General features: G+C 41.1%; 5 protein-coding genes across 10 annotated transcripts; 1 reads left to right on the top strand and 4 right to left on the bottom strand.

Annotated features, from left to right (window-relative positions):
- Positions 1-39,215: 39,215 nt before the first annotated feature.
- On the bottom strand, positions 39,216-51,136 carry PSMG1 (proteasome assembly chaperone 1). Its single transcript, XM_082840560.1, has 7 exons — positions 50,999-51,136; positions 49,594-49,700; positions 48,480-48,631; positions 46,099-46,161; positions 43,254-43,452; positions 42,231-42,367; positions 39,216-39,425 (listed from the first exon to the last, which is right to left on the bottom strand). Exons 1-7 carry the CDS (start codon positions 51,133-51,135, stop codon positions 39,351-39,353), a joined length of 870 nt encoding a protein of 289 aa, XP_082696686.1. The 5' UTR covers position 51,136; the 3' UTR covers positions 39,216-39,350.
- Positions 51,137-58,115: 6,979 nt separating this feature from the next.
- Positions 58,116-180,985, bottom strand: BRWD1 (bromodomain and WD repeat domain containing 1). 3 transcript variants are annotated; one of them, XM_082840229.1, is made up of 41 exons: positions 180,833-180,985; positions 180,681-180,739; positions 180,514-180,543; positions 180,283-180,342; positions 155,004-155,154; positions 152,838-152,936; positions 152,334-152,494; positions 150,957-151,178; positions 141,091-141,191; positions 139,865-139,935; positions 138,145-138,245; positions 137,308-137,348; positions 135,995-136,093; positions 132,979-133,129; positions 132,608-132,742; positions 128,691-128,819; positions 128,289-128,514; positions 122,775-122,960; positions 117,928-118,111; positions 115,530-115,623; positions 110,824-110,955; positions 104,202-104,296; positions 101,812-102,001; positions 100,016-100,141; positions 99,814-99,921; positions 97,054-97,178; positions 96,307-96,389; positions 93,003-93,114; positions 91,906-91,967; positions 89,120-89,275; positions 88,772-88,892; positions 87,730-87,855; positions 86,181-86,253; positions 85,040-85,081; positions 83,102-83,248; positions 82,189-82,341; positions 75,435-75,601; positions 71,953-72,179; positions 70,260-70,418; positions 67,253-68,155; positions 58,116-65,856 (listed from the first exon to the last, which is right to left on the bottom strand). In XM_082840229.1, exons 1-41 carry the CDS (start codon positions 180,879-180,881, stop codon positions 64,691-64,693), a joined length of 6,822 nt encoding a protein of 2,273 aa, XP_082696355.1. In that variant the 5' UTR covers positions 180,882-180,985; the 3' UTR covers positions 58,116-64,690. The 3 variants fall into 3 exon arrangements, with proteins under 3 accessions (XP_082696355.1, XP_082696356.1, XP_082696357.1); XM_082840230.1 differs by having other exon boundaries at positions 87,730-87,852; XM_082840231.1 differs by lacking the exon at positions 180,283-180,342.
- A 34,154-nt stretch (positions 180,986-215,139) lies between these two features.
- HMGN1 (high mobility group nucleosome binding domain 1) lies at positions 215,140-221,566 on the bottom strand. 2 transcript variants are annotated; one of them, XM_082839822.1, is made up of 6 exons: positions 221,406-221,566; positions 221,049-221,081; positions 220,928-220,957; positions 220,795-220,845; positions 217,618-217,746; positions 215,140-215,999 (listed from the first exon to the last, which is right to left on the bottom strand). In XM_082839822.1, exons 1-6 carry the CDS (start codon positions 221,418-221,420, stop codon positions 215,952-215,954), a joined length of 306 nt encoding a protein of 101 aa, XP_082695948.1. In that variant the 5' UTR covers positions 221,421-221,566; the 3' UTR covers positions 215,140-215,951. The 2 variants fall into 2 exon arrangements, with proteins under 2 accessions (XP_082695948.1, XP_082695949.1); XM_082839823.1 differs by lacking the exon at positions 220,928-220,957 and having other exon boundaries at positions 221,406-221,565.
- A 15,175-nt stretch (positions 221,567-236,741) lies between these two features.
- Positions 236,742-251,593, top strand: GET1 (guided entry of tail-anchored proteins factor 1). 2 transcript variants are annotated; one of them, XM_082839820.1, is made up of 5 exons: positions 236,742-236,883; positions 245,971-246,136; positions 247,334-247,401; positions 248,615-248,729; positions 250,505-251,593. In XM_082839820.1, the coding sequence occupies exons 1-5, from the start codon at positions 236,782-236,784 to the stop codon at positions 250,576-250,578; spliced, it is 525 nt and encodes a 174-aa protein (XP_082695946.1). In that variant the 5' UTR covers positions 236,742-236,781; the 3' UTR covers positions 250,579-251,593. The 2 variants fall into 2 exon arrangements, with proteins under 2 accessions (XP_082695946.1, XP_082695945.1); XM_082839819.1 differs by lacking the exon at positions 250,505-251,593 and adding an exon at positions 248,860-249,055.
- Positions 251,594-260,717: 9,124 nt separating this feature from the next.
- On the bottom strand, positions 260,718-280,433 carry LCA5L (lebercilin LCA5 like; the record flags this gene model as incomplete). Of its 2 annotated transcripts, XM_082839813.1 has the most annotated exons (8): positions 260,718-261,451; positions 265,345-265,462; positions 265,629-265,735; positions 267,120-267,204; positions 271,195-271,332; positions 273,980-274,494; positions 279,731-279,877; positions 280,115-280,433. In XM_082839813.1, 8 exons carry the CDS (start codon positions 280,431-280,433, stop codon positions 260,718-260,720), a joined length of 2,163 nt encoding a protein of 720 aa, XP_082695939.1. The 2 variants fall into 2 exon arrangements, with proteins under 2 accessions (XP_082695939.1, XP_082695940.1); XM_082839814.1 differs by lacking the exon at positions 279,731-279,877.
- Between the last annotated feature and the right edge of the window lie 7,925 nt (positions 280,434-288,358).

Genomic DNA, 288,358 nt, shown 5'->3' with positions numbered 1-288,358 from the left:
CCCAACAGCTCCAAACATCTCAGCAGAAACCAACATAAGGAATCAGTATAATCCTCAAGGGCTGGCCCCAGAGTAATCTAAGGAATCAATGTAGGAGAAAATCCAATCTCCTCATTAATAATTTGTTTTAAATTTTAGAAGTAAGACACGTACGTCATAAACTAAAATTCCAAACAGCACCAGAAAACATACAAACGTTGGTCTCCCCGTCATCTGATTTCCCAGCCTCCCTACTGTGGGTTTTTTTGTGTATTCTTGCAGAAATTCTCTATGTATACAAGAAACAAGCATACATGTTTTTATAAATTGGGGTTGTGCTACATATTATTTTTGCAACTTGCTTTTTTTCAACTTTTGATACGTATAAAATTTACCATATTAACCATTTTTAAGTATACGGTTCAGTGGCATTAAGTGCATTCACATTGCTGTGCAAACGTCACCACCATCCATCTCCAGAACTCTTTTCGTCCTGCAAAACTGAAACTCTGCCCCCATTAAACAACAACTTCTCACTCCTCCCCTGGCACCCACCATTCTGCTTTCTGTCTCTATAAATCTGACTACTTTAGATGCTTCATATAAGTGGAATCATACAGTATTTGTCTCTTTGGGGACTGCCTTATTTCCCTTAGCATTATGTCATCAAGGTTCATCAAGGTTGCAGGATGTGTCAGAACTTCCTTCCTTCCTTTTTAAAGCTGAATAACATTCCATCAGAATGGACCACAGTTTGCTTATCCATTCTTCTGTCTGTGGATACGCGGGTTGATTGTACACTTTAGCTACTGTGAATAAATAATGCTGCTGTGAACATGAGTGTACAAATATCTCTTCAAGACCCTGTCTTGAATTCTTTCAGGTATATCTCAGAAATGGAATTGCTGGATCATATAGTAATGCTATGTTTAATTCTTGGAGGAGCTGTCAAACTGTTTTCCTCGGAGGCCATACAATTTTACATTCCCACCAACAGCGTACAAGGGCTCCAGTTTCTCCATACCCTTGCCAACACTGGTTATTTTTTTATAGTAGCCATCTTAACGGGTACAAGGTGGAATCTCATTGTGATTTCAGTTTGCATTTCCCTAATGACCTAAAGATTAGTGATGTTGAGCATCTTTTCGTGTGCTTATTGGCCATTTGTATGTCCTCTGTTCACATTCTGTAGATTAGAGCTTAGTCACATGGCAACATCTAACTGCAAGGGAGCCTGGGAGATGCAGCATAGTTGGGTTTGCATTAGCTATCTATTATGCCTAATAATGTTGCCATTAATTTAGTATCTTAAAACTAAACATTTCTTAGCTTGCAGTTCCTGTGGGTCAGGAGCTTGGGCACAGCTCAACTGGGTCCTTTGCAAGTTTGCGGTTAAGGTGTTGGCTACGGCTGCAGTCTCATCTGAGTCTGGACGAGGGAAAGATCTGCTTCTGGTTGTTGGCAGAATGCAGCTCCTTGCAGCGGTAGAACTGAAGGCTTCAGTTTCTTGCTAACAACCCCATCAGAAGCTTCCCTCAGCTCCTAGGAGCCATGTTCAATTCTTTGTCATATGGGATTTCCTCGAAGCCAACAAAAGAGAGAGAGACTCCAGGAAGATAGGTGGTGCAATCTTACATACATCATCACTTGCACACAAGCATGTGTGTCCTGCTACCTTTGCCGTATTCTATGGTTAGAAACAAGTTGCATGTCCTGCCCACACTCAAGGGGAGGAGACTATGCCAGGGCGTGAACATCAGGGATTGTGGGCACAATTCTGGAGTCCTACTGAGGCCTCCCTAGTATTCCACAGCAATGGAAGAAAGAATACAGATTTCAGAGGGCACTGGCTATCAGCCCCCACCACATTAGGTTGCAAATATTTTTCTTAGCAATGGAAAATTGCTAGGTATTTTAGCACTTTTTAATTTTAATATAAAATTCATATTTTATTTGATGGTTACTTTTTGGTTGGTATTTTAAATTTTAGCTTCATATTTTAATTTGATGGTTACTTTTTGGTTGATATTTTAAATTCGTTTGTGGTACCCTTGACATAAAATCTTTCAAATTGCGTGAAGTCAAATGTATCAATATTTTCCTTTACAGTTTCTGAATTTTGTCATGATTTGTGTCATGTCATGCAAGACCTCCCCCCTTCCAAGATTATATAAAATCCCATTCACATTTTCTCCTAAAATAACTCATTATTATGGCCAAGCATCCCATTTGGGGGAATTTTTCTTCACTACTAATGTAATTTATGTAGACTGTTTTGCTGCTGACTTGCTTGAAAAGCTATTTGTTTGCAATTTTGCTAATCAGTGACTTTTTAAGGGGAAGAAGTAGGATTTCAGCAAATTATTTTCACGCTTTAATATACAATTCTTAGTGCGGTTCTCAGATAAGCACTAAAATTTGATGGGAAGCTCTTTTTTGGTGCAAAATCAGCATTATTCACATGTAGTCACTGATACTGTTTATTCCAGTTCTGAGTTCTCAGCCTTTCTTGAACAGGGCATGACTTTATGTGCTCTGGGCTGTTTACCCTCACAGGTCACTCTTTTGCTGAGTGTTTACTTCCAACAGAAACTAATGATTGTGCCAATAGTATTCACTCAAATAAAGTCACCTGCCTCTCAAACAGAGGCTAAATCGTTTGGGAAATCATGAAGAAACAGAGTTTCCTTCTTTTCCCTCAGCAAATATTTAGTGCACCCCCTACTCTGGGCAAAGCAAACTATCCAAAGTGGGTAGCTGCTAGCAAAAAAAGTACTTTGAAAATTTGCCACCGGCAAAGGAACCCCATAATTTAGTTCTACAGGTTCTACACTCGTGTTAATAGTATAATAGCCCAGCATTCTTCAGACATTCAAGTAGCATGAGACCTTCAAGCTTGGCCACCTTAGGCCCTGGTGGCTTGAGTGGAGAATAAAAGGATAGAAAGAAGAGACCAATGTCTCCTGCATCTCTGTGTCTGTGACAGTTTTTGCATCTGCAATACTCATTATTTCACCAGGCCCAGAACTGATGTCCATAAAGCCATGTGTAGTAGATACAAATATCGGTTGATAAATGCAGGTGTAACTCTGTTCATTTCTCTGTAGCTCAGCATAATTTCCACCAATCGAATCCGGGTCCCCGGCCTTTCCTGAGTTGCAGCTGAGTTCAAGGAGAAGTTCATGGTTCCCTGGTGTTGCAGAGGGGCTCAGGGGGGGTCATCTGTCCATGCTTGCCCCTGCTGAGGTGGCCTCAGGCCCACCCATCCTGCTGAGTCAGGCCCCTCTCCCCGGCCCAAGGCTCCCAGGGCCCGGTTTTCTGTCTGGGTCTCTCCCAGTGCTCCCACTCAGTGGTCTGCACAGAGGAGTCCTTTCTGACGCCCCCCAGGGTTGGCCCAGACCGGACTCCAGTTTTTTCTCTCTGTGGTCCCCTCCCTTCCCTGAGACAAAAAAAAACCCCACCTGAGTGAAGGATCAGAGGGCAAAAAGGAAAACATCAACTGATATTTCCAAATCATATGCTGCCACACTTGTCAGATAGGCTGACACACCACAGGGAGATTCAGACCCAAGAGCAAACTGGACCGTTAACCTACCGTAATGCACAAAACTCCTTTTTTAAAAAAGGAGGCTATACACTGTTGCTTAACAATGCAAGGCTAGGTAAGCATTGATTTGGTTAAGTGTGATTAAAGTTAGCTTTCGGGCTTCCCTGGTGGCGCAGTGGTTGAGAGTCTGCCTGCCGATGCAGCGGACGCGGGTTCGTGCCCCAGTCTAGGATGATCCCAGATGCCGCGGAGCGGCTGGGCCGGTGAGCCGTGGCCACTGAGCCTGCGCGTCCGGAGCCTGTGCTCCGCAACGGGAGAGGCCACAACAGTGAGAGGCCCGTGTACCGCAAAAAAAAAAAAAAAAAAAATTTAGCTTTCAAGAGACCCTAAAACTTATTATTTTACATTACGACATAGGCTCATAGCTTTACCAGAGCTGTAGCCACATTAATACTGGTTTAAACAAGAAAGACTTTTCTTTTCTGTCACATCCGGTCTGGGTGTAGGGTCCCTCTGTCTCATCGCTCCATCAGTCCTGGAGGTGGCTTCAGCTGTGGCATCCAAACTGGCTAAGTACCACCATGGCCACCTGCCTGCAGGTAGTAGAGAAAAAAGGGAAGGGTGTCACTCCTGGGAGTTGCATCTAATGCTTCCTCCCCTTGGCCACACCCAGCTTCAAGGAAAGCTGGGAAAGGTAGTCCTTAGGGAGCCCCAAAACTGGGAGTGTCATTACTGCAGAAGATGGGACAGTGGCTAGTAAAGGACAATTAGCAATCGGTGATGCTCTTCTATAATAAAACAGCTACTTTGTAAAAATGCTATCCATCCTTCAAAGCCTAGATCAGACACCTCCTCCCTCAACAGTTCTCTGAACTAAGTGATTCCTTCCCCCTCCAAACTATACCCACACCATTCATGTGACAATTACCCTCAAACAGCCTCCTCCCCACAAGCTGACCCCTAAACCTCCTCTATGTCCCTATATGGCAGCATCCACCTTTGACAGCACCCACCAGGGGAGGAAGGGTTGCCTTTCCCAATCACGTAAAGAGCCTGTTTATTGAGTTTGTGGCAACAGACCCCTTCTATTACCCGCCAGCATCCATTCAACACACACACACCCACACACTCACACTCACACACTTCTCTGCTAACAACCCCCCATGTCTTCAGCAAGCCCCTGCCCAGTGCTGGGGGGACCACGATGGGTCTAGACCCATCTTAGCAATTTCTTTCCACTCTGATGTCCAGATGTGGCCACGTGACCTGGTTCTGGCCAGTGAGATGTAAGGGGACATTCCCTCCAGGGGCTCCACCAAAAAGGGTGCAGCCTTGGCTGCCAACACCCTCCCCCTTTCCTTTCCCTCTTCCTCTGGCCTCTGTCCTAGAGGCACTTTCTGGAGACGCAACTGCCTCTGCAACCACGAGTGGCCAAGGCAACGGGCTGCAAGGGCAGAGCCAAAAGAGTAACATGGGTCTCTGAGCCCCTGCAGCAGCCCATGACCAACCCACTCGGACCTCTTGATAATCAGGACTATTCCATTCATCAGGCTAAGAAGAAATGCACTAGCACGCCACAAAAAGACATGCGTGTTGCTTACTACTGAGTGAAAGAAGTCAATCTGAAAAGTCTGCACACTGCACCATTCCATCTCATGACGTGCTGGAAAAGGCCAAACTATGAAGAGAGTAAAGAGATTAGTCTCCAGGGTCTAGGGGGAGGGAGGCATGAAGAGGCGGAGCACACAGGATTCTTAGGTACTGAAAATTCTATTCTATATGATTCTCTTTTTCTTATCAGAGCATAATTGCCTTACAATGTTGTGTTACTTTCTGCTGTACATTGAAGTGAATCAGCTATATATATATATCTATATCCCCTCCCTCTTGGATGGACCTCCCTCCCACCCCCCTCATCCTACCCATCTAGGTCATCACAGAGCACCGAGCTGAGCTCCCTGTGCTATATAGCAGGTTCCCACTAGCTAGCTATTTCACACATGGTAGTGTATTTATGTCAAACCTAGTCTCCCAATTCGTCCCACCCTCCCCTTCCCCGCCCTCCACATGTCTGTTCTCTACGTCTATGTCTCTATTCCTGCTCTGCAAATAAGTTCAACTGTTCATTTTTCTAGATTCCACATACATGCGTTAATATACGACATTTGGTTTTTTCTTTCTGACTTACTTCACTCTGTCTGACAGACTCTAGGTCCATCCACATCGCTACAAATGACCCAATTTCATTCCTTTTTATGGCTGAGTAATATTCCATTGTATATGTGTACCACATCTTCTTTATCCATTCATCTGTCGTTGGACATTTAGGTTTTCTCCATGTCCTGGCTATTATAAATAGTGCCACAGTGAACATTGGGGTAAATGTGTCATTTTGAATTATGGTTTTCTCAGGGTATATGCCCAGTAGTGGGATTGCTGGGTTGTATGGTAGTTCTGTTTTTAGTTTTTTAAGGGACCTCCTCCATACTGTTTTCCATAGTGCCTGTATCAATTTACATTCCCACCAACAGTGCAAGAGGGTTCCCTTTTCTCCACACCCTCTCCAGCATTTACTGTTTGTAGATTTTTTGATGATGGCCATTCTGACTGGTATGAGGTGTTACTTCATTGTAGTTTTGATTTGCATTTCTCTAATAATCAGTGATATTGAGCATCTTTTCCTGTGCCTCTTGGCCATCTGTATGTCCTCTTTGGTGAAATGTCTATTTAGGTCTTCTGTCGGTTTTTTAATTGGGTTGTTTGTTTTCTTGATACTGACCTCCATGAGCTGTTTATATATTTGGAGATTAATTCTTCGTCCATTGTTTTGTTTGCAAATATTTTCTCCCATTCTGAGGGTTGTCTTTTAGTGTTGTGTATGGTTTCCTTTGCTGTGCAAAAGCTTTTAAGTTTCATTAGGTTCCATTTGTTTATTTTTGGTTTTATTTCCATTTCTCTAGGAGGTGGGTCAAAAAAGATCTTGCTGTGGTTTATGTCAAAGAGTGTTTTTCCTATGTTTTCCTCTAAGAGTTTTATAGTGTCCAGCCTTACATTTAGGTCTTTAATCCATTTTGAGTTTATTTTTGTGTATGGTGTTAGGTAGTGTTCTACTTTCATTCTTTTACTGAAAGATGTAAAATGCAGCTGTCCAGTTTTCCCAGCACCACTTATTGAAGAGGCTGTCTTTTCATCATTGTATATTCTTGCCTCCTTTGTCATAAGTTAGGTGACCATATGTGCATGGGTTTATCTCTGGGCTTTCTATCCTGTTCCATTGATCTATAGTTCTGTTTTTGTGCCAGTACCATACTGTCTTGATTACTGTAGCTCTGTAGTATAGTCTGAAGTCAGGGAGTCTGAGTCCTCCAGCTCCATTTTTCTTTCTCAAGATTGCTTTTGCTATTCGCAGTCTTTTGTGTTTCCATACAAATTATGAAATTTTTTGTTCTAATTCTGTGAAGAATGCCATTGGTAGTTTGATAGGGATTGCATTGAATCTGTAGATTGCTTTGGGTAGTATAATCATTTTCACAATATTGATTCTTCCAATCCACGAACATGGTATATCTCTCCATCTGTTTATGTCATCTTTGATTTCTTTCACCAGTGTTTTATAGTTTTCTGAGTACAGGTCTTTTGCCTCCTTAGGATTTATTCCTGGTATTTTATTCTTTTTGTTGCGATGGTAAATGGGATTGTTTCCTTAATTTCTCTTTCTGATTTTTCCTCCCTCCCTCCCACGGTTCTAGGACCCACATGGCCCAGAGGGGGCTTCAGAGGGCGGAGGACCCGGCCCGGGAGCCCAGCAGCCTTCCTGGAGCCTGACTGGGCAGGGAAAATGCTAGGCGCACTCCCCCCTGATCCTTCAAGCCCCCGAGCATCCCTCCAGGAGTGGGAACCCCTCCCTCCTCCCAGCCACCCCTCAGGGGTGCTGGTCCTGTCCAGCCTCCACTTCTTGTCCCCCCTTCCTCCCCCCCCATGTCCTACCCAGTTGCTCGGGGGTTCCTCCCATCTCCTTGGGCGTTGAGGTCCCCCACCAGCATCCGGCAGGTGCCTTAGGTGTGGGGAGACACAAATTCCGCATCCTCCCATGCCCCATCTTGACTCTGCCCCTCTATATGATTCTACAGTGTGGATACATGTCACTGTACATTGGTCCGAACCCACAGAATGTACAGCACCCAGAGTGAACCCTAATGTAAACTATGGAGTCTGGGCGATGATGCCATGTCAATGCAGGTTCATCAATTGTAAAACGTCCCCCTCTGCTGGTGGGTGGTGATAGTGAAGGAGGCTGCATGTGTGGGAGCAGGGGGTAGATGGAAGACCTCTGTACCTTCTGCTCAATTTTACTGTGAACCTAAATTTGCTCAAAAAAATAAACTTTATTTATTGAAAATAAATGTTTATGACTATTCACCCCTGTTTGCTTCCACCTCTGCCATCAGGTGTTCTGATACGAGCAGCCAGATGTGACACGAGCTGCAACCTGCCTTCTCTCCACCCTGGTGTGAATTCACAGAACCCACCAATCCCCTCCCCAGGCAGAAGGGCTGGGAAACAACCCACCTGAGTCCACTGGCACCCCATCTCCCTTGGCCAACCCCCTCATCTCGGTGGCCAGGGATGGCCCTGGGTTTTGTGGACAAGAGCTGGGACCCAGGTCGGAGCAGACCCAAGAGACCAGACAGCTCCCAGACCACAGCCTCGGGTCTCATGACCACGTGAGTCCAAGGTGACCCAGGACTCCCTTCGCAGGGAGATCTGAACTCCTGGGGTGCTCCATGCTGGCCTTACATCTGTGATGATTGGGTTAGTTCGCTGGGCCGCAGGCTCCCAAAGGGCGGGCCCAGGATTGGGCCGGGCATCACATCAGTGTCCGTTAAACAATATCAAGCCCCTATTGAAATTCTGCCGTGGCCTCAGACAAAGAAGAGAGCTCCCACACAGTCGTGAGGCGATTATACCCCAATAAAGATGTGGGGAAAAAAAAAAAAGCACTTCCTACACAAAGTGAATATCTAAATGTCTTGAGGACCTTATTTCTTATTTTCATTCTTTTTACATATTAATGTTATAAATAATATAATATTCATTTGATAAAAGATTGCTACCAACCTTGAAAAAAAAAAAAAAAGAAGAAGAGAGCTCCCAGCAGGCCAAATGGAAGCCACCAGAGAGAACACGGAAACTGTCACCTTCCGTGTCACCGTGGATCCGGCCTCTTGAGTCTGCAGCCACTCCAAAGAAAACCCACATTGATGGCTCGAAAGCAGGGCCCTGTGTGGGGTGCAGAGCTACCTGGAAGGAAGCCCAGCAGACACAGACAATTTATGGTTCCCGAGGGGGCAGCTGGAAGCCAGCCTCTTCAGAGGTGGCTGCGGGAGCATGTGGGGTCACATATGGAAACAATCTCGGCATGGGGGGGCGGTGAAGCTGGCCTCTGGAGATGTGGCCGGGCGGGGCGCGCAATTAACCCAAGAAGAAGCCTCGTTAACGGGCCTGCAAAACAGCACACGCAGCCCCGGGGTCCAGGAAGGAAGAAAACGCCTGGCGTTCCAGCAACTCCTAGGTCAGACGTCTCAAAAAGGAACAGTGCAGGAATCCACGCACTTTGTTTTGATAAATGTCACCATCTGAGACCCATGCAGACCAGCATCGAGGGGGATGTGACGGGGCTCAGTTTGGAACAGGCGACGGTGGACCAGGACATTGTGTTCTGGGAGACCCCTCGGCTGTCCCATTCATCAGTGACCGTTGCCCCTCAGAAGAAACTGAGGCAGCAACTGAAACATCCAAAATAACTCATTCTTGAGTTTCTCAGCCAACAGGCTTCCCCACAGATCAATATCTCCTCAGGAACAAAAATTCCTGAATCTTAAGAATATTAATGTCTCCGGGGCTGGATGTTCCAGCACTGCTGATAAAGAACAGCGTCTTCCAGGAAAAGGATCACTTTTTCATCTTTGGTAATAATGAGCTAGAGTCGCATAAAAATTTCAAGAGAAAAAAAATCCCTAAAAATATTTTTAAAAACAGTCAATAGACATTTTTATAAAGGTCCAATGCCTACAGATTTGGGGGGCATGTTTTTGATTGCTTCCGCGTCTTCAAAGAAAGAAGAACAAAGAGTATTACTGATACATAGACGTATTTAAAAAGAGCAGGTGACCAGCTCCAGGTTCAGCAGCCGAAATGAAGAATCTTTGTGGGGCAATACTGCCCCCTCGTGACCAACTTTTACTTAACTATTTCAGGACGTTAACCTCCGGAAACCGACACAGGTGCCTGATTTGTACAATCTGCAGGAATATATTTTCACCCCCGGTTAACGCTCCTGCACTCCTGAAGGAGGTGGGCAGATACAGCACCACCTCTAAGTAAGGAGAAATTTGATTTAACAACGATGTCAGCAAAGAGTCACAATGGCGTTCCCAGGACAACTTTAGAAAATGTGGACTCTCTGCTGACATGGTGAAGAAGGCCTCACCTCCATCCCAGCTGTTTTGTTTGTTTGTTTGTTTGTTTGTTTGTTTTTTAACATTCCCCACAAATAAGGGAGCTGCAAATGCCTGAGGGATCTAAAGTGTAAATTCCTTCCAGCCCACATAACTCACCTGCTGGATTGTTTGCTGTAAGGAGAGACTGCTGTTCAAAACATTTCCAGCGATTTTTAAGACTGTGTAAAGAGCATTCACTGTGGTCATTTTGCTTGTTTGTTTGTTGTTGTTTGTATGTTTTTAACTTTTTATTTTATATTGGAGTATCGTTGATTAACAATGCTGCGTTAGTTTCAGGTGTACAGCAAAGTGATTCAGTTATACATATACATGTATCTATTCTTTTTCAAATTCTTTTCCCATTTAGGTTATTACATACTAACTATTAAGCAGAGTTCCCTGTGCTACACAGCAGGTCCTTTTGGGTTATCCATTTTAAATATAGCAGCGTGTACATGTCAACCCCAATGTCCCTAACTGTGGTCATTTTTACCCTGTGAATAATGGGTAGTCACCCCTATGGCACTTAATCCTCATCTTCACCAAATATTTACCCTATTCACCAGGGACTTAACTGAGCATCTACTCTATGCCAGTGTCATGGGGACGCCATGCTCAGCTGAGTCCGCCCACCAGCAGAAGCTTCAGCACTGGGAGCTTATGAGAGAGGCAGGATCACAGCCCCGCCCCTCCCCAGCCCCCGACCCCTGAACCCAGAGTCTGAATCTGCATTTCGACAAGATCCCCACATGGTTGAAGTTGAGTGTTTGGGATGCTCTGCGGAGGGGGGTGGGGGGGGTTCCCAGGTGTGAACAAGCTTCAGAATCATCCGGAAGGTGTGTTAAAACACAGGCTGCTGGGCCTGACCCCGGGGTGCCTGACTCAGTGGGTCTGAGGCGAGCCTGAGAATTTCCAGGTCTAACAAGTTCCTGGGTGACGCTGGTGATGGTGGCCTGAAGACCACGTTGGTCCTCCAACCCGGCTGCCTGTTGGCATCTTCTGGGAGTTGTAAAAAATAACTATACCTGGGTCTCACCTACAGAAACGAATGTAAATAGTGTGGTGTGTGGCTTGGGCATCAAGCATTTGAAAAGCTCCCTGGGTGATTCTAAAGGCAGCAAAGTTTGGGAACCCCTGTTCTTTGTTTTGTTGTCTCTTAACCATTTTCTTACTGAAGTACAGTTAATGTACAATGTTGTGTTCCTTTCAGGTGTACAGCAAAGAGATTCAGTTACATGTACATGTATGTGTATACATGTACTGTATATATGTATTTTTTCAGATTCTTTTCCCTTACAGGTTATTACAAGATATTGAATGTAGTTCCCTGTGCTATAGAGTAGGTACTTGTTGTTTATTTTATATATAGTAATGTGTATTTGTTAATCCGAAACTCCTAACTTATCTCCCCCACCCCCTTTCCCCTTTGGGAACCATCAGTTTGTTTTCTGTGTCTGTGACTCTATTTCTGTTCTGTAAATAAGTTCATTTGTATCATTTTTTTAGATTCCACATATAAGTGATATCATATGATATTTGTCTTTCTCTTTCTGACTTACTTCACTTAGTATGATTATCTCTAGGTCCATCCATGTTGCTGTCAATGGCATTATTTCGTTCTTTTTTATGGCTAAGAAGTATTCCATTGTGTATCTGTACCACATCTACTCTATCCATTCATCTGTCAATGGACATTTAGGTTGCTTCCATGTCTTGGCTACTGTGAATAGGGCTGCCATGGGGAACCACTGTCCTAAGGGATAAAAGGGAGAAATTAGAAATCCTTTATCACCAAGTTTCACTATACTCCATGACTTTTTGATGAAAATATTTCGATGGCTTGGTAAGGGCCCTCCAGGAACCTATATGTACCTCTTTGAGCGATAACACGGGACAAAACATAGTGTTAGCAATAAAGGGCCGTGTGCAATGCTCACCATAATTTCCCACTATTCTCAGTTACAATGTGTGTGAACTGCTATGTTTCATGCACTGCATGCCGTGGTCCTCAGCTTTTTAAGGTGGCAGGTGAAGGACAGGCAGAAGGTTTTACTGGTGTGTCCCTGGATCATCACCTAGATCAATGCAGCCTCTTTTCTGAACCATAGAATGATGGGCAAGGTTTGTCCTCCTGACTGAGAACCCTGCAACAAAGAAATAGATATGACCAACCCTACGTCACAGAAGAAGAGGTGCAGGAAGAGTAACTGTCCAACATCACTTAAAGTAGCACAATCAGTCTGCAGGGCTGATGGGTGGGCATAAGGCTACTGGGCTGGGGACAGAACAGTGTGGAAAGGTTTTGAGCTAGAAATCAGAGGGCCTGGCTCTGTGAGCTCTTGGGCAATGTAGACCAAGCCCCTTGGTCTCCCCAAACTTCTATTTAATTACTCATAAAATAGTGTTAAGAACTGTCGCCTAGCTCCCTAGGCTGATGCAGAAAGCACGTGGAAAACATCTATGGAAACACTTCATAATTGAGAGAGCATCAATAAAGTGTTTTCTGACTACACAGAGGCAATTAAGTTAAAATAAACACACAGCACATGAAACATAGCTGTTGCATACATTTTAACTAAAAATAGTAGGAAATTATATACTGCATATTCTCTTAAGAATCACTTTTCCCTTACAGTTTAGAAGGTCTTTGGGGGAAATTGTTCAATGGCAATGAGTTTCCAGAAGGTTGTCCAGGATAGTTTGCTTCATTAATTTCTTCATTCAACAAGATTTTATTGAATGGCATCTGTGTGCCAAGTGAAGTGATGTGTCCTTTATTCTTTGTAAATATCTTTATGACAATAACATTCAAACTATTGATGGGGAAATACATACAGAAAGTTCTGTGTAAAACAAGATACAGTTATTTTCCTCCTTCCAAGAACCCATTCAAATGAAAGCAAAGGATATTTAAAAGCAATAAGCCCATAAAAGCATTAAGTTGAGACCTCTCGTGGTAGAAATGAAGCAGACGAATGGTTTTCCCTCCCGGTAAATCCTCGTGAAAGGGAATTTATAGGAATATAGTTCACGTAGAAGGCGTGTGATTTCAGATAAGAGGTCTAAAGAATGCAACAGGAACGGAGGACAAAGGAAGTGTTAAATGAGTGGGGAGATTTCAGTGACCATCAGTTATATAAATTGGTAGTAATAATAACCACTGGGTTTTTAAAATTTGTACAGGTAGACCTAAAACCCCATTTGATAGTCACATAAGTCAGGAGCATGAATAGGCTGAATGTTTCCTAAGATCTGTGTATTATCTAGGAGAAGAGTAATGGTCTTCATACATTTTAAACAATAACTTAATTTTTTACGTTGTAATTTCTAAAGTAACCACTAAAAGAATAAAAACAGACAGTATAATTTACAAACCAGTGAATGGGGAAAAAATGGAACAATATAAGAAGAACTTATTAGATGCCAAAAAATGCAACAAAAAAAAAAAAGAGAGAGAGAGAACACAGACAGCACAAAATAAGATGGCAGAAATAATCCAAATATAACAATTACATTAAGTGTAAATGCAGTAAATGTCTCACTTAAAAGGCCGCCCATTTTTTTAAATCCAATTTACAAGAGGTGCAGCAAAAATATATATTTATATACAAACACTAAGCAAATACTAACCAAAAGAGAGTGAATGCCACTAATTAATATCAGATGAAATAATATAATTCAGCCTTGAAATAGAAGGGAATTTTGCCTTTTGCAAAAGTATGAATGGACCTTGAGGGCATTATGCTAAGCGAAATAAGTCAGAAAGAAAAAGACAAATGCTAAATGTTCTCACTTTTATGTGGTATCAAAAAAGCCAAACTCAGAGAAATAGTGAGTAAAACAGTGATCACCAGGGGCTGAGGTTGGGAGAAATAGGAAATGTTGGTCAAAGAGTACAAACTCCCAGCTTTAAGATGCATACATTCTGGGATCAAATTTACACACGGGGACTCTAATGAACAATACTGCATGATATACTTGAAAGTTGCTAAGAGAGCAGATTGTAAATAGTCTCACTACACACACACACACTAAAAGTGTAACAAGTGAGGGGATAGATGGGTTGACTAACCATTTTTGTGGTAATTATTTGCAATATATACATGCAGAAATCATCACATTGTACACCTTGAACTTACATGTGTTGTATGTCAACGGTATCTCAGTACAGCTGGAGGAAAATAAAAATATAAATAAAAAGTAGTGGGTGAGGGACTTCCCTGGTGGCGCAGTGCTTAAGAATGTGCCTGCCAGTGCAGGGGACACGGGTTCGAGTCCTGGTCTGGGAAGATCCCACATGCCGCAGAGCAACTAAGCCCATGCGCAACAACTACTGAGCCTGCGCTCTAGAGCCCACAAGCCACAACTACTGAGTCCGTGTGCCACAACTACTGAGCCCACGTGCCACAACTACTGAGCCTGCATGCCACAACTACTGAAGCCCGTGCGCCTAGAGCCCATGCTCCACAAAAAGAGAAGCCACCGCAATGAGAAGCCCGTGCACCACAATGAAGAGTAGCCCCCACTCGCCACAACTAGAGAAAGCCCACGGGAAGCAATGAAGACCCAATGCAGCCAAAATTTAAATAAATAAATAAATAAAGGTAGTAGGTGAAAGTTAAAAAATATGTATCAGATAAAATATAATTTTAGTCAAAGGCATTTTTAGAGACAGATAAGATTGCTAGTGGAATGCCATTTTGGGGCAACGTCCCTGTATTTGACCTGGGTGTTCACAAGAATGTGTCCACTTGTGGCCGTAGGTTTATGATCTGTGCACTTTCTATACAGGGGAAGGGGGTGCTGCTCTGGCCACTCCGGCCTCAGGTCTCGTTCCCTCCCCAGTGTGGCTAAAAGAAGACTTTCACAAGTCAGACTTGCACTTCGTGAAAAGACAGCATCTGTTCTGTGTCTAAGGTTTGGGATCCTAGAATCTCCCCCATGTGTCCCTGAAATGCCTTGTATTACCGCTTATTTGGCTTTGCCTAATTAAGACTGCATTTGTGTGCCAACTGCATGTGATAATTAAGGGCATAAACCGCCCCCCCCCCAAAAAAAAAGCACTAAAAGTGAAAAATAGCCTTCTAAAGTTAGATTTTAAGTCCCTATTTATATAAAAATCTTTTTAAAGAGATATACATGCAGAAAACATTCTAACCCACTGAATTTATAAGGTGATTGAAAGGTACATAATTTGTGGATTGGAGGGCCGCATGCCTTGGTTCTCTTCTCGTTTCATGAGCAGAAAAGTGAGGTCAGAAAATCCAGGACCTGAGCTCTCCTTGCAAGTCCTCCTTCCCCCTTGAGGACATCAGGGCCTCATGGGTGAGCCCCCTCTACCGAGCCCCACCATCCGTGAGTAGCGCTGCAGGTGCCCCAGCAGGCACGGTCCTCCCTCTATAGGAACTGCAATACCAATATGCTTAATCAACACCGTTATCAACTGTGCTATAGGTGGCTGTCTCTAGGTACCTGCCTGTAGATGCAGGAAGATGCTCAGACATCACGACAAGGACCCTCGGGAAAGCAACATGCACACTTCAGAGCCGGCTGGTTTCAGCCAGCTAGGAGGGAGACCAGGGGTCTTTGGGATACCCTGATGGAGGGAAGGGGAGCCCAGAGAGTGAGTGCAATCATTCTCTTCCTCCCCTGTGTTCTACCAGAGCCCAGGTTTCCAAGAAAGCAGAAAGATACCACAGAAAAAGCCTTTGCGCAGGACTAACTAAACCCAAGTTTACATCCTGACTGTGTCACTTGCTAGTTGGTGATGGACAAGTTACTTCTCTGATCTGCAGTTTTCTCAGTCATAAAAATGAGGAAACACTTACCTTAGAGAATTGTTACAAGCGTTAAATACATCTGGAATACCAGGAGCTGGGCTCATCGTAGACTCTCAGCTAAAGCAGGTCTCTCTGCTATTGGCTGATGACAAAGGGCCAGCAGACAGACAACCAACCAGCTTTCCTGAGGGTCCCAACACCCCTTTGGGGATCTCTCCAGACTGAAGACCACTGCCCTCCAAACCCATTCCACGTCCCCAGAGCGATCCCTGCCAGCCTGGCTGCTCTCTACCCTAAAGGTAATAGAACTTTCTGTAATCCCGGAAATGTTCTATATTTCCACCACACAGTAACCCCATGAGGCCACTGAACATGGGCAATGTGACCAGAGCAACTGAGGAACTGAACTTCTCCTTTCCTTCATGTCACTGGAAAGAGCCACATGTGACCAGTGGCTTCTGTTCGGGACCGCTGAATCTTCATGAGCTCCGCTAGCCCCACGTGGTAGCTGGAAGGGTCAGACGAATTCCAAGCAAGAGTAGCCCCGCGTTAATTAAGCAGCTCATCCAGGGTGACGTCTGCACGAAATGCTGGATTCCGTGGCCGGGAGTACAGACTTCGGATAAATATTTATTTTTACACTTTCATAAAGCAAGCCATCCTGATTGGACATGAAGCCAAACCCAGCAGAGCCCAATTTTGATTCGTTGGGTAATTACGTCTAAAACATTTTTGTTTCTATCTGCATTGTTTCATACCCCACGTGTCCAACACACACACACACAGGCACACACAGGCACTTGGAACCTCACACGCTTAGCGCTTGGATGTCCCAGCATCCTCTGTCTGCTCTTCAACTGGTGGCCAAGGCTGCTAAGCAGGCGGGAGCTGGGGTTCTGAGAGCTCGAACCCCGCTCGCCACTAAAAGCTGGGGAGAGTGCGTTTGTCCTGCTTCCTTTCTCAACCCCAGGACCTGCAGGGCCTTCCAGGACTGGCCTGGGCCAGGATGTACTTCTCCGCAACCAGAGTAATTACAAGATTTCGTTTGCTTTAAAATAAACTGGTTGCCAGCCACACAGCGAAGCCTCCACTGTGAGCGAGTGGTCTATCATCTGGCATTCTGTGAGCTGAGCACGTGCTGGCGCTGTCCTGGGTCGTGGGGTCTGGAGGCGGGCAGCGCAGACAGGGTCTCTACCTTCATGAACCCTCAGGAGGGCCAGGGGGCAACAAACAAGTAATAAATTCCAGGCAGTGACTGGAGTCATCGTGAAAAATAAAGAGGAGTGGTGTGATAGAGAGCGACTGGGGAGGGAGGGCTCTCAGGCTCTTCCAGCCGCCATAACACAATGCCTCGGGTTGGGGGGCTTAAAGGACAGGCGTTTGTCTTCTCACAGTTCTGCAGGCTGGAAGCCCAAGGTCAAGATGTCAGCAGGGTTCGTTTCTCCTCGGCCTGTAAACGGCTGTCTTCTCCCTGTGTCCTCACGTAATCTTTCCTCTGCACGTGTCTGTGTCCTAATCTCCTCTTCTCGTAAGGACACCAGCCAAGTTGGATTGGGGCCCATCCACAGGATCTCATTTTAACTTCCTCATCTCTTTACAGACCCGTGTCTCCAAATAGAGTTCCATTTGTAGGTACGCATGAATTTGGCGGGGTGTAGGGGGCCCAGCGTTTCAGCCTACAGCAGAGTTTTAGATAGATGTTATTTGAGGTAGTATGGGAGGCGAAGAGGGAATCAGTTTGCCGTGGACCTAGGGGTAGACGAGGTCAGGCTGACTTCTGAACTTCACCTCTTGGCGGTAACAGATGAACAGAGCTGTGGTGATCAGCCAGGTCCCTGAGGTCAATTTCCTCCATCATCCCTGTGCCCGGAGGGAGATGGTGAACCATGTCTCCCACTGTGGAGGCCAGAGGCTGCCTGCACAGAAAGGGCTGGAGGGAGGATGTCACAGAAAAGGCACACATACCAAATTGCCCTGAGCTGAGGTCTTGGAAACCATCGCGCTTCTTTGTTGCTTAAAGTCTAAAGAAAAAAACTGGTCCCCAGCAGTGCTTGGCTTTGGTTAAGTTTCACTAGGAAATGCATGCATTTTAGTACCCTTCACTAAAAGCTGAAGGAAGGGAACTTCCAGACACACCAGAGAAAGACCTCGAATGTTGCTGCAAGGATCAGGGGAGCACCGAGGGGGCGCACGGAGAGAGGGTCTCCGAGGTGCCAGAACCACGTGCTGAACGGACACCACAGGGTGGAGCCCAACGGTGCCCACTGGGCCCCCTCAGAACTGCAGCCCAGAGGGAATTCCCCCAACCAAGAGAAAAGGGAGGATCACTCCCAGTGGTTTTGCCATTTGGGGAAGAGGTATATGTTCATTTTGCTGGTTGGAGAGGATGACAAGCAATCAGAGTGGGGCTTCCCAAGCCCTGGGGGCACCTAAAGCTGAAATACCATCCCCACATCCCCACTGTGGGGTGTGGCGGGAACCACAGCGCTGTTCAGAATCACCGCCTGCAGTGGTAACAGCAGTACTAAGTTCAGGGTGATTTGTAGAGCAAAATCTAATGTGGTCATAGAAAAATCCCTGCACAGTCCTCCACGTTTGCTCTTCAAGCAGCTTCCAGCTGAAAGGAAAGGACTCGGAAGGTCTAGAGGAAGGAGGAGATACAAGATGGAAGAAGCTGGTCCCCGAGTCACCAGGGGAAGCAGAGTCTTCCCTCCCCTCCTCCAACCCACACAGGACTAACATGAGCAAGAAATGAGGGCTTCCCTGGTGGCACAGTGGTTGAGAGTCCGCCTGCCAATGCAGGGGACACAGGTTCGAGCCCTGGTCCAGGAAGATCCCGCATGCCGCAGAGCAACTAAGCCCGTGAGCCACAACTACTGAGCCTGCGGGTCTGGAGCCTGTGCTCTGCAACAAGAGAGGCCGCAACAGTGAGAGGCCTGCGCACCGTGATGAAGAGTGGCCCCCATTTGCCACAACTAGAGAAAGCGCTCGCACAGAAACGAAGACCCAACACAGCCAAAAATTAATTAATTAATTAAAAAAGAAATGAACACGTCTTCTGTCAAGGCCCCCAGGTAAGATGGCAAAAGAGTACCCAGGATCTTTCAGACCATGAACATGGTATATCCCTCCATTTTATTTAGGTCTTCTTTAATTTCTTTCATTAATGTGTTTTAAATTTCAGAGCAGGTTGTTTGTAATATTTTCTTGTTACCCACTTAATGTTTTTATGATCTGTAGTGATGTTCCCTCTTTCATTCCTAATTGGTAATTTGTGTCTACTCTCAATCCAGATAAAGGTTTGTCGATTTTATTGATCTTTTCAAAGAAACCGCATTTGGTTTTTTTGTTTTTTTCTATTGTTTTTCCATGTTGTATTTTATTGATTTCCCTACTGATCTTTATTATTGCCTTCCTTCTACTTACTCAGTATTTAATTTTCTCTTCATTTTTAGCTTCCTAAGTTGGAAGCATAGTTCACTGATTTTAGAACTGTCTTCTTTTATAACATAAGCTTTTAAAGCTATAAATTTTCCATATAACCACTGCTTTGGCTACATCCCACAAATTTGAATATGTTGTGTTCTCTGTTTCATTGTTTGATGCATTTTCTAATTTTCCTTGTGATCTCTTCTTTGACTCATAAGTTAGTTAGAAGTGTGTTTAGTTTCCCCATATATTAGGATTTCTCAAATTTTGTCTGTTGTAGATTCCTAAAGTTATTTCCATTGTCATCAAAGAGCATACTATATATGATAGTAATCTTTTTAAATGTACAGACATTTAAAATGTTTTATCATCCAGCATAGAGTTTATTTTGTAAACATTCCATGTACATTTGAAAACAAAAGGTATTCTGCTGTTGTTGGGCGAAATGTTCTATAGATGTCAGTTTGGTCAATTTGTTTGATAGTGCTGTTCAAGTTTTCTGTTCTTACTGTTCTACTTGTTCTATCACTTACTGAGAGAACAGTATTGATATCTTCAGCTATAATTATTGGTATTTCTATTTTGTCTTTCAATTCTGTCAGTTTTTACTTTATGAATTTTGGAGCTCTCTTTTAGGTACAAATAAATTAATAATATTTCATTTCTTTCTCTTGTATTGACACTTTTATCATTATAAAATACTCTGTCTCTAGTAATATTCATTTTTTTAAAGTCTATTTTGTCTGACATTAATAAAAAATCATTCATCTCCTTTCTGATTATTGTTTATGTATTTGCCTCCTATATATTATTCATCCATTTACTTTAACCTCTTTATGTCTTTGAACTTAAAGTGATCTCTTATAGGCAACAGCTCTCTCTTTTTTCCAGTCTGACAGTTTCTGTCTTTTGATTGGAATTTTTAGTTCATTCCCATGGTTATAAGTCTGCCTTTAGCTTTTTTTTTCTTACTTGTCTCATCTTTCTCTCTTTTTAATCCCTGTTACTCCTGCATTTTTATATTAAACAAATATGTTTTTGTATTTCATTTTAATTCTTGTATTAATTTTCAAATTTTTTAAAAAATTTTATTTTGTTTTAGCTGCATTGCATATTCATTGTTGTGCAGGCTTTCTCTAGTTGCAACGAGCGGGGGCTACTCTTCATTGTGGTGCACAGGTTTCTCATTGTACTGGCTTCTCTTGTTGCGGAGCATAGGATCTAGGCGTACAGGCTCAGTAGCTGTGGCTCGCGGGCTCTAGAGCGCAGGCTAAGTAGTTGTGGTGCAAGGGCTTAGCTGCTCCATGGCATGTGGGATCTTCCCAGACCAGGGATCGAACCCATGTCCCCTGCATTGGCAGGCGGATTCCCAACGACTGCACCAACAGAGAAGTCCCTGTATTGACTTCTTAGCTATATTGCTTTGCACTAATTTTAGTGCTTTACCTAAGTATTACAATATACATCTTTTATTTATCACCATCTATTTCAAGTTAATACTGACTAACTTCAAATAAAATGTAGGAACTTTGCGTTTATATAACTCCATTCCCTTTTGTGCTATTTTTTGTGCTATGGTGGTCATATATATAATCTTTATATGTTAAAGTCCAACAATGTAGTATTATAATTTTTGCTTCCAATAGTCATATGTCTTTTTTAAAAAAGTAATAGAAGAAAAAAATGTATTATTTCCATTTGGGGTATTCTTTAGTCCTTCTTGAATCTAAGTTACTATACAAGTTACCACCCGATGTCACCTCTCTTTAGCAGTTCTTTTAGCACAGGTTTGCCAGCAAAAATTCTCTCAGTTTTATTTTCTCTCTCTTTTTTTAACCTAGAAATGGTTTTATGTTTTGTCTTCAGTTTTGAGAGACGGTTTTGTTGGTTATAGCTTTTTATTTTCTTTTATCATGTCACTAAACAGAATAGGCAATCACTAAAAAAGAATAGGAAGCCACTGTTCTTTCACAGAAAATGCAGCAAATTCACAAAGTATTTTAGGCTTTCAATGTCCTTTGGCTTCTGTTATTTCTATGAAAAGTCAGCAGTAAATTATATTGTTGTTCCCTGTGTAGAATGTAACTTTTTTTTTTTTGCTCTCTTAAAAATGATTTCTTGGGACTTCCCTGGAAGTCCAGTGGTTAAGACACCATGCTTCCACTGCAGGGTTTTGATCCCTGGTCGGGGAACTAAGATCCCACATGCCACAGGGCATGGCCAAAAAATAGAAAAAAAAAAATGATTTCTTTACTTCTAGCTTTTGGCAGTTTGATCATGAGGTGTTTTCTTTTTGTTCTTTGGATTATTTCTATCATTCTATGAAAGTCAGCAATTCTTTCTTCTCACATCCCAAATAAACTCATGCCATGAATTTTTCATTTCAGTTAGTACAGTTTTAAGCTCTAGAATTTCCATTTGCTTCTTTTTTCCATTTCTCTGTTGAGATTCTTTATTTGTTTATTTGTTGTTGGCATAGTTTCCTCGAATATTTTGAATATATATATTTTTTAACATCTTTATTGGAGTATAATTGCTTTACAATGGTATGTTAGTTTCTGCTGTATAACAAAGTGAATCAGCTATACATATACATATATCCCCATATCTCCTCCTTCTTGTATCTTCCTCCCACCCTCCCTATCCCACTCCCTAGGTGGTCAGAAAGCACCGAGCTGATCTCCCTGTGCTATGCGGCTGCTTCCCACTAGCTATCTATCTAGTTTACTGCTTTGAAGACTTCGTCTGCTAGGTGTAAGTCTGAGCTGACTCAGAGTCAATTTCTATTGAATGATTTCCCTCCTTCCTTCCCTCCCTGGGTATGGAAAATACTTTACGTTTTCTTTGCCTGTCTAATAATTCTTTATTTAAAACCAGACATTGTAGACAGTATGTTGCAGCAATTCTGGATTCTGTTTTGCTCTTCTGAGGGCTCTTATCTTTAGCAGACAGGTAACTTGCCTGGATTCAACCTGAAAATCTATCTCACTTTCAATGGACAGCCACTGAAATCTCTGCTCATTTTTTTTAAGGGGGTGGGGTCTGATTCTTAGGGGTTTCCCCTTCACCTGCATGGTTTTATAGTCACGCAATGATTTAGGCAGAGATTATGCTCAGACACTTCAAGCCAGTAAGTCTTCCGCTCTCCGCTGCCTAAGCTATGTGTGGACTGAGGCGTGTTCTCAAAAGTGCAGTAAAGTCACACATCTCCCAGGCTTTCGATTTTTGCTAGACCTCCTGTGGTTCCCATGTGCCTGCACTGTCTAGCAGTCAACCAGCAATGTGTGGAGAGACTTCCGTCTGTGCTCTTCCTTGGCTCTCTCACTTCCAAAATCTTACCCTTAAATTTCTAGCTGCTCTGTCAACTCCCTGAATCAAATCTGTCAAGTCCAGCTGGTAAAATTGTAAGTTTTCCTCACCCAAGTTGGGTAAGATGGAAATGCCTCCAGACTAGGCGGCCACAGACTCACCACTCTTACCCAATGTTGTAACAATTTTCATGGGTAAATTCTTCTCAAGTTGTTGCCTATCTTTTGTCACTTTCCAGTGACCTGAAATGATTGTCTTTAATAATTTTGTCAGTTTTGTACTTATTTTCTGCAGAGGGAAGTCACTTGATTTTCTTTCACCACCATTACCAGAAATAGCCCCTAGATTTTATCTTAAATGGAACAGGAAGTTACTGAAAGGACTCAATCTACAAAGTGACATGAGTCAGCTTTGTATTCTTAAGTGCGCACTCTGACTGCTGTGTGGAAAATTAATTGGTGGGAGAGAGTTCCAGTCAGGATGAGTTCCAGGGACAGGTCACAAGAAACACAACGCATTTAGCTAAAACAATGAAAGGGATTTGTTGTCACATAACTAAAAAGTCCAGAGGTACGACAGTGCAGCTGGGGCTGCACATTCATGATGTCTTCAGAAGCAGTTGTTTCTCTGGGATGCCCCTGGGTCTGTCTCAAACCCTCATGGTAGTGAGGTGTGTGTCAGGAGCCTACAGGCTCATGTATCATCATTTATTTCCAAGCAGAGGGATCTTCTCTTTCTTCAACCATTGAGCAAGAACCCTGGGCTTCTCTCTGGTTGGGTCAATATGCTCAGTCTTAGACTAATTGCCATAACCAAAGAATTCAGTGTGCAGATGGCTTTGATTGATCAGAATCAATCCCACCCAGTTCCCACATAGTTGGGAATTTCTGGATCCCATTAGTAAGGGTGGAGGGCTAAGTGGAGGCTGAGGAAGCTCCAGGGTACCAGAGTGGAGAAGCCCTGATTCCATTCTTCATTACCAGAGGTATTAGTCAGCTTGGGCGGCCATAACAAAATACCACAGACTGGGGGCTTAAACAATAAAAAATTTATTTTCTCACACTTCTGGAAGCTGGAAGTCCAAGACCAAGGCATCAGCAGGGTGAGTTTCTGGTGAAGCCTCTCTCCTTGGCTTGTAGACGGCCACCTTCTCCCTGTGTCCTCACACGGCCTTTCTCTGTGCACATGCATAGAGAAGGAGAGAGCTCTGGTGTCTCTTCCTCTTCTTACGAGGACCCCAGTCTTTGTGGATTAGAGCCCACCCTTATGACCTCACTTAACCTTAACTATCCTTAGAAGCCCAGTCTTCAGATACAGTCACATTGGGGGTTAGGGCTTCAATGTATGAATTAGGGGGTGAGTGGGGGGGACACAGTTCACTCTAACATCAGACAAGAAGCAAGGCTTTGGACCACCACTGCTCTCCTCCATCCTGGCCAACATAGCTGCAGAAGATCAGCAATGAGACCACACTCCAGCCCAGAGGCTTTGCAGTGGACTCCCAGGCCAGCCTGGTAGGGAAAGGAGGAAGGGAGAGTCACAAAACCCAGCGATTCTAGTAAATATTCCACTCAGTTAAGACTGAAGACTTGGGAAAATAAATCTTTCTTTGGTAATGAAGGGATTAAGATAGTGGTTGTCGGCTGTGACGCAAATGCAGTGGCCGTATCCCAAGAACTGTACGTTCAAGCTCCAAACCATCCGTAAGTCAGGGGGAGAAATGGTAAATGAAAATGAAAAACAAAACCTTATCTTAAAAAATAACTCATTTTTTAACCCACGTAAGAAGTTATAAATATAATTGGATTTACTCACTTGCAATGCGTCACTGGAGTGGTAGCCTGAGGACTGCTCTCCACACCGTGGAAATGTGTATCCTCAGCAGCCTCCAGTCTCCCTCTCTGCACTTTCTTTCCATTCCTCCCCAAGTGCTGAGTACAGAATTATCCTTCCCTGACTATCTATAACTCCTTTTGCAGGCCTGCCCTGCAGGGCAGTTGTTCTCCCTCATTGCTATGGGCTAATTTTTGTGTCCCCCTCCCCCAAATTCACATATTGAAGCCCTAGTCCCCAGTGTGATGGTGTCTGAAAATGGGGCCTTTAAGAGGTAATTAGGGGACTTCCCTGGTGGTGCAGTTGTTAGGAGTCCTCCTGCCAATGCAGGGGACATGGGTTTAAGCCCTGGTCCAGGAAGACCCCACATGCCATGGAGCAACTAAGCCCATGTGCCATAACTACTGAGCCTGCACTCTAGAGCCTGAGAGCCGCAACTACTGAGCCCACGTGCCACAACTACTGAAGCCCATGCGCCTAGAGCCCGCGCTCCGCAACAAGGGAAGCCACTGCAATGAGAAGCCCGCGCACCACAACGAAGAGTAGCCCCCGCTCGCTGCAACTACAGCAAGCTTGCGCGCAGCAACAAAGACCCAATGCAGCCAAAAATAAATAAATAAATAAAGTTATTGTTTAAAAAAGAGGTCATTAGGTCATGAGAGTGGAACCCTCGTGATAGGATTAGTGCACTTATAAGAAGATACACGAGAGAGCTTGCTTCCTCCCTCTCTCTCTCTCTGTCTCCCTCTCTCTCTGCCATATGAGTATCCAAGGAGAAGACAGCTGTCTGCAAGCCAGAAAAAGAGTCTCATCATTAACCAAGCCAACTAGCATCTTGATCTCGGATTTCCCAGCCTCCAGAACTTTAGGTAAATTTCTGATTTTTAAATCAGTCAGTCTGTGGTAATCTGTCGTGCAGCCTGAGCTAAGACACTCAACACAGTTCCTCCTGTCCCACACAGCCCCAGTCCTCAGGGCACAGGACTGTCACCCTGCCAGCCGTCCACCTACCAGGAGCCTCTTTGGCTGGAGACCTCTAAACCCAGTGGAGTCCGTTCTCATTATTCATGTTAGTAGTAAACTTGCCATAAACACTGGATCAGTGAGTGCTAAGCCATGGCCCTAGGGGAGATGTAAACACATTGATGGTACGTATATACCAATCTCACACAGATCACAATCTGTAATCTTAAAAACAACTCATCCAGGCAGATCCTATTTTCTTTATTTTACAAAAGAGAAAACAAAGGAGGCTCAGAAGTGTTGAGTGAGTTGCCTGAGGCCATCCCACTAATGGGTTCCAGAGTTGGGATTCAACCCCATCCAGCTGGCCCCAGAGCCAGAGCTTCTTACTCTGCACTGCACTGTCTGCTCCCGGCTCCATCCTCTGGTCATCTCTGTATGATGCCGAGGCAAGGAGGCAGAGCATCACTTGGTTCAACCTCAGCTGGAAACATGTGCATCAGGCAACTCAAAGTTTTTGTTGCTCTGCGCATGGCCACACAAAGGACCAAAAAAGTATTGGGAGTATTTGGGGCTTACAAATAAATTTTAGTGAATAGGCAATTTTGCAAATACGGAATCCGCAAATAATGAGGATTGGCTGTACTTTTCTGCTACTGTTAACATGTAATAGCCTAGACAAAAGTTAGCTTTGTGAGGAAAACGTCTGCATGTGGGGCTGTTCCTGTGTTTGCTTGTTCAGAACTGGGAATCTGGGGGTCAGATCCATGCATCCATCAGGTCAGTCCCTTAAGGGCCACAAACTCTGTGAGGACAGAAACTGTCTACCTTGCCCGTTGCTGCATCCCGAGCACCTGGAAGTAAGAACATGCTGAATGGTGGACAGAGGGAGATGAATGACAAGGTTTGGAATTAGTGCTTTAACTTGGGTCTTTACGAAGATTAAACAAGATTTGCTGGGCGTGGGCTTCCCTGGTGGCGCAGTGGTTAAGAATCCGCCTGCCAATGCAGGGGGACACGGGTTTGAGCCCTGGTCTGGGAAGATCCCACATGCCACGGAGGAACTAAACCCATGTGCCACAACTACTGAAGCCCACGTGCCTAGAGCCTGTGCTCCACAGCGAGAGAAGCCACTGCAATGAGAAGGCTGAGCACTGCAACAAAGAGTAGCCCCCGCTCACCGCAACTAGAGAAAGCCCGCGCGCAGCAACGAAGACCCAACGCAGACAAAATTAAAAAAAAAAAAGAATAATATTAGAAAAAAAAAAAAGATTTGCTGGGCATCCTGAATACACACACTGAAATGAGATCCAAACCAGACATGTTTAAGATTGAAACAGAGTGGGTCTTTTTTTATAAGTCATTGGTTTGGGTTTTTTTCCCCCTAGTTATAAAAGTAATTCATGTTCAATGTTGAAAAAAATTTAAGTAGAAAACAAAAAACTACCAAATCCCCACCACCCAAAAACAGTTCTAAAATTTAAGTAAATATTCTCCTTTCTGCCCACAGTTTCTTGCAGTTTGACTCAGGTGTGTTTTCCTCGTAGATCCCTGCACCCCGGCCTCCCTCCAGCACTCCCTGCTTCGTGCCTCAGAGAATGGATGACAAGGCAGAGCTCAGAGAACAGGAGTCAAGCTGTGGCATCTTGAGTTCTAAAATGTGAAGTCGGGCTTCCCTGGTGGCGCATTGGTTGAGAGTCCGCCTGCCGATGCAGAGGACACGGGTTCGTGCCCCGGTCCGGGAAGATCCCACATGCCGCGGAGCGGCTGGGCCCGTGAGCCATGGCCGCTGAGCCTGCGCGTCCGGAGCCTGTGCTCCGCAACGGGAGAGGCCACAGCAGTGAGAGGCCCGCGTACCACAAAAATAAATAAATAAATAAATAAAAATAAAAAAAATAAAATGTGAGGTCTTGGGACTTCCCTGGCCGTACAGTGGTTAGGACTCGTTGCTCCCACTGCAGGGGGCACGGGTTCAATCCCTGGTCGGGGAACTAAGATCCTGCAAGCCGCATGGCGCTGCCAGAATGAATAAACGTTTTTGTTTTTTAAAGTGAGGTCTTGGCCTAAAGAGAGAGATGGCATTATAAGATCAGTCCGAGCTGGTCCTTCCTGGGCCCAGAGATGAGATCACAGGGGATCTGTATGCGGAGGGGCAGACAATGAGCGTGGATGTCACTGGGGTCCCTGTGTGCACCTGACTTCCAAAGCCAGGGCCGCAGGGCAGAGGGAGCCTTCCCTAGGTAGGTCCCAGCCCAGCTCTCAAACCCAGAATCGGTACCAGACACGCTTACAAGTGACCTCCAAAAGGAACAGGGTGGGCCCCCCAACGTGGAGCAGAAGGAATTCCCCTCTGTGGTGTCCGGAAGCCACCCTGAAACAGCCCTCCTGGTCCCTGGCCGCCCCAGCAGGTGGGGCAGTTTCAACCCAGTGTGATGCCTTCCCGAGGCCTCCATGTGGAGACACACCCCAGGGAAGGGGCCACCTCTGAACTGATGGACGTTCAGGTCCTGTTGCTGGTGGAATGTGGGCCTAAAAGAGAAATTCAAGTCCAGTTGCAGAAAAGTAAAGCACTTGTATAACCACTAGGGTTTGGGCAGAGATTCGCACCCACTGCTCACATATATGTTGACCCTTGCGCAACTTGGGAGTTATGGGTTACCTTGCATCCCCCATGCAATTGAAAATCCCAATACTGGTCTCTCATCCTCAGAAACTAAGGAATTGATAAATGCCTCACCCAAAGGCATGAAGCAGAAGCAGTCTGGATAGAATCAAACCCTAGCTCTTTTTTTTTTAAAATTGTGCTATGACCATTAAAGGCTGAGGATCGGGCTTCCCTGGTGGCGCAGTGGTTGAGAGTCCGCCTGCCGATGAAGGGGACGTGGGTTCATGCCCCAGTCCAGGAAGATCCCACATGCCGCAGAGCGGCTGGGCCCGTGAGCCATGGCCGCTGAGCCTACGCGTCCGGAGCCTGTGCTCCACAACGGGAGAGGCTGCAGCAGTGAGAGGCCCACGTACAGCAAAAAAAAAAAAAAAAAAAAAAAAGGCTGAGGATCATATTTTTAGTGCCAGATTTTTAATTTTTTTTTTTCAAAAAGACACATGCACCACAATGTTCATAGCAGCATTATTTACAACAGCCAAGATATGGAAGCAACCTAAGTGTCCATCAACAGATAAGTGGATAAAGAAGATGTGATGGATAGATATGTGTATATATAGATTATATATATATATATATATATATATATATATATAAGTGCAATCCCACTCCTGGGCATACATCTGGAGGAAACTCTTATACACACACACACACACACACACACACACACACACACACACACACACACCCATATACAATGGAATATTACTCAGCCATAAAAAAGAATGAAATTCTGCCATTTGCAACAACATGGATGGACCTGGAAGGTATTATGCTTAGTGAAATAAGTCAGATAGAGAAAGAGAAATACTGTATGTTATCATTTATATGTGGAATCTAAAAAATAAAGCAAGCAAATGAATATAACAAAATAGAAACAGACTCACAGATATAGAGAACAAACTAGTGGTTCCCAGTGGGGAGAGGGAAGTGGGGGGCAAGAGAGGGGCAGGGGAGTAAGAGGCACAAACTACTATGTATAAAATAAATCAGCTACAAGGGTATATGGTACAGCACAGGGAATATAGCCAATATTTTATAATGACTTTAAATGTAGTATAATCTATATAAATTTTGAATCACTATGTTGTGCACCTGAAATTAAGATAATATTGTAAATCAACTATACTTCAATTAAAAATTAAAAGAAAAAACACATAAAATAAATAAGCCATGAGGATGTTATACACAGCATAAGGAATATTGTGAATAATACTGTAATAATTTTCTGTGGGGACAGAAGGTTACTAGACTTATCGTGATCGTTTCACAGTGTATGCAAATGTCAAATCACTATGTAGTATACGTGAAACTAACAAAATATTGTATAGTAACTATATTTCAATAAAAACCCTAGTTCTTTTTATTCCACACCTTGTGATCTCTAATGAACAGACTTTTCCCCACACTTAAAGATCTGTAAATTAAAATACATTTTAATTTAAAATATATTTATTGAAAATATCTGTGTATAAGTGGACCCATGCAGTACGCACACATGCATGTGACCTTCCTCCTTTTCAAAGCTGCCCTGCACTTACAAAGTGTGTTCTGATAGTTCTAGTCTCACGCTTGCACTTTCACAGACATCTCTGCTCCCGCCCATGAGTTCTCCAAAATCCTCCCAGAACATCCTGCCCTCACCCTCCAAGGTCTTCCCTCGCAGTGAGGTCCACACAGACAGCCCCGTTTCTAGGTAGACAGTCATACATGCCGTAGGGCTCTGCAAACATCCAAGAGCAGAACAGATGGCTTTCAGCTGAGCAGCTGGGGGCGGCTTTTGGAAAAGGCAGCATGTAGTTGAGTTTTGAAGAAAGGGGGTGATAAGGTGAGAAAGATGAGGTAGATCTAGACCGTTCAGGAGCCTGAAAGGGGACCAGATATTTGGAGTGTATCTTATAAACAAAGGCCTCCCACAGAAAAAAGAACCTTCATACACTGTTGGTGGGAATGTAAACCAGTGCAGCCACTATGGAGAACAGCATGGAGGTTCCTTTAAAAACTAAATATAAAAACAAAACAAAACAAAAAAAAAACTAAACTAAATATAGGGGGCTTCCCTGGTGGCGCAGTGGTTGGGAGTCCGCCTGCTGATGCAGGGGACACGGGTTCGTGCCCCGGTCTGGGAGGATCCCACATGCCGCGGAGCGGCTGGGCCTGTGAGCCATGGCCGCTGAGCCTGCACGTCCGGAGCCTGTGCTCTGCAGCGGGAGAGGCCGCAGCGGTGAGAGGCCCGCGTACCACAAAAAAAAAAAAAAAAACAACTAAATATAGGGCTACCGTATGATCCTGCAATCCCACTCCTGGGCATATATCTGGAGAAAACTCTAATTTGAAAAGATACATCCACCCCAGTATTCATTGCAGCACTATTTACAATAGCCAGGACATGGAAGCAACCTAAATGTCCATCAAAAGACGAATGGATAAAGAAGACGTGGTACATACATACAACGGAATATTACTCAGCCATAAAAAGGAATGAATTTGTGTCATTTGCAGAGACGTGGATGGACCTAGAGACTGTCATACAGAGTGAAGTAAGTCAGAAAGAGGAAAAACAAATATCGTATATTAATCATATATGTGGAATCTAGAAAAATGGTATAGATGATCTCATTTGCAAAGCAGAAACAGAGGCACAGGTGTGACGAACAAACATTGGATACCAAGGGGGAAAGGGGCAGGGGTGGGATGATTGGGAGATTGGGGTTGACATATATACACTATTGATACTATGTATAGAGTAGATTACTCAGTGCTCTGCGGTGACTTAAATGGGAAGGAAATCCAAAAAAGAGGGGATATATGTATACGTAGAGCTGAGTCAACTTTACTGTACGGCAGAAACTAACACAACATTGTAAAGCAACTATACTCCCATAAAAATTAATTTAAAAAATAAAAGCCAACTTCAAAAAAAAAGAAAAACTGGGCTCCCACGTCCATGCGGATGTGGGTGGGGGAGGGGAAATGGAGGTGCCAGGCTGAGAAGGAGACCAATGTGGTGACATGGTGAGCCTTCTGCTTACCTGAGACCCGATTCTCTCCGACGAGGCTCGTCTAAGAAGAGGCGACTGGATATTTAGGAGGCGCTGAACCTGGTCAGCTAGGTGGTCTGACTGCGGCGTGCACCTCAACAGACTATTGCTCCAGAAGCGCGAGAGGGCAGAGGACAAGAGAGGGGGTGGGAGCTTCAGGGAACAGCAAGGCTGGAAGAAGCCTGGAGAGTTCTAAAGCAGGGCAGAAGTAACCACGTTTGCTGATGGAAGGACAGCATCCCGGGGAGAGAAACAGAAAAAGGATTTAGTCAAAAATCTAACCAGATCATGAGTCCAAAAGCAGAATTCCTTTTGTGATTATAAATAACATTTCCAATTTTTTAAATTAAGAAGACTGCATCCGTTTAAAGTCCAACCATTCCTGTGAACTTGCAGCCGTAACTGCAGGGCTTTTTAGCCTTTTCTCAGGATGCCTTTAAAGTTCACTGCACATGTGAGGATTCAGATGTAAATTCCCCGCTTCCTTTGAAATAAATATGCTTTGAGCTATTTTGGTATCAGTCATGTTTAATATCGGTTTCACAATGTATAGATGTGAATCTATGAACCATCTCACATTTTAATATTAAGAGACAGAGCAGATGGCTGAGTTATTAATATGTGTTTAAATCCAGCACTCCAGCCTTTGGAAAACGTGCGCGGGATTTCTGAGTAATCACCGGCCATGCTCAGCAGTCTGGCAGCCACACGGCAACCCAAAAAGCGGGTTGTTTTGTTATAAACGTCAAAGGCCCAGGCTTGACCCGGTGGAGACAGGCACCACCCAGAGCATTCACTGGAGCAAGACCTCCATGGGGAGCTCGGAGTCCAGGGGTCAGAGGCCTAGGCCTTGCCTGCACCTCGAGGACAGGGCAGCCGGGGTATCTGCTCCTCCTGGGGCCTCTCAAAGCTGGAGGCATCCTGGGAGCAGAGAGAGAAACCCCACCTCTCCATTCGCGAGCCCAGAAGCCAGCCTGGCCGGCCAGGCCTGCAGAGAGGCTTGGTCTTGGCAGGCCGGCTGGCACTCGGCACTGGCCGTCAGGTCTACGGCCAGGCCTAGCGGGTGATGCTGTCTGGATTCAGACTCGAGGTGGAGGGTAGGCAAGCCCTGGGACGGCCACCCTGGCACTTCGGCCGCTCCTGGCTGGGCCCCACCGGTCTCGTCTCAGGAGTTGACATGCCCACCAGACGGACTTCCAAATACCCTTCTGCCGTCGAGAGCCCAGTTCCGCGGCCAGGCCTCTGACCGGCGGTATATCTTACCCTTCACTAAACACCTGCAGACATCCTCAGCCTGGCAGTGTGTGAGCCACAGCCTGCGCGGCCTCTGATTCCCTTTCCACTAGGACCTGAGACTTGGACCCTTGCTCTGTCTGCCCAGCCAACTGCCCACGCTTTTCAAACTGTTGCAGCAGGAAACGGGTTCCTACAGAGACTGCCGTGTTCACACCAGGGGGGGACATCGGCAGAGCCAGGCCCGGAGCTCTGAGCACGTGGCCCGCAGGCAGGCACCTGTGATGGGAGCCCTCGGGCAGAGCTTGGAGAGGCCAGCACTGGGCAGCCTTGCCCCGTGTCACCCTGGCCTGGCCAGAGGCCGCCAGCCGGCGTCCAAGCGCCCCAGCTGTGGCTGAGATGGAGCTGCCGAGGCTGGGAGCCTGGCGCTTCCGGACGCTTTCCCTCCCAGCAAGGTGGAGCGCAGGCTCCGGTGGCAGCAGGGTTTCCGGTCTGCTGGGTGGTTCCAGCCGCGAGGCCCCCAGGACTTCGCCTCCCCAGCCCCGGGCAGGGCAGGTTGGCAGGATTGAATCCACTCCTTACCAGGGCCCGAGGCTGTTCTACTCAACTCATTTGTATTGTCAACTAGGCTCTTCCTAGGCCTGTTTCAAGAGTGATATGATATCAGGGGAGGGATAACTTAGGAGGTTGGGATAAACACATATACACTACTATATACAAAATAGATAACCACAAGGACCTACTGTATAGCACAGGGAACTATACTCAATATCTTGTAATAACCTATAATGGAAAGGATCTAAAAAAGAAGATATATAGATATATATAGATATGAATCACTTTACTGTACACCTGAAACTAACACAACATTGTAAATCAACTATCAATATATTCCAATAAAATTCTTTTAAAAAAAGAAACAAGGGACTTCTCTGGCAGTCCAGTGGTTAAGACTCCGTGCTTCCAGTGCAGGGGGTGCAGGTTCGACCCCCGGTCAGGGAACATGCCGCGCGGTGTGGGAAAAAAAAAAAGAGACACACACACACATACAAAACAACAACAGCAACAAAAAGAATGATGTGAAATGGCAAACATAACCCTGCCTAGGCAACGTCACGTACAGTGTGAGGATTTAACAAGCATTAGTCCCCTGTGCTCTGGTTAATCGCAGTAGCTTCTTTTTAGGAGGAAATTCAGGTGGAAGGGGAGTAGACGCATCTCCAAATGGCACCGAGGATGGAGAAAAGAGAGGGGGGTTTAGTTCATTCTGTTCATCGTTTTTCTAAATAAGCAAGTCTGATGTTCCTGGCTGGAAGTTATCATTTCCCACAAGGAACAACACTGACCTGGCTTCGTTGGAAACCGTTCCCTCCCACCCCCCATCTCGGCTCTGCTGGAGGAAAAGCCAGGACGGCCCAGATAACTCGGCAGGGAACTCAGGATCGCCTTTGCCAGACATATTAACAGTCATCAACATGATTTGACTTTCAGCTCCCCTTCTTTGCTTTTCGGAGGCACTAATGAAGAGCGACACTGCCGTGGGGTTTCACAAATTATAAAATATAATTTGCAGATTATGCCGAGACAGGGCTCCTATTTGTGGCCATAATGGAGTGTATTTAAGCAGCGTCAGGCAGTGCTTTGTTAAACAGGTCATGAGATGGGGAGCTGGGGACAGTGTTCATATTGCAAAATGGTTGCGGCGGCCGTATTTAATGGGAGGGGGTGGGCCACAGACTGGATTACCAGCACCGAGACATTCTAAAGTTGGATGATTAGCTCAGAGCTGCACAGACGTGGGCGGCATGGCATGCAAACTGAGTTCCTCCTGTTATTGGAGGCTCTCGACCAAGCCGAATCTGAGTTGTTCTTGAGCCCTGATTTATCTGGAAAGTCCCAAAGGGGAATCCAAGCTGCATCACTCGTCCCACTTCCCTAAGAACCCAGAATTCCAGGCCGCTCTTTCTCTTTTCATCTTTCTCACAGCTTCCCCTTCTCTCTGCCCTCTCCTCTGCCCAAATGAAGATCGCGAAACTTTACAACTCAGAAATGAGTCTCCATTGCATTGAAAAGACAGAAATCAGAATTAGAAGTAATCGTTTGTGTACGTTCTGCTGTTTACTTTTCTTCAGAAACCACCACCATTCACATTCGTGATCCACAAATCCTAAACCTCAGAATAATTATTGATCTGTTACCCTTTATGAATCTCTGTGCAAAGTAAGGACTATGTAACTCATTCAACCAACCACCACACAGAGAAATCCAACCTCAGTTTCCTTGATGTGTCTTCAGCACGAAGCCCAGGTAAGTCCTTCCTGCTTCAAGCACCTTCTTCACAGGCTTCCAGGAAACCATGGTCTCCCAGCTCCATCCTCCTTTACCGGAGGCCCTTCTCGGTCTCCTGGGATCTCCCTGACCACTGACACTGCAGGGCCCCGGGGCTCAAACCTCAGTCCCTTGTACACATTGCCCGGTGATCTCACCCAGCCCCAAGGCACTAAATGGTCCCATTGCCGATGACTCCCATCTTTAGCCGCCAGCCGGGACCTGTCTCCCAAACCCCAGCCGGTGTCCAACTCAACATCTCCACCTGAACACCCAGCTGACACCTCAAACTTATACCCAGAACCACACTGGGCTTCTCTCCTTAACCTGCAAGCAGCCCCGCCTCGGCTGATGTAATCCCACTCTACTAGGTGCTCAGAACACAGACCTGGGGTTCACCCTGGCTCCCCCATCCATCCAAGCTGTTAGCAAATCCTACTGGTCAGATTGCTCAGTGGCTGGAGGGGCAGTGTAGGTGCGAGGAGTGAATACGATTGGGAGAGAAGTCTCACACATTTGCACTTGTTAAGAGCAGAGATGCTATCTTTTCAAGGCTGTTTGTAGAGCAGACGGTCTTGGAAGACAGAGGTGGTGTCTCCTGGAGCAAAGGGCAAATCTGCTTAACGTCCAGTGAAATAATGTTTCCTACAGAGAAAAGACAGGTTTGCTTGCTGTCCATCATAAAAGATCTGGATTCCCTAAGCCTGAGGGTCCTCAGTGGTGATGCAGACCCACTGCGATCACAGTATCCACCTGGATGGTTCTGCATCATCCTTGTAGGACTTGACGGGGTCAGATGAAACTGATACAAACAAGAAGCACAGGCTTCATGCTATGCTGTAATACAGTCCTTTGTCTCTATCCCAGGGTCTCAAGTCTATACCAGGATCCAGGACATTGTGGCAGGCTTCCCTGTAAGTTTGCAAGTCAGCAAAATCCCTGACCCTTCACAGTTGTTGACAGTGTGATGTTTGGAGCATGGAGCAAACTATGATTATATACATAGAGGGAATTCGTGGTTAGGGCTCCACGCTTCCACTGCAGGGGACATGGGTTCGATCCCTGGTCAGGGAACTAAGATCCCGCAAACTGTGCAGCACAGCCCCAAAAAAAAGATACACAGAAAGCCCACAGTGTTTTAAGGGTGTTGTATTTCGGGTACTCATCTTTCTATGAATCAGAAAGCTACAGAGCTGCTAACAAAGGTCATTTCTTTGAGAGCAGACAAGGCATGAGATGAAAAAGGACACCTTAGATAAAGGCTGAGAATGAGACTGAAGAGGCTCTGCCAGAGGACAGAAACTGGGCCTCGTCAAGGAACACTTCTCACTCCCAGGGGAGGGGAGCTGGGCACTATTTGCCCAGCGGAATTTCAGAGTCGGTACAGACCAACGCCTACGGTCTATGTCCTAGTCTTTGCCGTTTCAAATGGAAGCACTTCCTGCAGATGGCCTGTCCCTGTCTCACCGCTGTGCACTGGGTGTGTAGAGAACAGACACCTTGTCTTCTTAGTTTGTTGGTTTCTGTAGAAGATGCATCTAGACCTGATCTAGGTTACAAGATTCTAGACTTCAAGCCGGATACTGGACGAGACGCTGGGTGTCCTAGGACTGGGACACACATATTTTGCACGTGCAAGGGGCATGAGTAACTGCGGTCAGAGGGCAGACCAGGCAAAATTAACGGCCCCAACTTCTCACGCCCCCTCGTCCCCGCCCCATCCACACCTTTTGGTGGTGCCCCCCTCCCCCATACTGTCTGGATGTGACCATGGGGATTACAGCAAACTTGATACAGAAACTTGAAGAAGCACTTGCTAGTTTCTGTTCCCTCTCTTGCAGCTCTGTAATCACCATGAGAAATGCCTAGACAGCCCTGACCCAGGCTTGTCTTCTGGGGGGACAGGAGTGACACATGGAAGAGAGCCAAACCACACCAGCTGAGGCCATCCCAGAGCAGCCAGGACCCCGTCAACTCACATCAGACGCCTGACCACAGATACAGAAGCCAAGACCAGCTGACCAGGATCACTCATCCAACCTGCAGACTCAAGAAATGGATAATGGCTGCATTTAGTCTCCAAGTTCAAGTGTGAGTATTAGGCAGTAATAGCTAGTGGACAAGTTATCATTTTGTTCTTATGTGCCTGGCACTTTGGCCTTTAGGTTCGGTACATCTAGCTTTTTATGTCTTCGTTCTTACCACTGATGGGGCTCTTTTAATTCAGACTCAAAGTCTTTCTTCACTTCAGAAAAATCTCTGTTGTCGTTCATTACTGTCTTGATCTGATCCCTTCACCAGGACACTACCTACATGTTGGAGGCAAGCTATCTTGTGCCACCTTGTGTCATCTTTCCATTTCTGTCCTTCGGCAACTAAGGACACCACTTCAGCTTAGTCTCCAACATAATGGCTCTGTATGATACACTGTAATTTACATGTAACAGTATATACACTTCAGATGACATACTGCACTCGTTCTGCCCTTTACTTCTATACGATACCGATTTTAGTTCTAAAGTTAAAATTTTGTCTCTTTCAAAATCTTCTATGCAGTTCTCAAATTTTCCTTTCACCTAGCTTCATCTCATACATTCTCATTCTTTCAGAAAAATCCAAAGTCCCTGAATTCTAAAAAAGAGCCGTTTTCTATAGTTTTCAATAGAATGCGCTTCTGTATTTTTAAGGCCGTTTCCTATCCTTGACATCACCAGTTCTCTTCGTGGGGCCCACGTATGCTGTTTCGGCTACTCCCCTTTGAATGGGAACCCTACCCAAGCCCGACGTTTGCCCGGAAAAGGCGACCTCCCAAGTCCGCGAGCTCTGAGTCTCCCCCGACACCTCCCGCGCCCCCCGCACAGGGCTGTGGAGCCGCACACCCTACACCAAGTCTCTGGTATCTCGCTTTTCACTACGGCCCCCTCTGCTGCGCTGATGACCCATCTCCCGCAGGTGCCACCTGCTGCTTCTTGCAGAGGCTTATTCCTGGATAGCTGAGGCTGCCTGTGATTCTTTCTTTACCAAAATTAATGGGAAACCACCATCCCAGGGTATCTGTTTTTATGGTTTTCCCAGGATCACGCCTGATGAAACTTTTCCAACTACTCCACTCCTGGCCACTCTACATCGCCAAGAATTGTGGTTCTCAGATTGGTGGGAGGAGTGCTGAGAAGGAAATGGCCTCCTCCTGGCTGCACCATGAGGTCGGCATCTTTGGCATGTGTGTACACGTGTGTGTGTGTGTGTGTGGAAATACCACTCTACTGTTCACCAAACGCATTTTTATATTTTTATTCTCACAACCACCCAACAATGTAAGCAGAGAGAATCCTCATCAGGCAGGTGAAAACCTGAGACTCGAGGGAAGTAACAATGACTGCACATTTACATTAATTCATTAAACTTTGATTTCTAGTTTTTTTTTTTATTTTTTTATTATTTGGTTGTGCCAGTTCTTAGTTGCGGCACGCATGTGGGATCTAGTTGCCTGTCCAGGGATCGAACCCAGGCTCCCTGCATTGGGAGCACGGAGTCCTAACCACTGCGCCACCAGGGAAGTCCCTGATTTCTAGTTTTACCTGCAGTTTACAGATGAGAAAACTGGGCATCTGCCCTGCTTGAAGGCATCTGCCTGAGGTCACCAGCCTGTAAGGGCTGCCCTGAGATCTGAACATAGGTTCACTCCAGGATGGATCTTCCTTACTTTCCACACTAACCCTCAGGGCAGGAAAAGACTCCAGGTCCAGCTGGGGCCAGAACCCAGTGTTACCTCAGGGCTCTACAAACGCAGTGCCGGATGGATACATACATTCTTGCAAGAAGTAAAATATTTCAGTTTCTATCACCCGGGCACGTTGACGTGTGCTACGCATAAGCCTCACAGCACTTGACTACGAGAGAAACCGAGCTTACTTGGGGAGCCGACAGTCTCCCCTGCCCACCTCCAACCAGTAGCAACAAACACACTGAATCTAGAAGACAGAAATGGGTAAGCTGTCTCAATCTATAACATATCAATGACTCAGTAACGAAATAGGAGGAAAGGTAGAAGACATAAGAAGCACTTCTCCACTCCACCATCTTAAAATTTATCTTCACTGTTGCAGGTTACAGTTTAGTTTGTGGGTCTGTGAAGCAGTGTGCCTCCTTGGAGCTCACGATCTAGTCACATTCTAGTGTAATACTCTACCGCAGTAGAGCTGGGGACATCGACACATTAACCCTGCAAAAGAGCCCAGAAAGTCTGCGTAAAGAGGCTTCTGTGAGATATTACTGAAAATGAGGAAACACAAATTTTTTGGTTTCACTTTGAGTAAATTGATTTTTATTCACAAAAAAAAAAAACTGAAGAACTCATAAAATAGAACCTTTCCAAATAATAAGAATCACCAATAGATCATCAACTTTCAGGTTTCATACAGAATTTTTGCACCGAAGTATATATTTTTCCATATTATAAAACCTGTCGTTATCTGTAGCTTTTGAACAATTTAACTCTATTACCTTAAAATATTCAAATAAAACAATACTCCCACCTAGTGGATAAAGAAAAAGGTCTGACTTATTTCAGGTGTGAACAGTACCACCATAAAAAAGGAACAAAAACTACAATGAATTTAAAATAAGCTTATTCTGTTAACATCCTCAAAATACCTCCCTGAAAAAAAAGTAACCTACAAAACAGTTGCACGCCGCTCCCCTTCTAGGAATGGATGGGTAATATACTCTACAAAACAATCTTTGGAATCATGTGTAAATGTTACTCTGAATCTCATTTGTTGTCATCAATTTCTTCAGTATCTCTGTGCTCTGGGGAATATTCTGGAAGGAGAGAAAAAAGGCGTTCATATAGTGAGGCTGAGCATTCAGTCAGGAGCAAGGCACACTCTCGCGGCAGAAGCAGAGAAGGGCACCAAACGTGACAGGCCCTGCCCCCCACCTCCTCGCTCGGCAGACACGACATTGAGCGTGTCCCCCCCCCGCCCCCCGCCCGAAGCTCTATCGGGACCTCAGGTCTTCCGGGAGCCTAAAGCCCTCAGACGGACACAACACTCTGCTTGGCCCACCTGAGCTCATGCCCGTCTGCACCCCAATACCACGCTCCCTACCGCTCTCCTCAACTGCACCCTGAACTTGCCAACTTCGTGCTCACGCCGCCTCCCTCTGCACGTTCCCCCCCCTAGGACTCACCCACCCTTCCAGTCCAGCTGGAGGGCCACCCTCCCCGTGGGGCCTCTCCTCGGGTCAGCCTCGCCCCCAGCCCCCCGCCCTGGCTGGCACCTGGCACAGCGGCCGCCTGCGCCACCTCCAGGCTGTGGACCACCCAGCACCGTGGGGTCCACGCGGCAGGCGTGCAAGAGAATTCCATTTTGTTGACCAAATACCACTTTGAGAAGGACAGAAGAGATGACCTAAGCCAGGATGACTGTATCTGGTCATTAAGAAAACAGCACCCTTCAAAGAGTCACTTTTAAAAAGTTAATTAAATTTCCTCTCCAAAGAATAGTTTTAGACACTGGAAGTTGACTTAAACCCCACATGGCAGATGATTTGCAAGTCTGAGAATGAGTGCAGATGCTCCTGGAGCGTCTGTGCCCTGAGCACCAACTGCACCACAAGCAGAACCTGCCCGGCCCTCCTGCTGAAGCCCCAGCTCCTCTCTACTGTGCGCACCGTGGGGCTAACTGGCCGCACGGCAGTTCAGCTACAAAAGACGAAACAACTGGCCGACAGTCTGGGTCTCTCTGTTGACACAGGACTCTCTAAGTCACTTAAGTCTTGGCCCTCATGATGGTGTGCAGGGTGACGAGCAGACCTGGCGTCTTAAAACAGGGGATCGTGACAACTATGCACATCGACTTGACACAAAATACGGTGACAAAACTTAGGGGAAGTGTGAAACAGGAGAGGATAAAGCCAGATCGTGTACGACACTAGAAAACGGTAACACACCAGTTCACAAATCCTTCGGTGATTTGAAGGTGCAGAGTGGAGTCCACATTTCCCATACTACTTAGAACGTCCACCAGTGGACATGTGACAACAGGCCGAGAACAAACAGTGCAGAAAAGGTTTCACAAGGCAATAAGGAGGCTCAGGTCACACATATGCATCCCAGGCTTGGAAACTGATATCTCTCTTAATGAAGGAAGAAATTTTGGTAAAAAAGAATAGGTGCAATGCTGAAAGAAGAGACAAATCAACAAACGTGTGTGTGTGTGTGTGCGCGCGTGTGTGTGTGCACGCACGTACACGCGCACAAATATGTATACGTATGTATACATACACACACGTATGCTCACATGTATGTACAACTTGGAAGACAAGAGCTTACGTACAACCCACAGAATCTGTTATTTGCACAGTACCGCCATAAATTTACATACATTTTAAATGTATTCAAATATTTTGTATTTTGCAATAAAATCTTTCTAAATTTGTTATTCATTTCTCATGTTTCACTATGTCCTTTTCAATGTCCCTCTTTTATTTTTCGTTATTTTATCTTTTATGGCAAACTGCCTTTCAGACAATTAGTTATGTGATGAAAATTTCTGCTGTGAACATGCTTGCAGCCACAATGTCTGTGGCAAAGATGCTCCAGTGAAAGTGCCCAGAAGAGACACAACGGCCATGGCCCCTGCTCTCAACGAAGTGGGAAGAGCCAATCGGTTAACTACAGATGCAAGCAGCACTATTAGTTACTATATCCTCGGAAGGAGATGCTAAATACAAAATAACTCAATTTGTCTGAAAGATTATCCATGACTCTAGCTCATCTGAAAGATATACTTGAATTATACTAAGCTACAGTTTCACTCTTACTAATTCAACAAATGGTTGAGGGCCTTCTACACATCATATTCAGGATGATCTGGGGACACCAAAAGGGAAAACGTTCCCACGGAGTTGACAATCTAATTTATGAGAGCTATGAAATGAGATGACGCCAACAGAACTTACAAGAAAAGCTGCCCTAATACCAATGGCCATTCTAGAATAAAACAAGGCTTCCAACTTGGAACAATGTTGTTATAATCTCTTCCCTTTAAGGAAGAAGTTCTTAAACCGGGAGTCCATGGACTTTCAGCTAATCTCTTAGGGAGAGGACTGGAGTTCCTAAACTACCTGAAATTACTGGCAAAACTTTTCTATACATGTTCCCATATGTATTTTTCTGGGAAAGGAGCCCACAGATATATCCAGACTGAGAACAGGGAACAGATTTATCTCATCTAGTCCCATGTAAAATTAAGTGAATAAACATGACGATAATTTGATCCATACTGTGCTCAAAAATGCCTTCTCAAAAATTACACCTTCCAAATTAATTAGTTACAGAAACTTCTTGAACAGTGAAAACATCTTTCCACACAAACATCTGGGATTTAAAGCACTGATCTATCCTGACAAAACATGAACAAAATATTCTCCAAGTTACAGAAGTATATCTAGAAGAATATGTGACAATCAAATTCAAACTGCCAGACCAGCAGTTTTCTCTTTACGCGGAGAAAAAAGGATCTCTACGTGCTGCTTAGGTTTCACACTGATACCATACATTTATGTTTGTTACTAAGTTCATTATAATAACTCAGCTATTAAGTCAATGAGATAAAACCTTACCTTAACCAAACTTTTCAAGCTTCTGGAAGAAAGTACAGGCTTAAAAGCTTCAACTGTGATTAGGTCTAATTTCATCACATCAGTATAACATAAGTACAGAATTGCAGAGATTTTCCATACTTGACAATAACTCAGAACTATGAATATACAAGAAAAAAAAATCACTTAAGTTTTCTGTTATATGATTTTGAAATTAAATACCTCTAACTCATAAAGGCTGCTTTTAAAAAGTCATCTCTGTTGCCTCTTTTAATCAAAGCATTTACTGACATTCTGAACCAATTATAATGCACATTTTCTTTCAAAGCCAATTTATTTTCCTAAGTTATCTCTTGCTTTTACAATTATGTTTATTTTGCATTTTCTGAACATACTACTGAGACACATCTGGGTTAGCTAAGACACAAGATTAAAATTTTGCTGACTACACTAAAGTAAATTAAATAATAAATATACAATGCACAATGTAAAATATTTAGCCATTTATTCTAGTAAATTTAACATTTAAAGTTAAAAACATTTTATTTATTAACAAATAACACTGAATTATCTATTATAACATATTAGCCACTAAAAAGTGACCATCATTATTTGATATGATGTTAGGGTATAATTGGTAACAGGAATAAAAAATAAACTATTGAAGCAACAACCAAAATTCAATATCTGAAGCTTCTATTCTGACAATTAAAACGTACTTTACCAACTTCTCATACACCAACAACTTACATCTAACACTGGCTTGCATGATGAGTTATCAAAGACCAAAAAGAAACGGCAACTCGGAAGCTAACAGTTAAGAACTCTGAGCTGCTCTCATACAACTGTGTGTCTGGAAAGTTTCAAGACACAAACCAAACAGAATATATCAGCAACTAGAGCAATTAGTGAGGACAAACAGCAATACAATGGCATCAATCATCATTAACAAATGGCCTCAAAAAGATTCCTACTAGTCCAACTCATAACTATGAATAAAGTAATAACAAGATAAAATGTGAATGCTATGCACTGTAATACCACCTGCTGCAGGAAGGTCATGCACGATATTTGGTTGTTCTAGCAGTGAACAGCAAGGAGGCTCTCTGAAATTCTGTGTTTTTAGGGCTTTCAGGAAAGGAGTATGAAGACTGCTGGTAGATTCTGAAGTTTTATAGTCAGTAACATGTCGACATGTAAGAATAGTTACTTGCATATTCTTCCTTGGACAAGAGCCAAAAACCTAGCACAAAATTGATTTCAAATTAAAATATATATATATATATATAATTTTGTGACAGAATAGAAACATCCCTCTAGTTGTTTATCTACACCATTCATATATATATACACACATACACACACACACCCCTTGCAGGGGTGGAACTGTCCATGGAAAAACAAAACCCATGCTTTGCTGTGCCCTCACCTGGGTCTGATCTTAATTCTGTCACTTTCTAGTTGGGTAACCTTCTCCAAGTTACCTTCCTCCTCACCTGTGAACTAAGGGCTACTTACCTGAGGGAGGTGTGATCTGGATTAAATGAAGTCAGGAACAAAGGAGGCAGAGCAGCTAACAGCCAGGGATGCCATGGAAGGTAAGGCAGTCACTCAACTATGAGCACCTGTTCGTTTACGCCCTCTCCCGCCCGCCACAGATGCCTGCAAATTATTCTTTTTGGTTTGTTCCAGTTTGTTCTGTTTCTAAGATCACTACTTGCAATCAGTGTTGAGAACAGTGTTACAATGAATAGAAGTGAATGGGAATGACACCCATTCTTTACTGGATAAAGTGACGTGATCAAGATCTCTTCTAACACAGGTATCTCTAAGAACGCTCCACTTAGACTAGTGTTGTATCAGCAACAGGAAGTGATCCTTTCACTAATATAATAGGTTCAAGAACACTGTATTAAGGATGTTTCTAAGAACATCACTTGCAAGTTGCACTCATAAGTGTTTTATCAGTGCAAATGATTCTTAAATTCGCTTTTAAATTTATTTCAATTGTAGACTAAGTTTCAATCGCTCAAGACCTCAATGTCCACCTAAGTTGGTATTTCATGGATTTCCAGGGACCCTTCCGGCTTTTAAAATCTTTGGTGATGTAAGAAAAAAAAAAAAAGCAGCTATCTTTTAAGGAAAAAAAGAGTAATTTTAGGTCATTGCACCTTGTTTGAAAATATTTTATGAAGAGAGCAAAATGGCTATTTCAAATAGCAAGGGAACTGAAGATTTTATATTATGTGCCGTAAGTGATTTATAAGGCGACTTCAATTGTAGTGTAGCTTTATAAACACAAAACTTAACACCACATACATTTGTCAGCAGATACGTCCCATTTAAGGGCTATAACGTTACTCACAAGGCCTGATTTATCATCCTCCCTAAAATACTTATCATCTGAAGCCACAATACTTGACACCTGTTGGACTGTGTGTGATTATCAGGATTATGCAGCTGACATGAACCCAACAGCAGAGGGACCCGAAGAGTATCCCCGGGGGGGGGGCGGGGGGGGGGAAATACTGATTACAAAATTCTGTTTTGGAAATGCATAATTCTACATTTTTTCAAGTCTGAGAGAGAACAGCTGTTCCATAGTACAAAAATAATAAAACGCCCTACATAAACTGACAATACAATCAATACGGCAGCTTCCCACCCTTCTGAGATCTGCTGAAAGCTATGCACCCTCTCTCTAGAAAATACACGTAGGTACACAGCATAAAATCATATATACAACCATAAGATTCACAGATCTTATTAGAAAATTCCTCATTTAATAAAATGCATTGAATAACTTTTAATAAATGTTTCTAAGTATGCCAATCTGGTTTAAAGCAGGTGTACATCAAATTTTTTATTTCTAATGAACTTAATTGTAATACCTACATAAAAATATGCCTAAGATTTAAGTTGCAATGTTGAAAAGACGTATATAAAAGGGCTATTTCATTTAAAAATAACCTGCAACTACCAACTGGACTTCCCTGGTGGCGCAGTGGTTAAGAATCCGCCTGCCAGTGCAGGAGGCACGGGTTCGAGCCCTGGTCCAGGAAGATCCCACCTGCCGCGGAGCAACTAAGCCCCTGCGCCACAACTACTGAGCCTGTGCTCTAGAGCCCACGAGCCACAACTACTGAAGCCCACGTGCCACAACTACTGAGCCTGCGTTCTAGAGCCCACGAGCCATAACTACTGAAGTCCGTGCGCCTAGAGCCCATGCTCCGCAACAGGAGGAGCCACCGCAATGAGAAGCCCACGCACTGCAACGAAGAGTAGCCCCTGCTTGCCGCAACTAGAGAAAGTGTGCACAGCAACAAAGACCCAACGCAGCCAAAAATAAGTAAATAAATAATTTAAAAATAATAACCTGCAACTACCAAAATTAATGATTATTCTCTAAAATTTCTAGCTAAGTTCTTCACTGAAAAATTTGTTTTAGTGGACACATACCATGTGCTCAATTTTCCCACAAAATGAAGCCTCAATTGATCCATTCTAATGCTACGAAAAATGGATGAAACCCCGGTGTGAGTGTCAGCTGAGTACCAACCCCAGGAACCCAGTTTCTCACCTCCCGTCCCTGCGCTTCCGGGCAGCATTGTCAGCACGGCCCATTTTCACCCGTGGCTGCAACCCTGCTCTGTTTCATGGGGGTAACTTGTTCCAACTATGTCTTATGTTTTTATGACCAACGATCTTTAGCACATTGCTGATCACATTTGCCAAATTAGTTCTTTTATTCTTTATATTCTGTAACAAACTCCTACTATATTTCTAAGGGAAAAAGCAAATACTTACCCCGCTTCAACATCTGACTACATAGGTTTAAGTGTAAAGAAACGGAACCTTGATGAAGTAGCAACCCCAGAATCTCTCTTACCTTTTCCAGCCACTGATACTGCTGATCTTCAGCAACGTAGCAACTACATTGACAGAGCACAACCTGAAAATCAAACCCCGAGTTTTCTGTCAGGTCAAATAAATGTTACACACACCCCACACTGTCATCATATACATATCATGTGAATCCCAACATAACCTCTGGATAACACTTGTTTTGCTTAATCTGCTACTGCCTTACTTATTTTTCTTTTTAAAATTTAAGAATCAAGCCACTACTGGCAATTAGTATCAGAGAAAAGTGCACATTGACGGAGCACCTGTGATGGCCGGCACAGGAGATTCTAAAGATACTATCAGTAAGTACTACCGGAGTCCTCTTTATAAAACAGAGACGACACCAGGCCTGCTGCCCATCCGGGGGTGGGTGGTGCCACACACCGTGAAGATCAAACTCAAAAAGCGTTACAAAAACATTAAGTGCTATCAGGACAGCAGCCCAGCAGCATCTCAGCCCAGCGGCACCCTAGGACACTGCTGATGCCTGGAAGGCAATATTATTCTAGACACCATGTCCAGACCATGTGCTTGAAGTGAAAACATGCAATGCACAATGCTGTAAAAGGATGACATTCCGGATTATTAATGCTTGTGGAATGATAGCATCCATAAAAGTCAACTTTGTCTTCTATTGAAATATCGCCAGAAACACTAACACTTAATGACACAAGTGGGAAAAAATGAAACACAAGGACTTCCCTGGTGATCCGGCAGTTAAGACTCTGCACTTCCACTTCGGGGGCACGGGTTCGATCCCTGGTTGGGCGGAACTAAGATCTCGCATGCAGTGTGGTGTGGCCAAAAAAAAAAAAAAATGAAGAAGCAGCACAAGAGGGAAAAAGAGGGCCCAGGGACAGGGGGAAGAGAAAGACTAGATATGGAATTAGCTACACACAAAGATTCTGGATAGTCAAGAGACACCCAACCAATCAATGGTATAACTAAATGCAGTAACAGAAATTTCTACTGCTTGACCTCCATGATGTATTCTAGAGTGAAAACTTCCCACTAAGGATCAGATAAAGAACATGCTTTGGGACTTCCCTGGCAGTCCAGTGGTTAAGACTTCGCCTTCCAACGCAGAGAGTACAGGTTCGATCCCTGGTCAGGGAGCTAAGATCCCACATGCCTCGGGACCAAGAAACATAAACCAGAAGCAATGTTGTAACAAATTCAACAAAGACTTTAAAAATGGTCCACATCAAAAAATCTTAAAAAAAAATGCTTAGTTTCCTTATTACTTATTTCCTATAAATACTGGATGTTTACAAAAATCCTTAGGTAAACTTTAATAACTTTGGATAACATATTACAAAAACAAACTGTAAGTATTACAAAATCAAATTTTAGTTTTCAAGGCTAACATTATAGTATTATGGAATTACTGACTTCTTGCATTGTCTGAATCCCTGCCCCTGGCCTCTGTTCAAGCACGCAGCAGCTGTGGAACGGCACTCTGTCAGACGAGCAGGTGGTGAGACAGATCACCTGCCCGGCCACCTCACCTGCCTGACCTGTCTCCCAAACCGCCCAGGACACTCCTTTCTCTCAATGAACCCAAGGATACGATTAGGACAAACGGTTCCAATGAAATCACTAGGCATCAGCTACAGAGTTATCTTTCATAACTTAAAAAATCGGGATGAATTAGGAATTCGCTGGCGGTCCAGTGGTTAAGACTCTGCACTTCCACTGCAGGGTGCACGGGTTTGATCCCTGGTTGGGGAACTAAGATTCTGAAAGCCGAGGGGAGCGGCCAAAAGAAAAAAAAAAAAAAAAAATCAGGATGAATCAGGTGAGGATGAAAGCTTAAGGTCAACAGAATTGTATTTAGAATGCACGAAGCATCCATTTGCTCAATGTTAACTGAGTCCCTAGGCTGTGCTCAGCATTGGCGGAATACCGGGTGGGTATACAGCGACAAAGCAGAACTCCCTGCTTCCACAGCGGGTACGCATTTTCCCATGTTTACCTTTGCCAGCTTAAATCATTCTTTGAATGTGGGCAAAGTTTAAATATCTAATGTTTCTGGTTTGTTTCTAAAAAAGTTATTTCAGAATTTCCTCAGAAGTTTACCAACACACCACGTTAACATTTATATAAACAAAAAAGTGACGTTGTTGACCAAGTATGCTTCAATAAAAAAAGATTTTTTAATTAAAATTTTTTTAAATTTGTTTTTAATTTTAAAAAATAAAAATAAAAAAACAAGAACCAGACAAAAAAGTGGTTACTAACACTGCCTACAGGCAGAATTCCTCAGTCCAAAAGGAGACATAAAGGAACATGAAATTCAAAGGAACACTACATAAATGATGCCTAAGGAACCCCACTTAAACATACAAGTCAGGCCCCACATACCGAGGGATTCGATTTTAGGTGATAAAACACACAAAAAGCCTCTGTGGGGGACAGGTGTATAGTGTCCACTGTCCTACACCATTCATTCCAGAGTTTAGCACAACCAACTTCTTCCCAGACTCCTGAATTCATGATGAATGATGACAAAAATGCTGTGAAAAACAATTCGCATAAGTTAGTGTTTGGATCCACAAGTTGCATTTTCTATTCAATAAAAAAGATATTCACGTTACTTGAGAATCTTAGAGCTGAAAGAGCCATTGAGACCATCAACCTTATGCACACCATCATCTTGCAGAAAAACACGCTGAGGCCTCAAGAAGTTAAAGGCCACACCCTGAGTACAGGTGGTACTGGAGCCAGGAATCGAGAAGACAGGTTTGCTGACAGACTTTATCAGACACACACTGTAACACCCTTGTGGAAAATTTCAGGCCAGGAGAACTTCATGTAAATGAGTCAGCAGTTATTTACCATGTACTCCTCTACAAGCACTAGGGGTACCTTACAGGGCAAGGAATCTTCACTGGGGTTCCCCAAGGCTCTCCTCCACGCCTGTGAACCCCCTAAAACGATACAGGTTTGTGTACTTGTGTGTGTGTGCGTTGTTCTAGCTGCACTCTGCACCGTTCTGGCTTTAACCTATCAAATGAATTCACATATGTGAAGATCTTAGAAACCAAGTACTGAAAAATGTAGCAATTATTATTGTCATTTTTAGAGTGCTCCATATGTTTTTAAAGGAGCTGATTAACTCAAAAACATGCAAGGACCACTGTGACAAGGGGGCCATGTTGCACATGCCACCGCTGCCCTCCCAGTCTGGCCACAACAGGCCCAGAAGCCTAAGAAAACCTGTATACTAGAAACCGTGTTTCCTTGACTTCGTAAGTTCCCAAAGCCAAGAATATTTCCTCTAAATCTCATTTTCAAGCTTATCAAAAAGACAGTGCCGCATGAGCAGAGATAGAATTCACTCAGATACAAAGTTACTCTGCTACGACTTTTTCTAAAAAAGTAACAGACATTAGAAATCTTTTATGGTGGAAATAAATAAGTAACTTCAGCTTTTGGTCTTTCAACAAAATGTGTAGTCTAATGCACTTGCACTTACCTACTGCATTATTTCCTATAGCAATTATAAACTTGGAGCAAGGATATTTTTCTAGCAGAGAAACTTCCAAAGTTGTTTTTGTTTGTCTTCGAAGGAGCCGCACCTCCCTAACACAAGAAACGAAAGACGAAACGAAAGCAATTTAAATGTAATCAGTACTATACTATGACAAAAAGGCTACTATAAGTATGATTTTGTATTAAGTAAAATGCAAACTTTAATTCTATAAAGAACATAATTATAATCCTAAGGAAACAATGGATTCAGGCGACGCTAACAGGTAAAACCGTTTGCTGCAAAGTTCCTAGAGAACTGTACAAGAGGGATCAAGCTGTCCAGCTGACCCACTGATCAATCCATCTTAGAACCCCTAAAAGTGGGACAACTGGGCACAGTGTGCAGTAAGAAACTGCAAATACCACCTCCGAGGCATCCGTGCCAGCAAAATACTGACCAAGCCTCTTAGAAGGAGCTTCCCTTTACAGGAGATGCAGATGATGGACACACATCTGCATAAATGACACCAAGAGGAAGCAATCAGGCAAATCCAGAGCATGGGACAGCCTGCAGGACAATCAGTCTCTCAGCCAGGGTGAAAAAGGAGGGGGGCTGCTCCAAACGAAAAGGAAGCACAAAAGAAGAAACATCTAAATGTAAGGTGCGAGCCTGGCCAGGATTCTGATTTCCAGAGGCCCACTGTAAAATGTCACGTCTGAGACAACTGCATAAATCTGACCACGGACTGGCTATTAAACAGTATCCAAAAAGTATTATTAATTGTTAAGGAGGATGACAGCATACGTAAGACAATGCCTATATCGTTGAGACGCATTCGGAAAACTGTAGCGGTGAAAGGCCACGGTGACTGGGACCCACCTACGGGGTGGAGGGAGATAAAATAAATGTGGCAAAATCCTCATAACTGTTGAACTTACGTGACTGGATGGGCTTAAAGTGTCATTTTACTATTTTCTCCAGTGTCTGTGTGTTTGGAAATAATCCATTTTTTAAAAAGACATATCCATCTGCTACTGATACGTAATACTAACTGAGGTGTGCGGCGGCGAAGAAAGTTCTGAAAGACCTGTCTTATGTCCATAAACCAAAGACACGACAAACCTGGAGCGGGAAGACAGCCCTGCAGCGCTGGAAAACCTAACAAGCCCGCAGGAAACCACCTGCATCAAAGCTAAAGGATGCCTTTAAAGACGCGAGGATCTGACGGCTGCACGGAGCCTGCAGCAAGCCCCGCGAGCCGCCTCCACCCGGCGCCCCCGGAGCTGTCTGGACCCCCTGTGCCCCTCGAGGATCGGTGCCGAGCGCGGAGCAGCCGCGACCTCTGGGCCTGCGCGTCTGCTCCTGCGCCCGCCAGGCCGGGTCTGCGACGTCGCGCCCAAGACCTCACCTCTTCCGCGCCAGTTGCTGCCGGACCTCCCCGTCTTCGGGCGTCTCCCTCCTCCCCTCCTCTTCCTCCTCCTCCTCGTCCTCCGTCCCGGCTCGGCACGGCGCCCTCACCACCTCCCCGAAGAACGTGGCTGCCATAACCGCCCTCACACCCTCCCGGCCGAACTGCGGCACCACAGCACGACGCAGGCGCCCCGCGCAAGCGCCCCTGATCACCACCACACACACACCCCGCCCCCCCAGGGGCACCACCCCCGCGCATGCGCCCCGGTCCTTGCGGCGGCGCAAGCCCGGAGCGTTTATTCTTCAGCCGCCTGAGCTCGGCGGGGCCACCGAGAGATCGGATGACTGCGGGCTAGAGAGGCGAGAAACGAGAGGCGAGCCAGGGGGCGGGGCCTCCCGTCCGGCAGGTAACGGGCAGAGGAGGGGCTCGGCCGACCCAGCCCCAGTTTGTAGCGCTCCGGGAAGAGGGCAGCCAGGTTACCTTTCCTTCTTTAAATCCGTTTTCTTCTCCGTTAGGAGTGACTGGGTGAGCTTTGGTTTATTAAGCACCCGGCTTCAAACCGCGACCGCCCCAGGTAGGTGCCAGCCCGGCGCGTCCTAGGGACAGTGGACAGAGGAGGGCAGGAAGAAATACAGTGCTTCGCGGTGTTGTAAAAATGAGCCTTTACTCTGGCAATAGGAAGTCACATTTCAAAAGCTGATGCTTGTCAAGCTGATCTAAAAGACTTAATGCAAAAATAGTTGCTTCTTTGTTAAGACTTGGCCATTTCTAATACAAAGTTTGTTTTCGTTTTAAATAGCCTTTCATTAATAAGCAAAGTACGTAATTTTTGAATTGGTTCTCATCTTTCAAATTTAATCGAGACAAAGTTAACGGAGCACTAATCCAAGCAGGAGAGAAAAGGGACACTATACCATAGTGTAAATGAAAATACCCAGTATTGCAACGGAAAAAAAAGTCCATTCACCTAGATTTAGTTGTGCTGAAACTAGAGGGCATTGCTTACATTCTGAAACCTATCAATAAATAGTAACAAAGTTAAGTGCTAATTTGGGGTCGGGGGAGCCTCTTGAGATTAAAAAAAAAAATCTCAGAAATCTGTTGCTAGAAACATCTTGTTTAAAGAAGTGGAACAAGCCTTTCCATAAAATCAGTATTTAGCAATTTTACACATTACTGCAAAATAATATATTGAGTTTTGAAGAAATTTGAACATTTAAGTATAAACAATAAGACCAAATTGCTATCCAGTTAGAGCTTAGGAAACTTTGGGTATAGCTAGCAAGCTAGAATATACAAGATTACCAGTGTAATATTTTAAAACTGCATTAACACTCCTGGGTTACTTGGTTTTATAGAATGACTGAATTGCAGAATAAAAGTTTGGGCATCACTTAGTCCTTCTGTTCAATAAAATAGCTTCATTTTTACCAGTAAGATCCTAAATTTGATTTCAATTACATTATGAAAAAAATCACTTGTGGAAAGCTGATTAAAATTATAAATAGGGTAATGATAGTACATTTAGCCATGATTAAAATTCTGCATACATTTCAGAGAGAGAGAGTTTTACAAGAATGTTAAATTTTAAACAAATGCTTACTTCATGCAGTTACAATAAATTTAGGCCAAACACTTAAAAAAAGGCACGTATATGTTCAAATTAAAAAGTCAACCAGAAAAGGGATTCCACTATGAAAGAAGGCTGATGATACAATCTCAAGTACTGACAGAAATTAACCCCACCACAGTAAGTTATAATTTCAAAATGAAATTTTCATGACACTGAACCTGTCAAAAAACTTTGAATAAAATAGTCTTAAACTGAGATTTTAACATTTTCATTTTATGGCACTTGTTGAGGACACAGCATACCCAATAAGAAGTTTCTATGAAATTAAGTGTAAATATGGGACTGAAAATGGGTTTAAACATTTCATTAAAGATCAAAAATCAAACCTCATGCACCTAAAAATATTAGCAGTTTATTAGGAATTCTTCCCTTTCTCACCTGTACTAGTAACAAGTTACTGGTATCAGTATTTCAGATGAAAATATACTATAAACAGAGCAAAGAACACAGACTCCGTAGGTTAAAAATACTCTGGCTTATGCTAAGAAAAAGAAAATGACAACAAAAAGCCTTTTTTTAAGCAGACATGCAACCACAAATTTCTCAAGTAATCAAGACACTCAGTTGATCTGTATAACCAAAAAATATGCACTACATTAGTCTAATGAAAAAGGAATAGAAACCCTTAAGTTTCTATATTTTACTTTCTCAGATTTACACATGCAAATCTTATATTAATATTCACAGATATTTTTAAATGGGAGAACAGCTTGCTTCTAACAATTCAGTTTTCCAATAGCATATTACCATGTTAAAAAGATTCGACAGTGCGTTCATTTAATCTGGTGATTTTAATTTCAACTATTAACAAATTAAACCTCATTGCAAATAAGTTCTTTATAGTATCAAGACCAGATTTTCCAATCCTAGTGAAGGACTGAAATAGCCCAGACATGCTGCCATTGTGATGAGACTGTAATAAATTTGTAATAAGAACATAAAGTTCTTTTAAGGTGCTATAGAGAAACATAAGAGGATGTGACTGTATCATCTAAAAATATGACTGTTTTGATCTATACTTTTTATTTTCTATGTCATTAAAACTAAGATCTGCCTCATAGGCACATTTTGGCCATCTCTGTAAATGCTGCTACATGAAAGTAAAAATGAGAAAAAGTTGTGATAGTCACATTCATAGCTTTCATAGAAAAATATATATTCCCTGAATTAGTCATATCAAGTGGTCACCATTCAGTATGAATTCCAGTATTATAAACAAAAGAAGAATACTAATGGATTTTCTCTAATTGTCTATTTCCAACGCTCTACTTCAGAACTCATTTATCAACATCCCCATCATTGAATCCCCAGGTCCTTCTATAGTTTAAGTTGTTTATAACTTTGGGGGCTGCGAATTATGGGGACTGGATCTTGTTAAAGTATTTGCTTCAATCAAAAGTCAGATAGGCTTGGGCGTCCCTGGTGGCGCAGTAGTTGAGAGTCAATGCAGGAGACGCGGGTTCATGCCCCGGTCCCGGAGGATCCCACATGCCGCGGAGCGGCTGGGCCCGTGAGCCATGGCCGCTGAGCCTGCGCGTCCGGAGCCTGTGCTCCGCAACGGGAGAGGCCACAACAGTGAGAGGCCCGCGTACCGCAAAAAAAAAAAAAAGAAAAAAAAAGTCAAATAGGCTCAATGGCACTTCCTCTTGAAATGTGCCTTTTTTTCTCTTATTTCATTAATGACACTATAGTCATGGTGGTCTGAAATTTTATACTGTAATGCAGAACGCTGAAAATTAGCATCAGGTTGAGATTTTGAAATCTCAACCCTGTACAATTCCCATTATTTTCTTCCTCTGAAGAATCAAGAGATTTCTTCAAGGCCCTCCCTTTCTGGAAAGAAATAATCTCATGACAGGCCATTTGTCTTTTCTTTCCGCCTCTCCAGCTACAGGCTCCACAATCTATTTCCCCTTCAGAATTCTCTGTAACGTGTGTCTGTACGAGGTCTGACTAGGAGGAAGCCGTCCTCCCACTTTGACCCACTGGATTATGGCTTTTAGAAATTCCTCCGAAGGTGCCAACAAGGGATTAACGTTTAGAGCTAGGAGCAGAATGCAACTGCCAGTTTACTTGTGGCCCCTGGTTTTCAATTCTACTCTACATTTTCATAGTCACTACTGTGCTTTTTCTTTCCAGGATCTGAACCGCCTTAAAAAAGGCATTTTTCTATTAATATCTTCTAGCTCCTTTTCACTTTCAGAATTTATGGTTGTGTCATCCTCTTTATAAACATTCAGTAATTTTCCTTAGCTGCAGCAGCAGCATTTCGACGGGGCAGTCTTCTGCTACTCTCCCTAATCCACCCCTTTTCTGGTCCTGAAATCGTTTCCTTTAGATTACTCATTATCTTTATTTTATTTGCAGACAGTGGCACATCTGCGGGGAACTTTCTCAGGCACCATTTTTGCTTTCAGAGTTTCACTAGGCATTTGCACTGCATCCTTCTGATTATGCACACATGTTCTCATTTTTGTATTGGGGTCTCTGTCTCTAGAACAGATTCTGAAAAATGAGTGAAAGTTCATATAAATGGAAAAATCTTGTAACACAAGATTTTACTACTACTTACATTCCTCAACAATAAATGTTAAAACTACTCACATTGCTAAATTAAAAAACATAAATGATCATCGTCAATGATACGTTTTCGACATTGATACAACCTTCCATTTCCTTATCTACAAAAGGAAGTCTTGGGTAGAAGCTACGATCCCTTGCACCTGGCATACTTTGCAATCTGGAAGGATAACTGTCACTCAAAGCAGTAGCAGACTTGTAAGAATGGAGTTAAGTACGTTCAGTCACTAACCTAAAGCTACTAACCTAAAAGCACTTTTTAAAAATCTGAATTTTTTCAATAGAACTTTGTAGGTTTTAAATTTTTGGTATCATTTCTAATACTCTATGTTGAATTACTTTAAAATACTCAATATGATTTCTGAAATAATTTTCCTAGAACCTAAACAAGGAAATGCCATCATGACTGATGATACAGCATCAGCCCTACTTCAAGATCGTTAAGGTTTTAGTTCCAACACCAATATTTCCTTCAGTCAAAAAAAATTACATGGGTAACTAGTAGATAAAAAGGAACTGTATATTAGTTTTATATAACTGAAATGTGGTTTTCATCCTAGATTCATTTATTTTTCAAATTATTTCAGCATTTTATATAACTGAAATGATTAAATCCTAGTTTCACTATTATTCAGATACTTTCTGAGCTGGTATATGCTGGGCACACAGAGGATCAGGCTAAATATTCTAAAAGAAATGAACTCTACACACACAAGTATAGTTGCTATAAGGAAGCACAGGGTGCTGTGAGAAATACTCTAGAAACCTAACTTCGTAAGGGACAAGGAAAGCTTCCTTTGAGGAAGTGTTATTGTAGCTGTGAGCTAGAAACTGTGACGGGATCCACCAGCCAAAAGGCAGGACAAAAGGCACACTAGAGAAGCAGGTCCTTCATGTGGCCTGAGGCAGCCTCCATGGTAGCTCAGATGGATCTTAGTGGGGCTGTGCTGAGCTGCCCCATGGTGCTGGGCCTACCACTCCACATCTACCAGCTTAGATGGGCTCATATCATTTTTATTTTTGCCAACATCTGAATGCTGTATTTTCAAGTTTCAAATACAAGATTAATGAGCAAAAGTATCTGGGGCAAAAATATCTCTTGATAAAAATGCATCTGAAGTTCATCAGCCCCTGAATATTGGGCCTTATCTGTTGGCAATCTAGTCTTGCTGCCACTGAGTCAAACTATCTAAAACTGTCTTAAAGGTTCACAAGTCTTGCTGGGGGGTGAGGTTGTAGGACCCTGCCTCATGTTTCCAGACATTCAGCAGTTGATAAGGAAAGGCTGCAGATACTGAAATCACCACACGTCTGGAGGACTCACTTCCACTATATTCCTCTTCACTGCTAAGGAGAGAAAGTAAGGGTTTTCTCAGCTATCAACACGGTTACTCTGTAGCAGTGAAACTACAAATTACCAGCCTTCTTAGTTTTTCCTTTTGTGAGGGGAGATGTGTATCTTTCTGTCACCAAGGGCAAATGAGTACAGGTGAAAATGGCTTCTGTGGATTGACATGTTCATTAACAACAGAGCAAGGATTATGAGGAAGGTCTTCCACACTCAAAAGAAAAACCCTTCAGATTTTACCTTAAGTCTATGAAACTCGTTTCAAAGATGTGCTTTGTGCTTTCTCCAAGACCCATGAAAGTTCTCCCAAAGTAGATTAGGAACTACTCTGCTAAAAGCAACCCCCCACAAATGCCTCAGTCTTCTATTTGTTTTTCCAGTGAAACTCTATTTCTAAAGACATGATGTGCTCAGTATAAGTCCCACGGCATTGCAAAAATGGCATTTTAGCAGGCTGAGCTACTCAGCAGGGCGGGGCTCCATGCAGCAGGTCCACCCTTCGTTGGGCTCTGTGGAGTTCCCTGCACATGAAATTGGGGAGTGAAAGGAGGACTGGCTTAAAGTGGTATCTTTACCACTTCAAACAATGTTTTTAAATTATAAACTACTGTCTCAGCAAACCAACCCTGGATTCAAAGTGAATCTTTAGCACATTAAATCAATGTTAAGCAAATGCTAGAATATAAATGTGCTACAACAGATGAAGTTTTTAAAAATATATGGCAAAATTAAGGTGAAATTTGTACTTTATGGTAAGATAAGGATATGCTATTATCAGTCAACAAACTGCATCCATTTGCATGTTGAAAAAAATATTAAAAATAGACAATTGGGGCGTCCCTGGTGGCGCAGTGGTTGGGAGTCCGCCTGCCGATGCAGGGGACACGGGTTCGTGCCCCGTCCGGGAGGATCCCACATGCCGCGGAGCGGCTGGGCCTGTGAGCCATGGCCGCTGAGCCTGCGCGTCCGGAGCGTTGCTCCGCAACGGGAGAGGCCACAACAGTGAGCAGCCCGCGTACCGCAAAAAAAAAAAAAAAAAAAAAAAGGCAATTGGTTCATTCATATGTTGTTGTTGGTTCATTCATATGTTGTTGGTTCATTCCCAACAACATATCCAGTTGAATGGTATAGATAAAATCCTATTACACTAAAATTTTCTGTGGGACAAAATGATTTAAATTGCATTAACTAATTCCTTTTTTTTTTTAAATTCCTTTTTAATGTAGTGATGAAAGTACTTATACTGACAACTTAGGAACCTAGTAGTACCAACTCTTAAGACATTTGTAATCCAAAATAAGGGAAAAGTTAAGATTCTACAGAAGAAACTATAATTAGCCTTTTAAAAATGCTTTAAGGAAATATGAACTATGTCCAGAGGGGAGAGAATACAGGAATAAGTTATACTGTATAAGCAACTTCAACTTGATAAAGCTGTTATCTCTGAAGACTTAGACCGTAAAATGGGAATTTCATAAAAACAATCTGAGGAAGACAGAAGAATGACAGTGGTGAACTTTTTAAAATATAATAATAGATACATGTAAGTCAGTGTTAATTTTATTACTGAGAACTTAGTAAATTATAAAGTGTTTTATTGTCCTTGAGAAAATCACAAACAGTTTTTAGAAATATATACAGGATAATTCAGGGTTAGAGAGAAGTCCAATTTATGTATTAGGGTACAAGCTTAAAATTTTTGGAGGATACTGCTCTAAAAATACATCTGTGATCATGTCATTTACTACTAACAAATCAGTATAATCCCAAAAGTCCTACTGTCCTAGATGGTCTTGGGTCAGCCACAGGTGTTGGAACAGTCACTGAGTGTTAGAGGCATTGTTGCTTTTCTGTAGATGATTCCCTATTTGGGTATGGTAAAAACTTCACTAGTAGAGTGAAAATTTACATCTTTAATAGTGCTCCATCACAGTTTACCTAGATGACCACTTTAAGTTATAACTCAGAGATCACTATGTATTCTAATATAGTCTGTAGTGAATAGAAACCTAGATATAGACATTACAGTTCTGATTCAGAGCAGCAATCTCTAGTTTCTGTATTTTAAGGATCATTCATATTCCAATTATGATACTTCATGATACAAAATTGTATTCGTAAATCCAAAATAAACTTCATATCACTGCTACAGAAGCATAAACAATTTTAATCTTATCAGCATTTCAATTGGGAGTATTAGAAACAAATTTGATACTGGAAAAATATAAAAGAATGTCTGAATCAAAATGGAAATATGCTAGCCTATTTCATATACTTTAAGTACAGACATTATTGGTCACTGTGATTGGTGGATAAATCAAATCCCTATAAAGGGGAAACATTTTAGTTGCAAGTCATAACCTCTGTCCTGCAAGCCTCTTATCAGAGCAGATATGAGATGTCCTTTCTTCATTCTCTCCTTCATTGATAGGCAGTGAAATGACCAAAACTCAGGAAGCAAATAGCATTTACTACTGATATTCCTTACAGCGTAAATTTCCAGAAGATCCCATAAACTGAAAGTCTCTTTAGAGAAGGGCTATAGAATAGTGTTTTCTGTAACTCGCTGGGTTTAACATTTTTCTAGGGGGAGTTGGTAACACTGAGAAGTCAATGTCTGTAGTATGGCAGTGTCAGGTCAAGGGATTGTCAGAAATAATTCTGTAACCAAGAGCTGTTCTCTGCTAGTTTGGTCACTTCTGTGGTTGAACACATGAACTTAAGTCTTTAATTCATTCAATGATGGGTACATAGAACCTTATTTTGTTTTGCATCTACAGCTAATCTGACTGTAGTTTTCTTTCATCTCTAGGAGCAATTAATTGGTAACAGTCATATAATGATTCTCACAAGAGTTGTGATGGCTACTGCAACTTTTTTTCTAAAAATCTGATAAAGACTATATGAAGTATGAATTCAGGGATCTTACATTTATCTGCTTAATGAATTTTTTCAGAGAGATCTTAACATCATTTCAGACTAACATAGGCAGGATAAGAAGATATCAGAAGTAAATACTGGCTTTTCCATCTACTTTATTAGTTACGAATGAAAAGCAGCAGGGCCACACAGTCCAACGGCAGCCCCTTTGCAAGAACATCTGACTCCCTCCAGTTTCCCCTGGCTCACAACGAACTGTAGCCCTGCATTCTGCCTGCATGAGAAGAAATCACAAATGAATAAAGGTTGGAGGGTTGCTTAAGACAAGAGGTAAAGATGAGCTGCAATGGAAACTGACTGGATGTTGCAGACCTCACAGACTTAACCAGCTAGAAGGCTCGTAGTAGTTTAAAAAAAAAGCCTTTGCTTATAATTATGATGACTTAAATTTATTATACTCTACTACTTCAGTTGTCTAAAAAATTGGTTCCTAGGTGACAATGCTGACTCAGTCGTGGTAACGAGCTAATTTAGAAAAAGTTAAAGTAGAGCTCTCATGTGGGAGTGAAAAATTAAAGATGTGCCTTTCTGACAAGCTCCACTAAAATGGTAGAATTTTACAGATGAACTGAATATGTCCATACAGTCCAAGGACTAAGGGTGGATCAAAACTTAGGAAATCAACTTCAACCTATTAAAAATTAAAGATTCCTTTAACATTTAACCACTGATCGAAAAAGGTAATGATTTCTATATAATTTTCCTTGTGGAACCAACAGTAAGTAGGGCTGGCTGCTGCAGTCCACATAGTCTGTGCGATCTCATTTCAATTTTCAGAATGCCTCTTTCTCTTTACAGTCCTAATTCCCATTAAAGATTTTAATAAATGATAAAACTTACCTTAAAATTAATGTAAAAACTAAAGTGTGACCAGACAATATGCTGTAGCACTGATAATTAAATTCAATGAAATGATCGGTCTTGACAAATAGTCTGTAGCGACTTGCATGCTGCCAAAGATAGAGCCTGCAAATCTGTAGGACTCAAATGCTGTGAGTGCCCCCGCCCCTCCTCCCTCCATCAAATCCATAAAGGCAATCTTTGAAGAGATACCAAGTAAGAGTCTTGATATTCTTCTACCAAATTAACAACATATTAGGAACCAGTCTGGCAGATTATGAGTGATTGGTAAAAACTTCTCTTAACTTTGAGAATTCCCATGTATCCTTAGGCAACATATATAATTTTAAGAAACAGCTATAAAAACTTTTCTTAAAATGTGAGAAAACACAACACAGCCCTCACCATTATACTTTTCACACTTCAGTTCTTTCCATTAAATTCACAATTTGAGCTATAAGTAGGATTAGCATTTACAAATCAAGTTGGACTAGATTCTTCCACAATGCTCCATTTTCTCCCTAGCTTTGACAAATATATTTGAGCTGGTATGTGTGTTCCCGAATACTAGAATAAGAGACAGTCTTATTCTGTTAGGTTGCAAATTTCTTAGGGTTTCTGCTTTATTATTCCCTGATACCCACAGCAGAAGTTGAGAGATATAACTTAAATAATTAACAGGCGGAAAGTTCTTCTACAATGAAGGTGCTTTGTTAAACTCCATCATACTAGAATAAGTGAACTATAATTTCTATACAATGTACGTACTAAAGGATTTGACGACAACCACAAGATACCTGATAAAGTAAATATATTGACTTAGTATCAATGAAAAGAGTGGAGATGGCATTTCAGCTCTAAAAAGGCAGGCAAAAAAACCTTTTCTAGCCATTTAAATATTACTCAAAAAACGAGTACAACTGAGTAGAAAGGAAAACCAAAAATATTGTATGCACCTTTAACAATGTTCTTGCAATCTACTGATATACAAACCTCTCATTTTTTTCAGGTAACACAAATTCAATTTGTACTGACAGGAGAGATTAATAAAATCCTTTCATTTTAGTTTTTAATACCATACAGTAAAGTTAATAAATTCTGTGTTCTGATTATTCTAAAGAAAAAAAGGCTGGAAGAGGGACAGGGAACACAGTATGGACCCAACATTACTCTAAATAACAATTTTTACTTAAGAAGTCATCAAGCAATGGAGTGTGAAGGATTCAGTGACATGTCTTATTTTTGGACAGTAGTTACCTTCAGATGGCATGTTTATTGGTTTACGTCTCCTTTTCCCATTTGCACTTCTAGGTTTTGAAGAGCCTTTTCCTAAAACATAAGTTATTTCCCCCCATTCTCTTATTATAAAACTAATTTATTTTTTAGGTACAACTCTTAACTATCTAGAAGAAACTTTTTTGTTGTAACTCAGAAGCTGTGAGTAAATAAATGCTTTATCATTCTTTCAAGGATTACTAAATTGACAAAGGGTTTAATCCCTAAAATAAAGGGAGAATGATTACCCTAGGAATTATCGGAAAATGGGATAAACTTTTCCTTTTATTCAGAAGTTACTACACATTGTCAGTATACCCTTTTTAAATAAGCAGGAGTGGGGGAAAAAAAGCTTTTTTAAACCTCACTTTTTTTTTTAACGTCTGAAATCTTTTTGTCTTAATATGCTTGGTAAAATTAGTCTTTCAAAGGAATCAAAAATCAAATCTAAATACACCTCAAACCTTTTTTTTTTAACCATAAATGAATAAAATCATAGGACTTTGGACATAAACAACCACAGTAGTCTTTTTTTCATATACATCATTAAGTTACTTCAAGTGTAACTGAAAGCTATAGCACTTACTTCTGGATCAGTTCACATTCACTTTGTAACCTTTTGTCTTTTTTCACAAGAAAAATACAAACTGATCCCAAACATATTAAAGTACATCTGTGCATTAAATCCCTGCTCATTTCACATAAAGTAGAAAAAAAGTCAAACATGTTCTAGTGCTCAATGTAAACATTTTGAACTATTAATTATTTATTAATTTTCCTTAAAGGTACTTAGCAGTGTGTGTCACATATTCAAAGTTAACCTTAGGAATAGCACCGTGACCAAAAAAACCCATAAAAATGATTCTTTCTATAATCCCTTAGTTTTACTTCAGAACTTGAGAAGCTACCATTGTCAACCATGCTTTCAAAGTCACCAGGCCAATTTTTGGGGGGGTTTGTTTGTTTGTTTTTCAGATGAAACCAAAATACTGCTTCTACACACAAAGGCCTAACCATTTTGGACAAAATGAACAATTATGAACGGTTGACCAGCCAATCAATTCAGTTAATTCAGTCCAAAAGATAAGACTAGTTCTATTGATGAAGCCTAAATGGTCAAAGTATCATTTTACCAAAAGAACTGATGTATTTATGAATATATTCCATATTTATTTATGGATTTTTTTGGTACCTTTTTCCAGGTGATGGTAAACATGGAGTTATAACCCTGAGAATAGATATAAAACAGAGAAGCTTAAGAAGAGTTAAAATAAATTAATGGATACGACATCTATCACCATTTCTTAAAATTAAGGAAGAGCATGCCATTAATTTTTTTCAGGTCAGTAGTCAAGGACAATTACCCTGACTCAATCTGTTAACAATACAGTTAACACGAGCTTTGAGAAGAAAAGCATCATAGTTTTGAAGTGGTGATAGCTCTCTCAACAACCAAAGGAGAGGTAGGTATACCACCTACCTCAGTTGGTAATGTCTAAGAACATCCTTCCCCTTATACCAGAGTAGAAAGAGAAAGTACCTTCTACCATGTCAACTGGAAAAGATAACTAAAAAGTAGCAACACTTAAGAACACTCTAACACTGATACCAGAGTCTGATGCTTTTCCTTATCTGCCACCTTAAGGATACACAGGAGAAAAGGGTTAATTTTGTCTGAAACCAAACACAGTTAGGGCCAATAAATAACAAAGGGTGGGAGTACTGTAACATACCCCTTTAGCTACGAAATATGTAAACCACTTGAATCAAGTCCATCTTCAGGCACAAACAAGCTAGGAATGGCCACCTATACTGTTTGGAGTAGCACAACCTATCAAGTAAAAATATTTGGCTCGAAAATAAGTGTACTATGGTATTTGATGATGTAAAAGTTACGCTTTAAGTGGATTTCAAAATTATTTTCCAACAACACATGACAGTTTCTTAGATTTAAACTAGAGGTCACTAATAAAGATACTTAGTTGCACCAGCAAAGAATGCTTGGGATTGCACATGGCAGCAGTAGACTAAAAGAGATGGAGAATGACATTTAACTATTTACCTATATAAATGAGATTTGTGATTGCACTCTTAACAAAAATCAACTCTACAATTTCAAGAGATGGGGGGAAATTACACATAATTTACTCTTTTAGCCCTGTACACTCTATTAAAGAACACACTTTATCTAAATCTAAGGCACACAAACTCCTCTATTTCACAGAGTAAGACTATGGAAGACCAAGATTTTGGTTAAATTCCGTACATGGAAACCAGGAGATCTTGGAAAGACAAATTATATAGCATTTTGTTAGTGCACAATTTAAAAGAAAATGCTAGTACTATGGTCTGGCCTTAGAGGTTTATAATGCACAAATGTTAAAAAAAAATAATAATTTACCAGCACTTTATAAATTCAAGTTTATAAAATATAATGGATGATATTTTCCTTAAAAATAAAGAAAAAGAGAAAGACCCAACAGGGCTTTGAAACAAAAATTGGAAACCATTTCAATGAAAATGACCAATCTGGTATAATGCATTCTACTCAAGTAGCCAGGGAAAGAAAAAAGTGGTAGGTACCTTGCCTACTAATCATGGTTACCCCTCCCACAATTGTTATGTCAGTATGCACAGAATATTTATGAAGAATCTGTAAACAAAGGTCACATGAAATTCATACTACAATAGGACTGGGATTAGAAACTACCACCTCTTGACGAATTCTGAAAATAACTGTATGACAATTGCTACCATGAAAGTAATGCTCATTGGTTTTGATAACCAGAATGTCTAGTGTTTAACGTATTTCAAACTCTTGCTATATGTAAATACTGTCAAAGTAGATCTGCCCCCAAAATGAAGCATATTTTGGCACCTGTGCTGAATGCTGCTACAAAGGCAAGCAAGTGCAAATAAAAATAACAGTCATGATTTAGTCACATTCATAACTTTTCATAGAAAAATATAAATATATTCCCTGAATTGTAGGACAAAAAATAATTTCAACAGCCAGCTTTCACTATAAATTCCAGTCCATTCCCTCTTTAAATGAACTGGTTTTCCCTCAAGGTCATAAGGTGCAATCATCAAAATCTAACACATTTTCTAAGCTTCTATCGTCATCCCCATCATGGTATCTCACGGTCCTCCTACCCTGATTTCTCGTCTTTATTTTTGAACGCCGAAGAACTCTTTTAGATTTTGCATAGTCCACATCCTCCCAGTCATTATCATCCACGTTTAACCTAGGACGTTTGCTTTGTCTTTGTCGTCTCACGGTTTTAGATACGTTAGCTGTAAAAGTTTTACCTTTTCTAACTACTTTTGCTTTTCCTTTCATTTTCCTCTTTTTGGTTTTTGTATCATCAGTAAAGTCAGCATCTGATTCAGTGGCAGACCCCAAATCTGAATCAGATTTGGGACTAGTGTCAGGTCCACACTTTGAGCTCCCTGTTGTTTCAGAAGCTTTCACATTTTCCAATTCAGGATGCAGTCTCTTCCTTTTCATTTCTGCCATCTCGGCTGCTTCCTGCGAATCCCGCATCACTTTTGTCTTACTGAAAGGAGCCTTCCCATAGGTCCTGAGTCTTCTGCCATTCCACCTGCGTAGCCCATAATTCAGTTCCTCTTCAAAGTTATTCTCTGCAGTAGCCTTTTGCACCGGAGTTGACTCAGAAGAACATTTTCTACCAGTCTCGTTCCCTGGAATATGGCTTTTTGAATCTTCCTCCGAAGACCCAATCAAGGAATTCTTTGTTTTAGAAGGTGCAACATTTGTTTTGTGACTACTGGTATGCCTGTTCTTGTGTCTTGAATTCAACATACCTTCAGAGTCTGAGTCTTCATTTAAAGACTGATTAATACTTTTTGTACTACCGTCTGAGTCGGCTTCAGGTGGCTTCCCTTCACAGCCATATTGTTCGTTTGGCACGTCACAGTTTACATCTCCCTCAGAATCACTCACTACCTTCTTAGCTGTGGTACATGCAAAATGGAGGGACTTTTTCCTTCCCTTTTTGCTTCTAGTACACACATTTTCTAAACCGACGTCTTCCACATCACTCATTAGCTTGATCCTAGTAGCAGCGGTGGTGGCACATCTTCGAGGAACTCTTAGGAGACCCGTTTTGGCTTTTGATGCTTTCTTAACCACCTTCGAATTGCTGTCTGAGTCACTGGAACAGACCCTTTTCCTGGCAACTTTTCTGCTTTGTCCATGGTCTTGTGATGCAGAGTCTAAAAGTTAAAGAGTACTCTTTTAATCTTTAATAGAAGATTAAGTCTAAAGGAATTAAATGTTCAACATTTTAAACAACTGAAGTCCGAGATTCTTTCTAACTTGGAAAGAGGGTGGCGGTGAATGGGTTGGGCTTTTACTACTTTAGAACAGTGACTTTTTCAGCCTCAGCACCAGCCACAAGTATAACATACTCACATCAATAACATCCCATGCCTTTCTGTCTATATACACAAAGCACCTGACACTAGAGTATTTTATTTACATGAATACAAACTGCACTCTCTTCATCACTGCACTAGAGTATGCAAACTCATCACTCTCAGCCTCCCTGAAACTTCTTAACTTCACAGGTTCCATCACACACTACAGTTAGTCTTAGCTTTAGATGCCTCTTGCTCTTTAATACTTTTCAATCTCCATTTACCAGGACAATCTTAATTCAGAAAGTTATCTAAATTCTCCATGCTCCAGAGTTATTATCAGTAAAATGGACATAATAATAATAATAGTACTTATCTCATAAAAGATATGAAGACTAAACTGGTTCATAAATAAATGTAAAGCACTTAGAAAAACTTCCTGATAAGAAATAGCTTGGTAACTTGGTAACTGTTCTTAGCTGCTATTATTATTTTTGTTTGTTTGTTATTTTGTTTTGCGGTACGTCGGCCTCTCACTGTTGTGGCCTCTCCCGTTGTGGAGCACAGTCTCCGGACGCGCAGGCTCAGCGGCCAGGGCTCACGGGCCCAGCCGCTCCGCGGCATGTGGAGTCCTCCCAGACCGGGGCACAAACCCGTGTCCCCCGCATCGGCAGGCAGACTCTCAACCACTGTGCCACCAGGGAAGCCCCTGCTATTATTATTATTACTTATCACATTCCTTTCAACCCTTTTCTTTCCTCTCCTCAAACTATTATCACCAACAGCTTATAAATGTGCCGGCCTCTGCTTTTCTTAAGCCCATAGCCAATACAATATCCCCATTCCATTATAAGAACTGAAATCTCTACTAAAAACAGCTATGAGGCTTCCCTGGTGGCGCACTGGTTGAGAGTCCGCCTGCTGATGCAGGGGACATGGGTTCGTGCCCTGGTCCGGGAAGATCCCGTATGCTGCAGAGCGGCTGGGCCTGTGGGCCATGGCCGCTAAGCCTGCGCGTCCGGAGCCTGTGCTCCGCAACGGAAGAGGCCGCAACAGTGAGAGGCCCGCGTACCGCAAAAAAAAAAAAGACAAAAAGAGAAAAAAAACAGCTATGGCCAAGGCTTCCTGTTACATAAGCAAAACTAAACAGGTGGCAAAGAAAAGTTTTATGGGAGGAAAAGACATGTATGCTATAAAAAAAAAAAGGACAGTGAGAAAAATCAGTGAACCAAGGTTAAATGTTTTGAATTACCTTTCATAAAATTGTTTGGTTTTTCTTTTGTTTTCTTGTCATCATCTGAATCCAGATCAGTTTCAGATACATGATCTGAAAAACACTGGGACCCAGCAATAGGTTCACACTTCACATTCCCTGAACTCGGGTTAATTTCCATTTTATGACATCTACCATCTTCTCCATCTTCTGCTTCAGATTCAGAGTCCTCTGAATCACTGAAGATTTTTGCTTTTTTAAGGAAAGCAGCATTCTTGCGACCTGTGTTGTACCTCCTACCACCATATTTTCTTGGTTCAGAATTTGCTTCCTCCTCTTCCTCTGAGATGCTTTCTGCCTTAGGTTTCTGCGAAGATGTTGATGGGCCAGCAGTTCTGTTACGTCCATTATCTGAATCATGACTTTTAGAGTCTTCCTCAGAAGACTCTATCTTAAGAAATTTTGTTTTAGAAGTTGCTGCAGTTTGGGACTTGTAACCATTAGCATGCCAATTTTTCCGGGCTACCCGCAAATCACTTTCTGACTCTGAATCTCCATTTTCAGTATTCTGGGCAGCATGAGAACTGGACAATGGTGATGGTTGATTTTGATCTTTTAGCTCCTCTTCTTCAAGTTCTGACTTTAAGCTCTGGTCATCCTCAGAATTATGTAATAACTTTTTTCTAGCTACAGCAGAAGCATTGCGGTGAGGCAGCTTACGGCCAGAACAGACACTTTCAGAGCTAGAATTCTCCTCTACGTCACTCATTAACTTTATCTTATTGGCAGCCACAGCAGCACACTTTCGTAGCACTTTTCGGTTACTTCCAGCTCTGGCTTTTAGACTTTCACCAGTCTCCAAAAAATTGTTATCAGAGTCACTTAAATAGACTCTCTTTCTAGTGGCTCTTCTACCACATCCATTTTCTAAAGAAACTGGACCTAAAAATAAAGTAACAGTAAAATTAGAGAGGTCTTCCTTATTTCAACATTTTTAAATGACTTCATTTTAGTACTGATGTTCCTTATTTTTTTAATGCCAAAACAAGTTTACCTTTCTAAATTTAAAAAGTTTAAAGGACAGAACAGAGAGTCCAGAAATAAACCCATGCATATATGGTCAGATAATTTACGACAAAGGAGCCAAGAATATAAAAATGGTAAGGGACAGTCTTTTCAATAAATGGTGTTGGGAAACTAGACAGCCACATGCAAAAGAATGAAACTAGACTACTATCTTATACCATACACAAAAATTAACTCAAAGTGGATTAAAGAATGTAAGACCTGAAATCATACTACTAGAAGAAAACATGGGTAGAAAAATCCTTGACATCATTCTTGGCAATGATTTTTTAGATCTGACTCCAAAAGCAAAAGCAACAAAAGCAAAAATAAACAAGACTACATCAAACTAAAAAGCAAAGGAAATCATCAACAAAATGAAACGGCAACATACTGAATGGGAGAAGATATTTGCAAATCATATACCTAATCAGGGGTTAATATCCAGAACTCATACAACTCAATAGCAAAAAAACAAACAATCCAATTTAAAAATGAGCAGAGAATCTGAAGAGGCATTTTTCCATAAGAGGCATACAGATGTCCAACAAGCACATGAAAAGATGCTCAACATCACTGATCATTAGGGAAATGCAAATCAAAACCACAGTGAGATATCATTTCACACCTTTTAGAATAGCTATCATCAGAAAGACAAGAAATAACAAGTGTTGGTGAGGATGTGAAGGAGAGGGAGCCCCTGTGCACGGCTGGTGGGAAAGTAAATTGGTGCAGCCACTAGAGAAAACAGTATCGAGGTTCCTCAAAAAATTACAAATAGAAATATTATATGATCCAACAATTCCACTTCTGGCTATTTATCCAAAGAAAACAAAAACATGAATGTGAAAAGATATGTGCACCCCCATGCTCACTGCAGCATTATTCACAATAGCCAAGATATGGAAACAACCTAAGTGTTCGATAATGGATGAATGGATAAAAAAGGTACACACCCACACAAATACTTCTCAGCCATAAAAAAGAATGGACTCTTGCCATGTGCGACAACACAGATGGATCTTGAGGGTATTATGCTAAGTGAAGTAAGTCAGACAGAGAAAGACAAATACCCTATGATCTCACTTATATGTGGAATCTACAAAAACAAAACAAAAAACAAGCTCATAGATACAGAGAACAGACTGGTGGTTGCCTGAGGGTAGGGTGCATAGGGAGTGAGTGAAATGGGTGAATGGAGTCAAAAGGTACAAACTTCCAGTTATAAAATAAATAAGTTATGAAGATATAATGTACAGCATGGCAAGTATCGTTAATAATACTGTATTGCATATTTGAAAGTTGCTCAGACTAAATCTTAAAAGTCCTCATCACAAGAAAAAAGAAAATTTTGTGACTATGTATGGTGACGCACAGTAACCATTCTGTAAAGTACACAAATGTCAAATCATTACATTGTACACCTGAAATTAATATAATGTTATATATCAATTATACCTCAAGAAAAAAAAAAAGCCTAAAGGACATGTAATCATGTGCAGATGCGTTAAGTCAGTAAACCATCCAGGACTTGCCTGGTGGTGCAGTGGTTAAGAATCCACCGGCCAATGCAGGCGACACGGGTTCGATCCCTGGTCCAGGAAGATCCCACATGCCGCAGAGCAACTAAGCCCGTGCGCCACAACTACCAAGCCTGTGCTCTAGAGCCCGCGTGCCGCAACTGCTGAGCCCAAGCGCCGCATATACTGAAGCCTGCACGCCTAGAGCCCGTGCTCCCTGCAACAAGAGAAGCCACCGCAATGAGAAGCCCATGCACCGCAACGAAGAGTAGCCCCCACTCGCCAAAACTAGAGAAAGCCCACGTGCAGCAACAAAAACCCAATGCAGTCAAAAAATAAATAAAAATTTAAATTAAAAAAAAAAAATTTTTTAAGTAAATAAATAAATAAACCATCCAATATTTAGCTTTTGAATTCTCTTGATATACATTTCTCCAAAGTACCACTGAGCCTCTTCTCACCAGTTTTTCTTTTAGCGGCTCTGGTTCTGGTCATCCTGCTCCTGGCCAGCCCACTACGTAAGGAGGATTCACGAGCTCTTGAACTCTCTTTGCTTTCCTCTGAACTATTTGAAGCTGAAGATGATGAAGAGGTACCTAAGGAATCTTCCATTTCACTTTCTAAGAAAAATGAAGCATCAACAGTTCATTACATATATTCTCCTATCTTTACACACAAGCAGTTATTTTGTAACAATAGACTAAAAGCAGATTCTTAAAATACTCTGAAGAGGAGAGTATATTTTTTAAAACCGTTCCAAAGAATAGCTGATAACATTTTGGTATTAAAAGGTACATAATCAGCATCTGAAATCAAGTTTGTTCTCTTATTTCTGAAAGTAACATGTTAATACTGGTTTGGATTCAGAAAATACAATTTATATATTTTATAAACAAGCTTTCATTAAAAATTTAATTAGCTCCACTATCTTCTTCCTTCTGTTATGAGACAGGTATTTCCTATAGAAAAGACAATCATTTCAAGTCCAGTATTTCAGTAGGCTTTCAGGTCTCTTTCTAGTAGCCCTTCCTAACAGCATAGTTGTACCATACAGGCTTCCAAGCTCAAGAAAGAGCATTTCAACACACACACACACAAAAAAAAGGCAGAAAAGGTGTGAGATGAATAATTTAAATAGTACAGGTCATTTCCCCCCACCATAATACTTAATGAGTATATGCACAAGTGTAGGCACAAGATAGGAAACCAAATTTCCTGCTCCTTCATCCAGGCTCAGTTCTTGCATGCCTATCACAAAATAAATATTGCATCAAAATGAGTGGGAACATACTGTTGAAAGACAAAATTCTGCTCCATATTACAACCCAACTCTACGTCAAAGAACAGAGTGGCTGTTAGAAGGGTATCAGTCACCAAATCGTGTTCCTTCCTTTGAAATTGCTCTGCAGTTTGCCCACTCTGCCTGCTCCTACTGTATCCCACTTCCCATCATGTTGACTATGTTTCCAGATTCTTCTCCTTCCCCACATATCACTGCCAAACTGATTAATCTTCCTGAAACAGAATTCGTCATGTGATTCCTTCACAACAAGGGACCCTATTAAGTAATCCAAACTTTTCTGCAAGACTTGCCAGTCTCTAAAATTTGGCTGCATTTTACCTGTTTGATCCTACTATTTTAAATCACAACAGTGATCATTATACCATCATCACAAGTCACCAAAATCACTCAGAGCAATATGCAAGTATGTACACACCATGGCCTCATTCGCACAATGCTAACAAAGGGTCAGCGTCAGCTACAGTTATACCACCAAATAGTAATAAAACAAACAGTTTAGAATTTACTAGGTCATCAGCTTTAAACTTACATGATTACCAAGTCCTTTTTTTAATTTAAAGAAATTTTTAAATGTCAAATTTTGCACAAACAGTGGTACTTATATCACATTATTTAAAACCTGAATGATTCAAATTTGCTTAAAATGTGGCTGCACCACTTGCAAAGAACAGTATTTATCAAATATAATCTAATTATTCCATGTATTACTTAAATCTCTTCTGTTAAATTTAAGTTCCTTGAATGTCAAGGTCATGTCTTACTTCTTTATTCTCTCCTCTAAACCCACAGTAACTACCAATGTTACAAACGTGAGTGCTCAACAGGTGAATATATAACATTCCATTTCTCACCAGATAATGTAGAACCATTTGTTAGAGTGACAGGTGTATTTCTCCTCATTCTTTCTGATGATGCCGCTGAATCTGAAGAATCACCAGAAGTAACACCCGAAGAGACACTAGCACTTGTCTTGTGGCTTGTAGAATAAGCTGCCCTACTTGAGGTAGACTGGACAGGAGAACCTACCAACTCAGGAATTACTTTTGCCTGAGATTTTAAGCGCTTCTGCTTGATATTTCTGGTCAAAGAAAAAATAAAACAATATTTAACAAAACAGAGGATGCCTAAATAAAGTGTATTATTACTTAACCTGAGAATAACTTTATGATCAAGACATTAAAATATTCATTATTAACATCTTATTCTAGCATGGATTACTGTTCTCTTTAAACTTGACATCATTTTATTCCAAATTTGAGTAATGAACAAATGATCCAAGTAACAGAATTACAGAAAATCATGCTGAATACCTTAGATTCTTTGGATTAAATGCTAAGAGGAGCCAACATTTATGTAATACAGGCATTCATTCATATTACAAATTTTTTTAAAGTTATATCTGCAATAGAGCTTGTGATGTGATGTGATTTTGACTGATTGATTGATTTTTGGCTGCACCACGGCTTGCGGGATTCTCAGTTCCCTGACCAGGGACTGAACCCAGGCCACACAAGTGAAAGCCTGGAATCCTAACCACTTGGCCACCAAGGAACTGCCCATATTACAAATTTGAGTCTCAATATGACAACATTCCCTCTAGGCTCCTATTTATATATTCCTAAAGACAGTATAAAATTAGGAGAAATTGACAAAACCTGAAGAGAAAGAACAGAGAGGCAAAAAAGAGAACAAGCTAGTTTTTTTCTGAGACCAATCTGTTTACCTCTAAGGGCCAATTCACCAAAATTGGCCCCTGAGCCATGGATTATGGTGAAAAACAGTGGAAGTTTAAGATAAGACAATCTTTGGGTTTAAATTACAGATCTGAGTAATATTCATGTTTTTTAAAGATAATCCTTTAAAACAAAAGGATTTGGTTTTGTTTTCCTTTAAAACAAAAAGACAAAGGAGCTTTTAGGAGCTTAAAGATAAGCACAATTAATAAACTATACTTCAATTTTTAAAAAACACAGTTCTTTTAAGCAGTTATTGTTTATCATAATCAAGAAAATTCAAGTTTCCAAATGTAAACAGACCATGTTTAAAGACAAGTAGTCTTTCAGTTTCCATGTGTTAAATCCAATCTGTCAGCTACAAATGGGAGGGGGACAAATGACTGTAAAACGTAACATCTTGGTTTCCTCCTTTTATTAAAAAATAAAAAGAAAAAAAGAAAAACTCAAACTTGTTATGTCAAAATTTTAACTTCCATTAATATCAGCTGGAGGGTAATACAAAAAGAAATAATTATATGCTTATATACTTATCATAAGTATATACATATTTATTTATTTATTTATTTATTTTTTGCGGTACGCGGGCCTCTCACTGTTGTGGTCTCTCCCGTTGCAGAGCATAGACTCTGGACGCGCAGGCTCAGTGGCCATGGCTCACGGGCCCAGCCGCTCCGCAGCATGTGGGATCTTCCCGGACCGGGGCACGAACCCGTGTCCCCTGCATCGGCAGGCGGACTCTCAACCACAGCGCAACCAGGGAAGCCCATAAACTTGATTTTTAACAGTAGACAAGGTGATAGTAGCTCAAGAGTGAAAACTTTTCCTTTTTATCCTATCCTTTATGAAGAAAAAAAATGCAGAAGGCCTCAGAGACCTTTGGGAGACCATTAAACATACTAACATATGGGAGCCCCAAAGGAGACAAAAGGAGCAGAACAAAGTACCTGAAGAAATAATGGCTGAAAACCACCCAAATCTGATGAAAAACATTATACATCCACAAAGCTGGACAAATTTCAATAAGGATAAACGGAAAGAAATCCACACCTACAGTCATTTGCAAGATGAAGACAAAAAGAAAATCTTGAAAGCACCAAGAGAAAACTCCATATGCACAAGGAAGGGAACCTCAGTAAGATTAATAGCTGACTTCTCATCAGAAGCACTGGAGGTCAGCAGGCAGTAAGATGACATATTCAAAGTGCTAAAAGAAAAACACTGCCAACTAAACTAGTCTTAAATAATAAAAGTGAAATTAAGACATTCCCAGATAAACAAAGATTAAGGGAATTCACTGCTCGCATGTCTGCCTTACAAGAAATATTAAAGGACTTCAGGTTGAAAAGAAAGGACACCAGAGGGTAACTCAAATCTATAAAAAGAAAGACCACTGGGAAAGATAATTACATAAGTAAATATAAATAACAGTGTAAGTAATTTGTTTATTCTTATCTGATTTAAAAGACAACTTCATAAAACAACCTATAAAGATATAAACTGTATGACAGTAACAGCACAAATAAGAAGGGGAAGGGAGCTAAACTAGAACAGAATTCCTATATCTATGGGAATTAAATAGTATTAACCTGAAGTAGATTGTTTTCAATTGAGATGCATGGTGTAATCCCAAGAACAACCATGAGGAAATCCATCAAGGGTATAGTGCACATTCAAAATGTAAATGATGGGTTTCCCTGGTGGCGCAGTGGTTGAGAATCTGCCTGGCAATGCAGGGGACGTGGGTTTGATCCCTGGTCCGGGAAGATCCCACATACCATGAAGCAACTAAGCCCGTGAGCCACAACTACTGAGCCTGTGATCTAGAGCCCACGAACCACAACTACTGAGGCTGTGTGCTGCAACTATTGAAGCCCGCGCGCCTAGAGCCCGTGCTCCGCAACAAGAGAAGCCACCACAGTGAGAAACCTGCGCACCACAACCAAGAGTAGCCCCCGATCGCCACACTAGAGGAAGCCCACGTGCAGCAACAAAGACCCAATGCAGCCAAAAATAAATAAATAAAATAAATTTATAAAAAAAAAAAAGTACATGAAAACAAACTAAACACTGAAAAACTCAATTTCCATATTTCTACATGTCAAAATATCTATAAATTTGATAGTAATGTAAGCTACATAGTCATAAATGGCAAAATATAAATATTAATTTACTATAAAGAGAATAAATCCTTCATTTTATATTTCTTCTCTACAACTAATCCCCAGTGAAAATAGAGTGCATTACATCTAACTGGCATTTTCCCTTACACGATCAAATGCTCAATAGCCATACACAGTAATCATTTTATCCTCTGCATTAAAAACAAAACTTCTTATGCAAAAGACAAGAAATATTTTGAATAATCCTTAGTAAGATTTAGTTGATGCTTTTCATTAAATGCTTACAAATGTATATAATTAAAAATTAATGCAACAGCTCTATATGCAGAGAATGCTTTCAAGCCATAAAAAACAATGACTATTCTTTAGTGAATATACTGTAAAATGATTAAGAATTTTTAGCTTAATAAAATCAAAGAAGTATCACAACCTGAAATTTTTAAAAACTGCACACAAAGACTGCAATAACCAATTTACCTGATACTTTTGTTAGACTGATTGACACGGTTACAATTTTGCCGTCTCTTGAACCTCTGGCTTCTTCGAAGTTTTTCACTGAATTTTTGACCAATCTTAAAATCAGAAGAGATTTTCTTCATTTTTTCTTCAAATAAGGCAGACAATCTCAACGTCATACTGTAAATCTGCAAGGACATGAAAGCAAAACTAGTACTATAAAATATCTTTTAAAATATTTTTACAAGTAAAATTATAGTCATTGAGGCTACTTGTAATCTATTATATCACTGTTATAGATAAATGACTGTTCCTTACTTCATTTCCCATCGCTTCCCTGCAAGGACAGTGGAAGTATCAAATACACACTTCTCCGATGAAAAGAAAGTAATTTTAAATCAATCAACCCTAGGGTTGTATCTAGGATTTATGTCTGTATGTCAATGGTTCTCAACTGGTTTCTTCCACATCTACCTGTACAAATCCCCAAAACGCCTCCTTCTCCCAAACTTAGATAGGAAGTTGGTTGGTTTTTTTTTTGCGGTACGCGGGCCTCTCACTGTTGTCGCCTCTCCCGTTGCGGATCACAGGCTCCAGACGCGCAGGCTCAGCGGCCATGGCTCACGGGCCCAGCCGCTGCGCAGCATGTGGGATCTTCCCGGACCGGGGCACGAACCCATGTCCCCTGCATCGGCAGGCTTACTCTCAACCACTGCACCACCAGGGAAGCCCCCTGGTTGGTTTTAAGGCTGCTATTTAGGCAGCAGAAAAGCAGTGTCTCCTTGGGGCAAGGGAACAAAAGCACTTCTACACTACTCTCTACTTGAAATCTGACTGCCTCTGATGCCACTTAGATTATTATTGGGAAAAAAACGATTGCTTACATCCAAAAGGAGACATTACGCCCTATAACTTTATATAAGATTGTGTTCTAATAACTTTTATAATTAAATAACATCAAATCTTCAAAAGAACAGCAACGTAATGTTGAGTGCCACTATAAATAACTTTTTGGCACAGCTCTGTATTCACAGGAAGTACTCTTTACTCATCCACAATCATTCCTGTAAAGTAAAAATCTAATATTCAAAAGCTAAATATCAATCATTCTGGTGCATGGTAGAGGAGGGTGAAGAGACTAACACTGGGGAACCTTTAAAAAGTATGTAAAATGTATGAATTTGCCATATTCATATATATATATACACACACACACACACACATACATATATACACACATACATATACAGGTATCCCCACTTTCAAAAACGCTTTCTGCCACTTCACTTTTACAAAAGACCTACTTTATTAGTACTTGTTTTCGCTAACTGAAAAAAAAATCCAAAGGAGATTTTCACTTCTATGAAAAAAGGTGAAAACAGAGTTCAGCATTTGTTTGCAGCAAGCTGTTATAGAGGTAGTGCGTACCCCAAACAGCAAGAGTAGCACCGCCAAGCTCCTTCCCCAGCAACTACACTCAGCATCTCAGCATCAGGTCACCTCAGTTTTTTGTTTGTTTGTTTTTGTTTTTTTAGCAACGTCCCAAACCAGAGAGATATATTTATTATGGTTGCTGAGCTTGCATTGACACGTTATCACCCAAAGTCCATCAGAACCATTAGGGTTCATTCTTGGTGTTGAATATTCTATGGGCTTTGACAAAAGTATAATGACAACAGATTTTCCCTTTCGGCACTTTGAATATGTAATTCGACAGCCTTCTGGTCAGCAAAGTTCTGGCAGAGAAATCAGCTGACAGCTTTAAGGGGTATCTATTACGTTATGACTCTTTGTTTTTCTCTTGCTGTCTTTAGAATTCTCTCTTTATGCTTAGCTTTTACCATTTTAATTATGATGTGTACACCTCTTTGTGACTCATTTTGTTTAGGCAGGTCACCACAGTTTTGAACTGTATCTGTGAGCATCTGTGCTTTATCTTGATCTATTCCGTGTATCTGTTATCAAGATGTGTCCTAAGGTAGCTGGTTCTTCACCTAGAAATGGGGTATGTTCAAATACAGAAGGAAACCTATATACACATACATATAATAAGTATATGTGAAATCTGTAATCCCTCTTTATCTTTGAAGTGGTCTTTAACAGTTATTTCCAGTATTTTGTATATATATTATTCTTTTCCCTCAAACCTGAACTCTAGCATAAGTCACCAATTTTAACAAGAGTGATTTTTTTTCCTCAATCGTATTAAGTTTGAAAGCTCTGATACTCCTGAGTACCACCACTTTCATCTGAAAAATTCAATAATACATTTGAATTAAAAATAAAATTGTTTAACAAAAATGAGTGCTAAAATTATTGGTTCCTCAACATGAAAAAGGGCATGTGTGAAAAACCCACAGTTATCATTATACACAATGGTAAATGACTGAAAATCTTTCCCCCTTAGATCAGGAATGATACAAGAATGCCTGGTTTCACCACTGTTATTCAACACTGTACCTTAAATTCTACCAGAGCAATTAAACAAGAAATAAAAATAATTCAAATTGGAAAGGTAGGAGTAGAACTATCTCTATTTGCAGATGAAATGATCCTATATATAGAAGCAATCAAAGATTCTACAAGAAAGCTATTAGTGCTAACAAATTAATCCAACTAAATTACAGAGTATGAGATTAACACACAAGAATCTGCTCTGTTTCTATACACCAACAATGAACAAGCAAAAAAGGAAATTAAGAAAGCAACTGCAGGGCTTCCCAGGTGGCACAGTGGACAGTGAGAGGCTCACGTACCACAAAAAAAAAAAAAAAAAAAAGAAAGCAACTGCATCTCAAATAGCATCTGAAACAATAAAATATGTGGGAATAAATTTAACCAAGGAGCTGTGCTGTAAGACTCTCCACTGAAAATTACAAAACATTGCTGGAAGAAATTAGACCTAAATAAATGGAAAGACATCTGGCGTTAAAGGATAGAAAAACAGTAGTCAGGATTTCAATACTGCCCAAAGCAATCTACACATTCAATTCAATCCCTATGAAAACAGACATGGAAAAAGTCAATCCTCAAATTCATAATGAATTGCACCCCCTGAACTGCCAAAACAATCCTGAAAGAGAACAATTTAAGAGGACTCAAATTTCCTTTACTGCCAAACTTACTACTAAAGCTACAGTAAACAAAACATTATAGTACTGACACAGAGACAGACACTCATATGTATAAACCAATGGAACAGAACTGAGTTCAGAAATAAACCCATATATCTATGGCCAACTGATTTTCAAAATGGGTGCCAGGCCATTTAATAGGGAAAGAATAGTCACTTCAACAGATGTTGCTGGGACAACTGGATTTCTACATGCAAAAGAATAAACTGGACCTCTATCTTACACCATACACAAATATTAACTCAAAATGGATCAATAGCTTACATAAGAACTAAACCATAAAACTCTTAGAAGAACACATGAGGTGAATCTTCATGACACTGAATTTGGCAGTGGATTTTTTTTAAACTATTTTGAACACTATTTCCAAACATTTCCCTCTATAAATTACTCCTTAATATGTATGTTTTGTGCAAGTAGTCTTTTTCCACAGTTAACACTGTCTATAAAAAATAATTATTAAAATTAGAATTAATGGGGCTTCCCTGGTGGCGCAATGGTTGAGAGTCCGCCTGTCGATGCAGGGGACACGGGTTCGTGCCCCGGTCCGGGAGGATCCCACATGCCGTGGGGCGGCTGGGCCCGTGAGCCATGGCTGCTGAGCCTGCGCATCCGGAGCCTGTGCTGCGCAATGGGAGAGGCCACAACAGTGAGAGGCCCGCGTACAAAAAAAAAAAAAAAAAATTAGAATTAATGGGTCAAATGGCACTTAAGTTTCTGACACATATTTTTCAAATTGCTCCATAATAGTGTTGGGCATCTTACAGGCTGTGTGACGCTAAGTAGCAATGGGTTCTTAAACATGAAACCAAAAGCACAAGAAACCAAAGAAAAAAAATAGATTAATTGGACTTCATCAAAATTAAAAACTTTTCTGCATCAAAGGACATTATCAAAAGTGAAAAGACAACCTACAGACAAAATAACTGGAAAACATTCATCTGATTAGGACTTAATATCCAGAATATATTTAAAAATTCTTACAACTCAACAACAAAAGGACAAAAATCCAATTAAAAATTGGGCAAACCACTTGAATAGATATTTTCCCAAAGAAAATATACAAGTGGTCAATAACCACATGAAAAGATACTCAACATCATTAGTGTACTGACTATATTTTCTTATTTTCTGTATCATTGATGCTCTGGCATTTGGAGCCTTGATCCTGGAGAGACTACCCCATCCCAGGGCTAGTTCCCAGAGATAGCAAGTGGCTTTTTTTTGCAGGTGTACCTCTGATACAGAAAACAATCAATCCAGAGATCAAACATCTAACAAGTCTTCTTTATCAAACTCTCATACACCAAGCCAATATTCCCCCTACCCAAATCACCCCAGGGCCAGGAATCAGACATCTAGAGACCACCCGTACAGATCAAAGCTCCAATTACTACAAACTAGCCAATCCCAGACTGTTTACTCTGCCCTGCCTTGCCGTCCTGTGAAAACCCCAATCTAAGCTCTGCGCCATACTCTTCCCTTCCCTCCTCTCCCCTCTGCCTACTCATCAACCTTGTATCACACACTTCTGTTTCTAGGGATCTGTGAGTATAAACTTCTTCCTTCGTGACAATTCATGTCTGCATGTCTTACTATATCTGATTTAAATAAATTCTAGATATAATTTTTAATAAGTCGTAACATAAATACAAATCAAAACTACAAGGAGATAACACTTCACAGTTACTACAATGGCTATAATTTTTCTAAAAAACACAGAAAATAACAAATTTTGGCAAGTATGTGGAGAAACTAGAATCCTCGTACATTGCCAGTGGGAATACAAAATGGTGCAGCCATTATGGAATATAGTTTGGTGGTTCCTGAAAAAGCTAAACATAGAATTACTCTATGAACCAGAAATTCCACTCTTAGATATATACCCAAGAAAACTGAGGACAAGAACTCTTACAAATACTTGTATTCCCATTAATCACAATAACCAAAAAGTAGAAACTCAAGTGTCCATCAAAAGATGAATGAGCACGGGCTTCCCTGGTGGCGCAGTGGTGGAGAGTCCGCCTGCCGATGCAGGGGACATGGGTTCGTGCCCCGGTCCGGGAAGATCCCACATGCCGCGAAGCGGCTGGGCCCGTGAGCCATGGCTGTTAAGCCTGCGCATCCGGAGCCTGTGATCCGCAACGGGAGAGGCCACAACAGTGAGAGGCCCGCATAACACACAAAAACAAAAAAAAAAAGATGAATGAGCAAAATGTCATATACCCATACAATGAAATATTATTCAGCCAAAAAAAGGAATGAAGTTCCAATACAGGCAACAACATGGATGAACCTTTAAGATACTATTTTAAGTGAAATATGCCAGACACAAAAGCCAAATATTGTGTGATTCAATTTGTACGAAATATCTACAATAGGCAAATTCGGAGGGATACAAAGTAAATTAGAGGTTACCAAGGGCTGAGGGAAAGGGAGAATGTGGAGTTACTTGCTTACTGGTGACAGAGTTGCTGTTTGGGATGATGAAAGAGTTCTGGAAATAGCGGTGATGGCTGAGCAACACTGTGAATGTAATTAATGCCAGTGAACTATACATTTAAAAATGGTTAAAATGATAAATTTTGTTTTATATATATATGTAACCACAATTTTGAAAATTTGGTAATATATACTAAAGCCCACTAAATTGTGCACTTCAAATGCATGAGTTGTATGATGTATCCTCAAACATATTTTAAACAAAAGGGAAAAAGACATGAATGAAATTTATTTTCTGTCTGGAAAGAAAGTCTCGCAAATGGTGAATACTGACAACACAAGCTTGGAAAAATGTTAGACTTGTATGTTAAACTGATCCAATAAGCAATTTGGATACTGAATGCAATGAAAAGGTTCTCAGATTAAGAGAAGAATTAATGCAGGCAGTCTGATAATAAGTAATGAGGGAGAAGTGAAATTAAGACAAAATGGTTAATTAGCAGTGATAGTCACTGATGATAGAGAAAGTGCTGTAACATCAAGCAAGGGCTTTATTTTAAAGTCTTACTCTCAAATTATTGCTTTTTTTTTTAATTACCCAGCACACTGGCTACAAAGGTTTATGAATATTCACTGAGAGTACGTGTATCCTTTTGTGTATTTATTATGTTTCAACAAGTTTTGAAAAGTTATCCAACATAGAACATTTGAACAAAATTTAGGAATGTCCACTCTACTTGTGTTCTTAACTAATCAGATGGCCGATGTGTTTCTTCTTCAGATAAAAAATGTTAGTATGCCATCAGTAGTCCACGCTCACTTCAGATTTTCCTTTTCTTACTTTTAATATTCTTCCAGCCTCTATCACTAAGTTCCCAATCCACTTTTCAAGATTCCCATATGTAAGAAAACACATTTTTCTCACTCTATACATCAAATACAAATTTGTTCATTTTTCACTGGTGTCCTCACTCGCACCAATCCTCTTTTGTTTATAAAACTTGAGGAAAGCGGAACAGTGTCACAAGGAAATGATGTTTCCTAAGCAGATGCCTGGGCAGTGGCACTCTATGCTTAACAGTGGTCTTACTCTACTCACTGATCTTTTATGCTCCCACCTCTACCAAACACTAGAAAATTACCATCTACACAGATCACACGTACTTTTTTTCTTTTTTATAAACCACTTTTAAAATTACCTTTGATCTTTTATTTGGTGTATATGCTTTTGCATTGCTAAATATCAACCGGATGTCTTTGCAAAATTCCAAAGGGCTGTCATAATTTCCCGCTTCTAAAGTTTCCCTTACTGTTCCAAAATCCATTGGAGTATCTATAATATCTCGGTAATCCTAGGTTTTAAAAACAATAATTAGTTCAAAGATTCGATTCCTGTTTTTAGAAATGTAAGTGCATCAAATCTCTAAAATATTCAAAATGACAGAAGAAAAAAAGGGTACAAGGATCTTAAGAATCAACAATAATTTTAAAGAAGACATCCAAACATATGGACAAGAAATATAACAAAATTATATACTTGGCAGCAAGATATGAAATTGTTTTTATTTCCTTCTTTATACCCTTCTATAATTTCTAAGCTTCCTACAGTAAATTTGTGCTTTCTAATCTTTTTTTTTTTTTAGGTCATTTTCCATTTCCCTATTAGAAAGTAAAGACAGACACTTTTAACCAATTCATAGTTTTCCTGGGGCTGGGCCTACTAATCCTCCAATTATATTACGTAACACTGGTTAACTACGTCTTAACCCAAGTTACAAGGGTGTCTATTAATTCAAGAAAACTATGTAAAACAACTCTTCCACAGCTGAATTAGTGGTCAGAGACAAAGTTAACAGGAAGCCTAGTCATCTTACTTTTTGGTTGCTGGGGGTTTTTTCTTTCTTTTTTTTTTGGGCCACGCCACGTGGCTTGCAGGATCTCAGTTCCCCGACCAGGGATTGAAGCCGGGTCACGGTAGTGAAAAACCCAGAATCTTAACCACTAGGCCACCAGGGAATTCTAGACATCTTACTTTTTAATTTGAATACCTCTATCCCAATCTCCTCTACACCAACAAGAAAAGCCCCAAACATTCAAATAATGACAACTTACTGGATATTCAACCAAATCAACAGGTTGTCTAAATGGTTCAGAATCTTCACATTGAAATATTAAGTTCACTAGTTCCTTACACTGTTTCTTCCAGTTGCTTTCAACATAATTGGTTGCTTTGATGCTCCTTGTTTTCCAATCATGAACCTAAAAATACATTCATAATATTAAAAGTTTTTTCAATCTTGGAAAAGCCACACTATGGTATGATATAGTATAATGGTAAGAATGCAACAGAGCTGTTGTCTTCTGTATTATGTCATAATATGTCATTACATGATTTTCTATCTACTTGGGGAAAAAAATCCACTTTTTTAAAAAAACCCTGTGTCACATCTGTTACTCTAAAAACATTTTCATTCCACCACTTATCTCCTAAGTTTAGAAAATGTTCTCACAGAACATGAAGTATTACAATGGATAATGCAGTAGGCAGAATAATGCTCCCGAACACGTGTACATCTTAGTCCCAAGAACCTGTGAGTATGGCAAAAGGGATTCTGCAGATATGACTAAAAGAGTAGATAGACTTTGAGATGGGGAGACAGTCCTGGATTATCAGGGTGGGCCCAATGTAATCACAAGGGTCCTCATACAAGGGAGGCAGAAGAGTCAGAGGCAGACTGGAAGATGCTATGCTGCTGACTTGAAGATGCAAGGGGACCATGAGGCTCCAGAAGCTGGAAAATGGAAGGAAATGAATTCTACCCTAGAGTTTCCAGAAAGGAACACAGCTATGCTGACACCTTGACTTTAGTCCAGTGAGACCCATGCCAAACTTCTAATCCACAGAACTACAAGGTATTTTTATTACTTAAGGCACTAGATTTATAATTTGCTACAGCAATCACGACAAATACTAAACAGATACTAAATACTTAGAAGTCTGTTTACAAATGAAATTATATGAAAATGGTAATAATTCAAATCTTAACTTTTCATTGTTATTTGAGGCAGCATATTATGAAAATTGATGTGATAAACAGCTTAAATTTAAGCATTTGAATGAAATATAACACTATTAAGCATTTTCCAATTAATAAGCTTTACTTTTAATTAACATTTACATAAGAGCTTCAAGAACTGCTGATGACACCACAATTTTAACTACCCAATATCCAAAGCTTATTTCCCACTTTGTTCTCCCCTATCCTCCCAACAAATCCTCATTTTTAAAAAAGGTTCAGTCACCAAATCCTAGTTAATTTTCCCATTAAAAGGTCTCATCTTCTTTCCTTCCTCTCTATTGCAGGCCAACACTATTCTTTTGTTTTGCTTTTTTAATGGCCACGCCACTGTGCGCTTGTGGAATCTTAGTTCCCTGACCAGGAACTGAACCCGAGCCCTCGGCAGTGAAAGTGCGGAGTCCTAACTGGACCGCAAGGGAATTCCCAGCCAGCACTATTCTTGACTAAGTTTCCCACTTTTTCTCTGAGATTCTTGCAATGAACTCCTAACTTTAATACAAATCTATCTAACTTTAATCAAAATCTGTTTTGGCTATGGAATTGACTCTCTACTGTAAATTTAAAAGAAATCTTTGGTTTACAATATCACCATAATCTGCTCCCAACGTAACAGCCAGACACAACCACTTTGCTCACTCCAAAATTCAACCCCTACGCCAGTCAGGCCAATGCTCTCAGTAGCCCACTGACATGCCACACTTTCCTACTTTTTTAGCTTGAATCATAATAACCCTTACTTTTCAAGTGTCCTCTTCTTACTCTATCTCATTCTGAGGACACAGTGCAAATCCCAACCCTTCCACTAAACCTTACCTAGCCATCCACCTTACAGTGATTTCTCCCATTTCTCTTATAAAATATTCAATATCAATATCAATGTAACTTTTCAAAGACAACACCTAAAATCTTATGTTGATTTTAAAACACAGAGTAAATAAACAACTAAGGTTAATCACACAAATTAACTTACTCTCCTTCTTCCAGAAGATGTTTTAGGAAGATCACTATCATCCTAGGAATAAAAATCAGAGCATTTTAAGTGTTAATATTTTCATTATATATGCAATAATCTTAGCATATCAAAGACATTAGGTTTACGAGGGTTGTAACTTGTTAACAAAATCTCAAAATACAGACTATCAGATGGTCTTTGTGGCACTCACCCTCCAAGAAACCAACCCTTATTCTTATTCTTAATAACCATTTACATTCCCTAACGTAAACATGCACTAAATCCAAAATATAGCTATAAAAAGTTGCCTTGTGCATGTCCACAGAAGACATGCCCAAGGAGCTTTAAATTTGTGTTTTTACCTCTTCCATAAAACTCAGAAGAGTCTCCCACAGATTCCTACATTTTGTACGCTACACATTTTCTTATTCCCTAAATCACATATTAGCATCCCCATTTTTATTCCAATGAAAATCAGTGAACTACAATGATGGTTTGTGTAGAAACTGACACCACACTGTTTTTAAAAAAATATCCTTCCTGCAACTCCATACAACAACCTGATTTTCTATGAAGTGAAATTACACAACATCAATGATATCTGCCTTTACTTACACTTCAACACCATATTGAGTGAAGGATTTTAGGGTACTTACAGCATGGTAAAGTTCATTAATTTTTAATTACAATTAAATCCAACTCTCAGAAACTGATTTTTTTTTTTTTTGGCTGTGCCACATGGCTTGTGGAATTCCAGTTCTCCAAACAGGGATTGAACCCAGGCCACGGCAGTGAAAGCACCGAGTCCTAACCACTGGACTGCCAGGGAATTCCCTCAGATGCTGATTTTACCAAAAACATATCCAAGGTACTTCTTATAATACACCTTTCTCTATCTCAAATTTGGAAAGAGAATATATTCCACACCTAAGTTAATTCACTTAGACATAACTTGTTTATTTAATATCAATTATTGGCTATTACCTCATTGATGATCTAGATAATTTTAAAATGTAGTTTTATCAAGTGCCCTATTTTCATAGTTCATTGGAATATAGCAAGAATTGATTTAGGTAACCAACGTTTTCTACTTCACTCTTCATTCTAAGTTATCATTTGAAATTAACAAAAATCATTATAAAATTGACAAACTTCATACCAAATCCCCGGCATTTTGCTCATCATTTTCAGAAGTGTTAGAAAGTTCTGAGATATTTGTACAGTCTTGACTCCTAAAAGACAATTTTTTAATTTAACAGTATGCAAATGTAGTCCCTGTCTCCAAATATTCAAACTACAGGTTAAGATACAAACAGTTCCCCAACTATGCAAACAGTTCCTATGCACACCTAATTTCAAGCAGTAGAATATCAGGTTTTTACTCTATCCTCTGTGGAAACAACTGACCATACTAGAACACTGAAAGTTAATTTTTTTTTCAATTTAAGTGTGTACAGAAATACTATATGTATAGCCTCAACTGGATGAATACATGGATGAGTTTTTCAAAGTTATCACCACTAGTAATATTTGTACAGTGAGTACCAGGAAAATGGTTGATTTGAGATAAAAAAGAATAGAAGCAAAAAAGGAAGTAAAAACTGAAATAAATTATATCTTAACCTCACTGTAAACACAGCAGAAGAAAGAATCATAAAATAGGGGTATCTAGACACAACGGAGATGAAAATGGGTATGTGACCTTCCTGAAGTAGAAAGAAGAAACTTTGGGAGGAGAGGCAGTAAGTTTGAGTCCTCCAGACATCAGACAGATTCAGCCCAGGAGAGTGAAACAGCTACAATCAGTTATTCCCCAGTTTGTAGCCAGATACTGAAAATGATGTCAGAGTTTATAAATTATCTTCTCCAGTATATAATTCTTTCAAAGAATTTTTATAACTGGGGGAAAGGCATACAAGGTCATACAGCAAAATCATTCATTTTAAAGGAAAGAGGCTGAGTAATGTGTGCAAAGTCACCCAGAAAATTTCACCAGAACAGATTAGGTTAGAACCTGGATCTCAATCTGCAGGTCAGTTTTCATCCTACTAGTCCAAATCGATTTCCAAATGCAAGAAAAGTGTGGAATATTCACAGGATACAATCCAAAACAGATTAAAACTCAATCTAATCATGAGAAAATATCAGACGAGCCAAATTAATTACACACTACAAAATAAGTGTCCAGCACTCATTAAAAAATGATGAAGTGATAAAAGAAAGGAAAGACTAGAGAACAGATTAAAAGAGACTAAGAAAACAAAACAGTGAATGCAGTGGGAATTCTGGTTTGGATCCTGAAACAGAAAAAAACATTGATGTAAAAGCTGATGAAATCCAGATAAATTCTACACTTTAGTCAATAGTACTGTATCAAGGATAATTTCTTAACACTTCATAAGGACACCACAGTTGTGTAAAATGTTAACCTAAGGGGAAAACAGGTGAAGGGTATATGTATACATAGGGCAACTCTCTGTAGTATAAAATTATTTCAAAATTTTTAAAAATAGAAAAAATTGGACTATTCAATTTCTCATTCCTTTACCTAAATTACAATCACAAAAGAAGAAATGTAAAGAAATGTCATTTAATGTAACACATTAAAAGGGTATAATTCAGAGAGCACAAATTAAGAACTGGATAGTTTTAAGAGCACAATATGCAAAGGCACTTTTCCACAACATCTATAATATGAGGTCACTTACTTGATAAATTTCAAAAGCTGGTCAGTTATCTTCTTAGCTGATCTTGCAATTACACTCTCAGGTTCATTAAATGTTCTGGCATTATGTTCTATATATCTGACTTCCCAAACTAATGCAGATAGCCTCCTTCAAAGTAAAAAACAGGCAATTTAGGGCTTAAAAAATGAAAAGACAGAAACCAAGTAAAAAAATCCAGCATATTAAGCCAGCATGATATATTAATTAAACCGTAAGTGTAAAGTTATAATGAATAACTTTCTAATACTGTCAACTTGATCACAGTCATAAGCAATTATACTGGAAGCTGAACTGCAGAGAATACATTTAAGGACTGAAAGTTGTAACAGATCACTTAATCACATCCAGAAAACCAAAAGGGCAACCCTCCCTTTTCACACTGCCTATAGGTATATTTGAAGCTACTGAGACTCAATGAAGAAAATGTGTTAAATACCATCAATCCTAAGAAAGTCAATCTGACTATAAACTCACAAACTGGTTTCTGAACGAATGCACTACAGAGGTAAATTAACATCAACAATGTGAACTCAAGAAGTCAGTTTTTTGTAAAGATAATTTCTCAAAGCAGCTGAATCATACAGAATACCATCACCTGCTTTAAAAAAAAAAAAATCACTGAGAATGGGAAATTTTATAGTTTTCAAAGCTCTAGAAGCCAGAGATAAAAAGTTGATGACTCTGGGGATTTAATCTTTCAAAGGCCAAAGTCATTACTAACTAAATTTTATATTTAAATGGAGCAGCTTTTGCAAGAAAAACAGACTACTAAAGACTGAGGAATGAAACGTGGTACTTCTCCTTATCCAGGTTCTATCCATACCTACCCACAGGCATCTAACACACTGTCTTACACAGGACCAAGAAATGACTATAACAAAAGAAGAGAATGAAACAGAAAATAATGTCAATCAGCCCCCACTCCACCACTGTCACTATCAGCCACCATTACCTCTGTTAACTCTACCTGGTTAACTGGCCAAATAGCTTTTCAAATTTTTTTTTAAAGTAGGTTTCTACTGACCTGTAAAATCGATTAACAAGTCTCATTCGAATTGTGTACAGATCAGTTGGATAGGCCACTACAGTACAGTACTTTGGATATGTACACAGATCAACTGGACCTGCAAAAGCTGCTGCTATATCTGTAATGGCAGAAGGAAGAATTTTCATCAAGAAATTCATTACCTCTAAGTGATATTTCTCTACAAATCATTCATAAAACAGAGCTACAATTAGCACTACAGGCTTACCCAAAAAGTAATAAATACAAATTGTAATAAAGAACACAACCACAATTATGCTACTGTTTTAAAATACTTTTGTGGAAAAGAAATCTTGAACATAAACTTGTCACCGTAAAAAAACTTACCAAGATTCAAAAGTTGATCTATACCACTAATAATTCGTTCACATTCTTCATCTCTCGATTTCTGACCCCATTCACCATCTTGGGGTTTGTAGAGCAATTTCTCTAGCTCATCTGAAGTGACAGAAATACTGGCTCCTAATTCTTCAGGTGGATCAACTATGAGTCCATCAAAAAAGAAAAAAAAAATCAAACCAAACTAAATATACACTATATTTAAATTCAGTTGTCCAAGTTCACATACAAGATACTAATCAAAGGAAAAAGAAGTTACTTTATAGCAGAAAAACCTGGCAGACACCACCTAAATTAAATGATTAAAGTTAATATTCCCAGTAACAGGACAAACTGCTATCACGTGCCTCCTGATATGATGCACTGAGAAAGACACAACGTCACTTCTCTGACACTCTTGCCAAATATGCAAACTCTGGACTTAATCATGAAATATATCAGACAAACGCAAACTGAGGGAAATTCTACAAAGTGGCCAGTGCTCTTCAGAAGTGTCACGGTCATGAAAGATAATGGAAAGATTCAGGGATTCCAGACTAAAGGAGACGAAGAAGACATGGCAATGAAATCCAATGTGTGAAAGAACATTAGGACCATGGTCAAAATTTGAAAAAGGTCTGTAAGATTAGAATTGTATCAATGGTATTTCCTGATTTTGATAAATGCACTATACTGTGTTAAGATGTTAACATTTGAGAAAATTGGGTGTTCAGAAATTCTTCGTACTCTTTTTGTAATATTCTTAAGTTTGAAATTATTTCAAAATGAAATGTTTAAAAAGTGCAGTAAAAATTGATAATGGAAGAGTATGCACATTTTTAAAAAGAAAAAGAGGCAATGTAAATATTCAGAGAATAGTTTCTTGAAAACTATTTTTTTAAAAAAGAAAAATGTCAACAGAAAGAAGACAAACGTATCAATCTAACAATCTGATAGGTAAAACGATGTTTTAATATTTTAAATTATTTAAAATATTATTATTTTAATATACCTTTCCGAGACTGATAATGCAAATGAGCTTTTCTTCATATGCCTCCAAATTTATTTTTCTGCCTGTTCATGTCTTTTGACAACTCTTCTAAAGACTTATTGGCCTCATTAACATGTAAAATCTCTTTATGCAAGTGCTTTTATTGATTTGGTATCGTTTACAAAGCGGCAGCTATAACTAGCAGTTAAAAGCACTGGTTGGTGCCAGATGGCTTAGGCTGGAATCCAAACTCCTATCCTTTTTAGAGGTGTGTGACTTAGCTAAGTTACTGAAAACGCTCTGAGCCTGAGTTCCTTCATCTGTAAAATTAATAACAGAGCATCACCTCAGAGTAAGATTAAATGAATCGATACATATGAAGTTCTTAGCAGCAGAGTAAGACCTCAAAAAAATGTTGGTTTTCACTTATCTATATATGTTTTATACAACGCAAAATGTCATTTCATATTGCTAAGTGTAGTTATTTAGAAAACATTTTTTTGAAAAACACTCCTTAGTGGGAAGCAGCCGCATAGCACAGGGAGATCAACTCAGTGCTTTGTGATCACCTAGAGGGGTGGCAAAGGGAGGGTGGGAGGGAGACGCAAGAGAGAGGAGATATGGGGATATATGTATCTGTATAGCTGATTCACTTTGTTATACAGCAGAAACTAACACACCATTGTAAAGCAATTATACTCCAATAAAGATGTTAAAAAAAAAACAAAAAGAGGAAAATAAAGGAAAAACTCCTTATTTCCAAAGTAAAGCAAGGCAACAGTTGATGGAGATACGTCAGAGAATAAAACACAAAGGGGGCTTTCCTGGTGGCGCAATGGTTGAGAGTCCGCCTGTCGATGCAGGGGACACGGGTTCGTGCCCCGGTCCGGGAGGATCCCACGTGCCGCGGAGCGGCTGGGCCCGTGAGCCATGGCCGCTAAGCCTGCGCGTCCGGAGACTGTGCTCCGCAATGGGAGAGGCCACAACAGTGAGAGGCCTGCGTACCAAAAAAAAAAAAACACAAAGGAAAAAGGGCTTGACCCTTAAGGCAGACACAAGCAAAAAACACAGGGCAAAGATTTCATGTGTCAAAAATGGTGGATGTGGAAGGACACAAGTTCTTGCATGTTTTTATGCTGAATCAACACTAATATAAAAGAAAGCTTGATGGTGGAGAGATGGGAGCCAACAGATATACAGGGTACCCCTTCAAAAAGTTCAACAAGAGTGAAGTAATTCAGTAGCAAAATGTTCAAGAAAATGAAATGAAAGCTGTTTTAAGGTATAAGACACAAATCCAAACTTGAATGGAGATAGGAAGGAGGAAACTAAAATTGTTGGAGGGAATGAACTAAGTGTAAATACCAGGTCCAAGAGAAGTTCAAAGGAGTGGGACAGCAAGCACTGGAGAAGATACGGCCTTTGGAACAAAGAACTCTACTTCTCAGACAAGTTGAGGTAATGCAAAAGACAGAAGTCAGGTTAGAGCTCTTCTCTGAAGAAAGAACAAGGGTAAAAGAATAAGGATGAGGAAAGAGAAATGGAGGCTAAGTGAAGGAGATCAAGAAGAGACTAAAGCACAATTACATGAGAAATGACAGTTGGTGACTAAGACACAGTGAGCAACAAGCTGGAAACAGGGTAAGAATTAAGGAGCCAGATACACATAATTCTGTTCACTTGTTTTAGTAAAGCTCAGTTACCATAAATTTAAAAATGTTTCTCAAAGACCACAAATGTGCTCTATGTGCATTAGTAACATAAAAACTTGAAAATGTATTTTCATTGTTTAAAAATTACATACCATTATCAGGTATTGGTTCCATGTCCCATGGGCTAAGTTTTTCAATTTCAGTATTGTCCCACCTGTTAAAACCAAAAAAAAGTCTGGTTAGCCCTTCATAAAGACAATTGATAGCACATATAAAATAGATAACTAATGAGAACACTGTGTACAGCACAAGGAGCTCTACTCAATGCTCTGTGGTGACCTACATGGGAAGGAAATCCAAAAAAGAGGAGATATATGTATAGTTGATTCACTTTGCTGTACAGCAGAAACTAACACAACATTGTAAAGCAACTATACTCCAATAAAAAATAAAAAATAGGGGCTTCCCTGGTGGCGCAGTGGTTGAGAGACCGCCTGCCGATGCAGGGGACGCGGGTTCGTGCCCCGGTCCGGGAGGATCCCACGTGCTGCGGAGTGGCTGGGCCTGTGAGCCATGGCCGCTGGGCCTGCGCGTCCGGAGCCTGTGCTCCGCAACGGGACAGGCCACAGCAGTGAGAGGCCCGCGTATCACAAAAAAAATAAATAAATAAAAAATAAACCTGTGGCTAATAACTAGGTACTCACTACAAGAGTAAACAAAAAGATAGGAAATGCAAAAATTAACCTCACTGTAGCAGTAAGTTTAAATAGTATGGTTTTTTTCGAATAGATTATAACTAACAAGTATAAAAATGTATGGTGGATTCAAGGACAAAACCAGAAATCCTGTGTGGCCTGTACCCAGGGTAAGTGAAGAAAGATAGTGTGAAGGCCTTGAATGCCACACTTCAGAATGTGGACTTTGTTTCCACAGCCAATGGAAAGGCAGCAAAGACTTTTTTTGAACAAGGGAAATGAAGTAACATGTGCTCCTGAACAATGATCCTGCAATATTGGGTTGAGGAAATATTAGGAGGCTACAAAAAAGGTCCCAGGGAAGCAAGCAGAACCTGTACCAAGGCGGGTACTAGTAACAGAGGCATTCTAGAGAGATGCTGCAAAGGTGAGACTGACGTGACTTAACAACGAACTCAATGGTGTTTTTTTTAACCTGAAACACATCATTCATACCACAACCTGCCGCAGCGAACAAATGTTTGTAGATGACTGGTTTTCATCTGCATACATACCTAACAATGTAACACTGGAAATGACTATCAGGGTACTGTGGCTGATACGGCTCTTGACTCAGCACCGTTCCAAACCACCAAGCATCGTCAATGATAGAACGAAACCTGTCACCTATAAGAGAGACGACCAAGTCTGAGACATCAATTTGCTAACATTAACATTTTTAACTTACAAAATACCTATGACAGATAAAACAAATCAAATAATATTTTTATCTTACACTTAGCCATTCTCCACCACTTACCTGCAATCTTTAGTGATAAAACATACGTGAAAAAGACATAGTACTACACTCGGCAATTTACCAAAGGTATAAAACCATATAATATAATTGATGAAAACGGTTTATGACTAGGTTCCATTATTTAATGGATCCAAATGCCCACTCCAAAATAAGTTCTATTACAAAGAACAAAATTTAACAAAACTCAAAAATCTTTTACAACGATGTATACAAATCAATATTTAATAAGCATATTAAATATACTTATGAAATATGTAACTTTTCCTGAATAAAACAAGTTATAAACGTATGATCAGAAGTTAATCCATGATTCTTCTAAAGTTGCTGCTATATAAATATCTCCACATAAAACGGTGTTCTAATTCTTAAGATCTCATAATAAAAATCAGGTCTAAATGTACCCTTAAAAATACGTATTTATTATTTAAAAGATTTAAACATCCACATACCCCATTATCTCAGCATAATATAAAAGCAGACAAGCAGAGCTTAGGAGAGCTCCCTATACAAACCAAAGTAACTGGAAAGAATACTTCAACTGACTTCAGTGATTTTAGATTATACATATACATTTCTAAATATATTCTATAACTGTTAACAACTTCTAGAGAAAGAAACTGTATTCGATCTTTGTTTTACATATATTACAAAAGAAACACAGACTGCTGTAATAACCCTATCTCCTCCTTCCCATCCATCCCATCATTTTCAAAACAAAATCAATATGAAAAAAAGTTACTTATCCTTCATTAATAATTCTTTGGTAGATTAACAATTCCTTCTTCAAGAAAAGTTTTACAGAAATAGTATCAATCAAAATTAAAGCTACATATCACTCCCAAGAAAGAGAATATTCCCCACAAATGGTCTTGACTAAAGAAAGTATGCTTTCAATAAATTCTGTAAAACTGAAAAAAATAGCAATATCACAACTATTGGAGCTACATGTTTTGAGGTTAATATATTTTCAAATTTATATAAACATGATCTTTAAGTATATTTTACTTCAAAATCATTAGAAACCCATAAGCCCCTCATCCCACCACCCTTCTACCATTAATAAAATTCAACTTTTGACAGTATTTCATTAATACAGATATTCCAAAACACTTTAACTTTAAAAAGAAGTCTTAATAAATTTTAACAACAAACCTTTTTAATAGAAGGAATATACCAAAATTTTGATGTAACACCAGGATTGCTGTCCAATTCTATAATGTAAATAACCTAATTTAACAAATATCAATTATAATATTTGTTACAATAAGTATTACTGTAATAATAACAAATCCAGGGGCTTCATTTTGAGAAACCTAATACAAAAATATATGGTTACTAAGTGAGCCAGTCTTTGACACCAAGAATTAGTTAGGTAATATTTTTCTTCCCTATTTATCTATCATACTTTCAGTTGAGATAAAAATAGTTCTTTGGTATAAGACTAAAAACTTTAACTTAAAAGGAGGCTTAAAAAATTTATTTTCTCATGGTAAAAATGGGCATTTCTATTCCATTAAGATTTTTCAAATAAACCTATTTTGGCTAGTCAAAAGCAGGATAAACATCTGCTCAGTAAAAAGTTCTCACAAGCAACTTCCTATAATAACTGCTCAAACTTCAGCAGAAGAGGTAAGATTTTTATGGGGGAGCAAAAACAAATTAATTAGCATAGAAGATATGATACAATAATTTCACAACCTCAAAAATAAAACAAAACCCACCAAATTACAAGGGGTAGTCAGGAATCAATCTCTAGCATTTACTTGTAGAGAATCGAGGTTAAGAAATCTTTTTGAATGGGTATGTTGGTAGAACAAAATGAGAGCTTCTAATTTACACATCATGGGGGTTGAAAACCAGACTGGCTAGGAAACTATAAAGTTCTTTGGAACTTGGCTGTACAACATTAACTTCTACATACTCCAGCTGTCTGGTTTGTTTTTTATTTTGTTCTGTTTTGTCTTTGGTGGCTAAATGCTTCTCTTCAAGAAAACTTTCCTTTACACCTCCAGTCCCCAAAATAACCCTGATTACTTGTGTGGACATTACCATTAAAAACAGTGTACTAAAAAAAAAGTCTACTAAGAGCAGCCACACTCTCCGATAAGATTTCGTTTCAAATAGGGACAACTCAGGGAATTTATTTACCTGTTTCTACTGCCTGCAGAAAAAGGCTGCAGGAATTACGAAAATTAATGAGGTCTGAACATCATTTATGAATGTGTACACCAGCTGACACAGCCTAGGTAGAACTCAGTATTTCACTAAAATTGATAAAAGGAGAATGACTTTTCATTCTCCTAGGTGACTAAAGTCAAACTCAATACATGAGCTCCCCGGACAGCATTACATACTGGAAAGTAATACATATACACCTGTGAAATAACTATTACAGTTGCTGGCCTAATTACAGTCATCAATTATATCCTGAGGAGATTAATAACCTACACAAGTCTAAGCAAGTGAGCCTACCAGCCTGCCTTAAATAGTCACCATGAAAACCACATTGAAACCACATTCAAAAAGCCACATTCAAAAGTTAGTGCCCACCTTTAGGTGATTTTATTTTTTCTGTCGACCCATACAATGCATGGTTATAAAGCGTAAGTTTTACACAAATTTTTTATGTTTTAAAGGAATGGTTACCTCAAGTCAACCTATTTAAGTCTGGGTTGATATGATTATCAAAGGTAAGATATTCTGGCATACCAGAACATTATTGTGTTATTTTTCAAATTTCTTATTGTTTTACATTACAGGTAATTTTGTTAATTATACCAGTGTCACATTAAAGATGGAAGTAATGCAGTGTGGACAAGTCTGAAAGGAAATAGAAGGTCTACTCTGGCCTATATTCCAGGAGTAAGAAATCATGCTTCCAAAATGTCACATACCATACCAAGCCCTAAGCAAAATATACTTAGCAGTCTTATATTTCTTTCCAGAATTTACATGTTTGCATCCACCATAATAAGCAGCACCACAACCAAAATATTTAGAGCAATAAAATGAGAGATTCATTTCTCAGGGTATATAAAATTCAGTAAGGACAGACTTACAAGACTGCCAGTTCCTCTGTCTTGCTTCATCGTAAAATTGACGCAATACAAGAAAGTCAATAACATCTGGCATATCATGATATCTAAACAAAAATAAAAGACTGTTAAATTTCCTGCACAGCAGGTTATAGTCTAGAGCAGCAATGTCCAAAAGAAATACAATGGGAGCCACATATGTAATTTTTAATTTTTGACTAGCCTTATTAAAGTAAAAAGAAACCAGTGAAATTAATCTTAATAGTGTATTTTATTTAACCCAATATATCCTAAATATTGTTTCACCACATAATCAATACAAAACAATGAGATATTTTACATTCTTTGCCTTCATACCAAGCCTTCAAATCCAATGTGTACACTTACATCACACTCAATTCAAATTAGCGACAGTTCAAGTACTTGGCAGCCACACGTGGCTAACGGCTACCATATTGGACAGCACAGGTTTAGCAAATTATTCTAACATTTTCTCAAAAACAAATGCGGAAGCAATTTCCACTACAGGCCAGAATTCTCTACACATTTAAGTGGCATGAAAAATGTATAAAACACGCTCCCGCCTAATTGCTGCTGCAGTACTAGTATTTTTACTTCCAGTGGGTCCCATCTATCAGAACTTCAACTTACATCTTGGGCTGTCCACAGTGCTCTACTATTTACCCTGCAGCTGAATGCAAAGGACATGCTGATCAGCGAGAGGGAAAATCTAAATTTAAATAATTCCATTTTTTAAAAAGTAACACATACCTAATAGAGAAAGATTTGTCCATAAGTTTTCCAGTCGCAGGATCTATAAATGCTAGTTTGAGGCAACAAAGTGTAGGGGGCCCAACCTCATATCGTATTCCAACTATTTTGACCAACTCTTGATCCTTTAACAGATATTTTTAAAAGAATAAATGGTTAAAATAAAGCAATTCCTCAAGATTATAATTCTCCACATATTGCCAAATTAAGTCAGCTCACAATTTAGGATTCCAAACCAGAAGAGGGGTTTAATTTACCATTAATTACAATTGTTTTTGCTAAATCTTCACATCTTTTTGAAGACCGGTATTTAACACTGTTTCTAACGTAAGGAATATACCAACTTTAGAAAAAAACACAACAAATGTATAAGAAGGAACACACAAATCACCCATCAGCTCAGTATCTAAACATAACCACTGTGCACAATCAGAATTTCCTTCTGGCTTTCTTCTCTTCCTAAAGAAACATTTTCATTTATGTAACTTTGTATTATGCAAATCAAAATATGTAAGCGTTTGGCTTATTATTCTTCAAAAACTTGACAATAAATTTCTACCTAATACATTTCAATAAATATTTGTTGAAGATCTATGTGCCGTGACCTATTCCAGGCAGTAGGGGTAAGACAGGGAATGGGAGAAACTTCCTACCATGATAGAGCCTCCTACTCATTATACTATAATTAGCCTTCCCCCAATACCTGTTTCCTTAATACTAAGAATATGAGATGATTCATCCATTTATTCACTGCACAAAATATTATTGTTATAATGTGCCAAACAAAGTGCTAAAAATACAGTTGGTTCTCATTATCTGCAGCATTCTTACTATTCTATAGTGCCACCCAAAATGATGAGTTAGTGAGTTCCCAGTGAACACTTAACCACTGCTCCTGGAGGGAATACAAGGCTAGGTGGCTACAGGCCCCCAGTCGTAATATTTCAGTCACCTAATTAAGACAGTATCTTGTGTAATGTGAATTTCTATGTAAAGACACGTCTTTTTTCTTTTTTTGCGGTACGCGGGCCTCTCACTGTTGTGGCCTCTCCTGTTGCGGAGCACAGGCTCCGGACGTGCAGGCTCAGCAGCCATGGCTCACGGGCCCAGCCGCTCTGCGGCATATGGGATCCTCCCGGACTGGGGCACGAACCCGTGTCCCCTGCATCGGCAGGCGGACTCTCAACCACTGCGCCACCAGGGAAGCCCGAGACACGTCATTTAATCTACGTTGTTGAGTCATTAACATTGAACTCACAACCAACAGCACTATGACTCATGCCTAAAAGAAGCTTATCTAACACACAGATTTTCTCCATAAGGTACATCATCACCTTCTTGTACATAGTAACACAAGACAGCACTTTAGCACTACGCTAGGCGGCCATCTTAAACAGCAAGTCACCAACACAAAAATCTGAAAAAAAAAGCACAAAAATCTGAAAAATGTTTAATGTGGCACTGAATAGACTGCAAAAAGAACATTTATGTACAATATGAGAGCTCAAAAGAAGAAGGTATCACCTTGTTCAACCTCAGCTGAGAACATGCTGGGCAGACAACTCAAATCTTTTGCCACACTGCATGTCTGCAAATGACTAGAAAGCACCTTGAGTAGTGATTTTGGTGTTACAAATAGCAAACAGTGAGAAAGGCAAATTTGTAAATACAGAAAACAAGAAATATGAGGATCAGCTATCCTCAGGTACACAGTAATAAGTGAAAGAGACACAAATTTGAATGTATCTAAAGCCAAATTCAAAGAAGTAGAGCCATTGAGTTTTTTCATCTTCTAACAGTTAATGAAAGTATCAAAAATATGAAGTATAAAGATTAAAAATCACCTGTAATACTACTCTACATGTAATCACCACTAACATTTTAATGTATTTATTTTGGTTGACCATATATGTCTTTAAATTTTTATCATAACCAAAACCAGAATTTCACATTCCGTTTTTCCTCTTAGTAACACACTGTGAATACGTAACATTCATTCTACAAACATTTTAAAAGCCTCGGTTACGTGGTGGGCTCTACACAGTAGCCAAACATGTGAATGTATCATGGTTTGGTTCGTTCAGTACTGTGGGATATTTGGAATTTTTCCTAATTTTTTGTTTTTATAAACAGTGATATAGAATTTAAATTTGTATGCACTTCTGGTTGTTTCCTAAATTACCAAAAGTAGAACTGCTGATTTAAAAGGTCTAAATATTTTCAGTTTCAATTCCAACTGCCAAGATACCCTGTAGGGAGCCTGCACCTGTTTCATGCACCCTTATCACCAAGTTGAACAACTATTAACAAACCTAAACCTTTGCTACTTGTTAAAACATGGTATTTTCTTTAAGTGTTAAAAATATGTACATACATAAAATTGGTTAAGTACAGAGAAGCTAAAGTTTTTTCTGTATTTTATTACATGTGAGGTCGAACCTTTTTCTCCAATTTGTATTGGTTTCTTTGAAAACTTGCACTTCTTTTGAAAATCTGTCCTGGGTACAATCATTTTAAGATTAATGATATATACAGCCAAGCTGCCTTCCAATAATGTACAGAGTGCCCAGTGACAAGCATGTCTTCTGACTAGACCTTAATGCTTAGCAGGTAACAGCAGAAATGTTTTTAAGTTGGAAATTAACAGAAAGGTAGTAATGAAGTATGCCTCCAGTAGGTTATTTTTAATGGATTTATAAATAATTTAACTATACATGTATGTGCTAAATGTTTAATGACTTAATAATACCATCATCTTACCCTAAGATCCATTTTCCTCCATGGCTCCTTGTTAGGGTTCAGTTCATAAATGTTATTTCTTCTGACAGCCTCAATATAAGCTTCATGACCCTGTCGAAAATATATTACCTACAAAAGAGAAGTATATGTTTAAAAATAAAAACCTAAGAGTAATATTAATTTTACGTTCCATATTCACATTTTTAAACTTTATTACTCTCACCTCATCACCCATTTGAGGAACAAAAGGAGACTTCCGAAGTGTGGTGTCAGTTATCCAAACCGGAGGATGAAATTCATATAAACGTTCCATGTTTGCAAGCTCTGCCTGCGTCATCCTCCGCAGATTCTGCCAAGGGGAAGAAAACAAAGTTTAGTAGAATAGAAAGGGGCAGCATGCACTGTTTAATTGAAAAACAAAAGACTTCACCATTCAGAATGGCTGTTTTATTAGCATGTCACCTAATGATTAATTTTTAAACAGCATACATATTTGGTTCTTTAACATACATAGGAACATTATCAGCTGTGCAAGCATTGTAGATCTACCTAGCACTTTCCTAGCATCCCCTGAATTTCTAACAGATTCTGCATAGCACTTTACATCCTATGAAGTGGGTCTAATTTCCAGCTGGATCCTCTTCAACACACTAAGGCTGCTTTGCCAAGACTCCACAGTGAATTTCACCACAGACTAATCATCTCAGGGAGTCTCCTCTTGATTTGAGGTTTTAAGACTGGTAATCTTACATATGATATCACATGTGGAATCTAAAATATGATACAAATGAACTTTTATGAAATAGAAACAGACTCACAGACATCGAGAACAACTAGTGGTTGCCAAGGGGGAGGGGGGTGGTACAGGGATGGAATGGGAGTTTGGGGTTAGCAAATGCAAACTATTATATTTAGGATGGATAAACAACAAGGTCCTACTGTATAGCACAGGGAACTATATTTAATATTCTGTGATAAACCATAATGGAAAAACCATTAAAAAGAAAAGACTGGTAATTTTAAAATACAACCACAAATTATTTGATACTCCTCCTTTCCTCTCTAAGAGGTGGAGCCTAAGTACCCTCCACTCAATGTGGGCTCCAACTACTTCTAACAAATAGAAAAAAGCAGAAGTAACGATGTGCGACTCCTAAGACTAGGTCATAATAGGCTTAGCCCCTGCTTAATTTTTGGATCACTTGCTCTGGGGACAATCAGCTACCATGTCAAGAAGACACTCAAGCAGCCCTATGGAGAGGCCCATATGGTGAGGAACTGAGGCCAGCAGCCAACTGTCCCATTAACAAACTTCAAAGATCCACCCCCAGTCAAGCCTTTAGACAACTGTGACCCAAGCTAACATGATGACTGCAACCTCATGAGCCAAAAATCAGCTAATCAGTTCCCGAATTCCTGATTCATCAAAACATCAAATAATACATGTTTCTTGTTTTTAAGCTAAGTTCCAAGATGATCTGTTACACAGCAATAGATACCTAATACAAAGACATAGCATCTTTAAATAACAACAGCTACCTATATGACAGGAGCACATGTAGCACTGTACATGGAACAAGGTATAGCAATATTACAATTAGGAGAAAAGTATGAAGACAAAACATGTCAAATGAAAATGGGAAACAGGACAACAGCAGACAAAACAAGAAGCAAGGATCTTAAAATGCCTTGAAGTATATTTTTGGTGTTGGAACTGGAGGACAAAATAAGAGTTATGGTGGGGATCTGAGCAAAATAGAGCTTTCCCTCTAAGTTACAGATTCAGAAAGGTATAAGTGCCAAGTCCAACTCAGAGCAGATTAGAGAAGTTTTAATAACAAAGGAAATTTTCCAAAAATAAGTTTGTTTGCATTGTACATTTGACTCCTGATGATGTATATCGATCAAAAAAATAATAATAATAAAGCCTCCAAATTCCCAAAGATTTCTATTTCTAAATATGGACAGAAACTATAAAAGTGTAGATACATGGTATTTTTAAAGATATACTTTTCTTACCTCTTTTTTAGGCTTATTTTCTTTCTTTCTCTTTCGTCTCCTTTTTGGAGGAGATAAATTCTCAGTAGACATTTCGTCCTCTGAACTACTACGAAACCGAGTAATTCGTCGACGGGATGACGTTCGTAAAGGAGGCTGCAGATTGATGCCTGCGTCAGCCGTCCAATCAGAATATCTAGATGAAGAGCCACTAGGGAGGAAAACAGTTTCAGTCATACAGAACCAGAATCTAAGCCCTAAGAGTAAATTCATCCTACAACCTTAAGAGAGGAGAGATAACAAGGAGGAAAGAAAAGATCCTGGGAAGATTCGACTGCCCTCCCTATCAGTGCATACTGAAATGACCAAAGACCATGAGAAGGAGAAAAATCTTCACTGACACTGGAAATTAAGGATATAAGCCTGAGAAATTTTTTGAAGTATAATTTGGATGAGACCTCATAGAAGACAACATCTAGAGCCAACTAATAATACCCTTTCCAAAAGTGAAATGTAGCTACGAAAGCAGGAGACACTGTGCAGAAAGGCAGCACACCCCTAAACCGCAGGAGGCTCCAAAATGGGACTAGAATTTGTAAGTAGAATGACAAACTGTCAGTGACTACACTGAGAGCCACAAGGAAAGCACAGAACAGAAAGCTCTAAGTGGACAAAGCTTCTTGCCAACAGGGGGACTCTCCCTGATATGAGAAAAGATCCCAGAGAGGGCCTAGTCCTAACCTACCCTGGAGCAAAAGCAGAGTCAAACAGGAAACTAGGAAACTAGCCCCTGGTCCACTCCCAGCTTTAGCAAACACAGAAAAGGATAAAAATCCTCTACTGGGGCCATCATTGTCCAACCACATACCTCTCAGGCTTGATAACACACAGTTCCAAAAGCTATTTATTTCAAATATTATTTTTGTATTATATTTTATGTTATAAAAAGAGCTGTTTTAAAAATCTTAAGAGCATCTGCTTTGTACAATAAAATTCAAGAAAAATTGAATTAAAAGATAGTGAATATAGAGACAGGAAGGACAGTGGTGGTTGCCAGGGGTGGGTGGGGTGGAGTGGCGAACTGCTGTTTAGTAGGTACACAGTCTCGGTTTTGCAAGACGAAGTAAGTTCTGGAGACTGGATGCACAACACTGTGAATGTACTTAACACTATTGAACTGTACAATTAAAAACAATTAAGATGGTGAATTTTATGTTCTGTATATTTCACCACAATTAAAATTAAGTCAACAAACAAAAATAAGGGTAGACAAGTACTCTAGAAATCACTCCAGCTCCTAAGCATAATGGAATAAAAGAAGACAAGAAAGGAAGCCAGGAGTATGGGATGGTGTTCTGTAAAGCACAGTATCAATGGAAATTAAAATAATCTGAGTCATATTTAGAAGGGAGAATTTTCTAGACTTGGTGATGGAAATGTTATGAAAAGAGAATGATATCCAGGTTTCTGGCTGAAGCATCTGCCAGGACAAAGTTGACATTTACCAAGACAAGGAACAGATGTTAACATCTTAGTCCCATGAAATTTGGATACCAAAACTAAACAAAAGGTAATACGTATGATAAAATAAAATTTATATTTTAAGGCAGGACAAGAAAAATTAAACATAAAATTCTCTCTCTGTGTCCATTTGGGCCTCCACCCTCCCTAATGTGCAGCAGGCATCGGCATTACACATTAACCAGAGCTGCTCAAAGATGGGAGTGCCTGCTCAACAGCAAAGATCAAATTTTTTCTTTCTTCTGATGTTAGCAATTTAACCTCTTAAAAGAATAACATTCTTTCCCAGCTCTGTAGGGGGTCATAGTGCTTGGTGCTCACTTTGCAAAAGTTTACCTGGACTATGTATCCTTCGTGAACTTTATATAAAATAGCAGTATGTCATCCTGATGTACCATCATTGAAAATGTACATGACTGTGCCTTCAGCTTCTAACAGGTGGAACAGTTCTCAGAGCTTCCTGAGAATCTGCTTCCCGGTTATAATCCTCAGTTTGGCTTGAATAAAAGTCCCTTTTTTTTTTCTTCTTGATAGTTAATTGAACTTACATCAACGTATGCAGTAACTAGTAATAAATTTAACGGTGATTTTACCAAACAGACGTTGTATACTCCTCTTTATAAATGTAGCCCAAGACTAAATTGATGTTTTGAGCACACATACTTACACTGTTGGCTCAAATGTTTTATAGTCCAAAAAAAAAATACCCAAAATATTTTCTATAGAAAGAGCAGTTAATCCAGCTTTCTTCTCCTTTTAAATGTATTAAAAACTCAATGTTAGTTGTTCCACAGCTGGAAGCTCTTACACCTTGAATGCCATTCAAGTAGGATTCCATTCAACGTCATGACTAAAATGCTTAGAAGATTAAAACGAGTAAAAACAGGTACCTTGAACTTTCACTGTCACTTTCACTTCTTCTATCACTTTTCCATTCTTCTTCTTCAGAAGAACAAGAACCTTCACTTTGATCACAGGAAGTCTCCTAATTTTGTGAGGGGGAGAAAAATAAAATAAAAATCTTGATCTCTGAGATTAAATAACACAAGGCAAGAGAAACCACACAGTCATTCTAATCATCTCAGGAGTAAGTATGGTAACCAGGTAATAAAATAGGTAAACTTAAAACAAAAAGCAAGTGTCTTTACTACATCCTTTTTCTTATCAAAAAATTAGACAATAGAAAATATTTGTGAGACTTAACACTACTACTATTAACAAAAGAAACTGATACAAGAGGCCATTCTCTGAGCAAAGTTAATAAGTCAATGTAAATGTTCTCAGTGTTTTGGACTCAAGCCACTGTAATAGGTGGGCAGTGGCATCTCATTTTACTTTCAATTCTCTAATCACATATGATGTTGAGCACCTTTTCATGTGCTTATCTGCCATCTGTATATCTTCTTTAATGAAGTCCCCGTTAGATCTTTTGTCGATTTTTAAATTGGGTTGTGTTCTTATTGAGTTTTAAGAATACAAGTCCTGGGCTTCCCTGGTGGCGCAGTGGTTAAGAATCTGCCTGCCAATGCAAGGGACACAGGTTCGAGCCCTGGCCCAGGAAGATCCCACATGCCGCAGAGCAACTAAGCCCATGCGCCACAACTACTGAGCCTGAGCTCTAGAGACCGCAAGCCACAACTACTGAGCCCATGTGCCACAACTACTGAAGCCTGCACGCCTAGAGCCCGTGCTCTGCAATAAGAGAAGCCACGACAATGAGAAGCCCGCGCACCGCAACGAAGAGTAGCCCCTGCTCACCGCAACTAGAGAAAGCCCGCACACAGCAACAAAGAACCAACACAGCCAAAAATAAGTAAATAAATAAATTTATTTTTTTTTAAAGAAGACCTTCCCAGTCCTTTTCTCAAAAAAATTAAAAAAAAGAAAGAATACAAGTCCTACCACCTAGAGAGGTGGGATAGGGAGGGTGCGGGGAAGACGCAAGAGAGAGGAGATATGGGAATATATGTGTATGTATAACTGATTCACTTTGTTGTAAAGCAGAAACTAACACACCATTGTAAAGCAATTATACTCCAATAAAGATGTTAAAAAATTTTTTTAATTAAAAAAAAAGAATACAAGTCCTTTATCAGACATGAGTTTTACAGGTATTTTCTCCCAGTCCATGGCTTGTCTTTTCATTCTCTTAACAGTATCTTTCAGGCTTTTCTATTTGTCAAGTTTTTCTTTCATGGATCATGCTATTGGAATTGTATCTAAAAAGTGATCATCACACCCAAGGTCACCTAGATTTTTATTATATGTTATCTTTTAGAAATTTTATAATTTTGTGTTTTACATTTACATTAAGTTTATGAGATATTTTGAGTTAATTTTTGTGAAAAGACTGTGTCTAGATTTTTTTTTTTGCATGTGGATGTCCAGTTGTTCCACACCACTTGTTGAAAAGACAACGCTTTGTCCATTGAGTTGTCTTTGTTCCTCCATCAAACACTAGTTGAGTATATTTGTATTGGTCTACTTCTGGGTTCCTTATTCTATTCCATTGATCTATTTGTCTATTTTTTCACCAGTACGACACTGTCTTGAAAACTGGAGATTTATACTAAGTCTTAATGTATCTATCAGTCCTGCACCTTTGTTGTTCTTCAGTATCGTTAGCTATTCTGGGTCATTTTTTTCTCCAAACAAACTTCAGAATCTCTTTGCCAATATCCACAAAATAAACTTGCTGGGATTTTGACTGGAACTGTGTTGAATCTATAGATGAAGTTGGGAAGAAATATCATCTTAAAAAGATGTGAAGCACAGGAACTCTCATTCACTTTTCATCAGAATACAAAATGTAACACAACCACTATGGATAATAGTTGGGCAGTTTCTTACAGAGCTAAATATAGACTTATCATAGAGGAAAATTAAACTCATATTACTAGAAAGTAGTCAATGTGAAAAGGCCACCTACTGTTTGATCCAACTATATGACATTCTAGAGAAGTCAAAACTATGGAAACAGTAAAAAGATCAGTGGTTGCCCGTAGCTCAGGAAGAGGGAGGGAGTGATGATTAAGTACAGCAGAAGGGGCGTTTAGGACAGTGGAACTATTCTGTATGATACTATTATGGTAGATACATAACATTATGCATTTGTCTAAACCCATACAACACAGAGTGATCCCTAATGTAAACTACAGAATTTAGTTAATGATAACGTATAAAATTGGTTCATCAGTTGTAGCAAATGTACCACACTAAATCAAGATGTTATTAATAGGAAAAACTTAGGGAAACAGTATATGGGAACTCGCTGTACTTACTGTGTAATTTTTTTTAAACCTGAAACACGGAAGTCTTTAAAGGAAGAGAGGGGAACAAGCAGCTAATTCCCACAACCCTAATAGCTGCCGTCTACTTTAAATTCTGGTCTTGGATACTAAGCAGGTACTTTTAAATTGAGATACAACCTTTTCCTGTAACAGCTACTTACATTAAGTGAATCATAAACGGATGATGAAAATGCCATGGAGAAACAAAACTAAAAAGATGGAACTGCAAGGAAATAGCTATTTTGTTTACTTCATTTGAGTAGGCAAAGTAAACATATTCTTAAAAAATGTTCCTCAAAATGTGAGACCAATGCTATTCAAGGAGTACAGATTCCTAGGCCAACCACACTAGATCTACTCAACACGAGGCTGCTTTTTATGCTCAAAATAGACTTCTAAAAAATCACAGTAATAAAATAAACTCTTAAAATCTACTACCTGGAAACCATGCATTCTGGGAAAAAGTTTTAAATGTTTTATCTGCATTAACTCTCAAAATACTTCTGTAGACAGAGGCAGGGTTAAGAAAAAGCTAATGAAACTTAAGTTTCAGAGGTTTTCAATTTAACTTGCCTACCAAGGCCCTGTGTCTATCTGTAACTTTGAATTCTTTTTCTAAAGGACGTCCCTAAAATTATACAAGATTCAAACCCCACAAATCTTGGATCCGTCTTGCCAATGAGTTTTGTATTATCTCAAGTCACTACCTGCCCACTACTACCTTTTCATATATTGAGAAACCCAAGGCTAAGAAATGTAAAGAAATACGCCTGGGGTCACAGAAGAGTAAGTATAAGAAATGGAATCAGAAACCAGGCCAACTCTAAAACCCATACTTTTTCTACTATCAGTGCTTTCCAAACTAAAGCGTAATGGAACCAACATACACATATACACAACCGTCTCCACCCATCTGCAACACTCAGGAGAATGAATTCATACCACTGTAGGAGGTAAACTACCATAACACAAAATTATGACTTATCTTAAAAGATCAAGTGGATTTAACATTCTGCATTATACTTGTGTTAATTTAAAAGTACCCCATTAATTGCAAATAAACCAAATTAAGACATAAAATCGTAAGATTAATACTACTGATCTAAAAATTAAAACTCAATCTATAATCATTCCTGATTTTTCAGAAACACTTAAGAAAATAAGAATTAGTTGCTATTTCCCTAGCATAATATATACGTATACTGTAGAAACCTAAAACAAAGCATCTTACTTATTGTGAAAATAGACACATTTCCACTGACAACAGGAATATGGTCCACTATCTCACTAGTATTCAACAATGTACTGGAAGTATTAAACACTGCAATTAGACAAGAAAAATTAAAAGTATAAAAATTAGAAGAGAAGTAGTAAAACTGAATACTGTATAAATGAGAGTGTACCTGGAAAACTTCACAGAATCCAATGATAAAATTAACTCAAAAATACAGTAATGTAGCAGGGTGGAAAAAATTAAAACTTGAAGGGGGAAAAAGGCCAAAAACACGATAGAAAAATGGCCAAAAGACATGACACACAATGCACAAAGATGAAAAAGACTCTAAATATATAAAAATATGTACAACTTCACAAATAAGAGAAATGTAAACTACACTGTAAATAAACCAAAGACAAAAGTACAAATATTGTGATTCCACTTACATGAGGTACCTAAAACAGGCAAATTCATAGAGACAAAGTATAAGAGAGGTTACCAGGGGCTAGGAAGAGAAGGAAATAGGGAGAGTTCTTGTTTAATGAGTACAGAGCTGCTGTCTGGGATGATGAAAAAGTGCTAGAAATGAAGAGTAGTGATGGTTGCATACATCTGTAAATGCAGTTAATGCCACTGAACTGTACACTTAAAAACAGCTAATTGTAAATTTCATGTTACATATAATATTCTATCACATAAAAGAATAGCCAAAACATATAAAAAATAAAACTAAGATACCATCTCTCGCCAATTAATTGGCAAAAATTAGAAACTGTAACACACTGTTAGTAAGAAAGCGGACACTCTCCTACGCCACAGGGAGGAAAGCAAGTTGGAATTCTCCTTTATGAGGAATTTTTATCAGCATCTCATAAGATGCAAACGTGTTTATCTTTGGGCCCAGCAATCCCATTTCAAGGAATGTACCCCCCCCAATAACATCTCCATCATTAGACAAATACATACATCTACAAGATTATTCATTGTAGCATTATTTAAAATGAAAACGCTGTAAACATCCTACATGCCCATAACCAGGAGAGTGGTTAAATAAACTGTTACAATCAGATAACTTAAATATGATGCAACTCTTTAAAAATAAATAAATAAATAAGGAAGGCACTTATGAACTGATATGAAGTGATTTTAAGAATATTTTAAGTGAAAAAACCCAAGTGCAAAAGAGTATCTGTGGTATGCGACATTTTGTGTACAAAAGGAGAAAAAATATACATGTATCTAATTGAGTATACAGGGGAAAGAAGAAAAGAAAACACAGGAAAGATATGCCAGAAACTAGTGAGGATGGATGGGAACATTTATCGTAATTATCCTGAATCATTAAAGGTTAAAACATGCTCAATACATATAAAGAAGAAGAAAATAAATAAGAAAGGTGTTAACACAAAATCATTTAAGTGAACGGTTAGCAGCTAACATTATTGGATATTAGGCAGTGTTTTAAACACTTTACATGGTTAACTAAACGAATTCTCACAACACCTCTGAGGGACATACTATTAATTACTTTTACAGATATAGGCAGAGGCACAAAAGTTTAACCAACTTGTCGAAGTAGAAGAATTTGGATTTAAATTCAAACCCTATGTTTGACTACTACCTTAATGCTTTATAGAGGAATTCAAATTGTTCATCCTTATGTAACATTTCAATCCTCAAAACATTACTGATTAGAGAATACTAACATTCTAATATTAACCTTTAAAAACTCTTTACAGAAATACTGGTTTTCCCCCCAAAAATCAAAAAGAACAGTAACTTACATATGATTACTGTAAGTCAAGAAAAGGGTTAAGACAAAGACTTCTTAGATATGATGGCAAAAGCACAAGCAACTAAGGAAAAAACAAACTAGGCTTCATCAAAATGTAAAACTTTTGTGCTTCAGTGGAAACAAGCAAAGAAGTGAAAAGACAATCCAATAAATGGGAGAACATATTTCAAAGTCATACATCTGATATAAAGGATTTGTATCCAGAATGTATAAAGAACCCTTATAGCAATAAAAAAGACAACCAAATTGAAAAATGGGCCAGAGATTTGCATAGATATTTCTCCAAAGACATACAAGTGGAGAACAGCACACGAAAACATGTTCAACATCATTAGTCATTAGGGGAATGTATCAAAACCACGGTGAGATATCATTTCACATCCACCAGGACAACTGAAATCAAAAGGACAGAACATAACAAGTGTGGACAAGGATGTGGAGAAACTGGAAACTTCATACATTACTGACTGGGAACATAAAATAATACAGCCACTTTGGAAAACAGTCTGGCAATTCCTCAAAAGGTTAAAATACAGAGTTACCATATGACCCAGCAAACTGACTCACAGATATAAACCCAAATGAATTGAAAACTTATGGCCAAACAAAACCCTGTACATTAATGCTGATAAGGAGCAACATCCGTAACAGTCAAAAAGTAGAAATAATACAAATATCCACCAGCTGATGAGTGGGTAAACAAATTGTGGTCTATTCATATAATGGAATATTGGGCAATGAAAAAGAATGAAGTATTCATCCATGCTATACATGGAATCAGCCTTAAACATTACATAGTAAGTGAAAAAAGCCAGTCACAAGATCATACTGTATGCTTCCATTAAATGAAATGTCCAGAATACAAAAATCCATGGGGATAGAAAGATTAGTGGTTGCCAGGGGCTTGGGTGGAGGGGGAATGGGAAGTACTTGCAAATGGGTACAGGGTTTCTTTTTAGGTGATTAAAATATTTTGAAATTAAATAGTGGTGGTGATGGTACAATTTTGTTAATATACTAAAACCACCAGATTGTACACTTACATGGTATAACAAAGCTGTTCAAAACTGTTAGAGAAATTCAAATGTGAAATTTCATCTTAATCTCTAGAGAATACTATACTTCCACAAAATTTCAAGGTAGATTCAAAGTAAAGAGTTAAGACAAATTATTCAAGATTATTTTATATATTTTAAAGTTATGAAACTCACATGTCTTACGGAGCTTGAAGATTCATTTCCAGAAGACAACTCAAGCCGTCCAAGATTTCTTCTACCATAATTTGGATATTTACGCCTACATGTCCTCTGCCTAGACTGTGACATCAAAGCCACGGAATCAGACTGAAACACAAACATGCAGGTGAAAATCAACTCTTCAATAAGTACAATCTTCAATAAAGTATTTCGCACTCTATCCAATCCCAAAAGGATTTAAGGCAAAAATAATAATAATAGTTCAAAAAATAAAATATTCTTGAATGGGTATTTTTGCCACATACTGTTAACCAAGATTGGTTTTTGTTACTTTTAAGATATTTAGAAAACATGGCTAAATTTAGGCACATTAGATCATCATTTCCCAAACTAAACCATAAGTTAATTGGCTTACCATAAATTAGATAATAATAACTATAATCCAAAAAAGAAATCACTTTAAAATATATATCTTAGAAGTGAAAATATATATTCATATATTATGATGCAGTAACCAACCTTAAGGAATATATCACTGTGTGAATACACAGGTATAGAGAAATATCTGAAATGATCCTCAAATATCAATCCTAGTTATTTCCAGGTTTTAACTTTTTGGATGATTTGTTGTCAGTACTTTCAGTTGTGCTTGAATTTTTTAAATATCTTTTTTTAAATTAAAACAAAATAATTAAATAATCTTTTAAAATCAGCCAAATAAAATAGCTAGATTGAAACGGCGGGGGGGGGGGGGGTGGGGCAGGGGAGGGCACATGCTATTCCTCCAACACCAAAGTCACATATGCGAGATCACTCAGTGAAAGTACATATTCCCAGAACTGATACACAAATCAATTTTCACGTTAGTGCCATCTGTTTGATAATCATTGAGATGTTTTATCATTTCAACATAACCTGAACAATATATCCTGGCTGATTTTAATACAACTCTTCTTTCCTTAATTTGTCAGTACTTTTTTTGTTAGGGCAAAAACTCCTATTAATGAATTTCATGACTAATAGTATGTAAATTCAGATGGACCAAAACTACCACTAAGAAGAACAAGAAAATCTGTCAAAATATATTTTTTTTTTAAAAACGGTTTGAGGGCCCTATATACCTAACAAGGCTATGAAGATTTACAGGACCAATACACGAAAAAGGATACAAGCAATAAAAAAGAACCCTAGAATTTCACTCTGGAAGAGGAAGCTGAAAGGTTTAGCAGGTAAGCAAAAAACTGACAGACTAAACTCTTGAGTTATGCTAACAAAACTTACAATTCGGAGTCTCCTATGTATAGGCAAACACCTCAAGCTTCAGCTGTTAGCCCAAAGAGCTATAATCTAGACCTATAGGTAAACTACAGATAAACAGTAATCCCAAGGAACTAAAAGCCCATCCTTGTCTGGGTGAAGGTGATACAGGCTTGAGAGTGGCCTTAGTAGCCTACCAGAAGCAAATTAAAACCTTCTCTGGAGAAGAAATGCCATCCTAGGCTTCAAACCATCTCTAACATCTAACATTCAATCAAAAATACAGGCAACAAAGAAAATGTGATTGTAATAAAATGAGAAAAAAATCAACACAGAATGCAAAGAGATTAACAGGGGAACAAGATAATGAAATAACCAGAAATGGGTTTTTTAAATAACCAGGGCTGATTTTCAAGGAATTAAAATAAAGAGAACTTCAGCAGAAAACTAAAAACTCTGGAAAATTCTGAATAGAAAAATACAATAACTAAAACTAAGAACGCAAGGTTATTAGCAGGATACACACAGCTGAAGAGAACTGAGTGGAATATATTCGGTCAGAAAAAAATTCAGAACAGCAAGAAACAGCCTAAAAACAAAAAAGACAGAAAATAGGGCTTCCCTGGTGGCGCCGTGGTTAAGAATCTGCCTGCCAATTCAGGGGACACGGCTTCGAGCCCTGGTCCAGGAAGATCCCACATGCCATGGAGCAACTAAGCCCATGAGCCACAACTACTGAGACTGTGCTCTAGAGCCCGGAAGCCACAACTACTGAGCCTGTGTGCCACAACTACTGAAGCCCGCACACCTAGAGCCTGTGCTCCGCAACAAGAGAAGCCATTGCAATGAGAGGCCCGTGCACCGCAACAAAGAGTAGCCCCCGCTCACCGCAACTACAGAAAGCAGCGCACAGCAACGAAGAACCAAAGCAGCCAAAAATAAATAAAATAAATTTATTTTTTTTAAAAAAAAGGCAAAAGGGAAAGACAGGAAGTAAAGTATAAAAACATGTACTATGCAAATGCTAGCCAAAAGAAAGCTAGCATAGCTACATTCATATACAAGAATTTGAAGAATAAAGCATTACTAGAGATAAGTTCAAAATGGTAAAAGGTTCAATTCAGTAGGAAAAAGGGAAATTCTAAATTTGTACACACCAAATAACAGCTTCAAACTACACAAAGCAAAGTAAGTAGAAACAAAGAAATCTACAAACATAGTGAGACTTTAATACTTATCTCACTATAAGCAAGAGTGCAATCGTTTTGAAACCACATGTGGCATTAACTACTAAAGTTGAATATACGCATATCCTATGCTCCAATAATTTCACTCCAGTACATATACTCAAAAGAAATACAGACGGGGCTTCCCTGGTGGCGCAGTGATTGAGAGTCCGCCTGCCAATGCAGGGGACACGGGTTCGTGCCCCGGTCCGGGAAGATCCCACATGCCGCGGAGCGGCTGGGCCCGTGAGCCATGGCCGCTGAGCCTGTGCGTCCGGAGCCTGTGCTCCACAATGGGAGAGGCCACAACAGTGAGAGGCCCGCGTACCGCAAAAAAAAAAAAAAAAAAAAAAAAAAAAGTAATAAAAAAAAGAAATACAGACGGATACCAAGAAATATGTACAAAATGTTGAAAGCAATATTGTTCCTAACATACTATTCCTAATTCATATTCCTAATATGAAAACAACCCAAATGTCCTTTAAGAATAGATTAAACAGCAACATTCTCATTAAGGAATACTATCCAACAGTGAAAACAAATGAACTTCAACTACTCACAACAAAGATAGATCTCACAAGGGCAAATGCAAGCCAGATACAAAAGATTACATATACATACTGTATGACATTTAGATCAGTGTTTCTTATCCTTTTTTTCTTTTTTTTTTTTTTTGCGGTACGCGGGCCTCTCACTGTTGTGGCCTCTCCCATTGCAGAGCACAGGCTCCGGACGCGCAGGCTCAGCGGCCATGGCTCACGGGCCTAGTTGCTCCGCGGCAATGTGGGATCTTCCCGGACCGGGGCACGAACCCATGTCCCCTGCATCGGCAGGCGGACTCCCAACCACTGTGCCACCAGGGAAGCCCTTCTTACCCTTTTTGTAACATTACCACTACCCTATAGGAAACTTGACTTTCTCCTAATTTGCTCCCTCGAATTGTAATACCACAGACAATACATACAGTATGTAAACACTTATGTAGTATATCTGTACTTTGTACATCAACAGATTAAGTATAAGGCTTAGCCTTCTTATCCAATACAGGGTTTAAAATAGATAACATTTTTAAGACAAAAGCTAAATTGAAATTTTTAAAGCTCTCTGCATTTAACTTTATAACTTTCTTGAATAACTTCTGATGTATTTAATTACAGATTGTATCAAATTACATATCCAAATTAGAAATTTCTGAATACATAACAGCAATCAAATGTTTAAAAATCTTTCAAAATTTTTCCAGCAAAAATAAAACAAATGAAAAAATTTCTTAAAAATTTTAGTAAATTTAACTTTGAAGGCTTTTTATCATGAGAAAATATTCTAACTATAGCTGAAGATAGTCAACATTTTTTTCTTTTCAGTACTTGACGTAATAGATTTGAATTATTTTTAAATTAAATAAGATAGAAACTATTTTTATTTAATTCTCAAAGCCCAAGTCATAAGCAAAAACACCATGCATCAAGGCAGTTAATGTGGCAGACAGGCATGCACAGGCCATTTCTCACAATATGGCTACAAAATTGAATGACCAATTGAGAGAATATCTTGCAAACACAACCATTTTCACCATAGTTTTGTAGCACTGATCGTGCATACATTTTGTATAAATTCCATTAACTTGTTAATACTTCACATATGATGGTCAAGAAATTAAACACTAAGGAATAAGATTTTCTCAGGTAGGGTTGGGCTTTGTCGCAAACCATTGTGACATCTAAGATTTTTTATAAATGCATGATTTGGAAAACATCAGAAACAGACAAAGCTAACCAGCATCTTTAGAAGTCAAACAGTTGGTTACCTGCAGGAGAAAGGAGAGAGTAGTGATTGGGAATGGATACAAAATGCTTTTGATGGGCTGGCAATGTTCTAGGGGTTATTAGACAATAACATTTTGTTTTTAGGCCGTGCCGTGAGGCATGTGGGATCTTAGTTCCCCGGCCAGGGATCAAACCCGTGCCACCTGCATTGGGAGCTCAAGGTCTTAACCACTGGACCGCCAGGGAAATCCCAACAATAATTTTCTAGAATCCTTCATCACTGTTAGGCATCAGGCTACTTCCCGCAAGTTTCAAGCCACTTTTCCTAACACCTGTACAACTTTACGTCTACTACTTTAAATCCCAAACAGAAGACTAATATTACTAATATTCTCAGTGATCAAAAAGAAAACTATAAATTTCAGTTTACTTTCTAATTTGTTTATTCCTAAGGAAATGGAATTTAGGTTACCTTTTGTGAAAGATGGAGAGTCTTCCTCTTTCTTCCAATTATATAAAGATTTCTTTCTTCTTCACCTTTCTCTATTCTGAAGTCTTCCAACTTCCTACAAATTTAAGTACCCAGTTATATTAATTGCTGATAAATAAAGGATATATAGAGAAAAAAACTAATCATTATGATTCTGGGAATCATAACTTAAGTATTTTTTTAATTAACACAGAAAATTCCTAAACTTATAACAAAACTTAAGGCAAACTACACTTTTCTAGAAATTTAATATAACCAAAATCTCAGAGGCAGCTAGTAGGTCCTATTTTTCATATTTACCACAGAAATATTCATTCATTTGTATTTTGATTGGCCCTATGAGGACCAACTCAAACAGAATCTCTCGTGTTAGCTACTCAGAATGTACCTATGATTTTCCAAGATTGCAAATCCATTCTCTAAAGGATTCTACTGTATCACTCAGCATCTCCTTCATAAAAACTCAAATGTATTTTAGAATAGAGTTCTAGAAAGAGCTATGCTCTTCTTTGGGAAAATTATACTGCAGCGGCTAGCTGACTCACAAAATCCATTCTTTCTTCCTTAGAAACAAAATCTCAATTTTCATCTAGGCTCTTTGCTGCTCTAAATAGAGACTGTATTACCTTGCCTCCTCTGTAGCTAAGTGTGGCCATATGAGGACATTCTGGTCAATGAGTTATGAGGAGACATGTCATGTGGGACCATTAAGTCTGCTTAAATGAAATCCCTTTAACTAGAAATGTCCTTTTTGCCGCCGGGGAAAATGCTGGGGAACCATGATTCTAGCCTTAAACTACTTCCAGTCTTCCTTTATGTTAACAAAATAAATGCTCGTTTAAGGAACTATTCTTCAGGACTTTCATTCCTGATACCTATTTGCTTCCCTTGATTTTGACAACAAAATGTATCCTAAAATGACACTTTCAGTTCTGATGAGCATGCAACTCAGACATAATTTTAAGGCTTAATTATAGAATGCTGCATACACGACAGTGATTTTCTGTATTTCTCATCCCAATTCCAGATTTTGCTTTTCATTAGTTTATCGTATACTTATAAATATCCTTAAGTTCACTGTATGAAATATAAGTATTATCCAATATTACTCCACCAATCAACTGACTCTTCTGGCTAAACACATGAAAACTTTTACAAAATTATCTTCAAGGTATTAGTTATTATGAGACACAAACATGACAGAATACTGAAACATTTTAGATATCAATGAAAAACAGTATTTGCTGCCTCCATTCTGATAACTTGAAAATCAGTACATCACAATTCAGTACAAGGAAAACCCTACGATCCACACTATACTTATGAAATATCATTTCTCACTAAAAGAAAATAGGGCTGCTTAAGAGAAAAGACTAATCCTAAGTCTAGGTCAAGAAATTTACAAGAAGAACCTATAACACCCTGCCATGCCTGACAGCAAAGATGCTACACAAGGCTACTACATCATTTCAAAAGGACTCAGGAGCCAACCTGAAGAAGCTCCTCCTGGCCAGAGATAAAAAAAATTTAAACATTAACAAGGACATTAGAAATAAGCTAAATCACAGCAGTGTAATTAATACAGTGAACAACACAAACACACAAATTGGCCACTGCGGGAGAATATAAAGGAATAAATCTTTATTTTGAAGGTAAATAAAGCAAAATGAGCAGGCAGCTATCCTGTTTTTTATACAGAAACTTGTTTATTATATACAAACTTTACTACTGGATAATCAAATAGTAGATGTGGGTAAATTTTTATTTGGAAGTAGCCAAGATAATAAAGACTTCAGAGCTGAAATATCACTATTTATAATCCCTAATGAATTAATGAAACTGGGCAGTGAGTATCAGTTCCTGCTAGCATCACACACACAAAAAAAAGAAAAGAAATAAAGAAAAAGATATTATGTGCCTTCTGATGGAATTTTACCACTTACGAAATACTCTTGCAAGAAACTAAAAATATGACATTTGGAACAACTGGAAATTTAAACACTGGCTATTTGGTTCTACTGAGGAATTGTTTGTTTTTTAAGATATGACAATGGCATTACAGTTATATTTTAAGACAATTCCTTATCCTTAGAAATTACATACGGACATACTTTTAGACAAAATGATATTAATGTCTGGAATATCTTTCAAAATAATACTGAAGGGAGAACAGGGGGTTGTCTGTATAGATGAAACAAGATTGGTTATGGAGTTAGAGAACAATTTTGACATTTTCCTACCACAATTAAAATACATCCCAACCCATTACTAAAATATATGTATATGATTATTTATACCACTAATGATTAAAATGTGTAAATAACCATATAGATATATTTTCACAGATATAAACAATATTAATAGATATCCTAAAACAAACCTAAATATGCCTAGTGGTACCTCTGGTACAACCACTCTTCGTTTCCAGGCCTGCAGGTCACGCTCTGTAGCCATCTGACTACGTGGAGCATTCTGGTGCATCTGACGAACACCTTCCACTTGACCACTACGACGCAGACCAATATTTGGAGGGGACTGGATGTCTAAGCTTAGTCTTCTAAAACCTAGGGAAAAATTGTCAAGAATGATTACAAAACAAACTTCAATCTAATATGCATATACATTCCTCCTACTAAGACACAAACCAAAAAAAAAAAAGATCTACTGAAAAAACTTTGGAAAAAAGAATCTTAATGTGACTGAGATCAAAATGTAGGCTACATGGGGACTTCCCTGGTAGCGCAGCGGTTAAGAATCCGCCTGCCAGTGCAGGGGACACAGGTTCAAGCCCTGGCGCGGGAAGATCCCACATGCCGCGGAGCAACTGAGCCCGTGCGCCACAACGACTGAGCCTGCGCTCTAGAGCCCGTGAGCCACAACTACTGAAGCCCGCACACCTAGAGCCTGTGCTCTACAACAAGAGAAGCCATCGCAATGAGAGGCCCATGCACCGCAATGAAGAGTAGCCCCTGCTCACCACAACTAGAGAAAGCCCGCGCACAGCAACGAAGACCCAACGCAGCCAAAATAAATTTAAACAGATCTCTTTAAAAAATGTAGACTACAGAACAAACACTAACATAACTATTAAGCTCAATTTCCATTTTTATTAGACTTTCTGAAATTTAATGTACAAGCATTTTCTATAATAATGTTATATTTGCAGTCCTAAAAACCTCGCCTTCCTCAAAACTGCAAACTAAAAACACATCTTTCTGGAAAAATTAGCACTGCAAATAGATGCCTCAAACTGTGGTGGCTTTATAATAAGAGCTCTAACAAAAAACATTATTTGTGACCTAAAGAAATAATCTAAGCCACTCAAGCAAGCAAGTTGCCAGAGCCCATTATTAAAAATTCACAAAAATGCAAAGTGGGGAAATGCTGGCAGCACCTGAATTGGAGCTAGAAGAGTGGGTAACAGGGCAATGCAGACCACATCAAGCCCTAAGCCTATGCAGAGCTGATCAGGTAGACACAGGAGGCAGGGCAACCTCCCAAGAGCTGGAAGTCACAAAGGATGGAGACCACCCTGGGGGCATGTGGAGGGAATCCCAGGCAAAGTACTTGTTTTCTTGAACCACAGGGTGAAGGGGATCCTGCTACTAAGGCAACAAAAAAAACTGGGGGCTATATCCTTTCCTACGGGAGGCTATTAAATTTTACTCCAAATACACCAGCTCTCCTTGCTTAGGGTAAAACTCAAATATGAATGAACAAACCTCTGCATTCTTCTATGTACAATATTCTGTTCACCAATCAAATGTGAACCAATTTGCCCTGCACAACATATCATACTCCATCTATTAAAAATGACATTAAATGCCCCTGCTATTAATCCAAAATTTGTATTAAAATATATTGATGTTTAAGAAACACTTTTTGAATTGAGAACTAAAAATAAATTCTAAATTGTGCGTGTGTGTGTGTCTGCAATGGGTCTTCGTCGCAGTGCATGGGCTTTCTCTAGTTGCAGCAAGTGGGGGCTACTCTTCATTGCGGTGGGCAGACTTCTCATTGCCGTGGCTTCTCTTGTTGCGGAGCTCGGGCTCTAGGCACATGGGCTTCGGTAGTTGTGGCATGTGGGCGCCGTAGTTGTGGCTGGTGGGCTATAGAGCGCAGGCTCAGTAGTTGTGGCGCACGGGCTTAGTTGCTTTGTGGCATGTGTGATCTTCCCGGACCAGGGCTCGAACCCATGTCCCCTATGTTGGCAGGCAGATTCTTAACCACTGCGCCACCAGGGAAGCCCTAAATTCTAAATTTGACTGCCCAAGTCATAGTATTATTCTCCAACAGTTTGAAGAAAATATATGTTATGTATCACAACATTACTTGTAATAGCAAGCATGAAAAATAACTTAAGTGGCCATAAACAGATTAATTACAAAGACTGGTTATTCCACACAGTGGAGTCCTATGAAGCTATAAAAAGTAATGAAGACAAGCTCTGTGAATGGAAAGAGAGTGACTTCTAGAATATGCTGTTAAGGGAAAAAAGCAAGGTGCAGAAAAATGCATACATATCTTGTGCCTCTTGCTCTGATGCGCTGAGAAGAACACAGCAACTATGCAGTATTCTTACCTAAAATGTTTAACCTGAATCCAATTTTGAGATAATCAGACAAATTCAAATTGAGGGAAATTCTGTGAAACAACAGGCCTGAACTCTTCAAAAGTACCAGTGCCATGAGGGAACTGTTCTAAATTAAAAGAGACTCAATAATTAAGCACATGGACCAAGGCTTGATTAAACCCTAAAATTTTAAAAAGCCATGAAGGACAATTTTGGGACAAGTGGGGAAATGTAAAGATTGTACATCAGAGAGCAGTACTGTATAGTCTGTACATTGTGTAGTACTGTGAAGTCTGTTGACTGTGACCATTGTATTATGATCATATAAAAGAATGTTCCAGTTCTTGGAAGATACAGAATGAAGCCTAAGGGATAAAGTTCACATCTTACTCTAGAATTTAGGAAAAAAACATACCTGAGAGAGAGAAATTCTTTCAAGTGTATATGAGACCCATACAAGACTGTTAATAGCATTTCTGTTTGAGATTAGCAAAATCTCAAAACTACCCAAAAGCCCATCAAGAGAATGAATTAATAAAATCAGATATACAACAGAGTACACAATAGTCAAAATTAATCCAATGTGACAACTGAGCAATCTTAAAAATACAGCACTATGTGAAAAAAATTAAGTCACTTTATAAACCTTTTATAAACCTTTTGATAAAGTTAACCTTTATAAACCTTTGGAAAAAGTTTAAAAACAAATACTTTTTATTCATACATTTAAGACTGTCAAATCTATTTTTTAAAAGGCAAAGAATCAACATGAGATTCAGAATAGTTGTTATCTTGGGATAGGGAAACAGGACAGGACCACATAAAAAGATGTAGATTATTATCATGATTTAAAACAAATAAAAGAGGAGCATGTGTAAATGAAAAATAAGAGTATGTCAATGGGCTTCCCTGGTGGCGCAGTGGCTGAGAGTCCGCCTGGCGATGCAGGGGACGCGGGTTCGTGCCCCGGTCCCGGAAGATCCCACATGCCGCGGAGCGGCTGGGCCCATGAGCCATGGCCGCTGAGCCTGCGCGTCCAGAGCCTGTGCTCCACAACAGGAGAGGCCACGACAGTGAGAGGCCCGCGTACATCAAAAAAAAAAAAAAAAGAGTATGTGAAGAACAAAGTTTTGATAGACCCAATTCTGTGCTGCTAGAATCCAAAACAGTTAAATGTATAAAAGAAGTAAGACTTAAAGTACAAGGCACTAATTTTAAAGTCATATTTTAAAAAGAAAAAAATGAAACTTGTAGACCTAACAGTCGCTGCAAATAAAAATCTAAAGCACTGCGAGTTCCCTGGCGGATCAGTGATTACGACTCCCTACTTTCATTGCCAAGGGCCTGGGTTCGATTCCTGGTTGGGGAACTACACAAGCCGGGATTTCCTGGTGGCACAATGGTTAAGAATCCACCTGCTAATGCAGAGGACATGGGTTCGATGCCTGGTCCGGGAAGATCCCACATGCCACAGAGCAACTAGGCCTGTGTGCCACAACTACTGAGCCTGTGCTCTCGAGCCCGTGAGCCACAACTACTGAGCCCACGTGCCACAACTACTGAAGCCCACGCGCCCAGAGCCCATGCTCCACAAGAGAAGTCACCACAATGAGAAGCCTGCGCACCACAACAAAGAGTAGCCCCCACTCACCTCAACTAGAGAAAGCCTGCGCACAGCAATGAATACCCAACGCAGCCAAAAAGAAATTAAAAACAAACAAAAAAGATCCCACAAGCCATGCAGCCAAAATAAAAAACAAATAATAATAAAAAAAATCTAAAGCCCAGTTACGAGGCAGATTAGATGAAAGGAAGATCAAGAGTGAAAGGGCAGGGCTTCACTGGTGGCGCAGTGGTTGAGAGTACGCCTGCCAATGCAGGGGACACGGGATCGTGCCCCGGTCCAGGAAGATCCCACATGCCGCGGAGCGGCTAGGCCTGTGAGCCATGGCCGCTGAGCCTGCACGTCCGGAGCCTGTGCTCCGCAACGGGAGAGGCCACAACAGTGAGAGGCCCGCGTACCGCAAAAAAAAAAAAAGAGTGAAAGGGCAGAAAGAGCTGAAGAAACTGTTCAGAACACAGCACTGAGCGATAAAGAGACAGGAAATTTTATAGCATTTTACAGCCTCTCAAATCTTCTCTTATCTTCCACAAGGTTTTAGCTTTTCTAGAGTAAGTTTTCAGTTGCATAACAATAGCCCATCTCTTCTAGATTATTTCCACTAACATAATTATTACCACGTTCCAATATCAAGTACTTTGCCCTGAAAACTCACTTCAAGCTTTCTGATTCAGTAAGAAACGTTAGGGCTCTACTCAATTCAGTTTTTTAAGGATTATAAAGGAAAGGAAATCTAGTGTTTCCTTTAGAAAACACTTCGTTCTTTACTCTTATTTATTTAATGTAATTTTGTAAATACTCTTATTTTAGAGCAAAAAGATTTCAATAGCCTTTCATAGTACTTGAAATTCAAATGTCCATTTGTTAGTCCATCAACCTTACACCTAATAAAGCTACCTCCAGACTACTACTCAAGTTGTAAGCGTACATTGCTTAAGGCTTTTTACACTGCATGTAGGGGACAATGACTTCATTTATTCTTCAATTTCAATCCAGCCATATTAAGGCAAAATACCTCTCATATATTTATTACCTCTTCGGGGTGTTTCTTCCCCATTTGAAAGTCCACTTGGAACAGCATCTTGACCTGCTCCCATTCTCTGATCTTGCTGCTGCTGCAACTGTCTTATCATTCCATCAAGAACACTGGACTCTGGGCTTCGTTCACCATTGTCATTGGTTTGTAGGCTTATAATTTGTTCAATTACCTCTCCATCACCTGCAAATTCAATGAATGAATATGAAATCATAATACATATGAAGAGGAAAAAACTTTCAATAGGCTACAATTAAAATTACATTAGCAATTGTCAGAATTCTTGTTTTCCAAAAATAATCAATTAAAGATATCCTTTATATTCATAACTAATTAAGTCACAGAAAAAAATTCAAAACAAACTTTAGGGTACTAAGTACCACAAAAACCTCAACAGAGGTTCTGAAATCCTTAGCAGTGAGCACCTGGAAACACACTTGAGTGAAAGTGCAAGTCTTGTTTTTCTGTTTCACATTAACGCCCCTCATTTATACAAGTATTTCATTAAAATCTTATCTCTCAAGGTCTCTCTGACTATAACAACCAATAATGTGCGATTTCTGATGTAGAGAAAAGCAGTGGCATTTCTCTGTCTTATGAAATAAAAAAAAGTAACACCTTTTAGGCCTTCAACAAATGACCACTCCCAACTCCAGCTCTCTCCCACCCCAAGTATGCACAGTTGAGGGAGGCAGTTTCCACATGCCTCTCCCACCAAGCTTAAGTCACTCTTTCAAATAAGCTTTAAGCATAGCCATAATCCTCCACGTACAAAATCAGATATTTTTAAGTGTCTTTGCTTCTTTATTTTTCAAATAATACATTTTCAGAGATATTTAATAGGTTCAGTTAGTGTTCATGGATAAAAAGTGTTAGATGGTTGTGGGGTCTTGAAATTTACCTAAACATTGACATTTTCATGCAATCAACTCGTTACATATCCTCCCACCATAAAACGCATCTTCTTTGAACATAATAAATAACATGGACCACCCCCCCACCAGTTTATAAGCAGAACCTTAACAAATTGAAATTAATAGGGTATTAGGCAAAAAGAATGCAAAGATATACTTCCATCCATAGTAACACGTCAGAAACTGAAAAATGTCATATACTATTTCAGGGGGAAAAATACTTCTATTCTACTAATCTACTTTTAGATCCCTTAAATCTTATTGATGACATCTCCATTTTACTGTGGAAATCAATGAAGAATTTAGAAGAGCTAAACAAAATCCACGGAAATTTTTTGACCACTGTCAAAAACTGAACTAAGACAGCAAGAAGTGGAGCCCTAATCTAAAAGGATAACAAGGGACTTCCCTGGTGGCACAGTGGTTTAGAATCCGCCTGCCAATGCAGGGGACACAGGGTCAAGCCCTGGTCCGGGAAGATCCCACATGCCATGGAGCAACTAAGGCTGTGCACCACAACTACTGAGCCTGTGCTCTACAGCCCACGAGCCACAACTCCTGAGCCCACGTGCCAGAACTACTGAAGCCCATGTGCCTAGAGCCCATGCTCTGCAACAAGAGAAGCCATCGCAATGAGAAGCCCTTGCACAACAACAAAGAGTAGCCCCCACCTGCTATAACTAGAGAAAGCCTGCACACAGCAGCGAAGACCCAACACAGCCAAACATAAATAAAAATAAATAAATGTATATTTTTTAAAATTTCGTAAAAGGATAAAAAGACTTTAATTAGGACTAGGAATAACATAACATCCCTAAGATCACAACATAGAACCAAAGGGAAAACAGCAGAAAAGGAGACTTCTAATCCTCTCCCCTCCCCAAAAAACCCTATGTAACTTTTCTTTCGCAGCACTGAATTTAAACGTAACTTGGGAAATATCAAGAATGATACCTGTTTCTACTTGGCATACGCAGTCACCATTCAAATACTAAAGAAGGGTTCTACACATAAAGGCTTAAGTACTACAGTGCCCTTCCACTATAAACTACTACAACACTGGAAAAAATATATATGAAAGAAGGGCTTTCAGATATTGGATAACAGCACAGGACTGTGATCCCTGAGAGAAGACAATGGAGCCCAATCTTTTGATTGCTCCAGATAACAGCCTGGAGGCAATCTCCAAACTACAGAACAAGGAGAGGGAACCCAAGTACCATCCAGAGGTCACAATGAGTTGAGAGACAGAGGTCAGAGTTTGAGAGCAGGGGAAAGACTAAAATATGCAAGGCTGAATATCAGAGAGGACTGGATTGCACAGAAAGCTCAGAGGTACACAATGAGGAATCGATTCTTTGGCTAAATAATATGTGCACACATTTACCAAACTCCACCATGCTGGGGAATAAAACATGAAAAAGCCAAGCCATTTTTTAATGCCAAAAAATTGCCAGAACTCTCACAGGGCTGGCAATAGTACACGTTCCCACTAGCCAGTACAGAGACTTCAGACACAAACAAGAACTGTTTTAAGCATATTTCCAATTTTAACACTCAGAATATTTTAAAATGTGTGTTCAAATCAGTGGAGAATACAATGACCGCTAGCAGTTTGGTGCCATGGCCTTGATTTGTGCTCAGGTACCAAATGTTTCACCCACCACTGCTTCTGTTTCATCAGTGCAAATGTCAAAGGTAAATAATAGTTTCATATTATTATGAAGATAGTCATAACCTCGAAGACCCCATAAAAGGTCATGGATAAAACCATGGGTCTGCAAACTACACAGTGACAATTTAGGCCCTAGAACAACCATTAAAAATAAGTAAGACTAACAGGTATTGCTAATAAAACATTAGTGGCAATAATGATAAAACACTAAAAAATAAGCAACTTCAAAAAAGTTTGGAAAAAAAGGAGAAACGGCACAAAGAACAGAAAGGATAGACAAAACAAGTAGCATTATGTAGAGCTTTAAGCCTGACTACACTAATAATTATATTAAATGTAAATGGTCTACACAGTCCAATTAAAGGACAGGTTGTCAGACTAGATTGCTGCCTGCAAGAAATCTGTTTTAATATAAAGACATATTGGTTAGAAGAATTGAAAAGATACAACATGATAACACTAATTTTAAAAAGTTGGATTATTTACTTGAATATGAAACAACGTTAATAGTCTTCAAAACAAGAAATACTCCTGAGGATAAAGAGGGACATTTCATAATGATGAAAGAATTAATTCAGGGCTTCCCTGGGGGCACAGTAGTTGGGAATCCACCTGCCAATGCAGGGGACATGGGTTCGAGCCCTGGTCCGCGAAGATCCCATATACCGCAGAGCAGCTAAGCCCGCGGGCCACAACTACTGAGCCTGTGCTCTAGAGCCCGTGAGCCACAACTACTGAAGCCCACGTGCCACAACTACTGAAGCCCGTGTGCCACAACTACTAAAGCCCGCGCACCTAGAGCCCATGCTCCGCAACAAGAGAAGCTACCGCAATGAGAAGCCCGCGCACCAGAACTAGAGGAAGCCCATGCACAGCGAGGACCCAACGCAGCCAAAAATAAATAAAATTGTAAAAAAAAGAATTCACCAGGAGCACAATCTGAAATGTGTAGGTATATAATAACAGAATTTTAAAATACATACAGAGAAAATTGAGAGAACTGAAGGAAAAAATAAGACAAATTCACAGGATAGTTGGATATTTCAGCACTCCTTAAAACAGCTACAAAATGGAAAAAAGACTAATGGTTTTCAGCTACTAGTGAATAGATAAATGATGGTATATCCATACAATGCTGCACTATCAATAAACAGGAAAAAAACAACTGATACCTGCAACAGGAATCTCAAAAGAACCATGTTAAGTTAAAGAAGCCAGACACAAAAGACTACATATTGTATGATTTCATTTATACAAAATTCCTTAAAAAGGAAAAATCAAAGTGACAAAATAAAACAGTCATTACAAGGGGCCAGGAGAAGGGAGAGGACTAATTCCAAACAGGACCAAGAGAACTTTTGGGGGCAATGGAAATGTTCTGTATCTTGATTGTGGTGGTGGTTTACATGACTGTTTAACATTTCTCAACTCATATGAATTGTACACTTAAAAGCGGTAAATTCTGTTGTATATAAAGTACACTTCAATCAAACTAATAAAAAAATTTGAAAGAGTAAACATATAGTGATTTACATTAATCTTTAACCTTAAGGTGATTTAGTTTCAGTAAATTAATCCTCATCCAAACAAAATAGAAGCATCTTTTTTCTTCATTTAATAATATTAGGGCTTCCCTGGTGGCACAGTGGTTGAGAGTCCGCCTACCGATGCAGGGGACACAGGTTCGTGCCCGAGTCCGGGAAGATCCCACATGCCACGGAGCAGCTAGGCCCGTGAGTCATGGCCGCTGAGCCTGCGTGTCCAGAGCCTGTGCTCCGCAACGGGAGAGGCCACAACAGTGAGAGGCCCGCGTACCACAAAAAATTTTAAAAAATAAAAATAAATAAAAAATAGCATTTAATAATATTAGGGAAAAACATTACACTGCCATGAACAAATACAAAAGCAAACAAAACAAAAACCTCTGTACTTGGCTAGGACAGGCAAAGTACAAGACGGGACTGGAACATCTTTTGCCAGAAAGTAATGAAGTGCTCAAGGAATGATGGGGACTTGGGAAAATACACAAAACTCAGCTTGAATGGACTCTCCCAGCCAAATCCAAGGATAATATGAGCAACTAAACAATGATAGTACTAGATTGTAACCCACTATATAACAACCCGGAAGTCCATACTAAAACTTAATAAACGAAATAAATAAATAAATGGGAGAGTAGTAGATGGCCAGCTAATGATAAAATGCAGATGCAATGATAATAGAGTTAGAAAACCGTTTTGCAACGTTCAAAGTAACAACTGATTCAGGCAAATATTATCAATGGATCCTAAAGGTCTGAAATAGAACAGGTTATTTAAACCACAAGCTACTTAATAATTACAAAGAGAAAAAAAAATTCATAGTGGAAAACCTTGGCGGATACCAAGTGTTCAAAGTCAGCGCCACCAATAAGTGCACAAAACACAATCATAAGCATCCTTACATGATACTCCAGGAAGGCTACAACACCATTTATGTTGTCTTCTTTCCAAAATGCATAACCTGAACTTAATCAATGACAACTGAATTTAATATGCAGTCCCAAATTAAAATCTACATCAAGGGAGGAAAAAAAAGCTGTAACAGGCATTATTAGAACAATAATATTTGATTACAGACTATAGATTTGATAACAGTATTATATAATTGTTAAATGTCCTAATTTTGATAACAGTTTATGATTACATAAGAAAACATCTTTGTTCTTAGAAAATACATACTGAAGTATTTAGGGGTAAATGGACATGAGGGCCAGAACGTAAGTGTCAAATGGTTCAAAACAATAATATGTATCCAGCGATACAATAATAAAACAAAATATTAAGGACTGGTGAATCTGAAAGTACAGAAGTTCTTCGTATTATTACTTACATTTTTCAAATTAAAAATTAAACAAAACAAAAAAAAAGACTTAGAACTTACTTGTTGCCACATAACCTAGCTGTGGAACCAAATGTTCATCTGCAGAATTTTCTCGGCCTGGTACTAATCTCTGATACTTAGTTGGATGAGGATTTCCATCTACATCTACCAAGAATGGTGGAGGCATAAGATGAGGAGCCTGCTGAGTTTGCTCATCTAAGACATAATTATTAGAATCCCTAATCAGTGGCCGATAGTCAGTATGGAAGAACATCTGATCGGGAATCTAGAAAAGGCAAGTTTACAAATTGATATTTTGAGGTTTACACATGTTAAAGAAAATAAATTATTAACCAGTTAACTTTGTTTGAAAAGATAAAAAAATAAATCAATACATCTAACCTATTTTCAAAACATCCTTTATAACTATTTTACATGCTGTGAGAAAGTATATGAAATGACCTTTTCATATGGCTTGCTGCATCCAAAACCAAATATCAGAAGGTGACCGTGAGAATCTGTACAGGCAAAATGCTGTCCATCCTGTGAAAACTTACAGTCAAATACAGCTCCATGTCCTTGTCCTTCAATCTAGGAAACACAGAGGGAAAAATGTTATGACCATTTCTGTGTAAGAGCTTTTGCTATATCACCTTCTGAAAAACCAAATTTTTAAACAAAGTTTTCGTTAAGCACATGTTAATATTTTCAGAAAATAAAATTCATTTTAGATACCACTAGCCTAGAAAAAAATCTCAAAAGATCTTCTAAGAATTAGCTCTCAAATTGATCAAGTGAAGGATCATAAACCAATCCAAAATGGCTTTCTTTACTTCTTACATGTGAATGACAATTTCACAAACTTTTCTTTCAATATGTAACAAAAATCTTTTGATTAATAACCTACAAGGGAGGGGCTTCCCTGGTGGCGCAGTGGTTGAGAGTCCGCCTGCCTATGCAGGGGACACGGGTTCGTGCCCCGGTCCGGGAAGATCCCACATGCCGCAGAGCGGCTGGGCCCGTGAGCCATGGCCGCTGAGCCTGCGCTCCGCAACGGGACAGGCCACAACAGTGAGAGGCCCGCGTACCGCAAAAAAAAAAAACTACAAGAGAAATGATTAAAGATTAATAAAGTTTGGAATTCATGAACTAAAATCAATACTTTTATGGAGTTTAAGCTTTCCACTTAGATGACTAAGTGGAAACGCAAAATTTGTAATGCTGCAAAGTCTCAAGGGTGCATATGTAAATGCCTGCACCTGCAACTACCTTATTTCAAACTGCCACAAATTTCAGAAAGAATACTCTAAGTGCATCATGAATGTTGCCTTAAAGAGATAACTTTTAAACTGTTTTCTGTTTTATTCTTGTTTTTTTAACTGTAAATTATAGTAGTTTAGTATTATCAATTTATAGTTAAATGAGTTGTTTCATTAACTCAATAGTGTAGAGCTATGCTTATCTGTTGTCTCAGCCTATAACGTTCCAATAATTAAACTTTAGGACAAGTTAAATCAGCGTTGGAAAAAGGATTCATCCACCCAGCTAACTGCCAAAACAAACTCACATACATACCTAAATACCCGCTGGAAAAGCAATAATTCACTACTGCTATACCACACATGACTGAGTGCCAATTAACAAAATGGGGTGGGGGGGAGGAATTAAGGTATTGGGATATTTAGGGACTTGCTGAATAAGATAATCCATGTATACAAATTTGCATTCTCTCATAACATAAAAAGGAAAAAAATGTGTAAATATTTTCCCTCCTATTACACAGATTCACCCCCAGGGTCCTTTGAAGAGCCACCTCCACCACAGCCCAACCTGCACCCTGGCACCACTTCACACCTCTGGCCTGAGACCTTCAGTCCAAGTAAAGCAGAGGAGGGTGGGGAGGGGAGAGCCCTTGGCTGGTAAAGCAAAGATGGTGGCAGCTACTCTCCTATCATACATGTGGAACTTACTGCACCAAAAGCTTTGCTCAGGGTACCTGCTGAGAAGGAAGTTTTCCCAAGTGGGCAAACCTACCTAGGCAGAGCAAGACAGACTCCGGTTTTTACCTGCAGTCTGAAGAGTCCTACACAATGATTCCTGACAAAATCCGACCTTCAACTGTGCATGGAGAACACTTCAGTGTCACATTATGTTAACTATTTACTTAATGAAATACTGTTTTTGTTAGTAGTTTACAACCCTACGTAATTTGTCTAGCATTAAAGAATTAGGAGACTCTCAGCTGAGCAGTAAAGTTAACAAGAATTCAGTATACAAGGCCAATTTTTGGTGTCTGACTGGAAATAAGATCATCGTTGCCCATTTGAGACTTTTTTCAGATTACTCTTTGGCTTAGAGGTTATTTTAGCTTATATTCTGTTTAAAGCCTGAATTAATGTAGTTTTCTGTTTTAATAGATTAAATTTAATATGTAATGTTCCTATTGAGTTTTAAAGGCTAATTAAAAGATGGATGTACCTATGAATTTTAAGGCCATAGAAAAACTGAAGAAGGCTTAGTTCTTTTTCCAGTAATTTGAACAGAGATGCAAGTTTCAGAGATGCCCAATGATGTACTTGGGTCAGGCTATTTGAGTTGTTTTAGTGCACTTAATGTTAATAAATAAAAAACTGTATTTTAAACTGTTTGTTGAAGAAACTGTCCAGTGTAAGCACATTGAAATGAAAATTTTAAGGTCAAAAAAACCCAACAAAAACATGGAACACATGAACTAAGATGGTCTTCAATCAAATATCTAAGAATCATTCACCTATAGGATGCTACTATATTGCCTCAAAAATTAATTATAGTTTGAATTGGATCTCAATATAAACTGAAGAGTAATTTTATAAAACCTATCATATATATATGATATATATATATATATATATATCATATATATATATAAATCAAAAGTCTTAACAAGGTACAAGCCCTTTTACACATTTCCCTCAGAATTTATCCCAAGGAAATAATCAGGGATCTACCTAAACAGCCAAGTATAAAAACATTCAAAGTATTGTTACTGTGCATATTTTAGAAACCACTTAAATACTCGACAACAGTAAATTAAACATATAGGTAACATACTTCTAAGATAGGCTGAATTTACCGTCAAAAATACATTTGCAAATTCTTAAAAAATATTTAAGGGTTTGAAAAACATTCTTTACATAAAATGAGAAAGGATTACAAAACTATGTGCAACAATGCCAACTACTAAATATGTAAAGAACGATGCCATTAGAAAGCCTTCGATGGATACTGATATTTGTGAAAGTTTCATGAGGAACCAGACATTTACATAGTCTCTGAACAAATCAGTTTAAAATTTACAAAGAAAAAACAACTATTTTAAAAATCAGTGGGGAAACTTGGCAGATGCCACCTTAACCAAATATTAATAATTACCACCATATAACAGTGGAACATATAAATATCATATGCCGTCTAATATAATGCATGGACGGCACACTATCATTTATGTTTTATTACATCAAAAAAATGTGAAACAGTATTGTATCATGAAGAAGTATTAGACAAAACAGAGATATCCTGTAACATTATTTGCCTGTAAAAGGGCAAGATATAGGGAAAAAAAAAGGCAGAATTATTGATCTTACAAAACTAGGGATACATAACTACTTAATACAATGCATGATCCTGAATCAGATCCTGGTCCAAGGGGTAAAATGTAACTATAAAGGCATTATTAGGACAACTGACAAAATTTGAATGTAAACGTGGATTAGATAACGCTACTTTATCAATGTTAAATTTGCCTATTTTGGTAACTGTATTGTAGTTATGTATAAGAAATTCTAAAAACATGCAATAAGATCGTAATCTGGTTTTCAAATATTCATGTGCAAAAAGCAGAAACACTAAAAAACAAACAATGATGTTCGATTCCCTAGATGACTCTGAGTATTATTTTTTATTATCAATTTTTTTTTTTGGCTGCACCACGTGCCATATGGGATCTTAGTTCCCCTGCATTGGAAGTGCTGCGTCTTAACCACTGGATGGCCAGGAAGTCCCTATTATCAAATGTTTTAATAAATTTAAATAGTGAAAAAGTTGTGTGAATTACCATAATTTTGCCAATTTAAACACAGACAGGGAAAATTCACACACACAAAGCTAAATAAATAAATTGTGAAAATCTTCCCCTCATGTGAATTAGTTATACAGATTAATTTCACATTTGTATGTATGTACGTATATATGGCTATCAGATATTTATCAGACTAGGTAGTACCCTGATTTCTAGAAATATAAACTGCCAAAATATGCAGATAGGTTTCTGGCTACACTTCATTATCCAAATACTTGGAACAAATGCAAACATGCATAAAGATACCTCTCACTCCACTTACCATATTAAAATAATGTTTCATCTTGGTGCCTTTTGTAATATCCCATATAAATATGCTGCCATCATGTCCTGCAGATAACATAATTCTGGAATCAAAGGGATGTGTCTCCAAAACAAATACTTCATCAGCATGTCCCTTTATTCAACAAAGTCATACAGTTAAGGAGGGTTTGCAAGTTACAAGTTTAAAATTAAAAGCCCATATTGTCACAGTGTATAACAGTTTTTAAATATGTATTAATGACAGTAATTTATACATTAGTATATATATAAATTTCTATTCATTTGATAATATAAATGAAACATGTTTATTAAAAATAAAATTATAGTTCAAAAATTTTTGATTTGTTGTATGTTATAAAAACTACCTACCAATAAGTTATGAAGCAGTTGTCCAGTATAAGAATTCCACACTTTGAGGACATGATCATTCACAGCTGTGACAACAATGCTATCATTCTGATTCCAAGCTATCATTGTTACCTTGGGTTTCATAAACCTTTCCTCTTCTAAAGATAAATCTCTAAGAAAAAAAATATGAAATGTGCAATGCTATATGTGTAGGAGGCTGTACAATGTACACAGTCCCTCATCAATACAAAAATAACTGAAGTAATCCAGCTCATGTCCATACCTTACCAACTCGACAGAGAGTTCATCACATCTGACCCACAAAAGATTATCTATAAACAGATAAGGGCAAAATCCCGAGGGGTAAGGGATGATTTACAAACAGTTCAGAGACTGAATACAGGCAGATTTCAGAATACCGCCGCTGCTCATAAAAGCAAAGCTTTTTCTCTCTACCTCTTTTCTAATTATTCCCTTCTCCTGACCCCAAGCCCTATAAGTAATACTTTCAACTGCTTCACTCTCTATAGATGACAAAAAACTTCAGGAAGACAGAAAGAAGGTAATTCATCTTCATGACCCCAATGTCTAGCAAAGTGCCTGACACAGACTCTCAATTTGCTGAACTGTAAATGAGCTGCATTCATCTCTTTCTACTTCCCTATAAACTGTTCCTACAGGTCCTTGCCAAGAACGGTCTTGGATACACGTCTGCAGTGTTTTGCTGCCTTTATGAAAGCAATATGCAAAGCTTCTGTATAAAATACAGCAGTCAGTAGTATGGGGTTGGGGGGACTGGGGGGACCTAGCTGCTTCTGAAATCATAGAGCACATTCTAAGAAATGATTAAGCATATAATAAACATGTATTTTAAAGAAAACGGCTACAAGAATATGGAATGAGTGCTATGTAACACCTATCTATGTAAGCACCATGGAACACAAATGAGAGAATAAATCTAACTAGATTGGTCAGAGGAAGTGTAACATAAAAGACAAAAGGGGACTTCCCTGGTGGCGTAGTGGTTAAGAATCTACCTTCCAATGCAGGGGACACGGGTTTGAGCCCTCGTCGGGGAACCAGGATCCCACATGCCACGGGGCAACTGGGCCATGTGCCACAACTACGGAGCCCGTGCACCACCACTAGAGAGAAGCCTGCATGCCGCAATGAAGATCCCACATGCCACAACTAAGACCCAACGCAGCCAAATAAATAAAATAAATAAATGACAAAATGGAATACAGGCTAAGACCCTCCACACTTCATTTGAATTTACTAACAGACATGTTGCATTTCATCAAGTTGATTAGCCAAGATTAGAACACTAAAACAAATATATCCATCAATTTTTACACACAGAAAACACTGCCTTTCAAGATTTGAAATAAGTAAAACTTTAAATGAGAAAAGAATATTTCCACCATGAGGGAAAATACAAGAAAAGTTCTCTCCATGAAGAGAGGGTGACAACAAGAAAAATAAATAGTTCTCAGTCTCACTTAAAAATTTTTATTCAAGTTTTTACAATGGTATTCCTATTTTGCCTAATAAAATAATTATTCATGGGCGAATACCATTTCAAATGTTCTTCACTGCCATTCTTTCATTATTATTTACTTTCACACTAAGATGCTTCTAAATATCCAGATGTAACATTTTTAAATAACTGTAAAGATTTGTTTGTGAACAAGGATTATCAGATTTCTAGTATGTATTTTTCCATTCTCTACCACAGATCATTCCACAAAAATATTAATATCAAATTTATTTTGAAATCCAATACAACTGTTTGAGCCACAGCAGAGAATGGGTTAATTTCTCCTACTATTACTAAAAATAAAGCAGACATGAAGATCTAAAATGTGTAACATTTCTCAGAAAAACTCCTAAGAATATTGATATGCCTACTCTAGACCAAGCAGTGCTGGAAATTTTCATATGATTTAAAATTGCCAACAATACTTAAAGGCAGGTAGTCTCACTTCCCAGATGATGAAACAGATTAATAAATATTAAATGATGTTGTCAAAATTATATAGCTATAAACAGTGTAAATGGTATTTGAGCAAAGGTCTGACTCCAAAACACATATTCTTTCTACCACCTGTACTGCCTCCCAAAATATACAAACCAAAAAAGCAATGTATTTGAGATTTGTAATATTTATCTTGCAAAGTACTAAACTTATCTCAAAGATGCTAAAGATACGTTTTTGAGACTTTGGAGGTTGAGGGAGGGGGACAGTTAGACAAACTTGCCTTCAATGCCATTTTACAAACCAAAATTTCAGCATACAAAAAGAAAAATTTTCACTCCCACTGGAGCCCAATTTTTTTAAACCTAAATAAAGTGTGTTTGTTTGCTTTTTTCACCAGACGTAGCTGTGTCTTCTTAAAAATTCCAAAAATCCTACCTTCAAAAAGTAGAATTTTCTGAAAATTTTCACATTTGATATACTTGAGTTATTTTTATATATTTTTTGAAATAGTAGGCGGGGATTTCCCTGGTGGCACAGTGGTTAAGAATCCGCCTGCCAACACAGGGGACACGAGTTTGAGCCCTGGTCCAGGAAGATCCCACATGCCGCGGAGCAACTAAGCCCATGCACCACAACTACTGAGCCTGTGCTCTAGAGCCTGCGAGCCACAACTACTGAAGCCCATGTGCCTAGAGCCCGTGCTCCACAAGAGAAGCCACTGCAATGAGAAGCCCGTGCACCGCAACAGAGTAGCCCCCGCTCGCCGCAACTAGAGAAAGCCCGCGCGCAGCAACGAAGACCCAACGCAGCCAAAAATTAATTAATTAATTCTTAAAAAAAAAAGAATATACGAGGTTTAAGTATTTAACTGTCAGATGTGCAGGAGGGAGCCATTCACTTAGATCGTAGCTCTTCTAATAGGAGGTGGCTCCAGTCCCCTGAACAAAGCGATCAACCAACCAGAGAGAGAGAGAGAGAGAGAGAGAGAGAGAGAGAGAGAGAGAGAGACCAAGTACTTAGGATGCACCTACTTAGAAACAAACCATCTCAACTTACCCTGAGATTCTTGTAGCCATATCCAGTAAGATGCTTCTCCATTCTAACTGCTCAAATCTCCAAATCCGTGCTGTTCCATCTCTGCTACCACTTAAAAACCTTAAAAGAAAAGAAGATCTTCTACTCACATACGTGCTACCAAGGGCTACAGTTAATATTTCAAGTGAAAAAATTTTTATTGTAGCTATCTTGACTGCAGGTAAATCTATAGGTGTTTATTCCAAAAGACACGGAATTTAGCGCGTATCTAAACAGAGAAAATCTGGTTTGCTATGATTTGCCTAGCCCTATTAAGTAAAGCACATTTCAAACTCAATCACTAGCTTCTCGAATAGATTGAGTTTTGAAAAGACAATGTACAATAAGTATTTGGAGGGGGGGTGGGGGGGAGAAGGACAATTAAAGATGTATGGAAGATGGGCTTCCCTGGTGGCGCAGTGGTTGAGAGTCCGCCTGCTGATGCAGGGGACACGGGTTCGTGCCCCGGTCTGGGAAGATCCCACATGCTGTGGAGCGGCTAGGCCTGTGAGCCATGGCCGCTGAGCCTGTGCATCCGGAGCCTGTGCTCCACAACGGGAGAGGCCACAACAGCGAGAGGCCCGCGTACCACACACACACAAAAAAAATGTATGGAAGAAACAGTAAGACCAAAAGCACCATTATAAGCATTTTAACTCTAAACTCAAATTAATTCATGCTAGCCATGTGTAAAAATAAATCAATCATTTAATAAAGTTAAGTGTTAAAAAATCACAGTTTAGGAAAGGTACCTGAAAAGACACTGGGGACCATAAAGGATGTAATTTAAGTGATAATTCTGTTGCACTACATCACAGTGATTGATTAGAAAAGATTTTCTTTTAACTACTCAAATATAACAAATTTCTTTATCCTTACACCTAATTTTCCTATAAATCAAACATTTAGCCAGCAGTGAGATAAAGAAAAACTACTTTTTGGTCATAGGAGGCTACAGAAACTACAATTCTAAAAACTTACATTTAATTGTTTCCTCCCTGCCCCAGACACTTTTCCTTCAATTATTACATTTACTAACAAGTACCTGCAATATGATATATACCTACAAAGTGATATATTAGTTATACTAATAGGAAGCATAGTATATTTACCTGAAAACACACTCACAAATACAAACACAGTGGGGGGTGGGGGTGGGGTGGGATGAATTGGGAGATTGGGATTGACATGTATACACTGATGTGTATAAAATGGATGGCTAATAAGAACCTGCTGTATAAAAAAAATTAAATTAAAAAATTTAAAAAAACAAACACACACACACAGTTACTTACCGATCACCATTGTTACAAAATTGGATACTATCAACTTTATCCTAAAGAGGGGAAAAAACCAAACACAAAAGTAATCATCTACATAGTCTGTACACAAAGAAAACCCACTCAGTTTTACAGCCAGAAGCATATTTGGTTTAAAGCTAGAGATATGCACTTACGCTGCTTAACCCTGCCATTCAAACATATATTGTACGTTTAAGTGCAAAGAATCTAACTACGAACCTAATAAGACTAAGATACAGCTCTTGTCTCAAAGACAGACACATGTGGTAAAAAGAAGCCTACTTCTAAAATTAAAGCAGTATTTGCAATTAATTACATCTGTATAAAAATTGACGTGTAGATAGTGATCAAAATAAAAGGTTTAAATAGCTGAAAACAAGGCATATTCACTTCGATGATTATGTGCAAAAAATAATAATAATTTCTTTTAAAGTGATTTTTTTTATCAAATAACTTCACAGAACTTCCTACAGGAGAAAAGATGACCTGACCGCTAACCAGCACTCCAGAATACCGAGAGTTATCTATCTTAGTACACATTGATAAAACAGCATTCTAATTTCATGAGTTTGGTTTAGATAAATAGACCCAATTCAAACCTAATCACCCAGATTAATTATCATAATCAAGAGTTTGGACTTAAAGCTGAAATAACCACTGCAAAGTATTTGGCACCATAAGGTGCTGAGTTTGTCAATATCATGTTTCACCTCCAATTCCCCCTAAATTTAAGTTAAAATTAAAATCAGTAACAATTTCCCTTAGCAATATGAGGCTATGTACCAACAGGAATATTAACAATCTACAGAATTTTAAAACGTGAATACTTACAGTGTGACTTTCAAGTTCTGCGATTTTTTCAGGTGCTTCAAAACCCAAAAAATACATTCTGATTACATGATCAGTACTACCTGTGGCTAAAAACATACCACCTGAAATAAAAATTTTAAGGTTTAAAAAATCCAGTTTGTAACAAATATCTTAACCAAATTTCTATATTAAATTAAGCAAGCTCTCTATGCCAAAACTAAATTTATCTCAATAAATCTGTTTTCTAATTCATTATATAAAGAACTTTTAAAATTAATGCAGTGTAATGCTGTGACTTTTAGGAAGAAATATATATTTGGTCTTCATCCCTTTTTCTGGCAGAACTCCTCAAACCCTTAGAATGTCCTAAGTGAAGTGATACTGGTGTCTTGATTTTCATCAAACCCATTTCAAACACAACAGAGTTTATGTTAATGAGGTGACTTTTGGAAAGCATCTATGGATGGGAGCTAACTGCTAGGGGAACCAACCATGTGATAAGAGAGCTGGGAGAGAGCTGAATCAACAGTGACGACCAATGATTTAACCAACTGTGCCTATGTAATGAAGCCTCCATAAAAAACTCAAAAGGGCAAGGTTCAGGGCTTCTCTGGTGGCGCAGTGGTTGAGAGTCCGCCTGCCGATGCAGGGGACACGGGTTCGTGCCCTGGTCTGGGAAGATCCCACATGCCGTGGAGCGGCTGGGCCTGTGAGCCATGGCCGCTGAGCCTGCGCGTCCGGAGCCTGTGCTCTGCGACGGGAGAGGCCACAACAGTGAGAGGCCCGCGTACCGCAAAAAAAACAGGCAAGGTTCAGAGAGATTCCAGGTTGATGGACAGGTGGAGATCAGAGAAGAATAGCACACCCAGAGAGTGCCCCTTCCCATGTACTTCATCCTATGCATCTCTTCCATCTGGCTATTCCTGAATTATATCCTTTTATAATAAACCGAAAATCTAGTGAGTAAAATGTTTGAGTTTTGTCAGCTGCTCTAGCAAATTAATCAAACCCAAGGAGGAAGTTGTGGGAATCTCTGCTCTATATAGCCCATCAGTCAGAAGCACAGGTGACAACCTGGTCTGAGGCTGGGGGTAGGTGGGGCATCTTGTAGGACTGAGCCCTTAACCTGTGGGATCTCACACTATTCTCTAGGTAGGTAGTGTCAGAATTGAGTTGAATTATACGACACCTAACTAGTGTCGGAGAATTGTTTGGTGGTGCTGGGGTGGGGGGGGAGGGCAGGAAGCACACATCAAATGAGGCTTAATTTTTAAAAGTTAATTCGGACTGGAAATGTTCACTATCTCCTTCTGCTGTATTAGTTGTGACAATGACTTTAAGATGCTGCGGCTCTGAAAATGCATGAAAAGGGGCTCTGCTTTCCGAACAGCTTTACACACCTAAACCTAGCTTTGGAATATAAAGTTCACTTGTTCAAATTTTCAGACTTCTATGGGGAAAGATCTTTGACCTCTCCCAAAAAGAAAGGTTTCACACAAGTCCACTGTACAAGAAAATGGAGAATAATTTCACAAGATGTGTGGAAAACAAATTTAAACTACCAAAAACATGCAGTTCAGTTAAAAGAACCACATTGTTGGTTTATCATACACACAGGGCACATGGCACAAGAACTGCTCATATGGACACTTTAAGCCTCCTTTCTGCCAGCTCTCTCTCATAATGTGGTCATTCAAAATGCTAAAATAAAACTAAGAAAAAAACACTAAAGTTATCTTACCAACACTAAAAGAAGAACAAAGCATTTGAACGCCTGGTCTAGGCTTTTCAGTGAACTTCAGGGGACGTGGACTTGAAAAGAAAAATACATTAGTTTAGCACATTAACATGGTTTAAAATATTGGTTTTAATCTAGCATATTTAAATGTTATAATCTTATTTCTAGTACCTCACAGTATACCAAATATTTCCACATATGCTGTTATAGCTGGATGGATTTCAGAGAACTGTCCAATCCCCAAACTTATACAGAACATAGTATACAGAAAGAGCAAGTCTACTAACCCCCGTTCTGTAACTTAGGTGACTAAAGCTCAGACAGTGTGAGAGAATCCATTATCGAGGCCGCAGAGTAGGATGTAGAACCACCGGGTGATAGCATGGTCCAACAGAAAGGGCATGCGAGCCACACGTGTAACTTTAAATTTTTAGTAGCCACATCATTAAGTATAAAGATAAAACTAGGGTTTTTTAGTAGCCACATTATAAGTAAAAAGATAAAATTAGTTTTACTTCATTTAAACCAATATATCCAAAATATCACATCAATGTTAATAAAATTTTATTGAGAACTTTAGGTTCTTTCATATTAAATCTTTTAAATCTTCCAGATCATACTAGACACTAATAATACATCTCAATTTGAACAGTTTTCATCAAAAATACTTGATCTGTACTCAGATTTCATAAAACTTATAGATGAAAAACTAAATTCACATATTCAAGTTGTTTGAAATACGTTTAAAAGTTTTGTAATAACTGAATCGTATCAGTTAAATTTAAATTAATAATTCGATTCCTCAATTGCACTAGCCACACCCGAAGTGCTCAATAGAGACATGTGGCTAGCGGGTAACACACTGGGCAGTGCAGGGCTATGATCCAGGTCTGATTCTTAAAGGATCCTTCCTAAATTTCTGCCCATGTAATTATACTTTTCTAACATTTTTCAAAATGTTCACATATATACTATCACTTTTTCTTTTTCAAAAAAATGTGCCCACTAAGACAGCATGGCTATGCTCCTTTTACATATCCAACTATCTAAATCGTACAGTGTAAACAGTAGTCAATATGGCCCATATGCTGTATATAACAAAAATTAAATTCAAAAGTAAAAAGGGAACCACAATACACAATTTCTCTTTATAATCAGATTTCATTTCACTAGACTAAACTGTAACAACATTAAAAAAGAAAACTCATTACACAATTAAAGTCACTTACCTGAATTTCAGGGATTCTAAATCCCACTGCCAAAAACAAACTGTCCCATCAGCACCAGTAGAGACCATGTATCTTTGAGAGCCTTTGGCCATTGGGCTAAACTAAAAAGGAATAACATTTGCAATTCAGTTTCCTGAGCTGCTACTGAAGTTAAACAGTTTTTCAAAGTTAACTTCAACTAACACTTTAAGTAAAACACAAGAAATCCAAAACATAGGTAATATTATTGCAGTGAAAACTCATAACCTGTAAAAAATGAAGTCTATCTCTAATTTGTAAATGTAATGTGATCTCAATAAATGATTATTTTCAAAACTAACAAGAACAGTCAGAAAAACTTTTACAAAGAGAAAGTAAAGATCTAGTCCTATCAATGTGAAACCGACCACAAAGCCAATTAATTAAAACTATGGGGCACAGTAGGTACACAATGACAGAATGACCAATGGAAAAATGTGAAGTCCAAACTGGACGCTAATACACAAGACTTAAGATAAAGGAGCCATCTTAATCAGTTGAGGAAACAATGGATCGTAAATGCACAAATGGTAAAGGGACAACTGTGCAACAATCTGGGAAAAAATGGATCCATTCTTCAGACTGTAAAGCAGGATAAATTCCAAGTGATCAACATTTTAAATATTTAAATAACAAAACCATAAAAGTATTATAAGAAAACACAAAAATTATATCGTAACTTTGGAACAGGGCTAACATTTGTGCTACACAAACAAGCTAGAGAAAGCAAGATCAATTTGGTCCAGAGACATCCTGGACCAAAGGCAGCTTTTAAGGCAGCTTAAAAGACAGAAAAATATAAGGAAAACAAGAAAAACGCACTAGGCAAAGGAATAAGATGAACAAAAATACAAAAGTGAGAGGGAATGTGATATGTGATAGTTAACAGAAAGATCTATAAGACTAAGTGTTCATTTTGGAAGTGGTATGGAAATGGGTTAAATGGATAGAAAATCTGGACCCAATACCACCAAGTTAAGAGGTTAACTGTAGTTCTCAAGTAAAACACTGAAGGCAACCCAAAGATCTGTCTGACAGCAGTATATAATATTGATTGAAAAGGAACAGATAAGATAAAGAACCAAGAATCAATCCAATTGATCCAAGAACCTTAACTGGATGGCAGTACCCCCTACCTTCATGAAAGAAGCAACACAACTTGCTGACTCATGAGAAATTCAAGATAAAGGAACTTATGCAAAAGGAAGACCAGTATTGCCATTAAGAGAAAAGGAAGTGTTGGGAAGAAATGGGTTGGTTTTGTTTTTCCGTATGAGTTACATACTTACTTATCATTACAACATGCCAGAGAGATATAGTTTATTATCTCTGTTTCATGCTTTTTCCCAAAGTTATATACATTTTGTAAGAGAGATAAGATTTGAACCTATGACTTCTTCAGTGAAGCTTCTTCTAAGCTCCTTCTCTTCGAATATATGAAATCAAGGGTTTTTTAAGTGATTATTTACATCTAAGTAGATATGTTTCAGAATATGGACTAACAATGAGTTTTAGAGAATATCCCATTAAAAGTAATAACTGAAATTATATTAACACTTGGATAATTCTTGTTAATTAAAACAAGGTAAAATTTGTAACCTTGCAAACACAGAGTAAAGAATTTTAATTAAAGTTAGTTAGAACACAGGTGACTTAATATGACAGATACACAAGACGTTTGTTGCTCTCTATTTTGTCTCACTGATGTCTTTGTCTAGCCCTGGGTTGACACTATACTGTTTATAACATCTTTTAAAGCATTTTTAAATATCTAGTATCGCAAAAAGTTGAGGGTTTTTTTTGAGGGATTGGGTGGGTGGGTGGCTATTTGTGCTTATCTTTCTCTTTCTAAATGAACTTGATAACATGCCAAGTTCCATTAAAACAAAGCAACTGGGATTTCAAATGTAAATACACTGACTTTACACCATGATCTGGAGATGTGACAGCTTTACAACACTGAATCTCCTGATTCAGGAGCATGGTAGAAATTTTCACTTATTTAGACTATTCCCTCCCCACCACCAAGGTTCTGCCATTATTTTTAAGACCTTTCCCCGTCTCCTGGTAAGTTTACTCCTATGTGAAGCTTTTGTTGCTATTATGAATTATGTACTTTTTTCATTATATTTGCAAACTGATTATTGATGGTTTATAAGAAAGTTTTGGTTTTAGGACATGGGTCCTATATCTAAATGTTTTACTAAGCTCTCAGCAGTTCTAATAGGTTTTATAGAATTCACCAGGTAAATCCTCTTAAGTTTGCATTTTAAGAGATTTTTTTTTTTAGTACCCAACAGGCATTTTTAACTTTTGAAGCCTTCCTTTTACTGTTTCTAAGTAACAACATTTCCTCAAATGCAGTATCGCTGACATATAACCATGTTTTATTAACCAACCTCAAAGCTACTCATCGATGACTGTAACATGCATCTCTAAATAAAGGAAACAGTAAGAACTGCAATTTCTCAAAGTCCCTTTTGGCTTTGTGATTCTGTACTGCAATCTCACATGTCTACTTCCAAAGTCAAAACAGTTTTCCTGAAATCACACATCCTGAGTAACTGTCTAGTATATAACATGTGCCTGAGAGCATAATAACTTCTACTTTTACAACTTATTCAGTGACAAAATAAGCAGTCTTTAATATATGTTGATCCTCTATTTTGCTATTAAAGAATGCATTATTTAAAGGTAGTAAGCCGTCCTACTAACTGTTAAAATGCAAATCTTTCCTGTGTGCTCACATGTGCATTCTAGACAGAGGTATTAGCATGGGGGAGTGGAGGAGGGGGTAAAATTCACACGTTAAATTCACCACTTTAACCATTTTAAAATGTATAATTAAGTGTCATTTGGTACATTCACAATACTCTGCAGCCATTATCACTATCGAGTCCCACAACTACTGTAAGATTAAACTGAAATCTGTCAAGGCATTTTCCATTGATTCTCTTGGCTTTTTCAAGTAGGTAATCAAACTGTTTGAAAAATGAGAATTTGGGGGACTTCCCTGGCAGTCCAGGGGTTAGGACTCCATGCTTTCACTGCAGGGGGCAGGGGTTAGATCCCTGGTCAGGGAATTAAGATCCCACATGCCACACGGCACGGCCAAAAAAAAGAAAATGAGAATTTTTTTCTCTTTCTTTCCAATATTTATACATTTTTGTTTTTTCTTGCTTAGTAGTACTTGCTAATGTTGAACAGTTGCAGTGATAGTATAGCGTTTGTTCATTTTCCCCAAATGTCGCTTTGCAATCTTTCAAATCTGCATAAAAGCTGCAAGAATAGTACAATGAACACTCACATACCAGTCACCAAGATTCACCAATCGTTAATATTTTGCTACACTTGCCCCTGTCTACTGGATGGACTTGAACCATCTGAATCTAAGTTGCAGACATCATGACACTTCAACCCTAAAATCCTCAGCATGTATCTCCTAAGAACAATTATATTCTCCTACATAATACATTTATTAGACTCAAGACATTTAATATACAATTAATATTGAAATTTCCCCCAATTTCTCAGATGTCCATTATAGGTTTTCTTTTTTTTTTTCCTCTCTTAAAGACAGGATCCAAATCACATATTTATATTTGTCACAGTTTTTACTTCCCTTATAAAATAGTTCTCCCACCTTTTGTCTTTTTGAAACTAAGCTTTTGAAGGATATAGATTGCTTTCATAAACTGTTAATTTGCATTTGTCTGACTGCTTCCTCATGTGATTCAGGTTAAACATTTCTGACAGAAATACTAACAGGTAGAGAAAGAATTTTAACTACAGATTCAATGCATTTTATAGTTACAGGTCTATTCAGATTTTATTTCTTTCTGTGCCAGTCTTAGAATAATTCACTTTTTCAAATTTTCCATATAAAACTATTAAAATATACTTTTTAGTGTCTGAAGGGTCTATAGTGATTCCCTTTTTCAACTATGATAATATTTATGATATTTCTATTTTGATCCTAGATTAATCTCAGTCTTACACCATTTTTAGTATTTCATTCAAAGAACTTCTGGCTTTGTTGATACTCTTTACTGTTATGATTATTTTTTCCATCCTTAATTGTTTCCTGTTCTTTTTCTAACTTTCTGAGAAATACATCTAATCACTGAATTTCAGCCTTTTCTTTAATATATGCATTGAGGGCTATAAACTTCCCTTTCAGCACTGCTTCAGCTGGCTATTAATTATCTACTGTTGTATAACAAACTATCCCAAAACTTAGCTACTGGAAACAACAGTAAATATTCATTATTTCACAGTCTCTAAGGGTCAAGAATTCAGAACAGCTTAGCAGGGTGGTTCTGGCTCAGGGTCTCCTGAGGTTGAAGTCAAGATGTCAGCCCAGGCTTAAATGAGGATGGAGGACATGCTTCCAGAAAGGCCAACTCACACGGCTAAGGTAGGAGACTCCAATTATTCACCATGAAGACCTTTCCATAGGGCTGTCTGAGTGCCCTGTCGACATGACACAGCAGGCATCCCTCAAGACAAGTGAGTCAAGAGAATAAGACAGATGTTTCCATTCACGTCAAGAGAATAAGACAGTGACTCCCACTGTCTTATAACCTTTCACAATCAAGCAATGGAAGTCACCCTACATCACTTTCCCAGTATCCTATAGGTTACACAGGTCAACCCTATTCAACAAGGAGACTACCAATGGGTAACAGCATGAGGAGGGAAGAATCACTGGGCACCATCTTGGTGGCTGGCTACCAAACTCTATATCCCACAAGTTATAATTATAGTATTTTCATTATTAATCAGTTCAAAATATTCTCAAATTTTTATTGTGATTTCATCTTTGATGCATGGGTTACATAAAAGTGTATTGCTTAATTTATAAAAGTAAGGATTATTCTATTAATTCTGGCTGCTAGTTAATTTCCAGCTTAATAGCACTACTGGAGAATATACTTAAGATTATTTTCAGTATTTTCAAATTTATTGAGAACTTAGTTTAAGGGTTGGAATGTGGACAATATTTATATAATAATCCACTTAAGACTGAAAAGAAATGATGTGAATATAATATGCAGTGTTCTAATGTATCATACAGATCAAGCTTATTATTTACATTGTTCAAATCTATATTCTTAATGACACAGATTGTTCTTCCAACTACTGAGAGAGCCAGAGATGTGCTTATTGCCCATTAATATTATGGAGGTCTATTTTTCCCCATATGTTCTATTTTTGCTTAATGTATTTTGAGGCTGTGTTACTGAACACATACAAATTCAGAACTCTTCTTCCTGCCTAATGAAACATTTAATCATTATAAATTGTCCCTCTTTATCTCTAAAATTGGTATTTGCCTTAATGCCTTTTTATCTAATAATATTAGTATGTTATACCAGCCTTCTTATGGTTAATTTTTGGATAATTGTTTCCATCCTTTACTTTTTTTTACATCCAGACTCCCTATACCCTTATATTGAAGGTGAGGTTTGTTTTTCAATTATGTCTGAAATCTTTCTCTCTTATCCGGACCATTTAATGCATTTACAAGTAATCTATGATTACAATGCCATTTAATGATATCCTAGTTTCATCTCAGTACTTTTCCTACACTTCTTTTTCTTTCCTTTCTTGCTTTTTTATTATTCCATATTTCCCCCTCTATTAAGCTTAGTAGTTATATATTCTCTTGCTAGTCTTTTAATTGTTTTAGAGATTATGAAATGCAAAGATCTAACAAATACTAAAGTTACCTCCTCCCTATATACAAGCTATTACTACTGTTAGTTTAATTCCATACATAATTTAAAACCCTAAGACATTACATGTGTTGCATGGAGTCAATGTTTATTTCCATTTGCTCACACACATTGTTTTTAATTCTTCATTCTTTCTTATTCCAAGCCTGGGATCACATTCCTTCTCTGCCTAATAGATACTATTTCGAATTCCCTTTAGTGCTGTTCCATCACTAAGAAACTCTCCATTTGTCTGAAAATGTGTTTATTGTAGTTCAATGGTTATTTTCAGTAGGTTCAGAATTCAAGACTGGCAGTCATTTCCTATTAACACTTTAAGAAGAGTACTCCTTTGTCTATCAACTTCCACTGCTTCTACTGAGAAGCTAGCCGTCAGTTTTATTCCTTCTTTATTTTCCCCTCTGGTTACTTAAGATTTCACTTTGTCTTCGGTTTTAAAGCTTTTACTGTAATGTTTAGTATGTCTGTATATTTATTCTGCCCAGGATCCTTAGTGTTTCTTCAATCTGTGGCTTTATTTCTTTAGCATATTTTGCAAAATTCTCAGCTATTATCACTACAAACAAAGGTTTTGCTTCATTCTCTCCTCTTCTTCAGGAATTCCAATTACACATATGGTATATATGTATGTATACACATGTGGAATCTTTTCAGCATTTCCTGTCTATTTCTTAATCTCTTTCAGTACATTCCAAACTCTTCCCTCTGTGCTTCCATTTATTTTCTTCTAACCTCATTTCCAGCTCATTAATTCTCTCTTTGATTTCTTCAGTTGCATCTAATACACTGTTAAAACCATCCACTGAATTATTAAATTCAGTTATATATTTCAATTCTAGAATTTCCTTTTTACTAACTTCTAGTTCTCTGATGAAATCTGCATATTTATTATGAATTTATTATGCATACATACTTCCAAGATATATCCTCCCCAACCCTACAAGTCTGTCAAAATTTCAGCTAAGCTTCTCAGCCACCTCCTGTGAAACTGGCATATGCCTTCAAACTCAAGTTCCTCTCCCTGGGCTTTCCTTACTTCCTGTATCTTGGTCCCATAATTTCTCATTCTATTAGAACTTCAGATACTTCTGTCACCCTCATCCAGCTTTTCTATAGCTGCCAGCTCTGCATTATGTCTTTTACTCCTGAAGAATGTTCACTTGATCCTCTTAGATAGACAAAAGGTTCTACCTCTAACCCAGTTAAGTCTAATACTAACATTTTTGAGAATGTAAATTATATTAAGTGACACTGTATACTGCTACCCATGAGAAAGGTGTGTGCTAAAATACTGAAAGTGATTATTTCTAGATGGTAAGATTATGGAAGTCTTTAATTTTATTTGCTATTAACTACTGTCTAATTTTTTTGCAAACCATATTACTTACATACCATTTTTTAATAAATAAAAAGAAAACCTTTACTAAAATTTAAAATGGTTTATACATGCCAGTAACAACAAGGCAAAGAACATGAAAAAGATTAATAACTAAAATCATGCATTTGCTTGACTTTGAACTTCAGAGTAACCACTAGCAAGCACAGATAAGCCTTCTGAAGTATAAAAACCTATCACCACCCAAGTAGAGTTTTTTGATATATTCAGTAGGTAGTGAACACATGTGGGCCCCCATTACCAAAAGAATGGGACTTTCAGTGAAGTCCAGAGCTCCACTTTCACACTGAAGAATTCCCTAATGGTTTTAAGACAGACACCCTCAAAAAGTATTATAAATGTTCTTATTTGCTGTTATGTTGCCTATAAGTTCATACCAAATAACAAAATGAAAAAAAATTTTTTTAACCTCTAGAACATAGCTAGGATTTGAATTAATTTTTAACCTATGAAATCCTCTAGAGAACAATATACTCCTTGCCAAAAAATAAACAGGCAAATCAAAAATTTTGCTTACATTTTCAAAGTAAAACACAACCCCAATTAGAGTTGTCATCCTTCAAAAATAAGTCTGCAGTCTTTATTCTTCAAGAATATTGGCCACAGGAGTTGAGAAAAGTCACTTTTATCACAGAACTTCACACCAAATCTACTTATAGACCACTTAACATATACCCTAGGTAAATTCACATATGAAAATGAAACCACTCTGCTTGTCTTACTCAAACTCAAATCAGAAGCACCAACATGTCTTAAAAGGCCTTACAAATCATTATCTACTAACAAAACGTAATTTTCAAAAAAAAAAAAAATGACTGAGTAGCACCATTCTCAGTACTAATGGATCTAAGACGACTGCAGAGTCCACCAGACGTTCAATGCCTGGAAGAACATACCTCAAGGTAACCAAGCCTCTCAATCAATGATCCTGAAAGTGTAGTCCGTAAGGGGGAGCAGGGCTTCCCTGGTGGCGCAGTGGTTAAGAATCCACCTGCCAATGCAGGGGACACGGGGTAGAGCCCTGGCCCGGGAAGATCCCACATGCCACGGAGCAACTAAGCCTGTGCACCACAACTACTGAGCCTGCGCTCTAGAGCCTGCATGCCACAACTACTGAAACCCGTGCACCTAGAGCCCGTGCTCTGCAACAAGAGAAACCACCGCAATGAGAAGCCCACGCACCGCAACAAAGAGCAGACCCCGCTCGCCGCAACTAGAGAAAGCCTGCACACAACAACAAAGACCCAACGCAGCTAAAATTAAATAAATGAATAAATAAATAATAAAATAAAAGATACAATGAAATAAAATTTTTAAAATAATAATAATATATAAAGGAGAAGCAGAAGCAGCACTCGAGAACTTGTTATGAAGGCAAATTCTCAGGCCCCGCCTCCAACATTCTGAATCAAACAAAATTTCTGGCACTGGGGCCTAGTGATCTGTGTTTTTTTGTCGTTTTTGTTTTTATATAAATTTATTTATCTATATTTGTTTTTATTTTTGGCTGCGTTGGGTCTTCATTGCTGCATGCGGGCTTTCTCTAGTTGCCGTGAGCAGGGGGCTACTCTTCGTTGCGGTGCGCAGGCTTCTCATTGTTGTGGCTTTTCATTGTCGTGGCTTCTCTTGTTGCAGAGCACGGGCTCCAGAGCGCAGGCTCAGTAGTTGTGGTGCACGGGCTTAGTTGCTCCGCGGCATGTGGGATCTTCCCGGACCAGGGATCAAACCATGTCCCCTGCATTGGCAAGCGGATTTTTAACCACTGTGCCACCAGGAAAGCCCCTCAATCTGTGTTTTAAACAAGGCCTCCAAGTGATTCTCATGCACATTAAATAAAACTACTGCTCTGGATCCAACAACCAACTTACAAGAAATACAAAGAAACATGTTATCTACTCCACAAGGAAGCAAATGGTACCCAAACTGTGGGAACTCTATAGATAAACCCAACTTCCTCAACAAAGAAACTGCAAGTGGTTATAAAAAAAAAAATTGGACAACACTGTGCAATTGTTTTAAAATTCTTTTAATCTATAGCAATTGTAAGGTACAGGCTTTGTCTGATTCCTAATTCAAACAAACTAAACAAAATAATGTTATTTACGAAACAACTGGAAATTTGAACATCAACAAACAAGTGTGATGATAATGTTTCTAATAAAACACAGTATGTCTTTTAGGAAGACATACTGAAGTTTTTTACAGAAGAAATGATATGAAATCTAGGATTTGCTTTGGGTACAAGGTGAAATGCCTGAAGAAGAATTGGCCTGAGGTGATGGGCACATAGGGGTTCATCATACTATTCTGTCTACTGTGTATGTGGTTCAAAATTAACATCCCCCATGAAGGAAAAAAATTAATATATTTCAGCAAATTTAATCCACTCATCAAAATCCACAAGTCTTAAATTGATGATTTTTCTCCTTTAACACCATGAGTGTGTAATGACACTCATTCAGTTCAACTATAAACCTTAGGGAAACAATAAGTCATCCATCAAGCCTTCATATACAGCTCTTAACTGCATTACATATTTGTTACATCACCCTTCTAAGATTCATGGAACAATGATTAATTATATTTCTCTTCATTACTAAATTTAAAATAGAGCATATAACTACTAAGCATCTTACTATTTCTCATCTCCAAAGAAAAAGAGTTTTAAAGGAAAAGGAGATAATACACAAATGTGAACACTAAAGCTGGTTTACCTGTAAAGATGTAATTGACCCCGTGTGTCCTTGGAGCACAGCAACTGGAGCACAAGTTCTCAAGCACCACACTCTAATTATTTTATCACAGCTCCCTGCAGCAATCATTGTATTCTCATAGTTTACTGCCATATCTGAAATTTCTGCAGAATGACCTCTTAATGTGGATAATAGGCGGCCATTGTGTGTTGACCAAATCTTCACCAAACAATCGTCTGAACCCTGAGAAAAAATACACCCAAAAATAAAATGTTAATACAGCAAGGCTTTTTTATCATTTAAAAAAATACCATTTACATGTCACTCAAATTAAGTGTCTATAACTCCTCCTCTCTTTCCAACTGTAGAACATTCTGCAAATTATGAATCTTACAGCCAACAACACTTACAATAGTTTTTTCTGACAGCCAAGAACACTTATAATAGTTTTTTCTTCAAATCAAATAATAAAGATACCTTGAAGTTTTCATTTCTATGGCTTAGACTTATTATAAATACTATTTTCCCCAAATTCTCTGCCATGGAATAAGTCCAACTAAAAGTTCATGGTTCACCCATTTCAATTAACAATGGTTAAACGTTCGTTTAGCTCACATCAAGCTAAATAATTTGACAAATGTTAGTTAAGACTGATCTATGTTTCACAAGTTGATTAAGTGGCAATTCCAAAAACAAAAAATAATGGGACTAGAACACTCATTTTAAATAACTAAGCAACAGAGTCTCAAATTTATAGTACCAGCAAGCATCCATCCATTCAGCAAATATTTGAGTATCTACTGAGTCTCAACAACTGAAAAATGAAATTTAAACTTCTTACCCACCTTAATTTTCCCTTAAAACATTAAAATGGTAAATTAAATTCCAAATATTTACATATAGTTTTACAACAATTATAAAATAATCTTTCAGTGTTAATCAATTTCCCTAGATCATGATTAATCAATGTGAATATGAATCACCTGTAGAGATTTGGATTTGGGGGAAGGGGGTCTTTTTGATTAATGTAGAGGGGTTTTTGGGGGGATTGTTTTTGGTTAATACATACTATAACCTAATTCAGTAGGTCTAGAATGGGCTGGAGGGGAAGTACTAGGAATGCATATTTTTAAGCATCCTTGATGATCATGCTCAAGAACCACTGCTCTAAATCAGTGTATCACAAAAAACACACAAGGCCTGATTATCTGCATCTGAATCACTTGCGATACTGAATAAAAATGTAAATTCATGGGCCCCACACCAGACCTACTGAGTCAAAATTCCTGACAAAGAGGAAAGATAGAATCTACATGTTTTATAAGATTTTCTAGATAATTCTGAGGCACACTAAAGTGCTCCAGATGATACCAAATTGAGTTTAAAATGTTAACTCACTGTAAAGATTCTATGTCCTGTCCTATCAAATGCTACACAGTAAACAGCAGATAGATGTCCGAGAATCCTTCTGTGCATTTTTATATGCTGATACATAGTTCCTGGAAATGCTGTGCTAAAAGTGGAACACCCTGTGAGTTGTTTTCCTCGATGTATCTCCACTAGGAAATAAAAACAATGAAAGTGGTTAAGGGGGAGCCAATATGTAAAAAGCTAAGAAAACCTCCAAAACAATTTCTAGAGGGTCACAAAAATCAATGCTCGAGAAATCCTAAAGACGAAGTTTCTTCCCAATTCTCTTCTACTATAAGCACTAGTACAGACTTCTTATTAAAATAAGATTGTTTTCATTGACTTTTATTACTTTTAGTAATAATTTTAGGAAAACCACAAATCTGAAACAACATTACCAGTACTACCTTTTAAGTTTTAATATAGAAGTTACAAAGTTGGTCAAGAAATTTAAAAATGGTTTTGGGCCTCTAAAAAGTCAACCTCACTTACCAAGATTTGGTGGGGAACCATAATTCACCGGCATTTCAGGAGGTCTTCCTCTATGAAGAGCAGCAAAGGCAGAGCCCTTCCAAACTGTGTGCCTGCAGTCTTTAAAATGAATTTTAGATACACATAAAATCTTGAAAGTTAACCCCAAGAAAGATTTTATAGAATACTTACGTATATTGTAATAAACTGTTTATTCAAAGGTTTACCAACTAATATACTTTAACAGAAAAGCCCTAGAGGTTTATTAGACTATTTCTGAAGGAAAAAAAAATTTAAGACATCTCAGATACAACAGCAACAACTAACATTTGTGTAGCACTTTACAATTTACAAAGTGCTTTCCACATACATTATCTCATTGAATCCTCACAACAACCCTGTGAGGTAGGTATCATTGCCAATTTACAAGTGAGGTAACTGAGGCTCAAAGGTTCCAGGACCTTTAAAGAGATCCACTGTAAATGATTAGTCAAGATGGACCATAAAACCAGATCTTTTGACTCCAAGTCCCACTCAATGCCAAACAGGTTTTTATTTTTCATTGCAGAATTATACCATACAATTATTAATGATAAAGGTCTTAATCACAACCGATCCAACTCTCCAAAACCAGAAATTTTTGTACGGAAAATTTCAATTTTTTTGGTTTATAAGAAAATCCTGACTTAATTAACTTATTGAAATGTTACTGAGTTTTAAAAATAATGATGGCCAATATTACCATGATTTTAATCTCCTTAGAAAGTACTGACAAAATTAAATGACTTTCCTCTTGTTTTAGGATCATAGATAATCCTTTACAAAAGAGCATATGTAGGATCTTTGAGTCTGAACACCAATTCTCAAATCCTATCCCTCTTAGCAAATATACTAAGAAAAACTGTCTACCCCCTCTATAGGAGATAGCAGCAGAATACAGATCATGCTGTGCTAGAAATGTGCTTCTTCACAACTGAAAGAGGAAGGTAAGAAAGGCATTATATAAACCCTCTACTGAGCCTCGGGTGCCCCAAACTAACAGGCATATCATGTGTTACATGAATGAATTCATTACCACTATCATTATCAAAGAGCAGTTACAAGGCATCCTCTTGCGTCACTAGTACAAAACAGAGAAATATGGTCCCTACCCTAGGACAGCTTGCTGAAGTTTCTTCTAAGGTCTGCCAGTTCTAAAGCAGTGCTCATCACAAAACGACATTGAGCTTGACACAAGTAAAGAAAACAGGAAAACAGGCTACCCAGGCAACTACTATATAACAACCTAAAACAGAATAATTACAAGGTGAATAGGGACACAGAAAAAGGAAGAATATGAACAGTTTCCTGATTCAAGCCACAGTGTGGCATGACCATAAGAGCACTGAGAAACAACTAAAGCTGACAAACCAGTCTGGCATGGAACCAAGAGGAAGGGTTGTTCTTTCTCAGTCAAACTTTACACTGGTGGAGCATCTAAGAGGCAGCATCACGTCAGCAACAGATCTTAAAAATAATCATGAGGGATGAACTTGACGTATACTCAGGATCAGAAGAGCCAACATTCTTGCCCATTAGCAGTTAAGCCACGTTGTATACATAGATCATATCACATACATATACTGAGTCTAAGTAATTTATACCAAGCTAACAGAAAAAGAACAGCAATTCCAAACATTTTGCTACCACATAATTTCGCAAAAAAATTAAACTGGTGAAAAAGAACCATGCATTTGTACATTTTTGGTGCTCATTTTCAAACTGCTACCAAATTTAGAAAATCACTTCCCCTTATAAAAGGGCTTCAGAATCTAAATATCAAGTGAAATACTTCTAGCATTTAAAGAGTTTATTAGACACATACAATTACATTCAATGAAGTTATAAGTGAGCTACAAAATGGAAAAATAAGAACTCACATTGATAAAACCTCAAACACATCTCAGAATAAATTCAAGCTTTTAAGCTTAACATCTATACCTTTATCATTTTTTTAAATGCAGAAGGACCCATTAAACACTGATGTAATAAAATTCAACATCTATGCTAAATGCAGAGAATTTTATAGTCCACAGCATGGTTTTTAGTTACATATCACCTTTCTTCCACAATGCTTACATTACTTCACAATTATAATAATTATTAAGCTAGTAATACAAAGCAGAACACTTCTTCAAATTAAGGTACCTTTTGCTGTACGTAGCAAAGACTGCCTTCCTGCACCAAGTAAAGAAGTGACTCTTGAAATACTGGGTGGAATTTCTTTATCCAACATGGGACCGATGCGCTGGCAGATTTGCAACAGATGATCAGGAGCCACATGCTTATTGGACAACACCTGATTGGAGAGCAAGTTTCAAAAACAACATTTTTTACAAGAGTTTCAAAAAATATAAATACTTAGGGATAAGTCTGATAAAACATGTGAAAAACATGTACAAGGAAAACTACAAAACACTGCTGAGAGAAATTAAAGAATGAAATAAGCAGTAAATTAATCTACAGATTCAAAGCCATCCCAATCAAAATCCCAGTAGGCTTTTTTTGTAGAAATTGACAATTTTATTCTAAAATGTATATGCAAATGGCTTAGAAAAGTCAAAGCAGCTTTGAAAAAGAACAAAGTTGAGGGCGAACAATACCTGATTTCAGGACTTGTTATATAAGAACAACTGATTTTTGGCAAAGGTACAAAAAAAAGATAATCTTTTCAACAAATGGTGCCAGAACAAATGAATACCCATTTGCCAAAAAATAATTATAATATTAACTTTAATGTATACATCACACAATAAATTAAAATTATCTCAAGACAGATCATAGATCTAAATGTATCATCTAAAACCGTAAAATTTGTAGAAGAAAACATTGGAGAAACTCTTTATGACCTGATGTTAGGCAAAGATTTCTAAAATGACACCAAAAGCATAATCCACAAAAGAACAAATCGATAAAATGGACTTCAGCAAAGCTAACAACTTTCTGTTTTTTCAAAAGGTATTGTTAAGGGAATGAAAAGACAACCACAAACTGAAAGAAAATATTGGCAAAGCATATATCTGATAAAGGACTTGTATCCAGAATATATAAAGAACTAGCAACACTATTTTAAAAAACCTAATTTTTAAGAATGATTTGACTAGACACTTCACCAAAGAAGACATACAGATGGCAACCAGACACATGAAAAGATGCTCAACATCACCAGTAACTGATGAAACACAAATTAAAATCATAATAAGCTATCACTACACACCTACGAGAATAACTAAAATTAAAGACTGACCAGACCAAGATCAGCAAGAATGCAGAGAAACTGCTGGTGAAAATGTAAAACAGAACAATCACTGTGGAAAACAATGGGGTAGCGTTTTTAATAGTAACACATACATTACCATACTATCTAGCTATAATACTCCTAGGTGTTTACCCAAGAAAAGTGAAAGCACACATCCACATAAAGGTTTGTATGTGAATGTTCTTGAACAGCTTACTTTTTAAGAGCCCCAAAGTGAACACAATCCAAATGTCCATTAACAGGTGAATGCCTACACACATTACTGTATGTCTGTACAATGGAATACTATTCAGCAATAAAAAAATTTAATAACACACAACGACGTGGATGAATATCAGAATAATTATGCTGAAAGAAGCCAGAAAAAAGAGCGCATGCTATATGATTTCATTTATATAAAACTCCAGAAAATGCAAATTAATATATAGTTACAGAAAGCAGGTCACAGGTAACTGGGGGCTGGTAGATAAGCAGGAAGAATTATAAAGAAGAGGAAACTGGGCTTCCCTGGTGGCGCAGTGGTTGAGAGTCCGCCTGCCGATGCAGGGGACACGGGTTTGTGCCCCGGTCCAGGAGGATCCCACATGCCACGGAGCGGCTGGGCCTGTGAGCCATGGCCCCTGAGCCTGCGCGTCCGGAGGCCGCGGCCGTGAGAGGCCCGCGTACCGCAAAAAAAAAAGAAGAGGAAACTTTTGGGTGTAATAGGTATGTTCACTATCTTCACTGAGGTGTTGGGTCACGGTACACGTAACACATCTAAATTTATCAACTTGAACACTTTATGTTCAGTTTATTATGTCAATTATACCTCAAAAAAATAAATAGGGCTTCCCTGGTGGCACAGTGGTTGAGAGTCCGCCTGCCGATGCTGGGGACATGGGTTCGTGCCCCAGTCCGGGAGGATCCCATGTGCCGCGGAGCAGCTGGGCCCGTGAGCCATGGCCGCTGGGAGCCCGTGCTCTGCAACGGGAGAGGCGACAGCAGTGAGAGGCCCGCGTACCGCAAAAAAAAAAAAAAGACTTCAACATAGGCAAGTAGATAAAGACAAAGTCCAGATACTATAGGAACACGGACTCCATCCGGCAGCTATTAACTCCCATAAAGAGAATTACAGATTCTCTGCTTTTCTGAGGATTCTAACAAAATCAAATCAAAGATTGGGGGGGGGGGGGGTTATCCTATTTTTGTACAAAATAAGGTGTATCTGAAAAATAATATGGTTCTAGTCCCAATACAGACAAAAAAAAGAAAAAATGGTCCTGAATTTTTAAGAATATCATAGACAAAAATCAATATAATAAATAGCTAATTTTCCTTTAATATTTTCAAGTCCTAGATATGAACGTTAGTAACAGTTTCTAACAGCAACTTCAATGAGTAAGCCACAGTTACACAAGGTCCTCAGAAGTAAAGCCAGAAACAAAGTCCCTTCAATGGTCAAACAGCCCATCTCTCTACCATCTTGTTTTTCGCAGGCATATTCAGTCTCAGAAAGTTTATCAGCAACAATCCTAGAATCACTGTATTACTATCATTATCACCAAATACTGCTGTGAGCATAAGCCCCTTCAAGCCCTGGGTAGCAGTTACAGAAAGTGGTAGTAGGGTCTAGATAACCTGACTAACAAACTGAAGAAAAAAAAGTCATATTAACAAATTTAAGGAGAAAACCCATATGATCATCTCAATAGATGCAGAAAATGCTTTGGACAAAATTCAACACCCATATATGATAAAACTCTCCAGAAAGTGGGCATAGAGGGAACCTACCTCAACATAATAAAGGCCATATATGACAAACCCACAGCAAACATCATTCTCAATAGTGAAAAACTGAAAGCATTTCCTCTAAGATCAGGAACACGACAAGGATGCCCACTCTCACCACTATTATTCAACATAGTTTTGAAGTCCTAGCCAAGACAATCAGAGAAGAAACAGAAATAAAAGGAATACATATTGGAAAAGAAGTAAAACTGTCACTGTTTGCAGATGACATGATACTATACGTAGAGAATCCTAAAGGTGCCACCAGAAAACTACTAGAGCTAATCAATGAATTTGGTAAAGTTGCAGGATACAGAATTAATGCACAGAAATCTCTTGCATTCCTATACACTAATGATGAAAAATCTGAAAGAGAAATTAAGGAAACACTCCCATTTACCATTGCAACAAAAAGAATAAAATACCTAGGAATAAACCTACCTAGGGAGACAAAAGACCTGTATGCAGCAAACCATAAGACACTGTTGAAGGAAACTGAAGATGATATAAACAGATGGAGAGATATACCATGTCCTTGGATTGGAAGAATCAATATTGTGAAAATGACTATACTACTCAAAGCAATCTACAGATTCAATGCAATACCCATCAAATTACTAATGGCATTCTTTACAGAACTAGAACAAAAAATCTTAAAATTTGTATGGAGACACAAAAGACCCCAAAGAGCCAAAGCAGTCTTAAGGGAAAAAAATGGGGCTGGAGGAATCAGACTCCCTGACTTCAGACAATACTACAAAGCTACAGTAATCAAGACAGTATGGTACTGGCACAAAAACAGAAATATAGGTCAATGGAACAGGATAGAAAGCCCAGAGATAAACCCACGCACCTATGGTCAACTAATCTATGACAAAGGAGGAAAGGATATATAATGGAGAAAAGACAGTCTCTTCAATAAGTGGTGCTGGGAAAACTGGACAGCTACATGTAAAAGAATGAAATTAGAACACTCCCTAACACCATACACAAAAATAAACTCAAAATGAATGAGATACCTAAATGTAAAACCAGACACTATAAAACTCTTAGAGGAAAACATAGGAAGAACACTCTTTGACATACATCACAGCAAGATCTTTTTTGATCCACCTCCTAGAGTAATGGAAATAAAAACAAAAATAAACAAATGGGACCTAATGAAACTTAAAAGCTTTTGCAAAGCAAAGAAAACTACAAACAAGACGAAAAGACAACCCTCAGAATGGGAGAAAATATTTGCAAATGAATCAACAGACAAAGGAGTAATCTCCAAAATATACGAACAGCTCATGCAGCTCAATATCAAAAAAACAAACAACCCAATTCAAAAATGGGCAGAAGACCTAAATAGACATTTCTCCAAAGAGGACATACAGATGGCCAAGAAGCACATGAAAAGCTGCTCAACACCACTAATTATTAGAGAAATGCAAATCAAAACTACAATGAGGTATCACCTCACACCAGTAAGAATGGGCATCATCAGAAAATCTACAAACAACAAATGCTGGAGAGGGTGTGGAGAAAAGGGAATCCTCTTGCACTGTTGGTGGGAATGTAAATTAACACAGCCACTATGGAGAACAGTACGGAGGTTCCTTAAAAACTAAAAATAGAATTACCATATGACCCAGCAATCCCACTACTGGGCATATACCCTGAGAAAACCATAATTCAAAAAGACACATGTACCCCAATGTTCACTGCAGCACTATTTACAATAGCCAGGTCATGGAAGCAACCTAAAGGTCCATCAACAGACAAATGGATAAAGAAGATGTGGTACATATATACAACAGAATATTACTCAGCCATAAAAAGGAATGAAATTGGGTCATTTGTAGAGACGTGGATGAATCTAGAGACTGTCATACAGAGTGAAGTAAGTCAGAAAGAGAAAAAAAAATATCGTACATTAACACATATATGTGGAACCTAGAAAAATGGTACAGATGAACTGGTTTGCAGGGCAGAAAGTAAGACACAGAAGTAGGGAACAAACATATGGACACCAAGGGGTGAAAGCGGCAGGGGGTGGGAGTGGTGGGATGAATTGGGCAATTGGGATTGACATGTATACACTGATGTGTATAAAATGGATGGCTAATAAGAACCTGCTGTATAAAAAAATAAATAAAATTCAAAAATTAAATAAACAAATAAATAAATAATTGGAACGTTACGGGGAAAAGTAGCTTTTTCTGTGAAGTTTGGGATGCTGTAATCTAATCAGGATCTAGAATTAATATTTAATATCTTTAATATGTACCTGTCTAATCTTTAGCTTTCCCTCAAATTATTTTAAGCTACACCTAGAAATCCTACAACAGAAAACGTGTAAACTACCATATCATAATTCCTATAACAATGAAAAGTACAGTATAACAATGAAACATAAGAAGTGACAGAAAGCACTGCCTTTTATTAAAAAAAAAAAAAAAATTTGGTGTCTTCCTTGCTTAAGAAATTCCCCCCAGCTTCTGATGAGACAGACATTCTTCTTTATTTAAAAAGTGCAAGTTTAGGGACTTCCCTGGTGGTCCAGTGGGTAAGACTCCATGCTCCCAAGGCAGGGGGCCCAGGTTCGATCCCTGGTTGGGGAATTAGATCCCACACGCATGCCACGACTAAGAGTCCACATGCCCCAACTAAAGATCCTGCGTGTCGCAACTCAGTCATGGCGCAGCCAAAATAATTTTTTTAAAAATTTTAATAAATAGGGACTTCCCTGGTGGCGCAGTGGTTGAGAGTCCGCCTGCCGATGCAGGGGACACGGGTTCGTGCCCCGGTCCAGGAAGATCCCACATGCTGTGGAGCGGCTGGGCCCGTGAGCCATGGCCACTGGGCCTGCGCGTCCGGAGCCCGTGCTCCACAACAGGAGAGGCCACAACAGTGAGAGGCCCGCGTACCACCAAAAAAAAAAAAATTTTAATAAATAAATAAATAAAAAGTGCAAGTTTAGTAGTCAATGGCAGAATATTCCTATATAAATAAGAGGAAAAAGGAGCTTAACAGTATTTACCAAAGGACCTAGGCAGAGAAATGTTCTAGTGCTGGCATGAAGATCCTTCATTTAAAAGCATTTCAATGTATTTTAATTCAAAAAAGTTAACCAGTTTTAGCTTCCCAGAGCAGTGACTGCCTGCTTAGCCAACACTGAAGTCAGCATTAATAGCATTTTCCAGACAAGCCTCACTTTACTGAGATGGTTGGTGGGTGACTTTGTTACAGGTATTCAGATTGGTGGACATGCTTTTATGATTTGTAAGATTGCGCAGCACATGAAAATAGGCTGTTGAATACTCCATTTGCTGCAAAGCAGTGGCTTAAGTAATAAGAAAGATATGTAATGGTGTCTTACAAGTCTGTAGATGGAATCGATGCAGTGATCTAATGGTGTCATTAAAGAGCGTGTCTTTCTGCTTCGGCAGCCTTGACATTTTGGCTTTTTTCCCCTCAGACTCTTAGTTTTTACGTTGCTGGATGTTTTTTGCAGCTCTTGCCATCATACCCTGGAAATGCTGGAAGGGAAGGATTCTTTCTTCCTGTGACTATTTTATTAGGGAGGAGAATTTTTACGGGAACGGTCCCCTGCCTCAGGAGATTTCTTCTCAGTTTCATTGCCCGGACACATCCTTAGTTAGCATTTCTGTGCAATCTATTAATATTTTCTCCTCCCTTAGCAAAACAATGACCCCTGTTTCTAGACCATATAAGCTTTTCCAACTTACAAACTATTCAGGAGAAAAAAAACCTAAAACTTCTGATATTCTTTTTTGTTTGTTTGGTCAACACGCAGCTTGTGAAATCTTAGTTCCCCGACCAGGGATCAAACCCGGGCCCCAGCAGTGAAATCACCGAGTCCTAACCACTGGACCACCAGGTAATTCCCATAAGGTTTCTGATACACTTGACAGGGAGTTCTCCTGCTGTTTCTTGAACTACCATCAGATCACCTGAAAAGAATAAAACACAGAATGCAAAATTCTCAGGGACTTTAGACATAAATCACCTGACTTCTGAAAAGAAAACACTCATCTTGAGATTTTTGTTGTACCAAATCAAAATGACAGAATTTTCTTAGCAGAATGATCAAAATGTGCAAAGACTAATTAAACTATGGATCCTATATGGCAGGGGTCCCCAACCCCTAGGCCGAGGACCGTCAGAGGGCCACAGAGCAGGAGGTGAGCAGCAGACGAGTGACCAAAGCTTCATCTGCCGCTCCACATCACTCGCATTACTGCCTGAACCATCTCCCCCTACCCCGTGGAAAAACTGTCTTGCATGAAACTGGTCCCTGGTGCCAAAAGGTTGGGGACCGCTGCATATGGAACTTAATGAAGACAGAAATATTCCCAAAGAAGTTAAACTTCATTTTTTAAAAATACTGTTTAACAAGATGTATTAAAACAGAAGAGACAGGCACACTTTTTTTTTTGGTGCCACGCATCTTGTTGGATCTTAGTTTCCTGACCAGGGATAGAACCTATACCCCCTGCAGTGGAAGCACAGAGTCCTAACCACTGGACCGCCAGGGAATTCCCGAAATAGGCACTTTAAAATGCATGAATTTTACACATGTATAGCCTACAGAAGATATGAAATAATAAATGTTCTTGGTCAAATAACAATTTCAGCCACATGTACATAGTAAAGACCATAGATTTCAACATCAATGTAAAACATCTCCTAGCCAGACTCAGTTATTTCACCCAGAAGTCTGTCCTATTCCAAATGGCCAAAAGAAATAAAACCTATTCATTTTAGCTATGTCTTTAAAACAAATTCATAAAGTGCAATACAAACATAAATCAAGAGTTTACAAAGAATCAAATAAAAGAAATGTACTTGGTGGAGAGTCAAAGGTTCAGGTGCTAAGCCCTGAAATGTCTAAAATACTTAAGTAAATGCAATTAAATAATTTAGAACAGAAATATTATTTCCCAAATACAAGGCCAGAAAGCGTACATGGCTACACAGCTATTGGTTAAGGTATAGTTCAAAACCAATTCCTTCCTAATTCCCTAGCACCTTAAAGCACAACACAATGTATTTAATGACCACCTTCTTTTTGACCTACAATGCTGACTATATATTATAAAAGCTCAATCAACTTACGTCAACATAATAAAGGCTATATATGACAAACCCACAGCCAACATGGTTCTCAATGGTGAAAAACTGAAACCATTTCCTCTAAGATCAGGAACAAGACAAGGTTGCCCACTCTCACCACTATTATTCAACATAGTTTTGGAAGTTTTAGCCACAGCAATCAGAGAAGAAATAGAAATAAAAGGAATCCAAATCGGAAAGAAGAAGTAAAGCTGTCACTGTTTGCAGATAACATGATACTATACATAGAGAATCCTAAAGATGTTACCAGAAAACTAATAGAGCTAAACAACGAATTTGGTAAAGTAGAAGGATACAAAATTAATGCACAGAAATCTCTTGCATCCTAATACACTAATGACGAAAAATCTGAAAGAGAAATTAAGGAAACACTCCCATTTACCACTGCAACAAAAAGAATAAAATATCTAGGAATAAACCTACCTAAGGAGACAAAAAAACCTGTATGCTGAAAACTATAAGACACTGATGAAAGAAATTAAAGATGATACAAACAGATGGAGAGATACACCATGTTCTTGGATTTAAGAATCAACACTGTGAAAATGACTCTACTACCCAAAGCAATCTACAGATTCAATGCAATCCCTATCAAACTACCACTGGCATTTTTCACAGAACTAGAACAAAAAATTTCACAATTTGTATGGAAACACAAAAGACCCCGAACAGCCAAAGCAATCTTGAGAAAGAAAAATGGAGCTGGAGGAATCAGGCTCCCTGACTTCAGACCATACTACAAAGCTACAGTAATCAAGACAGTATGGTACTGGCACAAAAACAGAAATATAGGTCAATGGAACAGGATAGAAAGCCCAGAGATAAACCCACACACATATGGTCACCTTATTTTTGATAAAGGAGGCAAGAATATACAATGGAGAAAAGACAGCCTCTTCAACAAGTGGTGCTGGGAAAACTGGACAGCTACATGTAAAAGAATGAAATTAGAACAGTCCCTAACACCATACACAAAAATAAACTCAAAATGGATTAAAGACCTAAATGTAAAACCAGACACTATAAAACTCTTATAGGAAAACATAGGCAGAACACTCTATGACATAAATCACGGCAAGATCCTTTTTGACCCACCTCCTAGAGTAATGGAAATAAAAACAAAAATAAACAAATGGGATCTAATGAAACTTAAAAGCTTTTGCACAGCAAAGAAAAACATAAACAAGACAAAAAGACAACCCTCAGAATGGGAGAAAATATTTGCAAATGAAGCAAATGACAAAGGATTAATCTCCAAAATTTACAAGCAGCTCATGCAGTTCAATATCAAGAAAACAAACAATCCAATTCAAAAATGGACGGAAGACCTAAATAGACATTTCTCCAAAGAAGATATACAGATTACCAGCAAACACATGAAAGGATGCTCAACATCATTAATCATTAGAGAAATGCAAATCAAAACTACAATGAGGTTAACATCTCACACCAGTCAGAATGGCCATCATCACGAAATCTACAAACAGTAAATGCTGGAGAGAGTGTGGAGAAAAGGGAACCCTCTTGCACTGTTGGTGGGAATATAAATTGATACAGCCACTATGGAGAACAGTATGGAGTTTCCTTAAAAAACTAAAAATAGGCCTTCCCTGGTGGCGCAGTGGTTGAGAGTCCGCCTGCCGACGCAGGGGACACGGGTTCATGCCCCGGTCCGGGAAGATCCCACATGTCGTGGAGCGGCTGCGCCCGTGAGCCATGGCCGCTGAGCCTGCACATCCAGAGCCTGTTGCTCCTCAACGGGAGAGGCCACAACAGTGAGAGGCCCGCGTACCGCAAAAAAAAAAAAAAAAAAAAAAACACTAAAAATAGAACCACCATATGACCCAGCAATCCCACTACTGGGCATATACCCTAAGAAAACCATAATTCAAAAACAGTCATGTAGCACAATGTTCCTTGCACCTCTATTTACAATAGCATAAATTAAGAAAACCATAATTCAAAAACAGTCATGTAGCACAATGTTCCTTGCACCTCTATTTACAATAGCACCTCTATTTACAATAGCACCTCTAATACAATGGAAGCAACCTAATACTGGGCATATACCCTAAGAAAACCATAATTCAAAAACAGTCATGTAGCACAATGTTCCTTGCACCTCTATTTACAATAGCACCTCTAATACAATGGAAGCAACCTAAGTGTCCATCAACAGATGAATGTTTAAAGAAGATGTGGCACATATATACAATGGAATATTACTCAGCCATAAAAAGAAATGAAATTGAGTTATTTGTAGTGAGGTGGATGGACCTAGAGTCTGTCATACAGAGTGAAGTCAGAAAGAGAAAAACAAATACCGCATGCTAACACATATATATGGAATCTAAAAAAAAAAAAAAATTGGTCTGAAGAACGTGGGGGCAGGACAGGAACAAAGACGCAGACACAGAGAATGGACTTGAGGACACAGGGAAGGGGAAGGGTAAGCTGGGACGAAGTGAGAGAGTGGCATGGACATATATACACTACCAAATGTAAAATAGATAGCTAGTGGGAAACAGCCACACAGCACAGGGAGATCAGCTCGGTGCTCTGTGACCACCTAGAGGGGTGGAATAGGGAGGGTAGGAGGGACATGCAAGAGGGAGGGGATATGGGGATATATATATATGTATAGCTGATTCACTTTGTTATAAAGCAGAAACTAACACATCACTGTAAAGCAATTACACTCCAATAATGACGTTAAAAAAAAAAAAAGTTCAATCATAAAAATAGTACAGAATGTCACAAGAACAGAAAAAGTCCATAGAGGAAAGTCAGAAAGAACTTAGAAAATGATAATGACTGCATTCTCTGCAGAGAAAGAAGATGACTCAGATTTTACCTGCAAACTGACTGACAATCTGGAAAAGGCTAGATCCATATATCATACCAACCAAATGCTAAAATAAACTCTACATAAAAACATTTAAAGGGCTTCCCTGGTGGCGCAGCGGTTGAGAGTCCGCCTGCCGATGCAGGGGACACGGGTTCGTGCCCCGGTCCGGGAAGATCCCACATACCAGGGAGCGGCTGTGCTCCGCAGCGGGAGAGGCCACAACAGTGAGAGGCCCATATACCACAAAAAAAAAATAAATAAAAATAAAAAAAAACATTTAAAAAGAAATTATGGGCTTCCCTGGTGGTGCAGCAGTTAAGAATACGCCTGCCAATGCAGGGGACACAGGTTCAAGCCCTGGTCCGGAAAGATCCCACATGCCGTGGAGCAACTAAGCACGTGCACCACAACTACTGAGCCTGTGCTCTAGAGCCCACGAGCCACAACTACTGAGCCTGCAAGCCACTAGTACTGAGCCTGTGAGCTACAACTACTGAAGCCTATGAGCCTAGAGCCCATGCTCCGCAACAAGAGGAGCCACCACAATGAGAAGCCCGTGCACTGCAATGAACAGTAGCCCCCGCTCGCCACAACTAGAGAAAGCCCGCGTGCAGCGACAAAGACCCAACATAGCCAAAGATAAATAAAATAAATTTATTTTAAAAAAATAAAACGATAAAAATTTTTAAAAAGGAATTATAAATGACCTAGGAAAAATATAAATGAGTAAATACATAATATTGCCTTTATAATTTTCTAGTACAGAAAGTATGGTTTAAGAACAACCATAAAAGCAAAATAAAGATTAAGATGTGTAAAAAGTTAAAAATTTTAAACCTCTAAAAACAAAACCTCCAAAGAAAACTAAAAAGCAACTTGCAAACTGGAAAAAGGAATTTAGAATATGTGACAGACTAAAGAATAACCTAACATATAGAGAATTCCTGCAAAACAATAAGACAGCAGGAGAAAAGCAGGTAAAAGATATAAAAAGGCAGTTCAGAAAAGATGAATTATCAACCGCCAATAAACGTACTTCCTTAAAAAAATAGTCCTGGTGCTTCCCTGGTGACGCAGTGGTTAAGAATCCACCTGCCAATGCAGGGGGCATGGGTTTGATCTCTAGTCTGGGAAGATCCCACATGCCACGGAGCAGCTAAGCCCATGCACCACAACTATTGAGCCCACGAGCCACAACTACTGAAGCCCACACACTCTAGAGCCCACGTGCCACAACTACTGAAGCCCACAAGGCTAGAGCCCATGCTCCGTGACAAGAGAACCACTGCAATGAGAAGCCTGCACACCACAACCAAGAGTAGCCCCCACTCGCCACAACGAGAGAAAGCCCGCGCGCAGCAACAAAGACCCAATGTAGCCAAAAAAGAAAAGTGAGAATTTATTTTAAAAAGATGTGATGTGCTATAAAAAAAAAACTTTGAGGCCTATCTATTTAAAAAACAAAGAGTTATGTGCTATAACGCTTTTGAATTCCTATATGTTTTCTTCACATGGAGCTTACCTAGTCCATGACTACATTTCCCAGTGATTCACTATTGTGTAAGTACACATTTGGTTCAGAAATCAGTTTTTATTTCTCCCATTTCTTGTTTTATCAAGATTTTGTTGTTGTTGTTCCGTGTGATTTAAAACACCATCATTTGAATATACATAATTTTTAAAAAATGCCATTTCCCCATTTCCATATAAAAAAGGAAAGATAATAAACAATCATTGAAAAATTCTATTTTGTAGGTTCCTAATGAAATGGATTAAGGAGCTTTAAAAAAAAAAAGGGATGTATAACTTCCATGTATCTCGTGACCATTCGGTGCTAAACACTGCCCTACCTGCCCTACAAATGAAGTACACTTCTTAGAGAAATTTTAAGAACTCAAAGATCAGACAAAACACTATTTAATAACCAAACTGTTAATGACTGGTTCTCAGTAAAAAAATATACTAAGCATTAAACATTAATTATTTCGATAAATACTGAGCGCCTACTATGTGCCAAGAAATATAATTAGCTGTACCTACAAATAACTACAGGTGGTTGTATGTCCCACATAAATTAAAAAAAAAAAAATTATGTTTGGCTGCGTTGGGTCTTCGTTGCGTGCGGGCTTTCTCTAATTGGGGCGAGCGGGGGCTACTCTACGTTGCGGTGTGTGGGCTTCTCATTGCAGTGGCTTCTCTTGTTGCGGAGCATGGGCTCTAGGCATGGGGGGCTCAGCAGTTGTGGCTCGCGGGCTCAGTAGTTGCAGTGCATGGGCTTAGTTGCTCCACAACATGTGGGATCTTCCCGGACGAGGGCTCAAACCTGTGTCCCCTGCATTGGCAGGTGGATTCTTAACCACTGCACCACCAGGGAATTCCTGTGCCACATAATTTTTAAAAGTCAAAAGTAATCATTTATCTATTCCAACTATTTCAAAGGAGATAATGCAAGAAAAACCATTGCTCTCACCTTAAAAATGAGAACAAGCTAGATTATCTACCCCCTTCACAGGGCTAAGGAAACAAATCTAAATTAACTGTACCCCAGGAACTGATGAGCCCTTCTGTGAACAGAAAAAACACTCACAGCTGTTTTCATCCATAGCAGACAGGCAGGAAGAACTGACGCAGACATAAGGAAAAAGGAAAAATCTGTCAAATTTTTAAACAGCCACCTGTGGGCTGACGACTGATTAGAACACTAAGGAGCCTCCTCAGAGTGAGTTGCACCCATGCCAATTCCCTTCCACAGGCCTTCACCAACTGCACAGGGCCAAAAACTGGATGCAGAGCAGCTGGCTAGGGATAGGACAACAAGGTAGAACTGGAGAGCAAAGAGAACTCTTCGTGAACCAAAATGTAGGCAACTGGACTATAAAATAGCGCAAGATCTTACAAATTTGGAAAGCAGGCAACTCAGCTATAAAGTATAGACCTCTCAAGAATCTAACTGGTGGGATCTCCCTGGTGGTCCAGTGGTAAAGAATCCACCTTACAATGCAGGGGACACAGGTTCGATCCCTGGTTAGGGAACTAAGATCCCACATGCCGCAGGGCAATTAAGTCCACACACCACAACTACTGAACTCATGCGCCTCAACTAGAGAGCACGCACACCACAACTACAGAGCCCACATGCCACAACTAGAGAAGAGAAAACCCGCATGCCACAGCTAGAGAAGCCCGTGCACCGCAAAGAAAGATCCCACATGCCTCAACGAATATCCCGCATGCCATCAACTAAGATCCAACGCAGCCAAAGTAAATATAATTAATTAATTTTAAAAAAAAGAATCTCACTGGTGCCCAAATTCCAAACTCTGCTGCAAGAGTCTCAATCCCACCCTCAAAACACGTGAAGCCAGTTATGAAGTGAATGCAACTAAAGCTGCACCAAAGGCCAGAGATGATCAGCTACAAATCAGATTGACCCAACCCCACAAACTAACAGCTATGAGAGAGGAAAAAAAGCACATCCTTTACTGACACTAACTACACTACTCTTTTAACGCAAAAAGGCCCAGTATACTTCAAAAGATGATGAGACAGGGCTTCCCTGGTGGCGCAGTGGTTGAGAGTCCGCCTGCCGATGCAGGGGATGCGGGTTCGTGCCCCGGTCCGGGAAGATCCCACATGCTGCGGAGCGGCTGGGCCCGTGAGCCATGGCCGCTGGGCCTGCGCATCCGGAGCCTGTGCTCCGCAAAGGAAGAGGCCACAACAGTGAGAGGCCCGCGTACCGCAAAAAAAAAAAAAAAAAAAAAATGATGATGAGACATACAACAAAGCAAAATATGAGACCCAGGGTCAAGAGAGGGAGTGGCGAAAAGCAGCAGACCCAGAGATGGCCCAGATGCTGGAAAATGCTCGGCCATTATCTCTTCAAAATACTTATTCTGCCCTATTCTTCTATGCTTTCCATATGAGACTTTAATTATACAGTGAACTACTTGATATACTACAGATTCAAGAAGCTCAGAGAACCCCAAGCAAAGTAAGTGCCAAGAAATCTACCTAGGCACATGTGGTAGGCAGCTTCTGACATGGACCCCAACAGTCCCACCTTCTGGTACTCAGACCTGTGAAATCCCCTCCCCTTGAGTAAGTTACTTCTAACCAACAGAACACACTAACATTGAGTAACACATCCATTATTAGGTTACAGAAGACTGTGACTTCTGTCTTGCCTGCAGACTACTGCCCTCTCTGCCTTCATCTTTCCATGAGGCATGCTGTTATGTTGGAGAGATCAATGTGGCAAGGAGCTGAGTGCAGCCAAGAGCCAACTAGGAACTGAGGCTCTCAGTCTAACAATCCATTCCAGGAACTGAAGCCAGCCAAAAACGATGTGAACTTGGAAGCAGATCCTTCCACAGTCAAGCTTTCAGTTGAAACCCCAGCTCTGGCCAACACTTTGATTGCAGCCTTGAGAGAGACTGAGACAGAGGATTCAGCTCAGCTGTGCCTGGACTCCTGACTTAAACAGAGACAATAATAAACCTGTGAGACTTCCCTGGCAGTCCAGTGGTTAAGACTCTGCTCTTACAGTGCAGGGGGCACGGGTTCGATCCCTGGTTGGGGAACTAAGATCTCACATGCTGTGTGGCGCAACCAAGTAAAAATAATTACTTAATTAATCTGTGTTGTCTTAAGTCACTAAGTTTAGGATAATTTTTTATGTAGTAATCGATAACGGCTACAGTGTATCATAGTAAAACTTTTGAAAATTAAAGACAAAATGAAAATCTTAAAAAGCAGCCAGAGGAAAAAACATTATCTTGAAAGAAGGAATAGTAAGACTGCTGGCTTTACACTATTAATGTGCTGAAAGAAAAAAACACCAGAACCAACCAACCAACCAGAATTTCACAGCTTAAAAACAAAAAAAATCTGGGGGGCTTCCCTGGTGGCACAGTGGTTAAGAATCCGCCTGCCAATGCAGGAGACACCGGTTCGAGCCCTGGCCCGGGAGGATCCCACATGCCATGGAGCAACTAAGCCCATGCACCACAACTACTGAGCCTGCGCTCTAGAGCCCACGAACCACAACGACTGAGCCCACGTGCCACGACTACTGAAGCCTGCGTGCCTAGAGCCCGTGCTCCGCAACAAGAGAAGCCACCACAATGAGAAGTCCACACACTGCAAGGAAGAGTAGCCCCTGCTCACCGCAACTAGAGAAAGCCCGCGCACAACAACGAAGAACCAACACAGCCAAAAAAAGCAAACAAATTAATTAATTAAAAAAAAAAAATCTGGGCTTCTATGGTGGCGCAGTGGTTAAGAATCTGCCTGCCAATGCAGGGGACACAGGTTCGAGCCCTGGTCCAGGAGGATCCCACATGCCGCAGAGCAACTAAGCCCGTGCACCACAACTACTGAGCCTGCGCACAACTACTGAAGCCCGTGCACCTAGAGCCCATGCTCTGCAATGAGAAGCCACCACAATGAGAAGCCTGCACACCACAACCGAGAGTGGCCCCCACTCGCCACAACTAGAGAAAGCCAGCGCGCAGCAACAAAGACCCAACACAGCCAAAAATAAATGAAAAGAATTTTTTTAAAATATTTTTTTAATAATAATGAGTAAAAATTATTTAAAAATTTTAAAAAATACCTTAAAAATAAAGTCAAGGGACTTCCCTGATGGTCCAGTGGTAAAGAACCTGCCTTCCAATGCAGGGGAGGCGGGTTCAATCCCTGGTCGGGGAACTAAGATCCCACACGCTGCAAGGCAACTAAGCCCACGCGCCACAACCATTGAGCTCACGCACCTCAATGAGAGAGGCCAAATGCCGCAAACTACAGAGCCCACGTGCCCTGGAGCCCATGAGCCACAACTAGAGAGAGAAAACCCGCACACCACAACTACAAAGAAGCCTGAGCACCGCAACAAAGAGACCGCACGCCACAATGAAAGATCTCACGTGCCGCCAACTAGGACCAGACACGGCCAAAAATTAAGAAAATAAATAAATCAAAAAAATAAATATTTTTTTAAAAATAAAGTCAAAACAAAGAAGTTTTCAAACCAATAAAAAAGAAAGAAAGAAAAAGGAAAACTGAAGTCACTGCCAACAAACTTTCATTAAAAGAAATACCAAAATAAGTTGTGGAGACTGAAGAAAAAATAATCACATATAAGAGGCATGGAAAGACAGGAAGGAATTAAAAATACCAGGAAAGATATACAAGTGGATAAGCAAATGAAAATTGACTTTAAAACAACTACAGGGACTTCCCTGGTGGTCCAGTGGTTAAGACTCCGCACTCCCAATGCAGGGTATGCGGGTGTGATCCCTGGTTGGGGAATTAAGATCCTGCATGCTGTGCAGTGTGGCCAAAAAAAATAAAATAAAATAAAACAACTACAATAACATCTGGAAAAATTTATAACATATGTAAAAGTAAAATATGCTAATAGCCCAAAGGACAAGAGGGTGACAACTAATAGTTTTAACTCCATTTATATGAGAAGTGGTTAAAGTACCTAAAGTAAATGGTAATGCATATTATAATCTCTAGGGTAACCACTAAAACAATAAAAAGATATATTATGGAAAAGCAATAAAAAAAATAAATAGAATAACAGCTGCTTAATCCAAAAGAAAGTAAGAGAGGAAAAATAAATGGGACATATATAAAACAGATACTTGGTAGGTCTAACACAATCATGTTTAAGTAATTATATTAAATACAAATGGTTTAAACACTCCAACTAAAAGACTGAATAAAACTACATGCTGTTTCAGGAGACACACTTTAAAAATGAGACCCCAGGAATACCAAAAGTAAAAGGATAAAAAAAATATATATACCATGCCATCACTAACCAAAAGAAAGCTGGGCTGGCTACAATAACACGAGGCAATGTTAGACTTTAAGGCAAGAAGTATGAAGAGAGAGTATTTCCTAATTTTTAAAAAAAGGGTCAGGGCTTCCCTGGTGGCGCAACAGTTAAGAATCCGCCTACCAGTGAAGGGGACATGGATTCGAGCCCTGGTCCAGGAAGATCCCACATGCCGCGGAGCAACTAAGCCCATGCATCACAACTACTGAGCCTGCGCTCTAGAGCCCGCAAGCCATAACTACTGAAGCCCGCGTGCCTAGAGCCTGTGCTCCACAAGAGAAGCCACCGCAATGAGAAGCCCACACACCGCAACGAAGAGTAGCCCCCACTCACCACAACTAGAGAACACCCGTGTGCAGCAACAAAGACCCAATGCATCCAAAAATAAATAAAAATAATATAAATAAATTTTAAAATAAATAAATTTTAAAATAATAAAAATAAAATAAGGGTCAAATTCTGGAAAAGGTGAAACTATGGACACAGCAAAAACATTAGTGGAAGGGAGGAAGGGAGGGATATTTAGGCAGAGCACAAAGGATTTTTAGGGCTGTAAAATTACTCTATGATACTCTATTGGTGGATACATGTCACTGTACATTTGTCCAAACCCAGACTGTACAATACCAAGAGCACTGAATGTAAATGTAAGAGAACACTAACATAAACTATAGACTTTGGATGAGCATGGTATGTCAAAATAGTCATCAACTGCAATAAATGTACCACTCTGGTGGGAGATGTTGATAATGAGGGAGACTATGGGAGCAGGAGTATATGGGAAATCTGTATCTTCCACTCAATTCTGCTATGAACCCAAAACTGCTCTAAAAAATTAAGTCCATTTGAAAGAAGGAGGGGGATCAACTAAACAGGAAGATAAGTTTGGAATTTGTATGCACCTGATAACATAGCTTCAAAGTAAAGAACTAAGGAAAAAAAAAGAGAGACAGATAACTCCACATAGGAAGATTTTTTAAAATCTGTAAGGATTTAGACAATTTGAAAGGAAAAACATCACATGACCTTTGTCCTTTAGAGCAGCGGTCCCCAACCTTTGTTGCACCAGGGACCAGTTTCGTGGAAGACAATTTTTCCACAGACCATGGCGGGGGGGGGGGGGGGGGTTGGTGGGGGGATGGTTCAAGCATAATGTAAGTGATGGGGGGGAGCAATGGGGAGCGGCAGATGAAGCTTCTCTCGCTTGCCTGCCACTCACCTCCTGCTGTGCGGCCCAGTTCCTAACTGGCCTCAGACAGGTACCAGTCTGCAGCACAGGGGTTAGAGACCCCTGCTTTAGAGGAAAGTAACTGTTATGATTAGATGAGCCTATGAAAACAAAATAACTAATAACTATTCTCTTTTAAAGTAGCATAGTCAAGGGACTTCCCTGGTGGTCCAGTGGTTAAGAATCTGCCTTCCAATGCAGGGGATGCGGGTTCCATCCTTGGTTGGGGAACAAAGATCCCACAAGCCACGGGGCAACTAAGGCCGTGAGAACTGCTGAGCCTGTGCGCCACAACTAAGACCCGACACAGCCAAAAAATTAAGTAAATAAATAAATAAATAATAAAGTAGCAGAGTCAAGGCTAAGTGACTCAGATAGTGACACCACTACCGTTATTCAGCACTAAGGTATAGAGACTGCCGTTCCCCTTCCTACTCTGTGGTCATCCATAAGGGTGAATACCAGGTATCATTCATACAAGTGTTAGAGCTCATAAAGACTGTATTTTGTTATTTCATAAGACCCTACAAATATAAATTAGGTGAAGGGGAAGTCTAACAATATTATGACTTACTGTCCTATCAACATTGTTACTAATAAACACTGCAAAATCATTTATTTCCATATAAGGTTCACAACACTTTGATATAATTATTATTACCCTTGTCTTGCAGATCGAGGAACTGAGGTAGAGATTAAATAATCTGCCTTAGAACATCTAGTAAGTAATGCTAAAAAGTCAAGATTACAGCCTAGCCACCTGGCACCAAAACCCAAATTTCTGATTTAATACTGCTCTATTGCTAGACTGTAACTTATCATCACACTACCATGATCATTAAGTGTTCCCAAGTGTTGTCAATGAAATGCCTGTAGAATGATAGATCTCTGTAGTCAAGTACAAAGAAAATGCAGAGAGGAAAGAAATAAGCTGCACTCAGGATGAAGGGTCTTTAGAATCCCACAATGAAAATAAAATGGTAATGTGACTAATTGCAATACAGGTGGGGAAAACAGAGTTTTATTTATTTATTTTTGGCCGTGCAGTACAGCATATGGGATTTTAGTTCCCCAACCAGGGATCAACCCCATGCCCCCTGCAGTGGAAGAGGGAATTCTTAACCACTGGACCGCCAGGGAAGTCCCAGGAGTTGTTCTGTCTGAAATGGGTAAATAAGTAGCCTTGCTATTTTTTTAAAAAAGGCTCAATTTGAGACTACAGTAGAGTCTATGTGGCAGTGCACCCAAATTTCAAGACCTGGGTCATAATCTTCAATCATAACCTGAGTCCTTAATCCAGTAGGGAGCTCAAGATGGTAATACCACTCTCCCCTTGGTTTGGACAGTGAATTCATAAACCGAGGAAGGTTGACAAGTAGAGATGAAGAAAAGAAGTATGAATACACTTGTGCAAGTTATAGTTATTCTGATATAGTAATAAGTTTTGTAATAACTGAACTATTTTTAATGTTTGTAAGAGTAAAAAAGAATAATTTGCTACAATAAATTTAAAATACATTTACGGGACTCCCTGGTGGTCCAGTGTTTAAGAATCCACCTTCCAATGCAGGGGACACGGGTTCGATCACTGATTGGCCAACTAAGCCCACGCACCACAACTACTGGGCCCGCAAGATCTGGAGCCCGCGCGCCACAATGAGAGATCCCGTATGCTGCAACTAAGACCCGATGCTGCCAAATAAATAAATTTTTTTTTAAATAAAAATAAATAAAATAGGACTTCCCGGGCGGCACAATGGTTAAGAATCCACCTGCCAATGCAGGGGACACGGGTTCGAACCCTGGTCCAGGAATATCCCACATGCCGCGGAGCAACTAAGCTCACAACTAGTGAGCCCAGATGCCACAACTACTGAAGCCCACATGCCTAGAGCCCGTGCTCCGCAACAAGGGAAGCCACCACAACGAGAAGCACTCATACCACAAAGAATAGTAGCCCCCGCTCGCCATAACTAGAGAAAGCCCGCACGCAGCAACAAAGACCCAAGGCAACCAAAAATAAATAAATTAAAATGAATTTATAATAAATAAAATAAAATAAAATAAAAATATACTGGGAATTCCCTGGTGGTCCAGTAGTTAGGACTCTGCACTTCCATTGCAGGGATCACAGGTGCGATCCCTGGTTGGGGAACTAAGATCCCGCGTGTTGCATGGAGCGGGCAAAAATATAAATAAATAAATAAATAAAATATACTTACAACAGTTAAATTCTTAGAAACATTATGCTTAGATCTTATGTTTGCCATCTTGAGACATCTATAGATTAAAATCATCATCTATTTGCATATATAGTGTGGAAACCCCCAAGGAAATTTAATTAACAATATTAAGTTGGTGTTAAATATTTTAAGATTTAATTCTTGTGACAAATTAAACACTAATCAAAATGTAAAAACAAATATACTTGTTTCTATATGTTACTAGACTTCTAAAATTTGTAAATGAACGTAAAAGTTTAAAAACTATGACCACTTACAATTCTAATAAACCAGATACTGATTTCAATACAAATAACTCTGAAGACTTTCCCTCACACAAAAGGCCTACTCAAACATTATTTTAAAAAATATATATATCAAGGGACTTCCCTGGTGGCACAGTGGTTAAAAATCTGCCTGCCAATGCAAGGGACACGAGCCCTGGTCCGGGAAGATCCCACATGCCGTGGAGCAACTAAGCCCGTGCGCCACCACTACTGAGTCTGCGCTCTAGAGCCCGTAAGTCACAACTACTGAGCCTGCGTGTTGCAACTACTGAAGCCCATGCGCCTGGAGCCCGTGCTGTGCACCAAGAGAAGTCACTGCAACGCTCGCCACAACCAGAGAAAGCCCACGCACAGCGACGAAGACTGGACGCAGCCAAAAATAAATAAATGACAACTTAATGACGATAAATCCCCTAATGATAGGCTACACTATACGAATCTTCTGATTTTTTTTTTTTCTGGTTAAGAGATTGCCTACAAAAATTGATCTATCGGGCTTCCCTGGTGGCGCAGTGGTTGAGAGTCCGCCTGCTGATGCAGGGAACACGGGTTCGTGCCCCGGTCCGGGAAGATCCCACATGCCGCGGAGCGGCTGAGCCCGTGAGCCATGGCCACTGAGCCTGCGCGTCCGGAGCCTGTGCTCCGCAACGGGAGAGGCCACGGCAGTGAGAGGCCCGCGTACCGAAAAAAAAAAAAAAAAATTGATCTATCATGTTACTCAATCACAAAGTATATCAAATCACTTTCCCCTTTTTAAATACACCCCTCCTTTTACAAACCTAGTCTTTCCCAATTCCCATGCCCAGTTCTATACTTCTATTTCACTCTTCCCCTTTCTTCACCACCTATAAATCATAAAAATTCCAATTAAATTCACAGGCCCAACTGCTAATGCAGGGTTAGGTATTGAGAGATAACTAGTCTCAATTCTCCTGAGAAGTATCAAAAACATTCTTACTTCCAAAGTACATGCTGGAATAACAGCATGGCCACAAGTCTAAGATAAACTGTAGCTTTATAAACAGTGATATGGGAATCACCTGAAAGGCTTTAAAAAATAGTAATGTCCAGCCCCACCACAAAGATTCTTATTTAACTGGTCTGGGGCATAGCCTGGGCATCCAGATTTTATAAAGCTCCCAGGTGGTTCTGATCCAAGAATGCGAACTACTGAGAAAAAGGAATAAATTAAACAAAGTAAAGAAACAAACAACATTATAAGAAACAATCAGACAAAACCAATATGTGAAACATTCTACAGAATAACTCAGTCTCTTCAGTAAATCAACAGCACGGGGAAAAAAATACTATGCAAGATAAAAAGTGTTTTAATTTCGGCCCAATGCATGGAACTTGTCTGAAGCCCAATTCAAGCCAAATATAAAAAAATAAATAAGTATAGCAAATTGGGGGACTTCCCCAGGGGTCCAATGGTGATGCCTCCGTGCTTCCACTGCAGGGGGCGCAGGTTCAATTCCTGGTCAGGGAAGTTCCACATGCCACAGGGTGAGGCCAAAAGACAAAAAAAAAAAAAATTGCTAATGAATTTGTTTATGATATATGCAGATTCATTACATTATTCTCATTTGTGTATATTTAAACACTTCTTAAAATTTTTTTTTTAAAAAAAGGAGACTTTGTTGGAGAACTAGAAACTACTCATACCTTTGACAAAAGAATAATTCTCTATACAGGAAACTCATCCTCTACCATTTAGTGCTGGGAGAGGAGGAGGCAGGAAGGTAAAGGAGGAAGAGGATACCCATCAGACAAATCATCCAGACAATGAGAAGACATATGTCGCAGCCACATCATAGGGATATATCACAAAGAGAGATTCTGAATAATTTAAAGCAGAATTTTAAGTTTTAAACAATTCTACCAGCAAAAGCCAAAAAATATACAAATCTATTTTTAAAGAAACTTTTCCAGTAGTTACAGCATTACGCTTATTTCAAAATGTAAGCAATTTTCTCTTCAGCAGCATGACTGCACTGTCATGTCAATGATGCTTTTCTGGGGAGGGAGGTGGGAGAGGGTTGGATTGGGAGTTTGGAATTAGCAGTGCAAACTGGTATATACAGAATGAATAAACAACAAGGTCCTACTGTACAGCACAGGAACTACAGTCAATATCCTATGATAAACCATGATGCAAAATATGAAAAAGGATGTATATATGTGTATAACTGAGTCACTTTGCTGTACAGCAATAATTAACACATTGTAATTCAACTATACTTCAATAAAAAATAAATTTAAAAAATATTAATGCTTCATTGACAACACTGTTTTCACCTACCAACAGGAGTAAAACAATAAAACGGAGCACTCCTTTAAACATTTCCTTAAGTCTCAAAATGTCAAACTCAAGAAAACATAAAAACTGCCATGATACAGAACCTTTAGAGCTCACTTGCTTGAAAATATTCACTTTTAAGTGTTTGCTTCAAAAAACTCTAGGAAGGCAAATATTAAAACTGCCAATTGAAATAGAATCTTTTGTTACATTCAACCAACTTTAACTGTTAACACTGAAGTGTTCAGTATCTACGAAAACAGAAACAGACTCACAGACAGAGAACAGACTTGTGGTTGCCACGGGGGAGGGGGAGTGGTGGAGGGAAGGACTGGGAGCTTGAGGTCAGCAGATGCCAACTATTATATAGAGGATGGATACACAACAAGGTACTACTGTAGAGCACAGGGAACTAGATTCAACATCCTGTGACAAACCATAATGGAAAGAAACGTGAAAAAGAATGTATATATAACTGAATCACTTTGCTGTATAGCACAAATTACCTCAACATTGTAAATCAACTACAATTAAGTTTTTAAAAAAATACTTAACTGTTCACATACAGATAACAAATCCCCCTATTTCTGTTCTTTTGTATAATTCAACAATGGTGATCATATTCTACCAACTTCTGCTTGCAGGTATTAGAACTGTGATAAAAAATCATTCAGGAACTCTTTTTTTCCCCCCCAGTTGTTTTGTGCATACAAGATGCTGAATATGACCTGGCAACTAAAGAAATCCTTTGTCCTAATATACAAATTGGAAAAATATTTTCCTGAAAAATGTTTTATTTCACTAAGGACAAAACGAATGAATCAAACCAAATCATATATACTGTGAGAGCAACTAAAAAAGACGACAAAATACAATGGAAAGAGAACTGTAATCTATGTTAAATGGTGCTCCAGAAAGAAACTGCGTATTTAGAGCCTATATTAAGTAACATACACTAAACAGCAACATAAAAATTCATCACATTAACTTTCCTAAGGCATTCAACAAGTGTAGCACAGTTTACAGCGGCACAAGTATTGGAGGAGCGGCACAGTCTCACAGCAGCCAAGATTTTTTATTACTCTGCTGAGGAAAAAAAGAGGAACATTTCTCCACCTTTCAGACACCGAAGCTTCTATTCCTAGGAACAAGTGGTTGGAGAAGATGGGCGGGGCAAAAGGAGGAAGACCAATCACAGGTCGAGTTACAAGTCGCGTTCAGGAGAAACACGGATGAGAGCAGCTCGCTGAATGGCTGGCGCGCCCCCGGCTCTCACCAGAAGCACCGCACCTGGGGACCCACCCCGCCACCTCGCCCCCCGCAGCCGTTTCCTACCCAAACAAACCCGGCCACCCCAAAGCAAAATACTACCTACAGGGGGGAGTCCCGTCGTCCCGGTGACGCCCGGGCCGCCCTCCCGCCCCCTCCGAGCGCCGCTCGGTCACTTCGCCCCTCCAGCAGGAGACCAGAAAAGGGGGCGGGGGGCGGGCGCTCGGAAACACCGGGATGGAAATGTCAAAACTCTCACCAATTCCTCGTAGCTCCTGTTGTGCTCGTTGCCCTCCCAATCCAACCTCTTCGGCAGCAACTGCAAAGACCCGAGACGCACACGAGTGACCACCGCGCGGGGCCGGGCGGGGGGCGGCGGGGCGGGGGGCGGCGGGACGGGGGACGGGGGAGCCGGGAGAGCGGCCCCCGGGCAGGGCCGGCAGGGGACGCAGGGGACGCGGCGGGCCGGGCGCCGCCGCGCAGCACAGACCTGGTACTGCTCCAGCTCCTGCACCAGCACCTGCAGCCGAAGAGACGCGCAGTTAGGGGGGCGGGGGCCGCACCCCGGGTCCGCCAGGCGCCCTCCTCCCGCGACCCCAGGCGGCGGCGGGGCCGCGACTCCCGGAGCGCGGCCGCCGCCCGCGGGCCCGCACTCACCTGGGCGGCTCTCCGACACGGGCCGGCCGATAGGTACCGAGCGATAAGGAAGTACAGCTCTGCGGGGAGACGGGGAGTCGGGTCAGGAGCAGGCGCGGCGGCGGGGAGGGGGCCGCGGCCGGGGCGGGGGCGCCGCGGGCGGCGCGTCTTACCCGACTCGATGAGGGGCACCGGGCGTCGGGCGGGCGAGGACTCCGCCATGGCCAGGCGCGGAGCCGGGGCGGGAGCGGGTGAGCGAAGCGTATAGGCCGCGCCGAGGCCTGACCGGGCCGGCGTCTCTCTACCTCAGGCGCGCCGCCGCCGCCGCTGCCGCCGCCATGCCGTGCGCGCCGCCAGCGCCGACGCCTCCGCGAAGTAGTGCCCCTGAGGGAGAGAAAGTAGTTCCTCCGTGGGGGGCCGCCGGCGCCACCGGACGAACGGCGGTCGGGCCGCGGCTGGAAGAGCGCTCCTCGCCTCCCTCTCCTCCGCTTCAGGGGGCGCAGGGCGGAGACTATGTGCGCCAGGGGCCGAGCCCCGGAGGAGGCGGCGCGTGGGGGAGGGGAGCGCGCGTGGCCGGGATCCCTGCGCGCGGTGAGAAGGCGCCCGGCCATTGTGAGGCGGCGTCCCGACTGCGCTGAGGGGCGGGCGGCGGGGGCGGAGGTCGGGTGGGGGTCGTGCGGGGGCGGGGGCGGGGGCGGGAGAGGGACAGGTCTCCGCTTCAAAGGCCGGAGCGGACCCCCCTCGACGCGGAAGCGGGGGTCCCAGGGCGCGCGGCGGGTGCGGCGCGGTCGCCAGCTTCGGGTTCTCGGAAAGGACCTCACGGACGGTCATCTGGGGCCAGTGTGTTTGCCCCCCACGGAAGATCGCTTGCTTCGAGGACGCGAAACCCTTACAACTGAGAATCGTGTCGCCCGCAAAGAGAAGGCCGGCCGAGAAGCTTTCCCCCGAGAGTGGAGGAGGGATGTGGGGAAGTCACAGGATGGGGGTGGGGACCGGGGGGCCGCGGACACTGAGCCTCTGTAGCTTGGAGAGCACAGCAAACGTTTACTAAGAGTCCACGTTGCCGCGTGCAGTAGAAGAAGATAGAATCATGAGGCCGAGCCGCAGTCCTAGGAGAGCCCAGCAGTCTTGTAGAAAGGGTTAAAGAAAATGCAGTACAACGCTGAGGATGTCAACTTCGCAGTCCGGGAAGGCAGTCCAGGCCGGCGATGACTTAGCCGGATAGGAAGGCGGGTGGGAGGAAGCGGGCAATAGACACGCAGCAGCCCAGTCCCTTGAGGGACACCCGGGGCGGGGCGGGGCGGGGCGGGGGGGGGGAACCATGCGTCACTAGGATGCTCTTGGAAGACAGTAGTAGGATTTGAGGCTGGAGCAGTGCACAAGGGTCCAGAAAATTCCCTTAATGCCGTGGTAGGCTGCGGATTCATTCACTCGGCATAGCCAACGAGCCCTATTCGGAATCCTAAGGTACAACAGCGAGCAAAATACTGTCCTCGTGGAGAGGACGTTGTAATCCCAATTCCTACGCAGTAGAATAACAACCACAGCATAGAAAAGTTAAAGGTAGTGGTTTAGAGCAGACCCTGGAGTGGGACTGACCCTGGGCCTTGCCGGGCTGTTCAGTGTGTGACTTTGAGCAAATCACAACCTCTGAGCCTCAATTTTCCTCACTTGTAAACTGTAGGTAATATTTGTGCCTACTTTATAGGGTTGTGAGGGTGTAATGGGTTAATATGTGTTCTTAGCGTACAGCAAGCACCCTGTACGTGCCAGCTTTTAATTATTTAGACACCACATAGCAGAAGTTTTTATATATGTTTGTAAGGGAGCGATCCAAATGTGTTTGAACGAGTGCATCAGCAGTCTTTACTTGTATCTGTTGGTTCAGCAAACACTGATGGGGATTGAGATGAAGGAATGAGCTACAGCTTTGCCATCCAAGATTTCAGTGTCTTTTAGGAGAAATGATGCTTACATCGTTGCAAAGAATGACCAGAAGGAAGGTTAACCCACCTGTGGGAGGGGGAGATGGTAGAAGTTTGAGTCTTCAGTGTGTGGAAAGGGATTCCAGGCACATGGACAACAAAGGGCCAAGGCATGAATAACATTCCAAGTTTAAGGAATTCAAGTTTCATATGACTACTTGGGGTGACTTTGGAAGTATGAATGGGACCCATTAAATCAAAGTTTAAATTGGGGGGGGGGAGTTAAAATTGGGAACAACTGAAGGGTTCTAAGCCAGAAAGGATTCTTTTCATTGTAGGATAGATTTGAAAGGGTTAAGACCAAGAGGCAGGAAAATCACTTAGTCGACCCCGAAAATAGGAAAGAGATGAGATGCATTAGGGCAATCATTGTAAAGATGGAGAGAGAGACGGGTTCAGAAATAGGAAGTTCAGGGCTTCCCTGGTGGTGCAGTGGTTAAGAATCCACCTGCCAAGGCAGGGGACACGGGTTCGAACCCTGGTCTGGGAAGATCCCACATGCCACGGAGCAACGAAGCCCTTGTGCCACAACTACTGAGCCTGCACTCTGGAACCCGCGAGCCACAACTTCTGAGCCCACATGCCACAACTACTGAAGCCCGCGTGCCTAGAGCCCATGCTCCACAACAAAAGAAGCCACCGCAATGAGAAGCCCGCGCACTGCAACGAAGAGTAGCCCCTGCTCGCCACAACTAGAGAAAACCCGCGCACAGCAACGAAGACCCAATGCAGCCAAAAATAAATACAAGTAAAATAAATTTTAAAAAGAAGCTCAGAAGTAGGAAGTTCAATCAGTAAGATGAGGTTGAAGTGGAATGAGAGGAAAAGTCACAAAAATCTCAAGTTTGGGGCTTAGTAGGTCAAGGTTGTGCCACCAACTGAGATAGGGCATCCAGGCTAGTTAAATTGTTACGATGGATAACTACTTGGAACAACTTGATTAGTTGAAGTTACAGCGCATATATTCCTGTGGGACAGTATGATCTGATGCTACAAGATTACCAAAGTTAGCAAATAACAAAGACATGAAGAGAAGAGAATTTAACCTTTCAGAGATAGACGAAGGAGTTGCATATTTCATTTTGTAGCAAAATCATAAAAGTAAAAGCCCCAAAACATGTTACAAGAATTTATATCCCAAGCACTGGTCATTGTCCAAAACTGCAATTCTGGTGTGGGCAGCATGGTAACCATTACAAGAGGTCAGAAAAGATGACAGGAGTTTTCCCTTGTACAAGCCCTACTAGTTCCTTTACAACTTACCCTGACGTCCATGACAAGCACTGTTCCTAGGTTTGGAATAGACGCAAGGATTTCTGACAAGAGGCAGAATATCTTCCCCCTTCAGCTGTCAAGTGACAGAAACCCAGATTTGACTCCCACTTACAGACAATGAAGAGGAGGAAAGGGGAGAAAACTGTCCATCAGCAACTCCATAGTTGGGACCTGCCTTATTTGAAGTGGTCTCCAAATAAGGCGAGAATCATGTTTGGGTCCCTCACGCAATTGAATCCAAGCCATCCCAAATGCACACACTAAGGTTTGCTTTTGGGTAAATGGAAATAGCTTTTGAATTTCACCACAGGAAAGCTACATGGAAAACTAAATTATCGAAAAAGTGCTTTGTAAGCAAGGGTTGGAAGATCTTAATGGCTGGTGACATCAGCTATAATGCTGTCACCCATCTCCACTAAAAGGGAACTACTATGATGTTTTAGTCCTTGGCAAGCATCCTGGATACACATCACTGATCTTCACAACGGTCAGGTGCTGTTAAGACGCTAACTTCACAACTGAGAAAGCTGAGGCCCAGAGAGACTGAGAAGCGCCCAAGGACATGTAGCTGCAAGCCCGGTGGGGTAGTACTACCTTAAACTGAGCACAAGCACTGCAGAATGCTTTCTGCCCTCGCCACATTTCAGAAAGGAGGAAATCAGAGCCCAAAGACCGGGGGGCCTAGACAAGATCACACAGCTAGTACATGAGAGAGCTGAAATTTGAAAATGCATAATACGTGCATTATCTCACCACAGGCAAGTCTGAGCTAGACTCTATTATTCTCATTTTAAGAAGGAGGAAACTGAGGCTTAGAAAGTTTAAGAATTTGCCTAAGGATGAATCATCATAAAAAAAAAAATTCAGTGGGGCCTTCCAAGTCACCATTTAGGAGTCACAAAGGTATTAAGTGTGAAAAGCACATCCGGAAAATGGTGAGCAAACCAGACTGTTTCCAACAGTTCACATAGGAGAGTGGTCCAAAATGAGGATTAAAGAGTAGATTAGGGTCAATTTTAAAAGTAAAAAATGAGGTCGGTCTGTGAGCAGTGGAGATTATGCAAAGAAAATTATATACATCATTAGATTCTAATATCAATATGTTAATGCAAGTGTCCATTATTAACTGAATTTAGATTCAGCTAGCAGACATCAACGATGCAGGCACAGTATCAGCATAGTTCTGAGGGATGTAAAAAAGTAGAGGACGTTGGACCTACAGAACAACGATACCACAAAACTGAATCAGTACATGGAAGTGAATTCAAGTGCACCCAAAGCCCTGCATCATTTCATTCATTCAACAAAAACTGAATTTCTCTAAGGCAGGCACCATGTGGTAAACACTGGCTCCCGGGCTTCCGTAACTAGAAATAGAAGAGTTAACATCTTGAGAGACTTCCAGAGGACTTTTTTTTTTTTTTTTTGTGGCTGTTTTGGGTATTTTTTGCTGCGCGCAGTCTTTCTCTAGTTGCGGTGAGCGGGGGCTACTCTTCGTTGCGGTGCACAGGCTTGTCATTGCAGCGGCTTCTCTCGTGGAGCGCAGGCTCTAGGCGCGCAGGCTTCAGTAGTTGTGGCTCGCGGGCTCTAGAGCGCAGGCTCAGTAGTTGTGGCGCATGGGCTTAGTGGCTCCGTGGCTTCCAGAGGATTTTAAAAGGAAAAATGAATGAAGGTGTCTGACTTTGGGATCAGCCCCTAGTCACTCGCAGACCTTGCATCTAATTCCCAAGGCCCTTCCTCCCCCTTCTGGCAGTGTCACCTTTCTCTCAGGGCCTCTTCTTCCCTCTAAGTCTAACCCAGCCAGCTGTCCCCTTAATGCAACTTGTCCCTGCCTCCCTCAGCAAATTGTTTCCACATTTATCTCTTGCCTCTCCAGTTCTGCCTCTCCCTTGTTGTTGGCTTCGGTCCCTAGTGTTCCCACATTGCAGGCATTGGCCCGTGTCCGTCTCCAAGACTTACCAGTTCTTTCTTTGAAGTGTTTCTCAGGGCGTTGCAGAAAACACAGGTTGGACATGACCTTGGGAATGTGGGAGCCAGAATCAGAATGCCCCTGTGTTTGAACACCACTTACTAGTTGAGCAACTTTTCTGTGGCACAACGTTTGTTTTTGGTTTTTTAATCATCTTTAAAATGGGGATGACAGCTAACAGATAACACATGTTGAATGTTTCTATATCCTGGGCACTGTGCTAAACCACTGACGTGTATTCTTTCACGCTCATGCAATGGCTGGCGTTGTTTGGGAGTTCTGCCAGAGAGGATGCCTGTAAAACTCTTTGAACAATGCCTCTCTCTTAGCATGATGCTATCACATAAAAATGAGTATCTTTCTCTCCATTCCCTCGGTCACCAAAGAGCCTCCTCCTTGACTCCCCGCCCAATTAATCCTATCACAACTTTTACATTTCCCGAAGCACAACTTGGCATATTCTCTACTCAAGCCGTTCTTGGTCCCTATCACCTAAAGCTGAACTCCTGGCTTGTTTTGAAAGCTGGGTGGGCTTTCAAGGGGGGCTATCCAGGCTCTACCCTCCCCCCGCACTGCCCCTGCTGCACCCCCAGCTGACTGCACTAACAGTTAAGGGCTCTCTTGCCCTCTGGCTTCATCCAGTAGGAGGCCCCAGCGGGAGATGGCAGGGGTGGGTTTCTATTTTCCCAGCTCCCTTCCTGCCAAGCTGTAGGTTAGTGGCGGCTACTGTTCCTCTCCTGGAGGCCACAGTTCACGAGGGACAGCCCTCTTTCCACACAGCAACAATCTCGGGGTTTTGATACCCCTACCTTCCCTGGCCCCCCAGGACTTGGGCTTGTCTTCTGAGTCAGATGGCCATTGGAGGCAGCCCAGGGCGCTGTGCCATCCTTTGCTGATTTATTTTAACCGCCCACACCCTCGTAAATAGCATCATTAATGCTCCTCAACTATCCCAGCAGATTATGCATTCTGTTTTCTTCCAGAACTCTGATAGGTACTAATTCTCTCCGTAATGATTCCTACCCTCCACTGTAACCCCTGTGGCTGTCCAGAACACCTGCTCTCCAGGTCTCCCCTCTGCTCCCATATTTCTTCCTTGTCTGTATATATCTGTCCTCTAGCCTGAAAGAATCCTTCTAGATCCCCAAACTCCTTCCTTCACAGAACCTTTCTTACATCATTTGGGTCCTGGTTAATCTCTTTTCAAAAATCTTAGAATCATCTGTCTTTTCTATCACACGTGCAATCCGTCAGTAAGCCCTGATGAGCCCACCTTCAGAGAAGATCTTGAATCTAACCACTTCTCACCCAGATGAGCACAGCAACCTGCTAAATGTCTTCCTCCTTCTGTCTTCATCCTGTTACCGCCCATTCTCAACAGGCAGCTGAAGGATCCTTAAAACCAGTCAGGTCTGCCCTCCTCTCAAAACACTCCGATGGTTCCCATCTGACTCAGAGGAGAAGCCCAAGTCCCAGAGGCCCCAAGGAACTGGCCTTCCTGGTACTTCTCTGACCTCTTGTCCCACTGTTCTCCCCTCCTTTGACTCTGCTCTGACTACACCGGCCACCTTGTTGTGCCAGGCACGCTGCTGCCTCAGGGCCTTTGTACTTGCTGTTCCTTCTGCTAGAACCCTCTTCCCCTAGAAAACTGCATGGCCCAGTCCCTCTCTTCCTTTAAGTCTTGGCTCAAATGTTACCTTTCCAGAGAGACCTTCCCTGACTACCCTAAATAAAAGTAAAACTTACCCTCACTCTGCACCCCCATTTCCCTTTTCTCCTTCCTGCTTTCTTTTTTCCTTAGTACTTTCGACCTTCTAACCTACTGTGAAATTTGCTCATCTCTTTTGTTTATTGCCTGTCTCCTCCCACTCTATGAGGGTAGGCAGAGATTTGTGTGTCTTGCTCTCTGAAATCCCTCTAGAGCTACAACCAAGCCTAACATATGGTAAGTACACAATAAATAGTTGTCGGATGTTTAATGAAAAATTCCTTTTGACCAGACAGTTCCTCAATATGAGATAGTTATGCTCTCAACATTCACTCATAAACCTTTTGGATGGTGTGGTGGTTAGACCTGGGGACAGCCCACAAAGTCCTCTTTGCTCATAACATACCTGGAGACCTGGCCCCCAGCCCGGGCTGTTGCCACGAAGACAAGGCCAGCACGGGTAGAGCTTGGAAGGCCGGGAATGCCTTGTCCCTCTCCAGGCCCCAACCCACAGTGACCCCGTGAGGGAAGGGCCTCCTGGCTTCCCTCAAAGGCAGGAAGAAAACAAAGTTTCAAGAGATGAAGGTGAGTGGAAAGAGAATTTTCAGGAACAGGATTGGAGGCTGCTTTGGGGAGAGGACTGAGCACTCCAGGGATGGAACATTCTGTCATGCCTTTCCCGTGGGCGTGGCGTGGCCTCTGCCTCCCTGGCCACACGGCGCCCCGTGCCCCCAGGACCAGCTGGCTCACCCCCACCGCCAGCAGCCTCCGGCCTGAGCCCCAGCTGAAACCGTGCACCTCAGATTGGGACTTGGACCCACGTGCCGGGACTCAACCCAGCCTAAAGCCAGATTTGGACTTGAACCCGGCCAAAACCCACAGTCTTCCAACTGTGATCACATACCTGGTTTCAGGACTTAATGAAGCTCAGGTTCTTGATGTCTCATCGCAGAAAGTACTCAGCGGGAGACAAAGTGATCTGTTAGAAGTGGATTTATTTAGAGAGAAACACACTCCACAGAGCGTGGGCCATCTCAGAAGGTGAGAAAGGCACCAGGGTATGGGGGTTGTCAGTTTTATAGGGGTGGTGATTTCATAGGCTAATGAGGGGGAGGAGTATTCCAGCTTTTTAGGAAGGGGCGAGGTTTCCAGGAATTGGGCCACTGCCCACTTTTTTTTTTTTCTTTTTTTTTTTTTTTTTGCGGTACGCGGGCCTCTCACTGTTGTGGCCTCTCCCGTTGCGGAGCACAGGCTCCGGACGCGCAGGCTCAGTGGCCATGGCTCACGGGCCCAGCCGCTCCGCCGCATGTGGGATCTTCCCGGACCGGGGCACGAACCCGTGTCCCCTGCGTCGGCAGGCGGACTGCCAACCACGGCGCCACCAGGGAAGCCCCTGTCCACTTTTTGATCCTTACGGTCGGTCTTGGAACTGTCATGGGGCCTGTGGGTGCGTCATTTAGCTTGCTGATGTGAGCGTATACTGAGGCTCAAGGTCTAGTGGACGTGACTTGTCTGCCATCTTGGACCCATTTGTTTCTAATGCGTTTACGTCATGTCCTCGGGCTGTGTCATTCTTTCAAAGGTTGTGCCCTGCCTCCTTCCCTCCTGTTTCACAGGACAGAAAGCACCCCCTCCCCCCTCCCCCATTCTCCAGCCTCTCCCCTCAAGCTGGCACCGCCTTCTGGGGTTTCCTCAGGGCTTCCTCAGGCAAAGATGAGGAGACCAAGGAAACTGGCTTCGGGCCCGCCCCGACAGATGAGCCTCTGGAGCTGCTGGGAGGGAGCGGAAGCCCCGGGCAGGAGGAAGTCTGTAAAGAGGAAAGGACGAAGGGTGGAGGCTGGGGTTGAAGGAGCGCTCCAGGGACCCCGGGTCACCTCGCTGGGGAATACCGCCCTCCTGGGTAGTGCAGGTGGAGTGTAAGCTGGGTGCCTAAGGGAAGACTTCCCGTTTTCTGTGATGATGTTTGACACCTAATTGCAGTAATAACTTCCCTGTTTACAACCTGGAGAAAGCTTCCTGGTCCCTCATTTTCACTTACGGGCAAGTCTGGCCTAGAGCAGGTCAAGAAACCCACAGTCTAACACAAAATAATGTTAATTAAAAAAAAAAATTAAAGCCACCAAAGGTTTAAGATATGAATGATGGCAATGATGAGGTTAAGATAATGTTTGAATTAAGAACCCAGAATCTTTCTAGCTACGTGAGAGGGAAAGACTTTATCAACCTACTCCCCATAGGACCCAGCCTAACCTCCAGAAGAACTGGGCTTTGTGTGGGGTTAGACAGGGGTTGGTTTCTTTCTCCAGGCCTTTAAGAGAGCAGAGGCTAGAATACTGACCAGCCCATGGATTCGTACTACTCACACAGAGGAGATAACGAAACAAAATTAATGCAGTCATAGGTGGTGTGAGAATTATCCCAAAGTGGGTATGTTCATTACAATTTTGTGAGTAGATTTATTTTCCATAACAATAACAACTAAAAGATAGAATTTCCTACAACAAACCGATTAGACAAGCTTTGCCAAAATCTAACCTCACAAAGGTTACACATCCCACAGAATTTAATTATAAAGACTTTGCAGAGAGCGGAATATGACAAAAGAACATCTTGCTCTTCGCAGTAAAATATTCAAAACCTCAATTCTATGATGACAAGGTACACCATAAATTAAACGTTTACCTTGACACAGATCTTGGTCCGACATGGCTAACAGTGTCTAATTAGTAACTGGAATTACTAGAATATAAGTTCTTCAGCTTTCTCTTTTTTTCTTTATAAAAAAAGAATAATGACCAGCCCAATACTCTGAATTCTCTACAACCTTACAGCCTTTCAAGGATTCTAACTGCATGGTTGTCTCATTAAGATGGGGATGGATTGACCTATAGGTATAAATTTCCCCCAGTGGCAAAGAACACAGAACTAAACTTTGCCAGCTACATAAAGCAGGAGACACACGAGCTACCTGCTTGCTACCAGCCAAGCACAGCTTTCAGAGCTTCCTAAGTTCCCCGCAAGAGCCTAGAACCAGCAAAGATTCCATCAGGTGGAAGAAGCTATTTATTTTTTGCCATTCTCCTGGTTGTTTTTTTTTTTTTTTGGTTTTTAAAAACCTTTCTGACGCTCTTTCCCACCTGACACTTGAAGCTTTCATGCCCTGCCACCAAGTACAAAACACCCCAGTCGTCTTCTGAATGCATGTATTTTAACACATCATTGGCATGCACCTTCATTTGACCCAAGGGACATTATGTCACAGCCTAAAATAAATAGACAGTTAACACTTGCATCATTTTAAGAATCAACCAAGGCATGCATGAAGTACCTACATTCATCTGATCCCTCAGCTTCATTCCAGAGCTGAACTTTACCCCGTCGCCAGTTCCTGGGGCATAGGGTGTTGGGAGGCGGGATCAGGGGTTGCAGAATAACAAGGAGGTCAGGGACAGGGGTAAGGGGCAGCCTCAGGAATGGGAGGGATGCGGATGGAGCAGAACTGTGTTTCTGAAGTACCTGGGGAAGCTGAGTGTATGCAAACCCCGTGACCCGGCAGTCCCATTTCTCAGATTACACACAGCAGAGGTGCATGTTTGTGTTCATCAGAAGACACGTGCAAGTATGTTCATGGCAGAACCAACCGGAAAACATCCAAATGCCCAACAACTGTAGAATAGATAAAGAAACCGAAATTTATTCATAATACTGGTAAACTATACAGAAGTGAAAATGGATGTTCAACATAAATGACTCATAAGGATTGAGCAAAAGAAATCAGACGGACACAAGCGAATTCCCTGGCGGTCCAGTGGTTGGGACTTTGCCTTCCAGCGCAGGGCGTATGGGCTCGATACCTGGTCGGGGAGCTAAGATCCCACATGCCTTGCGGCCAAAAAACCAAAACATAAAAACAGAAGCAATATTGTAACAAATTCAATAAAGACTTTAAAAATGGTCCACATCAAAAAAAAAAAATCTGACACAAAAGAGTGCATACTATATAATTCCACCGATGTGCAGTTCAGAACCAGGCAAAATGAGCCTGTGGCATTAGAAGTTAGGACAGTGGTTGCCTTTGGGGGTGGGGAGAGTGACGGGAAGGACACTTCTGGATTTTGGAGTATGCTCTGTTTCTTAATCTGGGATGTATTATTCACTTGGCAAAAAATTCATTCATCCATATGCTTATGACTTATCTACTTTTCTAAATAGATGTTACATGTTGATTAAAAGTTTACATTAGAAGAAAAGAAACAAGGAAAAACTTCCATGGTGCCTGTGGTAGTCATATTAAAGGCTCCCCCAAAATACCCATATCCTAACCCTGAGAATTTGTGAATATATTATGTTACACAGCAAAAGGGATTTTGCAGATGTGATCTAGTTAAGGACCAGGATCCAGATCGGGAGCCTATCCTCAATTACCCAGGTTGGCCGATGCAATCACAAGGGTCCTTATCCAAAGAAAGCAAGAGTCAGAGTCCAAGAGGAGGAAAGCAGAGGTTAGAGATGTGCTTTGAAGTTGGAGGCAGGAGCCGCAGGCCGAGTAATGTGGGCGGCTAGAGGCTGGAAAAGGCCCGGAAACTCACCCTCGTCCAGAGCGGCCAGACGGAGCACAGCTACCCCCAGCACCTGGGCTTTGACCCATTGAAACTCATTTTTTTTCCTTATAAATTTTATTTATTTATGTTTGGCTGCGTTGGGTCTTCGTTGCTGTGCACGGGCTTTCTCTAGTTGTGGCGCCCAGGGGCTTCTCACTGCGGTGGCTTCTCGGTGCGGAGCACAGGCTCCAGGAGCACGGGCTTCAGTAGTTGCAGCACGCAGGCTCAGTAGTTGTGGCTCGTGGGCTCTAGAGAGCAGGCTGAGTAGTTGTGGTGCACGGGCTTCATTGCTCCGCGGCATGTGGGATCTTCCCGGGCCAGGGCTCGTGTCCCCTGCATTGGCAGGAGGATTCTTAACCACTGTGCCACTAGGGAAGTCCCTGAAACTCATTTTTGACTTCTGACCTCCACAACTATATAAAATAATAAATCTGTGTTAAGCTACTGTTTGTGATCATTTATTACAGCAGCTATAGGTGCCAGAAGCAACTTTTAAGATCCTAATAATCAACTCCAGTAACGTAATTAATAATTTGCCAAGTTACATGAAACTATTTAATTCATCATTCAAAAATTCCAGACTCTGGAAAATATACCTCTCTTCCCTCTCAGCTTAATTAGATAATTCTCAAAAGTAGGTTCAGCTGTGACTCCAAGGTATTTAAAGATGAATGATCAAGTTATTTCCATCTGGCCACAGAAAACAGTTGTCTTCTGTTTTTTTGTTTTTTTCTTTGTTTGTTTGGTTTTTAAGTTTGGGCTTCTATCAATAATCGGGGTTCGATCACAGAAAGCAAACCACTGGGTACGTAACAAGGATCTGACCTTCTGCAATTGTGGAAGCTGGTTAAACGGTCTCTGTAAAGCTATCCTCTTGCTTTCTAACGCTGCAGCCTGACGTCCACAGGGCAGGCAGTCGAAAAGAGAAAAAACTGTACGTGAAGTGGGTAGAAGGAGGACAGACAAATCCACAGAGACAGAGGGGAACCGATGTCAGCTCACCTCCAGGCTCCAAATTTGAGGATGTGGTGTCCTGTGAGACAAGGTAAAGCACTCTTTGTCAAAGAGCTAAGTCACATCTGGAGCATCTGGGGCGAGAAAAGAGTAGCTCCGGAGAGGCTGGGCCAGCAAGTAACCCGTGCAGGTGAACTCCAACAGCACCTGGGTGCCTTGCATAGTCCTGCTGAGTGTAAACCACCACAGGGCTCTGGCTCCACCCCTCCCTTCCCAATTGGACGCAGAATGTCTTTTGTAGCCCCACCCCCACCCCCCCACCCCCGCAATGAAAACACACAGAGAGGAGAATTCTGGGAAATGCTGTTCAGCTCACCAGGTAGGCCGGCTCATTACAAAGCCACCAGTGGCTGTGTTCTTACTAGCTGGCATCCCTTGGGGAAAATCCCTTCACTTCATCTGAAAGATGGAAACTGTAATAATTTCGCAGGGACCTTCTTGAGACTTAAAAGAAATAATATATGTTCTAGGCACCATGCCTAGAATATAAGACACTCAAATTTTTGTTGAATGAGTTCATTGATCCTTAGATGCTCAAAGAATATACTTTTGGTCTAAATGTACTTCTGGTCACTCATAAAGATAATTAGCTCTTTGAAATGGTACAAGAATTCTTACATGCAAATTTAAGATTAGTGATAACATCATAAATCTTTTATCTGTTTCTGGAGGACAAAAAGGTCAGAGGACGTGAAGTTGACTCTGGATTCCACCTCGTACTAGGCACGTGAGCAAGTTAGATGAACATGGTGACTGTGCTGTTAGTGAAAGACAAAAGGGATAGCTCTCACCTCGCAGAGTCGTGTTATCTTAGAAAATGTGGGTACCTGGCACGTAGCAAAGTGTATAATAAAACCCTTCTTTTTCCCCCTCAATAATGAAAGACTATTTTTGTGGGGTCAAATGCAATATGATGTGAAAACATTATTTTTTTAATTAATTATTATTATTTTTGTTTTTGCGGTACGCAGGCTTCTCACTCTCGTGGCCTCTCCCGTGCGCAGGCTCAGCAGCCATGGCTCACGGGCCCAGCCGCTGCGCGGCATGTGGGATCTTCCCGGACCGGGGCACGCACCCGTGTCCCCTGCATCGGCAGGCGGACTCTCAACCACTGCGCCACCAGGGAAGCCCTAAATTAATTAATTTATTTTTGGCTGCGCTGGGTCTTCAATGCTGCACACGGGCTTTCTCTAGTTGCAGCGAGCGGGGGCTACTCTTCTTGTGGTGCACGGGCTTCTCATTGCAGTGGTTTCTCTTGTTGTGGAGCACAGGCTGTAGGCGCGCGGGCTTCAGTAGTTGTGGCACGTGGGCTCAGTAGTTGTGGCTCACAGGCTTTAGAGCACAGGCTCAGTAGTTGTAGCGCACGGGCTTAGCTGCTCCGCGGCATGTGGGATCTTCCCGGACCAGGGCCCGAGCCCATGTCCCCTGCATCGACAAGCGGACTCTCAACCACTGCGCCACCAGGGAAGCCCAAGGCAGGTGGATTCTTAACCACTACACCACCAGGGAAGTCCCTGTTTTTTTACATTTTTAATTGAAGTTTAATTGCCTTACAATATTATATTAGTTTCAGGTGTACAACAATGTGATATTTTTATGCATTACAAAATGATCCCATGATAAGTCTAGTTGCCATCTGTCACCATACGAAGATTTTGCAATATTATTGAGTATATTCCCTATGTTGTACATATATTTTGTAAATGGAAGTTTGTACCTCTTAATCTCCCTCACCTATTTCACTCATCCCCCCCCAACCCCTCCCCTGTGGCAACCAGCCGTTTGTTCTCTGTATCTGTGAGTCTGTTTCTGTATTATGTTTGTTCCTTTGTTTTCTTTTTTAGATTCCCAGAATAAACATTTGCTCATCATCATCATCATCATTTTTACTAATGTGTAGAAAACAGCCTGGAAGCAACCTAAATGCTATCCTCTGTGGTGGCATGTTGGTGGCTCTGTTTTCTTCCCGGTGCTTTTCTATGTCTTTAAAATCATCTACAATAAACTTTACGTGTTATTTTTGAAGCAACGTTCCCCCTTAATAAAACCCCTTGTCTTTATTTTCACAAGCCCTTTCCTTTGACTCCACTTACGTAGTTTCCATGGTGCCTTCTGCTCCTCCACATATGAAAAAATACTTAGAATTAGATCCTTTCTGTGTTCCCAAGACCAAGCATGCATCTCACCCTCTCCATATAGTTTTTATCGTTACCCCATCTGTTAGATTCCTCTAGCTCCTCCTTTCCATAAGAGGGACAATTTCTGTCCTAACTCCTATTATGGTAAACAGTAAATGTATCTCGTGAATAGTTGTACTGTAAAATTCAAATATGCTTAGCATAGGCAGAACGTTTTCTTCTAGCCAGTAGGCAGGGCACACCCTGCCAAAATCAACTCTACCTTTTCAGCATCTGATTCAAAGGGCAAATATTTCTCCATGGCTACCCTGTAATCTAAATTTAGACGCTTCAGCAAAAATATCCACATTTTAAAAATACTTATTTCAAGATTCCAAAGAAATGCAATGCCAAGTTTAACAACGTCAAAGCACGTGTTTTATTAACCAAGTGATGCTCTTCTTTTACCGTTCTTTTGCATTCTTCCCCCTCAAATTTTTATCTTGACATTCACCAAGCCTATAGAAAAGTTGAGAGAACGGTACTAAAGGAACCTTGTATATCCTTTATGTAGCCCATCAATTGTTAACTTTTTGCCATGCTGCCTTATATTTATTTCACCTGACCCATGTGAAACAAGTCATACACATCATGGCTTTTCATCTCAAATAATTGAATATGTACCTATAACTGGCTGCTCGCCACTCAAAAGCCAATAAAGAGGCAAAGGTGGTGGAAAGGAAAGCTTGCTTTATCTTGGATGCTGGCAACGGGGGACGGGGGAGGGCGGATGACTGTCCGAAGATCGTCTTCCCCCACTGACAATCAGTGGGCAAGAGCTTTTATAGGCTGAGGGAGGGGCTACATGCAGAAACAGCACAGGTAGCTCTGACGGTAATCTTTTTTTTTCTTTTTTTTTAATTTATTTTTAGTTGCATTGGGTCTTCGTTGCTGCACACAGGCTTTCTCTAGTTGCGGCGAGCGGAGGCTACTCTTTGTTGTGGTGTGTGGGCTTCTCATTGCGGTGGCTTCTCTTGTTGAGAAGCATGGGCTCTAGGTGCGCGGGCTTCAATAATTGTGGCACGCGGGCTTCAATAGTTGTGACTCGAGGGCTCTAGCGCACAGGCTCAGTAGCTGTGGTGCATGGGCTTAGTTGCTATGCGGCATGTGGGATCTTCCCAGAGCAGGACTCGAACCCGTGTGCCCTGCATTGGTAGGCGGATTCTTAACCACTGCGCCACCAGGGAAGTCCCTGACAGTCACCTTGAAATGGGTCATCGATGGTCTGATCACATCATCTTGATTGTTTTAAGTAGAGTTAGTCTTCAGTTCCAGGGTCGGTTTGTTCCCACTTCCTTGAGGCCAATTCTTGGAACTGTGGCAGCTTATGTCATAGCTACAGTCTCATCATCATGTGGTTAACTCCTTCCACCTGGCGGGGGTTTCATTCTCTATAAGACAGCTCACAGGACATGGCTCAGAATATTATCTGTAGCCCTTAAGAAGGAACTAAAGTCCTTGACCTTTAGAATTGTTCCTTCCCCAACATTCTCCCCTACCTTTGGTTTTTTTTTTTTTTTTAATTGAAGTATAGTTGATTTACAATAAGGTAAGTTTCAGGTGTACAGCATAGTGATTCAGTTCTATATATATTCATATTCCTTTTCCATTCTTTTCCACCATAGGTTATTACAAGATTTTTTTGTTATTTTGTAGTTTTTTATTTATTTTTTATATTTTTAACATCTTTATTGGAGTATAATTGCTTTACAATGGTGTGTTAGTTTCTGCTTTACAACAAAATGAATCAGTTATACATATACATATGTTCCCATGTCTCTTCCCTCTTGCCTCTCCCTCCCTCCCACCCTCCCTATCCCACCCCTGCAGGCGGTCACAAAGCACTGAGCTGATCTCCCTGTGCTATGCGGCTCCTTCCCACTAGCTATCTACCTTACGTTTGGTAGTGTATATATGTCCATGCCTCTCTCTCGCTTTGTCACAGCTTACCCTTCCCCCTCCCCATGTCCTCAAGTCCATTCTCTAGTAGGTCTGTGTCTTTATTCCTGTTTTACCCCTAGGTTCTCCCTGTGCTAAACAGTAGGTCCTTGTTGTTCATCTATTGTCTCCCACATTTGTTTAGAAATTGACTTTTTGCAAGAGTCCAGGCCATTTGTCTTCTGAACTGTTTCACATTCTGAATTTGTGCAATTATTCTTCATGATTAGATTCAGGCCAAACATTTTGGACAAGATTGTCTCACAGGTGATACCATTTAGTTTTCACTGCTTCATATTAGGAGGGGCACAATATCACTCTGGATACTGTGAGGTGATGCCAAGTTTGATTACATTTTTTTTTTAAGATTTAATTTTCTATTTATTTTTGGCTGTGTTGGGTCTTCGTTGCTGAGCGTGGACTTTCTCTAGTTGCGGCGAGCGGGGGCTACTCTTCGTTGTGGTGCACGGGCTTCGCCTTGTGGTGGCTTCTCTAGTTGCGGAGCACAGGATCTGGGCACGTGGGCTTCAGTAATTGTGGAGCACAGGCTTAGTTGCCCCGAGGCATGTGGGATCTTCCCGGACCAGGATCAAAGCCATGTCCCCTGCATTGGCAGGCAGATTCTTATCTACTGTGCCACCAGGAAGTCCCTGTTTTTTTTTAACATAAATAAAATCATGCAATGATTAATTTGCTTGAGATTAAGTACAATTTAATTATTAAATTAATCTGCTTCTCTCTAACAATATTTTGAAAATCTTTGTTTTAGTAGCTCCCCTGTGTTTTTCATTTTTTAAACTGCCCCGCTCTTCCATAGGGTGATGTATTAAACACTTGACAAGATCTGGGTTGTCTACTCATACAGACTGAATATTTGAGTCCCCCCTGTCCAATATTCCTATACTGAAACTTTACCCCAAGCGTGATGGTCTTAGAAGGTGGGGCTTTGGGGGGTGATTAGGTCATGAGGGTGGAACCCTCATGAATGGGATTAGTGCCCTTATAAAAGAGACCCTGAGAGCTCTCTTGCCCCTTCTACCACCTGACAAAACAGCTAAAAGATAGCTGTCTAAGAACCAGGAAGTGGACTCTCAACAGACACCAAATCTGCTAGCACTTTGATCTGGACTTCCAGCCTCCAGAACTCTACTAAATAAATGTTTGTTGTGTAAGCCATCCGGTCTATAGCATTTTGTCATAGCAGCCCAAATGGACTAAGACAACTAGCCCAAATTTTTCTTAATCAAAATCCCAGTGAAAGATGGGAAAAACATTTGCAAATCATGTATCTGATAAGGGATTGCTATGCAGAATATGTAGAGAACTCTTAAAACTTAACAGTAAATAACCTAGAGATTTGTCCAAGGGTTTTTTTCTGCCTCTGGGCTGTACCAACTAGATTATTGCATAATGTTAGGTTATAACATTTACTTCAGCCTCCTTTGAGATTTTTTCTTTTCTTATGTTTTAGCAGATCTGTCCCTCCCCCATATTTTAGCTTTCAAAGTTGATTCATGTAAAATAATTTATGTATTAAGTCATGAAGCTAGTATTAAAATGAACTCCCTTGAACACACCATCCAATTAAAGAGTTAGACCATGATGGGGAATTCCCTGGTGGTCCAGTGGTTAGGACTCGGTGCTTTTGAAACCATGCATCTCAGATTGGGACTTGAACCCATGAGTCTGGGACTCGAACCTGGCCAAAACCCACAGTCTTCCAACTGAGATCACACACCTGGTCTTAGGACTTAATGAAGCTCAGGTTCTTGATGTCTCATCGCAGAAAGAATTCAATGAGAGACAAAGTGATAGGTAAGAAGTGGATTTATTTAGAGAGAAACACACTCCATAGACAGAGTGTGGGCCATCTCAGAAGGTGAGAAAGGCACCAGGGTATGGTGTTGTCAGTTTTTATAGTGGTGGTAATTTCATAGGCTAATGAGTGGGGGGAGTATTCCAGCTATTTTAGGAAGGGGCAGGGATTTCCAGGAATTGGGCCACTCACTTTTTGATCATTATGGTCTCCTTAGAACTGTCATGGAGGCTGTGGGTGTGTCACTTAGCTTGCTGATGTGTTACAATGAACATATACTGAGGCTCAAGGTCTAGTGGAAGTCGATTTGTCCACCATCTTGGACCCATTTGGTTCTAATCCTTTTATGTCATGTCCTCAGGCTATGTCATTCTTTCAAAGGTTGTGCCCTGCCCCCTTCCTTCCTGTTTCACTTTTACTGCCAAGGCCCAGGTTCAATCCCTGGTCAGGGAACTAAGATCCCAAAACTGAGTGGCACAGCCAAAAACCAAGACAAAACAAAACATGATCAGCATTGTTGAAGTTAACCTCCCAATTTTATTCCCTGCTTGGCCCCCAGAGGTACCCACTGGCCTGAACTGTATGTTTATCAGACACTGCTTTGGTTTTTAGTTATAAATAGTTTTACTAGGTATATAGGGTTCCTTCCATAGCATACTGTTTAGCATCCTTGGTTCTGAGCTTTGAAAAAATGAGATCATATGTAGCTGTATCAGCTGAGATCTCTCCCAAAACAAACATCCACTCTCATGGTTCAAAGGAAAAGATTGTATTGAAGGAGGTACAAGTTGGGGCCTAAGTTGTGGGAACCAAGAAGGACAAGACCAGAGCGGGCTTGCAGAGCAGCCAAAAAAAAAAAGAGGACAGAGATCAAGTGGATGGAAGCAAATAAGTGAAAACCTGTGTATGCTTGGTTGAGATTTTCTTTCACTCCGTACGGTAGTGTTTCTGTTTCAGCCTTGTTGCATGTGACTGCGGTCCATTCATTTTTAAGAACTGTTTAATATGCTGTTGGATGGATGTACACCATGTATTAACCCATTCTCTTGTGGACGGACGTCTGGACTGTTTCTAGTGTTTTACGGCTATGAACAATGCATGCTGCTATGAAGATTTCTGGGCTAGTGGGTGGAGGGCTTTGCCTGCAACCAAGAGTCTCATCGAAGCCGGGAAGAATCCTGGGGTTTTACAACCTTTCCTGGAGCAGAGATGACCCAGTCACTCCAGGGGGGATTCATTAGCAGGACAACAGTTTCTGTTTTTCATTTTGCTAAAATACATATAACACAAAATTTACCATTGTAATCATTTTCAGCGTACAATGCAGTGGCATTAAGTGTTCACAGGGCAACTGTTTATTAAAGTAGTAAAATTGAACAGGTAGCTCGCATTATTGGTTTTTTTTTTTTGCGGTACACGGGCCTCTTACTGTTGTGGCCTCTCCCGTTGCGGAGCACAGGCTCCGGACGCGCAGGCTCAGCGGCCATGGCTCACGGGCGCAGCCGCTCCGCGGCATGTGGGATTTTCCCGGACCGGGGCACGCACCCGTGTCCCCTGCATCGGCAGGCGGACTCTCAACCGCTGCGCCACCAGGGAAGCCCTGTTTTTTTTTTTTTTTAGCTGGCATTATTGTTAAGCCGAGGTTTCTCCCACAAATTTTACACACAATGTACAAATTTTCAGATTTCTTGATTTATTTATGAGAAAGGTACACACAGTTCTGGGTAGAATTTAGCTGAGAAGAGAATACAAGTTTGGGTTTAAAAAAAAAATCTCTTTTGGGAATTCCCTGATGGCCCAGCGGCTAAAACTCTGTGCTTCCACTGCAGGGGTCACAAGTTCGATCTCTGGTCAGGAAACTAAGATCCTGCAAGCCGCGAAGTGCGGCCAAAAAAAAAATCTCTTTTAATAGATTTTTTTTTTTTTTGAGCAGTTTTAGGTTCACAGCAAAATTGACTGGAAGTTATGGAGAGTTCCCTCTACCTCGTGTCCCCACACATGAATAGCGTCCCCTGATATCAGCATCCCTACCAGATGGTACTTTTGTTACAACTGATGGTGCCGCACTGACCCATCATTACCATCCAAAGGCCATAGTTTACATTAGGGTTCACCCTCAGTGTTGTACAATCTATAGGTTTAGACAAATATCTAATGACAGCTATCCATCATTATGGTATCACACAGACCAGTTTCACTGCCCTAGAAGTCCTCTGTACTTTGCCTGTTCATCCCTTTCTCCTCCACTAAGAGTGCAAGTTCTTATTTTCATGTTTCCTTTCTTTTCCTAAGGGGGCCCCCAAACATGAAAGGTGTGGTGAATGTAAAGGAGGTCTTAGGCTTATGAAGCAGGATGTGATGAAGTTAATTTAGCCAATCCCCTACTGAGAGACACTGGGCTCCTATCAATTTCTGCCATTACTATCAATACAAACATTTCTGCCATTAACATAAAAGAATCTGCAAAAGAATATATGTATATGTATAACTGAATCCCCTTGCTTTACACCTGAAATGAAGACAACATTGTAAATCAACTATACTTCAGTAAAAAAAAAAGGAATGAACTGATACATGCAATAACATGGATGAATCTCAATCTCAAAAACATTCCTGAGTGAAAGAAACCTGTTACAAGAGTACATATCACGTGATTCCATTTACATGAAGTTTTAGAATAGGCACAGCTAATCTATGGTGGATAAGGTAAGACTGGAGTGGGAGTAATGATGGAACAGGAAGGGGTGTGAGGGGATTTCTGGGGTGATGATGATTTTCTATATCTTGACTGGGGTTTGGGTTACACAGGTGTGTCTCATCAACAGTACACTTGAGATCTGAACATTTCAGCAGATGCAAATTTCACCTCAAAAGAAAAAAATAGAACCATAAACAAATATTGAACTCTAATTAATTATATGCATGCTGAAGTATTAGGGGGAAGTGTCCTGATGTCTGCAACTGACCTTGAAATAAATGAAGAAAACAAGATGAATTGTTGTTTGCTGGGAGGAACGGGTAGAGGAACAGAAAGATATGGAATAAAGCAAGTATAGTGAAAACATCAATTGTAGAATCTAGGTGGTGGGTACATGGGTGTTCTCTATAAAATTGTCAACTTTTCTGTATATCTGAAACTACCATAATAAAATGTTGGGACAAAAACTGTACCACAAATTGGGGAAACTAAACTTTTATTGGAAGGTTAAAATTGAGCCATATAAAACTGAAATAAAACTCAAATTCTAGCCATGCAACTTTCTAGCTAGTTGCTTAATCTGTGTCTGCTGCAGTTTTCCCATATATTATGTGGACATGATTCTTCTTTTGTAGGGTTTTGTGAGAATGAAATTAGGTAATATACTTAAAGTATATTAAAAACATAGTGGGTAAACAATGAATGGGTGCTTTTATATTCCTCTTTGTGACTATAATCTAAGAATTCAAAGAAGATGGCCCTCGATGCGGATTAGAAAAATCTAAGGAGGCTTCCTAGGAGGTGTGATTTTAAAGAAGAGTAGAATTCAGGCAGAGCAAATCAAGGGCTTTCCTGGTGGAAAAAAAGCCTGAGGAAAGGCCTAGAAACAAGAATGAGTTCACGTGGGCAAATTTGGTGAGAGGCGAAGACACTGCATTTTGTTTTTTCAAAATAAAATTAAAATATCAGCGTATGGGCTTCCCTGGTGGCACAGTGGTTGGGAATCTGCCTGCCAATGCAGGGGACACGGGTTCGAGCCCTGGTCTGGGAAGATCCCACATGCCGCGGAGCAACTAGCCCCGTGAGCCACAACTACTGAGCTTGCGCGTCTGGAGCCTGTGCTCCGCAACGGGAGAGGCCGCGACAGTGAGAGGCACGCGCACCGCGATGAAGAGTGGCCCCCGCTCGCCGCAACTGGAGAAAGCCCTCGCACAGAAACGAATACCCAACACAGTCAAAAGTAAATAAATAAATTAATTAATTAAAAAATTTAAAAAAAATCTGTGTATGTCAATCTCCTGATAAAAGAAGACTTGAACAATTTACTAGGCACCCATGAACACTTTCAGGGGCAGGGTCTTTACATGTGAAGTGAAGACAATTTTCAATTCCGTTGTCTGAGAGTAGAATTTTACTGTCTACTGCTCTACAACTTCCTGGAAACAAAATTTCATTCTCTTTACCCTCTTTGCCAAGAGATGCGGGACCTGGCAGGAACTGAAGCTGCCAACAAGAGTCCTTTCTCGGGCTTCCCTGGTGGCGCAGTGGTTGAGAATCTGCCTGCCAATGTTTGGGGAACGAAGATCCCAAATGCCACGCGGTGTGGCCAAAAACAAACAAACAAAAAAAAAAACACGCCCTCCAAGGTGCAAACCATCTCCCCTCTCAGCCTCCTTTGCTGTCTCACTTCCACTCTTGTCCTGTGTAGTAGGCAGAACAATGGACCCCAAAGGTGTCCACATCCAAATCCTGGAACCTGTGACCTTGTTACTTTACATGGCAAATGGATTTTGCAGATGGGATGAAGTTACAAATTTGACACAGGGAGATTCTTCCGGATTATCTGGGTGGGCCCAACGTCCTTGTAAAGGGAAGTGAGGCAGGAGGGTCAGAGGCAGAGAAAGATGTGACGGCAGAAACAGTGGACAACGTGATGCAATCGCTGAGGGGCGGCACACAAGCCAAAGAATACAGGCGGCCTCCAGAAGCTGGAAAAGACAAGGACCCAGAATGTCGCCTAGAATCTCCAGAATGAACGCCGTCCTGCTGACACCTTGGTTTTAAGCCCAATGAGACGCATCTCAGATTTCTGACCTCCAGAACTTCAAGGTGATAAACTTGTGTGGTTTTAAGCCACCAATGTTGTGACAATTTGTTCCAGCAGCCAGAGTTAGCTTTTATTTATTTTTATTTTTAAAAATAAATTTATTTATTTTTATTTTTGGCTGTGTCGGGTCTTTGTTGCTGTGCGCGGGCTTTCTCTAGTTGCGGCGAGCGGGGGCTACTCTTCGTTGTGGTGTGCAGGCTTCTCATTGCAGTGGCTTCTCTAGTTGCGGAACACGGGCTCTAGGTGAATGGGCTTCAGTAGTTGTGGCGCGTGGGCTCAGTAGTTGTGGCTCATGGGCTCAGTAGTTGTGACTCATGGGCTCTAGCGTGCAGGCTCAGTAGTTGTGGCGCACGGGCTTAGTTGCTCTGTGGCATGTGGGATTTTCCCGGACCAGGGCTCGAACCCGTGTCCCCTGCATCGGCAGGTGGATTCTTAACCACTGCGCCACAAGGGAAGCCCCAGAGTTAGCTTTTAAAAGTATAAACTGGAGCACATTGATCCCCTTTTCAGTGTTTTCCCATCACACTCGGAACAAAACCCAGACCCTTTCTGTGATCTGGCTCCTGCATACCTATTTCTCCTCAGCCCCTACTGCTCTCCCTAACCCTGATTAAGCCTGCCTTTAATTCCTGGACTAAACCCAGCTCATGTCAACCTCAGGGCCTTTGCACTTGCTGTTTCTTCTGATCAGAATGCTCTTCCCGCAGACCCTCACATGGGGGGCTCCTTTCCTCTATGTCTCTTCAGAGATGCTGCTGCCCCAGGGCAGCTTTCACTAAACACCCTCTGCAAAATAACATGGCTCCATTTTCTAGAGTCTTGCCCTCATTTTGTTTTCTTTGTAACCTGACTTCCTGAAATTATCTCATGTATGTAGTTTTCATTTGTCTCCTGCTGGCCTCCTCAGAACGTAAGCTCCAACAGGGCAGGGAACTTGCCTGTTCACTGAAGTATCTCTCACCTTACCCGGACACAGGGGCCATCCTAATAAGCACATGTTGAATGAGTGCGTGACTCTATCTTCCTGATCACACACCGTTGTTTCACCAGTGCGCCTTCCACTGATAAATCATTTTTCATTCAACATGAGCAAAGAGCTAGATCGTCAAGCATATCGGGTCGCTGATTATTTTATTTCCAGTGTTTCCTGTCAGAGCTGGGGATAAATCAGCATATAGTCCCCAAACCAGTCATGAAGTAAGTAAAAAGGGACCCTAATTCAAAAATATACCCCCTAGGGGACTTCCCTGGCAGTCCAGTGGTTGGGACTCCACGCTTCCACTGCAGGGGGCCCGGGTTCGATTCCTGTTTGGGAACGGAAGCCATGCAGCGCAGGAAACAAACAAATAACCTCCCCTACATCATGCAGCTGAAGGCTTTTAAAAAAACTTATCTTTGGGCTTCCCTGGTGGCGCAGTGGTTGGGAGCCCGCCTGCCGATGCAGGGGACACGGCTTCGTGCCCCGGTCCGGGAAGATCCCACATGCCGCGGAGCGGCTGGGCCCGTGAGCCATGGCCGCTGAGCCTGCGCGTCCGGAGCCTGTGCTCCGCAACGGGAGAGGCCACAGCGGTGAGAGGCCCGCGTACCGCAAAAAAAAAAAAAAAAAAACCAAAACAAACAAACAAACAAAAAAACCTTATCTTTGGATATTCAGATGCCTTGCCTCATCCTCAGACACTTAAGCCCTTTCGCAGCTTTTGGTCTGTCTACATGGAGACTGTAGTCCTCTGTGAAAGGGATTTTTTTCTTGGAGGGATTTAGGGAAGGGTAAAGGAGGGAGGGTGAGCACAGGATATAAGAGATGTGAATAGATTCTTTTTTTTTTTTTAATTTATTTATGGCTGTGTTGGGTCTTCGTTTCTGTGCGAGGGCTTTCTCTAGTTGTGGCGAGCGGGGGCCACTCTTCATAGCGGTGCGCGGGCCTCTCACTGTCGCGGCCTCTCTTGTTGCGGAGCACAAGCTCCAGACGCGCAGGCTCAGTAGTTGTGGCTAACGGGCCTAGTTGCTCCGCGGCATGTGGGATCTTCCCAGACCAGGGCTCGAACCCGTGTCCCCTGCATTGGCAGGCAGAGTCTCAACCACTGCGCCCCCAGGGAAGTCCTAGATTCTTTTCAAGTGACCATCTTCTCCTTGAATGCCCCCTACTCGTCTTTTACGATATTTTTATGGATACTTGAAGATTTCTTTCCAGAGCCTTTCATCCAAAAGGAACTGTGACAGAGCAGATGGTGGAGATGTCCATACTGAAATGCAGAGGGCACACTGCTGTTTAATGGCAAACCATTGTGAAGTATACTGTTCCTCTTTCCTGCCAAGGCATGTCTCACCAAGGGTTGACTGCAAGATCTTCTTCAGAAACGTCTTCAACTTATCAATAAATTGCTGACGCTGCTGGAATCTGTAACCTCCCATTAGCTGCCACTCCGTTCAGTTGTTCTGAGTCAGGTACCCTTCTCTCCTCAACCTCCACGACCCTGATTCTTGGCCAGTTTGGGGTGGGGTGGAAGGGAGGGGTTAAAATTACCCCGGAGAAGACCTAAAGCTCTGACTTTGTTCAGGACCCCCAGACCCACCAAGGGGTTTGTCCAGTTCACCCTGAAGTGGGAACCCCAGCCTCTTGGTCCTTTTTTGAGACTCTCTAGCTAACCTCTAAAAAAAACTGATCTGGACCTGGATTTCTTTCTCTCTCCTTGGTTTCAAAAAGTTTTTTACAAAAGTATTATGGACTTGCTTCAATAAATTCAAATCATATAGACATAAATCAATTCAAAAGTTAAATTCCCTTTCTAACATAGCTCCCTCTGCCTTGAAGCCCTCTCTCTGGGGGGAGTAGCCACGGTTAACTGTTTACAAGTGCCCTTCTTCCATGCTCATCCAAATACATTCATGAGAACGGCATCATATTCTTTTTAGCCAAGTGCTATTCCATAATATGGAACAATGATGATATACTATAATCTATTGTTGGATATTTGGACACTATTACAAATTCTATTACATTGAATGTTCTTGTATGTATATCCTTGTGCAATTGTAGTATGAGTAGATTCTTCAAAAGTAAATTGTTAGGTCAAAGGATGTATTAAACACATTCAGAGAAACAGAATGTGTAATATATAGAGAGAGATTTATTTAAAGGAATTGGCTCGCGCAGTTATGGAGGCTGGCAAGTCCCAATTCTGCATTTCAAGTCCCAAGACCATCTGCTGCAGAAAGCCCTCTTGCTCAGGGGAAGTCAGTCTTCTGTTCTACGCAGGTCTTCAACTGATTAGATGAGGCCCACCACATTATGGAAGGCACGCTGCTATTACTCTAAGTTCACTGTTTAATATGCAAATTTCATTCAAAAACACCTTCAGAGAAACATCTAGAATAATGTTTGACCAGATATCTGGGCACCATGGGCCAGCCACATTGGCCTATAAAATTAGCCATCACAAAAGATATGTTAATTTAAAATTTTGATAAGTTATTACCAAACTGTGCTCTAAAAAGGTCATTCCAATTTATACTTTGACCCAGCAAGTGTAAAGGCATGCCCTTAAACCCACATCCTTACCAACATGAAATATCATTCTTTTTCATTTTTTAACCGATCAATAGGTGAAGATGGTATCTGTTGTTTTTATTTGCACTCATCTCCAGTGCAGTTAAAACTATTTTTTACAGAAAATAACAAATGTTATTTGTTAGGATGAGAAATTGGAACACTGGTGCACTGCTGGTGGGAATGTAAAATGGTGAAGCCACTGTGGAAAATCGTATGATGATTTCTCAGAAAATTGAATCTAGAATTACCATAGGATCCAGCAATTCCACTGCTGGATATATACTCAAAATGACTGAAAGCAGAGATGTAAACAGATATTTGAATACAGACGGTCCCTGACTTACGATGTTTTACTTATGATTTTTGACTTTACAATGGTGTGAAAGTGATACACATTCACAAATTTGAATTGTGAATTTAGATCTTTTCCCGAGCTAGCAACATGCTTCCTGATCCTCTCTCGTGATGCTGGGCAACAGCAGCCACAGGTCCCAGCCAGCCCCGCAATCACGAGTAAACAACCGGACACCAACAACCACTCTGTACCCAGACAACCACTGTTTTCCACTTTCAGTACAGTATTCAATAAATTACAGGAAACAGTCAATACTTTTTTACAAAATAGGCTTTGTATTAGACGATTTTGCCCAACTGTAGGCTAACGTAAGTGTTTTGAGCATGTTTAAGGTCAGCTAAGCTAAGCTAGGATGTTCAGTAGGTTAGGTGTATTAAATACATTTTCAACTTAATGATATTTTAAATTTAGGATGGGTTTATCAGGATGTAACTCTACTGTAAGTCGAGGACAATCTGTACTCAAGTTTATAGCAGCGTTATTTACAGTAGCCAAGAGATGGGGGCAACCCAAGTGTCCATCAACAGAAGAATGGATTAAAAAAACGTGTTACATACATAAAATGGAATATTATTCAGCCTTAAAAAGGAAGGAAGTTCTGACACATGCCACAACATGGGTGAAACTTTGAAGTTATGCTAAATGAAATAAGTCCAAAATGACAAATACTACATGATTCCACTTACATGAAGTACTTAGTCAAATCCATACAGACAGAAAGTAGAATGGTGGGTGCCAGGGACTGGGGGGAGGAGAGAATGGGAAATTATTGTTTAATGGATACAGAGTTTCAATGGGGAAGATGAAAAAGTTCTGGAGATGAATGGTCGCAGAACAATGTAGATGTACTAAATGCCAGAAACTGTACACTTAAAAATGGTTGAAACAGTAATGTTATGGTACGCATATTTTCCAATTAAAAAATAACTATTTTTAAAATTTATATTTCTTTTGTGAATTGTCTTTTCATATCATTTGCTCTTATTTCTGTTGAGTTTTTTCTTTTTCATATTGACCAAAGGAATTCTTTCTATACTTTGGACATTTAACGGTTATACGTATTGCAAATATTTTCTCCCTCTCTAACATTTCTCAGATATTTGTTTAAATAACACCAAATAAAAGTTTAAAATATTACAACATCAAATATGCAGCTTTTCCTTTATGGCTTCAGATTTATTACTTTGTGGAGAAAGGCAGGCCTTCCCCATTTCATAATTATAAAACTATTCTATACTTTCAGAGTTTTTCTATATTTAGATTTTTTAATCTATTGGAATTTTTCTTTGTGTGTAGTGCAAGGTAGAGAACCTAATTCACTAACTGATAGTTTCCTAAATCGATGGCCAATTGGACTGAAACTTTTTTCTGAATGGTCTCTTCCTCAGTGATTTGAAATGCCACATTTATCATAAATTAATCTGTTTTGGCCTATTCTCTTCCATTGATCTTTTTGTTTATTTCTGCTCCAAAATCACATTGCTTTTATTTTAATTTTTAAAAATATTTATTTATTTATTTATTTGGCTGCGCCAGGTCTTAGTTGTGGCATGCGGGATCTTCGCTGCCGTGTGTGGGATCTTTAGCTGCAGCATGCAGGATCTTTGTTTTAGCTGTGGCATGCGGGACCTAGTTTCCCCGACCAGGGATCGAACCCGGGCCCCCTGCATTGGGAACGTGGAGTCTTAACCACTGGGCCACCAGGGAAGTCCCTCACATTGCTTTTATTACTGTAGTTTTATAGGACATTTTGATATCTGGTAGGGCACGGACCCCTTATTCATATTCTTTTATCAAGAACTTCTTGACTAGTCTCACAATTTTCTCTTTCTGATGAACTTTAGAATCAGATTTCCAATTCCTGATGGAAATTCTACCGGCACTCTGATTGGAATTGCGTTACATTTTTAGATATAAAGAACTGACCCCCTTAAATATTGACTCTTCTTAGGAACATTGTATTCCTCATCTATTCAGATCTTTCACGTCCTTCAGTCAAGTCATATTTTTCTTTGTAAAGAAAAATGCCCATTTTAAAAAATACATTTATTTATTTATTTATTTATGTTTGGTTGCACTGGGTCTTCGTTGCTGCGTGCGGGCTTTCTCTAGTTGCAGCGAGCGGGGGCTACTCTTCATTGCGGTGTGCGGGTTTCTCATTGCGGTGGCTTCTCTTGTTGCGGAGTGCGAGCTCTAGGCACGTGGACTTCAGTAGTTGTGGCACGTGGGCTCAGTAGTTGTGGCGCACGGGCTTAGTTGCTCCGCGGCATGTGGGATCTTCCCGGACAAGGGCTCGAACCCGTGTCCCCTGCACTAGCAGGCGGATTCTCAACCACTGCACCAAGCCCCTCTTATTTATCTTTGAAGCCAAAATGAACTAAATATTAAATTCAACTAATTTAATTGAGCTAATATGAATAAAATGTTTTTTTTAGATTTTGGGATAAACAGAGCCTGGATACTTGGCAAAGGAGCACACTGCTCTTCTGAACTTCGGGACTCAAAATGGGTCTTGGCCAGCATCAAAAACGGGCATTTTCTCTGGGACTTCCCTGGTGGCGCAGTGGTTAAGACTCTGCCTGCCAATGCAGGGGACACGGGTTCGAGCCCTGGTCCGGGAAGATCCCACATGCCGCAGAGCAACTAAGCCCGTGTGCCACAACTACTGAGCCTGTGCTCTAGAGCCCACGAGCCACAACTACTGAGCCCACGTGCCACAACTACCGAAGACCCCGCACCTAGAGCCCGTGCTCCGCAACAAGAGAAGCCATTGCAATGAGAAGCCCACGCGCCACAATGAAGACCCAACAACGCAGCCAAAAATAAAATTATAAAAAAATAAGATAAATAAGAAGTGAAGCAAAAAGTGAGAAATCATGCTACAACAGCTAAGACTGTCTTTAAATATATTTCTTGTGAAAACCCAAATCAGCATTGGTGGCAATTATAATCTTGCATATTTTAATACACAGCCACATCCTTATACAGACACATCCAAGCATGCAAGACTTTCAGCTTTTCCTCTCTATGAATCATGCATAACAGATTAGTGTATTTAAATTTTTTCATACATAAATTGTATCATTAGTTTTCATACATTTTTCAACTTGAATTTTCTCTGGGTAACAAAGTGCTTTCAGAGATAAAATGTAATATTAACAGAATTTACAGTTATGAATTAAACCTAAAACACAGCAGTAATCTTCACAGTTAAAGATGTAAGGAGACATTGCGGGACTTAACCAACGCCATACTCTAGTAAGTACCACAGCCAGATCTTATGAGCAAGAGTTCTCATTTACAGCGCTCAACTTAAAGTTAGTTCAATCAAAAGTATTTTCTGGGCTTCCCCGGTGGCGTCCGGAGCCTGTGCTCCGCAACCGGAGAGGCCACAACAGTGAGAGGCCCGCGTACCGCAAAAAAAAAAAAAAGGGCCTCTCACTGTTGTGGCCTCTCCCGTTGCGGAGCACAGGCTCCGGACGCGCAGGCTCAGCGGCCATGGCTCACGGGCCCAGCCGCTCCGCGGCATGTGAGATCTTCCCGGACCGGGGCAGGAACCCGTGTCCCCTGCATCGGCAGGCGGACTCTCAACCACTGCGCCACCAGGGAAGCCCCCATAAAAGATTTTAAAAGCTGCCCGGGAAACCCATGGAATTTCAGCCTTCCAAGAGACAGAGGGTTCACATAATAGATATCCTTCGTTTAAAAGCTCACTATCGAGAGGAACGAGGTCCTTCTTCTACTTAATTTAAAGAGTTCCTTTATAAGATTCACTGTCACAGATAAAAGCTAGTAACATTCAAAGATCCCCAGACTTAAATTCATAGAATATTCAGGAAAAGGATTTAAAGAGTGATACTTAGATGTATTCTTTTATACCTTGGCTTTGATGAACTTTTTTTTTACTCACATCTTTTGCACAGACTTTTTATTTTGGTCTCTGGTATTCAATTCTTTAATGCTTCCTACCTAATCTAATGCTATTCAATAAACTTGAGCAAATGTTTTACTTAAAAAAAAGAAATCAATGTGAAATCAGCATCCGAAGGTAATACATTGATGCTAAAGATGGAACTAGCTACACTGGGTTAAAAAGAAAAAGAAAAAAGCAGCTTCTCGTTAAATTGAATCTGCATGTAACTCCCTGACAAAATGTGTAAAAGACCAAAGATAAATTAATCATTTTTACTACCTATGTAAATATCTGCTTCCTGTGCATTTTGTTCACGTTTAAGTTCCTATTTATAGATACTATTTTTAAAATATCCATCCTTATTTGCTTCAAAATAATAAGGATGGTCTAGATTAGCAATGGTTGGATGGCTTTGGGACTGGTTAACTAGAATATGGGGATTTAGTATACTGTACTCCTTCTGAGTATGGGTAAAATTATCCTTAATTAAAAAGAACAACTGTAATGGCCAAATTATGGCACAGCCATACAATGAACAAATAAGCAAACATTAAAACATTTTACAAATAAAGAAAAACCCAAACATATATGAAGAAAATTCAACACGTTGAAAATAATTACTTTCAGCTTCTGGGATTAAATGATTTTACTTTATTTTTGTTTTGTTTTTTTAACAACCCTAAACATTTATGATCTGAAAATCAATTTGTTACTGAGCTGCTTCCCATTATCTATTTAAGACTCTTCATCACCTATTTAAGCTTAATGTCTTCAAACTCTCAACTGTCTTGCAATTATGTATTTTTACTGCAAACTCATGGAACAACTGTGGACTGTGATAGGCAAATATATATTTAGGATATATCTGTATGCATTAATAGAAATCACCCATATTTTAGTTTCACAATGCTTGTCTTAATGGGGAAAATGTCTAAATGTCTGACAAATTACATTCTTGAAATAAAATAGTATGCAGTGCTTACAAATGCTATGTAAGTATACTCATTAACCTAGGAGAAAGTTCACACAGTACGAGAAAGATTACAAACCAGGATGTAGCAGGAATTCCCTGGCCGGCCAGTGGTTAGGACTCCATGTTGCCACTGCAGGGGGGCATGGGTTCAATCCTTGGTTGGGGAACTTGCAAGCTGTGAGGCTCGGCCAAAAAAACAATAACAAAAAACCAAAAACCAAACAAAAAAAACCACGGATGTATAATGACACCAATTTTGTAAACTTGTAAAAACACAGAAAAGGATCTGAGAAAAATGCATCTTTAAACAGTTGCCTAGTGAGTGAATTATAATTTCGGGTGTTTTTAGCTTGTCTGTTTCCTGAGTTTTTCCCCCAGTGAGCACGGATTGCCCCTGTACTGAAATTACACACACACACACTTCTCCCTGCCCCCGCCCTCACACTTGTATACACACTTACCAAACACCCAGACAAGACTCCTTTCCCAGGGCCTCCGTGATTATCATGCATCTCCGCATCAGGCACCAGGTTCCATGCCTTAATTCCTGATTAGTCTACATCTGAAAGGTCAAACTCAACCTCAAACAAGCCAAGAGAATGCAGGGTTCTTGCTAACTGCCTTTTCTAGTTAACAAACGAGACTATCTGATTTGTTAGCATCATTACTAAACAGTTATCTTCCTTGTCCTTCTAGGACATCTGAACTGACCTCCACTCAACCATTCCTATCACTCGGTTCTCATTCAACTAGTTGTTGAAAGGGCAAGAAATTAACTTTTTCTAAGTACTGATCCCAAAGAGATGCCTCAACGTGGTTTTTGGTTTTTTTTTTTTTAAAGTAATTGTTTTCTTTTGACAGCTGAAGAGAACACCCACTTGAGGGTTCATTTTATCATTAAAAAATCATAAAAGGATGCTTAAGGCAAGGATCTAGAAGTACTACATTCCAATTTTCTATAAAAGAGGCAATTTCTTTTAGGTATCAATCTATACAAGAAGTGAAAAAACCTTACCTGTTGTGCTTTTTAGAAAATTAATTAATCTCTTTAAACATATTACTAGCAATGAGTTCAGAATAAGAAAATCTTTGCATCTGTAAACATTTATCACATTCCTAGGGGTGGACGGTTGGGTAATACGAAATGAACACTGCCAGATGGGTTACAGGGTTAAAATTCACTAGTTTTTTTTCCCCATTGGTTTATTTTTAAATTTTTAAATATTTATCTATTTGGCTGCACCAGGTCTTAGTTGCAGCATGGGGGTTCTCAGTCAAGGCATATGGGATCTTGCTCCCTGACCAGGGATCGAACCTGGGCCCCCTGCATTGGGAACGTGGAGTCTTAGATCACTGGACCACCAGGGAATTCCCCTTATTTTTTTAGCTAACCCTTTAACTGCAACAAGTAGCTGCTAGAAATTCTGGTACCAAAAAATCGCATGAAGTATCCATACACACAGCAAGAGAAAATGTTTCAACTCCATTTAAATTTGCATATCCAAACAGTCTAACAAAACTTAGAAACTACAGGCAAATCTGCTTGCATCACTGTTTCAGGTCCTCCACCAAGAATTTTCCCACTCCCCAAGTGTTGCCAAAGCCCTCTTTTGGGTGTCATTTCAACCCAAATCAATGTCCTCTGCATTTCTTTCTGTAGTTTCATGTTTTACGATGCCACACCTCACCGCTGTGAGCTCTGTTCACACTGGGCATTCCAGCAGCACACAGCCCTTACAGAGTTCTATGATCCCCCGGGACTCGTCGTTAATCTTTGGCCAGGCCACACAGCAACGTAGCATGTAGGACCTTAGCTCCCCAACTAGGGATTGAACCTGCAGCCCCTGCACTGGAAGCTCAGTTTTAACCACTGGACCACCAGGGAAGTCCCCCCAAGGACTGATTTTTAAAGCATTCTTGCCTCCTACTAATCAAGTCCACAGGCAAAATAACATCAAACGTAGTGTTCTAAACTTCGTTCCAAGGCCTCTCCCTCTTTAGTGGTGACCTTGGCAAGATGCCATCTCTGGCTCCACTTCTGCATTTGCCAAATCAGCAGTGTCCAGTACCACTTCTAAAGACTATTTAGACGGCAAAACAGAGGGAAGGACTTGCATGAAAGCGAATCTCGAAAATACACAAATACAAACCTATAAGATCTCGTGCTAGCTTATTCAGTATTTATAAGCGTAGTTCATAGGAAGAGTGAATAATTAACGGGACTGATTTCCCATTAAACCAATTTAGTCACAAAAGCATCTTCAAAGTACACTGTTGAAGTATTACAGAAAAAATGAAGTATTCCACTCTTCCAAAATTTTATTAAGACTTTGGAAAAACAAATGTGAAAATTCTTTAAAATGAAATTTAAACCACAACTTAATCCATGTGCTTCAAGAAATTCTTTCATAATTGAGATTTTATTGGTTGTTTTGAGGATCAGTAAACAGACATTTCAATTTGTACACAATTCTCAACATACGTACCAAAAACCTAAAAAATCATGTAGTTGTGATTCTTTTCTGAACAGTTATTCCAGTGACTTTCCAGCTTAAAATTTGGGGGCAAATTTTCCTTCACAGGATATCAAGTACCAATATCTTCAAATATTGATATGCTGTTACATCGTAAGTCCCACTAATTCACAATTTAATATCACATACACTACATACTCAAATTGTCAATCGTTCACAGCACATTAACAGTTACTAGAAGAACTGGACTACCACGACCAAAGATGTTACAGAGTGCACAAAACTCTGCCCAGGAGAGCCAAGATCAAGGGGTGAGTGGTTTGCTTTAGGAAACAATTCTACCAAAAACAACGTGGGAAGAGAAGTAATTTAAAGTGTTTAAGACATTAAATGCGCAACTGACTCCAAACTGCCATGTAGTATGCTTTGTATTATAGGACATAAAAGCTACCCTCCATCTGTGGAATGTTAAGCTGACACCCAAGACAATCAAAGCCTCCCATATTCAATATCCCACTATTTTCTGGTTGTACCAAAAAATAAACAACCAGCAAATGATTTCACCTCTTAAAAAAAAGCATTTACACTTAAAAAATGGGATGAGGTGGGATTCCTTCCTTTTTAAAAATGTTTCTAGAGCTACTAAAAAACTTGCATTTACAAAATAGTTGATAAAAATATTCCTCTGGATTGTACAAGAAGGGAAACAGGGACCACTGATAGGACCAGGTGTGTGATATTAATCAGACTTGGCTTCTTTCTCTCCTGCTTCATCAGAAGCTGGGCTCTGCAAAATCAAAGGAAAAACAGTGATAGAACATTTGACTTCTGTGTCAGTGTTATAATGTTAGAGATATTTAGCATTTAATACAGTGTAAGTTTTACTCATTACTATTAAGTCTTAACAATACATTCAATCCTCATTATTTGTAGATTCTGTATTTATAAATTTACTGACTCACTAAAATTTATTTGTAACCCCAAATCAATATTCATGTTTCATGTTCCATGGTCATGTACGTGCAGATACAGAGCAGCAAAAATATGAGTCACCCGACACAGACATTCCCAGCTGAGGCCCTTCTGCCTTGTTTCAGCTGTAACACTGTAAACAAGTGTCTTTTTCACACTCTGTTTAGTGCCACACATTTCACATTTTTTTTGTGCTTTTGGTCAACGATGTTTACTAGACAAGTATAGTGCTGTCCAGTACTATGTGCTATGCAAGAAGGTTGTGACGTGCCATGTGGAGAAGACACACGTTAGACAGCTTCACTGACACACGAGTTATAGTGCTGTTTGTTGGCCCTGAGTTCAATATTAACTTACCCAAAACATACATTAAACAGACACACATAAAATAAGGTTATGGTTTGATCTGTTGATGGAAATGTTGTGATGAGAACATTTGAGAATTTCCACTATGAGCAACTGTCCAGTATACAGAGCAACCTTACAGAACACAACCATCATGAATAACGAGAATCAACTGTCGTTGATAAAAGGGCTCAGAAGGCCTCATTCTCCCCTTATAACTGGATTAATTTCATCTTACTATCACATAATATTTGACTTGGGGTTAAATTTAGGAATTTGTGACTGCAAATCGGGGGAGTAAGTAGTTATTACGTTAAAATCTGATCTATAAATATAAAAGTCTAAAAATTAATATTCTATTTATATTTTCTGCTTAGCCAATGTTAAAAAAAAAAAAGGCTTGGCTTAAAAAGTTATTTACCACAACCTTGCAACACACTTTTTTTTTTAAGGTAAAACCTCTTTTTCTCAGAGCTTAAAAGGATAAAGATTAAGGACATCAATCTTTTTAATTGCTTAAGCTAAGTTACTACTTAATCCTAGACAAGTGGCTTTTAAGAAAAATAAGCCTTCTTTATTAGAAAGTGGGAAAAATAAGACAAATGAGGATCAATTAAAAAAGTTTAAAGCAATATCCAGAATATAAAAACCAAACAAAATTATATTAACAGTTCTACAGATGGCAATTTGGGGAAAAAAAAAAGACTAGAATATTTGTTTAAAGAAAACCCCTAGGTCATGTTAAAGAAAGAAAAATGTGTTATACCATTTAGTAAATTAAATCTTTTTAAAAACTCACACAAGCAATTAAATTAATGAACCCTATATACAATAAAGATCATGAATCTGATTTTGAAATTCTGAATACATTACAATTTCTTGTTCACTCACTTAAAAAAACCCATTTACACATATATTTTCAAATAGGATCTAATGCATAAAAATAATCTGTCCATTCACTTGGGAGTTACTGTACAAAACTCTGTTCAATATCCTAAAGGATAAAGACTGTCTTATCTGCTACATAAAAACATAGTTTATTATCTACTCTTCAGAGTCAAAATGAACAACACACAAACACTTCTGACCTCCTCATTTTTAGTTTCTCCGTTTTCTGCAGGTAAGTCTTCTTTAGTCTCTTGGTTAGCCACTTCAGCCTGCTTTCCCTTTGCTCCTCTTTTCCCTTTTGTTTGCACTTTTTTGTCGGAAGATTTATCCTGTGACAGAACAAGAATATATTTTAAGCATCAACTCTGCACTTACTAACATTTTCTGACTTGCTAGAGAGATTGCATCCACCGCAGTTGCAATGTTAATGTGGTCGTGTGTCACTCTGAGTTACAGGACACACCTTAAGGTCCACCCCCAGTAATCAGGACCACACAGCACACTGAGGAGACCCCTAACAGCACCTGCACACCAAGCGTCATCAGACTTACAACAATTAAACCTAAAGCCTCAGCTACAACCCTTCTCCACTTTCTCAATTACCCGCTATTCTCTAAAGTTCCACATGAGAGAACAAATGAAGTGAAGAACTGCTGGAGGAATCGCTTCCCCAATATAACCCTACCTACCCCCAAACTCTTTAAGCAGGAAAAATAATCAAATTGTCAAATAACCACTGTCTTGACAAGATGGTTACTCTCACAGTTAAGACCTTTCACCTGAGAAAAGCACCATGTTGTTAAGGTCAGACTGACTATCCTACTACAGTTCTGCTACAGTTAGTCCCTTGATATCATATAAGAAGTAGCTAAAAGGATCAATTTTGAGTTTATCGTTTTCATTTAGGTGTTTGAAGAACCTGAAAAGCACAGGTGTTAGTATGATGATAAGAGATTCAAAGGTTAAGCCACTTTAAAGTAATATAAAACAGTATTTCTGGACACCATCAACTGGGAAGGAGACACTTAAGTATTTCCTGTAAGTAGAGAATGTAGTTAACAGCCGACTTAGATAAGACCAATAGTGACCGATACTTCTATAATGGCATTCCATACATGAATGCATGACAACTACTAGTAATTCAGTATCTTTAGAATAATAAATTACCTAAACAAACATATTTGGGACAACACCGCTACATACATTGCCACCATGAAGTGTGACAATCGTTTCTGTATTTAAAAATGATTCTTTTATAATCTGATTTCTTTAGATTTCTCATTAATTTAATAACCATTATCACAGTAACATAAAAATGTAAAACCTGAAACGTGAAAACAGAACTATGCAATAGCCTGGACTGAAATAATACCATTTTAACTATCAACAGCCGGAAAGTGACGCAAAACAAAATAAATCAACACGTCCGTAGTATGGTAATCAATACATCAAACGCTTTACCTCCTGTTTAAGGCTTTAAAACGATTCGGTTATGAAGACGAAGATATATTATTGAAACTAAAAGGGGAAAAAGGCTCCTCCCCTCTCCCCATCATTTTTCCTTTGGGAAAACTGAACTGACAGGTTTGTTTCTCAAGAAACACTGACGTGAAAACTTACCTGTTGATTATAACTGATGTCCCAAACCCAACTGGAGGTAAAATTTGAACTGTTTTCATTAAAAAAAAATTTTAGGGCAAATCAAAAATACAGACGCAGGTAAATAAAGAAAGAATACTTTGGGCTTCCCTGGTGGCACAGTGGTTAAGAATCCGCCTGCCAATGCAGGGGACACGGGTTCGAGTCCTGGTCCGGGAAGATCCCACATGCCGCGGAGCAACTAAGCCCACATGCCACAACTACTGAGCCTGTGCCCTAGAGCCCGCGAGCCGCAACTACTGAGCCCGCGTGCTGCAACTACTGAAGCCCGTGGTCCTAGAGCCTGTGCTCTGCAACAAGAGAAGCCATTGCAATGAGAAGCCCGCACACTGCAACGAAGAGTAGTCCCCACTCACAACTAGAGAAAGCCTGCACGCAGCAACGAAGACCCAAGACTGCCAATAAAAATAAATTTTTAAAAAAATTAAAGAAAAGAAAAATTTAAGAGAAAACAGGCATAGTATTCCATCCAGTTTATTTAAAAAAGCAAATAATAAAACGTGTAATAATAAAACAGTACACTGTTCAAGCAGACTTTTTGCAACAAGAGCCACTATTTTTCCCGCCTACTCTTATTTCTCATACAGAATTATCCCATTATTTTCTGGTGTAAGAAATTTCAAGTTGACATACTACGCCTACACCTTCCTTGAACCCTCTTAAAAAGGATCACAAAACAGAACTTTCTATTGAAAAAACGTTTAAGATTTTTACACTCAGCTCTGTACAATGTTTAAAGAAAGAAATGAAAGGAATCTTTGATTATGCAGTGTTTACCTTTCACCTACACTTTTAGGAAAGGGGTAATGACGATAAGGATTTTGGGGAGAGACTTCTAATAGCAAACTCTCACTTAAGTTTTGAGTAAACAGAAATTAATCACACCATGAATTTCCCCTGAAGAACAAGAAAGAGCTTTACAGAGGGTGGCATCAATGCTAAATCCAAACACAAAGTTACAAATAACATGCACACATTTAGCTTTTCCAACTTAAAAGTTTTCAAACCTACATGTATATATCCAACAACTACCCAAAGACCGGCAATGTGAATAAAGCAATCATGGATCTATTCTAGAGCAGCAACCATGATACTATTCACGATAACTTAGTGAACTCCTATACATATAATGGTATATAAAATACTTTTAGAAGACTGTTAATCATGTTTTCAGAGAACACAGCTCTTGATCTACCCCTGGACATAAGATATGTCCCCCTACCTTGCCTCGAGCACCTTATATGCAAAAACTTACACATTCCCTATCTCCTGGCCTCAGTCCTAGCCTTGCTGATATTGTCAAAAGAGGAAGTACAAGCATGCAACCAACAGAGGACCCCTAACCAAAACATACACAACACAAAGAATGGATTTCCCTGGTAAGCGAAAGTTATTCTTCAATATTTTTAGCCGTCTTAAGTTTCCCAAATTCTGCAGCAGCATTAAGGTGATACATTATGTTCCCGTAAACCGGGATGATAACTACATCTACTGTATTTTACCCAAACCAGAAAAAGCATTGTTTATTGAAGTTACTATAACATAGAATTAAAGTAATAAATAAGGTAACACTATGACTTTTTAGGAGACTATGACATCAAACTGTAGTTGATTTCGAGATTCTCAAAGTCAAGATCTCAGCTGCTGGCAATGCGCGTGAGGTAGCACTGCAGCATTTCGAAGACACCACGATCTCTTAAGGTGAGTGTGAAACCTACCTTTCCTGCCGCCTTTTTTGGCTTCGTTTCCACTTTTGCAGGAACTGGTTTCTGAAAGGCAAAGATAGCACTGAGTTTCTTCCCTGGGTACAATCCCACGGAAAAGAGAGGTCAGGGGGCTCGCTTTACTTACAGCTGACAACCTCGCCGATCTCCTCTTGGGCTTTGGGAGAAAAAAAGGAAAATGAGCAAGGAATGCGGGGTGCGGTGCAAACCGAAACCACCCCCGGGAGAGAAGAGGAGCGGGTTCTTACCTCCTCCTTCGCCGCCCCCTCGGCGGAGCTGACCTGCGGGAGAAAGCAGACGACGAGTGGACGCAGCCCGCAAACAAAAGTGCCCGCGAGCCTAGCGCCCGCCCGCCCGCGAGAACAATGCTCGGCCGCGTGACGTCAGCGGCTTCCCGCCGCCGCGTTCGAATCTCCCACCCTGCTCCTCGGGCCGCCGAACGTTCCAGAACGGCGCGCCCGGGGCCGCCGTGCGCCCGCCCGCCGCAGGTCCGGACGCCTCCCGGGCCCAGCGCTGCCGAGAGCGCGGCGGGCCTGGGCCTCGCGGGGCGCCGGGGCCGGCCGGGCGGCGGAGGGGGGCGTGTGAGGGCCGCGGCCGCCGCTCACCTTCCTCTTGGGCATCGTCGCGGCAGGGCGGGCGCGTGCCGGGTGCCTGCGGGCCGCGGCGCGCCGAGAGCCTTCGCGAACCTGGGCTGCCTGGCCGCTGCCGCTCCTCCCGCCGCCCGAGCTGCTGGGACCCGCGGCGGGGGCGGTGGGAGAACCGGATGGAACCGGATTGGGAGCCCGCCCCCTCCTCCCCCCGCGTCCCCCAGCCGCGGGCTCCCCCTCCCCGTCGGCCGGGCCGCCCCCCGCCCCCGCCCATTGGCTACGGGGCCCACCGCGCCGCGGCCCGGGCCCCGAATAGGTGAGGCGGGCCGTCACTCGACCACTGCGCCCCGCCCCCGCTCTCGGCGCCCCTACCCGCCCGCCGTCTCGCAGGGCCCCAGACCCAGGCGAGGGGGCGGGGCCCCACAGGCAGCTCTCGCCTCACGGTAGTTTGTTTGAAGCTGAGCTGCAAAGTGCGGTCTGCGCGCCGATTGGCGGAGGCCCGCCACGTGGTTGCCGGGTGAGCCCGCTCACCACCCTGCTGGATACCTGAGCGCCCGTCAGCTCCCGGAAAGCCCCAGGATAGGGTCTCTCCCCTCTAGGGTCAATTGGATCTCACAGACTGGGAAGGGAGAGACAACAGGTTCAAGTACGAACCAATTTCTCCCAACTCAGTCAGTAAGAAAGGCTATCTAATAGGTCTCCCGTCTTGCTGGCCTGCGGGAAATGGGTCCTAGTGCGCAGGAGCGGGAAGGGAGGCCGTGGGAAGGAAAGTCGGGGCGGGCACGCGCGGGTCTCCAGTGCGCAGGCGCGGATCTTTGCGAAGGCCGTGGAATTGCGGCCCGGCTACCATGCAAGGTTGCTCGCGGTTCGGCCTTTCTGTAGCTTCTTTTAAGTCATCCGTCCTTTGGGGGGCCGGGGGTGCAGGCGGTTTGTCTCAGGAGCATAGTGGGCGTCTGAGTCCCGGCCCCCACCGGCCCTAGGACGCGGACCCACTCTCAGACCCCCTGGCCGGCTGATCTACTCCTGTGCAGAAGTGAAACAGGAAGCACGCCCATCCGGCTCCTGCCTGTTTTTTAACCACGTGGCTCACCTAAGCACCTTTCTGAGGTGGAAAGAGCTTCAGGCTGGGGGGTCTGAGCTGGGAACCCCGGAACCTGTGAGGTCACATGTTACCCAGTTTCTTTAATGAATAAGAAAATTATGTTTAGAAGGACTGATTCAGTTGGGTTAATGCAGAAAAAGGTTTTAATCGGAAAATTGTCAGCTGGAATTCATGGAGAAGAAGAAGAGAAAATTCATGGAGTACTTTGAGTCCGAAAATTTGGAAACAGACTAAATGTCCACCATTTGAAAGGCCCGGAGAAACTATGACACCTTCACTTTCACGTAGTAGATTAATGAGCTACGTATTCTAGTCATTCGAAAAAGAATGAGGCCGCTCTTCACGGAAGAAGTGAATTTTGAAAACCACTAGTCAGACTCTGACTCCTGATCAGTAACTCTAGTGCCTTCCCTTCTCATTCAAGAAATTATTGGACTTCCCTAGTGGTCCAGTGGTTAAGACTCTGCGCTTCCACTGCAGGGGTCGCGGGTTTCTGGCGGGGGGTCTACGATCCCGCATGCTGCACTGCGCCGCCAAAAAAAAAAGAAAATAAAATCTCAAGTCCTTAAAGTGACATATACTCCTCTGCCATCTGGCCCACTTCAAACGGTTTTCACCGCTGCTTCCCTCGGTTCACCTTCCCAGCCTCAAGTAGGCGGGGCAGTCCTGCTTCAGGACTTGTCGCCTGCTGCTCCCTTTGCCTGGAATGCTTCATGCACTGCGTCAGACCAGTGCTGCTCTATTCCTCATCCCCTTTGGATCTTTGCACAGATGTCACCATCTCATTGAGGCCTTTCTTGGCCTTTCAGTTTAGGATTGCAACTCCCCATCTCCAGTTATCTGCACAGCATCTATTGAGACTAAATAGCTATATTGAGTATAAAGTTATACGTTCATTGTATATTTCAGGAAGATGCACAAGGACGTGGTGCCAGTGGTTGCCTTTGGGAAGAACAATTGGGGGGAGTAGGGTAAGATGGAAATTTATCCTTTTCTCTCTCTCTCTCTCTCTTTTTTTTTGCTGAGAACACTAAGTTTTTTCTTTTCTTCTTCTTGAGATCCATTCTGGCAATCCTGTCCCTCTCTAATCTCCCCTTTTTCTGTTTCTTCCTTTCACATCACCTTGCATATTTCCTTTATGGCTCTGATCACATTCTGTAATTGCTTTATGTGTTTAGTTATTTGTTGCCTGTCTCCCTCACAGGAGTATAAGTTCCATGAGGGTAGGAGCCCTGTTAATCTTGACACCACTTCGTTCCCAGAAACTATTACATGTTTGTTGAATTAGTAATTTTTTTAAATTGAAGTATAGTTGATTTACAGTGTTGTGTTAGTTTCAGGTGTACAGCACAGTGATTCATTTATACATATACATATATTCTTTTTCAGATGCTTTTCCCTTATAGGTTACTTTTCTTTATTTTTCCCCTCTCCTATTTGCATTAAAAAATGATAGCATCAGAGAGTCCAAGTTTGTGGCACAAACATGTAGTGAGCACCTTCCCTGTGCCAGTCATTGTGATAGGCCCTGGGGTAGAGAGACTGAAGGCAGGACACTGTTCCCAAGGACTTGGGGTGGTAGTTTAGTGGAGAGAATAAAGTACACAAATTGGCCTGGCCTACTAAGGGAAAGGGGAAGCCAGAGGAAGAGGGACAGCACATCTCAAGGCGTGCAGACTTAACAGAACGTGACGGCCGTCCAGAGCCCTCAGAATGGCACGGATGGGCCCATCGACGGTGGAAAGTGAAGATTAAAGAAAAGAGGCAGAAAAAAGAAGGGCAGCCTGCAGAAAGCATTTGATGCCAGGCTAAGGGGGTTGGCCATTATCCAAGGAGTGGGAGACATTGCAAGGTTTGGGTTTTTTTGTTTTGTTTTGTTTTCTGCTGTGCGGTTTGCGGGATCTTAGTTCCCTGACCAGGGACTGAACCTGGGCTCTCAGCAGTGAGAGTTTGGAGTCCTCACCGCTGGACCGCCAGGGAATCCCGTACGGTCTTAATCAAGGGATGATGTGCTGAGATCTCAACCTCATGAAGATCTTTGTCCCATGAGAACTGAAGATGCACTAGGCCAGAGGTGAGAGACTTGCGGCCTACAGATGTTTGCTTTGGTCGGGATTTTTTTAAAGTTGCCAAAACAAGCATGTGGAGCAACCGAGAACACAGTAGGGAAACGGTTAGTATCTTTTCAAAGCTAAACAGATACTCCATGACTCAGTAATACCATTCCTAGAAACATACCCAACAAAAATGCTTAGGCCTGTTCACAAGAAGACATGAAATAGAATATTCATATCTGAGCTATTTTATAGGCCCAAACTGGCAGCAACTTGAATGCCCACCAACAGGAGAATGGATGAATAAGTGGAAAAGTGTGAACAATAAGAAACAGCTGTCTGCAACTGCACACAAGAGGTGGATGAATCTCGCAGGCACAATGTTGAGAGAAAGATGCCAGACCACAGTACCTGTGATCCTGTTCATACGCTGTACTGAGGCAGGCACAACGAATCTAGTCTGTCTGAAGTCAGGATAGTAGTGGGGGTAGGTGGGGGGGTAGTGACTGGAACAGAGCAGCAGAGGGCTTTAGGGAGCTGGCCATCTTCCATTTCTTCTTTTTTTCTTTTTTTTTTTTGCGGTACGCGGGCCTCTCCCGTTGCGGAGCACAAGCTCTGGACGCACAGGCTCAGCGGCCATGGCTCACAGGCCCAGCCGCTCCGCGGCATGTGGGATCTTCACAGACCAGGGCACGAAGCCGTGTCCCCTGCATCGGCAGGCGGACTCTCAACCACTGTGCCACCAGGGAAGCCCCATCTTCCATTTCTTGATCTGGATGTTACTTGTACTGTTGTGTTCGCCCTGTGAATATTCATCGAGCTGTGCACTTAATGTATACATTTCTGGCTAGATATCAGCAGTAAAGTTTTAAAGACTTTTTCGGCAACATGTCAAAATCAGATGATTTCACATACAAATTGAGCTCTTCAGCTTCTCCTGGCCTCCCTTGTGTGTGCATTCCACAGGCTGCACTTGACCTTATAACTTGCAAGGAGGCTTCCTTTCTCCAGAGTGCCAGGGTCCCAGTGCTGCTGATTTTTCTCACCTGTGTCTTCTGCCGAGCCTCCAAAGGCAGTTTGAGATGCCTGTGTGTGAGCGTGCGTGATTATAGATGCCACCTTTTATATTTCTGTTTATTTTTGGAAGAAATATTTATGTGGCTCAAAATTCCAAGTGCAAAATGATTGCTGAGGGCATCCCTGGTGGCGCAGTGGTTGAGAGTCCGCCTGCCAATGCAGGGGACATGGGTTCGTGCCCTGGTCCGGGAAGATCCCACATGCCGCGGAGTGGCTGGGCCCATGAGCCATGGTACGTCCAGAGCCTGTGCTCCGCAATGAGAGGGGCCGCAGCAGTGAGAGGCCCGCATACCGCAAAAAAAAAAAAAAAAAAAGATTGCTGAGAAGTCTCCATTCCACTTCTGTCCCCCTGAGATGTCTGGTTCTCTCAAGGAGGAGCCAATGTTGCTGCTTCTTGTGGATCCTTCCAGACATATTTTATGCACATACCAGCAAATATGTGTGTATATATATGTTTTTTCTTCCTTTTTCTCATTTTTCACACTGTTTGACAACTTGCATTTTTCACTTAATGGAGTTTGTTTCCTACGAGTACTTATAAGATTCCTCCTTCTTTTTATTGCTGCATTGTAGTCCACTGTATAGATGTGCCAAACATTTTAAAACCAATTCTCTATTGACTGGACTTTTCGAATTGTGCCCAGGCTTTCGTTCCCACAAAGGACGCTGCAGTGAATAACCACGTATGTACACGTCACGTGGCACGTTGTATAAAACAACAAAATGTTCTTGCAAGTCCTGACTTAAATTATTTCTATTATAGAGTTCACTTACGTCTTTGAACACTTAAGATAAGGTTGGAATGTTTAATGCTTAGAGGTTTTAAACAACTATAAATCTGAAACTAACTTTTGAACCCCCAAATCTCTACAAAACCAATAAAATGTAAACCAACAGCATTAACATGAAGAATGAGTTTTGCTAAAAGCAAACTGCTGCGCGCCTATGGTGTTTGGCCCATATGATCTCTGTGGCGTTTCTTCTGGCACCTTATGTGTACAGTTGACAAGCGATCATTCATTCAGCCCTTTGTGGTGTGAGTTAGGTTTCGTGTGATATAGATAACACCATTTATGAATTAAAATCATCTATAATTTTATAGATGCTTTTACAATTACCTGTAAAACTGTGGAAAGCTGGCCCCACTTGGGGCCAAACCTAAACACGCACCCAACACAGGCACAAAAATAGGCAATGCTTGGTCAAAAGTAGCAGTCTATGCTGGGTGATCCTGAATGTCGATGATCACCTGAACACACAAAATTTAAAAAAAAATCCCCAAGAGGGCTTCCCTGGTGGCGTAGTGGTTGAGAGTCCGCCTGCCGATGCAGGGGACACGGGTTCGTGCCCCGGTCCGGGAAGATCCCACATGCCGTGGAGTGGCTGGGCCCGTGAGCCATGGCCTCTGAGCCTGCGCGTCCGGAGCCTGTGCTCCGCAACGGGAGAGGCCACAACAGTGAGAGGCCTGCGTACCGCAGAAAAAAAAAAAAAAAAAGAAATCCCCAAGAACCTTCAGGACCTTTGTATACATTCACAGAAGTATGCTTATCACCACTCCACCCCGGGGTCCACGTGTCCCGCTTTGGAAAATCACGCGTTGATTCAGCCTGGTCGATGAGGAGGTGATTGCAGGAATTTTAGTTTATTTTATTCATTTATTTATTTTGGCTGCGCCGTGCAGCATACAGGATCTTAGTTCCCTAACCAGGAATGAACCTGTGCCTGCTGCAGTGGAAGCGTGGAGTCCTAACCACTGGACCACCAGGGAAGTCTCTCTCTTTTTTTTTTTTCCCAAGGGATTTCAGAAAAAAGAATTACAAGCATAATGTAGGGCAGAATTGGTGGTGATAGACAAAGTTAAACAGTTTGCCTACCCAATGCCAGGTGCTGTCCTAGACCTAGGGATATAGTGGTGAACACAAGAGTCAAGTTGCCTGTCCTCATGGGGCTTCCATTCTAGTGGAGTACAAATAAAAAAGGTAATGAGATTCCTTCACAGGGTGACAGTGCCTTGAAGGAAGAAAACTGTCACAATATAGAATGTGCTGGAGGCACACTGAATGGGGCTAGTAGATGGGATAGTCAGGAGGGGTCTCTGGGGAGAGAAGTGAAGGGTAAGATGACCTGGCCTCTGGGGGATCTGAGGGAGAAGCCTCTGGACAGAGGAGACAGCTCCTACAAAGGTCCTGAGGTAGGATTGACCTTGGCGTGTTGGAAGGAGAGATTAATTAACTACGTGTTGTAATTAGAGAAGAAAGCAGTGGCCAGGATGTGAGGGCAGTGGCGGAGCTATGAAGGGGACTTATGTCACTGATCTGGTCTCCAAGTAGAGGTCAGGCTGAGAGGTTGGGATGTGAAGTCTGGTTGCTGGGGGGAGGCATGGGAGACCAGAGGAGACATTTTAATGTTGTCTACGCAATGAGTGAATAGGATGTTGGCTGTGGGGATGCAGATCAGTGGAGGGAGGGATTTGGGATGTGTTTTGGTGGAGGTAACTGGCAGGATTCTTCAGTGGATTGGGTGGGAGGGAGAGGAGAGAGAGTTTCGGCTAGGAGTAATAGAAACCCAAATCAGCATAAACAATAAGAAGGTGGATTACCTCCCATGACAGAGTGTTCCAGACTGGGGGATTCAGCGGCTTACTGTATTATCACAGTCTCAGGTTCTTTTCTGCCTTTTGCTGTGCTCCTGGCTGCTATAGACTCCTTCTTCTGAGTTGGCTTCATCCTCAGTCTGGAAGTGCAATTCCAGATGTCACATCCAGATTTATAGCATCCAGGCAAAGCATGTCTCTTTTCCCAGAAGCCCTCACTTGATTGCCTTTACTTACTGGTCAGAACTGGGTCACATGCAAGGGGGGATGGGATACTCTTAGAGCAAATCAAGTCCACCCCTCGAGTCGGGGGTAGGGCCAGGAGTAGAGGGCGTGGATGCCTGAACAAAATACGGGCCCTGTGAGGAAGGACAAAGAAGGGAATGGGCTGATCATCATCTGTATCCTGTAGGCTGTGTCGATGGGGAGCCACTCACCAGGTTGGGGACACAAGGGGCTTGAGGGGAAGCAGGTGGGTTTGGTGTTGACACATTGAGTTTGAGGTGCTTAGGGAATGTCCAGTGTTCAGCAGGCAGTTGGATCTACAGGTCTGGAGCTCTGGGGAAGGACACAGCTGAAAGAAGTGATGTGCTGTGAGGGCTGAGACCACAGGTATGTGGATAGTCAAATAGGGATTGGAAAGTGTCTACTACACTGACAACTAAGGATGTCACCCACTGTCCTGATGGAGCAGTTTCAGTGAGTGGTAGGGAGGGAACCAGACTTAAGTTAAAGAGAGTAGAAAGGGAGAAGTGGGAAGAGTTCCAGACCCTATTGCGCTGTGCTGAATTGTACTGTATCCCAAGAAGCCCAGTCTCTGGGCCAGTTTGTCCATGTGGTGAAGATGGAAGATAAATTAGGGCAGGTGTGAGCCTGTGAGCAAAAGGTGTGAAGGGAGATGATGGTCAGAGCACTTGAATGCCTATTGTTCACTGCTCTGCTGGATATCCAAGTTGCTGCAGAAAGATGAGATGCAAAGGACGCAGATGAAAGCAAAGATACAGGCCCTGATACAGGAGCTCTCAAGGACAACTATGCTCAATGAGTTGGCCAGAAATGCCCCAACACAAACAAAGAGCCCAAAGATGACTAATAGACATAGAACTTACCATGCAGTATATATTTCTAGCCTGCTTGCAAACTTTATGGATACATGACTATATAAATACTTGTCATTAGATAAGATCATTGGAATTATTGTTATAAGCTTTCCCTTCCAGCAGTCCACAGTATCGATTGTTATTTTAGAAAGAACACTAAGAAAAAAATTGGAAACTGGAAAATTGTCACATTATTCTTTCCTGCTCCCTAGTTGAGTTTGGCTTTCCAAATATGAAAAGGAAATGTCTTAATCTGTTCGGGCTGCTATAACAGAAATGCCATAGACTGAATGGCTTATAAACAACAGAAATATATTTCTCACCATTCTGGAGGCTAGAAAGCTCAAGATCAAGGTGCTGGCAGATTCATTGTCTGGTGAGAACCCACTTCCTGGTTCATAGATGGCTGTCTTGAGCTGTGTCCTCAAGTGGCAGGAGGGGGAAAGCAGCTCTCTGGGGTCTCTTTTATAAGGGCACTAATCCTATTCATGAGGGCTCCACACCCATGACCTAATCACCCCAAAGGCCCCACCTCCTAACACCATCACATGAAGGATTATGTTTCAACTTTTGAATTTTGGAGGAACACAAATATTCCGTCTATAGCAGGAACACTCCCTGCATCTCTTCCAGATTGCTCAGCTTCTGTGGCTTCAAAAAAGAATCACCCCTTCAAATGGGCAGCCACTTTGTAATATTTGAGGCTTGAGCAGAAAGAGTCTACTCCATCATTAAGGGGCACTTGTTCTACCCAACTCTTGAAATCCCATGGAAGTGTTCAAGGTTTCCCTGGCTTGTGTGAACTCTAAAAACAGAGGCAAAAAAATTAATTAATTAAATAAATAAATAAAATAAAAGCAGAGGCAATGGTGTAGATGTGTTCAGCTGACATGGTTTGCGGGTTGCCCCATTCATAAACCTACAGGAGGAAGCTGTCTCAAATTTGGTGAGATGTTGCCCCACATCTGTGGTTTGGAGTGTTGGCTAGAATAACAATTAAAAGCAGAAAAAAAATGTTTTCTTAATTCTACTTTTACATTTTCAGATAATAATAATAATAAAAAAGATTTCTTTCTGAATCCTTTCTTAGTTTGTAACTGACACATTGTAATTGATGAAGAACTCCCTTTGGTGTAATTTTCATTAAGGAAAAAATGGGAAGAAAGGGATCAGAATGTGACATTTCATTACAGTTAAATGATATAGAATGTGATTCCCATCTGAATGACCTCTCATTTTCCTTTCCATTCAGAGAATAATTAGCAAAAATAGATGAGTCTTAGATATCTTTTCCTGCTTTTTGAGCCCAAGTGTAATCCAGTTTAATTCTCTGACTTATGGTCTTTACTTCACATCATTTGGCATAATTTTCCTGTCGCTTGTATTGATCATATTTGCACGTCATACAATGCTCTTTGCTCCTTTCAGTGATACTAGGCTATGTGATCAGCTCAGCCTACCACGTTGTGTATGAAATACCATAAATTTAGGTTCGATCTAAAAAGAGCTTTCCTATTACCAAAAGTTACCTGTCCTGTTAACTGGACCAGCAAAGTTATTCTTGCCATTAACAGCCCTAAGTGGGATGTGAGTGATCTCAGACTTGTAGATTCACTGAATCTACTTGTGTGCTTGTCTTGTATACAAGACATGGTGAAACTTGATGTGGAACCTTCCACCTCTCTCATCTCTGAGCCAACCTAAGGGAAAAGAGAATTGCCTCTTCCGGTGTAGTGCTAATAAGTTCACGGTTGGTGGGAGGGCATCAGAAAGCTGTATTTTTCTCTTTTTCTTTTGGAAATTTCTAACAGAGACCCATTAATCAATCTAGTGTATTTTTCCAGGGGTGTGAGATGAAAAGAATGAAGTATATGAAGTCCTTCGTTAGTTCTTACGTGCTCAAGCCGCACACTAGATCAGGCCCCTTTGTATTTAATAGCATCCTGTATTACATTTTTTTTTTTTTTTTTTTGTGGTACGCAGGCCTCTCACTGTTGTGACCTCTCCCGTTGCAGAGCACAGGCTCCGGATGCGCAGGCTCAGCGGCCATGGCTCACAGGCCCAGCCGCTCCGCTGCATGTGGGATCTTCCCGGACTGGGGAACAAACCCGTGTCCCCTGCATCGGCAGGCAGACTCCCAACCACTGCGCCACCAGGGAAGCCCTGTACTACATTTTTAAAGTTGAAGTATAGTTGATTTACAAGGTTCTGTTAGTTTCAGGTGTACAGCAAGGTGACTCAGTTATTTATATATATATATATATCTTCTTTTCTCTTATAGGTTGTTACAAAATATTGCGTATGGTTCCCTGTGCTCTACAGTAGGTCCTGTTAGTTACCTATTTTATATATAGTAGTGTGTAAATGTTAATCCCAAACTCCTAATTTATCCCTCCCTCCTCATACTACATAAAAAAAATATATATATTTATTTATTTGGTTGCACAGGGTCTTAGTTGTGGCAGGCGGGCTCCTTACCTGTGGCTGGTGGGCTCCTTAGTTGCAGCACGTGGGCTCCTTAGTTTGTGGCATGCGAACTCTTAGTTTCGGCATGTGTGTGGGATCTAGTTCCCTGACCAGGGATCGAACCAGGGACCCCCTTCGTTGGGAGGGCAGAGTCTTATCCACCGCGCCACTGGGGAAGTCCCCCTCCTCGTACGACATTTTTGAAAAACAATTTTAAATGGTGCACATAACGTTATTATTTCATCCATAACCCTATTATATTTTATTTTATTTCTTTTAAAGGACCACTCTGACTGCTCTGGGTCTTAGAGGCTCAAGGGCAGAAGCAGGGAGAGCCGTTTCGAGGTCTTTTATTTATTTATTTTTATTTTTTATTTTTTTGGCCGTGCCATGCGCGGCTTGGGGGATCCTATTTCCCCAACCAGGGATCGAACCTGCGCCCTCGGCAGGGAAAGGACAGAGTCCTAACCACTGGACCACCAGGGAATTCCCACCCTCTTTTGTTTTATGTTATTTACTAACAATCTAATGAGCACCCATAAACCTGTCATCCCGCCTGGGAACTAGGAGAGCGGCAGTTGCTTAGATGAATCTGTGTGCACCTTCTAAACACTTGTATGCTGCAATTATTTTATTTTATTTTTATTTTGCGGTACGTGGGCCTCTCACTGTTGCGGCCTCTCCCGTTGCGGAGCACAGGCTCCGGACGCGCAGGCTCAGCGGCCATGGCTCACGGGCCCAGCCGCTCCGCGGCATGTGGGATCTTCCCGGACCGGGGCACGAACCCGTGCCCCCTGCATCGGCAGGCGGACTCTCAACCACTGCGCCACCAGGGAAGCCCTGCTGGCAATTACTGACAGTACTTACAGTTATTTGTTTAGTTAAGCCCCAGGAGAACAAGGACTGAGGACATTTGGTTCCTCAACATATTATACCCTGCAGGGCTTCCCTGGTGGCACAGTGGTTAAGAATCCACCTGACAAGGCAGGGGACGCGGGTTCAAGCCCTGGTCCGCGAAGATCCCACATGCTGTGGAGCAACTAAGCCCGTGTGCCACAACTACTGAGCCCACGCGCCTAGAGCCCGTGCTCCACAGCAAGAGAGGCCATCGCAATGAGAAGCCCCTGCACCGCACCGAAGGGTAGCCCCCGCTCACCACAACTAGAGAAAGCCTGCGTGCAGCAATGAAGACCCATCGCAGCCAAAAATAAATCAATATTCTATTTAAAAATATTATATCCTGCAGTTAGTAAAGTGTCTGAGACACAGAAGCCTTTAATCCCTTTAAATTAAACATTTTTTTAATCTTTAAAATTAAAAAAATTTTAATTGTGGTAAAAACCCACTGCATAAAACTCACCTGCCTTAAGTGTAAAATTCAATGATTCTTAGTAAGTCTACACAGTTGTGCAATCATCACCACTATCCAGTTTTAGAACATGCAAATCACCTGGAAAAAAATCCCTGCTGTCCTTTCTCAGCCAATCTTGATCACATCGTCAGCCCCAGGCAGATTAATTTTCTGTTACTATAGTTTAAAATCTACTCCTCAAAGGACACCTCTAAAAGAATGAAACGATAAACCACAGACTGAGAAAATATTTGTAAAGGATATACCAAAGAGAGGACTTGTGTCCAGAATGAACTCAAAGCTCTATACTAAGAAAATAAACAACTCAGTAAAAAAGGGGGCAAAAGATTTGAAGAGATACTTCATCAAGGAAGATATAAGAATGACAAATAGGCATGTAAAAACCTGCTCAATATTAGTAGTCACTAGGGAAATGCAAATATAGCAAAAAACTATAGTGAGATGCAACTACACACCTATTAGAATGACTAAGATTTAAAAGACTGACCATGCGAGTATTGGTGAGAATGTAGAGGAACTGGACTCGAATTCTTCCAAAATGTTAATGTAATAAAAGACAAAGCAAGGCTATGGAAATGGTCCAGATTAAAGGAGGCCAAAGAGACATGTTAATTAAATGCAATGCCTGACCCTGGGCTAGATCTTGTAATGGAGGGAAAATGTTACAAAGGACATTATTCAGTCAACTGACAAAACTGGAACGAACACAAATGGCAGATTAAAGTATTGTATCAACGTCAACTTCACTGAAGTTGATGAATGTACTGTGATTATATAAGGGAATATTCTTAGTGGTATTTTGAAAGAGATAAAGCAAATGGGCTAAAATGTTAATGTTAAAGTAGGTGAATATTAAAAAAGGGTACTGGGTGTTCTTGATACCATTTATATTTTTTGTAATTTTTCTCAGTTTGAAATTATTTTAGAATAATTTTTTAAAAAGAAAAAGCTAATGACAGTTTTATTTAGGGATAAATTTCTGGACATAGTAAAAGCCTGTGAAAATTTGAGGTCTAAATGAAATTTATTGCACTAATAACAATAAGAAGATTAATTTTTAACCTGTTGAATTTTGCATATTCAGAAGGGCTTAGCATAACAAAGAGACAAAAATAAAAACATTTTAAAGGTTATTTGGCTGTAGCAATATTTTTCTTAAATTGAGGTGAAATCCACATGACATGAATTAACCATTTTAAAGCATACAGTCCAGTGGCATTTAGTACATTCACAATGTTGTTCGACCACCATCTAGCAATAACCTCGCTGCTTTTAAAGATATTTAACATTTGCATTTAAAAATTTTGCAGAAATGCTTTTTTAAAACTTGTTAAACAAGTTTAACAAGTTTAAAAAACAACAAAATAGCTTGAATTACAATCTATGATATTTTCCTCTCTGATTACTTCCTCACACACATACACACCACACACACACACACACACACACACACACAAGAATGCTTGAACATTCAACTACGTTAAAATGCAGTTTTCCAAGAGATCCTAATACTTCATTCATCGTTAGCTATCTTGGACCTAAAACTGGCTGCCAACATATGGACATGTCCAGTCCTCTGACAGCCACTGAGCAATATGGTGGCTATAAAATTTGTGCAAATGAGGTATCTGCCTGCGCTTAGTTTGTGACAGCCAGTTACTGAAATAAACACTGCAGATTTTTACCTAAGTTACTCTGAATATTGATGTACCCCTAGTTCCCGGTGGAAAGATAGTCTGTTCTTTGATTCAACCTGGTATGTGATCATCATCATCATTTTCATTTAGTAAAACCAAGCGGGCAAAGCTAAGAAGAGGTAAATTCAGTTCCTGCTAAATTGTTTCTTCTCTTTGTCCCCTCTGTTTTCCCTGTTTTGGGAATAGTTGAGGCAATCTCATTTTCACTTTGCATTTCAGTGTTGCCTTCTGGGTGTGCCTGTCTTGAGAAGACTCTGCCTCAGGTGGGCCACCCTCAGTCACTGGCCCTAAATCGCTCAGTTCTGGGCACGTCTCTGGTCCCTGCTGACACTCCTCTGAGTCTCTGACGGAGAGTTGGTCTCTATTAGAGTACTCATTTCTCCAATCTCAGTCGTGATTGGTTTAAAATCAACATAAAAGTCACTGATATAGGGCTTGCTAAACACATTCTCTGAAGTCCTATGAAGAGGAATTGTTGTATTATGTTAGAGGTTCCAAGACTTGTTTGTTCTGAACAAGAAATGGTTTGATGAAAACCCCCAATGGTGTTAGTATTTTCTGCCAGTCTTGCTCTGGACTGAAATCCATTTGTGACATTATCACAGTCTTTATTTTCTATGGGACGGATACTTTTTTCTTTTTAACTTGATGGCCTAGTGTGGTACTCGGATGGTGTTGGCAGCCTTTGTTAGCGCACTTCTTAAGAGCTGCCCAGATGGAGCAATAGGAGAGAGCTGAGTTGTTCACACTGGCCAGGTACAGCTGGTCCTCTCCTACCACTGTTGTACAGTCCAGGACATTCTCCAGGGTTTTCTGTCAAATTCTCATCTCACCAGGAATTGGTGATCCTCCTCCTGCGGGGATGTGGCACTGGGATGGGGTGTGGTACGGGTGGGGAGCAGGCGATGCTCTCCTCTTCCGCCTGAAAAGCAGAGACTGGGCGCCGGGAGATGGAGGCCGGAGGATCTGCTGTCACTTTTCACGAGGTGGTTTCTACTTCCAATCCTTCCAAACCTTTAGTGGGTAGAGGAGCTAGCAGCCAGGCTGCCTTGGATGGTCCAGCTGGAGGGGAAGGCTATGGAGCAGAAGCAGGCTCCAAGCCTGTCTTTTGTTTTGGTCAGTTCAGCATCACCTACCGGCCAAGAAACCTCTCCATGGAAATAATTCCCTCTACCTCTATCGAATAGTTTCGCTTCACATGTTTTCTTTAATCAGAAATTTGTAGAACCACAGCTCCTCCATTCATTCTGATTGGGAATTAGTTCTCAGACTCCAACCAGGGCAGGAGAGGCAGCTAATCATCTTTTGCTTTACCTACTACACATAACTGTGAGTTAGGATTCTTTCGCTGTAAAACCTCATCTTCCCATAAATGTAGGCTACTTTATTACAGGCTGAATGTAACCAGGACCTCAGGTATGCAGTTTTGTAAATTACTTAGATTTACTACAATGTTTAGCTTTGAAATGTAAACACGACTTACTAAAAACTACTTACAAAACGTTTTTCTTTTTACGGTTACTTGCTACTATCATTACCGTAGGCTTCTATTTACGGAAAGGTTTATTTGAAAATACATTTATTTAGGAATAAAGGTGAGTCAGTTTAAAGAAAGTATTAATTACATAACCACACAAGTGGTTTGCAGATACAACAAAACCAGAGACATGGTGGAGGCCGAATCTGGAAAACAGGTTCCGCGGGATGGTGGGACGGGTGCGAGAAGTCTACGGAAGCCGGGAAGGCCAAGGGCAAGGCTGGCGTTAACCAGAGCGCGGAGCAAGAGACGGCCCCGCCTCCCCGCGTGCGGCGCAGTGCGCAGGCGCGGCGGCGCCCCTCTGCGGGCCGCTGGGCTCACTGCGCACGCGCGGCCTCCGGCTTGGTCCCAGGTGGAGCTGATTTAGCCGAGCTGGCGCCGCCGTGAGCCTCCGAGATGAGCGCGGCCGAGGCCGACCGCTGGGCTTGGCTGCTGGTGCTCAGCTTCGTGTTTGGGTGCAATGTACTCAGGATCCTCCTCCCGTCCTTCTCCTCCTTCGTAAGTGGCTATCTGGCCTTCCAGGGGCCGGTGGGGTTGCCGCCCCAGCGTGCCGTAGACACGGGTCTCAAACTGGCCGCCCGACGGCCGGATTCGGCCTGCAGAGGCGTCTTGGTTGGGCCGTTCTGTGTTTTAAGATGTTTTTGAGTGAGTTGCTAATGTCAAGTCGCAACGCTTTACCCCCATATCCGGTTTTCTGGATTCTTGGGGAGAAAAAAAAAATGCCTGATAACGCTTGGCCACGTTTTCGCGTGGCAGCGGTCTGGAGTTCTCAGTGCCCTTCTGCCAGCCGCACTCATTTCCATTATTCTCTGGTTCCTGGGGGCGTCGAGCAGCCTCAGGCTGCTGGGGTGGGGGCGTGGGGAGGGCCAGTGCCTGCAGCACGGCGTCCGGGGCTCTGGGAAGTCTCGCCTTCTCGCGTGCAGTGCAGCTGTGCAGGGTCCCTGGGGACGGGTCTCAGGATGCAGGGGCCCCCATTCTTGGGGCGGGAGGGGTTGGAGACAGTGTAGACTTAGAATCCCAGTGCTCTGTGATGTTTCCTATACCCAGAGGAGCGACGGGCACTTGGGAGCACTCTCTGCGGGGCGTTTTGTCCATCATGAGTAATTTCCTCGTGTCCAGTCGCCACGGTTGCCGTGACTGTCATGCCATCTTCCTGTACCTCCCAGAGGAGGTGTGTTTGACTCAGAGTCTAGTAGTTGTCCTAAGACATCCAGCTAGTGATTGCTGGGGTGGAGGTTTGATCCTTGGTGTGTGATTCTCCGAGGTCTGCCCCTCTGCCTGTTGGAGCGTGAATAGGGGGTTTGGTGGCATATTTGATGGGAGGTGCGTGTGGAGAAGGTGAGGAGCTGTTCTCCGCGGAAGGGCGCCCTCTGTAGGCCGACAGTGGGAGTGAGGGGCTGTCTGACTTAGGCCGAGACTCAAAGATGGGGTGCACACACTATACCAGTGTCCTGGGAACTCAGTTCTGCTTTTCTCTCCTGGTATAAATTGGTGGTGGTGGTGGGGTATATGAGACTAGACAGGGTTTCTACTTCTTTTTGTTCTACTCTACTGGTATCCGTCGGGTGCCTGCTTTGTGTAAAACTCTATTCTAGGACCTTATCACCCAAGTTGTCCTGAGGCAATTCTCTCTTAATCCCATCCCCTGTTGGGAATCTTTCCTGATGCTTCCTTGTCTTTAAGATGGTGTCCAAAGTACTCAGCATTGCATAAAAGACCCTTGAAGAGTAGGCCCCAGCCCACTTTTCTTTTTTCTTATTTTTTAAAAATTGTGGTAAAATATACATAACATAAAATTTACCATTTTAACCATTTTTAGGTATATGGTTCAGTGGTATTGAGTACATTCACATTGTTGTGCAACTGTTCATCACCCTTCGTCTCCAGAACTGCAGCTTCCTAAACTGAGACTCTGTCCCGAGTAAACATGGGGCGTTATCCGCATGCCCCTTCCCCCAGTCCCTGGCAACCACCATTTTACTTTCCGTCTCTATGAATCTGACTATTCTAGGCACCTCATGTAAGTGAAATCGTATAATATTTGTCCTTTTATGCCTGGCTTACTTCACTCAGCATCATGTCCTTAGGGTTCATCCCTGTTGCAGCCTGTGTTAGCATTTCTGTCCTTCATAAGGCTGAATAATATTCCACGGTATGTATATACCACATTTTGTTTGTTCATTCATCTTTTGATGGACATTTGGATTGTTTCTGCCTTTTGGCCATTGTGAATAATGCTGCTAGAACGTTCGTGTACGAGTGTTTATTCAAATCTCTGCTTTCAGTTCTTTTGGGTAAATACCCAGAAGTGGAATTGCTGGATCATATGGTAATTCTGTTTTTAATCTTTTTGAGAAACTGCTGTACTGTTTTCCACAGTGGCTGCATCATGTACATTCTCACCAGCAATGCACAAGTGTTCCAGTTTCTCCACATTCTCCAACACTTGTTATTTTTAGTTATTATTTTTCCTTTTTGGATAATAGCCATCCTAATGGATGCAAAGTGGCTTCTCTTTGTGGTTTTGATTTGCATTTTCCTAATGATTAGTGATGTTGAACATTTCATTTGCTTATTGGCCATCTGTATATCTTTGAAAAACAGTCTATTCAGGTCTGTGGCCCCTTTTCTAATGGGGCTGCAGGCGCTCTCCCTAGGGGAAGGGCACTCTGGAGGCCCACATCGAGTGTGAGTGGCTGCGTTTTTGTGGTTAAGTTAGGAGTTCTCTATATAGTCTGGATATTAGCTCCTTATCAGATACATGATTTGCAAACATCTTCTCCCATTCTGTGGGTTGCCTGCCCATCTTACATGCAGTATCACTTCGATTCTTCCTATTACCCCATCTCATTTCACCTTATATTGGAACCGCACACACAAAACTAACCTCAATTGCTGAAAGAGGCTGTGTTGGTTTTGTATTCCTCTGTGAATTGTTCCTAGTTTCTCATAAGCTGAGGGGGAAGGAGGAGAGTGTTTGGGATATGGCAGTGGCTGTAAATAAGAACTGTCATCACCTCTGGCTCCTTCACCAAACCTGTGCCCTGCAGCTAGCACACTCTCATAAGAAGTTACTGCTGCAGTCTACACATGCACGAGGTTTGTGCCTTATCAGGGTGGCTGTTTGTCGTTCAGGTGAATGAACACTGGGTTTATCCTTGGACCTGTGTCACGTCCTTTGCTGCATCCTACCGGCTGTGTAACCTCTCTAACCTCCAACCAGTTAGCCTTCTTAGACCCGTTTTCCCTTGGTTGTAACACTGTCAGAATTGTTAGCCAGGTTCAGAAGGATAACATTATCCTAGCAGAGTACAGTTGCTGGTGTTCAAACAGGGAAAAGTAATAAAGAGATATGGTTTGTGTTGAGGGTCAGTGAAAAGCTGTAAGGAACGCGCTGGTCCCGTGTAGGGTAAAATGCTGCTGCTTCTCGACCGTTACAGGCTGCCCCATCACAGGCGCTGATCTGAGGATGCACGTGGGAAAGACTCCAGTGAGGATCAGTTTGACTGGGAACGGGCCATGCCCCCTGCACCTCAGACTGTAGCCTTCCTTCCAGGGTTTCCGAAGCTTCTTCCCTTCAGCCAGAGCAGGGAAGGGGCGCACCTTCCCATTAGTCAGGAGAGGCCCTTTGAGGAAGTCTCTCAAGTTCAAGAAGTCCTCTCCCAGCAGAGTGCTGCAAGGTCCTGGGATGGGACCTCAGCCAAATACTGGGGTGGGGGCTGGGTGCCTGGATAAGGACGCCCAATCCTCGGTGTTGACTTGGTTAGAATTTTCCTGCGAGTTCTTTCATGTTTCCTTTCCAGCCACAGGATGCATTTGCGATCCAGCACAACCAAAGGCGGAGGCAGAGGGGACAAAGACCACCCAGCGGAGCGCCCCCCTCCGTGGCCGGAGGCGCGCTGTGCAGGCGCCCCGGGCCCCAGGACTGGCGTGGCCGAGGGCGGGGGGAGCTCCTAGTTAGCCATGTGCCCTGCTCAGGCGTGCCAGGGCCTATGCGCTGGAGGGCGGCCTGCGGGTTGCGGAGAGATGCGTGCCCTGCGCAGGCGCCCCAGGACCTACGCGCGGGAGGGCTGCCTGCGGGTCCCCGAGAGCCGCGTGCGGTGCTCAGGCGCCGGGGGCCCCTTCCTCACAGACCTCCCTGCTTTGCAGACCTTGGGCATGGGTGCAGTGCAGGCTGTCCTCTGGGACTTGGTGTGTGGGACTGGCCGCCACTTTTGTGTTTGACAACTTCAAAATCACTTAACTTGCTGGTCTAAAAAGGGGCCGTTTCCCTTTTCTCTTTAGGGGCCTGGGCCACTGAGGTGAGGGGTGGACACTGCAGGGCCTGCCGCTGAGGGCCTTGCTGAGACCCTCCCCGTTTCCAGGGAGCACGGTCGTCTAGAGAGTTCTTGCTGTGGACCAGCATGAGCCCCAAGTGCTGTTTGAGGGGGTGACAGAGGCGGCGAGGGGGGTTGAGTGCGCACGAGCAGGTGCGGCCTGGCGGATGCGGACTCCCCCGTGCCGGGGACCAGGGCTGCGAGGAGTGGGCCCGACTTGGCCGGTCCTGGCTGAGGGGCATGTGGGGTTGTTCTGTGCCTTGGGCCCTTCCCGGGGTGAGGGGTCTCCCTGCGGTGTTAGGGACACGCCTGAGCCGCCATTCCCAGGGATGCCTGCTGTGTTCCGGGAGGGAGGAGCCTTTGGGCTGTAAATGTCGTCGGGCACGATTTTCAGATGGGACTAGTCCAGAGAGTTGCCAGCCATTGAGTGGGGGAGTGAGGATTTGAACAACCCCAGTGCCACCGCAAGTCCTGGCATTTTGTTGGCAGAGGGAGTGTCCAACTTGGACAGGATCAGAGGGTGACTGAGGAGGACACTGTGATCTCACACAGGCAGAGGGCCAGCGTCTGGAGACAAGAGAAGCAAAGGATTGGTTCTGCCCTTGTTTTCTTTCCAGATTCTCCCACCGTACTTTTTTTTATGATAAGCAAATTTTGTTTGTTTGTTTGTTTGTTTATTGATTGATGGCTTGCGGGATCTCAGTTCCCTGACCAGGATTTGATCCTGGGCAGCAGGCAGTGAAAGTGCCAAGCCCTAACCACTGGACCGCTGGGGAATTCCCTCACTGATCTTTAAAAACTTATTTTCTTTTCTGCTTTAGAATTACTTGTGGACCCATCTCCAGGTCTTTGAAAAACCATACCCTACACAGTTTATCAGCTTCTGTCAAGTGGGAGATTTAATACACCTTTGAGTACATAAAAACTTCAGGGGACTTCCCTGGTGGCACAGCGGTTAAGAGACTACCGAAGCCTGTGCGCCTAGATCCTGTGCTCCACAACAGAAGAAGCCACCGCAATGAGAAGCCCGTACCCTGCAAGGAAGAGTGGCCCCCGCTCACCGCAACTAGAGAAAGCGCGCATGCAGCAACGAAGACCCAACGCAGCCCCCCAAAAAAATTAAAAACCTGATAGACATTTAAAAAGAAAAGACTTAAGATATAAATTTTTAAAATTTATTTATTTAATTTATTTATTTTTGGCTGCTTTGGGTCTTCGTTGCCATGCGCGGGCTTCTCATTGTGGTGGCTCCTCTTGTTGCGGAGCATGGGCTCTAAGCGTGCGGGCTCAGTAGTTGTGGTGCGCTGGCTCAGTAGTTGTGGCTCGCGGGCTCTTGAGTGCAGGCTCAGTAGTTGTGGCGCACTGGCTTAGTTGCTGCGTGGCATGTGGGATCTTCCCGGACCAGGGCTCAAACCTGTGTCCCCTGCATTGGCAGGTGGATTCTTAACCACTGTGCCACCAGGGAAGCCCCAGATGTTTATGTTTTAAAAATTAATATTGGGACTTACCTGGTGGTCCAGTGGCTAGGGCTCCATGCTCCCAGTGTAGGGGTCCCAGGTTCGATCCCTGGTTGGGGAACTGGATCCCACATGCCGCAACTAAGACCTGGCGCAGCCAAATAAATAAATATTAAAAAAATTAATATTAAGAACATTTAAAAAATTCAAATCTCCTTAAATCTTACATTTCAATTCATAATTCTAGTATATTTTAACAGTTATTTGTAAGGAGGTCTTGGATTAATGTTGGTACCTATTTGCAAACTTAAACACTTCCAAATTTGCTTTTTTTGTACTTGTAGATGTAATTATTCATTTTTTCTTCAAGCGCTGCATTTCCTAATTTTAACCACAAATCTCTTCAGTTCCCCTCAAGTTTATTCTCCTGTCCTCACTCACTTTCCACTCCTGAGTAACCATTTTTGGTCTTTCCAGTTTTTAATTGTTTTATGTACAGCGTACCTCGGAAATATTGTGGGTTTGGTTCCAGGCTACTGCCATAAAGTGAATATTGAAGTAAAGTGAGTCACATGCAATTTCTGGCTTCCCAGTGCATAAAAAACTTACGTTTACACTAGAGTCTATTAAGTGTGCAGTAGCATAGCATTGTGTAAAAAAAGTATACATGCCTTAATTAAAAATTTGTTTATTGCTAAAAAATGCTAACCATCATCTGAGCCTTTAGTGAGTTGTAGTAGTAACATCACAGATCACTAATCAGGGAATACCCTGCTGATCCAGTGGTTAGGACTCTGCCGTTTCACCGCTGAGGGCTCGGATTCAATCCCTGGTCCAGGAACTAAGATCCCGCAAGCCCCGTGGTGTGGCCTAAAAAAAAAACAAACCACTAATCAAAGAACACCATAACAAATATAACAATAATAAAAAAGTTTGAAATATTATGAGAACTACCAGAATGTAACACAGAGACGTGAAATGAGCAAATACTGTTGGAAAAATGGTGCCAGTAAACTTGGTTGATGCAGGGTTGCTACAAGCCTTCGATTAAAAAAATCTGTGAAGCACAGCCTGTATTCTCTATAATGCTATGTACGTCATGTGTTTGCCCCTCTATTTCTTTTTTTTTTTAATTTATTTTTGGCTGCGTTGGGTCTTTGTTGCTGTGCGAGGGCTTCTCATGTGGTGGCTTCTCTTTTTGCAGAGCATGGGCTCTAGGCACGTGGGCTTTGGTAGTTGTGGTTCACGGGCTCAGTAGTTGTGGCTCGCGGGCTCTAGAGCGCAGGCTCAGTAGTTACGGCACATGGGCTTAGTTGCTGTGCGGCATGTGGCATCTTCCTGGACCAGGGCTCGAACCTGTGTTGCCTGCATTGGCAGGCAGATTCTTAACCACTGCGCCACCAGGGAAGTCCCCCCTCTATTTCTTTTTAAATCCTAGTTGTTTTTTTTTTCTGCGGTATGCGGGTCTCTCACTGTTGTGGCCTCTTCTGTTGCGGAGCACAGGCTCTGGACGCACAGGCTCAGCGGCCATGGCTCACGGGCCCAGCCGCTCCGCGTCATGTGGGATCTTCCCAGACCGGGGCACGACCCCGTGTCCCCTGCATTGGCAGGTGAACTCTCAACCACTGCGCCACCAGGGAAGCCCTAAATCCTAGTTTTAAAAGTCAGGTTTATTGACGTGTAATTTGCATTCAGTGAAATTCACTTCTTGTACATGGGCAGTTTGATGAGTTTTGGCACACTTAATCAGGGTAACCACTGAAACAATCAAGGTAGAGAATATCTCCATCACCTCTGAAAGTCCTTTCCCCACCCTGCACCTGTTTTTTTTAATCAAAATTTAAAAATACACCTTTATTTGAATTTTTGGCTGTGCCTCACTGTTTCACATGGCATTCGGGAATCTTAGTTCCCGGACCAGGGATCGAACCCACACCCCCTGCAATGGAAGCACAGAGTCTTCACCACTGGATCGCCAGGGAAGTCCCTGCCCCTGTTTCTTGATTTACAGAGTTGAAGCAGCATCTATGAATTCCTTGCTCTTTAAGATGATTCTGTGATTTTTAAAGATAATTTGGTGCATTCCTGTTTTCTGCTCTAGGGTGGATCTGGCTAGAGTGTATGTCCTTGGCCAGCTCGAACTGAAGAGTCACCCTCCTGTGCACCAGGCAGGGGGGATCAGGGGCTAGAGGAACAGACTGATTTATTGTGCACCAGCTATGTACCAGTACAGGGAAATATATTAATATAGTTTATTAATGTATCTTTATTAATATATTTTTAAGAATGTGAAACAAACACAAATGTGCAAAAAAGTTATACATTCATTAGAAAGAACTGGTTTTGTTTCCTGAACCATTTGAAAGTAAGTTGTCAACCCGAGTGCCCTCTTTCCCCAGTACATTAGTGTATAAACAGTGGCGTTGGCCGCAGTACAGCTGTCAGGTACAATCCTCCCGTCTCGTTCAGGGTTTCCTCGTCCCAGTGACGTCCTTTGTAGCAGAAGGACCCCAGTCAGCACCATGTATAGCACATACTTGTCATGTCTCTTCAGTCTAGAAGGAGTCTTGGTCTTGCCTTGAATTGCGAGGATGACATTTCCGAATGTCGCAGGGCAGTGATTTTGCACAATGGCCTCCTGTGGACATCTTTGTCCAGTGTTTGGCGAGGATGTCACATAAAGGATGCTGTGTTCTCTTTGCATCTCACCAGGTACCGTGGGCGTTGATTTGGGGAGGTACACTCATCACTCCGGGTCAGTCCCTGGGGAATTCTCAGTCCCCTACGAGGTCGCCCGTGGACCTCCCCGCGCAGGTGCGAGTGTGGTCCCCTTGCTCTCCCCTTGCTCTCCTGGGACCTTCACCTGTCCCTGTGTGTTGTTGGGTGCTACCTGGCAGCCACTGCATGTGTACCCAGGCCGCTGGCGGTGTCCTGGCCGTTGTGTGTGTCTGTGGGGGGCGTCTGGGGACGGTGCGGGCAGGTGCCGTCACACTTGGGTCCCCTCCACTGTCCAGGCGGCCAGGAGGGCTCCTGGGCCGGTCGTGTCCCACGTGGGGCCTGGCGGTCAGAGGCTCCTCTTCACAAACATTTACGTCTGCTATTTCATCTGTCTGTGTATCTGTGGAAAACCACGAGGTCACACCTGTGCCTCCAGGTCTCATCCAGTCCCACGGGATTCATTCTGGTTCTCTCCCAATGCATATTTCTCACTCCCTTTTCTCACAGTGAGAAAACTGGTTCACAGTATCCTCAGTAGGTCTCCGTGACTTGCGCAATCCTTTGTAACTCGCCCTCGGCCTCCACCACCACCTCCTCTTGTCACGTGTGCCCCTCCTGCTGTGGGACCCCGACTCTCACGCCAGGCAGCCCCTCTGCGGGAATGCCCTCTTCACCTGCCACCGCTTCATCCCTGACGGCCGGCACCCCCCTTGCTCGGCCCACCTAATTTAGCACAGAATTCTACAGGAATGAGGGGCGTGCACGGTCCTTGTCACCTGAATGGAGCTCTGGGGATGGAATCAGTTTTCACCCTGTAATCACAATTTTGCAGTAAAAATGAGGGATATGTACATTTGTGCTGTAGCAGTCCGTGGGCATATCTGCAGAAGGAAAAACGTAATTGAATAAAGACTCAAGGGGCGGGGTGTGTTGGGGGGGAGTTTTCGTTTCTGTGGTCGGGGGCAGCAGGACCGGGACCGGGCAGCAGAGCCTGGCCATGGGGGTAAAGGGCAGCGTGCCCAGCTGCAGGAGGCAGCAAGCGGATGGGGGAGGGGGTGGGGGAGAAGGCTGATCCCGGCTGCCACCTCCACCAGATGTCCAGGGTGCTGCAGAAGGACGTGAAGCAGGAGTCACAGATGCGAGCAGAGATCCAGGGCATGAAGCAGGAGCTCTCCACCGTCAGCATGATGGACGAGTTTGCCAGATACGCCAGGCTGGAGAGGAAGATCAACAAGATGACTGATAAGCTCAAAACTCATGGTACTGTTCTCGTGTGTAGTGTGGGAAGCTTCGTACGAGCTGATTAACAGAGAAATCTTTATAGAAAGAGGCACGGCACATGTGCTTTGATCTTTGAGGTTCTGATGCTGACAGAGACTTTTAAGTTGTCTAGAAGAGACCCAGTAATAATAATTGTTACTTTCTCCTTATTTGCTGGTGAACCTTTGCTTTCTAAACACAGAAGCTTGGGGACTTCCCTTGTGGTCTAGTTGTTAGGACTCGGCACTTTCACTGCTGTGGGCCTGGGTTCGATCCCTGGTCCGGGATCCCGCAAGCCGAGAGTCGTGGCCAAAAAAAAAAAAAAAAGAACAACAAAAAAACACGCAACCACACAGAAACCTCTAACATCTTTGATTTTCTTCATTCTCTGTAGGTTGACATTTTCAAATTCAACACTTTTCTGAGAGAAGCCTAGAAAAATCTCATGGTGGATTCCCCGGAGCTTTTGTGAATGCTCTAAAAAATGCCCAGCAGTGTCCTTATCCAAGTGTAGACTTCAGGCTGGGGATCAGGTCTCACTCAGCTTTATGTTTGCCACCATTCCTAACAGTCTCCTCTGATGGATAGGAGGTCAGCTTGTGTGCTGAGAGAGTGCGTGGCTAGTAGAACATGCACAGGGGCCTGCCCAGGCCTGAGACAGACCTGACTCCCACTTACGGATTAGTGTGCTGTGTGGTCTGGGAAATCCAGGAAGAAAAAGGTGGTCCCGTTGGTAAGTGCCTCGTAAAAGAATCTCTGATTTAGATGAATAGCTTTATGAGTTTTTAAAATTAAAACTTCAAATCTCATAATCTGTGGGTGATTCTATTTTAAATAACGGCACAGAGGGTGACTTCTAAGAAATTCTGTTTTATATTTTCTAAGTGTGTGTGTGTGTGTGTGTGTGTGTGTGTGTGTGTGTATGTGTATATATATTTTGTTTGCTTTTTGGCTGTGCTGCGCAGCTTGTGGGATCCTAGCTCCCCGACCAGGGATCAAACCCAGGCCCTCGGCAGTGAGAGTGCAGAGTCCCAACCACTGGACCATCAGGGAACTCGCTTTTCTAAGTATATTGAGCAGATGTTACATACATAGTTAGAAAATAGTTTATGAGAAGAAATAACATTTCTGTGTGCTTGAATATCTTCTTCATTTTTTTTTAGGACTGATACCATTTCATCCTGTTTTTTCTTTCAGTGAAAGCACGGACAGCTCAGTTGGCCAAGATAAAATGGGTTATAAGTGTTGCTTTCTACATATTGCAAGTAAGTGTCCTATTCTGTCACCTGGGGTCATTGAAGTTGGTAACGGACTGTCCTCCAGAACCATGTGGCCCAGAATCCGGGCCTGGGAATTCTGGCTTTTCCACTTTCAGCTGCTGTGCTGTGTGGTCCTGCTAGCGTGTAACTCTGAACACTGTGAATTTCTATGTTAGACTAAAATGAAGCCTTTGTTTCTCTTAGTCTCTTTTAGCCTTTGTCTTTTAGAGTTGTTAAATGTTGGGATTTTTTAGCAGATGCGCTTCTCTGGAGTTCCTTCATTTTGCCTTTGTTTCAGTGCAGTGTTGGGAGCCTGGGGGTGTATGGAGTGAGAGAGCTTATTTAGACGTTGTATTTTCTAAGGGGGTCAGTGACTGTGGCCGTTGCTTGTCACCTGGTGTGCAGACGTGTAGGTGACGTGTAGATATCTGCTCTCAGGCAGGGAACACGTCATTCTCACGTCAGTCCAAGACCTTTGATTCCCAACGTTCTTACCTGGGGGATGTTTACTTGTTCCGTTTGCGGCTGCTTCCTTCAGCCGAGGGTGTGGAAGTGCCGCTCGCACACTTAGTGGCTGCTGTAAATGGTCTCTGAGTTTCAGTCCTATGTGTGATCTTTCTTGGGGGAAAAGATTTGCGCCCAGCCCCCCAGAGCCCAGGTGGTTTGGGTTTGTTTGAGGACATTGATCCTGAGGCGTTGTCCCTTTGGTGCGAGAGCGGTTGCACAGGGAGAGGAGTTGAGCAAGCCGCGCTCTGAGGTCCGATCGCTCGAGTGGCACGTTCAAGGCCACGAAGGGGATGGAAGACAGCTGCCCGAGCGCTGCTGGGAAAGGAGGAGAGGGCAGGCAGTGCTTCTCGTCCCTTAACCTTGCAGAGGGCTCACCTCTGCACTTGGGAGTGTGGGTGAGAGCGGTAGCTAGTTTTTAAAGGATCTGAGAGGCGTGAGGTCACTTTTGTCACTGATGAGGTGTAGTTAGCGTAAGCTGGCTGCTTAGAGGAGGTGCTCAGTGAGGAAAGAACACTTACGCTGGGGGAGACCTTGGTTACTCTGTCAGCTAATCTGGTAGTGTGTATATGCTGGCTGTGAGGACTGCATGGGTAGGGTTTGAGGTCACCGATCTGGAGAGTTTCCTTGGTTTGTTTCCATGTTTCCTCGTCTTCCGTGGTGATCGGTTGTGTGCCTGGCGGGATGTTTCCACTCACCAGCCGTGTCTTTGCAGGCTGCCCTGATGGTCACACTCATCTGGACGTACTACTCTGTCCCTGTGGCCGTGGTGCCGAGTCGGTGGATAACTCCACTAGACCGCCTGGTAGCGTTTCCCACTGGAGTGGCAGGTACGCGGGCGCTGGCAGATGCGGTGGGAGAGCGTGGCCAGGTTGACCTAGGGGCGTGTGGCGGGAGGTTCGGTCAGCTGAGCTCAGCCTGACGCCCACAGTGAGAGCTCTGCGTCTCCGCCTCACACAGGGCTTGCAGCAAAGGAGCTGACGTCTAGAGAACTTACGTGTCCAGTGTCACCGAAATGTGAAGTAGCAGGGCTACAGTTCAACCCCAGCCTGCCTCCGTGATCCAAGCCCAATACCTGGGGTCTGATACCCCTTTTATTGAAACATCACCTCTGGTTCCCAAATTCTGTGACTCCTTTTCAATTCACGCTATGCTTAGCCCCTCTGCAGCATTTCCTGCTATCGGCCATTCTTTGACTTCTGAAAGAATTTCTTTTGGGTGTTAAAATTAGTACATGTCATCATAGAGTGATTAGAAATATAAGAAAAAACTTTTAAAAAGACTCAGTAGCTGTGGAGAACCGCTCTTAACATTGTAGTATATTTTTTCCAGTTTTTTTTCTGTTTATTTTTGTATGGTTAAGGTTATCTGGCACATACAATTTTTTACCCCTCTTATTATGTAAGCCTTTTTCCACATCAATACATTTCTTCAGAGTAGAGACGGACGTGCTGCTGGCTGTGCTGAGAGGGCAGCTTAATAAATTTCTTTATTAAGGAATTTTGAATAGCTGTTCTTCATTTGGATGTGTCATAATTTACTAATTTCCCTGTTAAAGGATATTTATTTAAGTCCCCAGTTTTTGCTGTAGAGATGCTGCTGCAGTACACGTCCTGGTCAGCCAGTCTTTGGTTGTGATTTGTGATCATGCTGGAGGTGAATTGCTAAGTCAAAGGGATGACCGTGTCAAAGATTTCCAATTTAGCCAGGCCCCTTCCTTCCCCTCCCCCTCCCTCTTCCCGGACCCAGCCAGGATTGTTGTAGCTGGTGGCTCTCAGTGTTGCTGAGCTGAGGAGCCAGAGGCCACCCTTCCGGGCATCTTGTGGCCTCTCTTCCTGTCTCTCAGCATCAGTGGGGCAAGAAAGGTATGGGTAAACATTCCTTTGTGCTTGTAATGCTTTGGTGGGAAGGGAAAAACAGATCATCTGACAGGGTGGTCTTACAGTCTATTAATATCATAAATAATGATGCACATCCCTCTGGCAGGAAAGATAAATTCAAATCATTGTTTGTTGTCTTGACTAGTTCCTGCTTAGTAAAGAAGGCAGCTCTGTGAATCAGTAAAAAGTCTGCGGGCTTCCCTGGTGGCGCAGTGGTTAAGAATCTGCCTGCCAATGCCGGGGACACGGGTTTGAGCCCCGGTCTGGGAGGATCCCACATGCCACGGAGCAGCTAAGCCCGTGCGCCACAACTACTGAGCCTGCGCTCTAGAGCCTGAGAGCCACAACTACTGAGCCCACGCTCTAGAGCCTGAGAGCCACAACTACTGAAGCCCGTGTGCCACAGCTACTGAAGCCCATGCGCACCTAGAGCCCGTGCTCCGCAACAAGAGAAGCCACCGCAATGAGAAGCCCGCGCGCCGCAACAAAAGAGTAGCCCCCGCTCGCCACAACTAGAGAAAGCCTGCGTGCAGCAACGAAGACCCAGAGCAGCCCCCCCCCACAAAAAGTGATCAATTTGAACCCAGGAAACACAAACTTGGTGTTAGCCCAACACTACTCAAAAAGGACTGAAGTGCTCTATTTCCTAAAGTCAAAGGTAGCAGAGGCAGGAAATGTGGGCGGAACTCCTGGCATGCTCTCATGTTGAATTTCTTTATTTTTAGGTGGTGTTGGAATTACCTGTTGGATTTTAGTCTGTAACAAAGTTGTGGCCATTGTGCTTCACCCTTTCAGCTGAAAAAGAAGATGAATTTGGCTACAGCACTTTCAAAAACGAATTTTCACTTAGGAGATTACAAATCTGATTTATACTGTTTTATTGTTTTGTTTATTTTTGTTTGCTTGTTTTTTTAAAAAAGGAAACACAAGCCACAGGTTAGTTGTTGTTGTTGAACGTGTTTGTTCTTGGACTTCATGTTGAGATTCTTAGAAGAATCACAGTTTTGTACATTTGTCGTGAGCCATGGAGGTCAGTCTCGTGTGTACCAGCCAGCACGGCACCAGATTTGTGATAAGAAGTGTGTGACATTATGGGCTACATGTTGTTACTTGTGATTTGCACTCTCGGCATATTTTAAAGGTCACATTGCCAACTGGAAAGTCAAACTTTTCTAATAACTTAAGTACTTTAAAGACTTTGTGCTATTTTTAATCCAGATTAGAAAGTAACTTAATTTTAATACTACTACTAGAATTTGAAAATTTGTTTTTTAATCTCATGCAGTACTACCAGGAGAATAACACTAATTGACATTGCTTGTGCTTTTTCCTTCCTAAAATGTCATTTGTTGGGCAAGCCTTTGGATGGTGTTACCCACTTATTTGAAGCTGTTAACTTTTCATTACTGTGTTTTATAAATGTATTCATGAGCCCATAATGCATTGTTTTGTGTTTGAACTGTGTGTTTTATATTTAATGTATTTCTAATGAAGCGTATTTTTAAAGCATTTAATATTTATGCTCTGTAGAATGGAACAAACTTAAAAAACAAACTGGGAAGCCTGATTAAGTTAATTTCAACGGCTACATGTTTGCCCCGTCAAGTATAATTCTGCTCAGTATTTTTAAAAACACTTTTTTCTAATTACAATCTTGCAAGTGCTTGTGTGACTTCCTTCCTTACGGCCACTTACTTGCTACGACCGATCGGTGGCAGAGGGCCTGAAACGATCACTAAGTGGGCCACAGCCCTGTGAAGCGAACTTCTAGCACGAGTGTTTAAAAGATCACTTTTGTATCCTTGTGTTCCCTGACGGTGTGATAGTAAGTTCGTTATTATTTCTGGTAATTGAGCTGTGTAGAGACGGAGCACTGTGCTGCTTTAGTTGATGGTCACAGAGTGGGTTTTGGGTTCCCCTCATCCCTCAGACTCACCCGGCCCCAGGCTGTTGCAGCTCTGGGAGAGGATGCAGAACTGGGAATACAGCTGTATTTACAGCAAACACCAGTGTCCAGCGTCCAGTCACCTCACAGGTACGTTTTAGCCACAGAGGATGAGCAGATGACCTGCCGAGGACATGATAGCAGCAGAAGGAAGCTTCGGGGTCTTGGGCCCCTTCGAGGCCACAGGCCCTATGTGATTCGTGAGCTGTGGCGTGAATGGCAGGTCACACCGTCAACAGTCGGGTGGCCAGGTACGCGCACTGTGGACCGTCCTGGGATCACTAATTGGTGAAAGTCTCCCTGACAAGACCCGTATTTATCTCCCAAGGATATGTTCTTGCAATTAATACTGCAAGATTTTTGACAGGTTTTACTGAGGCTAGAGGAAAAAATTTATAATTCACAGCTGTTCACTCTTTCCACATACATTAATAGTTTGTGAAGATGAAATAAGGGAAATTTAAATGTCCATCACATTTCACATTCTTGTGGTTTTTGAAAAATGGTGTGTGTTTTTAAAGTTTTTATTATTTATTTATTTATTTATTTTTGGCTGTGCAGTGGCTTGTGGGGGATCTTAGGTCCCTGACCAGGGATCAAACCTGTGCCCTCTGCAGTGGGAAATCCCTGGTGTTTGTTTTTAAATAGGTAGTAAACGTGGCACTGAATTCAAAAGATACAGAAAGGGATGTGATGAAAGTACATCTTCTGACCTTCTACTGTCGTGTCACCCATTTTTCTACTTTTACTAGTTTCTTTATGATTCTTCCCATGATATTCCATACATTTATGAATATCGATGTACGTGCTTTTAAAATAGCTTTTAAAAAGTAATACCTAGGGCTTCCCTGGTGGCGCAGTGGTTGAGAGTCCGCCTGCTGCGGAGTGGCTGGGCCCGTGAGCCATGGCCGCGGAGCCTGTGTGTCCGGAGCCTGTGCTCTGCAACGGGAGAGGGCACAGCAGTGAGAGGCCCGCGTACCGCAAAAAAAAAAAAAAAAAAAAAAAGTAATACCTAAAAAAAAACCCCCACAAAAACTGTTTGCTTTTTTTTTTTTAAAAAATCCTACCTGGAAAGTACAGAAAAGGAGTGAGGAAGCAAAGTCTCCTGTGATTCCACAGAAGTGGGACGACTGGTGTTAACATCTGTGCCTTTCGCTCTTTTCTAAAATTTTATGGATAGCTGTAGGTTTTGTGTTTCTATTTAAAATTACTGGGTATAGTTTATAGTTTCATGTGAGAATAGACATCTGTTTGATTTAAAATACATCTAAAGTGGGCTTCCCTGGTGGTGCAGTGGTTGAGAATCTGCCTGCCAGTGCAGGGGACACGGATCTGATCCCTGGTCTGGAAGATCCCACATGCCGTGGAGCAACTAAGCCCGTGCACCACACCTACTGAGCCTGCGCTCTAGAGCCCGCGAGCCACAACTACTGAGCCCACGTGCCTAGAGTCCGTGCTCCGCAACAAGAGAAGCCACTGCAATGAGAAGCCCGCGCACCACCACAGAGTAGCCCCCGCTCACCGCAACTAGAGAAAGCCCGCGCGCAGCAACGAAGACCCAGTGCAGCCAAAAATAAAATAAAATAAATAAATATATATTAAAAAATACATCTAAAGCTCTCATCATGCCAATTTTGTTTGCTTTATATTTATGGTGAGTCAAGCAGGGAAATCTTTATGTACAAACCCACAGTCATTTTTGTATGGGGTTAATACAGTTCTTCTGTTGCCAGTGCAAGTGGGTGGAATGCTAGCTCAACTAGTTTCCTCTTCCCCGACCTGGCCAGACTTTGTGGCCTCCCATGGTTTTTCTTACACATACATAGCTGTGTGTGTGTGTGTGGGGCTGTGTGTGTGTGTGTGCATGTGTGTGGTGCGCACACTAGCCCCTCCTGTCCAATCTATTTATATTTTATTGGACCTTTAAGCCTTCTCTGACCGCTTTAGATAATAGTGATTTCTTTTTTCTTCCCTTCCTCGTCAGAACATCTTAAGTAATATCAATATGACTGCTCTGTCAACTAATTTTCTATTGACTTGTGGTGTCTATTGTTGTGTGTTTTTATTTCTAATGTTTTAGATACTTTTGTGATAAAGTGTTTTCTGTCGATGCCGCAAGTGCCTTTAGGGCCAGAGACTGTTCCTTAGACTTTTTTATACCCCTCCCAGCGTGTTAAGTCAGTACCCAGGGATATTGAACTTGAAAAAAACCACACATAATGGTTTTCCACTAGGGCCACGTATACCTTTTACAGGGAGTACATTTTCATAGTTGGGGGGTTACCAGTTAACAGGGAAATTTTCTAGGGTGCTGTTTTCTTACAAGTCCTTCATGACAGAGCCTTTTGGTGGTGTCACAAGATTTAAAGCTCTGTGTGTAGTTGGTTTGCACACCATGTGGATCTTAGGGCAGACGGTTCATTTTCTCTCTGGGTTCACTATTGTTTGTGTGGGTCACCTTTTCTGCCTGCATGTTTGGAAGGTAAAGTGTATGCGTCCCTCTTTCAACACTCAGGATACTGAGTCTTGCCGCTGAGTTCAATCTTTTTTTTTTTTTTTTAATTTTTAAACGTGTCACTATTTAAAAATTTTTTAATACATTTTATTTATTTATTTTTGGCTGCATTGGGTTTTCATTACTGTTTTGGGTCTTTGTTGCTGCGGCGAGCGGGGGCTACTCTTGGTTGCAGTGCGTGGGATTCTTATTGCGGTGGCTTCTCTTGTTGTGGAGCACGGGCTTCAGTAGTTGCAGCACCAGGCTCAGTAGTTGTGGCTCATGGGCTCTGGAGCACAGCCTCAGTAGCTGTGGCCCATGGGCTTAGTTGCTCCGCGGCATGTGGGATCTTCCGGACCAGGGATCGAACCTGTGTCCCCTGCATTGGCAGGCGGATTCTTAACCACTGTGCCACCAGGGAAGTCCCACATCTCTTGTTTTGAAGCTATTATAAATGGGATTGTTTTAAAATTTCATTTCAGATTGTTACAAGTGTACAGAAATTGATTTTTGTACATTGATCTTGTTTTATGTAACCTTCAGAACTCATTTAGCAATTCAACAGTTTTTTAGTGGATTCCATAGGATTTTCCATGTAAAAATCATGTAATCTGTGAATATAGGTAGTTTTACTTCTTCCTTTCCAATTAATGCCTTTTATTTCTTTTTTGCCTAATTGCTCTGGCTGGGATGTTTGGTATGATGCTGAGTAGAAATGATGAGTGTGGAATTACTGCCTTTTTCCTTATCTGGTTTGGTATCAAGGTTCTGCAAGCCTCATAAGAATGGGTTGGAGAGTGTTCCTCCTATATTCTGGACTAGATTGCTTAAGATCTGAATTATTTATTCTTTGAATATATGATGAACTTGCTTGTAAAAACTTGCTTGGGTTTTCTCTTATTTTTATTGGAAGATTTTTAACTACTGATTTCAGTGTCTTAATAGTGATTCTGGGGTTATTCAGTTTTATATTTCTTCTTGAGTCATATTAGGCATGTCAGGGTAGGATTTATCCATTTCTTTTCAACTTTCAAATATACTGGGATAGAATTTTTGTAAATACTCTGTAGGTGGTGGAAAATACAAGTTTTAAAGTTTTGGGGTATGGCTTCTATATATGTCCATTAGGTCAGGCTTACCAGTTGTCTTATTCAAATCTTTATCTTTACTGCTGTTCTTTTATTTCCTGAGCCATCCATTACTGAGAAAGGTATATAAAAGTCTGCCATTATGATGCAGACTTGTAGTTATGTCAATTTTGCTTTATGTTTTTAAGTTATTGTTAAATGGATGCATGTTTAGAACTCATACAGCTTCCTGGTGGATCGAACTCTTTGTTGTGTTATAGTAACCTGCGTTATCTCTAGCAATAATTTTTGCCTTCAGGTCTTTTTTGTTTTTTTACACCAACTTTCATTTGGATGGTATTTGCCTGGCAGACCTTTTCTCACCCTTTGACTTTCTGTATCTCAGTGGCTTAGATATGTGTATAAAGAGCACATGGCTGTATTTTAAAAATCCAATCTATATTGTATTTTAATTAGAACATATAGCCCATTTACACTTATTGAAATTACTGATATATTTGGATTTATGTCATATTATTTTGTACTTTTATTTTTGTTTGTATTCGTTCCACTTTTCTGTTTTCTTTTTCCTCCTTATTTGTTGTTTTAGGAGAACCTACAGTTCTTTCCTCCTCCTGCGTTTCTCCTCTGTCCCCTTTACAACACACACAGAATACTTAACTCCTGACACTTCTGATCACCAAATGCGTGTGGGTTTTACCCCATAACAAGCAGTTCTCTGGGACAGCAGCTGGGTGTCCAACAGTTTAACTCAGTTCTGATACTCTTTTACCTGGAGATGGCATCAGATCCCACAGGTTGAGGGCTCAGTCCCACAAGACTGCCCTCCTCCCCCTTCCCCTGCCCCCCCACTTCAGATGCCAGCCCCAAGTCCAGGTTGTCACCTGTGCTTCTGAACGACCAGCTAGAACTCAGAGGTTCCCACGACCCCCTCCTCAGCTTTGATTAATTTGCTAGAGCAGCTCACAGAACTCAGCAAAACCATTTACTTACTGTTTACCAGTTCATGATAAAGGATGGGAGAAAGGACACAGATGCACATCCAGAGGAAGAGAAGCACAGGGCAAGGTGTGTGGGGAGGGGCAGGAGATTCCGTGCCCTCTGGGCACACCGGTCTCCCCAGATCTTCATGGGGTCACCAACCCGGAAGCTCCCCAACCCTGTACTTTTGGGATTTTATGGAGGCTGCATTATGTAGGCATGTTCGATCATTAACTCCATTTTCAGCCTCTCCCCCTCTCTAGACAGTGGGGTGTGGAGCTACAGTCTAAGCTTCTAACCAAGACCAGCCCCCATCCAGGAGCCATTCAGGAGCCTACCAAGAGTCGCGTTCTTAGGACAAAAGACACTCCTATCACCCAGGAAATGACAACGGTTTTAGGAGCTCTGTGTCAGGAACTGGGGTCAAGGATGAAATACTAGAACCAAAGATGCACCTGGTGGTCTCATCACTCAGTTACCAGGTTTCAGGAGCCCTGTGCGGAGAACTGGGGGCAGAGACCAATACATACACTCTGTTATCTCACAATTACCTTTTGTTTTTCACATCCCTCTCACCCATAGGTTTTGAAGTTATTTGACTTTTGCTATAGTGCTTATACTAGAAAATTTATCAGTGCTTAAAGTTAATATCCTTCTCTCCTCATCAGCAGTGTAAGACTCACAACAGTTTAGCTCCAGTCCTTCCCTCCCGACGTATATGCTCCTCTTGTCATAAACCTATGTGATAGATACGTGATACTTTAGCTATATCTTACTTTTTTTTTTGTAACCCCACGAGTTGTATAAAACGGTAATGTTCTCTTAGAATTACCAGTCTCTTGCATACGAGACCTTTTATCTCAAATCACTTTCCTCCTGCTTGAAGTTTATCTGTTAGAACAGGGTTAACAAACCACTATTTGCAAAATCAGGGAGCAGCTGGACTTGGCCTATAGGCTCAAGTGTGTTGATTTTATTGGAACTCAGCCATATCCTGAGGTGTCCGGGCTTACTGAAATTATTCCTTTGATGTGCATCTTTACTATCTAGGGCCTGTGTCCCGTTTTTCTCCATCCTGAATCCCCTCAGCAGTCAGGGGCAGCTGCAGTGGCTGATGGTTTTCTGGCCACAGCATCCTTCGTTTAGTGAAACGGCAGGCGGCATTCTCTGTCCACAGTAATAACGCTGATATGTGAAGTCTTCGCAGATCTGACCCAGATATCTGTTGTTCCCGTTGGTTCTCATAGCACCCTGTTTTCTTGAGTCTTTCTCTGACCTCTCTAGGGGAATTTCTTGAGGCCTGGATTAAAGGTAGTTTCTTCCAGAGAGGGTTTGCATCTGCACTGCCCTGGGGGTACTACCAGCCCAAATCACTTTAAACTTTAAATTACAGAGACCGGGTGACCCAATTTCAGGCTCTCCAATAGGATGAGGGCTGGTTATGGTCAACAGAGTTTAAGTTTGGTAGCTCACTCAGGTTGGATGTCCCAGTTTGTGAGGGGGACCTCTTCCTAGGCCCCTACTTAGCCTGGTTTTGTCCCCTGGGTTTTGTCCTGGAGGCTTTTTGGGTGCTCAGCAAATGCCCTGTGAACTAAAAATGTCGCCTGCCGTATCAGTAAACAAAGAATGTTGCAGCCATCATGCCATCACAATACAGCCTCCCTGAAGGTGAGCCCTGAGGGAACTCAGGATGCCCGCCATCAAGCTGTCAGCCACGGCAGCTCCCCCCCCCCCAAGGGTGCACCCTGAGGAGACTCAGGATGGGAAAACACAGGCTCCTGGCCCCAGACAGAACAGGTGCACATCAAAGGAATGATTTCAGTGAGCCCAGACTTGCATCTTCCCATACACAGAAAAGCACTAAATTCCTTAACTTGAGATGTCTGGTTTTCTTTAATAGTAATCTTTTGATGTTCCTAGTACCTGGTCTTTGCTGCAAAAACTCCTGTATATCCTGGCCCCCCCTTTGCCTCTTCAGAGCAGTCCCTCAGAGCCATCTGAGATGCTGTGTCCTGGGCTTAGGTCTTCAATTTTGTCCGCCGAATAAAACACAACTCTCAATTTTTAGTTTGTTCATTTTTTTTTTTTTCAGTTGACAGCCCATTAGGTGAGCTGACTTCAGAGCTCTGTTTACCTGCCTCCCTGATGCCCACTTTCCTGAGTGTTTACCAGCTGAACAACTGATTAAAAAACATGTTTGTATAGTTAATATGGCATTTTTAGCTTTTTTACAGCAGGAGTGCCAGAGTACCTTCTCTACCAGACTACAGGAAATGGATCTCTTGTTTTTATTTTGAAACCTTTTTTCCTCCTGATTACAAGGTCATGTTCATTATAGAAAATCATAGTAAAAAAAAATTACCAAGAATAAATTTAAAAATTGGCCACAATCTCATTCCTCAGATATAAAAAGTTAACATTTTAATTTATTACCCCGCAACTTCCTATGCATATAATTTTTTAAACAAGATGACCAGAAGGTAACAGGCTTAGATTATATTTCAATAGTTATTCTGTACAAAAGCACTTTTAATTTTTTATTTTAAGTTTTAATTTTTTTTGGCCGTGCCCCTCATGGCTTCTGGGATCTTAGTTCCCTGACCAGGGATTGAACCCGGGCCTTCTGTCAGTGATAAGTGTGGAGTCATAACCACTATACTGCCAGGGAATTCCCCAGAAGCACTTTTAGACTGCTCTGATTTAATGTTATCATTTGTGCTTTTGTTGTGAGTAGGCATAAGAAAAGATCCCTTGAAAAATCCTCCATCTGCTATAAAGCAGGAGTAGGCATTGCAATATTATGATATTACTCTGTACACCATTTCTAAATCCTTTTAGTACATTTCTCTAGAATTTTGAGCTTGGTAGTTGTGTCATTTCATGTGTATTTGTGTATCTCCCCATGTTACGCCTCTGAGAATTCTAACTCTCCTCCCTCCCTCTCTCCCCTTCTTTCCTTCTCTCTCTCTTTTATTTTTTCCACTGTGATTTTCGTAAAGATCAAAGCTTATGCCAATTGTAGTATTTATCTCATCTTTGGTTTTAAATACAGTTTTTTTCCCACCATGACTTTCATTCCCTTTTGAAAGTTTACTATTCTCAATTTTCAAAAGTGTGTTGATATTAATGAAATAAAATTCACATTTTATGGCAAGACTTTAAACATAAAAATTTTCTCTGCCCATTTGGGCCTTCTCTCTCCACTTTAGTATGCGTTGTGCATCTGCATTAACCAGACCTCCTTGGGAGATAACATTCCTTCTTAATCTTAGGAAGGGTCACAACTGTTTAGGAGATAACCTTCCTTCTTAGTCTTATAAGGGGTCATGATGATGCACACTACTCGCTTCATACTGTAGATCTGGGTTGTGTAAACTGTCAATAATACATCACTTGATATATAGCCCTCTGCCTCAAAAACTTATATAACCGCACTTTGACTTCTAATGGGTGGAACAGTTCTCAGAACTTCCTGAAGGACTGCCAGGTTATAATCCTTAGGTTGGCTTGAATAAAATTTTCCATTTCTTTCTTAGATCAACTATTGATTAATTTTTTTCATTGCCAGTATTACACACCAACCCATAAACATGTTTGGAAATAGTATGGTCTACATTGCAAATAGGTTGCCCTTATAAATAAATGAAAGTAAGTTAATTGATTAACATTGGGAGTACAGCCTCCTCTGTATAGTCCTAATATAAAATAATCTAAGTATAATGAATATATTCATTAGGACTGAGCAGCTAACTTGCATGGACCCTGATTATACCAATGTGCTCTTTTTAAAGAGCAAGATTAACAGAAAAAGGGTCAGGGTACAGGGTATGCAACAGATAAAAAATACTGAATCTTGGGTGTATATGAGGAAAGTGTCACCCACAAGGGCAGGATATTAGATGCCCAGTTTAGCTGAATAAGAGAATGCTCAAAAGTAATTTTCATAAAACCAAGTTTGGTAATTGCTGTGCTTTTTTTTTTTTTTTTAAAATAGAGGCTTCTTATATTGTTTCCTTTCAGAGCTGCTTCCGTGTTTTTAAGCTACAATGTAATTTGATTCCTGATAAGGTTCTTACATGCGTGACATGTGTATGTCTTAGGTTGACTAACTTATACTTAACTAGCTATGGAATCCCATAGTATATTGAAGCCATGTAGTAAATCAGTCTTCCAAAAGATAATGGACATGTGTCAGTTGTAGAAGAAAAAAGATGTAATTTTGTATTTGTTGTCATTGGCTAATATACAATGAACTTCTAAAAATTAGATTAGCAATAAAACAAAGCCTTAATTATTCAAAGTCAATTTAAGTACTGAAAACACACACACACACACACACACACACACACACACACACATTAAAACTACGAGATTAAAGGCACATAAGACCAGAATATCAAACCAGAGTGGATTAGGATATTGGAATATATTTAAATAATTATTTTTCTCTTTCCTTCTGTAGGTGAAGATGACTTAATAGAACTTACCACAGTTACTTTAGAGTCTCCGAAAGCATTGCTGGCAGAGGCCTGACTAGCGGGTAGATGGTGCATCTTCTTATTCTGCAAAGTCTCCTCAGGCCCCTTCATGACAGCAGTGCTTGTTTGGTTCTGTTTTAAGACACAGCCTGATCCAAAGAGTTCTTCCATTAGACTGCTTTTCTTCTCTCTGAAAGCTGTGTCATTTGCTTTTGTTCTGGAAGATGTACCAAAAGAGGGTTCATAGGTGACAGTAGGGTGCTCCAGCCTCACTTCTCCCCTGTGGCTGTGGTGCTTGCTTGTGCTATGAGTGCACCTCGTGCTGCCTGCATTGGCCAGCCCGCTGGAGGCAGGAAGCCCATGATGCAAGTTTTCGATCGCTTCTGTGAATGAATAATGCTTTCTTTGTCTGAAGGGTATTTTGATATTTGGAGCAGGATTTTTATCTGGCATTTCACCCATTTCACTTTTTTCTGGACTTCTTTTAGACTTTTCATTTACTGTATCGTCTTCCTGACCACTTTCCCCTTCGGGATGGATTACTTGAATTCTTTCTGGTGGTAGTTCCTGTTCTTCTTTTACTAAAGTGGTTTTCTTTTCTTGATCTTCTGTTCTCTCTCTCTGTTGTCCAATATTCTCTAGAGATGGCTGTGCTTCTTCTATATGTTCCTCTTCCTTTGATAAATCTGTAGTAGAAAAATAGTTAATTTACTGACGTTTAAAATGAATGGATTTCTATTTCAAGATGGCATGTTGAACACAGTTATTTACACCTACTGACAAGCACGTTACAATGACAAAAAGGAAAGCAAATACAGGGAAAGGTGGTATTAACAAGCTTGAAATGTTATACTTTCCTAGAACATACCAGATAAATGAGAATTATGAAACCAAAAGAAAATGATATTCATAAACTTTGCCAATATGTTATTAATAGGTGTTCAACACCACCAGCTAGAAGTAGTGCCCGTTAAAACAAGAGAATATTTTTTACTCATCCAATTGGCAGATAATTTCCAGAGTTGGCCAGAATATGGGGACATTGGAACTTGGTTCCCCATTGGTGGCTTTGTAAGCTGGTGTGCAGTTTGGATGGCAGGTTGGTAGTATCTATCAAAACTTTAAGGGAACATGCTCTTAGACCCAACAACTTCACTCGTAGAACCAAACCCTACAAAGATACACAAAGATGCGTCTAAGGATGTTCACTGCAGCCTGTTTGTGTTTTTTTTCCCCCAATAAATTTATTTATTTAATTTTTGACTGCATTGGGTCTTTGTTGCTGCGCATGGGCTTTCTCTAGTTATGGCGAGCGTGGGCTACTCTTTGTTGGGGTGCGCGGGCTTCTCACTGCGGTGGCTTTTCTTGTTGTGGAGCATGGGTTCTAGGCATGCGGGCTTCAGTAGTTGCAGCACACAGGCTCAGTAGTTGTGGCTCGCAGGCTCTAGAGCGCAGGCTCAGTAGTGGTGGCACACCGGCTTAGTTGCTCCACAGCATGTGGGATCTTCCTGGACCAGGGCTCAAACCCGTGTCCCCCGCATTGGCAGGCAGATTCTTAACCACTGCACCACCAGGGAAGTCCTGTAGCCTGGTTTAGTAAGAGTGAAACATCCTGAACATCTGTTCAAGGATTCCTGGTTAAAAGAATTAGAGCGCGTGGGATTGTGGAAAATGAGTTACTGAATGAGGAGGTGAGCATGCACTGCCAGGAGGAGATGATCGCAGAATACTGTTGTATGGAAAGATGTCCCTTCCTCTGCAGATCCTTCCCCAGGCACCGAGGAAGCCCTGTGTGTAGCTCTCCCCTCCTCAGAGGACCAGACCCTCGCGGGTTCTGAGCAAACAGCATCGCTAACGGCGAACCGCTCAGTGAGGCCATCGTTTGTGAGGGAGGATGGCGACAATATCGGGTGTGCAAAGAGTTGGAACATTTCCTCATGTGACTACATTCTGGAATAAAATTATTCACTTATACTCTAGGAGAATGAAAATAATACTAGCAGGAGAAAGAAGTATGTTTCAAGAATGGTGTACTCCAATATAAAATAAAAAGTTTAAAAAAAGTAGATTTAAAAAAAAAGAATGCTGAGCCTGGAAGCCAGTCAAACGTACAATTAACTCTAAATAGCTGTTAATATTATGCCCTATGATACCTGATGAGAATGTTAACATTTGAGAACATGGGGGAAAGTACTTATTTTCCACGATCTCCCCAGCCCCGCCTGGCCTCCCCGCTGCCGCCCAGTAGCGGGTCTGGTCCCTCCTCCGCACCAGCTCCTTCCTGGCTCCACGGTCCTCATCGTGGCCGAAGCGCCCTGCCCACCGCCCCCTCCGACACACCACCTCCTACTTCCTCGCCCCCTGTGCGACCCCTCCTCTGGGCCCAGGGTCCGTGGGACCATCTCTTCTCGGGGTTCCACGTGGATCACTTCCTTCTAGTCTCCTGAGCTGCCGTCAGCTCACCCTCAGCCCCTTTCCTGTCCCCTTCTCGGTGGGGACCTTCTTTCCAGCACCCACCGCCCTCTCGCAGCCCCACAGGTCTTCTCCAAGGGCACAGGCTCCCGAGGGCGGGGCATCTTGTCCCCAGGGCCCGGAGCAGTGCCTGACACAGTATATGCGCAGCAAATATTTGTCAAGTGAATGAGGAAACTTTCTAGGACAGTAAGAATTACCAAAATGGGGCTTCCCTGGTGGCGCAGTGGTTAAGAATCCACCTGCCAATGCAGGGGACACGGGTTCGAGCCCTGGTCCGGGAAGATCCCACATGCCGCGGAGCAGCTAAGCCTGTGCGCCACAACTACTGAGCCCGCGCACCTAGAGCCCATGAGCCACAACTACTGAAGCCGGTGCACCGAGAGCCGGTGCTCTGCCACGGCAATGAGAAGCCCGCGCACCACAACAATGAGTAGCCCCCACCCGCCGCAACTAGAGAAAGCCCGCGTGCAGCAATGAAGACCCAATGCAGCCAAAAATAAATAAGTTTATTTAAAAAAAAATTACGAAAATGGACTAAAAAATAGGTGGAAAACGTAAACTGACCAGTGACCACAGAAGGAACCGCATGGGAGCCAGTGGCTTTCCAGGGGTTCTGCCCACCCTCGGTGTTATTTAAACCTCGTTCTAAAGCCAGTCTGGCCTCACTGCTAAGAGGTGGCCACTCCCGGCACGGCCCTGGGCCCCTCGGGGGCTGTTCCCGGGGCTGCTCTTTCCAGGGAGGTTGTGCTTGCCCTGCCCGGTGGGGTGTCGCCCAGATGTCCCTTTAGCAATAACTTAACATGGAAACAATGGGGCAGTGTCATCAACGTTCTGAGGGAAGATGATCTCCAGCCTAGAATTTTCTTTCCAGTCAATTATTAATCAAGTCTAAGTAGAAACATGACATCTCCAGAGGAAATGCACACAGATTTGCCTTCCACGCAAGTGTTCTCAAGAAGCCAGTAGAGGTTGTACTCGTAGGACATGATGGCGTTTACCAGGAAAGGGAAGGACACAGGGTAGGAAAGAGATCTGGTGGCGAAGGGGTGACAGGAACCAGCAGGAAGGGTGAAGGGAGGCCCCAGGACCGCAGAGGGCACCAAGGCAAGGGCTTAAGCATTAAGGGCTTGCACCACCAAGCCCCTGCCCCGCTAACCCCCCAGCCTCCAGTGTCCTTGGTCTGACCTGACCACGCGGGGCCTGGCCAAGCTGTCGCCCTCACTATGGTGCCTGCAGCCTGGGTGGGCTGAGGACCCTCATTTCACCACACAGAGCCCTCTGCTCTCTCTCGGGGGTCCACCACACGGGGCCTCTCCCCACACCCCACGTGCAGAGCAGCCCTGCCGCTGCCTGTCTCCGATGGGTCCCCAGCTCCCAGGACCCGGCATGACGTTGGCCCTGGCTGGGCCCCGGTGCCTTCAGGGAAGCTGCGGCCAGCCTGCCTGCTGTGGAATCTTCTTTAGGGGCAGTGCTGCCCTTTACTCAGCTGGGTTTGAGATTGAGACTCAGTTTTTTAAAACTGAACATGTTGTCTAAGAATACACACGGGATCGGGAGTTGTGCGGAAAAGCTGGCATAAAATGGAAGATCGTGGTTGTTTGTGGTGGGCGGCGGGAGGGTTATGGTTATGAAGGGCCCGCAGGGTGTCCCAAGGGACAGTAATGTTCCACGTCTTAAGCAGGTAGTGGAGTTCATTTTATAACAGTTCTTTAAATGGAATATATCTGTTTTATATATACTTTTATACACACACTGAGTAATTCACAAGTTAAAAAAAATAAAGTAAGAGTAAAGGAGAGGGGCTTCCCTGGTGGCGCAGTGGTTAGGAATCTGCCTGCCAACGCAGGGGACACGGGTTCGAGCCCTGGTCCAGGAAGATCCCACATGCCGTGGAGCAACTAAGCCCACAAGCCACAACTACTGAAGCCCCTGCGCCTAGACCCCGTGCTCCGCAACAAGAGACGCCACTGCTATGAGAAGACAGCGCCCTGCAACGAAGAGTAACCCGCTTGCCGCAGCTAGAGAAAAGCCCGCATGCAGCAATGAAGACCCAACACAGCCAAAAAAAAAAGTAAAGGAGACTTTTGAAAGTTGTTAAAATTACCTTCATATTTTCTCTTGGAATCCTCTTGGTTTGGTAGTTTACTGATACAGTGAGAACTTGCATGGATTATTTCAATCGATTTTTCTTTATGACCAATGTTTCCTCTTGTCTTTTTACCCTATAATTTAGAAAAGTGGCAAAAATATATTTTTGGCAGTAGAGGTAATTTTAAATTGTGTTTTATTTAATGAATACAAATACTTTTTGTATAGAACAAGTGAGTAAAGCTTATTTTTGTAAAGATATGTTTAATTAGACACTGCAAGAATACAAATTTGCTGTACCTTAGTTGTCAAAGATGGAACATCTTCCGATATTTGGGTTTCCTGGTGTCGCATACTTGTAAGTGAAACACTTTTCCTTTCTGCTTGTACTGACTTGGTTGAAGAAACTACAGAACAGGTGTATTATATGTAAGAAACATATTTTACATTTGGAAGCAATACTGACTTTAAATGTAAAATAACAACTGAAGTTTGTAATGTAATTATAAAACAAAGTATAGTAGATGTTTTCTAAAGATTTTCAGTAAATGTATAACATTTGCCAGTTTCACTTTTTGCCCTAGCATCTCGCCTGTTTTGTCTTATTTTGGGCCCCAGAGGTTATGGCGATCACAGTGGTAAAGTACCAAAGAAGCAGGCGTTAGGATGGGTCGGCATTGCCATTGGAGGACACGGCTGTCCCTGCTGGCAGAAGGGATTCAGAACCGTAGCTGTGCAGAGAGGGTGCGCCATCGTGTCTCCTGTGTCAGAGCTCTTGGTTGTCGATGGTTGGATTGCCCACACTAAAGTGCACGAACGCTAAACCTAGTAGTCACTTTCCCTGAAGTGTTATCCCATTTAAATGACCCCACGTTTGATTTTATCATCTTCTCTGCCGGCTGTTGTTCTGGATTATAAACCAAAAGCAAACAAAGGCAGGCAAGGAAATCTGAGGTTGTTGCCTTGAAAAGTAAACACATAGTTACTTGTAGCAAAATGAGAGGCAAGTGTTCCTATTGTGCCTCTTCTGAGCAGAATCTTACCCTGGGAGACCTTGAGGGGGAGGGAATAAGTACATCCTGTCTTGAAGGAAAAGATACTACTCAGCAATAAAAAGGTACAAACTAGTGATAGTAGCACAGCACAGATGCGTCTCAAAAACATGCTGGCCAAGAGAAGCCAGACAGCAAAGAGGACCTGCTGTACAATCCCACTCATGAAATTCTACAACAGGCAAACTGAGCTATTGTGACCGAGGAAATCCGAGGTTGTCTTGGGCTGGGGCTGGGGTACCCCTGACTGCCAGGGGCATGAGGGGGCACCTCCTGAGGAGATGGGTGGGTGTTCTAAATCTTGAGGGAGGTGGTGGTTACATGGGTATAAGCACTTGTCAAAACCCATGGAATTGCACGCTTAAAACGGGTGCATCGTATTGGGGTAAACTGTACCTAAATAAAGTTAACCTTAAAAATCCACACAGTGGCTAACAGATCTACCTAGAAAGTCCAGTATTTGGCAGACGTTTTGCATCAAGTTGAAAGTTACCGTCTCATTCACCAGAGTAGGGACATAAAAGACTGAGTGGAGGATGGGAACACGGGAAAGCCTCTCTATTCTCTTCTAGCTGTTTCAACCATGTCACAGTTTTGTTATTCTAGAATCACAAAATGTGTCTCAATGCTTAACAAAACGAGTTTTTAAAATGTCTGTTATCTTGGTGATATAAGTTAGAAAATCTGACTAGATACTTCAAAATAGATTTCGAGCAAAAATAATTAAAACATACTTTACCTTTTGGATAATCTTCTTTGTCACGTAAATTTCTAAGTATCTGGTTAGTATAGATGTTTCTAATTTCCAGCTCTCGACCCTTCTCCTAAAGAGAACCACAATACCAATATTTCTATAATTGTTTGCTTTTATCAACCTTGATTTCTTATAAAAAAACAATTTAAAGTGAGCTCAGTGTTCTTTGGATAAAATCTATAGGTTCCAGCAGAAACAGAAATGGGCCATATCATTATATATCATTCCCGACATCAAAAAGCACTAGCTTTAAAAACAAAAACACTAGCTTTTTAACAGAGTAACAAACCATTGTGAGTGGACAATATATATTTTTTAAATTAATTAATTAATTAATTAATTTTTGGCTGCATTGGGTCTTCGTTGCTGCGCACGGGCTTTCTCTAGTTGCAGCGAGCGGAGGCTACTCTTTGTTGTGGTGCGTGGGCTTCTCACCGCGGTGGCTTCTCTTGTTGCAGAGTGCGGGCTCTAGGCACGTGGGCTTCAGTAGTTGTGGCTCGTGGGCTCTAGAGCGCAGGCTCAGTAGTTGTGGCACACGGGCTTAGCTGCTCTGTGGCATGTGGGATCTTCCCGGACCAGGGCTCGAACCCATGTCCCCTGCATTGGCAGGCGGATTCTTAACCACTGAGCCACCAGGGAAGCCCCATTTTTGGATTGGGTTATTTGTTTTTTGGTTGTTGAGTTTTTCCTCACAGTCTCTTTTATTCTATAAGTTCCCACCCTCATCTCTTTTATTTGTTTCACATTGATATTTATTTGTTGTGGAAACAGGGTAGTTTGTGCTGTAGTTTGCCACAGTCTGATGTTGCTGATCGCATCCCTGAGGCGTTGCTTATCATGTTCCCCTGCTACCATATTTCTCTTAAATTGGTTGTTAGAGCTAAATGTTTAATCATATCTAGGTATGTTTTTTCTGGCAATAGTACTCCTTAGGTGGAGGTGTGTGCGTCTGTCAGGAAGTGCATAGCATCGGATGGTTTCCCTTTGTGGCGATCATTGCTCAGATCCACTATTTCATTAGAAGTTCCAAAATAGTGATATTCTCATCCTTTCATTCCTTCTTCATTATTGATGGAAATGCCTTTACAAGGAAGGTCTTCCCTTCTCACAAGGGAATTATTTGGTTACTCTGAGTATAGGAAAGGTAAAAGTAATTGTTTCTTTTCCTTTATTTACCAGTTTTTGAAATAGTGTGCTGGTTCCCTAGCATCCTCTAAAGGTGACTGAGTAATCACTGAGGTGTTTTGTTTTGTAAATATCCTTATGAACTTTCTGATTTCTGTATATTTGCTAAGTTTCAATCCACACAGTTATCTTTACTGATCCTAAATTGCCCCATCTTTGGCCAGTAAGAACCATCTTTGGCTCCTGAATCTCTTTGACATTACCCTAATGGTTCTTTGTAGTTTCCTTGCTTCTCTATATGTCCCAGGCTCACGTAGTATAGTTCATGCTCCAGACCTAGAATTTTTTTAAGGTGCCTTAGTTCTTTTTAGTGGGTTATGGATTTTGAAGATGATAGTATGTCATTAGGGGTATTCATTGTTAGTGAGTGGGTCACATTAGGAAATATGTATTTATTTTTAAAGATAAAAATGTATCATAAAGTCATACCTTCACTTCAATTCACAATCAGGACTACAGGATTTTTATTTGACCTTATCTTACTTCTGTATTTTCTTTCTTACATCTCCCAAATCCCAGTTCTCAATGACACCATCATAGTTCATTATGTGCTTTATCCCATAAGATACATACAACAGTCTCAAAATAACCGTACCAACTCTGTCATCAAGAGTGTATTTCACTAGGCATATGCAGTGAAATTGACATGTTTTAAGTCTCTTGGAATGGTGTCTCTCTGTGACATTATGCCTACACCGGAATACACAGTGGGCTCTTTTTTTTTTTCATTTTACTCTGGATTTTTAGGGAACGTTTTTTGATTTTTTTTTTACATTTCATTCTGCTTCATAATTACACAAAATATTTACATATTTCCAAAGTCAAATCTACCAAAAAGATATTCAAGGAAATCTAGGTTCTACAGCTGTCCCTTCTACTCTATTTTTTCCCCATTTCCACTATTATCCTACTATGCTTTTTTCAAAATAGAAGCAAATTTGTAGATATATTTGTATTGTCTCCTTTCCTTACATGATGGCATACTACACACTTCCCTCTGCCTTCCTTTTTTCACTTATCAATATATCCTGGCGATTACTCCATATTACAACATAAAGAACCCTCATGCCATTTTACAGATGCACAGAAATCCATTGCGTATATTTACTTTTCTTTTTAAAATAAATTTGGATGTTACTGAATATAGAATTTTGTATCTTTCTTTTCATTAAGCATTTCATTAATTATTAAGCTTTTCTCCTGTCAGAATTGTTTTTTAATGACTGTATAGTATATATGTGCACATGGCTGCATATGAAAGCACAAACTTTATTTTAAAATTCCCTGATTGTGTCTCCATATGTGTGTATGTTTGCTTTGACCAGTGGATCTTGAAGCCTCTTCTGTTAGACTTCTAAGGTAGTTCCTATAGCCACGCCCATTTTCTGGCATATTCTTCTCTCTGAAGTTTCCCGAGGCTCCAGAGAAGAATGAAACAGAACTCTTTTCCCTGCTTTACAAAGGGAGAGTTTACATCCAACTTTCTTCCCTGTCTCTGAGTGCTCTCAAGGCTCCTGGGAAACCTGTATTTCCTATTTGACATAAAAGTTAAAGATTCTTGTCTTAAAGAATCATGCTTAAGATTTACGAACTGAGGCTTGAACGACCTATATTTCTTAAGTATTTTATCTAGCTTTTCCAACTTGTTGCACATTTTAGAAATCTTGAAGGCAGAAAGAACAAAAGTCTGAAAAGTAAATTTTTTTTAATTTTTTTTTTTTTTTTCTTTTGGCTGCACTGCACAGCTTGTGGGATCTTAGTTCCCCAACCAGGGATGGAACCTGGGCCCCGGCAGTGAAAGTACTGAGTCTTAACCACTGGACCGCCAGGGAACTCCCCAAAGAAAATATTTTTAATTCTCACTTTTAGGGCAGATTTTTAAAAAATTGAAGTATAGTTGCTGTACAATATTATGTTACAGGTGTACGGTATAGTGATTCACAATTTTTAAGGGTTAAACTCCATTTATAGTTATTATAAAATATTGGCTATATTCCCTGTGTTGTACAATACATCCTTGTAGCTTATTTTATACCTAATAATTTGAACCTCTTACTCCTCTACCCCTATATTGCCCCTCCCCCTTCCCTCTCCCCACTGGTAACCACTAGTTTGTTCTTTCTGTGAGTCTGCTTCTTTTTTGTTATATTCACTAGTTTGTTGTATTTTTTAGATTCCACAAATAAGTGATGTCATAGAGTATTTGTCTTTCTCTGTCTGACTTTTCACTTAGCATAATACTCTCCAAGTGAGGGCACATTTTAAAAGACAGTTTTGTAAGCATATTTGCAAGTGAGGCCTTAAAATGAATTTATGTATATATAAAGTAGATAAGCAACAAGGATTTATTGTACAACACAGAGAACAATATTCAATATCTTGTAATAAACGGTAACAGAAAATAACCTGAAAAAAATATAACTGCATCACTTTGCTGTACACCCGAAACTAACACAATATTGTAAATCAACTATACTTCAATAAAAAAAATGAAAAAATGAATTTATGGGCTACAAAAATTACTCTAAATATTTTAATGTTATAAGTGAATTTTTTAAATAGAAAAACTTATTTTGGGTTCCACTAAAATGTTAACAAAGTACAATATTACTTCATGTGATGAGATAAAAATGATAATAAGTCTTGTGAATGAATAGACAAGAGTTTTAATTTTTCTAATTACATATTCACCAGGCTGTTAACTGATTCTCATAATTTCAGATCCTCTGTTCATATGGTTGTAGGGAAAAAAGTTAATTTGAGAAAGCTATACTTGAAGTTAAGTAATTCAAGGATATATTAGGCATAAATAGCTCTGATAGTTTGGGAAGCAGCATTTCACAAATTTTGTTACATTTTGCTTTAAAAGAAGTACCTTAAGTTTTTGTTGAAGGTGTTTTATTTCCATTTGCAGAGTCTTTGTAGCTGCTTGAGCTGCTAAGGTCTTCTGGTTCTCAAAGGCCAACTGCCGAGTAAAGGCTTTATTGTTCAGCCTCAGTTGTTTCTCCAAGCTCTGAAAATAGTATATATTTCAACTCTCTGGAACCAGTGTAGTATTATAAAATACTTCGACTGTAATGGAACTAATTACATTTATGAAAAGTGCAAAATTTTAATACAATTTTAGTGGATGGCTTGTCTAGAGGACACATATTAGAACTAAATATTACCACACACACAAAAAGCCAAAAAATTCCAGATCCCAGCTCTAGGGAATAAATATCATGTTTCCAGCCTAATGTTTTTTTACACTCTGGAATTTGGTAAAAAAATTTTTTGGAACAGATCCTGAAAAATCAGTAAGTAAAATCAACGTTATGCTTTACAACTAAACCTAAGCAGTTCTGTTGAAATGAAGTATACCACTAACTTAGCATGGTGCACTCCGTGAAAACCTTTCAAATCTCTCTTGCCAAAGGGTTGACCAGCGTCAGTGCAGACCATCACGCTCGGACTGTGATTCTCAGATAACTGAGACGGGAAGTTACGATGGGGTCTCACAGAGCCACACCACGTGGATGAATTATAAGCCAATGAAACGACTGACTTAGCACAGTAACCATCTATAAATACGAAGGACTCACTGTTGCATATTTGCCTTCTCTGTGGAATGAGAACTGTTTTACTGGAGAACTGTTTGAGCGGGTCGTTGACAGGAACTTGGCCAAAAGGCCTTTTCTTTCCTTCTTTTCCATAAAGTGTGGTTTCCCTCGTTACAACATTAATACTTTCTCATTAAAGTGGAAAATATGGTAAGCTAATAGGGCGAAATAATTGCTAAAAATCCCATTTCCTAACATATTAACATTAAATAAAATACCGACATGTTTTGGCCCACAAACTTTTTCTCCCACCAAATGCCTTACAACCAAATGAAATTTCCCATACAACCAAGTGCCTCCGATAAGAAAATAGCTAATTAGTTCTCAAATTCTTTTTGGTTTTGGTTGTAGTATAAAAACATGAGCTACTTAAACATGTTTGTGTAAAAAATATGTAGATGAGATACAAATACATTTACTTTCACATGACAGACAGATGCTAAGATGGATCCAATGCTACCCGAAAGGCCAAACTTTAGAAGTTTGGTACACTATTTACATGAATGAAAAATGAGGTGGCTCATTATTTCCTGTAGCTTCCATATCCATTTTATGTGAAAAAGTTCTCTTTGAAAATAGAGGAGGGTTTCACCAAAAAAGAAATAACAGAAAAAACAGTGGCTGAAATGAACTTGATAACTTATTATTATTTCAAGATCATTGAAAATACTTGTCTCTCACCTTTAGGGAATTAAACAGTAAATCACTTCCATTTGTGTTTATGTCCATAGAGACCAAAACTACCTAATGTAAAATAGGCAGAATTCTCAATATGATAAGAGTGTTCTCCCAAATCATCCCTTGTAATGTAATCCCCAGGCTTTTGACCACCATGTACCCTTGAGGATTATCTATCTATTCATTTCTAAAATTATTTAAATTCCCTTTCCCTATCTGTCCCCAGGAATATTACCTGGGGAAATTTTCTATTTCTAGGACATTAGAAATGTCTCGACAGACTGATGAGGGACAGAACAAGGAGGGGGCTGGCGAGGAGATGCACTCAGGGTTTAGGGAAGTAGCCTTTTAAGAAAGCAGTTTGGGGTAGAGGCTTGCTTTCTAGGAGAGGTTTCCCACAACACAGCACAGCACAACCCCCTTCAGCATGTGAACAAACTCCCTTGACCTCAGCAGCTGGACTGCCTGAGAGAACGGTCATTTCCAGATAAATGAGCCCAGCCGTAGCTGAGCAGAACTGCACAGGGCCTTCCCAGGACAGAACCCCTCACCCCACCCCCTGCAGTGTCCTCCACCTGCCTCTGGTCTGTAGAAAAGCTTTATCCTCTTAGGCCTTTCCTGAGTTCCAAAGAGTAAATTTAATCAGAGAAATGAGAAAATGAAGAAAGAAAGGAAAATAGTCAAGAAAGACAAAGTAATAACAGTTTAGCCATTAAACAAAGTAAAGGAACTTTAGTCCCTCCTCAGGGCCTACAGTTAATATTCTGAGCCATGTCCTGTGAGCTGTTCTGTAGATACTGAAACCCTGTCAGGTAGAAGAAGTTAACTGCATGCTGCCCACCAGCATGGAGACTGCAGCCGGGTTGGAACCAGAAGGTTGACGATACTGACTCCCGATTACCTCACCACCAACCAATCAGAAGAATGTCCACGAGGTGATCACACAGCCCACGTCCCCCCTCCCTCACCCTGTCTTTAAAAACCTTTCCCTGAAAGCCATCAGGGAGTTTGGGCCTTTTGAGCACTAGCTGCCTGGACTCCTTGCTTGGTGCTCTGAAGTAAACACCTTCCTTCACTACAGCCCAGTGTCAGTAGATTGGCTTTACTGTGCACGGGCGAGCGGACCCGAGTTAGGTTGAGTAACATAGCCACAGGACCTCTCGCTCAGTGCACAACAGAAGGAGCTGTTTCTCTCTCTCCTGTGCCCCTCTCCTTCCCCTTCCCCTTCCCCACCCCCTCCCCATCAGACACCACCATCCGTGTCCTCTTGCTCAGCACAGCAGCTGGTACTGCTTCATCCCACAGGCATATATGATGAACGCGCACCCTCTCTCTATGAACTTTGGAAACTTAACGTTTCTAGACCTCTGAAATACAGACCTGTATTTGTCTGTCATTTCCCTCCATTTTTGTTGTAAGGACAGACAGTCTTTGAGTAAGCTCATCCCTCTCTGCAAGATGTTTGTCTTCAGAGAGTTTCTGCAGTGCCTGCAAGGCATCTTTAGTCTTCAACAGCTCGCTGTCTGTTTCTCTAAGTTTCCCAGACACGGCTCTTTCCTTTCCCTGGGATTTCCTGAGTAGCTGCGTTAAATTTTTTACTTCGTTCTGATGTTTAACCACAATTTGAGGTAGATTATTTTGTGCATTCTCATATTTTCCTATAGCTTTCAAGTGCTTAAGCTGGAGTTGTTTCAGAAATTGGTTTTCGACGACGGTGGCCTCCAGCTTGCGGTGCAGATCGGCTAATTCATTTTTCAGTTCTTTAATCTTGTGAAGCCTTGCTGAGAGTATGCGGTGAGTTACGGCATCTCGTCTCTGGGCAGCCACGTTGATCTGAGAATGTAAAAATGGTGCATTCCAGTTGTGCTTTTTCTCCACCGCGATCTCCTTCTGGCCTGTGTAAGCAGATAATCCAGTTTGTTACTAGTAATGTGTATATAGATATGTAGATATGTAAATATACAGGCATGTGTAATACCCCCCACCCCCTGCCCTCACACATATACATACACACATGCCAACTAGAAGGGGAAGGAACTAACACTGAATGAACACCCATGCTTTAGGCTGGGTACTTTATGTTTAGGTATCCCATTTAATACAATCCTTTAACGTCAGTAGTAGTCTATTTTAGAGCTGGAGATTATAAGTCATTTTTCAAAGGTTACATAACCACAGAGTGACATAAAATGAACTGAAAACCAGGTCTTCTCTGACTCTAAAACCTGTACTTATTTCTATCATAAAAGGTATACTGAAAATCATAATACTCGATAACATTTACTAAGGGTTTACCATATGTGAAGCATTGAATTAAATGCTTTATGTAGATTATCTGACGTAATTCTTCCAACAAAACGTTACAAGGCAATCACAGTGTAACATTAGAGCCTAATGTTATATATATGATGACCTCATATATTTAAAAAGAACCTTAAAAAGCCATTAAACTGCTTAGAGTATTCATATAAGGATTCCATCTCTCAATAAACCCAACACAACCAGTTTTTCCTGTTACTTTTGGGTGAGCACTAAATTAACCAGTTAGATGGTTTGTATTTGGGAGTCTATTTTGAACAAAAAGCATCTAAACGATATTACACGAAGCTTATGTAACCGAATTCGAGTATGTCAAATGTATGTGTAACCTCATTGTATTATTATCCCATTTTAAAGATGAAAAAACTGTGCTGAGTGATGTCATTTATCAATGGGCACGCAGCTGGTAAGTGGTGAGACAGACTCACGTCTATGTACCTTTGTCACTGCCCCATATGTATTGTATGTGCATCTGTATGATATTCATATGTGCATCTGTGTATGTAAATATATGTGTGTGTGCATGTGCACATATTAGTATATCTATACTCTGAGAAAGAAAGAGATTGAAGCTGGATTCTAGAATCTGAAAAAAATATTGTCCTCATCGTGGAGAGAGAAAGGCTCTTAGTGGCCAGTGTCATTGGAGTCCTAAGCCTAAGCTATTGGCCAAGTGTGGACACATCATCTGAGACATGGCTTAGCATGTCTGGTCTAGGTGGTGGGAAAGGCAGTTCTGCCTGTGATGGAAACAATGAGTCAACAGAAACAGAAGATGCTTTCTGAGGATAAAGCATGTGAATCTTGAGCATGACAGACCACACAGATTTCACAGTGATCACAGGATCAGTATCAAATCAATAACCAATGGACTGTCTTTACAACTATGCCTCCAGAGGTTTTTATTTTCCCACTGGGAACAATGTAGTAGGGGCTATGGTTGAATACTTGAGTATCTTGGAATAGACTTTTGAGCACACTGAAAACTGGGAAGCAGAGGTCAGACTCTTAAGACACCTACTAGAAGGCCAGAGAAGAGGTGTCTGTGGTTGTATCAGGCCGGATGCTCTAATACCTTGGGCACTGGCTGGGGGAGTTCTAGACCCAGGCAGTGTGGATCAGGCTGGATGAAAACAGGGGTGGCTGAGGGCTCTCAGGCTCCACACCATGTCCAGCATGATTGAACTTGACCCCAACTTGTAATGCCTTCCAGCTCTTGGGTGGTGTGACCGTGGAGGAGAAAGAGATTCTCCTGAGCCTGGAGGGATGAGGGGTGGTGGGTTCCGTGGGCACTGGAGGCTTGTGTCCCCACCTCATGCTGGACTCGAGTGATGGGAGGGCAGAGTCAGCATGAGTGGGGACTAAACCCCACGGGCATGGGGCACTGGCCAAGGCCCCAGGTCGAGATGTTCACCGAGGGCCTGGGTGCTTCGAAAACAGGAGGTGTCAGCCTTTTAAAAATCACATGGGCCTGGACAAGGAACACAGACGTGATGAAAATGGAAGGGCCAGAGTCCCTTCCCCAAATGTCCTTGTCTGTGTAAGGCCCCCCATACTCCCTTCATTCCCCAAACATGACTGAGATTCAGTGTCTTATCTACCCTAGTGGGTGCGTGGGAGAGAATGAACCAGACTGTTTTGCTTCAGGAAGGTAAGTATCCCACTTGCATTGGAGTGATGTAGAATGAATCCATACTATATATGTCATGCATGCTTGTATAATAATAAAGGTTAGGAAACTTGAAATAGGGTTTAATCCTTAAAGATTTACATCTCATTATCCTAACCTATACATAAGAATGGTAAAGCTTACAATTTCTGTCCCATTTCACACAATAAGGCAGATTTAGCTGAATGATTTAGCTATTCTTAAGATAACTAATTGTTAAACCACTAAGCTAAAACACTTAATTCACCAAAAACATGTACATTTAAGTCCATGTTAGCCAAAAAGGGACTCTTCTCATTGCTTAAGAGTAGGCATGCTTCCGACTACGAAGAGTGAACTGTGCTCTTTTGAATAGACCTAAGGACAGCCGCGCACTCGCCTCTTCACCGGCTCCAGCCCGTCCATTTCCCCAGGTGCATATCCTCATCCTCAGCCCCAACTTTTTTTTTTTTTTTTGTGCGGTACGCGGGCCTCTCACTGCTGCGGTCTCTCCCGTTGCGGAGCACAGGCTCCGGACGCGCAGGTTCAGCGGCCATGGCTCATGGGCCCAGCCGCTCCGCGGCATGTGGGATCTTCCCAGACCGGGTCACGCACCCGTGTCCCCTGAATCGGCAGGCGGACTCTCAACCACTGCGCCACCAGGGAAGCCCCTGCCCCTCCTTTTAAAAGCACGATTGTCCTCCTGTCTCAGTGCTGTACCCATGCTGTCTCTTCACCCGTTTTCCCTGGCCCCGTCGTAGCCCCGTCTCCTGGTCACTTTCCTCTTTGGTCTCTCGGTCCCATTCTATTCGCGAAGTCGTCCACACCCTCAGTCTGGTTCTGGTCCTTAGCCTGAGCCACGTCCCTGCTGGCGCTGGCTCTGTCCTCTGCCGGGTTCTCTCTCTCTTCCAGGTCACCTTAAAAGACGTAGCTCACTTCCTTCAAGGACCAGGGTAAGAAGAGGTTCAAAGGCAGGCCTTTCCCTTTCCTGTTCTCCAGAGCCCTGGCATTAGTGTTGGAGAGGGCATCCCCTCAACCCCACCGCAGGGCTTCCACCTTCCCCCGACTAAAGACAACAGGGCAAAAGCTGTCCAGAGCAACTGAATGCAGTAGAATAACTGTTTTCTGTATACCAGTTTTGGAATGACTATCACATAGTTTAGCACTGTATTGACAAAACACATCAAGGAGGGATATATAATTGAAGGAATTCTGAAAGTACATTTTTCTACAAAAGGAAGAAAAATCAAATTATAGGAATATATTGTTCGCTATTTACATTGATTTAAGTAAATCTCCAATATCTGACCAGAGCAAATATCCTATCATACTGAAGTCCTCTTTTTATCCCTATAATTTTTCTCTATGAAATGTTTTTCTGCTATAAAATTTGCTTTTCTAAGATGGGAATTGAAAATAATCTCTGATGTTACTATTCTTGAGTGAATTCTGGGTCTGTAGTGGTGGTTCCTGATCCAGTGTTACCAGCCCCTGAGGGTCAGAGGTCTACTTTTATATATAAGAAAGCTGAACAGAAATTGAACCTTCACTGGAGAATGGACTGCACTGGCTAAAACGTAACGCCTTTTTGCTTAGAATTACATTAACCCAGCATTAATTCATCAATTACTTGCTGATTAAATTTTTTTGGCAAACACTTGCAAAACATGAGCTGGGAGAGAACAAAAGAATAAACCAAGAGACACTTTTATCATTCTGTGGCAAAGCTCGATGTTACAATGAGTGTTTTAAGGTCATCATACACCGGTACGAGGATCCTCAGGGACATATAATTTGGGTTAATGATGCAGCCAAGATTTGCTTAAAATAATTTCAGAGTATTCATACACGAAAGCGTACCCAAGGGAGAGCAAGCCCTCACTCGGGTCATGGAATTTAGGTTCTAGTCCCCTGTGAAGTGACAGTTCATTTAGGCTGCTCCCAATTTATGAACAGGTATCTTGCATAAAGGACACAATAAATATTTGTGGAATAAATAAATGAGGAATCAGTTTTTAAAAGTCAAATTATAAGGTGCTTAGAACTCAAAATACAGTTCGTTTCTTGTAGAAATGGTTTTATAAATGCTAACTGCATTCTCACGCAGTCCCACAAAAGCCCAGACTCCATGTAAGATGTAGTATATCGTTTGAGGATTTCTTGTCATAAACCCCTGGGGCCAAACTGTTTCTGAATTTTGGGGGGTTTATTCTTTGTGATGCATATATAGTATTTTCCAAAGTACGCCCAGTAGGGCTGGGGACATCACACTTTGTTTTTGTAATGAGTATTTTTGTAGTGAAATTTATATGATTATATTTTGCACAAAGTGAAATAAATAAAGATGAATCTCATGTCAGTTCAAATCAGGTTTTTGTTGCCAAATCAGTGTTGGTGCCAAAGATATAAAAAAGTTTGATTTTCAGAGTTCCATAAATTTCAAATGTGGCTGAGGGAGTATGACTGTAGAGCCTGTCCATGATGTATACGCTGTTGTGATTATATCTACAAATGCCCGAACAGACTTCCCATGACAGAGTCTTCTGCCCTGGGCCTTGCCAGGATGTGCGGGACTCCCACCTCTCCAGAGAAAGGGCTGTTAACCTTCCGAGAATCTGGATGAAAACTATGGGTCCTTCTCCCTAGAAAGTTCACAAATGCAATTAAATACACACAAAAATGCAAAGGATTCCCTGGGGTTTGCAGATGTGGGTCTTAGATGAAGAATCCCTGCTCTACAGCTGGGAAGAAGGGCAATTGAAGATTGTAGATCTTCACTGGGGGTCCTAGGCACAGCTGGTCATGGCAGGCTGGGGATGGGAGGCAGGTACTGGGTAAATGTGACACTACATGTGCTCCAGTTCGAGTAGGCTCTTAATTATTTTCCAGCTACTGAGTGGGCAGTTCTGATAGTCACAGTGGAAAAAGAGTTCCAGCTATTTCTACATAGGGAATATTTATAAGCCTAGGATTGCCTGTCTGGGAATAATAACCGCCTGGGCAGGGGGCGGGGAGTGAAGAGGTCTAGGATGTTGCAAAGCTAATCCCAATTCGGATAGCTAGGAGCTGATGGAGTCCTTTTAAAATCCACAGGGAAGTGACATTATTAACAGCCTCTTGAACCATCCTTGTTTCTAAAGAGCATCTTTGCCAATATGCCTCACCGGATGTGAAGACCATCTTCCTGGGGTGCTGAGACAGATATTTACATTTCATTGGTGATTGAAACCTTGATTCTTCAGCTGAGATGAAAGGCAAGAGGCCAGTGAATTCCAAGTACTGTGGTATTCTGTAACAAGTCCACCTGTTAACTAAAAACCGCAAGAGGGCTAGGCTTTATGTTTTAAGCCTAACTTTCTGTTATTTTGTAATTATCCTTAATTTCTCTATTTCCCATTCCTTCTATAAAAATTCACTTATAATGTGTATGATTTACAATCTGGAAAAACAATAAAACTGAATATGGACCACTTCAGATAGTAGTGCATTAAATAATAATGTCATTATAACCAGAAATTTGGTCTTGGTTGGGAAGTTTTGCTTCTTACCTTTAGGTTGGGAGATTTTAGAAACATTATACTTTTTCTTCTCCTTTTTTGCTTTCACTACAGGCTTCTCTAAATAATTCTTTTTAGCCGCGGTTTCTGAGCATTCAGAGAGAAAGTCTTCTGAATAATCGTAGTGAGAACTTGAACTTCTGCAGGAACACTGAGATCTGCTGTAATCAACACTCTTGTCGGAATCGTTGCTGTTCCTGGGAAAACCTGGGCGGCTGCTCTGGCATTTTGCAGACCTCCTGCCGTTTTCTAAGGCCACACTGGGGAAATGTCCATCTAGATTCCTTTCTGTTAGATCAGCCAATGACATAGTAAACAACCTAATAGAAGAAAGGTATTTTTAGATTTATAGCTATTGACATTGAAATGAACCTGTGCTTTTATATATTTAACTATAAATGAATAATTAGGAATACAAAACAACACATTATTTTGAAGTATTTTCCGGAAAAATTTTCAGTTTGGTTTTTATATTTTTTTCTACCTAAAATGTAAGACTTCTGAGACTGGACTTTGGGGAGATTATATTCACAGGAAATATAAAGTTCACATCAGGTGACAACAATGACAACAATTTAAAAGTTAGTGAATTACAGTCTCATTCTCTAAGGCTGGCTGTTTTGTTTTTTTTTTTAATTGAAGTATAGTTGACTTACAATGTTGTGTTAGTTTCAGGTGTACAGAAGAGTGATTCAGTCATACGTATACATATATATATATATATATATATATATATATATATATATATACACACATGCTAGAACAAAAAAGAATGCTCTAAGTCCCCAAACCAGTTCTGTTCCCGAATCTTTCTGCAAGAACCACTTTGAGCTTCCTTAGGCTCAGTCTGAACTGTGTTTGGCTTTGGGAAAGGGTGATCAGGCACTGTCTGGAAGATTCCAAGGCCTCTCCACTGGTTATCAAGAGGCAGAAGTAGCCCCTCACTGTTGTCTACCGGATGCTGAGGGTCACCTAACTGCAGACATTCATTCAGCTGGGAAAACAACCGGGTGATTCCTCCATGTGTAGTCGGTCACTTTTCTTTCCGCAGAGAGTGATAAAGAAGGGGGTTACCACGTACCTTTCTGAGGCTGTCTTTGGAACGCACACAGCGTGGGCGGCAGCTTCTAAGGGCCTCCGCTGACTCCCACTTCCTGGTATAATCCCGTCCCCTCCAGCGTGACTCAGGTATCGCTTCCAAGGTAAGGTAACTAAAGGATTCTGACTTCCTTCTTAATCACCCTCGCTTTTTTCTCTCATTTGCTCACATTGATGGAAGCCAATTGCCGTCTTGTAAGCTGACCCACGGGGAAGCACACATGGCAGGAAACTGAGGCCTCAGGCCCACAGCCAGGGAGGACCTGAGGCCCTCCGTCGATCGGGCTGCAGGAGCGGAATCCTACCACCAGCCATTCGGGTGAGCTTGGAACTTCCCCCCCGAGTCTGGAGGTAACTGCAGCCCCAGCCGACATGCTGAAGCAGCCTTGCGGGACATCCTGAGCCAAAGGACCCAGCTGTGCCCGGATTCCTGACCCACCGGATAAAAAACGTTCGTTGTTGTTTTTCCAGCCAGTAGGTGTTCATTTGAGAACGGGAGACAGACTTATAAAACAGCAAACTTCCGTGTGAATCGATCCCAGGAGGTTATGAAACCACAGTGATCTTGCAGAAAAATGGAAGAACGGGATTTTATGCTAAACAACTTAGTTTATTTAGGTTAATAGATGCTTTCTAAAATGTGTATTAATTTTGAAAAAATCTATATAATACCATATTTTCTCTATCTCTAATCCATTAATTTTAATAAAATCATGATCTTATCAAAGTAGTTTTTTGGAGTGGTGGCCGAACACACTGTTGTTTTCAGCTGTTAAGTTTTGGGGTGATTTGTTACACACGTGTAGGTCACTCATACACTCAGATGTATCTTCCCAGGGTGGTTCAGTTTCCAAAAGAGTTACTTGGGCTTAACACAAATTATACCTACCAGAGAGAGAGAACATTTTTATTTATTTTTTAATTTATTTGGCTGTGTCAGATCTTAGTTGCGGCTCACAGGCTTAGTTGCCCCGAGGCATGTGGGATCTTAGTTCCCAGGCCAGGGATCGAACCTGCGTCCCATGCATTGAAAGGCGGATTCTTAACCACTGGACCACCAGGGAAGTCCCCCAAGAGAGAACATTTTTAGAATTCTGAAAATCCCAGGACCCAGAACTGTTCTAAAATTTCTACCTATATAACCGGAATATGGGTTTGTTTGGGTTCACCTGTGAGAATTCCATTCTAATTCATGAAACTGAATCTGAGAGTCATCAGCAAGGTAAAACCAAGTTTGATTTTTTTTATTTTTTTTGCGGTTCGCGGGCCTCTCACTGTTGCGGCCTCTCCCGTTGCGGAGCACAGGCTCCGGACGCGCAGGCTCAGCGGCCATGGCTCACGGGCCCAGCCGCTCCGCGGCACGTGGGATCTTCCCGGACCGGCGCACGAACACGTGTGTCCTGAATCGGCAGGCGGACTCTCAACCACTGCGCCACCAGGGAAGCCCCCCAATTTTGATTTTTGGCTATTCCTAGTCAGCATGTACCTTGAAAGCACATATTAAGCAGCTCTGTGGAATATTCAGTCTGTTAAATGGTAGTTTTCTCATTGATCTGTTAAAAATTGATAGAGGACTAGTATCAGGCCTATAACTACCTTTAAGTTGATTAAATTGTTTTAGAGTATATTTGTATTAATGTAAGTAGGCTACACCACATTGTTATCAATAAAAAAATGTAAGCAGGCTCCACATATATGGATTTCTGATTATGTGGTGTATTATTTAAAAATCTAGGCTTTAAGCAAACCATCTAATGTTCCTTTTTTTTTTTTGGAACTAAAGAGCTGGGAGAAAGATGACTATTTATTTACTTTTTTTTTTTTTTTTACATCTTTATTGGAGTATAATTGCTTTACAATGGTGTGTTAGTTTCTGCTTTATAACAAAGTGAATCAGTTATACATGTACATATGTTCCCATATCTCTTCCCTCTTGTGTCTCCCTCCCTCCCACCCTCCATATCCCACCCCTCTAGGTGGTTACAAAGCACCGAGCTGATCTCCCTGTGCTATGCGGCTGCTTCCCACTAGCTATCTATTTTACGTTTGGTAGTGTATATATGTCCATGCCACTCTCTCACTTTGTCACAGCTTACCCTTCCCCCTTCCCATATACTCAAGTCCATTCTCTAGTAGGTCTGTGTCTTTATTCCCATCTTGCCCCAGGTTCTTCATGACTTTTTTTTTTCTTAGATTCCATATATATGTGTTAGCATACGGTATTTGTCTTTCTCTTTCTGACTTACTTCACTCTGTATGACAGACTCTAGATCTATCCACCTCATTACAAATAGCTCAATTTCGTCTCTTTTTATGGCTGAGTAATATTCCATTGTATATATGTGCCACATCTTCTTTCTCCATTCATCCGATGATGGACACTTAGGTTGTTTCCATCTCCTGGCTATTGTAAATAGAGCTGCAATGAACATTGTGGTACATGACTCTTTTTGAATTATGGTTTTCTCAGGGTATATGCCCAGGAGTGGGATTGCTGGGTCATATGGTAGTTCTATTTGTAGTTTTTTAAGGAAGCTCCATACTGTTCTCCATAGTGGCTGTACCAATTCACATTCCCACCAGCAGTGCAAGAGTGTTCCCTTTTCTCCATACCCTCTCCAGCATTTATTGTTTCTAGATTTTTTGATGATGGCCATTCTGACTGGTGTGAGATGATATCTCATTGTAGTTTTGATTTGCATTTCTCTAATGATTCATGATGTTGAGCATTCTTTCATGTGTTTGTTGGCACTCTGTATATCTTTGGAGAAATGTCTATTTAGGTCTCCTGCCCATTTTTAATTTGGGTTGTTTGTTTTTTTGTTATTGAGTTGCATGAGCTGCTTGTAAATTTTGGAGATTAATCCTTTGTCAGTTGCTTCATTTGCAAATATTTTCTCCCATTCTGAGGGTTGTCTTTTGGTCTTGTATATGGTTTACTTTGCAGTGTAAAAGCTTTTAAGTTTCGTTAGGTCCCATTTGTTTATTTTTGTTTCCATTTCTCTAGAAGGTGGGTCAAAAAGGATCTTCCTGTGATTTATGTCATAGAGTGTTTTGCTTATGTTTTCCTCTAAGAGTTTGATAGTTTCTGGCCTTACATTTAGGTCTTTAATCCATTTTGAGCTTATTTTTGTGTATGGTGTTAGGGAGTGTTCTAATCTCATACTTTTACATGTACCTGTCCAGTTTTCCCAGCACCACTTATTGAAGAGGCTGTCCTTTCTCCACTGTACATTCCTGCCTCCTTTATCAAAGATAAGGTGACCATATGTGCGTGGGTTTATCTCTGGGCTTTCTATCCTGTTCCATTGATCTATCTTTCTGTTTTTGTGCCAGTACCATACTGTCTTGATTACTGTACCTTTGTAGTATAGTCTGAAGTCAGGGAGCCTGATTCCCCCAGCTCCGTTTTTCGTTCTCAAGATTGCTTTGGCTATTCGGGGTCTTTTGTGTTTCCATATAAATTGTGAAATTTTTTGTTCTAGTTCTGTGAAAAATGCCAGTGGTAGTTTGATAGGGATTGCATTGAATCTGTAGATTGCTTTGGGTAGTAGAGTCATTTTCACAATGTTGATTCTTCCAATTCAAGAACATGGTATATCTCTCCATCTATATGTATCATCTTTAATTTCTTTCATCAGTGTCTTATAATTTTCTGCATACAAGTCTTTTTTCTCCTTAGGTAGGTTTATTCCTAGATATTTTATTCTTTTTGTTGCAATGGTAAATGGGAGTATTTTCTTAATTTCACTTTCAGACTTTTCATCACTAGTGTATAGGAAGGCCAGAGATTTCTGTGCATTAATTTTGTATCCTGCTAGTTTACCAAATTCATTGATTAGCTCTAGTAGTTTTCTGGTAGCATCTTTAGGTTTCTCTATGTATAGTATCATGTCATCTGCAAACAGTGACAGCTTTACTTCTTCTTTTACGATTTGGATTCCTTTTATTTCCTTAATGTTCCTTTTAATTAATTGATTAATTAATTTAAAATGTTCAGTCAAATGTCATTTATTTAGTGTCTGCCAGGCACTGGGGTTAGGAAAAAGGCAAACTCTGCCTTCAAGGATTTGAAAATAAAGTTAGTAATTATGTAATTAATGCTCACTATATAGTTAGCATACCAGTTTTTTATATCAAATTTATGATAGTGTATAGTTCAGATTTTTGGCACCATATTTTAAACAATTAGTGTTTACAGTATAACAGTGCCCATTTTATTGCACTTGAAGCATAATTTCACTATATTGCTATCATTTTAGAGTTTATAGTAGTTTCTTTGCTGTTGTGTATGACTCAGGAATACAACCCACAATTAAAAACCTAATGGAAAAATGTGACCCTGTTGATGATATGTTTTCTCTGGAATGCACCGTGGTGAAAAGGGGTGGCTGCTTATAAATACAGTAAGTTTGTATATCACATTCATTTAATTATAGAATGAGAAGTGAGAATGTTCAAGATCGAGATATACATCTGAATAATTCTGAATACTACAGTGTTGTGTAGTTGCCTTCAATTCTACTTTTACAACAAGGCGGACTAAAAACTAAACACATGCAAAAATGTTTTAAAATGAATTAATGTATATCTGCCGTTCTTTACCAAATGTTCCTAAGATGTATGAGAAATCAACTTTGTGTCCTGAGCGGAGGGTTCTTCACACTGTAATATTTATGAAGTGTCCAGGGTAGTGTTTTCTGACATTCTTTGGTCTATTTCTAAGAAAATAATATATTTCAGGGACGTCCCTGGTGGCTCAGTGGGTTAAGAATCCGCCTGCCAATGCAGGGGACACGGGTTCAAGCCCTCATCTGGGAAGATCCCACATGCCTTGGAGCAACTAAGCCCAGTGTGCCACAACTACTGAGCCTGCGCTCTAGAGCCTGCGAGCCATAACTACTTAGCCTGCGAGCCACAGCTACCGAAGCCCACATGCCTAGAGCCTGTGCTCCACAACAAGAGAAGCCACTGCAATGAGAAGCCCGCACACTGCAACGAAGAGTAGCCCGTGCTCGCTGCAACTAGAGAAAGTCCGCGTGCAGCAACGAAAACGCAATGCAGCCAAAATTAAATAAATAGATAAATACATTTATATTAAAAAAGAAAATAATACATTCCAAAAAACCTAGAATGATATTACAAAAGGCAAATGTTAAGAGCTCATCAATAAACATTTATATAATTGGAAATTAAAAGTTTCGAACCAGTATTAATTTATATATATTCATTTGCGTATGAATTGCTTTATACTTCACACACTATAAGGCTTTCTCTCTATCAAAGTGAATCAGTTATTGGCAGTTGATTGGGAAATTCTTGGTTGTAGTTATCAAACAGTCCTGCTGAAATAAGATTTGAAGGGGCCACAGCAGAGCAGTGCGTCTCAAAATTTGGGGCACAAAACAAAAGATTGTGTGGCCCACCTGCCTGTTCTTTCTTTCTAATAAAAATTTGAACATGAATAATGAAAGTTTTTGGATTATGTGTTACTTGCCTGAAAGCAGCAGGTACTACTGGTGGGCACTGGATCTTATCTTAGAAGCACTGATATTGATAGATTTTAGTATTATGTACTGAAATGTAACCTTCTGACTCAACAATCTATCTCACAAATTGTCAGATTCTTGGCTTTTATTACAACCAGAAAATCCTAATTCTTAGAGGTAAATATTCTGTAGTGAAGTTATAATTAATTTATAGGGACCATTTAGTTTTCAAAAAGTGGTTACGGCTATGTTTACCAACCCAAATTATTGTGTGGGTAGGTAACTGTATTCTTAACTGTATTCTCAGTCCTGCTTCGTGGGAAACGGTAGTTTGACTTACAAGTTTTCCCTCTTCTCTCACCCATTCTCAACACTTCCTATTATCTTTCCCACTATATTTCCTCTTAGAACATATCACTAGTCTAATTTCATACATATTTTACTTATTCATCTGATTTGTTGCCCGACTTCTCAATTAAATTGTATGCTTCATAATGGCAGTATTTTTGACTGTTTTGTCTACTGCTGTATCCCCTGTGCCTAGAGGAGTTCCTGGGAAATAATGTGTTCAATAAAGATTGACTAAATAAATGAATGTTCAGGGTGCCTCTATGCTTCTTAAGTCCTTTCTCCATATCCATTACTCCTGAAAAACTTCTCACTAGTGCTGACCGAACTCAAAATGCCCTAAATGAATGCTTTCCCAATATGATAAAGGAATATTAATACATATCTCAAACTAAAAACTAATCTCATGCTTAACAGTGAACCATTAATTTACATTGCTGTAAGGATTTAGATAAAGATGTCAATGATCACTTCTGCTAATTAATATTGCTCTGGAGGTACTAGCCAATGAAATTAGACATGAGAAAGAAATAACATGTATAAATATTGGAAAAGAAACGGCAAATCATTTATTATGTGCAGGTAACATGATTTTAAACTTATAAAACCCCATACAACAGTATAAGATAAAGGGAATTCAATAAAACTATTGGCTATTAAATGGATATAAAAATCAATCTTTTCTATATGTTATCTGAAATGACTTGGAAAATAGATGAAAAGATCCCACTTACTATATATCAGCTAAAAATTTAAAACATCTGATACAGGTTTAATACAAATAATATGAAAAACACTTTTAAACTACTGAAAGAAATAAAAGAAGATTTATGTAATTGGAAAGACATATAGTGTTCTTATATAAGAAGGACCAAGGTGATAAAGATGTAAATTCTCCCTAATTTAATGTACATAATCACAGTATTCCTACTAAAAATGTCAAGAGTAATTTTTTTGGAAATGTGACAAGATCATACTAAATTCATATAATTATGAATATGAAAAATGCCTGAGAACAAAAGGATTTTTAAAAAATGATGAGAAGGGACTACCTCTATCAGATATTGTGATATAAAGCTATAGTCATTAAAAGAGCCTGATAATAGTGCTTGAATAGACAGAGCAATATAATGTAATAAAGAGTTCAGAAACAGAAACAAATACATATGGAAACCTAGTATAAGATAAAGGTGGAGAAAAGCAGACCTCCAAGAAATGATGGTGTGGGGCAACAGGCTAGACATCTGTCTGGAAATCAGAACAAAAGTGAATTCTTATTACATTTCTTACACTTAAATAT

The sequence above is a fragment of the Leucopleurus acutus genome (assembly GCF_964270905.1).
Source record: "Leucopleurus acutus genome assembly, chromosome: 5".
NCBI classification, from domain to species: Eukaryota; Metazoa; Chordata; class Mammalia; order Artiodactyla; family Delphinidae; genus Leucopleurus; species Leucopleurus acutus.
Note: the sequence above shows the minus strand (reverse complement) of the source record. Positions and strands in the feature narration are given on the sequence as shown.

Coding starts and splice junctions, on each gene's coding strand:
- HMGN1 (XM_082839822.1), bottom strand. Junction 220,958..221,048: donor AGGGGGCGGCGAAGGAGGAG/GTAAGAACCCGC, acceptor TTTCTCCCAAAG/CCCAAGAGGAGATCGGCGAG. Junction 217,747..220,794: donor CAAAAAAGGCGGCAGGAAAG/GTAGGTTTCACA, acceptor GTTCTGTCACAG/GATAAATCTTCCGACAAAAA.
- GET1 (XM_082839819.1), top strand. CDS start 236,782: ATGAGCGCGGCCGAGGCCGACCGCTGGGCTTGGCTGCTGGTGCTCAGC. Junction 236,884..245,970: donor TCCCGTCCTTCTCCTCCTTC/GTAAGTGGCTAT, acceptor CACCTCCACCAG/ATGTCCAGGGTGCTGCAGAA. Junction 247,402..248,614: donor TTGCTTTCTACATATTGCAA/GTAAGTGTCCTA, acceptor GTGTCTTTGCAG/GCTGCCCTGATGGTCACACT.
- PSMG1 (XM_082840560.1), bottom strand. CDS start 51,135: ATGGCAGCCACGTTCTTCGGGGAGGTGGTGAGGGCGCCGTGCCGAGCC. Junction 46,162..48,479: donor ACCTAAAATCGAATCCCTCG/GTATGTGGGGCC, acceptor TTTGATTTTCAG/GTTGTGCTCTGTCAATGTAG. Junction 43,453..46,098: donor AGTATCAGTGGCTGGAAAAG/GTAAGAGAGATT, acceptor ATTTTGTGCTAG/GTTTTTGGCTCTTGTCCAAG.
- BRWD1 (XM_082840229.1), bottom strand. CDS start 180,881: ATGGCGGAGTCCTCGCCCGCCCGACGCCCGGTGCCCCTCATCGAGTCG. Junction 110,956..115,529: donor CTCTCCATCTTTCACAAAAG/GTAACCTAAATT, acceptor TTTGTGTTTCAG/TCTGATTCCGTGGCTTTGAT. Junction 99,922..100,015: donor TTCCTCAAATGGGTGATGAG/GTGAGAGTAATA, acceptor TCTCTTTTGTAG/GTAATATATTTTCGACAGGG.